Source organism: Aythya fuligula, chromosome 5, assembly GCF_009819795.1.
Source record: "Aythya fuligula isolate bAytFul2 chromosome 5, bAytFul2.pri, whole genome shotgun sequence".
Classification (NCBI taxonomy): Eukaryota; Metazoa; Chordata; class Aves; order Anseriformes; family Anatidae; genus Aythya; species Aythya fuligula.
In genome coordinates, this window is record NC_045563.1 from 52,787,929 (window position 1) to 53,073,778 (window position 285,850).

The 285,850-nt window shown below is 37.8% G+C and overlaps 1 protein-coding gene and 1 long non-coding RNA gene across 10 annotated transcripts; both read right to left on the reverse strand.

The window, feature by feature from the left end:
- Nucleotides 1–70,552: 70,552 nt before the first annotated feature.
- Nucleotides 70,553–140,907, reverse strand: LOC116490197. Of its 7 annotated transcripts, none has more exons than XR_004253340.1 (12): nt 137,261–140,907; nt 132,910–132,964; nt 130,547–130,689; nt 117,420–117,549; nt 115,462–115,560; nt 110,708–110,829; nt 103,958–103,998; nt 103,356–103,475; nt 80,753–80,790; nt 78,835–79,513; nt 77,841–78,006; nt 70,553–71,909 (listed from the first exon to the last, which is right to left on the reverse strand). It is a non-coding gene; the product is annotated as an uncharacterized LOC116490197 (long non-coding RNA). The 7 variants fall into 7 exon arrangements; XR_004253341.1 differs by having other exon boundaries at nt 78,835–78,931; nt 79,258–80,790; XR_004253339.1 differs by having other exon boundaries at nt 78,835–80,790; nt 130,547–130,685; nt 137,261–138,191.
- Nucleotides 140,908–146,819: 5,912 nt separating this feature from the next.
- Nucleotides 146,820–237,939, reverse strand: FUT8 (fucosyltransferase 8). Of its 3 annotated transcripts, none has more exons than XM_032189178.1 (11): nt 237,864–237,939; nt 220,572–220,648; nt 198,106–198,534; nt 188,553–188,668; nt 188,230–188,395; nt 183,562–183,676; nt 175,753–175,990; nt 160,320–160,566; nt 159,540–159,716; nt 153,604–153,754; nt 146,820–149,383 (listed from the first exon to the last, which is right to left on the reverse strand). In XM_032189178.1, exons 3-11 carry the CDS (start codon nt 198,306–198,308, stop codon nt 149,066–149,068), a joined length of 1,731 nt encoding a protein of 576 aa, XP_032045069.1. In that variant the 5' UTR covers nt 198,309–198,534; nt 220,572–220,648; nt 237,864–237,939; the 3' UTR covers nt 146,820–149,065. The 3 variants fall into 3 exon arrangements, with proteins under 3 accessions (XP_032045069.1, XP_032045068.1, XP_032045070.1); XM_032189177.1 differs by having other exon boundaries at nt 220,568–220,648; XM_032189179.1 differs by lacking the exons at nt 198,106–198,534; nt 220,572–220,648; nt 237,864–237,939 and adding an exon at nt 191,545–191,658.
- Between the last annotated feature and the right edge of the window lie 47,911 nt (nt 237,940–285,850).

Below are 285,850 nucleotides of genomic sequence, written 5' to 3' on the forward strand. Positions count from 1 at the left end.
GCCTGGGACCTGCTGAGAGTGTGTCTTTCAAAAGGGGTGTATTGGTGAGATATTTCTAGAAACCCAGGTGCACAAACTAATTCCTGTGGATTTTCTATCAAACCGTCCAGACTGTCTCATAATACTTCAACGCTCTGCATCTAGTCCCTGTCCTGCACTGGTTTAGGCTAAGCTGGATCCGCTGTGATTTTGAAGTTGAGTAGGGATACCTGATACTCATCTACCTTACCTGTTGAGCATCTTTGTCAGCTGCAAACCATCAGGTATGAAATCACCTCCAAAACAGACTTCATGAATGCCTGTTGCTGTCTGTTTTTACTGTGTACTGCAAGATATTTTAGGAGCAAGGAGATTTTAGTTGTAATGGTTAAGGCTCCTTCATTGCCTGTATATCTACTCTTGTTCTATCCATTCTTTATTTGGAGTAGATTAGCTGACAGCAACTGACTGTGCTTATTTGCAATATTTGCTTCTATTTTTGAATGTCGTTGTATCTTGCTGTCTTTGTTTTTAACATCCTGACTTCAGTGTTTATTGCTTAGTGCTTAGACACCTCTAAGTAAATGTTTTTATGAATAGGCGAAATAAATGATCTTCCTGCCCCCTATTTCATTTCCGTGGGCAGAAATAACCTTGGCACAGGGTGTTCCAAGGATTATTGATTACTGGAGCTGTGCCTCAGGCCATCAGCTCCTTCAAGCCAATTATTAATGGCCTGCATGTCAACAATTATTGGAAAAGCAGTGAATGCATTTGCTGTGTTCTCTGATCACTTTTCCAAAACAGCAAGGTTCTGGCAAGAGTGGCTAACTAAATTAGAAAGTCAGGGGACAGAGCACTAGGTGGAAAGTCGCCCTTCTGGGCCAAGCGAGGAGAGAGATGCCTTGGACTTTAACCTGTAAAGTTAAGTCACAATGAAGCGTGGAGTGACAAGTAGTTCTGTGATCCACAGAGCTAATGGAGGTTGATTTCTTGCAGATCTGTGTGCTGCGTTCCTTTAAACACACCATAATGATATATTCAATCCTTTTTGTGTTCCCTGAACAATTCTACAAACCCTATCCCTTTGCTTGGGAGAGCGGCAGCATGTGCTGTGGATGCATTTAATCTCTACATATAGAATCATGCTGTTGGCTGCTGCCTCAGGATGGAAAAAGCCAGAATTCTTCCCACGACAGGACCCAATTTTCTTCTGTCCTGTATTCAGCTGCATTCTGGCAAATTTTCCCTAATCACTAATTTAAGCCAAAAAGGTTATATGAGGAAACCATAGCTGAATAGTCAGTTGAACACACAGCACAATCATGTGAAGTAATGTTTTCTTAGCGAGGCAACCAAGAGGGGAAAAAACAGTTATGGTACATAATTGCTGGAGGTACTTATCTATGGTCCTATCAACGTCCAAAATAAAAACAGTGATGTTCCTTGTTTGTAAATAGCAGAAATTGGCAGATAATGGCCTAGTGTTTTGAATGAGGAGAAAAGCAATTTCTGCAGGCACTTATGACAGCTCTGTAGAACTTTAATGTGGCTGTAATAGGGGAGCAAAACCAGCTCTAGAGTACTATTCATCTTGTGCCTGTTCCACATGCAGCCTGTTATTTCTGTGTTGGTATTCCCCAGACATTAGAGTCCAAATGGTAGTAATAGGCTCTTGAGTTCAGAGGTTACAATTCCCTGCAAGCTGCTGCTGAAGAGATAAGGGTATGAACTAGGGAGAATGGAAGTGTGGCTGCTAGACCCCCCAGACCTGGTTTCCCTGGAGAAGCACTGGTCTGGAAAGTGTGTTTCTGCTGCACAAGTTCTTTGAAACAAAGATGGCATAAATTATTTAGGCATTGCAGCACTGCCCACAGCTTCCATGCAACTTACAGACAAAACCTAGGTTCTAGTTTGTAGCGCTCTAATGATCAGAAATTGTCTTAGAGGTGTCCACAACCACCAAGATCAACTGACTTGGATATATGCAAGTGGGATTTTGGTCATGTTTATTATTATAATTATTAATGTGTGCTGGTAAGTGCCGAGGGATCTTTACTATTTTTTTTAAGGGCAACATTTGAGTGCACTGCAACTTAGTGTCCTTGGCCTCATTTAGCCATTTTAATCAGTATGGCCTCTGGCTCTTTTGAGTCCAGTGTTTTCTTTGTCTTGTGGCAGGAGATAGCACTAACTCTAACCAGAGCTGTATGAAAGTTAAAATATTTGTAGAAATTTCTGGTAATACACCGCGATGCAATAAATATCTGTGTTTAAAATCCTGCAGTGTGAACCTGCTTCAGAAAAACAGAAGTTGTGGTATTGGTATATGGTGCAGATACCTCCTGAAAAAAAAACAATAGGTTCATTAAAGTAGGTTATCTAGCTTACCATGCTGGGAGAATAAGTTGCTTGTTCTTTATCATCCTGTTTTACCTGATGGAGAGTACAAGTGCTCACAGAGTGTGTAAAGAAGACAGATAACCTGCCACATGCAGCTCTGGGAAAGCACGTGCCGTTCTCTTTGGTAGTGTGATGTTTTTTTAACACATGAAAATTGTTGTTGCAGTAACTTTGGAACAAGTTAGAAGGTCCAAGCCCCCCTGCTCAATGCTTCCTAACTTCTGTATGCTCATTCCTGTGTCTGTGTGTACAGATCCCACACTTCCTCCTGTGCCAGGCATTATATGGATATGTAAAGCTGGCCAGGCAGAGGAGCTGTCATTCCCTCCTTGTATTCTTCTGTGTGATGATCAATAAGAATTGCAGTCCCTGCTGTCTTGTGGTAAACAGCAGCTATTTAGCCTGGCTGTGAATGGAGAGGAGAAAACAAAAGTTTAGCTTTAGTTCCTGTATTTTCTATCAGACTAACTGAACAAACAGCAAATGCAGAAATCAACCATACCACATGCGCAGGCAAGAAATAGACTTTCTGGAAAAGGCAGATTTGCTGTATATGCACCATGCAGTTAGAGTTCTTGTTCCTTCTTTCACTATCCATCCTAAATCATGGATGGACAATGATGTTTGGTCCTAAAACTATAAAGTTACTGGGCACCAGTGTGCCCTTGTACAGAGTTAGACAGTGTGACTCAGGTACAGTGGACCTGATTCACTGATGTTCTTTTGGCCTCTGAACCATTCAGACACTTAAGAGAAGCCAGTAGTGCAGACTCAGCTCACTGATTTGATGTACTACTTGTCTGCACAAAAACAGTTAATTATTTTAGAACTGTGAACTTCCTTCTCACTAATTAACAGAAATGCAAATGAAAGACTAAATTACAAGCAAGAGAGAGTCTGTTCTTAGTCTGTGCTTCAAAACTGATCCCAAGGGTAATAAAATAAAAAGGCCTGAGCAGAGCACATATATTCCAAAAGCAACTTGAAGGTCTGGAGTGTAAGTGGAGATAAGAGAAACAGAAGAAGCTGCCTTGAGTCATTTCATTCTCAGGTGTAAAATAAAAACAACATTCTTGCCTCAGAAACATTTTCAGATTCAGGAAATTCTGAACTTACTTGGTTTTAAGAAACTCATCACTGTGCTCATAGTGCCTATTGAGCAGACAACATGAATGTCCCATTTGCAGTGTTATATCACATGCTTCTGGGGGGCTGATGATGATTTAAGTAAAACTTTGGCATCTCTTTCACACAGGCTTCTGTAGCAGAGTTTTCCAGAGCCTCCGTGGAAGCATTTTTTCTTTTATTTTTCTCATTCTTCCCATTCTTTTCTCATTCTTGTCCTGCTGTTCTCAGGGTCTTGTTGCCCCTATAAAAACATAAGAACTGCCACCCTGGTTCAGAGCAGACACATCTAGTTTAATACCCAGTTTATGATAAAGGTCAGCACAGAGCACTTAGGGAAGAAGTATAGGAACGAACCAGTTGTAGGAGGATACAGAGAGATACCCTGTCAGCTCCCAGCTGTCTGCATTGTCTTAGCTGGAGGGTAAATTTGCATAAATTTTAATAGCCCTCACTGGAACTTTCTAATGAACTTGTCTAATACCTGTTTGAAACTTTTTTTTTTTTTTTTTTTTTCTGGCATTTAAAATAGCTTGTACCTTTGGGTTCATGCCTTTGGGTTCATGGTTTGATTCTGTGTTGTAACAAAAAAATGGATCCTTTCCCTTGCATAGATCTGCTACCAGATAATTTCACTTGTTGCCATCTTGTTCTTGTATTATGAAAAACTGTGACAAACCATTTATCCTACTCTTTTCTGTATCATTACTTTTCTCATTCATCAGGAGAATCTTTTCAAAGAGTTCTAGTCTTTTTCTTTTTTTCCTCCTTATGTGAGCTATTCCAGATCACTGATCATTCCTCTCCATCTCCATTTTAGTTCCAATTGTAAGTGGAGGGAGGATTTGGGAAAGTACAGAAGACAGAAAAGTACAAGTAGTTTAGAAATGCATCTTTGCATGTGTTCATAAAAGGGTCTTTCTACTTTTCTCTTTAGCTGCTTTTTTTTTTTTTTTTTTTTCCTTAAAGATCCTAGAGTTTTGTTTATCTTCCTGGTCAACGCTGAGTGTGAAGCTGACATGGGCAAAGTACTATTCACAGGGAAGCTGGCATCTTTTTTCAGTGGGGCAAATGGAGAATACATTGTGTATGCATGAGTAAGATTTTTTTTTTTCCAGGAGTGTACTGCATTCCATTTATTACATTTAATTTACCATTTGATGGTCCAGTCTCTCAGTATAGTCATATCTTTCTTCCATTCTTTGTACTCAGTTTTTTTTTTAACTAAATAATTTGTCATCAATTTTATCAGTGTGTCATTCAGTCCACTCCCATATTATTTTCAAACAAGTGGAACAGGTCCTGGTACAAATCCCTAAAGGATTCACAAAATATATTCCTTCCACTGTTTAGAAATGCAAAGAAAAAGTGCTGTTCTTGTATTTCTGGCCTGCGGGAAATCATGGGGTGTTACAGTCAATCAGTCTGCATGAAGGTTAATTAAGAACCTAGACTTTTAGATATTTATGCATCATTTGAGATTTGCCTGTCCTGAGCACAAGGAAAAAAAGTTCTTTTTTAGAACAAATTAGAAAGAATCACAGATCACACTTTTGCAGATTCACAAAGAAGCTAAAAATTCTAGTTTTCTTTCACATTGTTGTGCTTGGCTTCATTGACTTTGGCTTCTCTAGGGCTTGTTCACTCTGTGCTTCATAGCAGGAATTTAAGGATGAAAATTAATACAAAGGGTGCTATCTCAATCCCAGTTAATTTTAAAGGAATTTGGCCTCTACTGATATGCTTTTTCTGGTTTGAAGTTGAAATCATTAGACACCAGTGGGTTTCTAATGGTTTTCATTCAAATTCATAAATTCAGCAAAGCTTATTTATAACTCAGCTTCAGGTTTATGCAAAAACATGGGCCAAGGTTCTCTAAAAATTTGCACACAGCAGATAAGGAGTCTCTCTGACCACTCCAGGTAGCTTTCATCTTAAAGTAACTTTAGATCTGAGGCAACAAAGAATGTCAGATGTCTTGATGTAATTTGAAGCATATTAAAATAGCATATGAGATTAATTTCAGTTTATTATCCATTTTCCACTTAATGAGCTGACCATCTACGTGTCTTTAATGCATCCTATTGGATCCTTAATCAAACTTAACTCAAAAGATGATAAAAACACCTTATCATCATAAAAACATCTGGAGTTTTTCCCTTGGTAGATAAAAAGCAAGCCTTCAAAACCTAACTTACTCAGCTTGTATGGAACGCAGAGATGAACTTTCTGATTAGAAAGGGTTTAGTGGTAAGAGTACTGGTATACAGGGGAATGCAGGTTCAGAAAAAAATATGACAAATTGCTTCAAAGTTTGCTTTGTATTTGCAAGGTATTTCAAGGACTCATTTAGGTTTTCTTTAATCAAGGTAATGAAACTTTAACTATGGGATAGAAACAGCATCCATCCAACTTTTAGGGAAATTAGTCAGAGTTTTGGAGCAAGAAAGCACTGTTACATGTAAATGGTCTGTCTTTTAGACATAAAATCATGCTTGAGCCTGCATTAAACCTTTGAAACTTGTAGTTGAACTGGAGAATCTCTCTTGGACATAAAATCAAATTCAGCTAATGGAAATAGGCACAACCTGAACTGAACTACATCAGCACTCGGATAGTTACCATTAAGACAAAATGCCACCTTCTTTCCAACCTGTTTTTTCTGGTTTCATTGCTAGTTACTGGATTTTATTCACATAGCATTCTTCAGTTTGATTAAAGAATTTTATGATAATCTCTAATTATTGTGCAAATTTCTCGTCCATTTGCTGTGGTTATCTGTATAATGCACACACTCCTTATACTAAGCAAATTTGTACTCCAGAAGTCATTCACTATATTTATTTTTATTTTTTTTTTTCGGTCTTCAAATCATTCTTGTGAAGGGAAGTGAGGAATGAGAGCACTGTTATATTTCCATAACACTGACTACTGTGTCAGGCCTGGGGTTTTCTAAATAATTCCTGGATATTGCCTAGAGAAACAGAGCCTTTTGAAGAAGCAGGTGGAAGAACTTTTGCTCTGAGATATTCATCAAGGAATGAATAGTCTGAAAATTCTTTCAAGGACTCTACAAATGCCTACAAGCAAAAACTTGGGCAGAAGACATCAGTGAATTAGTTTGTATAAAAAGTGGTTAACTATGTTCTTGAGTTTAACAGAATGTGTGGGCCCTGATTTGTCTGGAAATCTCAATGGAGTGAAACTTTCCAAAATAGCAATTGGTCTCTTTAAACCCTTGGAGTAATCAGGAGGCTCAAGTTGTGCTTCAGCTCAGGACAAGCAAGGTACTGAGTGATTAGAACAGAATAAAGTAGTTCAGTTGGAAGGGACTTGCAGAGATTGAGTCCAACTGCCTAACCTCTTCAGGGCTAACCCAAAGTTAAAGCATGTTAGTGAGGGCATTGCTAAATGTGTCTTGAACACCGACAGGCATGGGGCATCAACCATCTCTGCAGGAAGCCTGTTTCAGTGTTTGACCACTCTCATGATAAAGAAGTTTTTCCTTATATTTAGTCTGAATAGTGGCTTGTGTAGTACTGACTCATCCTTGCATTGCTTTTTTTTTTTTTTTTTTTTTTTAGCATAAGTTCTCAATTTCTGTTTCTTTCTCCAGGCTCTAGCCAGTTTCCTACAACCAAAATATTCAGACTGAGTCAGGTTCCTAACTGGGTAGGATTCCATGTGTTTTAGTTCCTGGTTTGTCTATTACTTAATTCCTGTGTAAGTAGAGATGAGTTGTTCATCACTGGCACTGATGGTGAAAGGTAATCCCAGTGAAATAGTTGGACTAATGTGATAAACATAATAGGGGCATTGCTAGTGGCTCTACTAAATGTAAATGAACTCTGGAATCTATAATTTCTGATCTGGTTTTAATCAAAGTGATGTGATTTGAGATACTTAATTTTATAAGTATTTCCCAGAGAACAGTTTTCTTCTTAGAGTTATTTAAGGCACTGTTCAATAATGAGGGCTTTATATTCATCTTTCTATGCAAGAAGAAAATTAGTATTACTGATAGTAATACTAATTGCATTTTATGCTGTTCCCATACCATAATCTGAGACAGAATGGCCTTCAAGTTTTCTTCAAAGGAATGAATGTTGGTAATGTGCATGTTAGGAAAAAAAATCTAGCAGGTCTTTGTTCTCTGTGAGCTTGGTGTAGCTGAGCTGCCAGTCACAGGCTTGCCATAAGCACAATTAAATCCTTTTTTTTTTTTTTTTTTTTTTTTTTTAATGCACAGAAAAAGAGGTTTGAGGGCATAAATGTCGGCATAAATGTCACTGTCTTTGGCAAGTACTGCCTGCTTAATGATAACCTATAGCCACAAGACAACGTAAAGACACAGGAATGAAAAATCTGTAGATAATCATGTTCTAATCTAATTTATATTAGATTTTATATTTATTATTATTTATATTTATTTATATTTTTTTTACATTAGATATTCTAATTCAATCTAATTTATATTCTTTGTCATCCTCTTCAGGCATTGTACTGGACATAAGCAAATTATATGCACTATGTCCACACCCTCTGTCCTCTAAGTGCATAATACCAGAACTCTGCTTGTTCAAATACCAGGAAAAAAAAAAAAAAAAAGCAATCAGAAGTTACACCTAAATTTTCATCAGTTCAAGTACCCATTTCTGATTAGATATTAATACCAGCTCATCAGTTTTGAGTATGTATCAAAACTGGCATTAGGTGTGAGTCTTTCACATTCACAATGCATTGGCTAAAATCAAGAAATAAGTGGTCTCTTTGGATGACAATTAACTATATTATTTTCTAGCAACTGAAACTGTAGGTTAGCTTGTAAGACAAGAAAGGGAACTGAACAACACCCCTTTTCTCCAACCTTGACTTTTGTATGCTGATGTTAGTCATGTAATTCCCCCCTCCCCCCAAAAAAAACCACCACACAACCCAACCAAACAAACAAACAAAAAAACATAACTACAAGCTGAAGACATACGTAGAGGAATGCAGGGCAATTCTCGTAGTTTTACTGGCTGTCATACAGGAAACTTGACTGGAAATCTTACAACTGAAAAACTTTTTGCTGAAGAATGCATTTATCAAAATGCAGTCCTGAAATCAATCATGTTAACAAGATTGAACTAAGTTTCCCAATCATATAGATGAAGTATTTTCATTTATTTAAACCAGGACCATGTTTTATAAGAGCCAAAAAATCATGGATATTGATATGGAATGCACTTTGTCTTTTTTTTGAAATACAGCTTCATACTCTTCAAAGATGAAATAAGTCTCAAATCTATCCTGCTGCATAGAGTGTTTCATAGTTGTTGCTCTTTGGTTTTCTTCATTAACAATGATTAAAGTTAGTTTTGTTTCTGCAGTCATACAATTTGAGGAGGCTACCAAAAAGCCAGTGAAATTCAATAGGCATCTGGAATTCCAGTTTTAGCACTGAATGTATTTCTTGCCAGATTATAGAACTGAATATTATTCAGTATTTATTTATGGAATGGTATGATTTAAAATAAGCGTGGACACAAAAATCTGATTACATCATCTTAGTGCTTCACAGTCAGCTTGTGAGCTATTCTTTGGAATCAGTGCTTCAATGTGGTACCTATTTCTTCTGGAAACATGACAGGCTTTTGAATCGTGTCACTTAGAACAAAGAACAACAACAAAAAAGCTTAATTTCATTGTGTTTGTTTTGAAATTTGCTGAAGTTCTAGTCATATAACCTAGCTTTCCTTGGAAACGATATTTTATCTTCTCAAAACTTCATCACCACTACTCTACAAACAGAATATTCAGCTTGAAATTATGGATTGTGTACCAAATTTTCCTTGCAGTTAAATAATTTGAAAGTGAAGACTGCAGCTTCTGTTGCAAGGCTTTCTGGCCTACAAAGTAGTTCAGTGGTATCTTCATTAACCATGAAATACAGGCATCATTTTAGTGTAATTTTTTCTTATTTTCCAGTTGGCTCATAGGAAACTAGTCTGCATAAATCAATTTCTGATTCATGCCATTCATTCCTAATGTTTCTTCCACATTTTTTTTTTTTGGTTTTATGTAGACTTATTAATTATTGCTTCAAAGTAAAAAGACATAGTTGGAGAGGTGAAATTTTTATTCTGCCTCTGTTTCTTAGGCTTTTCATTTCCATTCACAGTGGTTAATGCTTTTGGCCTAAACCAATTTAATAAGATTTCTGTCACATTTATCCCCATTTCACATCAGAGTAAATGCCAGTCAATTAAAGATGATTACTCCTGGCTTCCAGAGGTTAGATCAGATTTTGCCCCCTCATTGTGCAAGCACAGTCTGAGAATGCCTTCCTTGGATGTCACAGAAGAAATATCTCACTGAATGTTTTCATTAAAATCTAATTCAGACTAATATTAAAAACCCAAATGACAGATGAAGAAGTATCTTCAAAATCCTGTCTGCTTCAGTTTAAGGTCTCTCATGAGTGTCAAGGAAATTAGACCCAATTTATCCTAGACTAGTTATATAGATGAAGTGTTCATTGGTGCCTCAATTTAGACTCTTAAAACAATTTTATACCTATATTTCTCTACGAATATGGTCATTATTTTGTCATTCGTTGACATGCAGGGTGAGGAATATAGAGCGGAATTTGACTTCAATATCTGTTTTCATTAGTTAAAAATCGTAGTATCACTACTATTTTCAATATGGACTAGTCTCATAAAGTGGAATTAGGGGCAATCAAAAAGCTATATTGAATTTCTATCTATTAACTAAGCTTAAGTTGAGAAGCAGTGTGTATTGGTCCACCTGCCTTTCCAATGTAGTACTACACATGCAGTTTCCTTTGCTAGGAAAAGAAAAGAGAATTGCAAGTGATGAACAGTCGCTTTCTAGTTGTTTTTGATACTCCGACACAATTGTTGAAGTAGCTAAATAGCATGCACCTAGATTCCAGCAACAGGTGGTAACAAATGGCTCTCCTTCAGCTTGGCATGTGTACCTATTCTAACGTGCCTGAAGTGGGCAAGGGGCTACTGGGCAAGGGTCTTGTTTGAATGGCCTGACAGAAACCAAATCTGAGCAAGATACTAGGGTGGCTGTTGAGGGAGTCAGGTTGAAGAGTTTTCAGCTGAAATGCAGTCTTCTTTGAAAGGCTATGTACTACAGAGCTGCTGAGAATTTCTGTAAGATTCCTAACTGGAAGCTGAACCAGCAGAAATAGTTTTACAAGTATTTCTTTAGTTTAAACTTTTTTTTTTTTTTTTTAATAGTAGTGAACAATGGTACCATGGTGATTAAAAAAAAAAAAAAAGTATCTGGTCTGGTAGAGGTAAATATTTGGTGGTAGCCTATAAGGCCCACATTATATGAAGTGATAACTGAAATGTAAGCAGAAGCACAACCTGAAATTCATCAGGGTAATACATGTAGTCCTCTAGTGGTTGAGGACATAGTGGCCAAAGGATCTTCTTATTTTTGGAATTATCCTGGAGTAAAACATAAGCTAATGCTGTTCGAGAGAGGTGTCTCCTCCCTTCCCCTCCCTCAAGGCCCTCAAATTTTCTACTTATCAAATGTATTGATGCAGAGTAGATTTACAGAACATTTTCTCTCTTCCTGTGAAATGGAGGTTTTGAGGATTTTCCCATTCTGCATGTACAGAAAAATATTTTGATGTTTCAATAATAGGAAAGTGCATTTTCCAGAGCAGCCAGGAATGGATTGATTAGAGCATTCACCAGTGATGTGAGAATACTGAATTATGCAAGAAATAATGTAGGGAATCGAGATGGCTCTGTCTATCACAGCCTAAATCCCAAACTGGAGCTGAAGGGCCTTTATTGAAGGATTCATTAAAACTCATGCGTATCATTGAAAAGTTTGTTTTAATGAATTAGTATTTTCAGACAAGAATATTTCACTAAAAAGTTACAAAACCAACTTTCAGACTTTCTCGTATATTCTTTCCAGGCAGCCACAAAAGATCAGCATTTTCAATACTTCTGATTAACTTTAAAGCTGACTGAAATTTAGAATGAAATGTCAGTATGTAATATACCCATAGTGTGGCTAAACAGGCAGAAGTGCTAAAAATGGAACAATATCAAGGAAATACTAAATTAAAAATACTCTGGTGTTGTGGTTTAACTCAACAGGCAGCTAATATTACACAGCTGCTCGCTCACTCTCCCCAGGTAGGATGGGGGAGAGAATTAGAAAGGTAAAAGTGTGGGGATTCATGGATTTAGATAAAGACAGGCTATTAGGTGATGAAAAAGCTGTGCACACAAGGAATTCATTCGCTACATCCCAGTGGCAGGCAGTTGTTCAGCCACTTCGAGCAAAGCAGGGCTCATCACACAGTTTCTTGGAAAGACAAGCACCATCACTCAAACATCCCCCACCCCCCTTCCTCCTTCTTTACTCCAGTTTTTATTGCTGAGCACAATGCCATATGGCATGGGATATCTCTTTGGTCAGTTTGGGTTGCCTGTCCTGGCTGTGCCCCCCTCCCAGCTCCTGGTGCACCCCTAGGCTGCTTACTGACAGGGCAGCGCGAGAAGCTGAAAAGTCCTTGGCTCTTTGTAAGCACTGCTCTGCAGCAGCTGAAGACATTGATGTGTTATCACCACTGTTTTCATCAAAAGTCCAAAGCACAGCATCTCTGAAGAACATCAACTCTATCCCAGCCAAAACCATCTGGCCAGTAGTTTCCTTGTTTCTGGTCACAACCAAGTGCCAGTTCCAACTGAAACTAAAAGCAGTTCCTGATGGTGCAATGCTGCAGCTACTATATTTGGAGGAGTGCTCGACAATTTGAAAGCTTCTTTACTTGACTCCTTCCTTCTCAATTACTATGACCTAGAGCCTCATTGCATGAAGATTTCTTTCCTGCCTATATCTGGTCTAGGATCTCAACAGCATCCTGCTCATCAGAGCTGTCCAGTTAGGTCAGAGGTTGGACTAGGTGATCTTGGAGGTCTCTTCCAACCTAGACAACTCTGTGATTCTGTATCTCATGAGGGCTCTTGCTGCTGAGTTTGTACAGGAATCATTATATCAGATCAAGACACATCTTTCTTCCATTTTTGGCCCTAGTGGTGGCCAAATCCTGGTGTTTCAAAGAGTCAATCCCCACTGGAAATATTCTTGCCTATCATGGCATGGTACATGGAGGAAAGTTTACTTGGGGCGAATTGTGATCTCTTCAGTGCTTGCAGTGATCTGCTTATGCCTGATGAATATCAGTACCCCAAACAGGAAAGGAACTGCCTGCATATACAGAGTAAGTATCACAGCTCAGTTTGTCATTCTCCTCCGTTCTCTTCCATTGATTCCATTTTTATTCACAAGTAAATATATACATGTAATATATTAAATTAGATAGAATATATGTAGGAATGTATATCTGTATAGCACCCTCCCTTCCCAGAGTCACCAGCACTGAACTTTTTTTATAGTTGTTCTGAACTGTCAGTGCTCTGAGGCTTTAAAATCTGTGTTGTTGAACACAAATCTTGGTGCTTTACAAACAGAAATGTAACGTTGTCTCAGGCAAATACTTAAATATATGATTCTGAATGGTATAGAGTGCTACAGGCTGAAATTAAACTGCATGATGATTTGCTGTTGCTGACTCTAAGTAGACCTCCTTTTACTTTATACGAAACACATTTAGTTCTCCTGTCATAGGATGCCAAAATGAGGTAATACTTTGTAAACCTATTAGTCATTCAAACTTACTTACTAACAACTGGAATTTTTCCAGAGCATTAAATTTGACATACCTCTAGGAAAAGGTCACATACAGTGAAATGTTTAGGCAGAGGGAGAGAAAAAAAAATCCAGAAAAAATCAAAACAAAACATTCCAATATTTCCAAAATAGTTCTTTCAATTTTTCACATTGATTAATAAGGAAAATAAGAGCTATTTCTAAAGATATATTTAGGCACCAATATGCTAGCTGAAATCATTGGTTTGGGGTTCTTTTTTTGCCTTATATGTCCACTAGAGCTGTAATGAATAAATCATCCAGAAAACTTGTGTAAATCATGGTACTTTTTGTATTTATGCCCCTGTAGTTCACCTTAAGATACAAAGGATCTGAGTTCAAACGTCTTCTTTCTGATTTATAGGAGGGATGTCAGCTATATGTGTGAAAAATTCTTGGTTTTGGCTTGTTCAGGTTTTCTGATGAATTAGTTTTGTTCTAGAATAAAATGGAGCACAGCTTTAGCCTGGTTGCTGTACATCCCTAGTGTGTATACCAGCCATTGACACTTCAAGCCATTTTCATTCTCACTCACTGGCACAATGAACATGTTGTTATTCTGTAAGCAGGAATTGTTTTTACAATATTCCGTGGGAAATTCAGAGAGAAATTTTCAAAATGCCTAAGAGCCTGGCAGACTGGATGCCTCAGTGGGAAGTGGGAAGCCTCAGCTGAAACTCCTCAGCATTCCTGGAAAAGAGAATTAATTCTGTGTTGCTCGTGTTCCTGGTGAGAATTTTAACTCTTGGACTATTTGTTCTAAAGCACCAACTCATCTCCTTGGTTTAATGAGTGGCATATAAGCTCTCTAATTTACCTAGCTCTTTTCATTTTATTTCAAAGATACCCAGGAAAAAGGCATCTTGCTGTGAATGAAATATTATGTTCCACTGAAAATGGAACATTTGGAATGTTTATTGCCATTACATTTTACCAACCTTTTATGAAAAATTGCTGACCACTTCTGAAAGTCAGCTGTTACTGTCTGCTTACAATAGGTACTAGTGATGCTTGTGACTTTGCTCTTTTGTGTCTCCCTGGGCTTCTATTCTATTTTTAATTAATTTGGCTCCTTCACTTGTAAAAATGTGATAAATCAAAAACTACCTATTTTTCTAACGTATATGAAATTTGTTTAATGTGTCATAGGGTGGTGTCCATCCCTATATCTGACATTGATTTAGTTGCATTGCATTGTGAAAGTTGGCTTATTCACAATTCACTGCCTAATTGTGGTGTATTCAGGCCTTGTCAACACTCAAAATGCATTCCCAACCTTAGCTTTTACTTTTGTTAGGTACTTCTGGCAGGCTGAGATGTAGCTTTCTCTAAAATGAAATCTAAGTATTACCTTACATTGTTCTGCTGCTATAATTTGGAAACATCAAGTTCAAAGAACTCTAAAACATGTTGCTGACAATACCAGCTAACCACAACTGATGTGCTATCAGGAGTTCTGGTTCCAATTTGCTTGTTTCCAATTAGAGAAGAAACTCAAGAATGGGCAGGACTTGCTGTCCATCTGTCCCCCACCCCTCAACGTATGACTGAATGCAGACGTTAGCAATACACTCATTTTTAATCAGTTGGCTGTTGCTAGTGTAACCTGTCAGCAATCTGTGGCACTGCAGGCTTGCGCTCCACCCTACACACCCTGCTGACTTCTCATTCCACTCACCCTTGCTCGCTTACCACACAGATGTACTTAACCCTATTGCTAGCAGATCATAATACGGAAAAACTTCCCAGCTGTTCATTCAGACTTCGCTTTTGGGCTTTCTAGGCTGGGCGGTTAGAAACAAATCCTTTAATAAGCACAGGGCTGGGGGCATAATACGTGTGTAGGGCAACACAGAATTTGGTGTGGATAAGCATGCCTGGTGAGGAGGACGGAAGATAGCCAGAATGACCCTTTCACAGGATTTCACAAAATATCCTGCAAAATCAGAACCTGACTCTGCTCTTTTCTCCTGTTTCAAACAATGTATTTATCTCTCCATTTCTCACTTTGCTCCAGTACATAGTGATCTATATTGCTCCCATCCTTCTTTCTCCCCCTCAATCTGTAATATTTGAAGCTTACCCTTTAGACCTGTCCCTCTCTTTAATAATTCCATTACAAACTGCAGTTGTGACACGAGCTGTCAGATTAGTTCCCATTCTGCGCTGCTGAACAAACAACACCATCATTAATTCCTCTGTGTGAAGATTCTGTAAGCATAGAGACAAGAAAATAGTAGGCATAAAGCTATTCCCCTACTTCATGTGGAATTCACACAATATAGGAGATGGTGCTGATAGCACATTAAGGCAACACTTCATTTAATGCATCAGTGCCTCAAATGCACATGACCCACAGCCTTGCCCACACAAAGATGTTTTAAGATTTTTAATAGGGTTGACGTTCACTATCTAGTTCTGTTGCTCTGAAGAAACAAATTGGTTCTAGGCTATATTCATCTATCTGCTTTTTTTTTTTAACAATGTGTTCATGCCTATGTGCTTCACATTTCCTATCAGCTCAAATAAAGATGAGCTGGAAGAAACCTCCAGTTTCATAGCCTTCTTAAATTACCTGTGAGCTAGTGTTAGGATAGTGATGTGCAAATTGCATTTAAATTTCTTGCTTTAAACGTAACTTTTGCAGACCCTGTGAATGCTGGGAAGAGCTCCCACCCCCTTTGGAGGTCACATTTTGGAGAGGAAATTGCTAGTTTAGGCAAAAAGAAAATTGCTGATCTAAACTGGACAGTGTGTGTCTTATGGTGTGTTCTAATTTTGTTCTTTCATTGCATCCTGAACAGCTAGGTCTAGGTTCAAAAACTTGCAGCTCCTTCTCATACACCCCTCTTAATCTGTAGCAGTATTTTTTCACCTACTGCCCTGTCTAATTTCACCATATATGTGAAATATTTAATGGTTTTCTCTAAAAAATTCCATGAGAGCTTGAAGCTGCTGTTTTACCTGGAAATAGGAAATGGATAATTGGAATTGGAAAAACATATTCCAGCTTATTCCAAGTTCTGGCACCTCCTTTGTATTTTACACTATCTCACATAAAGGGTGTTTGTATAATAAACTGACTAGCATGTAGGAGAGAGAGTTCCATGAAATAAAGACAAATTCAGGGGGTGTTTTCAGTGTGCTTTTCTATTAACTCCATTAGTGTTAGGTATTCTAAAGTAATTCCTGATTTTTAATCATCAATTTTGCCCCCATCCAGGAATCTAATGATACACTTACATCTTGACCAAAATCTTTCTTCTTGGGCTTTTTCTCCAAAGCAAGCCTCAGGACTATAAGACTGCAATTTGTAGCACCCTGACAGGCTTATGTCAAGAAAGAATTGACACCGTGTTATTTTCATTTTTCCCTGCATGGAGGCCCTTCCTCGGTATACAACCTGGCATTGTACCGGGCATTTTGCTGGCAGACTAAACCTGCTGTGTGTGCTGCCCTGAGGCATCTCCCTGGTGTCATGGCTGCACACCTGTGTAAGGGCTGCAGCCTTTGACTGCACCAGATTTTAGCTCCCCAGAGCTGTACTTATTTGAAAGGATGCCCTGGCCAGCAGAACCCCTGTCAGTGGGGAGAGAGGAGTGGCCCCCAAGGTAAACAGTTCAAAGTGAGGCATTTAGAGGAAACACTCTGTGATTGCAATAATGGGGTGGACTGTAAGCACCCTGCAGGACTCCACGTAATGTTCTCTTCATTTACCAAGCCATTAAACTGAAGCTGATTTTATTATCATAATTTTTTTCCACTGGCATCTGAAGAAGTTTTATAGCATTCAATAAAGCCTTCTCTCTACTCAGAGTCTTGTTTGATTTTTACTATAACATCTTCTAGTGAGATTTATGTTCTTGTGTTGCTTAAGATTCACATTTTATTGTAGCCATAAAAGTAACTTAGATTTGCTTATATCAGGGAATCTTATTTAGTTAATTATCAAGCACCACGTGGCAAATCATTTAATTTGGCTTCTATTGTGCAAGGGTTGTTATTTGTTTTCTTGGCTTACTTCACAGTGGGGAGAAGAAACAAAAACCAGAGCACCAGAACACAGTAGGGAATCTTTGTGTAAGAAAGGAACCTATTTTAGGTAATGGGAATTTTCCTTTGGACAAAGTACAGAGGATCTCAAAATGATCCTCCAAATTTGGAGTGAATACTGCTATCCTAGTTCTTTTTCAGTTTAACTTTGTGGTATCTCCATTTTCATATTTCATTTTGTTCTTCTAGTCAGTAGAATCACGTGTCTCATTCTTCTAACACAATAGATTTTAAAAGCTTTGGTCATCCTAGATTACGTGAAGTCTGCTTGCAGACTAGCTTTGAGGTTCTTAACTGTCTAAAAGATTGGACTAAGTTTATGATAATTTATAAAATAATTTGTGTATATTTCTCTTAATGGAACAGAAAATACTAATACTTGTCTTATTGACTCCTATGTTCCTTAAGTCCTAAATTCCCTAAGTGAGTCCTAAAGTCTATAAAACTTAAGTGGGAGCTTTATGCTACAAAAATATTTTCTGTTCCATTTTTCCAGAAAGCAAGTGGCAGCATTTATTTTCATCAATGGGAAATACAATTTATATCTACCATTTTCACTGAAAGTTTTAAGAAAGGTGGATGTGAGCTGATCCTTCTCACTCTGTGTTCAGTACTAAGTCATTCTCTGAAATGAGAATCTCCTGTTCTGAAAGTGCATTGAGACTTGTGTATTCCCTAGCCTCAGACTACTTTTATAGAAATGTTACGGGTTGTTTTTTTTTTTTTTTTTTTCTTTTTTGGAAAGCTTAGAGGATGCTTTCATAGGATAATATTATAATATTATTTTATATTAACCAAAGGAGGCCATGGAGATAAGTCATGCATCCCAGATAATCAGGAATCAAAAAAGATGGGAAAAGACTAAGGATTTTGCTCACATAGTGGATGAACAACCAAATGCAGACTGAAATGAATGAAGAATCTTCTTTCCAGAAAGGGCAATGCTGGTGGCTGAAGTCTGTCACCTTTTTGTTGATCTTTCCATTAAGATTCAAAGACCTTGTTTTACTCAGTCTATACATCTTATTTGTTCCTGAGAGAAATGTAACATTCCTGTAGTCATTTAGTTGTACTTTTTTTTCTTTCTTTCTTTTTTTTTTTTTTTTTTTAAATTTATGGCATCCGGTCTTCGTCAGCTCCAAATTAATTGTTATGGTGCTAGCAGCAGAGAAGGTCCAAGCTGTAAATGAGACTTCTTTGATCTGAGTTCATTTTCAGCACTATTGCAAATATATCTATGCAGATATTGTTTTTAAAAAAATCCCAACTGTATTTATATTCAACTTTTAACATATGACTATTTATATTTACTTTCTAAAAATTAAATTGAACTTCATTTCAAAGCAAAGCATTAATTTTAAAATAATTCTGCAGTTGACTAGAATACCAATTGTTAGGAATTTTTTTCTAAACAACTCCCCATTCCCTGAAATTCTATTTGACAAAATAAATATTCTTTTATTATATATGCCAGGTCACCCAAATTTGTCTGTTTTGGGTATAAAATCAGATTAGATTCAAAAGTTTCCCCTTGCTCTATCACTAAACACCCTATGTTGACTGGCAGTATGAGTTTCATCCTCTTTAGAAAGTGGTGTCAGTAATATTGTACCCTTGTGAGAAATTACTTCATTAGTGCCTTCAAATTCTTGAGGTCATGATGAATAGAAAGTGGAATAGTTGACCAGAATCGATCATCAGTCCAATCTGATCTATAGTCATAGCTCTGACCTGTGCCATAGTGTCCCTGGGGCACCAAATGATTGTGAGCAGTAAACTGCAGGACACACCAAATTGCAAGAGTTGCTGACCACAAAATGCCCTGATAAATATGCTTTGGCAACTTCGTTTTAGCACCTGTTTTTATAAGCAGCACAATGGCCTATTTTTTTTAATCCTGATCATTCCCAGAACACTGACGTATCATGGTTCCCTTTCTCTCTTCAATATAAAATTTATGGTACATATTTCACCTTTCTCAAGATCTCTAGAAATAGCAGGAAGATGTAGAAGAAAATATCTCCGATAAAGTATCACACACAATCACAGCTGCACCTCTTCAGTAGTTGCTAAGTATCTCTTGAAGTGAAGCTCTTGAAGTGATGCTGGCAGGTGACGAAGTTCTGGTCCAGGTTTAGTTATAATCTATTATACAAATGGATGAAACAAGTGTTTAGACTGAAGTGATTTACCTAACTCAATCATCAAGTCAGAGGCAGGACTCTAGCTAAACATGGCATTTGTGAATCTTAATACCCAGCTCCCACTGTATTCTGCAATATACTTTGTTAGAAATACATGCCTAGAGCAGATGAGGGAAATAACAAATTGGAGAGTGCATGCACAAAGAAATTGAGTATTTCTGAAGCATTTATATCAGCAGCATCTGCACAAGATTATTCTTTTTTCCATTTGTTATATTTGTCTTAATTTGTGTCTCCTTGCCATTAACTATAACAGCATATTTAGAATTTAAAATCTTGATGATGTCCAGGGACCTCAGTCATCCAGACAGTCTGGACATTAAATATATATACATATATAAAAATATAAATATAAATATATATATATAAATATATATATATATATATATATTTATCAAATGATTGTGCCTAATCCAAAAAGTTTCAGGCCCAGTTCTCAAAAGTAACTAATGTCTATCTCCTGTTGAAATCATGTTGAAATCAGAGTTACATGCCTGCAGGCCAAATGGAGAATGAGAGGTGTAGATTCCAGAAAACAAAGCATAATAAAACAAGACAAACATAAGTGTAGGAAAAGCTTTTCTTATTTCTTTCTCGTCTCTAATTTTCCTTCAGAATTTATCTTAGTTCATTCAGTGTCATTTTGGTTTTCTGTAGAGGTAACTGCAATGCTGACTTAAGCTGTCCATGTGGGATATTAAGAGGTAGTTTTCATGGCTTTTTGCTGACTTACACAAACTAGCAAAATTTATAGTAGCAACAGAGCTACTCAGAAAATTAACAGTCAATGAATATTTACTGGAACTGAAATGTCTGCCAGAGAAAAATAATGCCTTCTGGCTGGTAGCATATCAGAAAGCACCAGAGTCAGCTGATACTGGTTTTTGTCATGTGGCTGGGTGTTTGCCTTAGAACTCCGATCCATGGCATGGATTCAATGAATAACGTATCTGTTTATCGATAGCACTCCTTTATTTTATACATTTATTACTAGGCATACAAGGAGAACTAAAGTGTTCATCAAAATGCCTCCTGAATTCTGTGATCCTCAAAAGAGATTTGCAAATACCTGAAGGAGGGATGTAAGAAAAAATTCCAGACATCCCTCAAAGCTTGTCATAGGGAAGAGTAACGGGAGATGCCTGTGATAATAACACGTTCTTCCACTGAGATTTCCCAACTCAACAGTACTATAAATGTACCAGACTGCAAAGTATTGGGCAAAAAGTAAAGACACTAATAGTATTCTAGTCCCATTTTAAAATGAGACTTGGACATTTAGATTCCCAAATTACATAGAAAAGCAAACTGCTTCAACTCACACTGGAAAACAGAATGTTTCTGGTTTCACTGAAAGGGTTGTGAGGCATTGGAACAGGCTGCCCAGGGAAGTGGTGGAGTCACCATCCTTGGAAGTCTTCAAAAGACGTTTAGATGTAGAGCTTAGGGATATGGTTTAGTGGAGGGCTGTTAGCGTTAGGTTGGAGGTTGGACTCGATGACCTTGAGGTCTCTTCCAACCTAGAAATTCTGTGATTCTGTGATTCTGTGGTTTACACGGATGCTTCAAAATATTTTTTTATTGTAGACTTCGAATGTTTTGGGGTGGATTTATACATATATATATATATATTATTTTATTTTGTGAAAGCAGAAATTTTGTAAAAGCAGGTTAAATATTTTTATATGAAATATGCTATTAGGTGCAATGTTTGGTCATTATTTTATATACTTCTGATTTAGCTTGTGTTATGTGTCAAAGTGAACAATTAACAGATTAATTGACAACAGCACTATATGCAGTGTAATTAACAGTTAAGTCAAAGCAAGGTTACACTAGAAAAGTATTTGTCACTGCAAGCTGTGAGTTTCTGCAGGGTTAGTATGAATCACATTTCCCAAACAGGTGCAGTAACAAGCTGTAAGTGACCTGATGTATGTCACCACTAAAATGCATACCTAGGCACAATGAGGTTGATTCTAAATTGAAAAAGTTAATGGGAGCATATCCATTGACTTAATCAGAAATTGGGCCAGTTCCAAAGACAGAAAGCAGAATGAAAAAAATGTCAGAGAACACATTTGTCTGTGAAGGTTGTGTGGAATCTAGAGTGGGACACGCAGAAGTGTCACCCTATGCTAGAAGCACTTGCTCTTGTTTTCAATAAAAAAGGTAATTCAAGTTGTTTTTCCTAGCAGAAATTCCTCCCTCATGTTTTCCATTTCCTTCTGTCTTCTTCTCTCCTCTCTTTTTCCTGCTCTTTTATATCCAGAGTATTTGTTTGCCATTTTACAAATTTGCTTTTTACACTTGCAGAACAGTCTAGTGAGCCCTGAAATGACTGGCAGAAGATTGTCTGTTGCTTCAAGCCTTGCATAAAATTCCATAGTCATCTATGCATAGAAGCTCATATATAATCTGTAAGAATTAGGCACCCGAAGCACGTTAGAACTGGAATGTTCCATCCATGGCCCACCAGAAAAATGACTTTGGCAGCATTCATCCTAGAATCCCTTTTGGAAGGGGGAGGTTGGATGAGTACCTCTAGTACTGGCAGCACTTACTTCTGGCCAGGTTAGCTCTCAGGGGCCTTCAAGGACCTCCTTTCCTCAGATGAGGATGAACAACCCGTGATGCAGAAAAGGAGGAATTGCAGTACCTGGAAGAGTGACGGTGTCTGAATGCAGGCTGCTCCTGTCAGAATGAACTGACTGCGCTGCCCCTGTGCAGGCAATGTTGCCCTTGGGGAGCAGATGCCACACTGTCCTCTCCTGACACTGAGGTGACCCTTCCTGGCTAGGACTGACACTGCCCTTGTTGGTGCTGGCTACACATATTCTCATCAGGTCTGGGACGTGCTACAGTCCCATTGTCACTTCAGAGTTGTTTAATGGCAGACAGAACTATCAGCCCAATTCTTTTTGGCCTTTATGATGTTTCAAAATCATGATCTGAGTATCAAAATAATAATTTTTTTTTTTTTTTTTTTTTTTTTTTTTCCACCAGCCACTAAAGAGGTTATAGCAGTTAGCCAAAGAATACATTATTCATTGTATTGACTCATATTTGCCACTGGATAATTTTTAGATATTCAAAGAGTATGTGCTTCATGTATCAGTAAGGCTTCTGAAATACAGTAGTTATTTTCAGCACAATGAAAGTGCCTGACTGTTCAGGGCATTCTTTTTGTTTATTTGTTTGTTTATAAAAGCACTGCATGATATTGACAGGGAATCGTTGTCTTGGGCATATAGATGTGAATTAACTCTCTTCATCACTAAAATCCAATGTTCTTTACTTAGGAGTAAGAAAAAACAATTCTCTACAGTATTTAAGCAGACCAATTCCAGTAATGAATGACATTTTGTCAAAAGGGAGCAAAGATGAATTAGAAAGAAAGGAAGTGAAATTTTAAGTTATACAGCAAAAGTCATTCATGTTTAGACTTAGAGGTCTTACATAAATAATGATGGAATGCGATAAATATCTTAATCCTTTATTAGAGGTGATTCCTCTCTTTATGAAGAGCATATATTGCCATTGTAATGCACTGTTGAACACTGGACTTTTCCAAATCAAGATTTCTGTTTTGCATAGGAGCTAGCTTTGTCTTAATTCCTAATATGTCATTTACTTCTCAGACTGAAATCATAGATTTTATTCAGTCAAGTATCAGAAACCAATAATAATGTGTTATTAGATTTATACAGTGATTAAAAAACATGAGAATATACAGAAAAAGTGAGAATATACAGAAAGCTTTCAAAAGCAGTGTTAATGGGGCTTTTTTGTTCTTGAATATTTTATTGTATTCATCTTCAACAGAAGATAAGTAAGGTGTAAAATCCACTGAAAGGATTCATTAGAAGGATAACCATGCACGTGCAATAGCATTTAGCATCTGCAGTTCCTAGAGTAATCCTTACTTTGGGGGTAAAGTTTAATTTCATATTTTGTTGCTTTGTTTATGTGGCTGTTTACAACCAGTGTGCTGTCACTGCTCAGAAACAGAGTTGGCTTAGCCATGACTGGTTAGCTCTGTCACACAGCACACTCAAATTCACATGACTGCCACCAGGAAGAGCTTTGATCCTCAGACAGTCTTAGATCTGTGTAAAGCAGATGAATATTTGGTGCCTTGATTTCAATTAAAAGTGATTAAGCTTTGGTTATAGAGGGAGAGGAGACAAGTGTAAGTAATAAAAGCTTCAACACTGTACCAAGGGACATGGTCAAAAGTAAAGCAAGCATCTTTGCCAGGTATTCTACTAGGGTGAGGGAGTTGTTTAATGTGCTGGAGCAGGCAGTTTCTTCTAGCACAGAATTTGTCAGAAATTAGTCTGTGAGATAGTGTGATCCAGATGGTGATGTTCATTCATTCTGCATCCAGAGTTACAAGATTTTCTCACTTCCTTTTTTTTTGTTTGTTTGTTTTGAATAAATAAATATATGGCATGAGAGAAGCACCCTTCTTCCTCCTAGTAACATCAGACCACTGTGTTAGCAGAGATTTTGACTGAATGAGCAATCACATGGTTTGAATAATGTAAGACATTCAGAGCTGGGAATTGGCTATAAAGAGTCTCAGAGAAGCAAAAAGTTGCGAAGCAAAATGTCAGCACTGCATAGACAGGAGCTGATGAGGTGCTTCTCCATTTGCTGATACCTTTATTGCTTCTGAAAGCAACACCTCTTGTTGGTTCATGTAACTTCTGTTGCTGTAACACCTCCGGTGTGGTGCTGATATTTTGACTCTAGGACATTGTGAAGTGGTATATGACAGGAGCGCATCTGCCTCCCCTTTCTGTGGGGCACTGTAGAATAACCTCCTTATATTCACCCTTAGCTTCTTCAGGAAAAGCAGGGTCTCTTGGAGCACTTTCTCCAGTCTGCTAAAACTTGGGATCAAGTAAACATGTTTTGAACACTGTTGTTCAATGCTATCATCTGTATTAACATTCTGAGAGGTGACTAGTATTAATCCTCAGGGTTCAAAAGGCAACTTTCAGGTTAGCTAAAAGGGACAAAAGGCTATTTCTATAACAACTTGTGAATAATTTTTAGCTAAGTGAAATCTCTGTTTGCGGATATGGCGCTGGTTTGAGAAAGGGCCCTTTGTAATGTTTGGAGTTTAGAGATACCAATCTGGAAGATAAAGCCTGTGTCTTCTTTTGCTTCAGCTACTTTTACAGTGGGTACCTATGACTAATAAAGTAGGTTAGTGTATCTTATACAAGTGGCTGTTTAAAAGGCAAAGATCTAACTACATCTTTTAGTGTTTAGGAACTCGCACCTCCAGGCAGCACACACACAACTATTGCACCAAGGGAAGATTAAATTTAAATATTTCACCTATCCAACAAATCACACAAACTTATTTTTCTAGTACAGAAATGCGAGGCATAACTTTATAGTTAAGGCTGTTTTGAGATTTCCCCTTAAACAGGATTCAAATCCCTCTGTTCCATGCTTTCAGAAAATCCACTAAAAATGAATTAATTTCCAAATATATCACAGTAATTCTCCAGTAGACATTTGAAATACCCAGTTAGTTTTTTAGATGAAAAACTTCTGTAACAATAAAATAATAATAATAAATAGTATCATAATAAAATAGTATAATAATATATAAATAGTGTCATAATAATACATGTCCCCAAATGGCTTAACTGCTTTTTATTTGATCTTTATTAACTTTTAAACCAAAAACTGTTTTATACCATTACTTTTCATGTGAAACTCGACTGGTAATTGTCAAATAGTAATTGTCGAGTGGTAATTAACGTGTGTAAATCGACTGTGTAATTCTGTACTTCAAGAAAAGTCTACATAAATATCATGTGTGGCAGAAATGTCATGTCATTACTTCTTCTGTCTTTAAATTTGTAATGAAGACATTGTAAGGATTTTAATCCCTAGCTCAATGCAATTTTCCTCTTTAAGTGCCCTAGGAGATTTTTGAGGAAACAAAGAAATGCCTCATGATGCTATTGTAGGAGGTTTTGTTGAAAGAAACTGCTTTTTCCGGTAACATTTAATTATTTAACAGAATACGTCTTCAGTGGAATGCCCTTTATGCAATCATAATAAAGTCACCATGACCAGCGATGTGAGTACATCCTGTTTGAGAAGCTAATGTATTTAGCTACTTTAAAGGCATACCAGAAGCTGAGGAAACTCATGAGGTAAAGGTTAAAAGAATTAAGTGTGCATAAAATAACTACAAACTGAGGGAGCAGAAGTAGAAAATCTGCCTGTAAGTACGGGAAGGGCAATATTAAAGAGATGAAAAGTATTGCTTGTGAATACAGGAAGAGAAGTATCTATTAAACAAAGAAAGGGGAAACTAAGGCTGAAAAGCTAGAATTATTTGCCAAATAGAAAGACTAATTACAGTGTTATCAACCTCTTAGGGGAAGCATTGGAAAATCCCTTCACTAGAGCTGTTCAAATTTAGGCTTTGGCAAAGCATCAGGGGATGTTCTGCAAAGAACAATGCTCTCTGGTGAGGTGAACAGGCTGGAGAGAAGCTGATAAAGTGACAGTATTAACATGGGGCACAGCTGTACGGGAAATACACAGTAAATGCTGAAATCAAAAGTAAGCGGTTTTGTTTGAAAAGGGCATAGGCAATTACTGGTGCTTGAATTCAGAAAGTCTTGCTGACATTCAGCACAGTTGAAGAAACTGGAAACTTCTAAACCTTCCCTCTATTACCTCTAGAACAGCCTGCTTTGGTTCACTATGACCAACTGATTTAATAGTCACTTCATCTCTCTGAATGGCTACAGACTGTGAAGCATTACAAAGGACAGTACTCCACATCTTAGGAAATTAATTCCATACAATTAAAAATGCCATTTATGCAAAAATGAAGGCACTCCAGATAGTGGGATCTGATAAGAGCTGCTTCCTGTTCTCACAAACAGTTTGAGAAGCACTGATGGATTTAAAGATGTAAGGAAATGAGAGCAATACAGCTGTTGGTCTTTCTGAGATACTTTTCTTGTGGCTTTGTTGGGAGTACATTGGCACAATCATTTAATCTTACTTTCCATGCCTGTGCCTCTTCCTCTGTTGTTATTTATCTCATTCAAGATTCTATAGTCATTTAAGGATATCAGTTTGCATTAAAGTTGGAAAATTAAAGTTGTTCTGTATTATTTTATTATCTATTCTTTCTTATTCTTTATTAATTTTTTGTCACAACTTGTCAAGTTTTAGCCTATACAATATTTATCTAGTTTAGTTTTACAGTTTTAAAAACCAACTGTTTTTAATTGGTAGGATAAGAGCAACTTAAGTAATTCAGCTAGTCCCTCCTCACATAACCTTGTGTTTGTATAAAGTAGAGTAGGAAATAAATACATTAAAAAAAAAGGGAGAGTATTTTATACCTGTGCAATTTCACTCTTTGTGTATGTGGAGATGATCGATACCAATTTACTGCATGGCTACAGTACCTTAGGATCAATTCCTTGTTATACAGAATGTGAGCAGTTTTAAGTATTCATTGGAAAGCTAGAGATGAAAGATTTTGTTCAGGCATTTCAAGAAAAGTACAAAATGAAATGAGTGAACCTGGCAAAGATGGGAGCAACTATTTTATAATTCCTTTAAACACTAACTCACCCCTATAGTCAAACTTGACCAAAAGCTAAAGCTCTGATCTTTGTGGGAATGCTGTTGAGATTACAGATGTAGAGGCAAACATTTCCAATCCTGTATCTTAAGAAGACAGGATAACCTACCATCTACAAATATTGGAACTGTTTAGATGCAAAGGATTTACATAAGAAAAGCCAAAAGATTATAGCTTGTATAATAACAGCATGTAGCTGAGCAATGGAGAACGTGAGATGGTTATTTTGTCGAAAAATAAAACCCTCTTAAAATAATCCAGGAAAAGCATAATGACAAAAACGTCTACTTCAAAAGAAATACCTCATACTGGTAGTAAAATAAGCATGGGTGGAGTTTATAACACTTATTTGCTTCCTTTCATTGTTCTAACAATGTTGCTCATGGTAATCTCACACTTTGCAGGATTACAATTGACTTAAGTGTAGCTAATTGAAAAGGAAAGAATAAACAAGGAAAAATAAATGTGGTGGAGTATCCAACAGTTCCTAGCCAAGAGATAGGGGCAGGCTTGCATCCCTGCTGTTGAAGACTCCTGTTAGGATGGCAAGGTTGAATCAACGTTACATATCAACATGAGAACACTATGGCAATTGAACTGTCAACAAAGCTTTGCGTCTCAGCTATGGATGCTTCTTTGGACTGCATCCTTATCCTCAAACCATGAGTACTGCAGTGTGCTCTGTGAGGTGCTGTGGCTCAAGTTCTCCTTTGCACCGACTACCTAGTTTTGCTGCCTCTTAATGCCACGAGTGCTGCCATTATGCAGGTGACAGATCAGACCATGGAACGGCACCTCATGGAATAACATATTCTCTAAGGTAGTCCACAAACATACCATATGCTAAGGAAAGGCAGGTCTGACCCCAAGGGATGCTGCCGCTTACTTCCCCAACAAATACTGACCAGCTGTGACTGGGAAGTGTGATTTCCCAAGTGCTTGTTCCATATATGCCGAGCAGGAGCTCTCTCCTATCCCAGAAGAAAATACCCCAGCTCTGGGAATATTTAGCTCATCTGAGAGTAAATCCTAAATTTAAACTAATATACAGGTACATGAATGGTTAGGGAGTTACAACTGTTATATCCTGTCAGAAATCATCTAAAAGTACCCTCAGTCCCAGTTCTTAGATAAGCGAATGAGAAATGTTAAAGTATATTTTGAGTTGTTCTGAAATCAGCTCAGCTAATCTGATGTACACCCACAGAAGTAAGCTGCTACTTTTCATCAGTCTAATGCCTCATGGCCTCCCTTTCCTCAGCTCTTTGAAGTTGGATACAGTGCCCACTTAGGTGCAGTCAGAGACTTTGCTTCTGATCTCAGCAAACCTCTGCTATTAGTATAATTTTTATCTCTAAACACCTGCTGTTTTTTAACTCAAGCATTCTACAGCAGCAGACCATTGGATAAAACTAAAAGGCTATAATTTTCCTAAAACTAGCTTTTCCAGGGAAGCCAGTAAAATTTTTCACTTAAGTAGCTATCGATGCACACACACCTGGCTATAGCTATAGATATATATGTGTTCTGAAATGGTAGCATCTGCTCAGCCTAGGTATGTTAAATTTCACTGTGAATCAATGTTGATGCTAGCCTTCCTGTAACCAGTGGGGGTTCATTAAATCAACTGTAGAGAATACAGTGGGATTTAGATATGAGAAGTTCTGCAGACATGTCACTAGTGCCAAAAGCAAGTGAAGTACTATGAAGTACAGTGCAGTCAGGGGTCACTTGAATATACTGACTTGAGAATCTGAGGATTTGATTTTTCTCTGCTCTGCAGCTTAGACAGTCACCACTATCTGGGGAAAAAAAATCGGTGTGAATGCCATCATTCTAAATTGGTGGCCTTTTATAACCCCTTTGCTTGAATTTAGTAGAAATGGAAATGACCCCACAGGAATTGTGTCAGCAGATAATGTAGGCATAGGATATCGATTTAAATACAGAGAAGATACTGGTAGATAAAAGGACACAAACTGCACAGAATAGAATAAATGCAACAAACGTTGAACCTGAGAAGAGGTAGCTGGATTGGGAGATCTGCAGCTTGAATCTAGTTATATTCATTAAGATACATGTAGAGTTTAGACTGCTAGGAAAAGGGAAGTAAGCTAGAGATCTAGCCATTTCAGCAACCCTTGTTTACCAAGGGCTTTCCTTAACTGTCTGTTATTTCAGAGGTTATACTTTACTTAGTAAATCAAGTGTTCATGTGATAACCTGTCCCTGGGTGACCAGCATTTTTAGCAAAGGAGAAAATAGTAATGAAAGTTGAAAATTCATTTTAACATGGCAGAATAATCCTTATAGAGAATTTTGCTGTTAAAACACTGAAAGCTTTTTTGGCCCTCCTGATGAGCAAAATACAATTTCAATAATGCTCTACTGCTTGATCTACAGCATATGTGTCTCAGGCAAGTGAGCTGCCAGGGTCATCTATGGTTTCAATGAAGATTTCCATGGGCAATTTAGAAACTTATTAAGTTGCACGCATATTATGTAAGCATGCATAAGAGCTTGAGGTAATTATAACCTGACCAATTTAGCACACTCACATAAACCCTATTCTGTCCACCCATCTTATACTCTTATACTGATCTTTTTCCTCAGACAGTTTCTGCAAGTAAGCAAACAGTGTAAAGATATCAGGAAAACCAAAACATATGCCTTCATGCATTTTGTGTGGACTGCAGAAGGAATGGAACAGGAAAAGGGATCTGTCAATAGGCAAACAAAAGATCAAAAAGGCAAATTCTTGTGGATATATAAATATGTATGCACACATGTTCTTTTGGGCCTCCAGAAAACCACTTATCCCACTGTGTAAAATAATTACATGGGCATCTCCAGCATCACTCCTCCAGTGAATGGAGACAAATTTCAGTGAAAGATTTGTTGACCCTCCTCCCCTGCATTTCTTTAAGTCAGCCTCAGCAAATAAATCCTGAAATAAATTTCCTCCTCTTTCATTTTTGTTTCCAACCTTATGACAAACTTTAAATAGATTCCAACAGATTGGGAACGAGAAAAGTATTTAAGAATGGCAAAATACATACGTAAATATGTAAAGCACATGTACAGCTTTATTTATTTATTTAATCAGAAAACTGCCCAATTAAATGCAGTCAGTGTCTCATTTAATGCCTTTCTGCCAGAAATGAAAACATTTGGCTATTGGCCAGTTCTATTCAGTTCTTTGTGCCAGACTCCAGCATATTGTATCTCATTTCATCTCCTCTTCTCTTCCCAAAGAACCCAGGAATCTCCCCATGGTAATGTGGTTGCAGATATAGACAGAGTCAGTGACAGAACAAATACTCACAGACATGCATATTTCCTCCCCACATTGAAAATATTTAAAACTCTGTAATTAAAATACAAAGGGGGGGAAAGCAAAACAAAACAAAAAACCACAACAGTTTGATTGCTGTCCAAATTCATCTATTTTCATACAGTCTTTCTCTCCCTCACTCTCATTTGGGTTGTCTCTCTCTGGGCCCAGGTCTCCCTGTAGCTGTATCATACAGAGAGGAGCAGGGATTTGGCACATTGGAGGTCATGCAAAAAGGCAACATTTTCAGTCATTCTTTTCTTCTGAAACTGAACCTAGAGGTGTTTACATATACATGCATACTGTGTGGGCTAAGCTTTGTCTACCAAAGAAAGTGTGATTCAGAGCTACAGCATCAATATTATTCAGCTCCCCTGTGACCACCTTCTAGATTTGAAAAGTATGAGGCTCATTGTGAGATCGTGTCCCTTTTTATCCTTGAATAGGGATTTGAGGTCAAACACATGTGCGGACAATAAAAGATAACTGCGGTGTGGAGGACTTAATTGATTGTTTGCTCAAAGGGGAAACAGCAATACTGGACATTCAAACTCTGAGATTTTCTTATTCCCACTTTCCAGGCACGTTTTACCCACATACATTATCATGCCCTTTGGCTTAAATAGAAGGCTAGAGAATACTGGCACAAACCTATTTAAATCAGAGGGCATCCTGCAGGCAGCACTGATAGGATGTACAATCACCAGCCACTTAAATGGAAATTTCACATGAGAGACAGAGGAGCTGTGGAAGAAATGAATTATTTGTTTTGACTCAAATGCCTGTAATAGGAATTTACAAGAGACAGCTAAGGGTCAGGAAAAGTTTTGTTCGTTGCACTTGCAGTACTAATAGCCATGTACAATTCACTATTCTGTGCACACGAAAATCCATTGGGCCAAGCACTTACATACCCATATGCTGAAATATAGTGCTTTACACTTTATATTACATGCTGAGCTAGAAGTTAAGTGGAATGCACGAACCACAGAGAAGTCAAACGTGAGCTTTTACCTGGTTCTGCTACCTAACAAGGACTACTTTGTCTCATACTTGTGGGCACATTGAAGTCCACAAGGTAAAGGCATATTCCTTTCTCAGCCATCATTCTCAGCAGTAAAATGATAATATGGCACCATGCTCAGATGCTGGCCTTGGGGTTTGTTGCTAACCCCAAGACGCTACTGATGGAAAGGCTGAGCAGCAAGCCAAGCTAGGGAAAAGAGTAACTAGAAAAGTGGATGCTTTTTAACTTCTACTGAAAGTGCTTCAGAAACATCTTAGTAGATGTGTGGTATCTGGTATGGTCTGCAAAAATAACCTGAAGTTTTCTTTGACTTTTCCTTTTTTTTTTCTTTTCCTTTTTTTTTTTTTTTTTTGTTTTTTTTTGGAGGGGGGGTTGTTTCTTCTTTAAGACAGCGATTGAATGGGAAAGATTAAAGCAAAGGATGAGAAACAGACAGCTGACATCATTTGGCCAGTTATTCCAGAGGACTCATTTAATGAGTCAGAACATGGCCATGTTAGAGCAGAGCACCATGGAGGTGTGGGGAGCCAGGACATTAGATACTTCCTTTCTCTGTGGTCAGCAGTGGTATTCACAAAGTCATGACCAACTCTGTTCTTCTATCCTGTCACCCTTCAGTCCTTCATTCTAGCTGCTTTCTGTCAAATATCCTTAGATAGAAGGTACCTTTTAAGAGACAAAAATGGAGATGAGAAGGAGAAAAGATGTCTGTATTCTGGCTGAGGGTCTTGACATTCCAAAAGCTTTTTGTTTTTGTAAATACATTTCTTCCTACAGGCACTGTTGTCACATCCAGTCTGCAATTTTTGCTTTACACAATTCCTTCATTCTCATCCAAAGGATGCACTACCCCTCCTCGTCTAGGACTCTTAGGGTAGTGCTGTGTTCTCTCCCTTTTCCTGTGTGCTTTTCCATAAATCCCAGTTTCTTACAGCTGTTCTAATTTTTTGGGGACACATGGAACTCCTTATAATCAGTGTGCAACAAGGCGTCTCAGACTTTGGTATTGATCTCAGTCAACGGATAGCTGTAAATTGAGCACAGTATCTCTCCTGGCTGAGCCATCTGTACCCCTAACTCTCTGAGGATCACAGTGGCTGTTTGGGTAACACACAGAATTTTGACCTGGTCTTTTGGAATCTGAAGTGAGTAGATTTTACAGTGTCTGCTAGAGTCTTTGCAATGGAAAGCATTGACTGTAATCACAGACTGCTGCAGCAGGCAAGCACAGAGAAATGTGAGATGAGATAGATTAATCATTCCTCTAGCTCCTTCATGCCCAGTGGGAAGGGTTCATCATTTATCAATAGTTTTTGAAGACACTGTGGGTACTCTCACACTATCTAGAAGCCTAAATCACCACTTTTGCTTTTGTGTTTCAAAAGTTGAGCCTTCACAGCAAAACCAAATTTTCCAAAGGAAAACTAAACCTATTCTTGCTCTCAGCCTACTGTCTCTGTTACTCAAGATTTATAAAGCTGTACTGTGATCAGAAGTGGAACGTCCCCAGGCCTTAGAAGGAGTGAAAACTGAAGCAATTGTTCTTTGAAGCCCTGCTATAGCTTTCACAGAGGCAAGTCCTGGAGTGGGAACGATGCAGAAAGCTGCTTGACTTCACATTACTAAGGATGAACAAACAGTTGTTTTTTTGCTATTCACAAACAGCTCGCTCTGTGAAGATAATGAGGGGGAAAAAAAAATCCAGTTTATAGCGTGAGAAAAGGATAGTTTTGATATTTCCTGAATTCTTTTAAGAGGGTTACTGCTGCTTTGTCAGAAAGGAAAATACTTCTTACCTGTTGTTCTCCAGCAGTATTCTCTTTAGATTTCAAAGGGAAGATTTCTTTGTTTATTAAGAATTTGTTTTGATTGGCATGTGAGAGTCTCAGAGCATCCAAGGTCTCTGTTAGCTGTGAAAAAACAGAAGAAGCCAAGTGAATCAGCCTATAACCTTAAGCAGCTGTGGGACAGTCTTCGAATGAGCAGGGATCTCTCTCTCTTTCTCTTTTTTTCTTCTGTCTCTGATTCATTGGAATAACTTTCCAAACACTGCAGTAATAAACTGTGTGAGTTGGGATTTTGGGCTTCTGATAGTTCCATGTTATAACAGGGCCCAGAGGTATTTTTTGAAGAGCAAGAATGATAGAATGTTCTCCTTGCGAGGTTTGTGTGTGTGCTAAAAGGAAAACAACCTTTCATTTAGATTGTAGATGGGCTGCTTTTTTTTTTTGTTGTTTTCCCTTATTTTTCAAAAATTCCAGAAGCATCATTGTCTGCCTATCTTGCAGATATTTATGTGACCCTTGTGACTTTGAAGCTAATACGCAGATTGCTTAGATTCATCACCATAGGAGAGCAAGAAAAATGTAGCACAGCTGTGCGGCATAGTGGGTAGCATGTACTGCTCAGGAGCAAGAGAAGGTTGGATTCAAATTTACGAGCTGGGGCTAAACTTTTATTTGTATTTTTAAACTAAAACCTCTTCATTGTAAAATACAGAAACATCTGTGAGAAGAGGGTGAAAGTTCTATGAAAATTATCCGTGACAAAAAAGGAAATAAAAATAAATGATATTTGTGTTTCCTGGTTTAGAAAAGTTATTTTTCTTAACGGTATCACTTTTAGGTAGTGAATTACAATAATTGGTCTGTGATAACTTAAAAGCAACAGTAATACACAAAATGATGAGCGAAAATTGAACAAGCTACTTTAATTTTGACTCTTGTAGCTCTGTGAGTGCCTCAGTATTCATCACCAACATTGTCTTCATGTGATATTTAAATAGTTACACAAAAGAATCAGGCTGTGAAGTCACAGAGAAAACTAAACAGCTTTACTGCAAAACTAACAGACACTTAACTTAATATTCCTAGACTTGCAAAGCATAGTGGGCTCTGCTGTGTGTTTAGAACCTTGGTTTTTCATTCTGTTTAATTTCAAATAAGTTATTTCAGGTGCTTCCTCCAGAGGGATTCATTCAGAATTGACTCTGGAGATCATGAGGTATTAAGTTATTAACATTATTTTCCATATCACCCCATTTTTCTAGGAGTGCTTTCCTAATTACATAAATTACAGAGCCAAATCCTGCAATTCTAATGGAGCTGTAGTACTCGGAGGTACGCTAGAATATTTTGGAAAAGTAGGACAAGTTCTAGTTGTCCTAGGAAGGCAGCATTATTACAGGTAGCATTACCAAAATTAGAGCAGTGGTCGCATCTACCACATTCCTTCTATATCACGCCCTTCTTTACTGGTCCCCAATTTATTTATTAGTTTTATTGTCAGTCTCCTCAAATAAGAAAGTTCTTTAAAGATTACATTTATGTATTTCAACAGCACTTCATACATTTCACAATGGACACATGAACAAAAATAATAACACCTTAAATTCTTTAATAATTACTCTTTAAAATGCATTCAACCTCAATGCATCAAATTTAAATCAGGATGAGGATGCATCAAATTTAAATCAGGGCAGGATGAGGAATTAAGGCCTTTTGGTCCTGGTGTTATGTTTTCCCCAGGTTGTCAAGACAAAGAGAGAGAGCTTACAGCTGAATGGATCTGATTTTTGTCATAGAAAATATAAAGTCAAATGTCATCGTCACTCTATATAACTAGTCAGTATTTATGCTATTTCTCCTGGGCAACTTTTCTCTCTATTTCAGGGAACTTCCTCTTTTTAAATTTCTTCAGAGAAAAATAAAAGAAAAAAAATGTAGAAATTAGATAAATGGCTCCAGAAGGCACATTTACACAGTCTTTGCCAGCTCAAGACTTAGCAAGCTTCACTTAAGAGGGCAGGTTAAATTCACAATACTTCACTGTCACAAGACAAGCTTTGTTTTAAATTCTAATAACATTGTTTTAACGTAGGAACTCTCACTGCATCTTTAGGGAAAAAAAAAAAAAAAAAAAAAAAAAAAAAAAAAAAAAAACAGACATAAAGGAACAAAACCCTAAGCCAACACTATAAAAATAGATGAGTGAAACCACAGCCCACCGTGGCCCAGGATGCTTCTCATTGGCATCTGTCACAACTCCAGTGATCTGGTCTTGCTGGAATCCAGCTCCTCATCACTAAGAGCAAAAGTGGTGAAAGTAGCATCACCCTGAGATCGCCTTGTACCAGGGTTATATATGGGCTGTTAACCACACACTCACACACCTGCTCCCCCACAGCTGCCTTTACATTGAGGAGACAATCTTCAGCTGGGCTATGTATTTTGCCGTTTGAAAACCAACAAGTTTCTGTTATTATTATTATTTTTTTTACTAGTAACAATTCCCCTCGTTTTGCCCGGTATTCCTCCAGGAATGTTTCAGGAACCAGGCATTAGGGTTACAGCTTGAGGTTAATAACATGATAAAAATCCATGTGGTTCCCATAGAAATTTGCAGGGTGTGTTCATAGACTTTCTCTCTAATGTAGATGCACATTACTGCATTTAGTGGTCCTCACAGCCTGTTGTTTTGGACAGTAATCTGGATCTCTGGGCATCTAACTGCCCCAGTGGTAACTGCTGCATACCTTAACTTACAGGATAAATTTGCTGCTTAAGCCCTGTTGGTGAGGAAGCTTATGTGCTGGCCATTTGCAGCATCCTTCATGTTGGGTGTGTTCTGTTCAGTTCTGTGCTAAAGGAGCTAGAGGAGAGGGGAGAGAAAATGAAAGCAAGTCAAGGAGAAGAGAATGTAAGAGCATTTCTCTTCCCCTTTTCTTTCTATTTTTCTTTATTTGGTTGTTTTTGGAAGCACAGTCTTGAGTTTTTGCACTTAAATTAATCTAGTTGTTGTTAAACACTTTAAAAAGGCTACTGACATTCATCCCCCCTCCTGCCCCAGCTGCATCAGTAACCATTCAATGTTCTCGTTTTACCCGTCGAGGGAAACATTTTTGTGTTTTCTTGAACAGTCTGCAGTTGCAGTTTGTATTTCCACCATAAGATGGCATTGTCAGTTCCTAAATTTGTTCCACTGCGCTGGAGTGGTCAGGTGTATATCAGCACTTACCCCACGGAAGCCTTGTGTAGCTGCTAGGATCACTAGAGGAGGAAGTGCGGTGTAGCTATGGAAAGAGACAAATTTTGTAAACCTTCTCCAAGCAAGTGTCAGGAATAAAAATATGTTCTTTAACGATAAATGTAAAGGTCAAACAAAAAATCTCTGTTCCCAGAGAGACTGCTGCTCTGAAAATGATACCAAAGGCGATTTTAGTTTAAAGTACTTAAGAATATGCAAAAAACAAAGTGAGAATTTGACATTTTAAAAGGGCACCGGCAAGGTATTTTTCATGTTCCTCAGAGTGACGGGCCTGATCCTCAATTAGTGCTGCAAAGTGGTCAGGGCACCTAAGAAATTGGTGTTGATTCTGGCAGCAGCCTATTCTATGCATATCTCCAAAACCAGATTAGAAGAGCCATGGCACCATCACATCTTAAATGGACAGTTCTGAGAGTCCATTGTGGCAATCCCAGGTCATCTAATAGATGTCCTAGACATGTCCCCTGTTCTTCCTGCCAGCTGCAAGGAGGTGGTTGGGCATAAAGCTTTAGACTACCAAGGAACTCCTAAGCTCATTCCTTGCTCTGGGGTGTGAATTACAGAAAAGGATCTAAGCATAAGTTTACCATCATTCCTGTTTATTAAAAGAGCACTGTGTTTTCAGATCACTCAGTGTTCTAAGAATAAAGGAACAGGAATTATGTGTCCTAGCTATTGCACAAACTACTGGAATTTTAATGTCTGAATGTCTCCATCCCTTGTGCTATCTGCTCTGACTCATCCTTGCCTCACCTTGCGTCAAGGTTATTATTTTCACTTCTCTTCTTTCTTACTTTTTACATTCGTAGCTCTTTTATTTATTTATTTATTTATTTTTGTAGTACTGCCTTCTGTTTTTCAGCAGGGATATTTATGCTAGTGTACTTTGTGACAATAGCACAGGCCAGTTTATCGATCCTGATGGGAACATTCACTTCATTAAGGTCATTCATTTGCTTACGTAATTGGCTGAATTGATGCTTCTCAGTGTTTCGTTTGTTTTGAACATGTACATAAAGTTGAGCACAGAGTCCTTTCATCAACAAGCTGATTGGAGTGTTTTCTCTGTTGTCTTAACCCCTTCACCTGATTCACTGGATTCACTTGAGAGGTATGGGTCTATTCTGTAATGTACAGGTCTTGAACAGAAGTTTTAGCCCAAGATACATACCCATATCTACATTCCCAGCAGCTTACAGAATTAATATTTATTCCAGAGCATCAAGAATGAAGCAAGTTAAGAACAAATATGCATATGTTGCTATAATTCAATCCATACTTTTTTTTTAAAGAGTTTTTAATTTTGCGTTGCCTGATTGACCAGAGATGTGAAAATAGTACACACACACACACATAATTGTTTTCCTATATTCCCCTTCAGAAGACCCAGATGCACAATTGCTTGGTGTTCAAAGCCAATTTTCTTGCCTTCTACATGGAGAGTCCTCCCCTTCATTTATACAAACACCAATTAATTGTGGGATACAAAGTAACAGGGTTGAAGAAGAGAGTGGGAACTTCTTAAAATGGTTACAAAAAAGTAAACCATTTGCCACTCATGAAAAATTAACAGTATAATCTAAAATAAAGTGTCACTGCTTACATAAAAAGACAAATATCTACAAGTCTGTGGTGTTTATATGGTGTAACCAGAATGCTGATTTATTGCTTACCAGCTAACGATTTTATTGTTGATTTTAGCAATCGACTACTCTTGTATCTTGCAAAATCAATAAAAAGTTTCAGTGTATTTTACAGTGGTACTTTAAGTGCTCAGATAGTATATTTTTTTCAGTTTACTTGTATTTCAGATAACACAGTACAACCTAATAACACCTTCCTTTGATAAGTCTTCAGGGTTTCCAGAGGAAGCCCTGGGATGCAATTTCAATGTTTTGTCCAAGCATTTTAGATCTAAAAGTAATTTGTTAAAATACCTGAGTGTAGTATATTGAGTTTCAGAGTGCATCTTTCTAGCTATGTTTCCATCTGTTACATCTACTCCAATGAATGTAGTACAGATTCCTCATGGATGTCACATTCCAGAAGTCAAATCATACAGATGATAGGTGCACACTAAAAGAATTAATCTATTGTTTTTGTCAAATTTGGACAGATCAGTCTAGGAACATATCAGTTAAAAGCACTTTTTTCTTCTTAATGATCTTTTTACATCCATTGTAGGTTATGAAATACAGCCACAAACTTATCTTAGCTTTTCTGAGTCCACTTACTTTTGAAGGGGCAGATGAATTTTCTTCATTTCCTCAAGCTTTTTTTTTTATTATTTTTTTTTTTTCTCTGATAGCAGAATTGACTACTGTGTGTGTTCATTTTCTTTTTGAGTTTTCTGACAAAATGTTATCACCTTGGGAAAATTATGTAATTATTCTGTATTTGAATTACTTCAGCCACAGAATGGAATATTTCATACTACAGAGAAGTGCTCAGAAGATGCAGCACTTCAACATTTTTATGGTGGCAGCATGAGAATCAAGAGGTAGGAAAACCATTCTTCTTTCATGTTTTATTTCAGTGCCTGACAGGAGAGTTCAGGAATACAATTGACTGGAAAATTTTCAGCAGCATTTTGTTGAAATCTTTATTGGATATGAAATGTTTCAAATAAAGCATTTTGACTAGTGTTTCCAGTGTGGAAACACGCCTTGATTCCTAGCAGGCTGCTGACATCTTGTTGTACACAATCCATACTCACTGGGACTCAGTTTCCAAATTCTGTTCTGCAGAGCTAACATTTGAAGCTTTTTGAACACTTTTGAAGGTGTTGGATGAACTTTCCAGGGTCTCCAGCTCCAAGGTATACAAGCCAGTTGGAAGCAGATGAATCAGGTATTTCCAAGATACCCAGTTTAGAACGTGGAGTTAAAAAGTTAGAGCTAGAGAATCTGGGGACTCCAGTCAATCATTCTACCCCTGTGGGTGACAAAAAAAAAGGACACCTTAAGGTTGGAAACATTGTATTTCAGCATTTTAAAAAATGCATCCACCTTCCAAGTTCCTATTTCTGTGTTGGAACAACTACAGGATATTGGTTTCAGTCTTACATTAGAGAAGAGGGAATCCTGAATCTCTATGGTTCTCCATTCTTCTTCAAAATCCAGATGGAACACCAAATGTCTGATAGTTTTTAAATTCTTATAAATATTTATTACTTTTAACTGTTGACATCTTGCAGTTTATAATTTGTTACTCATGATGAATTTCTGATTATGAGCTCATAAATGCACAGCTATCTCATTGAGTCGCGTGATCATCTCCAGTGAGTGTTCCAGCACTGGTTTCTAATAAAGTAGCAGAGGATTGTCATGGCTTTATCCAACAAGCAGCCCTGTCACTCAGATGTGTTACTAACATTGTATTACTTGTGTTTTTATGACTGTTTTCCTGACAGTGCAAGAATTAGATTGACCTGCTCCTCTCAAGTCAATCTCACAAAGAGAGTAGGATGTAGGGCAAAACCTCTTAGGACATTAGGAAGCATTAGTTGCTTCTCTCGCATGAATGTTCAGTCTTCATCTGCAGAAATTGACTGGTACAATACAAAACTCCTGTAAGAGTTTTGAAATGCGTTGCTGCTTGGCTGAGGTCAGAGAAAATGGCACTGGGGGTCAGACTGTGCATTTTGTTTTTATCCATATACGATCAATGTGCTGATGTACCCTGTCTTTGACCTGCTTTCAGTGAACAACCAAGCAGGGCTGATGAACAGTTTATAGCATGAACCACGTTAAGTTGTACTGACCTAAAAAGAATTCATTTCAAGTTAGGAATAAGACATAGAAATGTGATCCTTCGTGTGGAATGTCTAAGATACTTTTCAGTTATTGTACAGCTTAAAGTATTTAATCCTAAATTTAACTACTGCTGTTTCTTTTACAAAAATTTTGTAAGTTCAATCACAGTCTTTCCTCAAACACCCAGCATGTAGCCTTTGTATGTTAGTACAGTCTGGTTGCAAACACTATATATACCACTTCACATAGCTGTCTTTGTGAGTCAATGCACCTTGTGTAGAAGCTGCACTCGTGTTAGTCAGAAAGCTGAACCACGAGAGCAATGTGAATGTTACAGTGTGGTGATCTTATGCATCAGATGTTGATAAATGGATGTAACTCAGCTTTACCTGAATTACTGAGAATTAACAAGCAAAAAGAGAGAACTAGGTAAATAAGATCTCTTTTCAAAGAGACCTTAACTCAAAGGCATCTTAATTTCTTGTAAGACCTAGCAAATTAAAAGAAGCTGTGGGACAGTTATTATTCCCAAGTCTCATCCTTTTTACCCAAAAAGTAAGTAGGATTCCGGTGCTACGTGACATTAGCCCTCTTTTTTCAATAACTTTACTGTACAAAGTACTTGACCATAGCTAAAATATTGTATACACAGCGTACAGAGGTTCTCTCAAATCCTTCTGTTAGTGTTTCTGAAACACAAGAACTATTCTGTAAAGTAAGTGAAAGGCCCAACAAATTTAAATGCTAACAATAGAATGGAAGCAATTGTTTCTGTTTAACTGGTGGTTTCAGAAGCCTACAGAAGACTTCTTTCATATATTTGTTTTTTAAAAGTTTACAGAAGAAACTGTTGACTTACCTGGTTAAATACACGAAAGCATATTTGTTATGATTCTGAAGCTCAGAAGTTTTTTAGTAAATGTTTTGGAGAAAACCTTAGATCGTGGCACCCCAGAGCTATGGAAGCTAGATTTTCTGTAAGTTAATACCCTGTGGTAAATTCAGTTTGATCGGTAAGAGGCTGTAAGCAGCAACTACTGTGGTTGTTAATGAAGTTTCTGTCCTAGGTGGACTGCCTGGTGTCTAATAAGAGGTCACTTTGCAGCTTTTCTGTCGGTCTTTAATACTTCCTTGACATTTTTAGGAGCCTAATTACCTTTGAGTCATCTAATCTTCTTTTAAATTTGGTTGAAATCAGCCAGTGGGTTCCAAAGTCATTGGACAAAGACCTCTCACAGCTTAATGACACAAGCTTTGTTTCCATGGGGAGAAAAAAAAAGGGGGGGGAATAAAAAACCTCTCTGGGTTCATGTCACAGCTGGGGGGAGCAGCCTGTCAGTGGCATATCTATGGCTGAAATAGAGCACCTTACAGTGACACATTGGACTGCAAGTACTGTTCCCAGGAGCTGAGACCACTCATAGCAAAGTTTTTGGAAGCCTAGATCCAGCTCAGACTAACTGAACAGTATTTCACTGTGGTCGACTATACAGAGGTTAAAAGTTAAATGCCTTTTCCTTAGAGGATGAGCAGGTGCTGCCAGACTCTCCTAGAAAAGGCAAACGGGGCCTTAGCAACAGAGATGAACACAGGTGTAGCTCATTACTTCCTCAGCAATGGCCCCAAAGAAGAAACAGGTTTTACAGCCAGTTTCTGTTAGTATTCAGAGAAATCAACCTTTTTTTTCTTGGAGTTCTGGATAAAGGAAGCCTATGGGAGCTGATCCTGGAGCCTAAAACCGTGAGTTGTTCCTTCATTACCTTCCTTTGCCCACCTAGTATGACTGAGCAGCAATCCAATTTAGAGCATGCAGGCTATGGATAATTCAAAGTGATTTTGTACTGAAAGCTGCTTGTTGCCTCTCATGTGGTCCTGGCAATGGCTTAGGAAAAAGTATAGTTTCAATCAGAAAACTGCTTCATAAAATGTTCCCCAGCTGGATTATTATCCAATCAGATGTTATAAAGCCTAGGACATTCCTCCATAAACACATCATGATTACCCTTAATATAGGGCATACCTGGTAGTTGTACTATATGTGAAATGATTAGGCGTAAGCTACAAATGCCTACTTTTTTTCTTGGGGAAAAAAAAAGACTCTTGTGTGGCTAGTCTAGTGGGAGTCTGAATGCTCTTTTTGTGTGCTTGTACTGTAGTAATAAGTAAAAAGCTTTAGTAAAGACTGTTGCTCCACTAATCACTGTCCATATCCAAAATAACGAAATGTCCTAGAATGTCCCAAAATAAAGAAATGTCAGAAGAAATTTCAGTCTAATCATGAGATAAAAGAAAAGGTGGATGTGAATAAAAGACAGAGAGGAAGAGGGCTGAGGGGATGAATTTGTTACAAGTTATGCAAGATACAAACATGACCTACATTCACTAGTAGCCTTGTAAAACAAGCAACAACAAAACAACAACCAAAGACACAGTTATGCCTGTGACCATCTCCAGCTAAGGTGGCAGATGTGTTTTTTTTTTTTGTGCATGTGTATATGAAAACTTAAGTTTAACATGTGAATGGTGTGTTACTTCAAGAACCCAGGAGCATAGCTGCGTAGTTCTCTATTAATGACCAATTTTCTCATCTCACTGTTGCTATCTACCCCTTATATAGAATGATTTAAAAATAAAAAAATCCAGTGAGCAGTAATGATGACCCAGGCCATTCAGGGTCTTCCCCTACTTAGCATAAACACTTCTGAGCAGAAGCTGTTTATAATTTAACAGCAAAAGTCCTTGATATCTACCACAGGAATTTGAAGGTATGCTTTAAGTCAAAGAGAAATTAGGCTAAGGAGGAATATGAAGGATTTTTTTGTAGTATGATAGGGTCTTTACTTGCAGTTATTTTTGATGAACTGCTTGAGACCCTTTCTCAAAGCCTACTGTGGTCCTAAGAAAACTTAGCACAGGCAACAGTAGGTCTGACTAACACAGTAAGTCTTTCAAGAAGTGAAGAGTGTGTTTAGAACAATCTGCATCTAAATATAGTTCAGAAAAAAAAAAAGTATGAAGTAACAAGAAATGTGACATACTCTAATTTTCAAAAGATGAAGGAAACAGCTTTTCGTGTGTTATAGACAGACTTCTTTGCACAGTGCTTTTAACGTAACATATACGGGAATTATCCCATCCTATTTCTGGAAATGTTTAAAGGTCAGTTTGTATATCTCAGATGGGTAGTTAAGAAATTAGTCTGAAACACTGTACAGCTGTATATCAGTCTGCAATCTCCACTTTGCTTGTGAATATTGATTTGATTTATCAATGACACTGTGTCCTGGCTTCTGTATGGATATTTCTCCCTGCTGGACAGTGTGGAGATAGGAGGGCAGACTCCACACTTCAAGCTTTGAATTGCAAGTTAGCTGCAGCCAGGGAATAGTTAGGGTTTTAGGTGGGCTGCAGCCAAACAAAAACATTGACTGGCTTGAGCTGGAGGTGTGGAGAAAAGTTCACTAATTGGGGCTGAAACTTCATAGAAGGACAACTTTGATAATAGGCTTTCAAGAGAAATGAGAAGGCTTTTCACAGGAAAATGAGGGAGGCCCTAAAGGAATGAAAGGACCGACTAAAGCAGAGAGAGATGATCAAAGGAAGTTATGGTTGGATTTTTTCATAGAGCTGATTATATCTTGTGTGGTGCCCATGAGCATAGCATGACTTGTTTTATGAGTCTCACTGAGAATATTCTCCAACTCTCACTTTACCTGTTGCATCATTCTTAATTGGTGAAAAGCAAACCTCTAAAATGCATATTTTTGGGGAGCATGAAGTTGCTCTTTAAAAGGCTTTGAAAGAACAGCACTGTTGTGTGGACGTGGACTGTCAGACTGTAGGCTCCTAGGTCTCAGGAAAGAGTAAAAGAGAGAATATCTGAATCTTGAAAGCATGATTAGAAGTGCAGAGCTTGTGAGACACCATTGAAATCTGGTCATTGCTCATAGTTTAGAGGCATGAGATATCCAGAGAACAGCAACTTTTGCTGAACTTGGATAAGCATCCCAGCAGGATGCTGGCCGGGGCTGTAGAAATGATGCTTCTAAAATCCATTTGTGCAGTGCTGCCTGCTAACTTTATTCTCCATAGAACAAGGATTTTGTTCACCTCAGTAAGAAAATACTCTTGTTTCCACTTGTTAGAACGGGGGTACTGAGAGCAGCCTGCTGCCGCAGCTCTTGTGCAAATTGCATTACTGAAGAATTTTCCTCTGTGTTTGTATACAGTTGTTAATGATCAGCCACTACTTACAATTAATTTAATTGTTGTTAAAATTAATTTTTTAGTAACACTTGTGTGCGGTTTTTTGTTTGTTTGTTTTGTTTTCTTGTTTTCTTACCATTCTTGGTCAACTGTAAGGTAAAAGATGAAAAGCTGAAGCATAAGGCTAAATTTCTGGAATTTGTGACTTCTCAATCTTCTTCTGGCTTTTGCAAATAATTTACAACAGAACTTCTGAAAACATTCACTGATTTTGTTTGTTCTATTTATTGATTTATTTAAGAATCTGTATTTCTGGTTTGCTAAGCTCTCTGAGGTTAGTTATACCTGAAAGTAAAAGCTACCCGTTTGAAGTTTTATTTGCAGATTATGAGCATTTTGTGTATGGGATGTAAAGATCACATTTGTTTTTGAACCCAATTGCCTATTGTGAAATAAGCAGAAGGCAAACTGTTGCTGTTTTTTGTGTTCTTTTTATGAAATATGTAAGAATTTGATACTCTTATTTCCATGAAAGAAGTACTGGAGGGAAGAGATTGAGCATTTACTTTTTTCCTTTCCCTCTGCTTGATTATTTGGGAAGACTTTCTCTAAATCTCTGACATTGATGAGAGCCATTTGAGAAGCTCCCCTTAGCCAGGACAAGTCTGGGCTCAAAAGCACAATTCCATTATTTCAGCTGGATTTTATTACTGCAAGCAGCTTACTCAGCTGCACAGTAGGAATGTTTAACCAGGGACAAGACAAACTTCGATAAGCTGCTTAATTCTGATTTGGGACTGTTCCTCCAAATCAATTGATATTGAAATAATTACTTCTCAGAATCTGTAGAGGAAAAGGATGTAAAAAGAAAATTAAAATCTAATTAAATGGGGGTAGAAAGCAGTGTCTGAGTAGACAAATCTTAAACCTTAGCAAATTTTCAAAGGTTATATTATCCTTTTTTGTCCCTGGAAATCTTTCTTTTTAAATGTCTTCCCTCTTCTTGTACCTGTATCATAAATTTTTACCCTTCTCCTGTTACTTAAAAACTAATTTTATATATCTATATGTAATTTATGTAAATGATTTTGTTTTATTTCATATCTACATGCACATATGTGCACACACACAAGTCTTTTGTAATTTGTATAAAGAAAACGTAATCCAACAGGATTTATTGAGCTACCCTGGCAGTGGCAATGCCTTGAACAGGATAAGAATGGTATTGCTGTTTTTCCAAGAACAGGGATCATTATTTCAGTGTTTGTAGCCAAATTTCAGCTTATGCAACTGTTCCGCTTCTTCTAATCCATTCCTTATAAACTGTAGTCGTTCTTTTCTTCACTACTAAACTGCAGGACTGCGTTATAAATTCACTGTGTTGGATGAAGTAATTCATGTATAGTAGGGGCTAAGCTCTATTCTCCATTTCATTAATTTTATACTAGTTTAACTACTAACCTTGATGGAATTATTATGTTGGAGAGCCGATTTTCTGATACGTCCTGGGGTGGGGAACAGCTCCTGTTGAGCATGTATACTTGTAATGTAAAGATAAAAATACTTACAGAAATGAGGTTTACTTTGTCTCTTAACCCATTGCTGCTTAGTTTTCTTAAAAGCTTTTGTTGAACAAGTTTGTCAAAAAAGCCTTTTGGACATATCAACTGTTTTGCTGTTCTTTCTGGTTTCTTCCAATAATTTGAAAGACAAGATTTCCCTGTGCAGAGTTCAGGCTGATACCTGTCTGATACATAGATCTAAGCAGGTTGTTTTTCTGTAATTGTCCACTAATTCTATCAAATTGAATTTGTTTTCTGTTTCTGATTTGATTTTTCTTCTTTGACTTAACTTCATGTAAATGATAAAGAATTTTCATATTTGCATACCAAGAAATATTATTCAGAACTGTGTATTCTTCTTTGCTCATCCGGCTTTGTGTCACTCAGCAATTCTAAGTTCATTCACAGTCTTTGTTTGAAGTGCCAGCATCTTGGCCCCCTTACAGCTCAGACAAAATCCATCCTTCTTGTGTGGGGTTTTTCCAGGTGCATATCTAAGTGTTCTTACAAGTCAAAGAAAACAGTATTTTGGAGTTTTGTGCTTGATGTAAATTTGTACTGGTTTCAAACTCCATCATGTTTGAATAAATGTTGAATAAACATGTCCTAGAAAAAGACACAATTTTCATCAGAGACTTTTAAAAGAGACTTTTGCTTTAGTGATAGGAAGAGACAAGTTCTTGTCACATTTGAGATTGGGTTTTGTTTTTAATGTTTTGTTGAAGAGTCCTCATATGGCAAAAACATCCTCAATTCTATTATTTGTTTGTGAAAAGTGGCTTTTTTTTTTTTTCTTTTTTAATCTTTAAAATAGGTTTACCATCTACCATCAAATTTGCTTCTGAATATTCAAAATATTAATGAATATATTGAGCTGGTGATAGAGTTAGCGATGCATTGTAGAAATGTTAAAATTTCGTATAGTCCTGCTCCATTCATATAGCTCTAATGGAGAAGGCTGTATTATAACTTAGATAATCTGCAGGGGAACTAAAGCAGTGACTGTGAAGGAGAATGTGGCATGGTGTCCCCCTAGGCCATGGAGCACTCCATTTGCTGCAATAGCTCCTAACTGCTATTTAGTGGGCAGCTAGTGGAAAATAAAATTGCTTCAGGCAATTGAGAATCTTATTCTGTATTATTAATGTTTCCAGTCTGGGTGAAGAACTGGATAAACTAACCCCATTTCTAGTAGGGGAAGAAAATTTGATGTGAAAGGAGGGAGAGGAAAAGATCTCTATCTTCTTTCAGCAAGGTTTCTTTTAGAGGTGGGAGATACTGGTTGGATTGGGGTTTTATTGAGGGCAGGGAGAGAGTTAGTGTTGCTGGTAGGTGTAAGTAGTAGCTTGGACACCTGTGACTGGTTTCAGAGACATTGAGTTCTGCTGTCAGATGCTCACCCACAAGTGTCTTGTGGATCAAAATGATAATCCCCAGTTTGCTGGAGCTCAGAGACTTAACAGAATATAACAGAAGAGTACTTTGTAAAGGAACATTTCACACACTGAAAGCTGTCTGAGTTCAGCAAAGCACGCTGAAATCCTCTGGGGAAATGAGAACATAGAAAGTGTATGCAAGTAAGTGATGGGATTAACAGGGTAGGTTCCCACTAAGGAAGTCTGAAAACTTTCATAGTCTTGGGTGGGAGTGTTTTTTGTTGTTGTTGTTTTGTTTTGTTTTGAGAAGCTAAAATAAAGCCAGATTTACTGTGTTGAGATGATGAAATGCTATTAGTCAGTATAAATTGGATCCAGAAGAAGTTTGTTGATCTGGGAATCCATGTGTCTATTTATGCCTAAATCTTTAGCAGGCGTACATACTGTTGTTGAGTATGATGGTGAGAGGAAAAACAAAAGTGATGTATAAACAAGATGGGAGTCTGGGAGGACTGTGGAAGGAGTCCAGCAGGAAATCTTTTCTTCCAAGTTCCCCACGTAGTAGCCCTGGAGGAGACTTTCATCTCTAATAAGGAAGATTTCCCAAAGTGGTGTCATCTGTGAACTGGCTGCCCTTAGGATACAGAGAGGGATGCTTTGGGGATTATGTGATGTTTTCAGCAGGATGGTATGATGATCTTGCCTCTGGCAAATTTTTCTTTTCTTTCCAAGTCAAACTCACTGTCAGCTCTCCTCTCAGTGTGCCACCTGCTCTCCTGTGGACTGGATGCTACACATGTGCAGTGCATGTGGTTAAATCTTGTTGAATATTTCTTCCAAATTCTCTCCTGACACTTGCTAGTTCTTGACTTGGATTTAGTAAGAGACTATGACTTTTTCCAAAAAGAGAAAAGTGTTTCAGAACATGTGAACAAGAGAGTAACTGGTTAGTACTCCAGTCTAACAGGTGGATAAATTCTAAAATCCTTATTCAGTGCTTCTGTTACTTCTGCAGTCAAATGTTACACTGAAATTACTGAGGTGAGGAAGGAGGAGGTCTGTTTGTTTCATGCAAAAAAGCACAAATCTTGTGGGGCAGACGTGCTATCCTGGACAGGCTTCAAAATTGTGCAGAATCAACAAAAATCTCTGGAGACCTTGTAGCTCATTGTGTCAGGACTGAATCCATAACTAGCAATTGCAACATGTAATTCTCAGCTCTATGTGATGAATTTTCATGCTAAATAAAGTGGATCGAGTGGGTATGTGCAAATGTTGTAATTCCCATTACCAGATGGGAGTTGGAAAACTCACAAAGTGAGGGTTAGTAGTAAATCAAATCCATAAATCTGTATGTTGGGATTGCTGAAAAGCAACAAGCAGCAACATGCAACTTCTGTTAGTGTTCCAGGACGTTAAGGTTTTGTCTGTGAGGACATAGGAAGGGGAAGATGAGAAGAACTTCACATCCAGAAGTTATCAGGAGAAAATAACTAGATGACAAGTGAGACATGTTACGATGAGAATTTTTCTTAGGTTTCTCACCGGCTCATTTTTGAAACATGAACAGAGGTAAGTCCTACCTAATTAGTAGGTAGTAACAACAGAGGTTAGGTGCTACCGAGTTAGTCTTTTGCCATATCACTTTCCAATTGAATAATTTCCTTTTGTGCATTGGCTGCAGTACCCCATGCTATTTTCCAATGCCTAATCTGTTGTGTTATTTTAAATGTACTTTTGGACGTTGTTGGACTGGGAAAGGCTCACTTGGTAATATAATTCTATTCATCCCCGATATTCAGTATTCCCTTTTACTGTCACACCTTTGATACTGGTAGGGGTTTTTAGTTACTTCTAACAACGAGGCCTATTTTATTCTGTTTGGAGAGGACTCTCTTACTGCAGGCTATTTTCATTTCTAAAGCCTGCACTGATTTTTATTTTATTTTTTCCCCCTCCATTTAGCTGTTTAGCTCTGTGGCCTTACTTCTAGGGCATCTTGTCTGACTTTTTTTTTTTTTTTTGTGAGGACAGAAATGCCTTTAGTTGAATTCTGTGGCATAATCCTTCTAAAGCTGATCTTAGCATTTGGGTAGGCCTGTAAAACAAGATTTTCTCCTCTCTGTCTCCTAAATGCTGTCCCATGGTGTGCTGTGTGACCAGTCAGATAAAGGCCAGCTGAGGATTCTCAGGACTGGAACAAAAGGAGCAGACACAGCTAATGGTGGTTCAATAAGAAATTAATCCACTGTCTGCCGACAAGGTTTACCTCATCCTTTTCCTTCAGGGAAAAATTGATCCCCAATTGTCTTGATGCCACCGTGTCTCTGACTGTCAGATTGCTGTGAACGCACAGAACTCAATGCCCGTGAACACGGTGGTTGGATGGAGATCGACTGCTCCACATCTCTGGCTTACCGTGAGAGCAGCGAGAGGCACTGCTGCTGCTTGGCAAATAGAGATCAATGGTGAACTTGCTTTTGGGAATAGGTCTCCAGGCTTGTCTCTCAAGACCTAGGTTGTGTGGGCTGTAGCTGAAATCATGGCTACAAGTCAAGCTGCAGAGCCAAGAATCCTGTTCAGCTGATAGTTGTGGAGGAGAGTTGGCTGGTCCTGTCCTTGTTGCCACAAATCTGCTCTGCCTGTTTCCAGAAGTAGCCTTGGGAACCTGCAGGAGGCATTAACTGCAGTACTGGTGGGAAGGGGCAGGAGACTGCAGTGAGGTTTTGATTATCTCCAAAACAGATACTTTGCAACCTCTCTGGGCAGTCTGTGTTTGACTGCCTTTGCAGTTTAAAAAACTGTTTTACTGTGTTGGCGTAGAATTTAGTGTTTCATTTATTTATTTATTTATTTATTTTGCCTCTGGTACTCTCACATGGCACCACTGAGACAAGTTTGGCTCCGTCTTTGTTTACATCCTCCCATCAGGCATTTATGCACGTTGATGAGATTTCCCCTGAACATTTTCTCTAGGCTGAGGAGTCCCACCTCTCTCAGCCTTTCCTTGTGTGAAAGGAGCTCCAGTCCCTTTGTCCTCTTAGCAGCCCTTTGCTGGACTCACTGCAGGAATTCCCTGTCTGTTCTGTGTTAGGGCATCCAAACTGGAGACAGCGCTCCAGCTGTGGCCTTACCAGTGCTGAGTAGAGGGGATAACCTTTCTCAACCTGCTGGCAATACTTTCTGAATGCAGCCCACAGTGCTGTTTTCTCTCCTTGTTGCAGCTGAACAAATCTAATTTCTCATCTTATAAACAGGGAATGCTTGAATGTGAAATGCAAAAAGATTTTCAACACTAAATAGCACTTGCCTTTATGGATTAAGAAAAGAAGAATATTTAAGCTGCCGTGTAATCACCATGTCAGTAATGCTTAACAAGACATGACTTCTGTAATGTCATATGTCCTATTCTGTGCTGAAATCATTAACTAAAAGAAAAATTGTGACAAAATAAGCTAAAATGACATTTCTCGCCCTTTGCTGCGCTTCTTTTTCATTGTTGTTAAGCTCAAAAGAGGAAAAAATGACTTTGGGGAGGGAGGAAATACTGGGGACTTTTGTCTGAACACTTGATTTCAGTAAAACTGTTCGGTTCTTATTGAACTTTGATTTCATCAAAACATTTATCTTCTGACTGGTGGGAAAAAGACCAGGTGAGACCTTCACCACGCGTTATTTAGAACCAAGAGGTTCTAAAGAGGTCTGTGGTTGAGGAGATGGGCAATCCCTGGCTCCTTTTAAAAGCAGTGCTGCAAATGGCCTGCTTTTTGGTGCTCTGTGGAAGTGTCGTGGCTGAGCATTGCCACCTCAGCACTGGGGCTGGTGTGGATTTGGGGTTAGGGCAGGTCTGAAATTTATGATTGCCCATCCCAGAACAGAACTTACACTGGGCGTTTGTGGTGTCAGATAGACAGAACTCCTCAGGATCGCACAATGGGAACTCATGTAAAACAAGTTCATTTGGCTGTTGTTTTCTTTCTTTGTCAATCAAAATGTGAAGCCCCTTCCCAGCGGGGCTGGTAAAACTGGCAGTCAGCCTCAAATGTCATTATCTCAGAAGTACAAAATCTCCTTGGATTATTTCTGGGATGCCCCAAAATGAAAAATCACACTTATTTCTAGCCTACATTAAGACTTGAGGACAAAAAGGTTGTTGGGCCACTGCTATCCCATTATGTCTGCTGGTCACGGTGGAGATTCAGGAGGTGGGTACTGATGGATAAAAATCATGTACACAGAAGCAAAAGATATAGTCTGTTATTGAAGTGTGGTGCTTAAGGTTTGAGTGCATGCTTTATTTTTGTTGTTTAAATCATACCTAAGAACATCTGTCCTAAGGCTCAGTTTCCTTCCTTGGTAGGGCTGCCAACTTTTTTACTCTGTGTGCAATGTGGGATGTGCAGTCTCCTTGTTAGTAATGACACCACTGTTCTTAGTATATGATCGTATGGGAAAATTATGCAGGAACGATTCCAAGCAGACAGTGTCTTGGTACAGTATTGCACTCCTACTTGAGTCTCTTAAGCTCTTCCATACAAAATATTATCGCTGTATCAACAAAAACAGAAGAGCAAATTTCTTTAAAATGTTATCCTCTGAAAGAGGCTTTCTGAGGGCAGGTAATAGCCAAGAGACTTTGGCTAGATGATCTATTACTTTTAGGCAGCATGCAGTGACTAATCCACTGGGCTTTATGGATCTATTTAAATTAGATATATGCAGGCAGTGCATTATTTATAACCAAAAGCATGAATAATTCAACATGCCCACTCCTAGCAGGTATCCAGCTTGTGCCAGAAGTCTGCAGTAAATGCTTGCTTTCAGAATTATGAAGACACTATCAGATAACAGCCTGTTTTGCTTGTACGCTCCACTTTGCTCTGTCTCCTCTGCCTTTTGTATCTTTCTAGCTCAGCTCTACCTTTTGTCTGGGGAAGAAGAACAAATGATGTATTCTCTCCATTATTCCCTTCATCTGGAGATGACATGCTATGTCTAAAACAAATTATGTAAATCCATTTAGGCTCAATGCATTAATTTCATTTCTGTTTCATTGTGATGGAGACAGAGGAATAGTCAAGAGAAGGGACTTGAAGACAGCATGGCAAGAGGACAGCTTGGGCTCTGCTGTGCCCCAAGACTAGTTGTGGCCACACGGCCCTGTTGGAAAGTGTATGTGGCAGCACCCCTTTCTATCTGTGCCCAAATATTCTGTTTACATGGCTTAGCAGTCATTATGGATGGTATCTGAGCATGAAGTCTTGGACACCCAGTGGGGAAATAGGCTGTGTGTGCAATGGATGGAAGCTACGCTCTGGACATTGCTAACAAAAAAATCTGGCACTCAGACCACTGCATTGTGTAGGCATGCAAGGCAGTTTTCAAAGATAATCAGCTCAAAGACAGTTTCACTGGGACACTGAGATTCAGTTGCTTCCAACACAAGTTATTTCCCTGCAATTTTTTTCTTTTCTTTCCGTCAGTGCCACCTTAGTGACATCTAAACTCCAGACCCCGGAGAAATTCAGACTGCCTACTGTCTGGCTGTCTTGTCTCCTTACAATCAGTGACCTGAGTGAGGGTGTTTGGTAGGAGGTTTTCTGCTGCTTAATCTTCTCTGAAATTTGGACACCACAGGAGGTTTTGTTTGTTTGTTTTAACTCCAGTGCAAGCAACACAATAGACTAGATTTATCTGGTCTAGATTAATCTCCCCATTCTGAGTCAGAGCTTCTCTGAGTGAGTTTACAATACTTTTACTTGTTTCTGCCCAATCCCAAGAGTAGCCAGTTAATTGCAATTAGGTTTCCAAACACCAGATATCCTGAACAATTTGGGGAAGAAATAACAATTCTTCAGAACACATGACATGCTGAGATTTCCACACAAAAACAAATGCAGCAGAGATCTTCTGGTTCCCTGCAGAGGAAGACAGAATGCAAGTGCTCTAGCAGTCAACATCATTATAAAATCCTTAGCTGACTGTTACTGAATCATGGAAGAATTGTTGAGGTGCTTTGCTGGGAACTAAAAACGTTGATTCAAGCTCCCTGTCTCTGTGGCTACAGATAATTCATAGTTTTCTGTATTTCGGGTCCCAATCTGTACATCTGAATAACGACACCTCCCTAATCAAAGCAGTAATATGAGGAAAAATGCACCAAAGATAGTGAGGCACTTGGGTATTGTGGTTTGGAAAGGAGGTAGAGTTAGCTAAATATGATAGATAAAGTGCTTCTCATGCAATAGCTCCAGAGAGATCACTTCTGTAGCCACTGAAATAGGGCAGTTGCAAAGAACAGTCAATTTATAATAGTGTATGGCAACATTACACAAATTTAGATACAAATCAGGATTAAAAATCCTGCAAAGATACTGCACGGAATTGTTAGGCCAGATGATTATGAGCTCTGAATGGAAAATTGCTGGCATTTAAGATCTTGAGGTGTGTCACAGGGTCTTTAACAACATGATCTTAGTAAACTGTATGACTAAATAATACTCCTGGGTGTTGCTTCAAGACTGAGGGAGGAAAAAAAAAAAAGAAACATAACTGTGTTGAGTCATTTGCATGTCTCCCGTTGTCTCCTGACTTTTTGTTTTCTTCCCCTTCCTCCTGGAAGTCTCTTATCAAAGCACTGCCCTTAGCTGACATGGCTTAATGGGAGAAATCAGCAGAATCTCCAGACGTAGAAAGTCCAAATGTGAAAGAAGGTATTCTCTGGCAAAATGATGGTATCCTTAATTGGGAATAAGCAATAGGGTCTGTTTCAAATGCTAAGTAAAAAATCCTGCCAAACTAGTGTGAATCTTTCATGATACATTTTTCCTGTTTTGGCATCTTAATGACTGCTTATAATTCCCTTGTGCATATGCAGTCAATCAGTGACAGAATCCTTTCACAATCTCCCATTGTTTGCCTCCATCAGAGGAGACAGCTTCTGCGCTCCAATGTGAGGATTAAGCTCATCATGACAAGAGATGAAAGCCTCACGGAATTGCAGTGTGATCTCTAGATAAAGTGTCTTTCCTTCTTAATGATGGTATTGGGCTCAGAAGGGAAAATTCCTTCCAGGTACAGCAAATGATCAAAGAATTAGTGTCACTTCATAATGTGTGATCTGAAGCTGAGGTGTGACATAGGTATAAAAGGTTTATGATGGGTTGAGAGCCGTGCGGTGTGACATACAGCTTTGAATGGTCACAGAATGACCACGGTGGTTATGCTGCTGGTTCTGCTCCAAGATCCTCATCAGTCCAACAAGGTCAACCAATTAGGGGGCAGAAATTCTAGTCCAATGATGCCTTGCATATGAATTTTAAGATCTCAAAAGCAATATCTGAAAGTCTTTTGAGGTGGGGAAGACATGAGCTTTTGTTAAACCTTGTTAGAAGTTCAGTAGCCAGTCAGAGCTGAAACACCAGTATCAGATTCTCTGGCCAGTCAGAGCTGTGCTGACTGATGAGCTGTGGAAGTCAACTCCAAACATAACTTCTATCTGCTGCTTTCTGTCTTTCAAGATATTCCTAGAAAACGAAATGCAAGTCATACCCAAGTGATGAAGGAATTTGGGGCCTAAAAGCTTGTCTTTGTTTGCTTCTATTGCCCATAAACTTTGCTCTTTCCATCATAGCTACTGACTATCATTACGTGCTTGTAGGAAAGAGAGCTTTTCTCAAACCTGTATTGGCAAGATATTTACCGCTTAACTGCTCCTCCTCATAGGTACTTGAACACCAGTAGCATGATGTGGTGGAGTTGTGTGTCAATATCACCATCGTAAATCCAGAAAAAAGTTTTGTAAAGAAGTTGAGAAAGGAAGAAATAGATAGGAAATAAAATGTGTATGTGTATTTTGTTTGCTTTGGAGAATGCTAAATGTACATAACCTAATCACTACAGTATCCAAGTAATTTTAAAATAATGGTGCATTTACTCTCCTAAAATCCTATCTGCAAAACTGAGATAATGTTTCTCTGCTTATCTGGGGAACTAAGGCAAGCAAGATTAATGCAAGATCTCTTTGGATGCAAAGAGCCTGGTTTTTAGTGTATTTTTCCAGGGTAGGCTTCTCAGAATACCAAGCATCTAGAAGCTATTGCAGGGAGAGATCTGTATAAGGCCCCATAAAAATCTTTTTGCCCTTTCTGCCATTTCTGCCACACATAACTGGTCAGGTTCCATGTGGAATCGAACAAGCTGGAGGTGTGTACACCAAATGCACAAGAAAGACAAAGCATATTTAGATGACCAGGAACTTGATGACTGTGTTCTGTGCCAGTTTGAGTGAGCAGCTCCAACTGAAGGGGGAAAAGACAGAAGAAAACCATCCAAAGAGCTACTGACAGATGGCAGTACTGCCCATGCAGCATTCATTGCTTATCCAGAAGACCATGGTGTGGCTTTCAAGAGCAAAGGGAGCACGCACAAACCTATTCTGTCTGTGTTCATTGGTGACCTTGGCTAGCCGTGAGGTTTGTGGGAGCTCTGCTGATCACATTGTGTATGCTGCTTCCTACATCTGACATCGTGCCCACACGTCAACCTCAAAGAAGAACCATCTCCAGTATGATGTCTTGAGTGTTGGGGAGCATGTGTATCACTAAGTGTTCCTTTGAGGATTCAGAAAATGGAGTAAGGTAGAAGAATTTCCAGTCCTTGGATGCAGTGTGAGGAGCAGCAGGAGCACATCTCAGATTCTGCAGCTTGATTTAAAAATCTGTTGGTGGATTGAAGGCAGCAGCTGCCCTTGGTGGTTAGCAGCCCGAGCAGGGTCATCTCTTTCCTGCTACCCCTAGGGCAGCTCAGTGCATGCCAAAGTGCGAACTCCACTAATGCACTAGAGTCTTCCCATACCAGTTTGCATCTGGGTTGACCAGCAGTTCATTTAAGCTCATTCCTGTCTGATAGGGCTGTGAGAGATTAGCTGAGGTAATCCTGTTCAGTTTCTGGTGAAGAATCTCCCTGAAAACAAAAAGCAGGCTCAACAGACATTTTGTTGGCAGGTGCTGAAGAAGGAGAAAGGCCTTGGTCTTGAACTCCTTCAGCCCTAGATATTCCCTGTCTGGCCCACCAAAGCAATGTAGGAAGTCTGCAATGATGCCATCTCTGGCATATCTACCTCTGGGATAAATTAAGGGCTTCATTTCTGAGGGCTATCCATTGACAACTTTTTACTCGGTGCTAAATTTACTGAAGGTTGAAGGAAATTGCTAAGCATAATATTTGGATTTATGGACTCTTTCTTGTGAGACATGTTCCCTTTGAATATCATTCAGACTAGGAAATAAGTTAAACGAAGCTGTTGTAATTCTGCAGCATGTCAAGCATGATCCCATGGTGTGAGATCTTCCTTTATTAAACAGCGTACAGAGCAGAATAGCTCTTACCTTGGGCAATGACACAGAGCTTCAGCTGGAACTTTCTTTAATGTGTTCCTCTGTTTTCAACCCTCCCACTCTCCCAACGTACATCTTGCTCCTTTCATTCCCTGCATTTATTCTTGTAACCACCACTTTTCACTCCTTGTGATGCTTTTTAAGACTCATCTTTCAAGTTACCTCCATTCAAACCAGGGCAATAGAAACCTTTCTTCCATTTGCCACAGTTTACTTCTGTGTTTGTGCGTCTGTGTGGATCCTTCCCCAAGGTACAGTGATTCAACAATGCTGCTGTGGATGATTTTTTTCATTATTTTTATTTTTTACTGACAAGGAGAACAGGGTTGGATATTACGGGATGAGAAAGCCAGAGATTTGAGAGATTCCTGTATCAAACTGAGACTTTGTCTTGTTTGAAGTTTTTGTATGAAAAGTATAAAGCAGACTATCAGCTGAAGCCAAATATTTGACTTAAGTTTTAACTGCTTCAATTTCAAAGCAATCACTCTATACCAAAGAATAATTCCTCATTTTTGAAAACATCAAAACAGTGTTTAGATGACTTGGAATTTTTTTCAAGATGCAAATTGGAAGGAGGGGAGGGGGAAGGTTGAAACTCAGCTTTTCCCACAGGACAAACTGAGTCAGTGAGTTCTCTTGAAACGTTTTATGGAAACACTTTCTGACCAGCATTATCAAATCTATAGCTGTCCTCACTTTCCCTGTGAAACTAGTCCTGGACAGGTAAAACCATCTTAGATTTGGCTATGCTTGGGTTTTAATTCCATTCCGTGTCAAACTTTGTGGCTGAAGCACGTTAAGGACATTGATGGAGCACACTGAGGTGTCGAGCAGAGCTACCTGTGCTAGTTAGGTACTGGCAGCATGGCCATGTTAGTCTCTTGCTGTGCTCTGCCTGCTGATCAGTGTACGCTGGCCTGTGTAAGGTGCCAAGGTAGCACAGTTGGACTGCCTCCAATACCCCAGTTAGCTTTTCTTAAAGATACAAACTTTGTTGTGCAGATACAAACTACTCGGCTGTTCTGTGTCAGTAAATCCTTTCTTTGCACAGAGGAATGCAGCTGAATTGCAGCTTTGGTTGCAGATACGAGCAAAATCTGAACTGAAATCAAGTGCAGCTCTGGCTTCCCTTGTTTCGACTGTTATTCTGTTCCTCATACTTTGAATTTTTTGATCTGTGCCAGACAGAACAGACAATTCTCTTTCCTTGTTCTGCAGAGTGCTGTGTGTGTTCACAGTACAGTACCGACCACGCTTAGAGTGAGATAAACATAATTTTAAATGAAGAATTACTGTCTCACACTTTGCAATAAGTGCTGGGGAACCACCACATAGGAGACAGCAGGGACCAAGCAAAATAGCAAGGAATGAATTTACTGTTTGCAAATAGCAGAAGACTAATTTCTCACTAGCTACAGAACAAGAGCTGTGCCGAAGTATCTGTCAGCACTGAGACCTTGGAGGAGTGAAATGCAGCTGGAGGACAGTGGCCATTTTCAGTAGAGCTTGCCATGTTGGAATGAACCAGAGCAGCCTGCAGAGAAATACATCTCTGCTGTGAGCTGAATTCAGATTAGACTCCTAAAATGTGTCTTTTTCCCATATTTACCCAAGACAGACTGTAACGAGTAGATGTTGGCAGCATCTACTGAGAACCAAAATGGCCGAACAGGGAGCTGATGAATAAAAATTGTTCAGTTGTCCCATTTCTCAGCAGCCTCCTCGCTCATATCTCACCAAATGACTGAAAAAAAGGAAGGCAGAGACTGAAGATGCTTCTGGGATTGTAAGCATTGCACAGTGGGCACTGTGCCTGTTGGAGGCCTCAGAGACTTTGCTCAAAGCTAATCATAATGCCTATTTCTTTACAGTAAGAGTGCTTCCCTGCTCCAGTCACCTTGGTTGATTGGTGTTTGTGGGGTTGTAGGGATTTTTTATTGTTTTTTTTTTTTATTATGATGTCAAACAGCATCTGGCTGTGCACAGTGAGCTGTCTGGCAGAACCCCCGTGTTCTGGTGTCACATGTTTCTCTGAATGAAGTCATGTGGGAGAATGGGGCAAAGGGGAAAAAGAATAACCTTAAAACTACTTGGGAGCTGATGTATGAATTCTAGCTCATGTTGTATTTTCTCTTCCTTCCTTCCATCTCTCTTGTGTTCTGTCCTACCAGTAAAAGCACACTGGCATAAAACCAAAATGGATGCAACTGAGGTTTTCCTATTCGTATGCTAAGCTTCCTTGCCTTAAAGAGCCTTTTGGCACAAAGAAGCTGGCTCTCGCCCACATGGCCCTTGGGGTAATCTGAATACCTGGAGCTCATTGATACCTAATATAGCTGTTGCACTGAAGTTAACTTCTTCTATGCATTGGTACTGATAGCACAACTGCTTGTGCTCAACGGGATACCCATACGATGCTGTACCAGGTGCTCAGCATCTTGTAGGCTGGTGAGTGTTAGTTACTGACACTGGGCTGAAACGACAAAAGACTCTGGTGTTAATGGAGTTATCATCCCAGAAACGTATTGTGTCTTCCTCTGGTAGCACACCCTACCTGGACCAAGATATGTAGAGAAGCAGGTGATGGAGGAGGTGGGGTGGAGGAAGTAGGAGTGAATATGGGAAAATTGTCTGTTTTTTTTTCTTTTCTTTCCTGGTCTTTGCTTGTTTCCCGGGCTTTATTCTTGGTTCAAGCCCTGTGCAGAGAGAAGAGACACAGCCCCGTATAAAGGCTTATGTAACAAATGTGCTTTCCTTACAAACTTCCTTTAGTCATTTTAACCTGTGGCTCACAGGGGGTCAAAGTGATGTCTCATTGCTATGACCTGGCAATTTTCTCATGGTTTTATGTACTGATGCTGCGTGCTGTTTAGATCAGCTGTACCCTTGTCCTTCTTAAGCTCAAGCCTTGGCAACAGTGATGATGGAAATGCCAGTACTGCCTCAATATGTCATTTCACATTGGTCTCCCGAGACAAGAAGGCCACTTGTTTCCAGAAAGGCACAATAATTTGTGTCAGCTCGTTAAGCTGGCATACTGCTGATTCAGGCACCAAGCTCTAAAGAAGCACTTTGTCCTGGCTCTGTAATGGCCTGTCCCTTTTAGTCCCTAGGGTATAACAGGCAAACGTTCCTGGAGGGAAAGGTCAGAGAACTCAGGGAGATTATCATCATCAGACTGAATTAAAATTGATGCTGAAAATATATGATTTGAATACAGCTTTAAATAACTGGAGGAGAAGAAACAATCTATCTCAGTGTACAGATCTGTATGTATCTCAGGGAATATAGTGTTATAGCACTACAGCATGGGGGGAAGGGGGGGAGGTCTCTTCGCAATAACATTTTCTGATCTCTTGATATTAAACAAACCAACTTCTCCAGATGAAAACTTCAGCCCCAAGTTATGTGCTTAATTGGATGAAGGACTCTAATATAGCTCTAATTCTTACAGCCTCTCTCTAACACATGCTTCACCTCCCTTTCCTTTTTACTTTTAAATCACTGCAAATATTGCTAGACAAGCTGAAAATAGCCCTACCATTCAGTTTTCCTATTAATTGGAAAATTAAAAAAAAAAAAAAAAAAAAAAAAAAAGTCTTCCATTTTGAGTGCTGTGTTTTTTTGCTCAGTGCTTGCTTCAATTTGGTAGTTTCAAAGGATTTATATAAAAACCTCCTAGCAATTGCATAGAGTGTAATTATTGAGTCACGCTTCTAATTTTGCTATATAAAACAAAAAGAGGAGGGGGTTGAGCAATGTTTATTTCTGGGTTTATATACCTTTTCTCTTTAATAAACCTAATCTACGGCCAGTTATGTAAATGGGCTTTAAAAGGGAAATTAAAATTTTATTGCAATACCTTGCAAAAGGGTAGTTGAAACTGAGAAACTAAAGAGCTTGCCCTCTTCCTCAAATTTGCAAAACAAATCCTGAATAAACTTATTTTTGAGATTTGTGGTCCTGTGCCTTCTGTGCCAGCAGCATTAGTTTAGAGTTTTACTTACACTTACAGACTGCTGACCCTGACTCTTTCTGGGATCAGAAAATCTAAAATATCATCAGTAAGTGTGAGCTTGGCAAAATTTACTATCTTCTTGACAGACTTGCATATAAAGTTTGAGATTTCTCAACCAGTAGATCCCAGAAGTCACTCAGCTGTGAGTCTATGTTTAATTGCATATGGTTAAAAACTCATAGAAGTTAGCAGCAGACATCTTTTGTCTTGAAATATGGTTAAAGTTCATGTGCAGATATCCTATGAAAATTTGGGTATAGACCTAAACTGGAGTTTTTCTTTGGTCATCACAACCAGGAAGAACTGCTGTCAGTACATCTTGATTGCCATCCTAGTATCATGAAGTCTTCAGATCATTTTTGACCGTGATTTTGGAAGGGCTTCCATGTGCTGGAAGTCGTTCTTTTTTGTTGATGTTGTTGTCTTTTACGTGAGCATAACTGGAACCACTGAATACACACAGTGCTGTTTAACACACTTTTTGATTCATGGAATCGATTACAGAACAGCCCAGGTTGGAGGCAAGCTCAGATCATCAAGTCCAACCTTTCTGTCACAGTCTTTTTCTCCCTGTCTCTCAGCATAATAATCAGGACAGATGTTTCCCGTATACTTTATCTTTTATTTAAAAGAAAAACAGCTATCAGGAACACTTCTTATGCAGTTTTTTTGTTTAGATGCTGTTTCATACAGAAAATTCTAACTCAAAAGGGAAGATGATACTTCTGACATAGTGAACTTTCAGTAAAAGTAAACTCAATGATCAGCATGTCTGCTAACATACTTTTTAGGCATTTGCATTACTTAGCTGCTTTAAGAGTTGTATTTTCAGCCTTTCATTGCTGAATCAATTGGATTTGTATCTCTTTTACTCTTCATTTAACTCTTCTTTATTTTTTTTAATAGCAGATATCTGTATAATCCCTTGAGTAGCATTCAATTCTTGTGTCAATTTATGGAGAACTGCTAATAAGTTTGGAGTAGCTTTTAGTCTTTGAATTTAGGCATTAAGTGGTCTTAATGAGGGAAATCTGGAAACAGAGATATGCCTGATGAATGCTGACTACCCGTAGCAAAACAATAAAAGAGGCCTCCTTGGTCCTAGCTCTAGCTTCCACCTAAAAGAAGGCAAAGTGGTCACCAGCAGGGATAAATTAAACTTGCCAAAAGCTGTCAGAAGTGGCACTGCCACATGCTGTATCTCATAATCCAAGAAAAGCCTACGGGAGGATGTTGTGTGAGCTACAGCAGAAGGATATGTTAAGCATGGTTTTCTCCCTGGTCATCGGAGTGACTGATTACATGATTTAATCATTTCCTTGAGACAAAGAACCTAATATTGCTTTTAAGAGGGGAGAGGGACACAGTATATATTAGCTGTACATCCAAGCAGTAGTAATAGAAAATGTTCTGTTCAAGAGGGCAGAAAGGATCTGATTAAGTGTGTTTGTGGAGGATGCACAAAAATTGCAGAATTGCTGAGTTCATTTCTCTGTGGGCTAAACAAGATCTAGACATTTGGAGTTCCTCAGGGTTGCTTGTACATTTGGGAAGCTTTGAGTATTTTGTATGAAACACTGTTCTTCACGTGTCCTCAGATTTGTTAAATTAGAGATGAAAAAGTGCAGTTTAAATTTGCATAAAATAAGTCTGTATGTGTGTTTCTCACTTAAAGCCTCATTCTCACTGCAGTACTCAGAATTAAACCAAAAACTTTTTTTCCCCTCCCCCCTGTATTTTCTATATCTGTTCAATTGCATTGTTCAAATGTTGGTGGAATTACAGAGTATCCTAATGAATTTAAAAGAAGCAAATAAAACTTTGGGTTTATCCTCCATCTGCATTCTAAGATTAAGCTGGATTTTAAACGTTCTGAGACTGGATGTATCTCATTAGGTCTTTACTGACACTTGGAGCAATGCAGCCTCCATAATGGAGGGTGGGCAGCTACCCTGTCGGTAACAGTGGAGCTCAGAAATGCAGAAATCTGTAGTCTCAGATGATGCAAATGAGCATTCATTGCAGTGAGCGATGCCAACTTATACTTACTGAGGGTTTTTGCTCTTAAGCAAACAGAAAATTCTTTTAATGATCTTCATCATGAGATTTCAGGTTCAGTTGTTCTTCAGGTCAAATAGTTTTGTAGTTCTTAACTTCTTCCCATATTCTTTAGCTGCTTAGCTTGATAAGCACCTTTGAATAATGAAAGCAACTAAACTTGAACCAAATGAAATTGTTACAAATCAAAATTGTGTTGTGGGGGAAAAATTAAGATTTTGTTTGAAAACTTTTTTTTTGCTTGTTTTGCTATGGTTTGTGCGGGGAGGGAAATAAACTTGGTTTGCATGGTTTTATCATCATAATAATAATATTTCACAACCTGTCTATCATTCTGAAGTAGCTGTAGGAGTCATGGTTTTTTGTTGTTGTTTTGTTTTGTTTTAATGAAAGCCTGTTAATATCTAGGGTAACTTTTCAAGGCATTTATATTAGAAGTCAGAATACTAATGGATTCACACAAACCAGAAAATTCACAAGTGAGCTTTCCATCAAAGCTTTCTTGAAATATTCTTTCCAGATCAAGTAATCTAACCTCAGGGTTTAGAGAAATATCCCATCTGACTTCACAGCTGTGAATTTCCTTCCAAAACTAATTCCATAAACCTGGTTAATTAGATCTGCTCAAAAAGGAAAGATGGGCACCAGTGTCTTACTTATACTCAACAGGCAATACATAGAACATATGAATGGTTGGGGGGAGACCAAAACTACAATTCTTTCTCTGTTTAATTTCATACAAAGACAGATGAATTGCTCAGGAGATGGTATACTGCTTCAAAATGTCTCATGGTCAAGTGACTATGTTTCTGCCTCTCTAGACTGAGTTCACAAGATGCAGCAAGACAAGAATACTACTCTCATATGATTGTTGGAAGAGTTGTTCAGAATATGCTGTTGTCAGTTCACATTTCGGTATTTTATGGCAAGTGAAAGCACTTCTAAAGGTGGAGTTGAGATGTCACTGAATATCCTGAAACTTAGTACTTAGAGTACATATGGAGGAGAATTGGATTCATACCTTTACTTGGGATTGAATTTATGTTTCCTACATACATACATGTATGTGTGTGTATATATATATTTATATACTTCCTATATGGGCTTGAACTTATGTTTCCTATATACAGAGAGAAGATGCTCTATTTCAGTACTGAGTTGAAGGCAGAGCACCTTATTTTCTAAGCCCCCTGTGAGCGGAAGATGTGTTCTGAGAATGCCAAGGCTTGTTGGGAAGTGTGACGCAATTTGCACTCCTGCCAGAACTGTGGCAGCAAGATGTGAGGCTCTGAATTGGTGTCGTGCTGTGTAACCACTAGCAAAAAGAATGAAATAGGGGGCATACAAGATTGGTGAAAAAGAAAATTATCGTGATACCTAACATAACAGCGTGTTCCCTTTGCAGCCGTGGTTCTTTGTCCTCTTCCTCTGTGCTATTCTTTTTCAGGGCATATCTACAAAGGGATGTTTGGGTTGAATTTTAAAGAATATGGCCCAATCTGTACTGTTGCTAGCACAGTGTTTTGTTGGTTGAAAATTGGCAATGTGGTACGCAAGTGACAGCCATGTCAGCAACAAAACCCTAGTGCTTCTGCTGCTTCTTTGGAAAAAAAATAGACCCTCAGTTCCTATTATCTGTTCTTCACTGGAAATCTGGTAACAATCCTTTGGCTGCAACTATAGGCTGTGTTTGGGAAGGAACTTGATTATATATACTGTACTTTCATTAGAGTATTTTGTGGCTATAGCATACTGTCAGATAACAATATTACAGTCAGCCTGAATTAATCTAATTGAACTAAAATAAATGTATTTCAAAATGATCATCTATAGCGGGAGTCTAGTGTGTTTTAAATGTAAAGCCTTGGGAATTCAGTTTAGCTCTCTCCTGAGTGTCCTTATACAGAAATGACCTCAGTTACTGTGTATTAAAGTGCTCAGCAAAAAGGAGCACCCTGTTTCTGGTTGTCTCTGACAGTTACTATAATAAATCTTAATTAAAGAACAGGCAGTAGAGGTCAGGACTCCTGAGACTGCTGTACTAATCACAGGTCCATGCAGCATTCCTGGTCGCATCAGCACTTCACAGGTGATGTGCTTTGCGGGTACACTCACCAAGACGTGCATCTTGCAAGTGCAAAGCAAACACAGCCACGATCGGTGTACTCTGTGGTGTTGGTTTCCCGGATAATTTCTATAGAAGTGCTCTTGCTGAGAGCTGCTGTGGCATGGAGCAAATTTACTCAGTTATGGCAGACATGTGTAGTATGGTGTGTATAGGAACAGGAATACAGTTGTGTGCATGCAATCTGATCTGATATTTCATCTAGTTATGATTCATTTGTGCCACTTAATTACTGCATTCAAGGTCTTCTGTAATAAATGTGTTTTCTTAACCTACAGTCTCTAAGCTACTAGACTAAGAATTCTGTTATAATTGAAAAGCTATTTGGGAACACTCCAATCATTTTTTTTTTGAAGTAAAAAACACACAACAGCATACTAAGAAGGCAATTTACTCACAGTCAGAAGAGCAGGTCACGCTGTTTTAGATTGTCGGTGGGTTTTCAGTAAGTTTAGACCTTTTAGATTAGGTTTTTCTTTTTTTCTTTTTTATTTTTTTGGAATGGACTCCAGGTTTTAAGCAGTCTTGTCTGAAATGTTCACTGTTGCATACAGCAGAAGATTTCAAGCATATAAGGCATGTGACAGCTATTAATAAAGAATCCAATATCATCTAAACATTACGATAATTTGAGAAGTATTATGCATCATGATCTGCTGTTGTCTGTGTCTTCCAAAAATTAAGGAAACACTGAAAGCCAGTTCATGTGCCCTTGGGATATGATTTCACTTCTCTTGTCTAAAAACATTATCAAATCTGTACTTTTAGGAAAGACATTCTAGCATGTAAACATGTTTTTTTCTTGTTTTCAGCTCTTACATCCATAACATCGTTATGGATGTTGAAATTGAAAGGCTTTCCTTTGTCAATGAAATCCATGTAAATACAATTTAACCCATAAAAAACAATTCTTTTATTACTAATTACAAGGAAAAAAGAATCCTACTTCGGAAAATGCATAAAGTTGATTTATATTATAAGCTGTATCAAATGCATTATAGCTACAGTATGATGAGACACTTCAACTAGAATATAATAAAATCCATATTTGACTAGGAACAAACTGATATTTTTAGGTATATGCAGTTTGCCAGGCTTACTTGGTGGTATGCATCCTAACGGGTAATTTTCAGACTTACTTTCTAAAACCAAGGAATCGAATATATCCCTGCTCCAAAGCACTATGAGATTCTTTTGTTTTAGTTAGAAGAAAATGTTAGCGTTTTCATTTCCCGTGCACTAACTGAGGTAGAGCTGCTTTGTCTTTATTTGAATGGTGGGGCACACCAGTATCTGTATGATGCATAAACAGTATGTGCAATGTTTAATTGCATGGGACACTTATTTTTTGCTGGAATTTCTGTAATATTTTCAAAACAAAGTATATTCGATTAAATGAACTCCAGGGATTATTGAACTGTATCAGGGCTTCATCTTCTCTACCAGTTTGAATTAAAATAACAGCTGGAGGAATCATGGATATCTGAGGGCTCCTAAGTAAGCAAATCTTGAATAGGTTTGTCTAGAGTTAGTCTGTGGACATATGGTAATGGATTCTCCTCTACAGTCCTATGTCTACATCTGAAGTAGCTTAGAAATTAAATATCTGTCTGGGAAGTCTGTTTTGAAAAAGCTTCAAGCAGATTCTGCGGCATGTAGGATCAGTACAGATTGAGGTGCCTTACCTCTGTGCTTTCTTTCCTGTCACTACTCTGTCGTTGTATAGTTGTGGGTCCTCATTGAATTTATCAAATAATAAACTGCTTTGTGCAGCCTTGTAGGGCAGTATGAGCACGTACCAAATCTCCTCAAAATCATAAAACTCCTGAGTGGTAATTGTTGCAATGGTTCTTTCTTTGACAGTTTATTGGCATTGTTGGTTTGTCAAATGCTTATGGAGTGCACTCTATAGCATGTAATCTTTCCCCTTCACCCAGAGTCCTGCTGCACTAGCAGTGTACTGCAGTCTGTTGGCCACATAGGCTCCTGGGTCTCAGTGCTCTCCCGAGGTAAGGGTATAATTTGTTCTGGACAAAGCTTTCAGCTGCCACAAGCTGAGCAGGACTTGAGCTGCAACTCTTTGCCCACTTGCTGAGTTTTGCTCCAAAGTCAGACTGATAGGGACCAGGTCTGATCTATTTTCCTTGAGCTATCTGGGCATTGTCACCTGACTCACTGCTTATTGCAGGTGCTTGGAAACTGGTGGTGGTTGTAACACGATTTTGTTCTGCTGCATTTAGTCTTCTAAGAAGTGTTCAGGAGTGTTTTGCAGCTGGCAGAGTAAGGGCTGTGGGGTTTGAAGTAGGAATGGGTTAAGTGTCCAAGATAGCAGGAGACTAGCCTTTTCCCATCTAATGTCTCTATCTTTTCAAAAGCTGCTGTTTTGTTTATGAAATAAGTAAATCAACTATTCTTTTGGAAGACCATGACATGGAAGAGATCATGGGCACAGCTGGAAAACACAGTCCCTACTGAGATCTCCAGGACAGGTGGTGTCCATGTTGACTCTAGGGACAGGAATTATCTCACACGTCGTAGGGGCTGCATGCCCTGAGGACTGGGTAGGAAGAGAGTGTGAATAGAAATTGTCCTCAGGACAGGACAGAGGTGTTTGAAATGCACTGACTTACACAGCTGCTGGGCCACAGCAGGAGAAGATCCGGTACCTTCTCTCAAGAGAAAGGTGACCAGTTCTGTTCACTGAATTGCACAGATGAATACCCCAATAATGGGGTACTGAGGAAAAGGCGAACATCTTAATCAGCATGTGTTTTGTGGGAAGTCGTAGATAGCTGGAATATTCTAACCATAATCATCTGCTTGGGTAATTCTTCAAGCTAGAAAGAAAAGTGCCTAGTGTAGAGGACACCCCAGTGCTAGACACCAAGCAGTGTAATCATCACCAGGGCATCACCTGTGCAGCACTGTGCCTGCCTAGTGGTGAAATACAGTGCCACGCAAGTTTAACCAGCTCCAGAGCAGGAGCTGAGCAAGGGAACTTGAGGATCCAAACTGTGTGTTTCTCTTTAAAGCAGTGTTTGAATATCTGGGACCCTGTTTGAACCTAGCTAACAGAGCATTAGAAACTTTGAAAATGTTTGTACTGCATTCCAGGAGCCTTGAGAGGTCAGCATTTGATATAAATGTTCCTTCTAACAAGACTAGTTTCGTATATTAGGGAAGCAAAGAAATGAAGAACGTGTGATGACCTTTTCTCTTGTTTCTTTTTTACTTCTTAAATTACCTACTCTTCTATGAGTAAGTACCTTACTTGTAACAAAAGAACAAAAACTTAGTGTAAACTTTTGATTTTTTTTAATTTGATTTTTTTTTTTTTTTACACAGTCATTTTGCCTAGTTTTAAGCTATCTTTTCAATGTATAAATAGAGCACGTCTGATTAAGTATTGGCACTAGAACTTCCAACTGGGCTCTGGAAATACAGCTGTCCAGCTGGCTCTGACTCATTCCTACACATAAAAATGCTACAATCTAAAGTCTAATCAACTGTGTGCCTGATGCATGTAAGACAAAGCAGGCTCTCCAGCTTGCTTCTTTTGTACCTGTAACCTGCTGTCTGCCTGTATAGACAAACAAATTTTTCCTTGTGGTAGTGATAGAGTCACTTACTAGATAGAAAGAACTGTAGTCACGTGGAATTGGAGAGACTTTAGTCTAGAGTAAATGAGGGTCTGCATATTTGGCAATTCTGAGAAGTCTAAATTCAACTAGAAAACAGAGTACTGTAATAAATGGAGAGGTGCAAGAAATACGGGTTTAAACAATAGCTAATTGTACATGCTCATTTGTAGGATACTTTTGGTCATTGTTGAAATGATGATTTATAGTAATTTTATACTTGTGTTTAGAGGTTTTAAAATCAGCAATCTAATGTCATAAATGCAGCGGCTTTTGTTATAAAAGAAATGGGACTGAACTACAGGCTTTTTGTTTAGTGGGAAGTTCCATTACTTCTAAAAGGTATTTTCTTAGACTTCCAATTAAAAATAAAAGTGGTTTAGTCTTGCTGTAAAATGGAAATTATGTAGGAAAACTAAGGTCTTGGAATTCAAATTCTTTTGGTTTTAATTAAAAATCAGAATTTGTCAACCTAATTTGACCTCTTATAAATGTTATGGAACTTTTAAAATCAGTTTAATTTAGACATGTTATGGACCAAAACCAAACTGCTTTCATCTTAAAAATGTCACGGTTTCTGCTGTGTTTCCAAAAATTAAACTTCTTTTGTAATGGCTTAAATATAAAAGCTGATGGAAACATTTTTCATATGAAAAACAAAATTGGCAGATCTTTAAACTGTCTCTCTCTGGACATAAGGCTGTAGGCTTACACAGTTGATCAGCACGTTTTTAAGGTCTTATCTAAAATCTTGGGGATCAGAAACAGAGTGTGGGGGGGATATGGACTCTGTAAAACTGTTCTCTAGAAAGGCTAAAATGTGTGGCACACTAAAGAGTGTTTCATAACATTTAAGCATGCAGGTTCAAGGTTTTTCATCATCTATTTAAAGATGAATTTTGCCTCTTTAGGTATGAGCCCATGTACAGGCTAGTAAAACTCAGTTTGGTAGTGATGTCAGGGTCATTTTTGGAAAGCGAGGCAATGAGCTGTCTGCCCCGCTGTACCTTGCCTGCTCCCTCTCCTTGTACTTGATGTACCTTTTAGGGGATTGTGAGGGAGTAGTGGGTTTCAAGTGATAACAATATGAAATGTTGGTGTAAGCTCATGCACAGCGTGCTTTCCATCTGGCAGGTATCCCAGAATTGCAAACTAATCGAGGGTGGAAGAAACGGCTGGAGATCATCTAGTTTAACCCCAGCTCCTGAAGCAGGCTCAGCTAGAGCAGGTCGCACAGGACTGTCATTGGGTTTTGAATATCCCCAAGGATGAAGATTCCACAGGCTCTCTGGACTACCTGCTTCATCTCTCATCTTCCTACTGGGTACCACTGAGAAGAATGTGGCTCCATTGTCTTTACATGCTCCCATCAGGTATTTATACATATTAATAAGATCTCACCATCCCTTGTCTTCATCATAATCGGGCCCAGCTCCCTCAGCCTCAGCTTGCGTGACCTTTATTATCTTAGTGGCCCTTTGCAGCACTCTTTTCTGTCTGCATCTTTCTTGTGTTGGGGCACCCAGAACTGGATATAGCACTGTGAACTGTAAGCTTATTGTTTATTGTGAGAACTTCTTACAATTATTTTTTTAAGTGCAAAACATACTGTTTTCAGCTGTGTTTTACTTTCAGATTTGAATTTGTTTGAAAATTAAACTAGAATGAGAAATTCAGGCAGAATACATTTAAGGGAACTGCTCCTACTGTGAGGATAGAAGCATGAAAAGCTGTACAAGAGGGGAAATATTTTATAAACACCATTTGTGTGTAAAGTTTATCCTGTAGGAAAAAAAAAAAAGAAAATTAAGAAGACATGCGGAATGTTTTTCAAATTTTAATGATAAATTGTTGTTATAAATATGCGGAGTTTTACAACTGAGAAGAAAGCTCCAAAAGAAGAATGGTATCTTTAAATACAATTTTGATACATTTCAGGTTAAAAACAATTTGAAAACACTTGAAATTAAGTAAGGAGAAAGCTCATTTTTATGTGGAAGAATCTGCTTGTGAGGTAGTACCATGCAAGTCAGGCAAAGTGAAAGATGTTCTTCATGGGTGACAAGGGACAGACAGGGCCAGAACAGTTTGCAGTTAGCAGAATAAGTCCATATCTTTGTATCAGAGACTTGTAGTAGTGATTCTTGTGCAATGCTTTGTGCTGACTCCATTCTACAGGTGAATTCACTGTGGCTGTTGCAGAAGACTAAATAATTTGTGAGTTTATTTCCTGTCATTCTTACTAGCTCTGTTCTTTGAGCCAATATAGCTCTGCTAGCTTATTTTGAGCTGTTTCTGATGTGACAGCACAAGGACAGTTTTTATTCTGATCCGTGGGTATTGATATAGCCATTAAAAACTCAGTAATAGGAGCATATTAGTCCTACTAATAACTGATCCCAATTTAGTCACTGTGCTGTTACAATTATGATAATCAAATCAACAATTTAAACTTGTGGTTAACATTGTGGATCACTACTAATGATAACCTTTTCCACTAATGATTAAAATTATTTTCTGCCATTCAGAAAAGTTCTATTAATCAACTACAGATACAGAACCTGTCATAGTTGTTAGTAGTGGTTTTCAAGAACAAGTCAAAAGAAACTGCATGTCCTGTCAACTCCCAGCATTTAGTTTAGCTATAACACCTCTCCAACTCTTGCATTTCCTCCAGAATAGCACATTATGTAGCAGCTCAAGGGATTGTATGCTTTAGCAAGCATTTATAATCCAGCCAGGGAATTTTATACAGCTGGATCATGTCTAACTGCTCTAGCCAAAATTCCTATTTCTAAGTGTGGGCAATTCACCCAAAAAATGTCTTCACAAATATATTTGTTTCAGAATTTTTAACCGAGTTTGTCCTAGTGAACCTATGGGCAGTATGGTTCTACAGTGAAAAACTCAGTATCACTAAATACAAGATGAGAATGTATACTGAAATTACCTGAGGTGAGATTGGATCAAAACCAAAGTTAGCACAGGTTATTGGATAAATGAAAGATCAGGAGCACAGTCATGCTTCATGATGGCAGCTCTGCAGCAATGGTGTCATGTACACAGTCATCGCCTCCAAGCGCAGTACTTCTGGCTTTCGGGTGGTGGTTGTTGACTTCTCTTCCCAGGCGCTGACTCCTGCTTCATTTTTTGTTTGTTTGTTGTTTTTCTAGTGACTAAGCATCTAATTTGAATCAACTGTGGGAGAAAAGAGGATTGAAGGTAAAGTAGTGCTTTTTATTATTCAGGTTGTCACTAATTGCTGTTTTCAGTTCAGAACATTTAAATGAAATATTCACACAATCAGGCCAGTTTGTAATTCAATCAGAAACCCATCCAACTACCCTGAGGAATCCCATCAGGGCTCCTTATGCAGCAAGAAAGAATTTTAATTAGAAATTTGAAATAAGCTTTTCCCCCAGTTTTGCCAGGAACAAAATGGGCTGGTGCTTAGTGCCTCCATATGGGGAATTAAAGCCTTTGCAAAAATCAGCATTTAAAGAAACAACTAGAATTTCAGATTGTGATAAATGAGTCTGTATTTCCACTTTCTAGTAAGTCTCAGTGAAGAAGCTGAACATATTGCAAACACATTTCTAAGTGAAAACTACTGCTTAGGCTGTAAGTATCTATATTTTAAAAAGTTCTTTCCTATACTAAAAAATGATTAATTGTTTAGTCGTACACAAAGCTATTTTTGAAAGCATACCTAATAAAAAAGAGGAGTTAGCAATTTGAATGGAAAATGACTATTTAGGCATTTTAAATGGATCCCATGGTATTAGCTCTATGTCAGAAGAATTCCTATAAGAAGCTTGCTCCAGCCCTAGGGCAACAGGAGCAGCACCAAGGCCCAATTCCCAACGTCCAGAAACTATGATTCCTAAACCAGTCACTAAATTTTGCAGGGGTAAGATTCAGCACTAATAAAACTAGGGAAGGATGGCAGGGGGAAGTCTGTATTTATTTGCTGTAAAGTCAGTCTTGCTTTCTACTCTTTCTTTAGGAACTGTGACAGCTGGAAACTTCCTGAATGAAACCAGTTCTGATACTTGTGCAGCATTTGGCACCTACTGTAAACGTGAGTACAGCACAGGGGTTGACCCTGTTTGCTTTGCAACAGCAACTAGTAACACACTCCTAAGCCAGGACAACACAGTTGCTAGAAGGTAGATGAGTAGCAAGAGGTGGTGGTTTGTTTTTGTTTTATTTTTCAGGGGGTGCAGGAGTGTTGTCTTAACAGTTTAAACAGGGCTTGTGAGGGAAATGAATGATCATCTTCACCTTAGACTGCTCTCACTTTTGCCTCCTGACTCAACTTCCTTCTGCTAATCTGTTCATTAAAAACTCCTAGCAAAGAATGTAGAGCAGAACACAGAAGTCTTTCCCTTACCATAAAATATAATAGCTTAAAGTTGACACTTGCAGACCACTACCCAGATCACTTTGTCATGTTTTTTTCCTAGCTTTGCTGCTTTGGATACCTAGTGCTTTGTAGCCTATTTCACTTGCATTTAATTAGTGACAAACACAACAGGATGCCATTTTGGAGAGTTCCCCAGGGCATTTGCTCAAGGCCACTCAGTTTGTCAGTGCGGTACAGCACTTGCACCCTACTGTTTTAATTGCCAGAACAGACAATTCCTTGAGACCTTCCAGAATGGCAGGGGGCAGAGAAAACACAGAAATGTGAAAAAGGAGTGGGAAATACGGTGTTATCTATCCAAACTCTTTCTCATACCTAGCCATAGGCCATCCTCCCACATCAGAGCATATGTGGATACGCTATCAACTTTACTGGGGGGATATGATCCCCTTTACCTCCCCTCTTTTTTTTTTTAAAAAAAAATCTTCCCTTTACCTTAGCTGGTAAACCTGGTTAAAGAAATCTGTACAAAACAGACAGGATCTTTAACTCTTGTGAACTGGTAGTGTCTCTATTGACTAGACTTGCACCATCCACTAATTATCTGCCCTAAACTGAAATACCTTGATATTCTAGCCATACCCATAATACAAGCATCTTCTTCCATGCTCTTAATTTAAGCATATGAAATCAAGCTTCTACTTTGAATGTTTTACTTCTGATGTTCAGTATCTTTAGACCTCAGCTAGGGATAAGATGAGCCTGATTATATGCAGGGTGAGTCTGAAAATAGAGCTGAAGCGGCATTTCTACCATTTGGTTCAGCATAAGAGCTTGATGTTAATTTTTCCCCCCCCACCCATGTACTGTAAGCCTTGCTGGCATACATGCACTCACTTAATGAAAGTCAGCAGCAAGGTTTTGTGTTAAAGCATGAGTTACAGTATTTAAGGCATTCATCTAGTTTCCATGTTCAGAAGCAAGACTTCCTAGTATAGCTAGGTAATTGCTTTAAGTTCTGTGTCTTACATAAAATACTTTTTTTTTCTGACAAGAAGTATTCTAGTTTTACAAGGATTGTACAGTTTGGTTTTGCACAGAAGCAATATTAACTAGAAAGTTAATTTCTTGACAGGGGAAAGTAATCTATTTGTATGGCAGCTACATCTATTAATAGAATAAATTTTCCTTCAGGGCCATTTGACTGATTTTACAACCAGTTTCACATTTCATTCAAGTTCTTTGGAGCATGATATCTCAGAGTAGAGAAAATGAGTCCCTAGCACCTTAGTTACTGCCTATTTCACAGAAGTTACAGCAAAATGTTTAGCAAGTTGTAGTTAAAAAATGTTCTCCCTATTTCAAAAGACTTAAGAACTCATTTAAACTGTAGTTAAATTGTAAGTCTTTATAGCACTCTGAACTAGAGTAGGTGTCCCAGTTCAGTATGCAGAGAAGAATATCAGTCCGTAATCACTACTATACTCTAAAGGTTGGTTTTAATTAACAAGAGCAAAGTGATTTTAATGAAAAGGGGAAAGTTTATTTAAACAAAAGCTATTAATCTAAAAAGGGTTTAGATATGATATTTCCAAGGGAGTTCTTAAAAATTCTTCAGGAAATAATGAGAGAAGAACAAAAGGTTGAGGGTTTAAAGAAATCTTCTACAGAAATTTAGCACTGAAGAAAGTAAATTGTGGTCTAGGAAGGAGAAATTCTTTACCTGTTCTGCCTTGGATAGGGCCTCTCTTGCTGTTTTGTCTATCAAAAATGTCAGTTTCTTGTAGGGGCTCTCTAGATTGTGTCGATTTAATTATCACATTCTATCACAATGGTCAGTCCCTGTTAATTATACCACTGATTTTTAGGAATAAATAATGCTTACAAAGAATCCCTAAGAGAAATTAAGTATTTACCCAAAACAACAAAAATTGATATTCAGTTAACTAAAACTATACTGTCTTTTTCATATATATGTTTTTTTTAAAACTGCAGTACAAAATAGTAATGCATTGTTTTTGTGTGTAACTACCATAGGTATTGGATAACTGTTCTTTCCATCCTTAGATATCAATGGCTTTCCATTGCTACAGAAGGGATAGATGCAATGCCTTGCCTGTGTATGAAGCTGTAGCCTATAACTGCAAAACAGACAAATGTTATTGCCCCTTCTGGATCACTGCTTATCTTCTGATCATATGGTCAGGTAAGTGTTTTCTCTGTACGTAGAGAAAGAACACTTTAAAGTCTCTACACTAATCCTAGACTGGACATTAGTTGCAGTAGCAAAAACACTTTCTAGGCTGAATGTGAAATGTTTTTCTCTTGTCTGCTTAAGAAACCTTAACCTACTCCCTGGTTGTCAGTTCATACTTACCTCAATAAATGTGAAGTAATTATTGTGATATGCCTAGAGATTATTATGCAGTTTTCTTTGACAGCTGGGAGCAGCTGCGCTATAAGCAGAGAAAGAAAGAAAGTGAAGAATCAAGGCTTCCTAGCTAGACCAATGCACATCATGTGTTCCCTGGAGAAACTAATTTCTCCTGCTATTTCCCATTGCATGGCTTACCCAGCATGTCTCAAGCCACATCTAATTATCATGTCTACCTTTCATTTAGGCCAAAGAGGCACTATTATATTGGACAAAGCATGCATCCTATTTCTGCATTGATAGCATTACTTCTCCTCTTCTATCTGAGTTTTTACCAAATCTGTTTCTTCAGCTGTATCTCACCTGACTCACAGCTTGGCATGTGAATGCATGTTTCTAGCTCACTAAAGTGGCTTCCAGTGCTTCTGATACTTTCTTATGACATTTACAGAATACATTTATTATTTATGTTTCTATTATTTTCTTGCTACCTTCTTTTTTCTATGCTCTTTCTCCTGTCACCTGTTTGGAGACAAAGTAGGCATCAAAACTTGGTCTCTTAACCATTTCTCTCAGCGCTATGCTATTAAAGTGTGACTTGTATAGTGTAGACAAATATAGATGTAGACAAAAGATTTACAAAATGTGGTACACATAGATCTTGAACTCACTCTGAAACATAATGCAAAATTTCTTTTTCCTACTCTACCTGTTAAACCTATTTGCCTTTGCTAAACAGTATACCTTAGCTTTTGAAGATATTTGCTTGAGAACTAGCTCATGTAGAGGACAGTATGAAAGACTAGGACAGCTTTGGTATTTGGAGTACTCAAAAACACAACCTCAAAACAGAACACCATAGTTGTGTAGTGCTTCTTTACAGAACTTGTGTTAGTTGCTATGAGTGGAATATATAGGTTAGAGAGGACAGATAGCTCTTTGCCTGTCCACTGCTTTGAATCATTCTTTCACACTACCTGGTTCACCTTTTAGCATTCTGAATTTGGAGTGGACAAATCTGAGACACCTCACATAAAAGACAGGCATACAAAGCTCTGCCATTGTTTTTGAAAATGAACGACTATTATTATTCTTTTCCTTTTGAATTCCAGAAGTGCCTTCAATATCATGTTTTAGTTGTAACTGGGAGAAAAGCCAACGAGCAAGACCAGGAAGAGACTGGAATTAACATCATTTTATGATTCCAAGGAGCCACTAGCCTTATAAGGATTCTGCTCTGACATACTAGGGGAGGCAGATCTACCCACACTGAAACCTCTCCTATTTTCTCCCTATTTCGATGTCTCCTAAAAAATTAAAAGCAGGTAGGCCTGTGGATGATGCAACTCTCAGGACCAAGCCTCCTTTTCCTAAAGTCAGTCTAACATTTGCAGAAGGGTTAAAGAAACCTTGCCTTTTTGAGAAATTAGGAGTTTTGCTAATTAATCACTTAAACATTTATCTCTAAGGGAAGAGATCTCTGGATTCCCCTAGGTACTGCAAAGGATTGGAAGCAAGGACAAAAGATTCAGGATGCAAAAGTATATAAAGCTGCATCCTCTGTATCTAGAATATGATTTCAGAGTCAGCTCTTTTCTCTTTAGACTTTTGTCAAGTCTTCATTGATTTTGATACCAAATATTTTTTGTTAACAATGGCACTTGATGCTGTACATACCAGGAAACATCTTTATCTTGGACAAAACCATTCTTAATTAAGGCTCCTATATCCAAAGTCACCTTGTGCAATTTCAGTTTAAGCTGAATGTCTTGTCTGTACTCTGCCCTGTAGCATTCCTTGAATGCATGAAGAGAGGCAGACACCTCTAGGGCTGAGCCACTTGCATCAGGAGAGGTTATCAATTAATTCTGCACAGTCTCACAACACTGCATATATGTTAAGTGGCATAGCTGTGGACTATACTCCCAAATGCTAGGTGCTTACCTATATTAAGTTGGTATCAACGACAGTTTTAGATATAGAAGTACACCATCCCCACACCAAATCTCAAGAAAAGGTAGGTACCATTACTGAATTCTAGCAAAATTTTAATATGTTTTGTTCTAAGGAAAGTAAAGATCATGCAGGCCAGTTTCTTAGGTATGACAGCTTTAGCTTAGATACTCACTTTTTTGTTGCTTATTAAATCATAACAACTTCCTGTACTCTGGTAGTCACACAAGCAACATCTAAGGCTTGTTTTTGCTGCTTACTGTATTGACAAGTTACATGGATTGTGTTTCTATTCTTTCAATACTATTCTTATGTGGTCTTTCTTTAAAATACTCTCTGAGATAGTAACTCTGTCTTGCCAGGCATGGAGGAGTGCAAAATATTCACCGATGTGTGAAATTTTAGACAATTCTGTAGATGTGTACTTTTCACTTACTTTCATAGATCAGGGAGTATTTCGAAGTGATCTAGCTGATAAGTAGCAGTTTCAACGCCAGTCAGAAGGAAGCTGTTTCAGCAGTGATGGCTACTTGTCTCCAGCTGTTGCTGCTGTTCAAATGACGATTGTTTTCAATTGGATGGTGCCTGCTGACCTCTAACCCCTTGAAAGGAAGAGAAGTGAAGGCATAGAAAGTAGGGTAAGTAGACTTGTTTCTTAGATGGATGCATACCCCCAACCCATGCCTGAAAAGGTTAAAATAACATAAGATAGAAAAGTTATTAAAGAGAAGAAAGTGAAGGCCAGTGCTTATTTTAGCAGTCCCTAGCTAAAACCAAACTAACTTGCGCATGGGACAGATGCAAATAATACATCAGCCTTCTAAACTTTGGAAAACAACCTGTTCTTTCCCCAGTCCAAAAGGCTGCCCCTTCAGTTACCATATTTTAAAACAAGACAGAGTAAATCGAGAAAAGGTAAGGAGTCCTGTATTTGATGGGTACCATAGGACTATGTAGTATTTACAGGCTCCCACTTTTTCCTACACACATATAATATGATGGACTCTCTCTGTGGCTAATGAGGAGCAAGTTACAGAAAACTTTTTGGGGGTGGTGGTGTGGAGGCAGAGATTATGTTGAGCAAAAAGTTGGGTGGGGTTTATTCACTTTCACCATTCAGACTATTCAGTCTCTATTGACATCTATACATAAAAACAGAAATTATGGTATTAATTTTGTTCTTGAATTATGAATAGGTTACACAGGCATATCTCCTTCTTGATTCAAACACTCAAGGAAAGATCTAGTCTTGGGCATCTACTCTCAAGAGTCTTCAACGTTTTTAATAACAAGTGACAGGAAATGTAGACTGCAGAAAAAGTTTACGGAATAGAAAACAGTACAATGTCTAAAGTGGACACAGTATATGAGGGTACGTTTCCCTAAACCCAGGCATAAGTAGAACATGAAAAGTTACAAAAGTTCTTTACCTGATATCATGCTTTCTTCTTCTGTCCTGTAAAACTGGGCCTGTTCAGTTGTAGTTCCACAAGAATGAACCGTCTATATTTTCTCTTCTTGTAGCTGCTAGGTATATACAAAGTATATACAATAAGTCATTTGCAGTTGTTATAATTGCCAAGAGCATTGTCTTATGAACTGATAACTCATTTACTTAAACATTACTTCTAAGTGGAGTAGCTTAGAACTTAAGTCCATTTTTTTGTGTGCGCTATAGTTACTGGCTTAGTGATGCTGGTTAACCAATAAGGTAAATGGCATTTATGAATACACACAACCAATCGATTTTCTCTATCAGTCAGTAACTACAGTGACTTGCAAGAAATGTTGGGAAGGCAGTGCTGGAACAAGTCTCTTCAAGGAGGACAAAAAGAAATCCATGGAGTTCTTACCTTACGATTCATCCTCATACTCAGATTTTCAGTCTTTTGAAATTTAACTGTCAGGATTTTTCTAAGGACTCCTGTTTTAAAACACTTTCCTCTGCAGTATCTCAGTTTCAAGCCCATGGCTTTTAATCACATGCCTAACTTTCTTAATCACATGGTTACCATTTGTTAAGAAAACTTCCAGTCATTAATGGAGCCTACTTGAATATATTTACTATATTTCGATCTGACGTACATATCTTACAAGAGGAGGATAGACCTGTTGGAAAAAGATAGAGCTGTTAAATGATCTTTAGTCTTGAAGAGAGGTTTTTAGCTGTGAGTACAACATTCTATAATTTTATTAGTCAAATGGGAGAAGTACAAAGAATGAACAAGAACTAAATGTGACTTCAAATCTTTGCATGCATAAATCTAAAAAGTAAGCTGAATGCAACCTAAAGAAAAGGCTAACTTTTGTTCTACTTATTTTAGTGTATATATAAACCAATTCAAAAAGTAAGTACACTTTTGCCTATGTTTCTACAGTAAGACCAAGGTAGAGCTCACTGTAGAAGCTTTTTTACTGCACATGTCTTGGATATGAATTTTTCCCAACACAATATACTCAGAGCCTATTCCAGTTCCCCTTTTTGGGCTCCGTCTCAATTTATTAGCTGTGTTCCTTGTGACTGGAATGAGCAAGTCTTGAGCCAAATGGCTGTCCTAAAGCCCTAATTATCTTCAAATTTGGGCCAAAGTCCTTATTGGTCTACATATTAAAGACAAAAACAACCAAAACCTCAAGATTTAGGGATACTCATTCCTTTTTTCAGCTGAAACTTGTTAAGACTAGTACTTTGTTTTGTTTCTTTTCTTTTCCCTCAAAAGCTTGATTGTTAAATAGATATAAGTAAATTTGCTAGACATTTGACAATGTTATTTCCATCTTCCACCGTATTAGGAAGATGCGTCTGCTGCCACAGTTTGCTGTACTAGAAACAGAGTCAATTACAGAAGGAAATTAGAAGTTGACACAAAGGTCAGAGAGTAGGTGAACAAGGGAAGAGAAGTTCTGAAATTACACAGCTCTTGCAATTAAGGTCTGATAGTCCTTCTTTTATGGGTCATGGGAGCTGTGGCAGTTTTGATAAATGATTTAACTTTTATAACAGATCTATCAAGGATAGCAATGGCAGAGGAAAAAGTTCTCTTTACAAAAATCACTTACAAGAAAGGAGTCAGAAAGTTCCTTCAGCTTCCTTAACCTCATTGAATCTGGGTAATTCAACTGCCACTCTCAGCCTCGAAGTTCTTATTCTAGGAACACTTCTAATATTTGCCAAACCACTGGTAAATCTATATGCTGTCACATTTGACAGAAGAGTGTAAGTTTCAAATTACAGCACAAGTAACTCCTGATTTAGGATGCAAAACACGAAATAATACATCACACTAGCTTTAATGAAAATCAAACCCCACAGAAATTCTAGGCACACCTCATATACCACATCCTCACCTTTCAGTGGTGCACTCCCCATGCTCTGGATTTTGGTTCTGTTTAGAAATTGATAATAAAAAAAAGTTAATAGCATCCTTATACTACTAAGTTGGTTGTAATACTCTTGTGCATTGTCTTACTTTGGATTTATATTGCTACTGAAAGGAACTGGTCACTTCACTGTAGAAGGAACTATACTTTTCCATTATTACAAAGTTCCAGACAAACAGAACTGAATGACTGTTCTTTCTGAAGGACAGAAAGAAGTGGGTGGGGAGCAAGGATTACAGTTAAATGCTGACCTAAAAATAAAAATAAGTCCCACAACCAAATCAACCCTTACATTCCCTCTTAGCTAAACAGAATAATCTGTGCACTTTTACAATAGCTGTACTTACTTTTGTGGATTCATTGTGTGGAAGCTTGCCTCTTTAAAGCATTAGACAAAACTATAATGCAGCAGAATCTAGGGCTGCATTAGGTGTGAATCATTTTCATAATAAAAAGGTTTAAAAAAAAGGAAAGTCTGTCAAGCCCTGATAAAACATAGAGCATATTTCAAGACTAAGGAAAAGATCTTGACTAACGTGACAAAGAAAACATGCAGCATGCTGCAGTAGTATATTTGCAATCTACATGGGAACTCTTCGTATTGTTAAGCATCACAAGGCAGAGTCAGAGAGAAAAAACATTATTAAATGAATTAAGTTCATGAACTTATAAACTCATACACCAGGACAACCTAAATACAGTAATATTTTTCCAAGAGTCCTTGAGACTGATCGTTTAAATTCTGAAATTTGTTTCAAGTCTTTCTCATCCCAGGTGTAAGATTGAGAGTTTTTTTTTTTTTTTTTTTTTTTTGTATGTTCACTTTTAAATGGCACTCTACTGTGAAGCAGAAGACCCGAGCTGATTAAGCCTGAGTGCCCTAATTTCTTGAAGCAAAGGGTGACTACTGCTTTTTTCCCCTCATGCCTTCTATAGTGCTCTGGGTGAACACTAGAAGAAACAGAGTGCTCAGCTTTCAAGGCAGTTGCCATCTTAAACACCAATGCACAGAACAGCTAAAAAGCACTTCACAGCTCATTCCAAAGTTCAGTTGTCAAGTCTGTGGAGACTCTTCCTGCTTATTCTAGCTTCTTTTTGTTTTTCCTTCTTTGACAGAAAACACAGCATCTAAAAGCTTTCTTTCTCTCTCCTCATCAGTCTAGCATGTTTCTCCCTAGAGCCTTTTGTCCTCAGGAAGATGGCAGCGACTTGCAAAAGCCTTCAGCCACACCAGGGAGGGGAGGAGATAAAACATACCCTGTGTGTGATAAAGCCAGGGGCAGAAAGAGGGCACCCACTGTCAGTGGAGCCTGCACAGTGTCCCAATAAGTTCAAACAGGAGAAAAAAGAAACAAGCCTTCATATTTTTCAGATTTGCAGCTTTTAATACCTCCAGAAGCCTCAGCAAACACCTCTGAGCAGGAAGCAGACCAGAGTTGGTATTTGCTGTAAAAGTTAAATTGAGCTCCAGAGGACAGATGAGAATTAGTCCAAAAAAGCATTCTTGACCCAAAGTGTTAGCTAAAACCACAAAAGTCAAGGTGGGATATTTGTTGCAGGACTGCTGTACCCCGAAACACATATGCACACCTGCAGAGATACCTGAATCTTGCCTGTGGCACCTCAATCACCAAACTTGTCAATAAAAAAATGAAACAGCATTAATCCTATATCATTAGTAATGAAGTATTTTCTGCAGTTCCCTGGCATCTACTTTGACACTGTTCGACCAGTGATTGCATACGCTGATCCTCATTTCTCCAAGTGTTAATTCAGCAAACTAGTCTGCAGCCAGGAGAAGTGAGCATTTAAATAAAAAGCAGCTGGCCTGTTACAATGGACGCATATTCAGAACCATGCACAGCGTGTCTGAGCACTGGACACCTCTACCCATCTGTCCTCCTTACTCATGTTTAACTAACTCTGAGGTATGACCATCTTCTTTCTAACATGAAAGCACTGATCCTGTGCACTTGGAACTGGTTAAGTAGTGTTGATTCCTTTGCTGGCCTAGGACCAGAGCCACTTCTCATCCCAGCTGACTACAGACTAGCACGTTTTGTCAGCTCTGTAACTTCAATTAAGATTTATAGATATTAATGACAATAGGGATAGGATGGAGAAAAAAAAGTATTCAGACTACTATGGGAGCCTCTTAACCAAGCTCTAAATATACCCAGGCTCACATAAAAGCATTTAATTTACTGAGTAAATGAATTCTCACATAGCTGGTCCTAAATTCTAATTCAACAAAAGCTGCTCTTGGGTCCAGAGCAGCAGTACTGGAAATGCTTCATTCTCTCTACATTCTGCAGTGGTGGGAAGCCTGCTGAGGTCTCTCCAAAGTACTTTGACATACCAGGAATCAAGTGTCTTTGTTCAGAGGTACTGGCTGTCCTCCAATCTCAGGTAGGAGTGGGTATATATTTTACTCAAAAAATTTGAAATTTTAATAATAAAAAGCATGCACTTCATCATGATTACTGTACAGTAGCAATAAAACTTTCTGTAATACAAAAGACGGCTTCTGTTTCTATGTTAAATAAAACAAGCCAGAAAAGAAAAAGCCATATATAGCAACAACATTTTGTTCTCTGGTTAAAAGCAACATCATTTTGCATTCAAGTATTCATAATGTGGGAAAGCAGCAGAACAGACAAGTGCCTATGAGACAACTAATATTTGATTAATACTGTAACTCCAAATGAAGGAAACAATAAAAAGGATCAAATTATTCTCAATGGATCAGGAGCCAGGAAAAATAAAGCACGACCACAGTTCTTATGAATACTGACAGAAACCCATGACTTGTACGTTTTGAAGTATGCATAGCTATGACAAATCTGTGACATGAGGCCTACACCCACTAACTGTTATGGAACTCATTCTGCACTATAAACAAAACAACAAATAAAACCACACATGCAGCTGAACAGAAAGAACATAAGGAGATCAGTATACGTACTTGGGACTGCAAAGTAGCATGTAACAACAAGCACATGAGCAGAACACGACACTGTGGTCACTGAAGTTTTACATTAAAAAAAAAAAAAAAAAAAAAAAAAGAAGAAAATATATGGATTAAAGTTTGAGGAATGTGAGCACTATAGCAACAGTGGTCTGCAGTAGAAGAAGAATAAAACAGGAAGGGCGTTACAGCTCCAAATGCACCTTGGCCCCTATTAGTCTGCCTCAAGCACAACCATGAAGCAGCAGCCACAGCTTTTGTACCTCCCCTGCCTGCTGCAGGTCTCAACCATGTTGAGACTTGGCCACCAAGATTACATACGCACCACTCTTTGGGTACCCGTAATGTTAGCTAAGCAAAAATTCTGCCTTCTTTAAAGACAAAGTTTATCCAATTATACAGAAGATTCTTAAATTCTGGGTGGTAGCTTAGCACAACGGACCGTTTTACAACATTTCTTACAAAAGCTCAGTCTCTAATGATAATTTGAGCAAGACCAAATAGGGGTTGAGTAAGCCAGACAGACACTTACTGTTCCTATATTTCTTTATCAGCTTCAGTTTGCTCACAACCTATCTGCTCCCCTTCCTGCTTTGGTCAGCATTTTCAGTTCTTACAATCCCTCTGAACTTTTTTTTTTCAATTTAAAAATGATGCAGAGCAACTGGAGTCAGGGAAGGTTGCTCCTAATCAATACTTCTCCTGTTGTTTTTCAGAGCTTTTCTATGTGCTTTCTGGTGGTTTTCTACTTTAACTACTGTCAAAGTAGATAATCCACAAGGAAATGAGATACACAAACATCTCTCTTTCAGCACATGTAGCTTCCTTTCGATGTAGTGGTCAAAGGCTATAGATGGTAACATACAAAACCTACCTGCGGTAGGACAGAAAGGAGAATATTCAGAAGAAAATGTACATTTAAACTAGCAATTGTTAAGCATACAAAAATACTTTTTCCAATAATGCTGTTAGAACAGATCCACCTAGTTACACTGGGTTGGGGAGTGAGATTTTATTTAGCCAAGCTTAACAAAACTCTGCAGTTGGGGCTGTTAAAAGAACAGCTAAACGGATTTTGGCACGTAGAGTTTCATGAACAGGGGCTGTTTGCAATCGCATTTAGTGGACATCAGAGGTTATGAATGCCACTGGTACGGTACTGACTACCTCAGACATTTCAACAGAAACTGTATCAGCTACTTGAATGATTGTTTGTAGCTGAGGGATTGCAGGAAAACTCCCATTACTGAAAGAAACAACAACAACAAAAAAAAATAATAAAGAGAATGAGCATAATACACAATTATTGATAACAAAAATCATGGCAAGGATTATCAAAATCTAGAAACATTTCCAAACAACAATACCAAAATATAATTCACTGTGATGTTTTCTGACATCCAGAAAGCTGTAAGTTAAATGAGGAAAACGATTTAGCCTGTTCCCTTAGCAAGTCTTGGTCAGCTGCTAGCTCTCTAGAGATTATGCATCTGTAAACAGATACAATACTGAAGACTCAAAGAAAGCAAATAACCTGTTCTCATACAGCTTTCCTTGCCAGAAAATTAGTTTTTGAGACAACTGGCAGATAACAGCTTTATGCGGGAGCTAGCAAGACTGTACAAAAAGGCTTTAAAAAAAATGAAGGAGTAGCACAAATACTTCAGCACTAGAATCTGAAACGGTGTAACCCAGAGAAAAGGCTAGACTTCAAACGTGATGCAACACAGGCAGGAGTGGAAATAGTATGAGTGCAATCACAGTGGCTGCTAGTGTCTACTACCTGCATTACACAGGATTTGGAGATAAAATTATTAATCAGAGTGAAAATCTGCACAAATTGAAAAAAGACCATGTAGCAGTACTGTTTAGGTTAAACGTTTAACCAGAAATTTCTGGCTGAATAAAAAATAAAGAGCAAATCATTAGAAAATAAGATGAAAACAAAGAAAACCCAACCACACTCTATGTAGACATTCCAAAGAACACAAAACGGATGCTATTGCACAGGGAGTGCCAATACTGATCAAGCAAAAACATTATTGGCAAGCTATTTTTTGCCATACTTGAGCAAGTTTTTATCTAGCTCAGTACTCTGTAGCTGAGAAAAAGAAGGAAGATAAAATAAAAATCGTGGTGACCAGATACAAGGTTATCTGTCCTCGATGCAAAGCTCAGCCTACTCCCTAAAATAATAATAATAAAACACACAAAACAAAACAGTTTTCAACTCACTACATGGTCTCATTGGTTTATAACTACCAATGAGAGCAGTAGAAACTTCAGTATTAATCCAAGTCTTCTGCCTTCCCCCTACTTCTCCAAAGTACAGTATTTTAATTACAATGCTAGTGTTAAAATCCCCAGCTCAATGGCTATAAGGTTTCTTTCCTGAACTGATATTTTTATTTAGGCTTCTACAAGAAGTAGTAATAGAAGTCATAGTAATAGTCACAGATATAGTATCATCCAACAAAAACAAGGCTCAAAAAAGGCATTTATCTCTATCATCACAGTTATCTAAGCTCCACTTCTGTGTGACTCTGAAAATATCATCAGCGTCCTCCACATGAATCACCTGAGGGCTGTACCTGCTAACATTTATCCATTTTGACCACAATCTACATACAACAAACAGTAGTCTCTTTCTTCTTGCCCATAAAAATGCCCTGAATAACATCATACCCTCAGACAACACTCTGGCTACACCATTAACTCTCAGAAGCACATTATAATAGAATATTTATATATAATTCACCATACAAAGATAGACAATAGAAGATCAGTTAAAGTTTTTAATGGAATCTTGTCCATATTTTGTCCAGTTTTTCAGTTTGTCCAATAATCTATCCAGTGTTGTTCAATTCAATTTTTAACCTAAATTAGATCTGAACAGCAAACATCTGTATTTTATAAGAATATTTTTAGAATTTTAGCATGGTAAGCTTTTATTTGGGGGGGGGGGGGGAGCAGGAGGGGAGGTTACACAGGTGTTTGTTTTTTTTTGAAGGATTAAAGGATTTAAATTTATGACACATACTTTCATGTCATTTAGACTTTGATCTTGAGGATAAACTTCTGCTAAGATGCTCTTGCTATCTGTCCTTACTTATTGTCCCCTATCAAAATGACAGAAGCCTAACTTTTGTAAATAGAAGTGATGGATACTCCTTCCTGTGAACTACTGGACAATTTTGCTGTAAGAGAAACTGCAATTCATCGAGGAGCTGAAGGACTTCTATCTGATCTTATGAAATTGAAAAACCTCTTTTCAAAGGCTTGAATCAGCAAAACAGGGAAAGAACAAAGGAGCGTAAAGACAGAGACAGTAATTACCAAAAGAAGAGTAATTAAAATAGACCAGAGACTGCTTGAAGCAAACACGAATACATTGGTCAGAACAGGTCCATTAGGGCAGATTCATTCTAATAACAGTTCACGAATTAATGTTCTTTGCAGGAGAGAGGGAGCCTGGGAGAAAAGCTCAGCACTGACATGAAAGATCTGCTATGGGAGAGAAGGGAATTGAAGGGATAGAAGTACAGTGAAGCTCTGATTTATGAGCATGAAGACAGTTGCAGATAAGTCTCAGCATCAAGCCTAACTATAATCAGGTCCTTAGTCCCAAGGAAGCACAGTTGGTCCTAGGACCATTTAGTAACCAGCACTCACTTGACTCACAACAGAATTATTTAATAAACCACCTCAGTTACTTCAGGGTGACATTCCTGTACAAACCGGGCAGGCAGGCTCTATCCTGTTACCCCAAACATCCACAATCTCCAAATATTCATACAGATTTGTACATAGCACCATTTCACTCTGGTGACCAATGTCAGGATTTCCAGTTGTGTCATTTGGCTACATAAAATTCCTGTCTCACATGGAAGGAAGGCTCAAAATGAAATAGTGAGTGAATGAATAAAAGTTAGAGGTCCCACAAGATTTACACAAAGTAGCTTTGCTGAAAAAAATCTCTTCCCTGACTGCATGTTGCCTGTACGCTGCTCTCAGAACAGATTTTATTGGTAGTGTATAGAGACGTGTATATGAGCATATGCAGCATATATTGAGACAGTGCCTATTTCAGGCCTTCAGGAACAAGAGATGCTACAGGGAAGTAAAAATAGAAATTCCAGAAGTCTCAGTTCACAATGCAGCATAAGGGCTGCATCTCATACTCTGTTTATGCCTCAGCTTCCCCCATCAAGAAATTAAAACAAAAAACCTATAGCCTCTTATCAACCTTGCAAAATCAGGAATAAATCCACTAATGTTTCCAAGGTGAAGAGATTCTGTGAGGGCACAGGCTTAGCCACAGATGCATTTTCTTTATGTGGTGACCATTAGGCTTATTGATTTTAGTACAGAAAGAGGCTACCACTGGCTTTTTATTCTGATACCAATTCAGAGCCAATACAGCTAAGGGAAGTAGACTGAAGTGAATTCTGTTTGACCCTTCATCAACACAGGCACTTGCTTTCAGGCAGTGGAGTGACACTGGTATACTGCTGGTGTTGCTTTTACTAGAGGGAAAAAAGTTTCTTTTCAGAAGTCTTACTTAGTTCCTTCTAAATCTCTAGTGCATTTCTTTGTTTGTTGGTTTGCTTTGCTTTGCTTTTTGCTGTTGTTGTTTGTTTGCTTTACCTAGAAGAGCCATTGAAATTTAACACTGGACAACCTGTGGGATTATCTCAGCTAACTAAATATACCAGAATTACCAATCACTGTTTCTGCTTTAAGGTTGTAACAAACAGATACCAGGTGAAGCTACAGGGAAAAAAAGTGATCATGGAAAAAATAACAATAAAACATCACACCTGTTCAACAAATGTAGATTTAGCTTTAAAGGGTCTAAATCTAGGGCAGCATGCCTTTGTAACAGGCAAAAGCCAGAGGAAAAAGTTCAGCTTGAACATTCAAAGAAACAGCAGGAGAAGGAACCTTCTTTTACTTCTAAACTGAACACATTTCTTTGAGAAATAGCAGGTATGGAAACTCAAAAGTCCTTCTATTTTCTTTTCAGAATACAGCCAAACTTTAAAGTCTCATCCAGAGGACTATACACAAAAAATACAAAGCAGCCTGGGATGGCAAATCAACCCATTTTGCATCTGTGCGATTCTGTGACCGTGCCAGTGGCCTCTTGCCTGCACAGCTTGCCAAGGGATGTTTAAGGTAGCCCCGCAACAGCAGCAGCCGCTGCCACCTTCATTTGCAGCCCCATCCTGAGCACAGGCAGGAGCAGGTCACAGCCCTGCCTCTTCACATAACTGCTCCATGTTGGAGGGAGCAAGCGGCGGGGAGAAAGAGGAGTGTAGGAAAAGAGGAAGAAAGGAAGAGAGAAAGCCCATAAAGCCACACATACCTTCCCCAACACCTCGTGCCTCCTCCTCATCACCGTGCAGACCAGGTCTGTATGCACCTCCTGTCCTCATCCACCTTTCCTCCCTTGCCCAGGCCCTGTACCCACCTCAAACCCCACTGAGCTCCCTCAGCCTCTCCTCCAGCCCCTCTCAGCAGCCCCCTCCCCAGCTGCCCTTGGGACAGCAAACTTGTGCGTTGCTTGCCCTGCTGAGAAGCCCTGTGCTGACCCTGGCCCCATCCTCTATAGATTTCTTTAAAAATTAAATACATATTTCTTTAGCTTCAGATCTCTTTAGGTTGGGGAACAGCTTTGGAAGGTGATGAATTTTTAAAGAAGGTTAGAGAACTGAGGAATCGTTTTAGATAGAGCTGCAACATAATTTTAAGTTTTCTATTTTGCTACATAATAATTGTAACAGTTGCTTTTACAGCTACAAACTCATTGACACAGTAAGTAGAAAGAATGAATCTCTGGAAGAGAATAATGTTAAAAATCAGATACATTAAATTAGCGCAAGTTTACAAAACTTTCCCTCCCCACTGTGTTTATTTGAAAGGATGAGAAGAAGATACAGAGAAACCTGCATTTTGAATAGGGGGCAGCAGAAGCGGACCCTAGAATTGAGTTGTCTGCCTACAGTGCTGTCAAGGCTGACTGTCCTGTTGGGGATGAGTTGGGGGGTGGAGAGCTAAGTGGGAAAGTTTTGACACTGTTTAAGCACTGTTCAGCGGTAAGTAAAGCATTGGTGTTTGATAAACACTGCTTTGGTCACAAATCCAAAACATGGCACCATACAGAACTGCTGTGAAGAAGAACAGACCAGTACAGATACCTTGTACCACCATCTGTTCTCAGCAGAGTTTCAGCTAGGAGTCAGACAGCCAGGCATGGAAGAAAGTTAGCTAGGAAAGCATCGTGCATGAACTAGATCATACGTGGACTCCTGTAGAACATATGGAAGGTGAAGATCTTTCTACCTCACTGCATCTCACTTCACCCTAATACAAACAAGTGTGCTCTGAACTACCTATTGCCCACCCCTCAAAAAACAAAGTGACTAATTACTGTCATTATGACAGTCTAGCAAACATGTTTGAATAAATACGCAGCACGCACACTCATGCCCATAGCAAGGACACAGAGGTGAATGAAGGATTCACTTTGCTGTTACACACAGAAGTGGTCGTGACTGTCACTTACAGATTATTTGAATATCAGCCTTTTGCAGAAGGAGAGTTTCTGCACAGAGGATATCAAGGTAGCACAGAAAGGTCACACGTACTTCAGCAATGGCACAAAGCACCTGATTACTAATAGGAAGCATGAAACCAGCAAAGACAGAAAGGCTCTAAAGATCTGAGGAACATTAAGGCTGTCAGAAGGTTGCTTATACCAAAACCTCTTAGAAATACACATCGAAGAGGACAGACTCTCCCCTTGTTCTGACGATTATTCTCAATAGCAATGACACCAGAGCTTCATGGAGAATAGCTTTGTTTTAACAACAGGGCACAGGAAAGTAAGTGCATGCAGTCCAGTAAATACTGAACAGAAAAGCTAGGAAAAGAGCAGCCTAGAAGATGTGGAAAAAGAAATAAAACAGTAACTCTAAAGACAATGAGAAAGCAGGGAAAGGCATTCTGTAGGTGGCCGTTATTTACAAACAGAAATGACAAAGGTATTTCTGTATAATGTACATTTTGAAAGAATGGAAACCAATCATCTCAGCTCCCTTTTAACAGTTCCTTCTTTTCTTGAATTCAGTCGCCTGCTTCATCTAAATGGAAATTTCAAACTTGGAAATACAGCTAAGTGCTATATCCAACAGGTTTTAGTGTGTATCACTGCCAATGTCAAAGAGCATCAATGATCCTCTGCAGGGCCATAGAATCTCAAAGTCCAAATATCTGCAGATATGTCAGGACTACTGTAAAGGTGCTGTGCCAGCATTCAATTATGCATTCGTGAAAACCGATGTACGAAGGTTTCCACATGGATCACCAAAGCTCAGAGTTGCAGCACACACCACACTAAATGATCTGTTTAAATAATTTTAAAATATTCATGGTACAAAGGTAAACCAAGCAAGTTGTCGGTATTGTAATCTTAGAATAAATAAGTCACTTTCTATCTCTACGTGGAAAAATAAAACTAATTCTCACAAAAATCTGCCCAAGTCTCATCAACAGGGACTATATACACACATTTATTAATGACACTATAAACTTGCTTTTCAGTGGCAAGTGCTGGAAGCGACAAGTACACACCTGGCTGGCTACATCACATCCTGGGCCAATGGAAAGTTTGGTTCCCCTGGCTCAGGGAGGTCTGAACATTACTGTCCCAATCCCGTACACTGCCACAGCAGAGCTTTCCCAGAAGCTTGAGGAACGCTGTCAAGTCCAGAAATTCAGCAGAGGTTTTCCTCTGGTCCTTTTTTTGCAGGGTGAGGGGCAAATGGGAAGGGAGGGAGATTATGCTACTCATTTTTCATGTTGTACCATATTTACTTAAATCTAAAACCTTAGGGCACTTCACTTACTTTGCCATAGCTCCGCAAGACCAAAAGGATGATTCTTGGAAAAAATTGAAGTAAGATCAGGGATCGAATTATAAAACCCTTTGAGTAAAGATCTGGAAGAGTCTGCAAAATGCCATACATCTCTGTAACACTGTTGTAATAAAGCCTGTGCTCAGAGAAGCAAAAGAAAGTATGAGCTATCTTTCTAAGCCAGCTGATCTTCCAGTCTCAAACAAGGTTAGGTAAGGGTACAGGTTTTAGAAAACAAATGAACAAACAAACAGCCAAAAAAAAAAAAAAAAAAGTAAATGTCACAGCGATATTTGCTGTAAGAGTCGTGTAAATGTTATTTATTGTACCAAATGCATTTCCAAAACAGATGCCTTCCACAATCTTTTTGTTCAGCAACATCAAAATAAAAGTTACAGTTTGAGCCTTCTAGGCAGCATTACCATTCATAGGTTGCCATGAGGCCAGTTCATTCCAGCACCAGAAGAGCAACTCAGCTTGTTCCTCTATGCTGCCCTTCAGCCTTCGTTCAGCTCTGCGGACACGTCTCGTCTATCGTGGTGCAGAGCTGTTTGAAGAGCTAAGAGCTAGCCCCTGTATGGGACGTCCTGACCTACAGCTCCAGGCACAGACCTTTCTACATTACTTGTCACCCAAGAGTCTCGTATCAGAGGCACTCAGACTTGTTCTGCCTCTGGTATTGCCATCTCTGCTACTTGTGGGGAAGCCTTAGAGAGTTCAGGGTTTGGGTCCCAAAAGCTTTGCCATCAAATGTAGAAGTTTGCTAACACAACTTGAAACTTCAAAAAAATGCGATTTATCTGACAAAGACGTGCCAGACCACTACCAGACCCATTTCACTTGAGTCTCTACCCCTTATTTGTTTATATATTTAGAGCTCAGGACTAAAGGTCTTAGGACCACGTACATCTTAGGGATTCGCACAACTGGAACATTTTCACAGGGCCCTGAGAGATGCTAGATTTAAGTGACAGAAACATTTTTTCAGTAGAAAATCCTATTACTTAAGGGAAATCTTCTGGGGAAGTATTTTGAAAGGTACACAGATCCACAACTTTCCTTCATTAAAGCCTAAACACAGTACCATCATCTGAGCCAAGCTGATGCAAAACAAAAACACTTTGATTTTTCTCAAGTAGAATCAGCTATTCAGTTTTGGACAAATTCAATATTATTCTGTGTTATTTGAACATGCTGCCTCAGTGACAAATGACTTTGGCCATCACAGGGCTCTGGTTCTCCTCTGCTGCCCAGACATCTCTCACAGTATCTCCTATTCCCCTTCCCTCCTGAGCAAGTGCAAGATAAAAGGGAGAATTCATAGCCATGGGGCACCTCCTGGGGCTGAGGTGTAACTACATAAAATAGCAAGCATTTGTTATTCAGTTTACATTTCAAACATGGACAAGAGTTAAATACATATATATATTTTTATAACTTTATGAAAATTTAATATAATTTTCCTGCTCCCCAGGAAAACAAGTCAATTTTTCAGCTAGTTCCATTTAGTAACAATGAAGCTACAGGATCTCACTCACCAGAATACATTATTGCTACAAACACCGTAAATATATTACAGCCTCTCAACTTCTAAAGCTTGCCTTCTTGACTGAAATCCAGTTGCCACCTACATAAATAGCACCAGATTATCCTTTGGAAGGAAAATCAGACAGCACCACCACCAACAGGAAGAAGCTCATTTGTCCACAACTCAGTAAGGAGCTTCAAGACATGTTTCATTCTCAATATCCTGAGCTGAACTGTGCACCACTCATTAATCCTTTAATCTGAATAAAGGTCCTCCTGGCCGGTGTCAGCACACAGGCAGGCACCATTATATCACCAGAGAGCGTCAGTGCACAGGGAAGTTGTTGTTTTGTTTTCTTCACCACAGCAACAGAACTGCTTTGATTTACAAGGTTAAGAGACAGCAGAGAAGCTGTCACACCAGGTCTGTTCTCCTTCCTGGGGGCAACCTCCATGACTTATTTCCACAGACCAGTGTCTTTTTGTCCTTTCCCACTCCGCTCTTACCAATAGCAACCCCTGCACAGTACAATGCAGTACAACTACAGCGAGGCATAGGACTATATCCTACTAACTGTAGACAAAACAGGGTACAAAGTTTCTTTCAATCTGACTAGACAGTTTTTTGTTCTTCACAAATGCATCCTCTTTACCTTGATATTATTCACTTCAGCTTTGCTCCAGCCTGATAGTTTAGACTACAGTTTCCAAAACATAAAATATATCTTGGCTTCAGTGGTCCTCTGTTTAGACTCCAAACTACGTGACAGTGTAACACTCGCATACTACTGAATTGGTGCTGCTAGAGGGCAGAAGGAGGGGGGAAGGCAATGAAAGTTATTTCTATGTGGAGTTCGTTTTTTTAGCATTGTGTGTTGGACTTAAAAATTATTTTTCTTTATTCTTCTTAACATGGGCACCACTCCAGTGTTCGCTAGGCTGGAGTAACTTTCAAGGTGCACTTGTGTTACAGGTATGCAGAGGTATTTACCATCAATTAGGAGAGAGCCATCTATCAGACTCGGTGTACTTTTGAGCCTGCAGCCGCAACATTAAAAGGGCTACAGAGTTAGCTATGGACAAGCCTGAAATATGACTCTCTTTTGGATATCAGTTGCAAGATAAAAACATTTGCATGGTGTTTAAAGCAGCCAAAGAATCTTGTAGTCCTGCTGTTGGCTGTTTTCACAAAATTCAGATTTAAGGAACTTTGCTAGGACTGAACAAATTACCCTCAGTGTGCCACAGGCTAAGGCTGAGATCAGCAACACCAAAAACATGTCGAGTGGATATGAATATACAACCCTGCTCAACTCCACTTGTTACAAGAAGTGCCACTAAAGGAAGATTTTCTATTATGAAGGATCCCTTCCATCACAAAGCAACAGGTTAAGAGAATATCAGAACAGTCCAATTCACTTCAACTTCCAGAAAGCAGATCAAGTGAAAGCTTTGTGTGTTTGTCAAAACAATCCAGACACAGTAGAGATGCTGATACTTCTCACTGTGCTGTTTCCAAATTGGATTGACTGTGAGTACAGCAATTCTCCTCAGGAGTTTTCAGACAGAACCAGGCCTAGAGTATGGAGGCAACTGAATATGATCTGAGGCAGCAGTTTCCCAGGAGCAGTTAAGAGACAAATACCAGTATTTGTCACAAAGTAAAATCATCCTTCATCTTATAAAATGCATGCTTGCAATCTCCTTAAAACATTTGAGGCACTCCTGTCATTCCAGGGATGTGAGTGAACAAACAAAAGAAATACAGGAAACAGCATTTACAGTAGTTACTTACAAAAGAAAGAACTTCAGCACACCTTCCCTAAGTACTGGGGCTATCTTGAATCTCTTTCCTAGCCTCTCTGACTTAATTGGTTAATGAAAAATCATTAAGAACCATGATAAATGGTTTCTGCTCAGTCACATCAATGACAACAACCAAAGATGGATGAGAGATAATTAAAAGAAAAATGTTCCATTTACCTAGCAAGATGGAGGATGTTTTCTATGAGAAGCGCTCTACCAAATGTTTGCCAAATTCAGTACTGCTGAACACAGATCTGATCTCCTGCATGAAACCACTAAGTGTTTCCATAAGAAAGGATCTTCTCAGCCTTCCACTTGAATTTTATCTGGTTCTATAGCATTCATGTTTCTGGATGTTAGAAACATCTCTGAGAAGTCTAACACATTTAGCAGAGGAAATTTTAATCTTTATGTTATTTGAATACAGTCAGTCTTGATACCTGGGTCTGAGAAAGACCCTGAAAGAGGCAGTAAGACACCTTTTAGACCATGTCCTTCATTTATCCCTGCCATGATTTTCAAAGCTTAAATCTTTTTTTTTTCTTGACATTGATCACAACATAACAATAAAGCAACATTTTCCTCTAGCAGCTTATAGTTCTCTTGCTAATGAGTCTGACAGCAACAAGGCTTGGTAGTGCCTGACCACTTTCAAAACCTATCCAGAACCCTGAACTAATACTGTTTCACTTGATGGGGTTTAATACAAATTGGACACCAGAATTTGCGGACAACATTTTTTTAAAGTCCATTTCTTATGCCACCTTTGAGTAAATAATCTCAGAAGAAGAGAGCAAGAATTAAACAGAAAGTTTTACCACAGAATAAAGTATTACAAGGAATCTTGTAAATTCTTGATGAGAGGTTGAAGAGCATAGTGCACCCCCTGCACGGCCTGTCAGCACAAACCCTGAAACCTATGTTGGAAACAGCTGACAGCAGGCATTGCTTTGAACATCAAATAGACATTAGAATTAAGGAGCCTCTGAGTCAAGTATGGGCTTTCTGTAATAGTCAAATGCTTTTTGGAATATGGGAAGCAGATACTGGATATATTTGACGTGTTTTTACTGACCATCCACCACTTAGAAGTTTATTTGCTATTAAAAAAAAACCAAAAACCTCTATTCATAAATCTTAACCTCGCTATGTTGAAAACAGCTGAAACAGATTGTATCTTTATCAGCACTGAATTCAATATGAGAAGAGTTTTGATTTAGTCAGCATACACAGGACATCTCAAAAGAATAAAACCCAACCAAACGCACATGCCCCTGTGGTATAAGACATGGGGAGGGCAACTCACTAGGCAGGCTGTTTTACTGTGAGCGCTAAAGCAAGTTCCCATGGAAGTTACTGGCTGGTGAAGTTCATGTCCTTGTGCCCAGGTTCTGAACACCCGTACTCAGAAGAGACATTTAGGCTTTCTCTGGGATAGTAATGATATTATCCTGACTGAAAATCTGCCTGAAGGCCTGCAAAGACACTTAGATTACATGTAGATTTATTATAGATAGAGTTGAGTCTAGGTTATTTCAAGATGACCTGAGCCTTCCTATTGACTATAATCACTAGATTCCAACTCTTTGCCTTAGAGCATTTTTTCCCCTCAACCTGAATTATTTTGGAAAGCTACAACCACATTGTTTCACCCATTTCTAAAAACAAGACCATTGATAAAGCTGCTTTGTGCCTACTAAAACCCAAGGTGAGATAGGAGTGCAAATTCCTGCTTGCCTGCATCACACTGCAAACAGGCTGCGAGATACATGAAGTTACCTTTCTATTGCACTGAGCACTACTGATAAAGCCTCATCTGGAACACTGCTAGCAGTTTGGGGGAAGACACTACAGGAGTGATAAAATCTAGTCAAAGTGCATCCAGGTGAGAGAAAAGAAAATGAGGGAGAGTGAAAACACCACCAGCAAAAAAAGCAGACTGGACAGATAAGCACCATACGGTCTTGTATGGTGACTGAGGGAAAGCCAAAACTTTTCAAGTACATAAAAGACTGCCTTTTTTGTTTGTTTTGTTACCCTCTCAATGTCAGCTTAACCCAATTTTCTTGCCCTATCCATTACTGCAAGAAGAATGGTAAAACACTTGGTAAATCTGTTTTACAGATAAACACTGCAATAGATTGCTTGGAGGATCTGAAGAACGAATTAGACAAACATCTCTGTGGCTGATAAAGGCATAGTCAATAATGCCGCATGGTGCAAGACAGAATAGATGTTCTCTCTTTTTTTTCCCCCCAATTCTGTGATTGTTTATCTGTGTATAGTTCTCCTAGATTCCAAACACATCTCTAAATAGTTCATACTTCTGCAAGTCAAACCCCGGGGCTCCTTATTTTCTTCTAGGTGCCCACCACACATACACACACACACACAGACACAAAACGAGTAATCACCTCTGAAGAAGCATGGTCTAAGTGAAAGGCTTTGTATGACAGAGACAGCAGTTGATTGTAGTTGCCCAGGACAGTTTCTGAACATCAATTTTCCTACATACACTCTGGCTGCTTGCTATAGCAACCAGCATTTATTATGCCCCCAACAATATAGTGTCGCTATTTTAGATACCTGTTGTGCATAACCTAATGCAGTACCCTACAAGGGAACAATGTTACAAGACATGCAATTAAGGATCACATTGCGAATACACTTAAGGTCAAGTGAGGTTGCGGAGCCACTCTTCTTTATGGAAATACCCGTCAAGGTTTGGCCACACACCCTCAGTGTGCTTTACCCAGGCTGTTGCTATACATTTGTGAAACGTAATGTTGTTACCCTGCAGCAAGTTTACTGTTTCTACCCTCCAAGTCACTTTAAAATGTTTAACACTAGGTGGAAAATACAGAAATTTATCTGCTTCCCAACTCCAGGATTATTTACCTGAAGGGTAATCTTGCCTCTCTCGTGGCCTGTTCTTTACTGAGGAGCCCAGATGATTCCCAGAGAATTGCCTTGGAAGCTCTCAGTGATTTACAGGATTTTGCAGGATTATGTAGAGTGTTTCCCACCCCAGCAAACTTATTGATTTCTTCCCCCTCCCCCTCTCCACAGAGGGATTTGAAAGGACAATTTCTAAAAGTGCTACGGCTAAGCTTCTCCATCTTTGTGAACACAGTTTAGTTAAAAGAGATGAAACTTCTGCCTCAGAAACCAGATGCAAAGCAAAACAACTGTGTGTACACCGATGGCACAAAAAGGAAGAGCTGGGACTACTCATTTTTCTGACAAGCAAGCAATGTATCTCAGCATTCATTTATGGAGGACTTCACACAGCCTAGCAAACAGAAGGAGGAGGTGGAGAAGAGAAATGAAGGAAAGATCAAGGAGAGAGAAGTTGTACATGAGGGGAGGACGTGAACAAAAAAGTTAGCTCTAGTGGAGAGCTCTAGAAGTAGTTGGGTACTGCTGAAAATAGGCTAAGGGTTAAACAGTGGAACCAGGTGTCAGAGCTGCACAGAAGCAGGGACGAGCACAGCAATAACACAAGCCCAATACATGCCGTTGCCCCATAGGCAGCATTACAGAGGCACCCTTACACCAGCTGCCAAAAATGGGCTCTACTAGAATTTTCTGTACTAGTTTCCTCTTAAATGGGCATCTTATAACAGTAAAATAATAATTAAAAAAAAAAAAAAAAAAAAACACCAAAAAAAAAAACAAACCACAATACATTTAATTCTTTATCAGACTGCTCTCACTGGACAAAGCAAGCTTAAAATGCAAGCCCTAAGCACTGTAGGATACATTTTTAATCAAGTATTTGAGTTGCTATTTGCAATTCATTAAGAGCAAGAATCAGTAGCTTCTAATGGCTGGAGCAGCCGCGCTGCTCCTCTCGCAGTTTGTGGCACGCACACCACGTTGCCGCACACATGGCAGCGCTTCCCTCTGGCTATAACAAAACCGAGAGCAGATGGCACCAGCTAGGGAGCCATTACACAGTTTCGAAAGCACCTATGAATGTAAACCACTGAACATAAAGATGACTGTCATCACCTAATGGTCATCACACAGGACTTCTTGTTCCAAATATTTCACTGTCTCCAACCACAAGAGCAACCTAAGGGTTTCCAGCACTTGGCACAAGCACTAAGGTTATAACAGAATATCAGCCCTCCAGCCAGAAGAGAGCAACCAGGCACACAGCAGTTACTAATTTTATGCTGTCTAGATAAAAGAGCACAAACTTTAATTGAATCTGATTTCACCCATTAAGAAAGCAAAAACAAGCATGCATTTCTAATCCTGCTGTGGCAACACGCAATCTATCCATATTCCTATCACCTGAATGATATTTTTTAAAGCATTTAATAGAACTTTCAGGAGGCTTTGTCCAGAAAGTTCAGTGGACTCTCACAGTAACATAACTGAAGCTTCTGTTCATTCCAAAGCAAGCAAACAGCTAAACACATAGAATGCACAAGAAAAACCAACATACACAAAATAAACAAACAGAAAGCCCCAAACCCACAAACAATAACATCACAACAGTTCACGTGTTACTTTAAAGACACAAAATTCCCATCTCCTCAGACTGTATTTATTCATTTGTCTCACTAAGCTCACATTGGACTGTTTGGAAGGATGATCTGTACTGACAGTGACTACAGCGCACAAACTGGCAATGCTGTACTCAGTGTGCCACATGTACACCTCTTAAAAGCATGTGCACAGGTTCCTTTAGCTCAACACTCAATAGTGATATAAGTGTAAGATAGAAGTTTTCTTCTATTTACTTTACAAATAAACAGAAACATTGAGACTACATGATTGTGGATGTGGTAGAGAAACTTCTGTTTTGTGAATTATGTGCCCCTGATTCTTGCATATTTCTAGATAATCCACATGCACTCACCGTTCTCCATTTCGGTAGAAATATCCTCATGGCCATAGTAGTAGTAATATTCCTGCTCTTTGGCACAGCTCTTTTCAACACAAGACATTATATTTAAATACAACTGATATTGTCACATTGTCTTTGCTTTTGTCTGAAACATTTGCACATCTGGATACCAATAAAAAAATAAAAATCGTTATCCTTTCATCTCTGGATACTTTTAGGGGATAACACTGGTTTATGGTAGGTCCTGGTGTGACAGTTTATATTCAATAGTATGTGTTAGGTTAAAAAAAAATAAATAAAAATCAGAGCCTACAGAGTGTGTAAGTTAAGATTTACGCTTTCCTATACTATTTTTAAAATGCCACTGATTCTGCTTTTTTCTTTTTTGTCAATGATTGCCATAATTTATATTAAAACATATAAAAATATGTGAAACTATAATGTAATGTTAACGTCGGGAAAAACACTGCAAGAGCAGTATTCAATTGTGTAAATATCTCCTAAGAGATGTAGTGAAATCCTGCATCTCTTGATTCCTTTAACAGTAGGCTGGATAAGCCATTTTGAGAAGGGCAAGGGAATCCTGTAACAGACAATGGGAGCTGGTTGATGTGATCTGTCTGCACCAATCTGTTCTATTTTTAATTGAGGTAGTTCTGTGGTGATCCTGTAAGGCAAGGTTACTGCTGTAAGCATATTGTTGGTACTGCAATTATCACATAAATAGTCAGCTCTGACATTTCCTCTCAGCTGAGTATGAATTTCTGCCAGGTTGCTTCCCTGCAACATTTGGCAAACAAACCCATCTTGATCAGAAGGTAATTTATTGCACACTAGAGTTCAGTGGGTGTGATCACTGAAAATGACAGATAATCAACAGTTTGGGGGTATAATAGAAGCAGCAACATATTTATGCACACAAATTAAAATGGCATATCTAATGTGAACATTTACAAGCAGATTTTTTTGCTTGTTTGGTTTTTAATAAGTGGACAGATCACAAGGACTGGTAAACCTGGGGTCCAACACCCTCAAGAACAGGAACACAGATTTAGGCAGCCTCCTGATCTCACAAGCAGCTCACTGCGCAGGTAGGCTGAGTTGTAAAATGCTCAGTAAGCGTTCTTCTGCTGAGAGAGGTTTATACTGTCTACAGAGCAACCCAACGCAGATTTTAATTAGCTCATTTGGGCGGTGGTACCAATACATATATGACAGCATGGATTGCAAACGTAACGTAAGAAGCTGAATAAATCCTTAGCAAAGTACATGTAGCCCATGGCAGCTGCGACTGATTTAACACCAGCTCTGACTGCAGCGTAAGCATATTGTAGAAGCCTAGCTTTGGAGGTGCACTCATAAGCTAAGAGCCTCAGCCTCGCTGACTTTCAGAGAGACACATGAACTAGGCGAAGCTGCCCATGGTAAGAGATGCTTCATTACTTTGAAAAACCATGTCAACAGATTATTATGCTAACGATTTGTTACACTACCTTTGATTCACTTGTTTTTGTGTGTTTTTTACTGTTGTATTTAGGGTTCGTCTGGATAAAATGTATCCCCACTTCTAACACAACTGCTTTTAGAAGCTGGTTTTGCCCAGCAAGCTCTGTACAAGTTGAAAGTGTTCTGTTGCTGTTAAGTGCACAGTGGTAGCTGTTTCAAGCTTATTTGATGTAAGGAAAAAATAAACTTGCATAAATTTTGCTACAGGGCTTTACACCTCACTGAGGCACCGATGCTTTGAAGACAGAATCCCTTATAAAACTATCCAGAAGACAGTACTCTGTTCAAGCCATAGTCTTTGGGATAATGCAACTAACTGGTGCTGTGGCCTCATAATAAATTTACCAGGAGACAAATGCATTTCCTATTGACCCATGCTAAATCTTTAAACAAATATCTCTGCAATCTTTTCCAGCCGTCTTGAGAGAAACTCATTCTTTTTACTATTGCGCCAACCAAAATGAGTACAACCAAGGGCAAAATGTGTTCAACAAGACCAAAGTAATAACGCTGCAGAAGGCAGACAAGCCCAAAGCATGGCCCAGAGGCTATTAGTTAACCTACAAGTTCAGCATGAACAATCTTGTTTTATATGGGCAGCCTAGAATTTAATAAAAGCAAGGCAAGTAGCAGCAGTTTTATTTACATTTCAGCTTTATGAATATCCAAACAAAAAGCAGGCACCAAAGACCACTTACAGGCTTCTCCTCATTTGCTGCTATTATGAGAAACAAAACAAACAAAGAACTGCAAAACAGTGCAGAAGCATTAAAAAGGTCTTAGGACACAAAATCACCTAAAATGTTTTTAGACACTGGAGCATCCTGCAGTGAAGGCTCCCACTGGCAGTATTTTAGTTGATGGGAGTCTAAATCAATAGATAGGTCTCTAAAAAGCTGAATGCCTGTTGGATCTGTCTTACAGATCCAAAAGAAAGTGGACTTTTCCTAAATTTCTGTAAAATTTGCCTAGGCCATTAGTGTAGAAGAGCCCATAAACAAAGCTGACTGAGTATTCTTAGCAAGCTAAGAAACACAGGAGGACAAGAAGGCTGGCACAGAAAAACCGGGAATGAAGAGCTGAAGAAAACATTTGAGAAGAGCAAATGCAAGATTTTCTGTTCTCTTGTTCATCCAACTGTTGCTGTCACCCTAGATATCCCAACACCTCTCTCAGCAGCAGCCACTGCCACCAATCCCAGCACGAGCATAAAGCCAAGCAGGCAGCCACCCTTTAGGGTGGTTTTAGGCCTATGCTTAAAATTGGTGTTGGGCATAAGCAGGAGGAAAAATATAGACAGAACTGCTATTTTAAGGAAATGAGTTAAAGAAATGAGGTGGGGAAAAGAAAGAAAAACAGTGAGGAGAAAATAGACATGAAACCCCAAGCTTTGCATTTGGAATAATTAAGCAGTGAGTTTAGGGTTCATTCTCAGGCCCCACTGAAATCAGTATCAAACTTCCAACTGAGCCTAAGGACAGCTAAGACTTCTAGGTCTCTCACAGCTTCTTACGTGCATCTTTTTAAACAGAAAATGAAACTCTCCTTGACTAAGGCAGAAAAAGCTGTCTTGGAAGACAAGCCTATAAAAATTCAAGGTCAGAACAATTCAGCACACCGTAGGAAATACTGATTCACCAGAAGGCACATACTAGGTCTGTCAGAAGAGAAACTTCAGTGGTTGTGTACCTTCCTGTAATGTCAAGCAGCCACGAGACAGACATTTAAACCAAGCTTATGCATCACAGCAGCTGTGCAAAACAGCCACAACACATTAGAAAATTTTTAGTGTTTAAAAGAGAGACAAGAATTCAGAAATAACACTCCTTCCACTTCAGTACATCGCCATACAATTGCCTGTCTCAAGAGACAGCACATCAAGGCACTCGCAGGATCAAGAGAACGGGAACTTTCATTAAAAGAATATACTGACACACAAAGTAGCTATCTAAAAAACATAAAAATAGAAAAGAAACACCATACCTCAAATACTGCCCAGCTAAGTTGCTGCTGGTACGTGATCAAGCTGGAATGGATTAGCAGTCCTTTCTTAGGGTTAACTTCAGCATGCTAACATGGCTCATGTTTTACCAGTTGCTTGAACTGAGAAAAGCAAAGAAAAACAAATGAGATAAGCATGATGGCCAGGTGTAGGCAATGTGAGCTCCATGTCAGACATAAAACAGCAGGCTCTTGTTTTCAATTGTTTTACTGATAAGTGTCCCCTTACTGAGATGAGGATTTATTCTTTACACCTGAGGGCTGAATACAACACTCCCCCACCCCTTCCTGGCCAAACTGCATCATTTGGATCTGTGACCTCGCTGTCTCCACAAGACACATGCTGTATTATTCAGATTTTTCTTTTTCTGATATTGGTCTGAGAGTGAGTATTTGCAGATTTGTCTTTCTATAGCCCCTAAAGGAAAGTTTCTTGCAATTTTTTTGTTTTGTTTTGTTTTTGTGAGCAGCATCTTTCTATATTATCCTACTTTAATTTCTAGCCAATATTTCTAAGCAGGGCATGAGATGTTTTTTACTTGCCTTATGCAAATTGTACATTCCAACTTGAGCTGAAGACTTACCAATAAAAGCAGTGCCACGAGGTCAGTGTTCTTACAGGGTACTGTGAAGAAGATAGATAAAATAGACTCAAAGAGGAATCAAGGAACTGATGGCTATTCTTAGCAAAAGGAGCTTAAAAGGCTGACCAAACACAGCAGCATAAAACTGAGATCACATAGTCAGGACTTGTTTTAGGTCCTCAAGCACCAGGAGAATTGCTCAAATGCTTCTGAAGCCTCATTAAATATTAGCTGCTTCAATAAAAGATGTGAAAGCAAGTTGAGATCTTATGAACCAAATCTCCATGGTTTTATACTGCTCACAAGGGCAAAGTTGCACACTTGCAGGCAATTAGCAGCAGTTTTATTTCATGTGAATATAGCCAAGGCCAGCGTGTTTGAGGGGATGATACATAGCATATCTGCATGGTGACCAACCCTCTCCTTTCCCAGATGTAGCTGGGGAACAACTGAGATTGAGATGTACGTTCTGATTCTCCATGGTTTTATACTCTAGATAAACATTTACATCTCTGCAAAGAGGCCATACAAACCTACTGGAGCAGTATAATTACTTTACAAAAACTCTGTGGAGAGGTAGTTGACTAACTCTAGCATCTGGGAATAAGAAATTGGGCTGTTTATGCCCCAGCATTTGTTTCTAGGCCCTATCACATGCTGACTGGGGGGAGATCTAGGGATTTTTTGCACCACAGAGAGCACTAGCATGTACAACTCAGAGTTTTCTAACCCTGAGGACTGCATAATGTTCTCCTCTAAGGCAAGAGCACAACCAGCTGGCTCCTCTTCCCCTGCACCTCCAGGCAGCGTGAAGGCAGAGCAGCATACAGTATCACCTTGATTTTGAAATAGCCACACTGTCTTCTTAGAGTAGAAAATCACCATTTACAATGCCTGCAGGAACTCAGTGGGACCTGCTGCAGTTCTGGAGAGCACAATGAACCGCACCGGTTCCCAGACAGCTGCCTTACACAGGTGTAGGAAATCACTAAGCCTGTGATACAGCAGCTGCTGCTGTTTTAGGCCACAAGATTTCTCCCCCACTGTGTGTTCTGGTCTGTGAGCCTCACTGAGTCCCAAACTCACTGTAAGCTGGAAATCCCTGCCTTTTATCATACTTTGGTTCTGAAAGCAGCAGCTGCTCTTATTTCCTAATTTATTCTTGAGTCCAGGCTCAGTCAGATTACCATTTCTTGCCTGTTTGATGTGAAGGCTCTAGTTCCCTTCTTACTGCTGACCTCAGCAGGGCTGCAGCTCTTCAGGTGAGGTTCTACTCAGCTGGGAATCATTTTGAATCTTTTCAGCACAAGCCTCAGGTTTTCTGAAAGTGCATCCCATTGCTCATCTTTTCTTCTGCATGTCTTAAAGCGTAATTCACTTACATATCGTTCACCTAAGACTTATGAATAAAATAGTGTTATGAAAGTATGACTTAGTTTCACCTACGACTGATGTCAAAAGCCTCTCAAGGGAAGTGGCCCAATTAGCAGGTACCTATACAGTTTCTTATTGCTAACATTTAAGGACACCTTTCGGATATGTCTGAAAAAATACAGTTTTGCTGCAGTATCATCAAAGCAGCATCTTACTGTAAAGTTAAAACACAGCAGTTTTTCCTTTGAAACTGTATTTCTGTCCTCCCTCCTCTGAATGCTGACAGGCAGTGCTCCTTATTGTGAATTTTGTTTTAATGGTCAGTAACAGCTCTGAGAAACTCTTATAACTTAATGAACTAGCTCACATTATTTGTCACAGTAAAACCTAAAGTTTAGTAAATATGATCTTTTAAGCAGTGTCCCCTCAGAGTTGGTGGGCAAAGCAGACTAGCAAATTCTGAAGCACTTAATAACAATTTATCACACCTATGTCACATTACTGCTGCACCCAGAGCAGAAGACATGGTGGTGTATACATGTCCTGGTTTTGGCTGGGATAGAGTTAATTTTCTTCCTAGTAGCTGGTATGGTGCTCTATTTTGGCTTTAGAATGAGAACACTGCTGATAACACACCAATGTTTCAGTTGTTGCTGAGCAGTGCTTACACAGAGCCAAGGACTTCTCAGCTTCTCATGCTGCCCTGCCAGCACAAGGAGTTGGGAGGGGACAGAACCAGGACAGCTGGCCCAAACCGGCCAAAAGGATGTCCCACACCATGTGGCATCCTGCTGAACAATGAAACTGGGGGAGTTGTTGGGGGTGGCGGCTGCTGCTTGGGTCTGGCTGGGCATTTGTCAGCAGGTGGTGAGGAATTGCACCGTACATCACCTGTTCTGTATATTATTTTGCTATTATTATTTTCCCTTCATTTTCCATTTTATTAAAATGTCTTTATCTGAGCCCATGAGTTTTACTTTTTTTTTTTTTTTTTTTCTTTTTTTTTTTTTTCTGATTGTCTCTCCCATCCAACTGCAAGGGGTGGAGTGAGTGAATAGCTACGTGGTGCTTAGCTGCCTGCCGGGTTAAACCACAATGGTGTGTAATACCCATAATGTGATGAAAAGCAAAAAGCCCTTCCATTGGTCATAAAAATTCTCAATATTCAGGTGTTTTTTTCATATGTGGAACATTTACTAATTCCTAATGACTTTATACTTAAGCCTTTCCAGATTTAATTATTCCCTTCTTGAAAAAGGCTGAGAAATCCCACTTTGATCAGGTCCAGTGGGCAGCACTCACTTGAGGAAAGCTGTATTTCAAAAGCACCAGGTAGGCTACAATGCTGCAGTGCATCCATCCAAGTTCTTGCTCTTACACATTCATAATGGCTTCTCTGGTGAGGGCGTTCACTGTTCAAGTAAAACTAGCTGCTAAAATACACCCAAAAGTTGTCTCCAAAAAATAATTCTTTTGGGATCTGCAGCTCCTACGCTCTGGCTTGCTGCTTTTCCCGTTCAGACAAACCCAGAAAACTCCAGCCAGCCCCCTTAATGCTTTACTCCTTAAGTGCACATCTAGAACTGAATATCTTGGGGCTGACAACACACCCCTGAACTAGCTCATGCAGCACATCCCATTCCAAATGTTTGAAATCCAAGACCTCCTCAGGAAAGCAAAAACAATTGCACATTCCTAGTACCAAGACACATCGTTAAGACAACCTTATTTGATATAACAAGATTTTTTTTTTTTTTTTTTTCTCTCAGGAACAGTTTCTGAATCCTTCCCTTCACTTTGACGTGAAGAGTTTTCATGCTGCCACTGCAGGAGCTTACCCAGAAATTATGCCGAAGCTGCTATCTGTAACAAATGCTCAGATATATCAAGAGTAATAACCTTCATCAGCCTCAGACTCTCTGCTTTGTGAATCAGGGTATGCCTGCAATGCACTGGAGCCTGTAAGGTGAAGCTTTACATTAGTTGGTTTAGGCACACAGGCAGGATGTAAATTGCCTCTGAGAGGCAAAGTAATCCCAGACAGACTTCTTTGCAGCCACAGCCAGCTTGCTTGGTTATCTCTGTGTGGCAGGATTTTGCAGGCAAAAATGTTTCCATGTACTTGCTGGACCCAGGCTCCTTTCTATCTTCAGCTAGCTGCCAACTCCTCTGTACATTTTTTTTTTCCCCATAAAAATCAGCACTGCTCCTGGCTGCGTGCTCCCTAGCTCTTAGATAAACTTCCCGCCTCTTCATCTGTTGCATCTCTGCACGCTGCTGGGAGCTTTGATCATAGTACACCTCCTTCTTTGCACCGAGCTGGTTACATGTAGGAAGTCACATCTCCACATGTTAATATCTCCATCCTTAGTGCCTTACACACAGATTTGTTTTCCCATATAATGAATGGGAAGGGATACAAGCTGAACTCTGTAATATGGGAAGTACTGCTGTAGAGTTTTACAGCACGCTACTGCCTGTCCTTTGCAATGTGCAACAAAGAATTATTCAGCAATCTGACCACGCTTTTCTGATAAGTTTTCCACATACTACCACCACTCAGCTCCTCCCAGTTTCAAACCTCTGTGCAAAGACATCTGGAGGCACACAATTACAAGTACAGTAGCACCATCTTCATCTGACTAAAACACTCGTGAAGAGCAAGCACTCAGCAGATGAACTCTTGCTCTCACCACTCATATGTGCCTGCTACAGCCCAGCTGCACAGGGCAGGCTGCTTTGCAGCTGCCTTCTGCACCCCAGCTGAACATCATCCTTCCTAGCAGACACTTTTGTAGAGAAGATCTTCCCAATGTTCAAAGCTACAGGTGTAATGCCCTTCTGCAGTCTTCAATAGCTCTGCATTATTTAGTTATTCTGAGTTCTGATGTACTTATTTACAACCCAAAATAATACAAGCAATGTGCAGTTAAAAGTAAACTGCTTTAATCGCTTTGGGCAAGTAACAAGCAAAAATTCCACAGAATGCATTTCTTTTTGTTTCAGGGCCTAACACTCAGCACAATTAAAATGTTAAAGCCAAGTACAAACCCTCTGAAAACATTGTTCTTAAAGGATTATATTATGTATTTGTATTTATCAACTTTGAAGAATGAAACATTAATAACGGGTTATTTCCTGTCTACCCAGGACATCTCACATTGTAGAAAAACTTAATTCATCTTTGTTCAAGACATCCCTCTCCCTTTCAGCTATCCCCAGAACCCCTCAGGAGGGAAATAACACTTCAGTTCTGTCTTTTTAACGTGCCTGATTTACATAACTCTAATGATATTTAAGTGCCTTTGGCTGCACTTTCCTTTCCTTTCTCTGTTTCTTTACTCCCAAACTCTCAAGGCAGATGAAGTAACAGTTGGCAGCATCCTGCTCGTTACAGTGCTGCCTGTGCTGTTCCCTAGTCACAGGACTGTGGTTGCAGCTGGCTGAGTGGCTCTCCAGTCCTTGTATGAATTCCAGTTTCCCTTTGAGAAGCTACTTCCAAGTGTCCTCCCCAAAGGGGGGAAAAGAGCTCCTCCTTGGAGTCGTGCCATTTCTCCAGGAGGAAGGGCTGGAGGAAAGCAGGGAGGTGCAACAGATCAGGCCAGTTCTGGTTCAAGCCCAGCTTCTCCCCTTACATGAGCAGGGACAGTTCCTGTGAGCATCTGCACCATCCAGACCCCGTGTGAGAAGACACAGACATCACTCTGCCCATCAAGTCCAAGAAAGAGACAAAGACAGCAAACCCTGATTAAAGAAATAGCAGACCTGACGGGATGCAGAGCAGGACAGATTTGGATCTGGGGACTGAATTTGTTATAAAATAGGGACTATATGTGGATTTTGCAGACAGGATGAAAGGAATCTCGGTAAATACGCATGATCTTCAGCTATGCTAATCTTTTTCACTTCCTAATGGTAAAACATGGGATGGCGACCCCAAGCCACGTCTTTTAGGGCATTTCAATGTTCCCAGTCATCAGCTGGCATTTGGCCTTCCTTGCTACTCAGCTTTGTTGTCTGTTCCTGTTTGGCATGCTGGCTCTTTCAATTTTCTTTTCCCTCTGTACACAAAGGAACTTGAAGTATGGGAAACAGAAGTAACTGTTTTTCTTCACTGCTTCCCTGATAGTCCATGTGGTAAGTGAAAAAGGAGAAACAGGAGTGTTCTCTGTCACTCCCAAAGTTGTGCCAGCAATCACACATCTGCCACACAATTTCTGCTTTCTGTCTTTCTAAAAAGGGCTTGGAGTCCTTACCACGCACACAGGCAGAAGACCTGAATAACACCCCCTGCCTTACAGAGAGCCCCAGTGGTGGGCTCCAAACAAACTACCAATTTTCAAACTGTTTAAAGTGTTGTGCAAAACACCCACAAAAGTGCCTAAAACCAATGTTAATCCATGCTGTCCCCTTTTTCCTTTTGGCTGTGACAGCCACATGCCACCTTCTGCACCGATGCCTGGCACAGCATTCAAGCTCCTGCTGTCACCACGATAAAGCACAATTCTTCTTCCATGACTGAAATCCAAGCAAACTGCATCCAGGAATGCTAGAACTACTGAGCGTTTTCTTCACAGAGAAAGATGTAAGAAGTGCAAGCTTGCAGCAGTCCTTATTCAGGGTTTTCTCAAACAGGACAGTATCATTAAAACAACAAAGCCTTCAGAAACAGTTACATTCACGTGATGAACCTCTATCTGTATGTAACTCTATGCCCCATCCCCTGCTCCTACTAACTTTTTTTTTTTTTTTCAAACCTGGATTTACCAGGAAACCTTCAGCATTTTTCCAAAAGCATACAATGTGTTCTGGGTTAAACCAAAAATAAAAATTCATTGTTCCATTGCTTTCAAGCAACCCTTAAAAAATGCTACCTTCTAACAGAAAGCAGCAAGCTTTCATGTAAAGACTAATAAAGTCCTTTTATGGGTCATAATATCACCTCATAAAAATTTGTGAGGACTGGACTACTTTATGTGATTATGTTTAACAAATAAAATCATTTGAAAGGAGCATCCATCTCCCTCAGAAGTTTAACTGGAACAAGACCCCACTGTGCATTCACTATATTATCTTTCTGGCTATTGTAAATTTACTGTTTGGTTAGAATAGTTCACTGTGGATACACAGGGCGTTTTTCTTTTTTCCCTTTTCAAAGAAAGAAATCTGACATCAATGTATTAATAAAGGCAGAATAATCATGTAATCAACTCCATATTATGAAGTGACCTTAAAACCATGACAAAGGCTCAGCCACAACCATCCAAGTCATACAGTGTGCTAGAGGAGGGAGTGGTCCTTGGCACACATAAAACAGCTTCCAAAGGATGCATCTACATAGCCCAACTTAATTATGGGGGCTGTAAATCTACTTACACTTCACCGGAATGGCATGATCTGCTGATCCTCTCTTGCAGTAGTGAAAAGATGTGACACTGGTTTCACAACATTTGTAGTGGTGTATGTTCATAGGCCAAGTATGAATCAGCAATGAAGCCCTGCGATGTGGAAATCAGTGTCAAAACAAGACTTTGGTTTGGTCTGTTTGTTTTTTTCTTTCTTTTTTTTTTTTTTTTTTTTTTTTTTTTTTTTTAACAGCTGAAATACACTTAACAGACAGCAACTGGTTATCACTGGATCACTCACACTGTAATATTCACAGCTCAATTTAAAATAGAAGCATTTTCTTCATTCCTGTCTCACAAAAGTATCCTTTTTTTTGTAACAACAGATGTCAAGATGTTGCCTGGGTACACACTATGCCAGTGCCTGTGGTAAATATGTGAGCAATTTCATTACCCAGAAACAGAGCTTCCAATAGTTCCCTGAATATAAATATCAAACATTCCCCTACCTCAGCCTTCCCCACACCTTCCAAGAATTAATATAAGTCAGCTTCACTCCTTTCAAGCAATACTAAAGCCTCCAGCACCCTATTTGTCCTTCAGAACTATCTCACAGCTTCCTCAGTGCAGCGTGCTGCTAACACCGTATTGTCTGACCCCACACTGATCTTGTTTTTTTATCATGGCTAACTTAGTTCAGAGAAAATGGTTTCTGGCCTAAGAGAACATTTAAGCACTTATTGATCATAACAGTAGAAAGACAGAGAAAGAGGCTGTACCTCTGTTGACCAGAGAGTTCTGCCCCAAATGTAATTTTACCTCCCCAAGATGAAAGAGAAATACTCTGACATTATACAGACTGAGAAGTATATGGCTTCCAGTACAGTCTTATTACTTTTCCAGAAAAAATCTAGTTATTATTCCAGGAACTGGCTAAACACATCACATTCTACTACCATACCCCTGTATTTTCATTTGAAGAGTTGTTTCTTCTTTATTTCCAATCTCTATTTCTTAAACAACTGCTGTGGAACATAGGAGAAATGGATGGCTGTCCATAAGGATGGGGAGTGAAGTGAGTTTAGTGAGAAAATCTTTTAAATCCCCATGGGATGAATGTTAGCATAGATTGAAGGACAAAGATATTTTAGCAACTTCTGTTTTGTAATTAGGGAGAAGGAAATTTCTTTTCCTTTATTTCATTCTCAGAGCAGCACTGTAGTAATAATCTTCCCCTGTTTCTTTTTTTTTTTTCCTGGAACTGCAGCATCACACAAGCCCAGCAGGACAAACTGTTCTTGTGAAAAACTGTTTTTTCCTCTGATCTCTGAGAATCTGAAATGGACGGATTAAATGTTGATCCTCTGATTTTCCTTTTCCCTTGTCTCCATGCATACATTTTGCTCTTGCTAGCTTGCTGACCAGTCTTCAAATATATTGCTTGAATGGCCCCATTCCATTAGGGAACTGACATCTCTTGCTTTGGAGTGTTATTAATATCAGTCCTTGAAAGCATTTAACCAATGACAATCTAACATTAGCTCACAATGGGATTTAAAGACATTATGGTTCATTAATTTATGGTTTAATGCTGGCTTCTTCCAATCTGTTGTCCTTTCTCATTACAAATGGCAAAACAACAAGCTATGAAGTCTACAGAGTCCTGCACAAAATGCTTGCATAAGTGCTTCATTTATTTACCAGTATGATTTATACATACAAATTCTGCCTGTTTTGCAAGTCAGTTGCCAAAGAATAACTGCTGGACTTATGATAGATACTATTTTTACTTCACTTTTCCTTGTTTTGCCTTTTCTCTTTCTGCACAAGCAATTTACGTATTATATTTTCCTCTCCCATAATTTCTCGATAAAATATGAGAAACATAACTGGTATCAATCAAACTCAACTGAATAAAAGCAATAATATTATTTAAACCTTTTGAAAGAAGACCTTCCTGAACAGAAGGACAGGTTGGTAGTTACAACTGATTTAAGAAATGCAGGCAGAATGATGTTCAATTCTGTCATAACCCCAGCTCTTTGCAAAATTAGATCAATGTAATCGGGTTTTCATTGTTCAAAGAAAATAGAAGGAACAAAAAATATGTCAAAATGTCCTGTTTGGAAATTGGAATAAAATATTTCACGTCTTCATTTTCTGTTCTGACCTTTCCGGTATTGCCTCCTGGTAAGCAGGAAAACGGCTATGCTGAACAGGTCCAGGGAACCTTGGTGGACACCACGCTTAACAGTGTGCCCTGGCAGCAAAGAAAGCCAACAGCACCCCTGGGCTGTACTAACACTGCAGATGGTGGATCAAAGGAAGCAATTATCTGCCTCTGTTATGCACGTTAGAGCATATCTCCAATGTTGATTCCAGCTGTAGTTCCACAGAACGGGAAAAATAACATGTTCAGTAAAGGGCTACCAAGATTGTTGGGGACTGTAGCACTTGTCCCGTGAGGAGAGGATGAGCAAGCTGGGCTTGTTCAGCTGGAGAAGAGGAGAGACTGACCTTCAGGAGACCTAGTAACAGCCTGCCTGCACCTACAGGAACTTACAGGAGGGACAACCAGACTCTTCACAGCACTGCATGGTGCAATGGGCGTAAACTGGGACAAGAGGTTCAGACTGGATATAAGGAGAAACCTTTTTCCGTGAAGGCAGTCAGGCAGCAGAACAAGCTGCCCAGAGAGGCTGTGCTGTCTCCATCCTTTGCAGTTTTCAAGACTCAGCTTAGCAACCCCATAGCTGACCCTGCTCTGAGCAGGAGGTTGGTCTAGAAGCCTCCTCTGCTGCCTTGCATTCTGAATTGTCCTATAATATTACAAACAAAAGTGAATTCTCTTCCCAAATTCTGTTACATGCACTACACAGGTAAAACTCTGGAGAAACAGGACCTAGCACTAGGAATGAATTTCTCTGATAGATTAGTAAGATATTAGTATTCCAAGGTCAGAAAAAGGATGGATCTATCCTTGTTTCCAAAATGTTATTTTTTCTCTTGATATCTTCATTAAGTTTTGTGTACAATTTCGGTATTTGAGCTTTGGGGACCAAAACACTCTACTTTTTCCAATTTTGCAGTGTCTGAATTCTGGGATTAGTGTTTTTTGTATTATACAAGGTAACAGGCAATGCCAGAGATTATTGTACAGCCTGACTTTAACCCCATGCTGGCTAAGATATTAGAATGTTAATTAAGTATTAGCAATGACAGCCATAGGCTCACAGACAGAACAAACTCCCCTTAATTAAAATGCTTACTTAAACATAGCCAAGATTTTTCAACTTCAACATAAAACAAACAAACAAAAAAACTCCATGGTTACTTATAAATGCATTTTAAATACATTTTGCATTTAAATAAGCCCTTAAATCGTTATGATGTGAATCAGTCCTGCCAAAATTAAGCTCCCATTTTGATTGGAGGAATGAGTTTATTCAGCAAGATTTAGAGGTGAAAAAACAAACCAGTGGTAATGTGGTTACACATTAGTGCAACTCTGTATCATTCAGAAAGTGCCAATTCTGCTTAAACCTTACTTAAGTTGCTCCACCGGATATCAATAATATGCACTGCCTAATGGAAATGCTTTTTTCTAATAAAGGGAAGCAGAATATATTTGTGGGCAACTTGGGGCAATCTCTTAGGACTGCCAGTACCTTAGCAAGAATGGTCTCTAATACAGGTTTCATTGCCTTTACTACTATTTTTCTTGTCATTTATTATCTCCCACTCTGACTGAAATACACTTGTAATGAATAATTTATAGCATTACACATTTACTCTCCCAGAAAATGCAAATCATAACTGCGTCTACATCAATAATAAAATGGGTAATCAGATACACTAAAAAAAGATATATAGCAAATGCTTACAGAGATTCACCAAAATTACCAACTATCCATTCTTTCATCACCATCTTGCTCGTCACAGACCACTCTAATCCTTGAAAAGCCACTGAGCTACGTCACTGTGGATTCTGTGACCAAGCCAATCTCCTTGAAAGTCTATGAACATAGTAAAGACAGACCTTTATTTTTATTTTTTATAAAGGCCTGCTCGTACAGAGAAGCCTGAGAATAGACTACAACTAAGGCACTAAGAAATGGGCTACCTTCTCTTCCCCTTAAACAGCTACACACTTTTTTTTTTTTTCTTTGTGATGACTGAAAGATAGTTTCCATGAAAAAGATATGATCCGAAGACCAAGAACAAAAGCCGGTATGTTCTGTGTTTGCTAGCATATGTAAGATGCCGAAAGGCAGGCAGGCATGAAAAGCCCAGTCATGGAAAAGCACAGTCAGGTCTGCAGTGATCAACCATTCCTAAGCTTTCCAACAAATGGGTAAAACAACCAATATACAATAACAATACCTCACATTACCATACAGAAATTCATTATCTATCTCAGCTCAGACAATAGAAGTATAAAATGTTCTGAAGAAGTTCTGGGTCATGATTTTTTTTTCTTTTTAAAGGTAGAAGTATCAGTTTTTACTTGAAAATAATTAGTGATAAAATTAAGTGCACATAAAACTTCAGAGAAGAAAAAATTATCATTCAGTCTCATCTTCTTAAAATCTCACAAGAATTAACACCTTGCATTTTTCTAGTACCTCCTATTCACCAAGTACTTAGTGTTGGTGAAGATAAATAAATTAAATCTTGTATTTTATTTGTGGGTTAAATATTTTACAAGTACAAATTCTAAAGAAAACTCGTGGGTTGTTAATGCTTATCTAAGGTGTCTGCAGCAAAGTAAGGAACAGCACTCACGGATTCTGATTCCCCGTCCTGAGCTCTTCTTTCCAGGTCATTCTGACTGCAATTCAGTTTCGGTGCAATATGGAAAATGTTCAATGCAGACATTCTCTGCTTTACAGAAAGAAGGAGAAATAATTAAATGGACAATGAGGTGTTCCACTAGGAAAATCAACAGATCTAGCCATCTGCCTCCATCCTCCCAACTGCTGTAAGAGGAAGCAGCAAATTCTATGACCTTTCTGCTGGCTTCCCACAATGAGTTCAGATTACCCCTGCTTTCAAGTGCAGTGAATTACAGAGCACATACTTCCTAACCCCTCATACTTTACTTGAATGAATGAATAAATGAGAAAAATGGAGTCAGTCATTTATGATTTCATTTAAGTGACACTGGTGAATTAAAAGTCAGAACAAAATCAGAGGAGAAAATAAACAGTAATAAAGGGAGTATGAAGAGGACAGAAGAGTTTAACTTTCTTTTCATCTGTGATCCTTACACAAGCAGCATTGACTTAAATGCTCTTAGATCATTTTTTGTTAATGAATTTACATGCAAGATGCAACAGAGTTAAAGGTGATAATTAATTTCCAACCTTAAGATCATGCTAATAGCAACTTTCTATCCACACAGTAGTCCTTGATTTCTTACACCCCTCCGGGATGGACCATTAGGTTTGAAATGCCCAATGCCACTTTCAGGACTATTATACTTTTGAACTAATTTTTACAAGAGGAAATGTTAACAGTCTGCCACCAAACACAACTGGGTACCAAAGTAGAACCCAGAACTTCATGGTCAGGTGCAGATGAAAATCTTGAAGCAGCTACCTTAACGAGTACATAAAAGATCGCTCATTTTTAAAGCAATGCTTACTGATTTTTATGCTGTACCTACACATCTGGGGAGGGGAATAATGTGATCATTTATGCTCATGAAAATTTTTCTTTAAAGCAAACTACATGAACTGCTAAAAAGATACTGTATTTATACAAGAAATAAAGCAAGAAAAATCTGCAAGCTCCCCTGCTTCACAGAAAAAGAAAAGTTCACACAAAGCAAGTGAAGGAGAAGGGAGGAAATAAAAAAGATGGGGAAAGGAAAGGGGCTTTCTGAAAAGGCATTAAAAAAAAAAGAAGAAAAAAAAAAGTAGTAATAGTTTGCAAAAAGAACCTCAAGGAAGAGGAAGAGTAACTTCTGAAATGAAACTTATCTATGGGTAATTTGTCTTAGAGGAAGCTGGTGTGAAGCACCTCAATGAGGAAGCTCAATGAACAGATGGGAGCTACTCTGGTTTTCAGAAGTAAAGGTGAACGAAGTAGGTAGAATCATTCAGATACCTTTTTTGTAAAATTCAGATACTTTCTGAAGGGAAAATCTGAACTCTCCATTCTTTTTCTAACCAGTTTAACTCCTTAAACAGCTCATTGTGGGATAATGAGAGACTCAATAAAGAGTCTGAATGTCCCCCACGAGGCTTGTAGGAACTCATCTAGTTTTACCTCCAATTCCTAATTCTCTCAATTTCTTAAAGTTTGGGAAAGATACTCAGGCCATTCTTTCCTCAAATGGAGCAGCTCAAACAATATTTTCCTTGTTTCAGCAGATCTGGGCAGACTGCAGAGACTTGCTAAATAATGGTTCTGTTAAGGCTGCGTTTCAGATTAAAGTAATTTCAATTGTACATTTAAAGACTTTAATGAATGGATTTAAAATGTGTTCAAATGTGTAAGTATAATTTAAACAGTAAATTCCAACTTACAAAAACTGTATTGAAACTTGGAGACATTTAGCAGGAAAATAAATGACTTGTTTAAAGTTCCAAAGATAGCTCCTAAATTAAACCTTTTCCCCTCAGTTTTCATTTCATTGCGCCTCTTTCATTTCAGATGACAATCTTACTCCACACGTGGATGTGCCCTGTTCTGCACTCTACCTCCACAATAGCCACATTCAAAGTCTCTCTTCCTACCTGCAAGGTGTTCAGTGACCATACTAGACGTTGCCACATTCCAGGACAAATCCAGGGTCAAGAGTCCACAAGAAGAGCTCGTTACCAAGTGGAAAGTTCCTCTGTGCAGAAGTCAGAGGACTGCAACCAACTGCCAAAGAATAAAAGACATCTCAGAATTAACATTTTCTGCTCCACCTGCTAGGTGCAGATCTGTAACCTTCCATCTCTCAGGAAACATGTTATGGAGTGTGCATGTAAAAAAACAGCCCAGTTTTCCTTCTAAATGCCCTATGAGAACAGAAACAAATTGCATGCATGATTTCTCCCCCTGACCCCTAAAGGATTAGAAAGAAGCATCTGTGCCTGACAATCCTGTTATCTAGTTTATTGTGAAGGAATATTAGTTTTGACTGGATTATTATCATTGTGTCTAGAGCAGAACAGGCTACCATTCCTGTGAATTTTAGCTCTGGTCAAGGAAACACAAATGAAATGATTAGCCATGGTTCCAGGAAGTCACTGTGCTGCAAAAAAAAAAAAAAAAAAAATCTCAATGGAGTTAAACTGGTGTGTAAGTCTCACACTAACTCGTCATATAGGGGTCATTTTTACCCTCAAACAAGCTTCGTTAATCTGATTAAAGGTATATCTGTTTTTAGCCACACTTAAGATGCATTTTAGTTTTAGTCAGTTACTTAATAATATTGAGGATTTTTCTCAGTTACAGGACCTATTCATAAAAAAATCTGATATATAACAAAGACTGAATGAATTTGTCTTTATAGAAGGTAAATCTTTAAATTTGACCTTTAATCAGAGGATATAAAGATGTTTTACCAGGGCAGCTGAGAATTATTATCCACTGACAACATTTGGAGAAGCTAAGGTGCAGAGTCTGGAATTTTTTTCTTATCATGTTTCAAGTCACTGGAAAAGCAGAAACTAAGCAGCAGTACCCTGAAATTCAAGAGTTTTATATCAGATACAGTAATACACTGCTTCTCTGTTCTCTGTGTGGCCTGCACTTTGGAGCAGAATAAGGACTAATATATATAATCACCTTGATATGGTCTAACAGGTTACTGTGACTCAACTGAACCACACTGTGTGCATTTACATTTATTCTGCTCTCACCATGAGCAAAATCTGTTTCAGTTTAAGATTCCTTCATTGCTGACTAAATACAATTAAATTTGCTTTTTGTTTGCCACAGGCTAAGCATGAACTCATAAACAATACTGCAAGTCAGGCACTATGCAGTAACTTGCTAAATCGCAGCAATTTGGTCACTAGGATAAGCTCTCATTTTGATGAGGAAAATCATGGTAATCTCATTTTGTTCAAGACCTGAAGACCTTCCCTGGTAGAAGTCTATCATACACTAACTGATACCATTATTTATGTTGACTGATCACCGATGGCTCACTATTTTGATCTCTGATCTGTAGCCTTTAAAATATATCTATGACATGCATACATAATAATCCTATCTACAATGTTTAATATGTTCATCAACACCTCATTGGAATTGGAGTTCTCAGATTTTTTATGTCCCTGTATCTTGCAGCTTTGCAAATCAAGTAGGTATTCCTTCAGAGGCTAAATATCAAGGCTGGGGGAAACAGCACAAGGACCTGAATCTTCAGAATATTTATACAGCAGACAAATTTTTGCTCTTTCCTCCCTGCCCCGTGAGTCCACTCAGTTTTCCCTTCTGGAATTCTATTCATTTATTTATTTATTAACTAAAGGATATTGAGAGAGTAATGTGCTATGTTCTAACTGGCTAATCTTCACCTATAACAAAAAATGCCTACTATTATGGCTTCAAAATGTAGAAGAGTGTCTACAGACAAGCCATAGAAATCCTGTTCCTTGAGCTCTAGACAGGACAAGGAACAAGTTTTATAGCACTTGACTGCTGGGGCTCCACAAGATAGACGGAATAGGATGCAGGCCTCTGTTCTCATCTTTATGACAGGGTGAGTGGATTATTTCAGTTAGATGACGCATTCCACGAGCAAACACAAACACAGAACAGATGTCAAAAGAAAACACATTTCTTTTCATGCAGAAACAGCAGATGGAAGCCTGCATTACAAAGCCTGCAAGGTAGGGCATTCATTTAATATCGACTCATACTTCCTGATCATGCTTATGCTTACTTTGTATCACCTCATCTGGTGTTTTTCTTACATTTTCTTGCTTGGAACCAGAAAGGGTATTCTGGTGTGATACTCTTCTAGAGACAAACCCCTCACTGAATAGTTTCACATTACTTTAATTAACGGACACCACACTGTCTGGGTTCCCAACAGTCACAGTTTCTATTTATTGGGAAACCTTTAACTCTCAGTGAGGACGATCATTATCTGATACTCTACAAGTGAAGTGTCTGATGAGAAGAGCATGATTAATCAGAAAGTATTCTGAACAGCTAGGCTTTTGGTGACAGGCCCATAATCAAAGAGGCATTAAGAATGTGCACGAAAGCAATTTTGTGATTAACACACACATGATTCTGGCCACTGCTGCATGGAAAACAAAGTGCTGAGAAGGACAAGCAGACAAAAAGTGAGCAAAATTTCTTCTTTCCACAATTTTGCAAGTGAGATCTGAACTGAGTAGGAATAAAACTGCAGTCACCTACTCCATTCAACCTACAAGAACATTAGCTACATAAGCTAGTAAATAACAAACTTTATTTTCCTGTATCCAAAACTACTGACACTCCTTGCTCATTCCCTTATGGCTTAGAATATGTCATGTAGTAAGATTTAAAAAGTTTTATGTTTAGCTGCAAAAAAAGCTAGGCTATGCAGAGCAAACCAGCATTTATTAGAGTCAGCCTGCCAAAATGGGTCTGCCAAGATCCTCTCACCAAATGACAGAAAAGACACCTCACTGTGGTAACTTCATGATTTTTCTGATACGTGTTTTCTTTACCCATTTTTGTCAATTAATTAAGATGGTAGCTTGTCTTGCTGTCTTCCAGGCTGCCTAACAGAGAATCATGACCAAGTATTGATTCTATTAACTTGTCAGGGACATCTACAAGATTTCCAGAAGGTAAATATTCCTGGTACCCTCACTTCCAAAGGCTTCTTTTATAACAAGGAAACACAGTAAAGGATCAAAACCTGGAAGTTTTGACTTCTTTTGGATCATCGTACTCCAGTGTTCTTTATCACCCCTAAAACTCTTGCTACAATATTGCAACAAGAGAAGTATGCATTTACGTGATCACTAACCTTATCAAAACATCTGAAGGTACAAAGGAGTTATTGCAAAGCTATGCTAAAATATGATTTTTTACACTTCCACGGTAAATAGAATATGGTTTAATCCTTTTTAAGCTACCTTAGGACATAAGAACATGCAAACAAGTAGCTTGCTGTGAAGTAATAAGTGTCCTGAAAGTTTCCATCTTAACAAACATCACACTAACATTTCGTGTGCCACAGTCTGAGAAGGGGACATTTGGAAATACCTATTACAGATGCTTCCACTCTTGAGTTAATAGATCTATGCCTACAGGCAAAAGTATCTTGAAAATTATTTGAGACACTCTCCACTGCTGTAATCCTTGCACAGCCCTTCACCCTAGCATAGAGTGGGTATGAAATACAGCAGCATTTTTCAGCCACTTTGTCCTCATTTTGCACAGATGTAAATGACTGCAAAGGTGCAGAGCAATGGAGAATCTGGCACTTTATAAATATTAATTAGCAAAGAATTACACTGCCCCTTTGTGGTGCTAAGCATTATCATTCCCATTTTACAAATGGTGCTGCAGTCACTGAACAAGGTTAATTTAGTAGTGCACAATGGCATAGGACAATGACTGAGCCAGGAATAGAATAAAGGCATCTCAGAGATGCTTGGTAGTACTGTGAGCCATACAGTTCCACCTCTGCACATTTGCATTTTTTGGTTTGCCCGTCTTGCTGTGTCTGTTCCCCAAAACAGCTTAAATGACATCATGTTGCTGTCTCTTTACCTGGGGAAAATATGTGAGATTCCCTGCAGCAAAAAGCTGTCAGTGTCACAGCACAGCACAACCAGCCAGGGATGGTTTCCCCAGGGACAAGAGGCATGACAGCCAACAAGCAAAACTAGCAGCTCTAAGGGGCTTTTTGTTGACAGAAGGTTAGTTTTAAAATAAGTATTATCATGTTAATTGTGCTATTTCCATTGACTCTCCAACTTTAAAAGTCATTAGAAAGCAGCCTCCACAATCTAATGACTAAGGTGCATTATAAATAAGGCATCTCAAAAGATTCAAAAGGCTGATGGAGCACACAAAAACCTTGATATTTTGATGAATCTTGGATTTTTGCAACTTGCAATACAAATCAAGATCTCCTGCATGCTAGGCAGAAATACTGTGGGGGTTTTTTGTGCTGTGAGGTACAATTTTGCTAACGCCTTCCTGGAATAAGTGTCAGGACTGTCCAGCAGTTCACATCACAAGCACTGCCAGTTAATATCCATTTGAAGAGTGCTTGGTCCTGTATTGAATTGATCTGTATGTCTCTGAGCTGATGACAGTCACTGATGTTTTAACTTAGACAAATGCATTGTCAATTGCTTTGAACCTTTTATAATTAGTGCACCTGGACAAACAAGATTGAACTTTTATAAAATAAAAATGGTTATGTTTTAAATCTATGCAAAGCGAGTACAAATGAGTATATAATGTGTGTTTGTCTTCCCTGTATCAGCCAGCAGCATTATGCCCCCTGTGTAACAGAAGATAGTGAGTGCCAGTGACTAATGTTTTAAGGGCAATACTGTCCTGTGGAAAAATACATCAGCACATTCATAGAGCTGTAATACACAGGAAGACTTTGGGCTGTCACCTTTTCAAATGCAACAGACTCTATTGTACAAACTACTGGTTTCAGGATTACAAAACCTGACAGCTTTTCCTGGACTACTAACGGGCACAAACACTCTAGGATAATTATTATCAAATTATTTATTTGATACAGGCCCTTTCTCTTTCTTTAATAAAGATATTAAAATGACAACAAGAAAACATTGGCTGCAGATCCACTTAATGTGAAAAAGACAGTCCTTGCCTTCACCGAGAAACAGAAACAAGCAGATGGTGACCTCGGTATTAATGGCTCATAGCAGGCAAAATTCCCATTGGCACAGAGGGGTCTGTGACACTGCAATGAGCACAGAGCATTTCATAAACCCAGTGCTGAGCACCACAACAGTGCCCTTCCCACCATGCTTAGAGGAAATTCACCAGCCCAGTGATCTAGATGTTCATGTTTTCCACTCCAAAGTCCCATGTCCCTGTCTCTGTCTTGTTTCAGTTTGTGAATGTGGGTATGTCTCCTTTTCTACGCACAAACACACACTTAGAGCCTCAGCAAATGCTTAGCAGCAAGAACAATCTAAGGCTACGGCTGCACAGATCTAATTTATATAGTATTTGACCCAAAAGCAAACTGAGTACTGTGGATTCTACACTTCACTCTAATACTATGTTGAAGCTGAGAAACATGGCACACAATGAAAATCAAATGTTATAAAACCACTACATTTAACTGTAAGCAATGCACTTTAGGAAATGCAGCATTGCTTCTCAAAAATGAACTTCATCGACTGTAACTGCTGTTAATAGAAGCAGCCACCTCTCAAAAGAATTTGCATTTTTAATGTTGAATGAATTGTGACAGGACATCCTTAACTGCCTACTGACATGTCAAGGAAAGGACTAATAATGATGTCCTCCCCCTTCTTCATTCTTAAGCTTTGCATTACAAATACCAAATATTCAAACATTATGAGCATCTTCTCCTGCCTCCCCTAAATGTCATAACATCAGTGTTACTAATACAGTGTAAACATGGTTTTGTGCTTCTCAGTTTAACTTTTGGTGCTGCTGTTGGGCAACTAGTATGAATAAACTCAGCAAGAAACCAAAAAGGAAGGAAAGGGAATTTTATTTCAGTCAAAACTCATTTCACTCACAGTCATTCTCTCATAGATTTAACTCATTCTTTTAAGCTCATTCTTTCATATTCACAAGCACCAAGTAGCCTGGCCATGACAAACAAGGACAGCAGCTGTCATGTCCTTGTAACATCTTCCAGGTCCTTCTTAGATTGGAGATCATGGTCATAATGTTTGGATGTGCCTTTTATATCCTTGGCTTACGGCTTGTCAACCTTAAGACTGACAGTGACTGTGAAATACTCTCTTAATTTTTTCCCACCTCTCTGAATCAATAAACACCACTGATGATTTACTCACTGCCTCTTTTTTTCTTTATTATGGGGGTTTATAGTTTTAATTCTTTATCTTCCTGCCGTATTTTCTTTAGATGAGAAAAGCCCAGTAAATACATGCTTTTAGGTGAGGAAGAACCTTTTTTAAAAGGTCGTTTTGAGTTTTGCAGAGAACAGCAAACAGTAACTGGCTCACTACACAATGAGCCCAGGAGCTCAGGAATAGTACATGACTTGAAAGCAGTCAGGGCATGAAGGATTCTTCCGCTACATTTTTTTTATTTGTTAGTAGTTAGACATGGCTGTCTTTATGCTGATGCAGTTCCCAAGCACTAGGACCAGATGCACTGAACACTTGTAGTTCTGAGACCACCTGCCAGCAAAGGAATAGAACTATTGTTTGCTGAACAAGGCAAGGGCACCTGCTGATAAGATGCACTGCTGCATAACAAGCAACCATCCCCACATTCCCTACAGCCCTAAATAATGTTATGATCTAAAAAACTATGATGAGTTTTTCATGCGGATTGTCTCCCATGTGAGGAATTGTGCATGTCTGTGAATGAAACCACTGTGAGTGTGAAAACTGCAAGCTGAGAATTGGAACGAGCTGGGGAAAAACTCACTATAGTTCTAAATGACAATATAATGTAAATACTTCTCTAGTCCTATATATGGCTGAGAAACCTACCCTTAAGACACTAGATCCCACTTCCTCACAATCCTGGCAAATTCTGTGAAGCAGAGGAAGGGTCCTGCTGCCCACAATCAGTCAAATTCAACTTTGTTCCTTAGGTCTCTTCCTATTTGCACCGTAAAGAAAAGAACCACATGTTTCAAACAAGCTGAGTCATCACACGCTTTACAGAGTTAAGCACGTAAGTAGAAGAGTAGCTAAGAAAAATATAGATGCCAGAAAAGAAAAAATACGCATTTTTCGGTAGAGGCTGTTGAAATAAGATGCAATGTTGGTATAGAAGGAAGCACTTAGCTGCTAAACATTTCACCTTCAGGAAATTACAGTCAGTTATACCATCATGCCAAAACCACCAGCAAGCCACCCCAAAGATTAGCTGAGGGTGTCCTTTACAGACAGGCTCTCTGAAGATAATAAACATTCAGAAAAGCTTGGTTAGACCGTTGACCTGAATCTGCCTAGACCTTTTCTACAGCAAGATAATCTAAGAGACAAAAGGCTTAAACTGAAGAAGGGACAGGTTTTATAAATACTTGTAAAATACAAGTAACCCAGTTTTCAAAGTGTAAAAAAAAAATAAAATTCAAAGTGAATACTTCGGAAAAATAGGAAATAAAACAGTTTCATAAACAACTCTCCCCTCTGCCCATTGTGTCCCTAGAGACAGATCCTTGCTGGTAGGCATAGCTTTGGATAACGAAGTAACTTTCTGAACTGCGCTGAACTTTGCCAGTCTCCTCTGATCCCAAGGAAGTTCATTCTGTTATCTCAGAGACCTGCTGTCTGCTCCTCTGAGCAGTCCTGCAGTCCCTGTAGGCTGCAGCCTCCCAGGCCCACACTGGGACTCTCCTCCTGCCATACCTTACGACCCTGGAATCAGCTCCCCGAAACAGACCCTGTAGCTCCCCAAAGATACACCCACCCCCCTGCTGTCATTTCCAAGGGCTCTCCTTTTATGATTACTTCTTGAAGGGATACAGCATGCAACTGAGAACACTCACCCAAAACAAATACCATCTGTCACATCTGGGAATTTTAATTTGTGTATGCATTGACCTGAGACAAGCTCTGTAGGCAAGAACTGAACTAGATGCAGTAATAAATTTGCTTCCCCTAAGCCAGTTCCTTCAGATCTCCTAGTAAATACAAGAAGAAAACAGTTTCCGCAGACCTAATATTCTACAATAGGGTGAGTTATTTTTGGAGCAAGCAAGTTGTATAGGCTTTGACGGAAGTAATGGGGCCTGGACATCCCCATCCATCCCCTTACAAAGGCAAAGTTACACCACAGTTACTCTAGAAATATTATCATCTTCCACATTGATAATACAACGGAGAATATACTATGTTAATCATGTAACAGGCAAACGTAGTGGTGCATTGAGAATGCCCCCGTGACATGGTCTGACAAACAAATGGCCTTGTCACATAGCCAAATCTGCACCCATCACCTAAACTGCAGTTGTAGGGTGGCTGTCATGTCATCTGTTAGTTGTGTGATGGGGATGGGAGAAGGACAGACAGCAGGACAGAAGGATAGACTGAGGAACCGGAGGAAGCCTGGGAGGAAACCTGTCATGAGTTCTGCTCCCAAATACAATGGAAGATACCGTTGTTTTGGAGGAGTTGGGATGAGGATGCCAGTTCTATTTTTTTGGAAGTTGTAGATGAGGGTATGCCTAAATAGTCCTTAAATTAGAAGCCTAAACGTTAGGCACACTCTACTCCAGCCTCTGGGCAACAATGACCAGGTTGGCCTAAAATCTGTATCTACAGTTGCATGAGTTTGAATCTCTTTCCAGATGGAATCTCCCATTTTTTCTAGGGAACCACACCCTGATTTCATACAAGAGAACTAAACTACAAAGGGATAGCAACTTCTGTTATCGGTCATGTTACTGGCATCTGAAATGTCTTCAGCAAATAATCCAAACAAAGCTTTAGCAATCAATCAAAACTTTTTCAACAACTGAGTGCATCGGGATTTTCTTTCACTCTTAAAAGAAAATAAAAAGAAAGAAAGAAAGAAAGAAAGAAAGAAAGAAAGAAAGAAAGAAAGAAAGAAAGAAAGAAAGAAAGAAAGAAAGAAAGAAAGAAAGAAAGGAAGAAAGAAAGGAAGAAAGAAAGGAAGAAAGAAAGGAAGAAAGAAAGGAAGAAAGAAAGGAAGAAAGAAAGGAAGAAAGAAAGGAAGAAAGAAAGGAAGAAAGAAAGGAAGAAAGAAAGGAAGGAAGAAAGGAAGGAAGAAAGGAAGGAAGAAAGGAAGGAAGGAAGGAAGGAAGGAAGGAAGGAAGGAAGGAAGGAAGGAAGGAAGGAAGGAAGGAAGGAAGGAAGGAAGGAAGGAAGGAAGGAAGGAAGAAAGAAAGAAAGAAAGAAAGAAAGAAAGAAAGAAAGAAAGAAAGAAAGAAAGAAAGAAAGAAAGAAAGAAAGAAAGAAAGAAAGAAAGAAAGAAAGAAAGAAAAAGTAGCAGTAGTAAAATAAAAAGGTGGCTGACAGGACTCATGCAGGAAATTCCATGGAGGGGATTCACAATGGAACCCCGGTGGACAGTGGAAAAGCAAGGCCATTCAAAAATGCCAGCAAAGTTATAGCTCCAGCAAATGATCTGCAAGTCTGGAATATGAGGAAATTGCTGATGGTGTCAACTTTCTGTTCTAAAATAAAGGTATGGGAATATGACAATAATGCAGATGCAAAGGGGAACTGCATCTTGAATTGAGAAGGGAGACTAGTCTGTATCTCCTCTACTGAGACAGATGCCTAGGACAGTACCTTTTTCCAGCTACTTTTTTTTTTTCTTTTTCAGTAAAATTATTTGCATAGTAGGACACAGGTTATGACTGTCCTCAGATACAGAATATTCAATAAACCGTCATAGTAACATCCGTAAGTCAGAAGAAATGAGGGCCAGAACTCTAGTCAGCTGATTAAATATTTCTTATTTGCCATTCTCAGCACTTCAAACTGCCATAACATACTCTGAGAAGTTTCTTTAACTACTCAATAGAGTGGTTTCATCGCCTATCTCTCCCCAAATATTTCTACTTAAAAATGTACTCACCTCTATCACCTGATAATAACCACATCATTTAGATAAGGCCCAGGTAGCTAATGCCATTCCTCTTACAGTAACAACCCTATCAACACTCTGAAGTAGTAGACAGATTTTAGCTGCTAGTTTGTCAAAACATTTCCACGACTAGCTACAAGTGATAAGCTTTTAGGTGGGAAAAGTTGGGAGAAAAGTCACCTAAAATTCAGGTGCTGCATCAAACAAACTTTTAACATGACAGCCACATGATGATACTGAGCCAGCCTGCAGCTTGCATCGCAAATGATGAGAGCTGAGTTTGATAGTCTGACAAGCAGCTCCACAGGAATCTTTCTTTACTATGGATTGTGACCAGTTTGCATTAGTCAATAATTAGAAGAGAAGTAAAGGAACCCTTCCATCAACCACAGAGCTAAGAACAGCTGAGCAAATGCAAAAAAATAAAATAAAAGAACAGAGTGATTCTCAGAGGGAAAAAATAATATTTTCATAGCATCTTACCTGAGACACATCTGAAGTTTAAAAATAAGCATCACTGAAAACTGCAGGCTATTTAGTCTTTTCTTTTTGTTAAAATTGAGTGTATTGTGATAAAAACCAACCACAGCAGAGGAAATGCTTTATCAGTGTTCCTCTTTAAACAAGTATGTGCATATTAACTATTTAAGAGCTCAGAAAAATAGTGAGATGTATCAGTTTTGATCACGATACGCTATTTGTCAATTTTTAATTAATTGTAATTTTTCATTATAATCTTTCTGACTCTAAACAACAATGAATATGAATCCACAATACTCCACAGCAAACCAAGCACCTCCTCTTAGAGATACACATAATTACTGTATCAGGTGACAAATGCTACAACTATATTGGTATTACAGCCAGAAGTGGTACAAATGTCCCTGCAGCTAAGACTGCTTTTCTCTTGTTGCCCTTTATATTGAACAGGAAGTCGAAGAAACTCTAAGACTCTGTACCTCTGGCAATGAAAAATTATTGACTCATCCTGCAATTTCTTAAAACTCCAGCAAATTCTCAGTACAGAAATCAGGCAGGTGACGTGGCTATCCAGCTCTCATTAATCTGCCCTCTGGCATGTGTCAGTGTTCTGAGAGATTTTTGTATTATGTTTTAAAAATGCCTTTCAAAATGTATTGAATGTGTAAGTAATTTTTCACTGAAGGACATTTGTGTGGTAGTCCCTAGACATGGGCTAATTATTTTTCCTTGTGTATTTTTTAAAGAATAACCAGCTTCAACAATGCAAGAGTCGTATTTTGACATCACTCAGACTCATGTTATTAGATTTGTTTGATCTTTAGAGGACAGCAAACAACAAATTTAGAAATTTAAATGAACCAGCTCCACTAAGTTATTATGCCTATGTTCATTCACCTACAAATTCCAAAGTTATAATGAATAAGAAACAGGGTTGAATTGGATAGAAAAAGAAGCTAGCTCCATCAGATGAAACTCCAGAGAATATATTCAGGGTAATGTTATTTTTTTATTTCCACAGTTGCTTCTTTTAATAAAGTATCTCAAAATAGTGAAGTATCACTGAGAGTGGAGGGGAGATGGAGAGAGGAATCTGTCCACAGTATCTCCAGGGGGGCATGTATGCTATTTATAGCCCAGCTTTTGACTTCTCTAACTCTAATGTAACATCTATTTTTGTCCTCTTTCTGTATCATTAACTGGGTCTTGGCAGAAGAACCTTAATAGCATTGTTTAGAAATGTTCCAGTCCCATGATTTTCCTTATTAGAACCTCTGCCCTCTGCAGAATTATTGATGTAATTCTAATTAGCTTGCAATGCTTACAATTAGAGAACCTATAGTTGCACTAGTTAAAAATAAATAAATAAAAATGGATATAATCACTCTAAAGATTAATAAAGCCTCAGTATTAATTCTCACTATGTCTGCTCATTTCCAATATAAATTGTATTTGCTATGAAGAAAGTAGAAGTGTGAAATCACTAAAATTGTGCCAATTCAAATGTCTATGGCACATACAAATAAAGCACCAGATAAATAGCCCTGACAAATTCCAATGTTTCAGAGACAACATCTATTTTACTTCTGCTAGTGCATGGGCAATTTGCCTAGTTCATGTAGTAAAGAAAAAGCAGGTCAGTTTTTACAGTTAATCACCTGAAGAAAGGAATAATCATTTAGCACATCTGCCAAGAAGAAACACCGGAAAGAAGGATTTTGATGATCTATTTCAATTTCTCTTCAATTACATTTTCTTTAACAGATATACTGCAGGACAAAAGTATTCTGTCAATTCACTGTAGATTAAAATCAACAAATCAAATGGACCATGAATTCTCTTCTGCTTTCTTTATAGATTTTGAGGAACTATTTAGCTACATCTGAGTCTTTGCTGCCTATCTTCTAAACATGTTTTGTCCTTCTTCATAAATGAAACAGCAAACAAACTTTGTGCTTACTTAACAGAAGTATGTCAGGCCAGACCAAGACAGACAGAATGTTTATTGTGTAGAACTGTGTCATTTTTAACTTTGCTAATGTCTAGACACAGCTAAATGAAACAGCACATAACCTACCCAACCTGACAGCCTTTCAGGATCTCAGGCAGATGTATCCTAGTAACTATGACAACTGATACTACTTCTGTCTTTCCTCTCCATATTCTTTATGATCAAATCTTTGAAGAAACTTGTTTCTAGAGTTCTCCTTTTTTTCCTCTGCTACAGATTTACTGTGTTGAACAAAAAATCAGTGAATGATTTTGTTTTGTTTCAATACATGATCTGAAGGCTCAATTCAGAGAACACTTGATTTTCTGGCTTCCATTCCTCTATGCAGTAGAAAATAAAAGTTTCAAAAGATCTTCACTTTCCAATACCTAATTTCCCAATACTGTAAGCAAAGCACTGTATCCTATCTAAGCTTGTTAAGCTAATGCTATTGGTTGACAGTTCTGAGCAAGCAGCTCTTAGCCACCTGGAAGGATTTGTTTATCAATGAGACATTCAAACTAAGTAACACTCAATCAGCTGCTCAGTCAAAATTTGCTTTGGAAATGAGAGGATTAAAAAACAACAACAAAAAAGCATTACTCAGACAGTGCTTACTCTCATAGCTTCACAAAGTACACACAATTTGATGTATAGACTTACCTCCATCATCCATTGTCTTGTTTTCTGTAGTTCAAACTGCATTATCAGGTACAGGTTCCTTCCCATTCACATCTCTTATAGGCACATCTGTCTCAGCTCCATCACTTTAGCTTCCTCTCTTTGGTGATATTCATCTTATCTTTCTTGGAAAAAAAAATGGCCAAATGTTATCTTTTATGTTCAATCTGACGATATGCCCGAGGAACCCCATAGAAAAGGAGCTCTGGGGAAAAAAAGAAAAAAGAAAAAAAAAAAAAAGAAAAAAACAACACATTACCTTACTTTCAGATAACTTAATCTTGAAAAACTCTCATCTACATATCTTTGTTTATTTGACATGAAATGTAATGTTAGGCATATATGTGACTTATTAATCTTTTCCTCTCACATAGAGCGCAATAAAAGCTCTCCAAAATAGCTCCTTTCTGTATGACTCTGGTAACAGTAGTCAGATGTACTTGATCTTTGTCCCATTAATTAAAGTCCTGTTGGACAGGTATTCATTATGCAGCCCTGTGAACCATACAGGGATGACAATAGAATTGGAATAAAGGTGTATAAAGTGTTTATGGTGCATTCTGGAGGGAAATCTTTCACTGTTTCATTTAAAGAACAAATTGCACATCTTGCTTTCTTAATGGGGTTGGTACAGGCATTGAGCTGATTGGCGTATCTACTTAGTCTCATGCATTTGTAAGGGCATCTGAAAAGATGAAGTTCTAAATTCAACTCTTATTGAAAGTACTGAGAGAGTTAACCTGTACACCAACACATGCAGCATGGGGAATAAATACAAGGAATTAAATATCTGTGTACAGTTTCAAGGTCCTTTCTATATCGCATAATCTCTAATTTTGTAAACTACATGACTCAGAAAACATTTACATTACAAACACTGAAAGGGGAAAGATTTGTAACAAAAACAGAATATCACTAACTTTCAAGACAATAAACTTTAATAGGTCAGAAATATTTTGTCACTATCATACTATTTTGAGTATTTACGAGAGCTTTTGTTTAAGTTTCAGACTGTTGGAATCAACAAGGTACTTTTTTTGATTCTTTTTTCAATTCAGTGACAATTATTAGTTGACTTTGGAAAAAAAAATAAGAACAGATTTGTAACTGAAACAGAAGATGGATCAGGCACAGGTAGATAAGAATGTTTATAGTACTGCCCTTCTTTCTACACTTCATTAAATTTTCACATTTATTAGTGTCTCAGATGGAAGAGGACCAACTCTGATACAGACAGAACAAACTGTCTCCTGTTAGGTGGCTACTACAGATGTTTTACATCCTCCAAGACAGAAAAACAAAGTAGTTGCAGTCAGTCTAAATAGCACTGATGAAAGTGACATTTGTTCAGAGGACAGCTATTCATTAAGCTATGGATACAAAAACAGGGGAATTATAAAACCAAAGGTTAATATCTTAATGCTTAATCTCAAGAATGGCAAATTAACAGGAATTCAAGAAATCTAAAATAAGAACAACAACAAAAGCTTTCTTCTCAAATCAATCTAATGCATGAAGCATTCCCATTGTCAAACTTAGGGTAGGAAAAGCATCTCTCAGCATAGCTGAAAATCACTGCTGGGACTGTCTTATATGTACAAAATGGCAGAAAAGCTGCACTTGTTCAGCATTTTAGCTCCTATACAAGCATAAGGGATCAAATCTTACTTATTACCTTTGATTACAAGATTCTTAGCAAAGAAAAGAAAATTATATTTGATTTTACTTAGAGGTATTTATCTGGAAAGGTTTGTCTGCATTTCACATGAGAAGCAACCTTGCAAGTACCTTTAACACTTTCAGTGGGATACACAACAGAAAATCCCTACTTTTTTTTTTTTTTCTCCAACAAAAGCAGCTGAAAGAATATACAGAAAAAAAGCTTACATGAAAACCTAACTTCACCCAACATATTCTTGTTGCTATTAATAAAGCCAGGACTTCACTCACTGATGTATCAGAAGTTGTAATACCTGCATATGACAATTATCCACATTCTGAGCTGTATGACAGAAAGAAAAGAAAAAGTATGCATCCAGTCAACCTTTACAGCATTTGTTTCAAAATCAGAAACAAATGCAAATTTGCCTAAATTAGTGTAAATAGCATTTTCTACTAAGCCTCTCCCTAATATGATTTTTTTGCTTAGATTCCATCAGGCATTTCACAGGAATCTTTCAATGTTACTAGTGGATTCAGTATGATCAAGTAGGTAAATACTAGGAATCATGACCACTTAGCCTCTGCTTACACTCTATATTCATCAACACTAATAACAACAACTGAATTTGAAGATTAAAGTGCTAGACGGCAACGCTCACTGGTGATCCAGTGACCACACCTACCTTCTGAGAATTCTCCTGCCTGAAAGTTGCAGCCTCAGTCTTCTGTGATTTGAAGCTGTGGATCATTAGAAAAAAAATTGACTATGCTGCTGCAAGTGTTTCACTGAATACAGTCGTTAATGAATAACATAAAAATATTACAGCTAATGTGACCACGTTTCATTTTTCAGTAAATTTCTACCATTTCAAACTACCAGCATTTATTAATTATATTCATTAACAATTTAAGCTCCTGATATTTATTTTATCTAAAGTTCGATTACTTGCAAATTTTCACAATAATATATGACCCCAGATCACAGCTTTTTCTTTAAGTGCTCAATTTTGTTTCTTTTATCTTAATTCTCAGGATTTCCTATCCTGTCTCCAACTTTTCTATGAAACCAACAGGCTTTCCAGAGGCTATATTTTCCTCTTCCTAAATTTTCACACTGCTCTTTGAAAATATTCTTTACAGTTCTAATACTGAAAACACAGCAAATAAGTTATATAGAATCGCGTACTCACTAGCTCAGGTCAACATATGTCTAGACTACTTTCCATCTGGAAAGTAGTAATCCTTCCAACTCAACCATGACTCTTTTTCCTAGATAAATATTACTGAATCACAGAATCACCTAGGTTGGAAGACACCTCCACAATCATCTAGTCCAACCTTTGACCGAACACTATTCTTTTATCCATATTGCCTCTTCCCTTAGGACAGGTATTTTAAACACAGAGCAATGTTTCATTTAGTTTATTGCCCCTTTTTTGCTTTATTTTAAATGCAAATTTAAAGCCACTGACATTGTTCTCAACAACTGTTAGCAGCCTTCCCAGCCTGTTTCTGAAGACCTTCAAGATTGTTAAGGTCTCTCTTATACTCAACACAGGTAAGCTTCAATATACATTTTGAAATGTAAGAATGACATTTGTAAGAATGTAAGAATGACAAATGTAAGAATACATCTTGAAATGTAAGAAGAAAATTTAAAAACAAGATCTGTTAATTTTTTTTCTTCTTACTCAAAACATTGAGTAGGTTGCTTTCTATACTCTACAGTTAGTTTTGTCTGTAGTTTTATTTATGAAAAGTCACTAGATAAAAATAATCCTTTCATCCTATTCCAGCGTATAATCAGCTTCATGTACCAGTCTCAATAATTAAAGTAGTATCTTAACCTTTTTTTCCACTATTATCAGTTTTGCAGTGTCCATCCAGCTTTAAGAGAAAAATCCTGTTCTAGAATGAAGTACAAATGTGGAAGAAGATTCTACTCAATCCAAATTAAAGCATCAACTAAATAGCCTTAACTCCACCCTTACAATTTATTTGACATGGAGGCAGTTGTCACAAATAAAGAGTTGGGTAATTCTCCACTTTTGGAACAGAATATTCACTTCGGATTCCTTCACAGGACACAATGCTGTTTGCTGAGTTCATCTGCTAAGATATTATTTTCTTTCCTAGTGGAAAAAAAAAAAAAAAAAAAAACTTTCCCTGTGGTTTTGATATACAAATAACCTATGCCAGTAGAAAAGGCTAAAATTCTGAACTTCAATAAGGCTCACCATTCTAGATGATAAGCATATTTAATGAGTGTTTAAACACTATTAGATAGGTGTTTTTGGATGGTCCAGAAAGCTTTTCTCATGTTTGATAGCCATTAGGAGTTTAAAAATACAAAGTGTCTCACACTAGTCTTAGTCTTCAAGAGTGTTCTCAAAAGAACAACTAGCCAGATCTTGAACGTATCAAGTGCATTACAATTATGACTTCAGTGTTAGACGGATAGGTTTAATCTAGGGTTAAGCTGAATGAAGGCTTAATTAGGTTATGAGGAGTTTCACTTTACTATGGTTAGATCACTGCTGTTATCCTCAATGGTGCATTAAAATTATCTGAAATATGTCTAACTATATTGCACTTAAGTAGAGACAGTGGACCATTGAGATACAGATATGCATGACAATCAGGACTTTTCTTATAGCTTTACCATCTTACGACACTTATGGACTAAGGCACAATTAAAGCAAAACTCAATTAATTTGTAATTACTCAGCAATAATGATTTTTTTTCTCTGAACATCTGTCAGAAAATGTTTTCATCTTCACTGAACATTAGTCAAACACCTGTTTCTCTGAGCTGTGATGCTGTGGGGAACCATTCTCCAACAGGGGGGTTAATATGTGCTGAAATGGGAATAACTATGTGTGCTTTTACTGACAAGGAAGAATGTGCTAATACTAGAAAACAGCTAACACTTCTTGGAAGCTGAAATAGAAACATAAATTTCTCTTTCAAACTAAATGAGGTGAGCCACATCAAGCCATCTCAAAATAAGTATCAAGGACCAACGGCAATGTTTTTTATCTAAACGAAAGTTTATCTTCACATTTCATAGTTCTTCCTCCTCTTTTTTCTTTTTTTTTTTTTTTTCTTTTTTTAACTTGTTTCATTTTCTATAAAATCAGGATACAAACATATCAGAGTAGTAAAAATACTTTCTACTTTTTCTTGGTTGTTATTTGAGATATGCAATTCAGCACAGACTTCCTATTCCCATTTCTAATTTATAAATGCTACCTCACATTTATAAGAAATGGTGAATTATTTAGACTAAAAATAGATGAAATGTACATGACTAAACTTACAAAATATTAACATTTTGGTTAATTAAAAACTTTTAAAACTATTAATATCATTAAATGGTGAAACAGTATGAACTCAGACTTGAGTTTCACATATTTTAAGGCTTGTATTACACACTAGCAGGTTGGAAGCTAAAAGCCAGTCTGCCACTGCTCTAACCTAAATGATGTCAGGGCTAAGGCAAACAGAAATCATCACCTGATGGTTTTTTTTTTTTAGTGAGTAACACTTACGTCGATTCCTATTAGCCTCCATTCATAAGATATATGCTCAAATTAAGCTCATTTCCTAGCAGTTATAGCCTTATCAGTGTCAATTTCTAGACACCAATATGGATCCTGAAAACAGAGAAACAGAGAACCACAGTATGCATAAATGATTAATACAGTTGAGCAAATGATACTGGAAAAGTGGTGAATCAATATGAATATGAATGTGATAAACTGACGAAAGAAATTAACAATCATCATTAAGATTAATGCTAGAATCATGTATGCACAAGTTACTCATTTAACCATACAAAAAACATGTATCCTGTTTTTCCTCTCAAGACACGAGAATATATAGATCGGTGCTGGATGTGAGGGTTTTATTGTACAACTGAGCCAACTACCAGCTGAGTTGCATTTCGTACATCTCCCACAAACTTGGATTAAGATTAATCTAATTTTTACATCCAAGTCGTTATATTCTCAAAGAGATAATGGCTTGAGTCACACTAACATGCATGGCTTATCCTGCTGAGCCAGAGAACAAACTCTGTGAATTCACTCAGTGATAAGACCGTATTGCAGTAACAGATACAGCTACCTCCTCACTGATACTGATGTAGTACTAGAATCTCTATGATTAGTCTAAGCAATGACTGAAACTAAACTTTATATCTAGTACAAAATCTCTAGACCTGTACTTCAGGTGTCCATGGTACCTTATAATAGCATTACTTCTACTTTAATAAAGAGGGAGAAAGAATATTACTTTTCAAGCAAATACCTGAACAATTCCCAAGTTCCAGCAAGACCAAAACAGAAAAGTATAGGGATCTTAGAACCAAAAGGATCAGGGCTAATGAGTATCCATTATTTACACTGTCATATAGACACAGACATCTAAAGTGGTCACCATGTTTGTGAATACCTGGACAATAAGGGAGCAAATCCTAAGATGAATGAGTCACGGTTTCTCTTAAAAGCAGTCAGTCTCCTCTAACAACACTCTCCCAAATTAGAAAGCCTAAATATAAAATAGACAGAATGATATATAAGTGGAAGTTCTAGAACTAGCAAAGATGGATAAATAACCCTAAAGTCAGTGATGTCTTAGAAAAAAAAAGAAAAAAGAAAAAAAAAAAACACAGTAACTATGGGTTTGGGAACCATGTATTTGGTGGAAAGCACTGCTAACCTATATTGTGAGGAAAAGAACTGACAGAGGACACATTTGCTCCTCTGGCCCTAAACTCTCAAATATAGGAACCATAAGAGCTGCTGCAGTCCAAAAGTGTCATAGCTGGTAACTAAAACATCCATAACATTGATCACACATTGAAGAGTAGAATATACATGTTAAGACAGCTACTAAAAGAAAAGAAGGTGCACAACTCTCTCAATATCAAAATCTTAATAAAAAATAAAAATAAAAAAAAATAAAATAAAATAAAATAAAATAAAATAAAATAATAATAATAATAATAAAAAAAAAAAAAACACACATACCTGTATGGAAGCTTATGTCTTCCAGGTTTATTGCTGCATGAGCAATGATTGGGGCTGGGCATGCATTCCTGCACCTAAAGTCAGAGAATTGAGACCCTTCAGTTCATAAATATACTTCTGCCATTTATGCACAGTGAGTGTAAAGGAAACATGCAACTCTTATTTGTTCTCCATTATAGACTTCATGAGGTATACAGAAATCTAAAGCTAAGGGGAAAGCTGGATAAAAGTGGAATACATATGGGAACAGCCTGTTACAAAGGCAAAGCTGTTAGATAGAGACAATTAACTTTTCTCTTTCTTAAAGTGGTTATTCCTAATTAATTGTCATTTTCTCTCAACCAATAAATGACTAAGAAATGAGGTAAGAAATCAGTCCTTTTTAGTACTGACTGAAGGAATAACTAACTAGAAAACATACCCAGAACAACAGTTGTTCCAAATACTTTGTAAAAGGTCTATACAGAAGTCTATGTTACTTTCTTGTATGCGTGGTGAAAATATTTGAATGTGCTACGATTATATTCAGCATTGGTATTTCTGACCATTCGTAGGATTACGTTCTACCACACATCTGGGATACATACTTTGAAAATTTCTGGTGCATACTACAGAACTTGTCAGCCTCTCACAAGAGACAAATTTTGAAGAGCTTAATTCAAAACCAACTAAAGATTATGGCCACTATGTGTACATTTATCACTGTTTTTAGGGGTTTTAATTATGACTTAATGGAAACCTCGTAATGATGAAGCACAGAGTATATACACAAATGTATTGGGAGTCTCATAACAAAACTTTCAAATATCTATTCTAGCCATTTCAGTCTTAAAATCATACAGATACAAAGGATTAAGAAAGACAATACATGCATAAAACACATGGCAAAATTCAAATTCTTTTAGAAATTTAATGAAAGAGTATAAAGACAAAGGATACTGCCTTGTGAAGGACAAAAGACTCTAATTGCTGGCAAGTGCATACCAAGTAAGTTCCAGGAAAAGCCCAAGGCCTGCAAAGAAAACTACAGCCATTACCAGCAGTAGCTGTAATTTAAAATTATAACAGTAATAATAAAGATTTCTTTCATGTCTATTTACATATTTAAGTTTTGTTTTGTTTTTTGTAGATTTCTTCCTGGTACTCAGACTAACCTTTTACTGAGTATGGTCTGTCTCAGTCAGCAATGCATACAAAAGCAATGTTACTACATACAGATGAAAAAGGTAGAATATGAAACTAATACTATGTCTTCAGTCAAAAAAAAAATCACTGTACTTGAAGGATATGGGAAGGAAACTGGCAGCAAATCTGAACAGCTCTGGGAACTGAGCTTGTCCTGTGTATATACAGAGTACCAGAACAAGCAGTGCTTTACTCAATTTTTTGACTAGTCTCAGAAACAGAGAATTGTAAGGAATGCGTACATCAACACACCCGACTTTGGAATCAAAAAGGCATTCTAATAAAAACAGATTCCAATCATCTTTGAAAAAAAGATTTGTCTTCTTTCAGTGCAAACAGATACTTAGCTAAGTCATTCTACTGCTGAAAACAATCACCACTGATCTAGGCAATTTCCATTTGTGCTTCCTGGAAAAATGTCTACTGCAATTGCAAAAATGCTAGAGATACTTAACTTCAATATTGACATTGTAAACCGATGATGCATGCATCGATTCCAGAGCATTAATATTACTGTATATAGAAAGAAAATGCATTTGGAAATTTGGAAAACTCATGTTTGCTTAGGTAGCAGACTGGTTACATTACTCTACATAATTTTAGGAAATTATAAATATTATAATAATGTAATTCTATAATAATATTAGGAGATTCTGAAATGTTATGGTAATTCTTAAGAATTATGAAGAAACAGAAGACCAGAGTAGCATAAAATTAATAGATCCCCATACATACAGTAATAAATGGGCACAACACAACGTACTGTCCTGATGTACACTTTGAAACCTGAATATTCCTGAGACAGACATTTTACAGACTGCAGAGCAGCAACATTTTTCTGAACTCAGTATGATGCTCTTTGTCTATTTTGGGGAGTTTTCCCAGAGCAATTTGTGTGGCTGCTAGATAAGACTAAACTATGCTTTGAACCTTTCTGTAATAATTGATTTTATTATTTATTTTTTTGGCCATTTAGTCTGTGACATGATAAACAAGTGACAGACATCAAACTAAGACAAGAGGGAAACCTGTTGCTACTCATAGCTACTTTTCATTAATAATGATGTGAGTTAAATGGACAATGATTTCACAAACTCTTTAGCCCTACTGCTATGCAGTGAACAGTCATACACCTTGCACATCCTGAAAGTGAAATTAAAATGATTAATTAACATGACATATCAATCTATTGCCTTATGCATAGACAGCTGATCGTAGTCTTTCCAGACAGATATACTTAAAGCTCTATCTCTCATGTTATACACCACACAATGGTAACGACCTGAAGACCTCAAGATGCTAAAATATTAAATGCAATAACAGAACATCAACAGGCTCATTTTCTATTATGCTTAAAAATGTCTTGAGATAAAACTTCACATAGCTGTTCTGATATGTAGTCTGAATATCAAAGAGTCTGTTCAGTTCAAAAGATGAAAATTAATGCCAATTCCTCAAAGATAAGAAGCAACTGAGACAAGTTAGATAAAACAACAGGGGAAAAACAGGAAAAATTATAATCCTGTTTATTTCTTACTCTGGCATTCAGAGTAATCTTTCATGCAGTTCTACCTTTAGGACTTTAATGGGATTTCTATTTTTCAATATGTTTGTATTAGAATCTACTGCTTTTGGAAAGGTTTCCCTCCTTCTATAAGCCTTTTTGTCTATTATTTATTGTTTCAGAATGAAGAATTGCTGATTTCTGAGCAATAGCAAAATATTTTTTTTTGCTTCTGAGAGCTTAAAATTAAAAATGCGATATACAAAAGATAAAATTTGATGAAAAAGCAGATGCATTGATAATTTAATTGCCTTTAGTTCTATTTTCTTTTTTTATACATATGAAAGGTTGTTTTATTTTTAGAGATTTGAATGGAGTAGAAGAGCATTCTATGTATAAGACAGAGACAGGGAAGATATCAGTTGGAAACAAAGAAATCAAGTTGGCACCACTGGTAGAGAAGTTGCTGTGGAAGAAATTGCATAAATGAAGAGATGAATGAACATTGTTGTGCCTTGTACTAACAGCACGCTTAGAAAACTCATTTGCAACTGCCTTTTAAGCACAGACAACATTATTGCCCTGTACTTCTGCAACTGTAAGATAAAATTTAAAGCAAAGTAAAGCTGGATAAAATAGACTTAGGCAAAACAGTGATAATGTTTGTAGGAAAAAGCATATTACGTAGAATTAGCTCAAACTACTTTTTGAGTACTCCATATGTCCACTGTCACAGAGGTCACCAATCTCTCAGAAAGCAAAACCAGCCAGAAATACCTGCAGAGACTGTAAACTTACTTTCAGTGCCAAGAACTCCAAATTGTTGGCGACAGATTTTACTACTTGCCACAGAAAAGAAGAAAAAAGCTACGTTGTAGTTTTCTAGGTCAGCAAGGCAAACTACAGGTACCTCAGAAATAAAATATGAGACTTGAATCAGCAAGACTTTTTTTTTTTTTTTTTTTAAACTCATGTATGTCTTTATCAGAAGAAAAAGGCTTCAAGGGAGACTTTCATGGGAGATCAAAATCAACTAAGCAATGCAGCAAAGGAAAAAGGAAAATCTAGACTGGTTCACTATAGAGGTAGTAGAGCAGAGCACATGCATTGACAGGACGGATCTTGTCAGGAAAGAACAGTATGTTCTGAAACTGATACCCATCCATCATGAAGTCATGATGGAAAAATGTGTGTCTTTCAAATGAATCCTGAAAGGACAGATCAGGAAGATATGAACAAGATCTTCAGTAAACATCAGCAGCAGATAAAGCTAAGACACCTTCATGTCAAGCCAACCATTACTTTGGTCGCATCCAGTGGAAGGTGTCTCTGCAGGGGGTTGCAACTAAGTGATCCTCCTAAGAGTCCCTTCCAATCCAAATCATCCTATGATCCTCTTCATCTTCCAGAGGTTTCTTCCAGACTCTTCAACAGATTTTATCCCTTTCTATTAGACACAGCTGTCTGCAATGGTGTAAGCATTTATCTCTCCACAGAATATTAATGCAACATGTTAACTTGCGAACAAAAAAGGGCATGAGTAAGCTCTAGCCAGTTCAACAAAATGTGACAAAAGCCTATTATTCCCTTGGTTCTTACACTGACTCTTCTATACATAATTTTAAAAGCACCGAAATGAAATGTATACTTCCATGTTGACTTTCAAAGCTCTCACTAATATACATCAATCCAATCAGCATTGGCATAAATTAATCTATTTCAGTTCACGCTGAAATACATTCACAGCATACAGTAAGTTTCTAAATCCAAGAGAAGGAATGACAGCAAAGTACACAAGGCAATTTCTTAAACCATTGTCCTGTTTCAGAACCAAACATACAAATATGCTGACAATAACAAATATCACCACCATGTAGGAAGGAGCTAAGACTACGTTCCTGAATCTGACATCTGATATTTAGGCTTGTGGTTTGGTTTAAGAATTTCTTTTCATGCACGTAACAGTAAACAATCAATATAAACATCTAAACAAAATATTGATGCAACAGAAATAAAAGCAATCACTACAAAATCAAATTGAACTGAGCATTATTGATGAAATGTTTAGCGCATCTTATGACTATTATTACTGTATTGTCTAGGGATCCTACTGAATGACAAGGATTCAATTGTGACAAGAGCACTGGAAACAAAAAAAAAAGGCAGCGGGAGGAGGGAGAAAAATCCTGGATCATAAACCCTATAACATAAACACTGGACAAAAGGAATGAGCAGCACACTCAGAAGCATAAGAATATAAGGCAATAATATGAATTGGCATAATAAAAAACAGTCATAACACACTAGCAGCTTCAGAGAAACACATTCTGAACAGGTAGATAGATCCTGCACATATAATTTATTTTACATTTAGAAAACATTCTTTATCTTATATAAGCAAAAGAAACATTAAGCAAAGGAATTCATCAGTCCTCAATCTATTATGCAAAGGTTCAGTAGTTGTAGCCTCTGTATACCTAGTGACACCCAGCTTAAAAAATGGTCAAGCAAGCCTAACAGGATTTGTTTACCCTTACTGAATTAATTGAAATATAGTCATAAGCAAAAAATCATTTTAAAAAAACTTCAGTACAAAATGAACTCCATCTGAAGCAAGGAGAAATGTTATTTGGCAGCTTAATCCCACGAATCTGAACTTACTCCTTTAGTATAACAATTTTATTCTTAAGTGAAATCAAGTAGGTTTTATAGAAGTTACAAAGTGACCACAGATTTAAAATGACAAATTCATCAAACATTGTTCTGCAGCAACAAGCTGAAGCAGTGAGGCAAACCTACTGCCATCAGCTAGTCAGTTCCTTTCCAGCATCTTAGTTGGACATAACAGATGCCAGATTCCTTCGCACCCATGAAGAAGGAAGTAGGGTGTCCTGCTTTTTGGTTTCCTTCTATTCCTCCAGGTTGCTACTGTTTGGAAAGATACCAGCACATTAGGCTTCGAGACAGATCTTTTGTAGACAACTGAACTGGACAGCAGTTTCCACATTCAGTGCATTCTCACAGCTAAATATGTAATATTCTTGTGGCTCTACTTGCAGTTGAGTCACCAAGAATTGTGCAGCTCTTTATAGCAAATAAATAAATAAATAAATGCCGAAGAAAGAGAGCAGGAAGACTAAAATGATGGGGTATGCTATGAGAAGACATATTTTGTCTGGTCAAGAAGTTTGTCATGGTGTGAGTAGCAAATCTTATTAAACAAGGAACTTTTATACCTTATAACTAATAAATGTTTAGAATGCTTACATCTGATTATGGTGTTTTCTCTTTGATTCCTTGAGTATACCATTTCAGGAAAATAGGAAAATGCATCTTGCAAGAAAACAAAAACAAACAAAGAAAAAAGGACAAAAACAAAAATTGAAAGAAATATAAATTTACATTTTTATGAAAAATCAAATATTTTTTGATGTCCCTTGCTTTTTTGGTCCTGTAATGATCACTAACAATTAGCAAAGAAATCAAAAGCCACTAAGCAGAAAGCTTTGAAAAATGTTCATACAAACATCTGACCAGGCTCAGATGCAAGTAGGCAGCAGGGTTAATGGAAGAGCATAAAAATATCACAGTCTTCAGAAAACATCAATCAAGAAGATTCTGTGAAAATGCTGGGACTGGTAGGTGTTTTTAGGAAAATTAGAGGAAATGGGTTAAAATTCTTCTTCAAGAAAGTATAGCATAGTTGGGACTTTGTCTCAGTGTATTCAGTATAACTCTTCATAAATAAATTTAAAAATAATATTCTTAATCTGTAGAAAGGGGAAAAATCATGCAAAATTGAAAGTAAAACTTGTATGTTACAGCAATTATATAACATGGACTGTATAGCCCAGCAGAGATGACTCCTTCCCTCAGCAGTGTCTTCTTAGGAGTAAGCCTAAGAGCATGGAGTTAATTTTAAGCAATGGTAGACATTTTTGTGCAAATTATTGGCATGCCTTTGTATTAATCCAACGTTGCTTCAAGTGAAGTGGCAATAGGATTCTGCTGACAAGCAAGTCAAAGGAAATAATCATGCAGAATAAAGGTTCTACTAAATAGCAAACAGCATCAGCATTGTTAAGTATTTGTACACAGTACCAAAAGTGGCAAAGACCAGCACTTTTTATTGTAAACACATCGTGGAAAGAATTCTCAGTTTTCTGTAGTAATGCTGAAAGACCTCTGCCTCACATACTTTGATTCTGAAATAATCTCGTACACAATGAATGCAACCAGTGATGCAGGCAGACACTAGCAATTTTTTGCGGGCTTGGGTATTTTATACCATCTTCTTATTCACCTCATGCAATGTCATATTTCATGCCTTTTAGAAATGAACAGAATGCTATGAAGTCTAGCCCAGACTGTTTATGGTTGACATTTATACATAACTTTTTTTGCTCGTCTTGCTACCTAAAAACTTGTAGATACGTATAGGGTACCTTAACATAAGTCTGTAGTCTGCAAAGAGAATTCTAGTGGTGCTTTAGGCAAATGGAATTTTTGTGAGTTTTAAATGCAGTTTTAATTCAACACAATAAGTGAACTAAATAAAGTTTATGCCCTTTGGCAGCCTTCCACAAAGACTCCATCAACCCCAATAAGGAACAAAAATGTAATACAGTAACAGCCAAAGACCAGAGTATGACTACCGCAGTGTTTATAAACATGACTGGGAGTAGTATTAGGCAAAATCAAAAAAGGATTGCAAATTTTAAGTATTTCTGGCAAGGAGCAGAATGATTCTTCTGGCAGAGGTCCTTAACCCAGAACTGAAATGCTTATTTATATACTGCGGTTTTATTAACCTAATACAGCAACTTAGAAGTATAATATCATGCCTTCTTATTAGACTCTCTCCTTCCCTAAAGAAAGGAGAATTCCCTAAATGCTTTTCACCTGGATTCTTCAAACACTCAAGAGATTACATTGCAAAGAATCTTATGACCTGGGAAAACAGAAGTTCAATTCATTGTTTCGAAGAAGTTCCAAATGGCAGATGTTACTCCATTGGCATGAAGAATATCTTCCTCCCCTTATCAAGGAGAATTTGTAAAGAAAATTTTCTGTTTTATATTCAATTATGTTCCTAGCTCAGAAGATGAGACCCACATTTTTCAATTGCAAACCAAAGAAACAAAATCCTCTCCTGAAAATTAAATACGTTTCTGTTCCATAGAAAATTTTTAGATTATGAATCTCTCCATAAAAAAAAAAGATATCATCATTTATCTTTTCTGAAAAACTAATAAAGAAGATAAATCTTTTAAGAAATTGCAAGTTTCCTTAAAATTCCATGGTAGAAGGGGTAGACAAAACATTTCTCAGAAGATAAATATTCTAAAATTTTGGAATAAAACATCACCCTTCAAAAACAAATCCAAAACACTGCAAATCACCAGAACAGCATGTTAGTAGAGGAGGTTTGTGAATCCCATACATCTGACCGTAGGCTTGACTGAAAATCAAGAACAGAACTCAGGGTGGTGTAATAGCAGCAGCAAACTGATGATGACCCCCGTCTCCAGGTGTACCAAGGTCACAGAAGACTAGTTAACTGAACTACTCAGAAGAGATTTGTTAGCTCAGCTAGTAAGAAGCATTTAGAATTTTCAGTTTACAGAGACTACATTTACCTAGAAAATAAGTTATTATAAAGAATGTAAGAATGATAATGTAAAAGAGCAAAGAAGGAAACAACACTGTTTGCTGGTTTTTTGCTGTTTTGTTGTAGTTGTTTGTTTTTATGAACACAACACGCACACACTCACACATGCACAAATGCTTCTTAAAGAAGGAAAATTTAATTAAACATTAGCTCACTTAAGAGAGTATAAGGGCTGTCTTGTATGGATGTCAGACTTGGTGGTTTGGTATGAGATAAAAATTACATGACTGGATTGCTGCAGAGCTACAAAGTGAACGGAACAAACAAGATGTGTAAATGCTTGCTTGCAACCATTCTGACTGGTATCTTAATGAGTTTACAACTTTCATAAATTCAGTCTTCTTTCAGGTATCTAAGAATTATATATATTTATTTCCTGCTATTTCATTTTTCAGTGAGCTACAATAAAAATTTTGAGATCTCATTTTCATTTACCCATGGATCCTTTCATATTACCTCAATCTCAGTGTCACCAAGAATCAAGTTTACTTTTATTGTCCCATGGTCCCAGGATTCCAAGACATAACTAACCAGTTGTCTTAAAGGAAACACCTCTAGAGACAGAAGCATCTAGCAAGCAGCCTATTGCTAAGTTTCTTCCTCTGAGAAGTACTGCATTGTAAGCACTAGAGAATCATACAACCCAGGGGAATAAGGTCACAGTATCTACGTTAATACATTTCTTAATTATTGACAGTAATTTTATAATTTCATACTATTTCACTATCATTTTCTCAAGACAATGAGATAATTATTCACTAGATATTTAGAATACGTAAGGACACACAGGTACCTTGCCAATAATTTGTCACCTTCATAGTTAGCTGAGCAATTGACAAATTAATTTGGGTAGTTCCTCTATAGCATCAGTGTTTTCATTTCTCTGGTTATTACATCAGAAGATCTGCTCTTGCTTCTGGGGTCATCTTAGATGTTCTGCTATTTATATTTTTCAGTGATATTTTCAATTGACTTACCTGACTAGAGAGGATTTTTTCATATGTTAATTAATTTATGAATACTATTTCTGCATTACTGTCAAATAAATGAGCTGGGAATTATGATGTCTGAAGCTGTAATTAAAGAACTTCAAAATAAAACACTTTCAAAATCTAAAACCACCAAATATATTTTGTAATATTTGTGTGGAAATAATTAAAAATTAGATTTCCCAAAGATAAAATGTTTTTATGTAATCATTGAGGAATAAACGTTTTTGGGTTTATTTTTTTTTTTTTTCAAGCTAAAAAGGAAAGTAACAATGGATTTATATGAACCATTCAAATTTAAGGAAAAAAAAAAGTTGCAAATTAGCTTACAGTTGTGCCTCTGAAAAAACACAAGTTTGGCTTAAACTAGTGGAAAAATTGTCAGAATCACTTAGATAGGAAACTAACATCAAATAGCTTCCTCAGTAGTTCCGAAATACAGAAATAGTAGTTAATGCTAGCCAGATTCAGTCACAAAAAAAAAAAAAAAAAATTGACTTTAGCATTTCTTGCCCACTCCTTCTTTCATTTGCCTTTATTTTTCAATCTGTCTTTAAAAATATTCATTATCTATTGTCATTTTTACTAAAATTACTATTTAATACTAGCAACAGGCAACTTATCTTTTTCTTGACAGCAGTTTTCAACTTTGATTTTGTTGTTCTTTTTCAAGACACACAATAGCCTTTCACTTGAGGAACACATAACTGGAAGGGTTCTACAGGATCTGTCCTGAAAATAATATCACAGAGAACTAATTGGTTAATTCCATTATATACCAATCAAATTCTACCTAACACGCCACTATTTCAATTAGAAAACTATTGCCAAACTTCACACCTCCAGGGATTTCCTTCTTCTTAATAATTTAGGCGTAAAAAGCCTAACATTTATACATGGTCAAGTGCATCTGCTTGTTCTTGTGTCAAAATTGTCCTTTATCTATTCATAAATATAATTAAATATATTTTTAACTTTTGCTTAAGGTCAACCAGACACATTTTTTAAAGTGTGGCATTTTTTCAGTGCCTGAATAGTAAACATATTTTGTACTTCCAGTATTCCAGATCTGATTGCACTACAACCTGTAAAATGCCATTAATGTTCTTTCTATTTGGAAATACTCTCTTAATATCCTGTACATTTATATATATATACACACATACAAACCCCTCATCAAATCTGCAAATTTGTTTGTAAATTTTTTTTTTTTAAATTGTCTCTTTTCTTAATAAAGAGCAGACTAGCAACAGATTTCAAAACACTAAGAATTACTAACAATTTAATGTCATGCAAAAAAACATCTTTGTTTATATTTTACTGGAATCTACTATTTTCTGGGTAAATTGTCAGATTTTTTGAGTACTAATCCAGTGAAAATGGCATCTACTGATTCTTCTGAAATTACATCTAAATTGGTGGGATCTATAAATAGGAGAACTTGGAACATTTTTGCTTAAAAGCAACTAGATTCAATGCCAAAATGATACATAGCTATCTATAATACCCTGAAAAAAAAAATCAGAAGAAAAACAGAGAGGGCAAAAGAACAATCCTAAAGAGTAGATGTAAGACACTGAGCCACTGAAATTATCGTGCTGAAACCCACTGACAACCACAGTACCTCTAGCTGTTGTTGTACTACATGCATACTTAAACATTTGATGAAACTCCAGCTCAGCTACTTTTTCCTTCTCTGTTTTTTTTATTTTTCATTTTTCATTTTTTATTTTTAAATCAAAGGCAATGTCCAAAAACATTCAGTACTAAAGAATTTGTTTATGGCATTGTTTTACAAAAGTTCCTAACAGACAGTGACTATTTTATTGTTGGATGTATCCTTTATTTTATTAATGATGAGAAGTAATCAATGGAATGCTAAAAATAAACTTGTAAAGAAATCTAGTCTGAAATTTGAATCTGAAGCAAATTCAGTGGTCACGGTAACACCAGTTGAAGGTTGACTTTTGCCCATTAGTGAAATAGGCATGGCTCTTTTAAAAAGGTCACAAATCTTTCAAATATAGGCACCATGTTTTAAATTTTGCACATACAAAATATGTTCATGTCACTCAAATTACACGATGTGGCAGTGTTGTAAGTCTGAGCATTATTGTCAATTAATGGCAGAGGAAAGAGCCCAAAGCTCACGTAAGACTACTGACTGGGACAAATCTTGAAAAGAGACAAAAGGTATAAAACAACAGTTTTCCTGTTGTATGTGGTTTTGTGTGTGCATGTGTGAGAGTGCATATAACAAAAAATGTTTAGAAGTAAGTTCAGATAATAGCCCATCCATTTGTTCTCAGTTTCTTTTCCAGTTTCATTACCAAAGGCTTTGATTTTAACTGTATGTTAAAATGCAAATTCAAATCCCATATAAACCATTAGTTAGTATGTTGACTGGTTTGAACCAATTAGAAGTGAGAATCACTGTTGAATGTCTTCATTTCATTCTATTTGTCAGCCTCTGGGTACGTAGGGTATTTGACTGTCTCAATTTTTTCCTTAACTTTGTAAGACGGGTACAGGCCTGTTCTTCCTAATTTTCTATTGATGCCTTTTGAATATCCATCCCAGTGATTTCCAGCTACTCCAATTATATCTCCAGGTTCCATAGGAATTTCATCAGCAGTTCGTGGATGATGAGCATAAATAGCAATCTGGTTGTGGGCGTTCTGTCCCCCAAAGTAGTAGATATCATCCAGTGAATGGAAATACGCTGAAGCATCTGGATGCAATGTCTGCATAATTTCATAGGCAACTCGACAAACCTTGGAAATAAAAATAGAAGAGAAGTCATAAATATTGTGCATGTGCCTACAATGTATCACAGAAGCCAGCAATCAATGTGTAACAACTAAATTTCACAAAAAAAAGATAAAGGTTTGGAATGTTCAGTGTCTTTTAAAAAAAGATAATTGAAAATACCATGTATTTGATAACAAGTGGCATGCAATTTTGAATAAGTATTCTTGAGATCAGATTTAGCAAATAAATAAATACTTACAATGGTCTACTTTTCTGTAAAAATTGAGAACATTCATATGAACACTAGCCATTATGTCTTTTAAAATGAATGATGCGTAGCCAAATGTAAAAGCAAATCTGTTTTCCTTTTCTACCAGCAATAAAAAGCTTATTTTGCTTCTTGTTGAACCTTTAGCACTTGCATTTTCAAAATTTACTCGGCAGTAATAGAGCTTTACATTTAGGCGGGAGTTGTTTGTTTCTTTAAGGAAACTCCAACTTTCACAAACAGTTCCAGGAGCCAATGGCTTTAAAATGCTGTTACTATTTAGGATAATGGTAAAGTTATGACTGCTGGCAACTTGGAAGAGAGCTAAATGAAACAACTCCAGCAAGATGATGACATTGGTAAGGAGGCAGATGCATTTTGAAGTTCACTTGTGTAACATTTTATGAAGGGAATTTTCTTCAGACTGAAAACATCTCCCAACATCAGAATCATGTTGCGTATCTCAGAGTTGCCAGAAACATAGAAGACTGCCACTACATTAAATGAAGCCCTTTACAACAACATTGGTCGGAAAGCTCTTCTTTGTCAGATGTCTGATTTAATCACTGTGATCTTTTAATCTAGATTATACCTTTCTCTGATCTTGTGTAATTAAATCTTATTTAGTTTAATATAAAACCTGATAAACTAACAGTACTGTAGACTTCTTCAGTAGGAAGAATCATTTGAACTTTTTCTTAACTTCCAATCTGTAAATATAATAAAGCCTTTTTTCCTTTTTCTTTTCTCCATCTGAAGATAAGGTGAATAGGGCTTTGCTTTTATCCCTCTTCATCTGATCTTTGAAATAACTTTTCAGAAGTAGCTTTCAGAAGATCAGGCAAAGTTAATTATTTTGAAGTACTTGTTATACCCCATAATATAGAAACAAATTTGAATACTATTACACTGGTAAGAGGTTATTTTATAGCTTCTGTGGTTGTTTTTGATGTTTTGTTCTCTGCATGTGTATGCACCCCACAATGAGAAAACACACACACACTGTGAAAGATTCTAAATCTTTTCAGCATAAGTGCTTTTTAGTCAGTGTAAGTGTCCTGCACACCTAAAACATGCAACATTTCTTCCTTTGTAGACCTGAACCTAGATAACTAAGCTTGAAGTTGTTGATGGTAGTAGACAAAGAACCCACACGCAGAAATATAGTTAAAGCTAAGTAATCCAGCCTCCTATTTTTATTCATAGATTTACTTGTCTTGCAGCCTGTATACTTACATGTACAATGCAAAACACAAAGACTAATAAGCCCTGGAAGGAAAAGAGATTATCAGGAAAAATAAGTTAGGCAGACAGAGCTACAATTTCATCTAAATGAAGACTGAAGAGACAAAAAAGCTATTTGTTTTAATGCACAATCTTAATTCTGCAGCTGTGTTATGATTTGTGTGTGTTACTGCCATGTGGCTTTTCTATACATTTCAATTTGTGCAACATTACTGAAATAGTGCCAAGGTAGGTTATTTCCCTGAATTCCACATCACTTGACAGGCCTAATTTCTTTAGCAACAATATTTTAATGGAACATCTATTCTTTCGTTTATATCAGTATTCATTTAGTTTTGGTAGCACAAATAAGAATTAATATTTGTGCTTCCTAAAAGGTTTAATCCTATTTGAGTATACTGTAATTTTCTATTAATGCCTCTCTAGTGAAGATTTTGACTCTTCCCTCCAGCCCAGAATAGAAAATGGAAAAAAGTCAGCGTAGGTTAGACAGTCCAACATCACACTGGAAATAAATTAGACTATATTCTCACCCTTACTTTGCCTTCATACAGATTGGATACAGGACAGTATTATCATGATTTTGCTTACATTCAAGACAAAGCCAAATTGAAATTTTCCTCAACAGCAGGAAAAAAAATCCAACAGATCTTAGAAAAGCACACTGTAAGAAAATACTGTAGATTGCAATATTTTGAACACACATGAATGCCAGTCCAATGCTGGTTTGCATGTCCAGCAAAATTGATGCAAAACCATTTTTGAGGAGTTTGAATTACTAAAGCAGAAGAAATTGCATAGAATAAATGACAGAAATGGTTGGATCCAATTCACGGTTTTAGTTATTGAGAGTTACAGTCTAATACAGGATTTTCTAGGCTTTAGCAAAGTTTTCTACATTTCTGGAAAACCAAATATGTCATCCAACAAATGTGTCTACTGTTTAATGCAGGCAGTTGGAGAATGAGGATGGCCCTCAAGAATACTATGTACCCCAAAGGTACCCTCAACATGTGGTTATAAAACCAGATGACCTCCAGAGGTCCCCATCAATCCCAATTACTTTAACTATACTGATGTAGTTCAGCATATATTCTTCTTTAGAAATCCCCACAAGTGACAAATCAATTACAATATACTGTCAGTTTGTACCTATATGTAGAAATGTTTCTTCTATGTTTATAGACAGTGTTTCATTTGAAGCAAGCTGTTTTAAAAAGTGGAAAACTTTATCTGAACATCGTAATAGCAGAGAATCTTTTAGATTTCTTATTAATAAAAGGTTTTATCCAAGAGCACTTAATTCTTCTTTCAGAGTGTGAACTATCTATACACTGAAGCATAAGACATACTTAAGACATACATAGCCCTGAGTCTTAGTTGACAATCACCTCTTACACTGATATGCATTCAGTGAAGATACTTCACCTGAATCAAACATTTTTATAGAATTGGATGGTTCCTTACAGGATTTTCCTAGTGAGGATTTTTACTTTGGAATTTATTCATGTCTTGCCCTGAAGTAGCTTACGTCAGTAACCTTCTAAATATGATACAAAAAGTCATTTTCTTTGCAGGGTGTGGTGAACAGTGAAAAAAAATGCCTCCATAAGCGTGACTGAGGGGGGCTTTTCTATTTCTTTTCTGGTTTTACTCTCTTCTTGCCATAGTAATGGAATTAAGAATTTTGGCTGTCAAGATCGATATATTGCTCTATTGATCACATCTGAGTATTAATATAATGTTTGTTACCTGATTTTCATTACAGCGCAGGAGACAATTTACATTTGAGGCTACAGAAAGTTGTGTTTTGAAGTGATTTTTAATTTTCAATTTTGTGCCCACTTCCACATAACGGTACAATTGTATGCAATCAAAATCTATCACCATCTGTAGTAGAATGCTTTCCTAACCAGAGCGCTATCTAGGAGCATATATGATGAAGGTAGATTAAAAATGTTCACTCTTTGATTTCAATTATATTTTGCCATAACTGAAGTAGGTGTATCACCATACTTGACAGAACATATGCCTTCTCTGGTATTTGGTGCTTTATTTTTATTATTATTATATATATTTTTAAAACTTTAAATAGCTTTTAAAAACATATTTTCATGATATATTAAATTAATATATGCTATGACATCATAAAGAAGATGCCAACAGTGACAATGATATGATGCAGTTTTCTAATGAACTCCAACATGCTTCACTGGACCACTCAAGAAAACTTACAGCATATAATTATCTGCAACCAGAAGTTTCTATAGCTTGCAGTCGTTAGAATTCACATTTACTGTCCTCCCACCAAATTACTAGAAATGTAATAGATACTGAAGAGAAATTAAATGTCTCGTTTCTTCATTCTTTGCCACTCCAGCTATCAACTGAGGCAACAGCAGATGTGTTTAAGTTGTAACAGAGTGCCACGAATTACAGAAATGGATGGATACAAGTTATATATTAACTTTATGCAAAGTTTAGAAGTGTTAAACATTTTAAAGTATTTTTTACTTCATTCAAACACCTTATTAAAGCAAATACTTCCAATTGAAGAGAAGTAATCAACCAGTGCTTACAATCATCTAAATGTTCACATAGTATAAAAAGACTAACACAGCCATGAAATTTTCATAAAAGATCACTGAGAACAAGATAACAGAAGCGTGAAGAAAAATAAAATTTAGAACTGGTATATATAATCTATACTGTATTTGTATTGCAGTTTACCTGGGATGAAAATGTACAGACAAGGAAGTCTGCTTGAGACAAAAAGTGGATATCCAGAATAACACCTCTTAGGGAGTTTTCAGTGTATCGATTGTGAAGTCCTGCTGACCAAGATATGGAGTTATCACTGATAAATTCATAATTTGGATACCTGTGAAAATATAATACACTGTTAACAGAAGTGTTTTTTTGTTAATAAGTTCTGTTAGTAAGTATTGTAACTGCTGCAAGATAAAGTTGTTAATCTGTTTTAAGTGAGCCTGTGTTTTACACTCTACTATATTACTGCTGCCTCAGTGCACACCCTCTATTTATCCAGAAAGTTAAATAAAAATACACTACAAGTCTGAGATATGAATGTGCAAAAAAAAGTGTAAAAACATCAGCAAGTATATGCTGTATTCTGTTAATTGTATTGATTTTTACACAAAATACACTGAGATAATTTAGCTTTTTCTTCTACTAAATGGAGTATAGGACAATCTTTGCTAAACTACATTTTTGTTGATTAATATACTTTTTAATAGATAGCGATTATAATACTGTGCAAGAAAATCAGTCACCTCCAAAAGGACATATTAAATAAATGAATCTAAACTAAACCAAAAAGGAAATTGTCTTTCATAGTTATTAAGGCTGTCCAGAGAATAGATTTTATACTTTACTAGTCAAAAGGAAATAAAAGAAATGTAAACCTTCATATTAATGTATTTCTTGAAATATCAGACAATTGGTAATATTTTAAGTAAAAATACTTTTATTTGAAATATATATGTGTATATATATATATATGTAAGGTTTTACAAAGTAAAATAAGTTTCTAATATGTAACAATGACTTCGAAAGAAATAAAGTCCTTTTTGAAAACACTGTAAAACAGCGATCTTTCTCAGAATGTTTGCACTCTTCACTGAGGAGCTGAAATAAAACTGAGTAAAGTAGTGTGGATTAATTAAATTTTAACTCAGTCTCTCACCAAAAGTAAGTTCTACATGAAAAATTCCAGGAAGATGTAACAAAGATGATAATTACTCTGCTGTTACACAAATTTATTTCAATCATGAAGTGCAAATTGCATGACTAACCTACCAACTACAAGTTTCTACTACAGGGCTGATTATAAAAAATTTAAATAAGATGTAGTTTTCAGATTTATCATTTTATAGCAATTATAAAGCAATATATTACATAAGATAGTAAGGTAGCTAATACTACATTTGTAAGAATTAATCGTTATTAAAGTGTCTAATAGAGAAAATCAGAATACAGAACAGGCCCCAGTGCTAGAGCAACCATACTTAGACTTCTAAGTAGATTTTTCAAAGCCTGATAGAACTGTGTTGAACATTCCTCAGAGTAAGGAGGTTTACACACAGAGTTCTTGAAACCTTACTGAAGTTAACACACATTTATACACAACAGTGTAACATGCAGACTCTGGACGCAGGGTAGACATAATTACGACAGCCTCTGGTACAAATATGCCTGATCTATTCCATTTCCATGCTTAAACTATGGGAAAACTGTTTTCAGAAGTTGAACAGGTAAATATAGTAGGCTTTTCCACCAAGCATTCACTAGCTATATGACTATCAAATCAGGAAATTAATTGCAAAAGGCAATCAAAAAGGTTTGTGCAAAGCTTCCATATCTAGGATTAAATAATTTGAGGAGTAATTTGAATTTATCTTTATAGTAACTTTAATAGAATTTTACCTTCCCAAGAGAAATACCTGCTCTAAAAATTAATGTATCTACAGTAAATTTATTTCTTGAACAACCTATTTCTTACTAGCAAGATGTCAGTCCAGTAACTTAACAAATAATGAATTTGGAAAAAAAAAAAAAGTATCATATTTGATCCTGTTTAAAAAAAAAAAAAAGTCATCTGCTGTCTTGTACTTCTGACAACAGAATGAAAGCAGGAGGCACAAAATAATCCCATCCATAATGTAGTTTCTCTCCCAAAATATAGTCTCCCCTCCCCGGAGAAGAACTCCTTTATCAGGTAGCATAGTGATAAGACAAGGAAAAATTATTTTAATCTAAAAAAGGGTAGATACAGATATTAGGAAGAAATTCTTTAATTTGAGGGTAGTGAGCCAATGATACACATTTAAAATCATAAAATGGTTTGGGTTGGTGTATCTCTTCTTCGTATCTAAAAATCATATCTAATTTTTCTAAAGCTACCTAACAGATTCTTGATAGCTATATACAGTCCAGGCAGGACATTTTTTCAAGTTAAGAAAAAAAATAAATATCAGAGGAGGTTGGGAAAGATATAGTTTAAAGTCACTCCTTCCTGCAACTACCAGCCTCATAACTATACAAATCAAGCAGTTTTATCAGAGAATTTCAAGTTCCCATTGGTTTCAGAAGCTGGTCAACTAGCTTTGTAAATATAGCTTACTGCTAAATTGTGCAAGAGGTGCAAACCAAGGAAAGTCTCAGGGTCCTTTTCTCAAATTGCTACAACTGAAGATACATCCAGAACAGGCAATGCATTTTTTTCCCTCCAAAAAGACAGTGTGAGCATGTATGCATATGCATGCGTGTAAACAGATGGATAAAAGAATGTGTTTGTCCAGGTCTTGCCCTAAAAAGAAATGGAAAATGTACAAGCTGTTGAACAAACAAGAACTCTGAAGCACTGCTAAATTCTACATACTGGATGTAGTGCAACTTGGTCATGATGGGAGGGGGCATGGGCTTGCAACAGCTAAACTACAGATATTATACAAGGAGAAAAGACATTTAACTTGCTATTTTGGAAGTAAAGCAGCAGCAAAACAGTGAAAAACAGAGCTTTCATAAGGGCTGGAAAAACTCACTAGAGATAGAAATTAGTGCAAAAACTGGAAAAGCAAATTACAGATGACATTACAGGTAAACAGCCAGAAGAAAAGAATTTAATTTGCTTTATTTTAGTGCTTATTTGGATGAGAAGGAGATGTAAAAAATTTCATATATAAACCAGAAAGATATTGAATATTCTTTATTATTTTGTAGGCATGTTCAGCTGCACTATTTTGAACACACTACCTTGAAGAGAGAAGATGCTGTCAATAATAATATAGACTAGAAAGACATAAAAAATTAAAAAGTTTGTGTTTGAAAACTTTTAGATCAGCCAAAGAACAAGCAATTTACAGCATCCCTAACATACCAGTATCCATGAGAAATGCCATGACCTCTGCTTACCAGAGTATTTAGAATGTTTAATCCCATAATCATTACGGCTCCTCTCTAATCATGTTCTATGTCACAGTGTTTTGCTTTTTTTGTGTGTGTGTGTTTTGGGGTTTTATTTTTGAAATCAAGAGACACACACAAACAAACAAAAAAAACAACTCAACTCTTACAAACCAATACTGCTGACTCCACTGTCTTTACTATTTGTACTTGCAGTGGGCAGACATCTGGCTACAAGTCTGAATATTAGTGTTTTCATGACTATCAATACTTTGAAATACTTAATAGAAAGTATTCATGTGTATGGTAGCTAAATTTTCATTAAATGCCAACAATGTTTGATGGTCAATCACTCTCATGTAAAGAGAATTTCTATTACTTACCAATATTACTGCACCAAATAATAGATGCAACGTAAGAGTTATTCAAGTACAGCATGACAGTTTTTTTGATCAAAGCAACATGAGTAGAACTTCTTTATTTTTGGTCAAGCATCAAGTAATTTGTAGCTTTCTTCCCAAGTAAAGGAAAAAAAATGGTTCATTATTCCTAAAGCTTGACCTTAACCTGAGTTCAGATATCCTTAAATGATGAAGTACCAAATTGGATCCTGCCTTCTATCACAAGAGGTTTCAGATGTCTTCTGCTCTATTGCAAACAGCTGTTGCATGTAAGAAACTTGGAAAATTATGTTTCAGTGTAAACTACATCGCAATGAAACCTCAGCAAGAATACACACAAAAGAAAAATCTTCACAATTTACAGACTCTATGACTTATTAAAAGAATACAAAAGAAATTACTAATAGGATAGTACTAATTATTAATTACTAATAGTACTAATAGGATATATCTATTCATATTTCAATAAGAATGTGATTTAGAATGTACTTTGAACTGCCATAAAAACTGAAATACTTAATAAAATTCAGAACTGTTTTACTAACTCACAATTCTAATATTAGGTTTTGTTTCTACAGAGGGCTTGGGACAATATAATTGCACTGGTAGTGCATCTTATTATTATTCAGAGCTAAACAGTGCTAACAATTTAATATTGAACAACAAAAAAATGCATAACTAAGACTGTCAATGCAATATCGATTTTTGTTATGTTACAAAAAGTAATTAAAATTATTTAGGAAAATGTAATTCACTAAGTACTACAACCTCAACCTTGTATTGCCCCTCTTTTCATTGTTCAGATATGTACTTTAAATTTTATGCTATCATAATTGTTTCTGCTGCTGTTCTTGTTCCTACATATACAAAAAAGGAAGGATTAGAATGCCATCACCTGTGGAGTTTTACACATTCATTTAATTTTTTCAAAACTCCATTAATTTTAAACAACTGCTTTTTTAGAAATGAAAGAAAAACAGAAATAGCAGATCTAAAATACACAGGTTTGCAATGCTGTAGATAATTCATCTATTACAAAATAACATTTTCTGCTTACCTTGTATATGCCAAAGAAGTTTTATAATCCAATATGTTATCTTAAATATTTTTTCCAAGCATGTCTAACAAGAATAAAACAGTTCAAAACCTGCGATTTTCAAGTTATCTTGATTTTAAAATTTTTAGTTTCCTTGCTTAAAGGAAAAAAAAAAAGAAATCATATATATTCTTTTGCTCAAGAGACAAAAAGAAAATAGAAATTGGTGCTATTCAGTAGGCAGACAAATAGCACTCAAAGGGAAAATATGTTAATCTGTACTCAGTAACAACTATGTTTAAACTCAATGGATCTAAAGTTTATCCTAGTTTCCACAGTCAGGGCAAATAAGCATTTGTGAAATTGTTTATATGCCATGAACACCTCAAGGAACATTATTCTTCCATATGCATCTGCTTTCTTTTACTAAATAGTAGGTTTTACCATCTCAGTAACACCTGGAAAAACACGCAACTTAACAATAAGTTTGTACAGGGAAATAAAGGCCATGTTGGGATGCATAGTACACATTTCCAGGTTTAAAGTTAAATTTGCTACAATAGACAGGGATGTCATATAGCTAGGACAAGTTGTGACATCCATGTTCTAAAGAGATAGAAGAGGACAGAACAAAAAAAGGGACCAAGACAGTTGTACAGACCAAGAAACCCACGTACATTTAAGGACATACTTTACATTTATTCAATGGGTACTGTGAAAAAAACATGTCTTACATGTAGTGAATAGAGAGAAACCTTTCCAAAGACGCTTGAGGAGTTTTTGAACTACTGTTTAAAAATTTATCTGGCAACTAGAATCATGGAATAACCTGAGCTGGAAAGGAATCACAGGGATGATTGAGTCCAACTCACAGACCAACTGTTCACAGAAAGGTATTGTTTGGACAGATGAAACTTCTCAATACATTAACTAGTTTGTAACATTATTCCAAAACAGCTTCTTTTTAATACATATGTTCTATGTATGTTGGTGTGTTTATTATTTACATTGATATATTAAGAAAATATTTTATTTTTACTTCCCTTTTAGACCATTGGGTTGTTTTTAGATAGCCATTCTAGGTGAAATGTAGAATTAAGCTTTATATTTAAGCATCCTTGGGAAAAGAAATCATCCAAAAAAGAATTTCTAAGAGAAAAATCAGAAACTCTGGAAGCTGAAATGCAATCTTAGCTGTATAAATGATGGGAAAAATAATGATCTGTGCCGACAATAGCCAGAAACTGTAAATTGTAATTGTAACCAGCAGGAACAAACTGTAATATATACATAATTCATCTTACTTGGATTTGGCCTCTTGCAACAATGAAGGGTCATCTGTAGCCAAATACACTCTTTTTTTATCAACATGCATTCTGCGAGCAAGAAGTTCAAACCGCTCTTCAACATGCACCATATATTCTTCAATGGGATGAAATGCTGCTTCTGTTCCTACTTTGTCTGTCCTTCGAACATGAACACTGGAAAAGAGCAGAAATTACGCATTATTAACTGCAAAATCTGAAACATATCTGAAAATTTTTAACATGAAGTTCACTGTCAGCCACCTCTTGGAAGCAACATAATTATCTTATAAAGAAGGTAAAGGATAACTGGATAACTGAAATAACTGAAAGAAAAGAATGAAGAAGACTTAATTGCCATGTATGGTGGCATGTAAAATGTTGACTTAGCCTTTTTCCCTCAGCTATAAAAGCAATGGTCACTTGAAAAGAAGACACAGACGGAAAAGTGTCTACAATACAAACTGTAAGGCAACTCCATGAATGAAATTCTGTTTTACATTTCTAAATATCAAAGGACGCTTAAACAAACCTTCTATTGAGCCTCCTTTTATACAATGCTTTCCAACTACAGGTCTAGAAGTATGCTTTGAAGAAATACTTGTGATCAACTTATATTACACACAATTAAAAAAACAATTACTTCATCTAGAAAGGACCCTCTGTCTCCTCAAAATACTTGAGGCTCTTGGACAACCACCATAAAACAATTCCTTATGAACAGGAATAGCTATATACACATATCAAAGTACAGGCAATTGAACAGAAAATAATACCCACCCGATTACTGGATGTTTGAAACCAAGTTTCCTTGTAGCTTCCTCTATTTCTTTTTCTAACCAAGGCTGTGGACGAATCAAGTATTTGACAAACTGTGAGACCCACCACACTGCAGGATCCCCATGTACACGAATTAGCCTATCAGCCAGGTCTTCAGGGATAGCCAATGGTAAATAAGGTGGCCGTGGGTGCAAGCTGTCAACAATGGGAAGTTCCACCACCTGGACATCCTTATCATTAGCCTCACCTGTTTTAAAATACATACAAGGATGAGTCATGTAGTTTACTTTATTAATAAGCTCTACCACTGACTTGTAACATCCCAAACATATCAGCTAAACAGTGGCTTCAGCTTCAAAAAGACTACCAAAACCTTTCTCTACTTTTTCAAAGACAACATTAAAAGAAACACAGTTTCAGACTAGAATTATGTATAAACGGTATCTAGCAATCTATCCCAAAAGAACAGTGTTGAAGGTCTTTAAATTCTTAGCATCTGGTAATAAATAAAATATAAGTTGCACTCCTGTTCATATATTCATACTTTTTGTTTCATATATATATGACTACAGCATTAATGTGTGCTAAGGTTTACTTGGCCGTAACTTGTTATTTAAAATGCTTAAATTCAGTTTCAGGGGGAAAACAACAACAAAAATACCTTTAGGCATAAGAAACTGTTTAAAAAAATAACAACTATACAGCACTATTGTTTTTTTATGAGTATTTTTTGCTTACCTTCAACTTTTTGAATACATTTTAACATAGCAAATCTCAGCATTTCAGACATCATTAGAAGCACTGAATTAGCTATTCTACTGACAGAAAGACAATTCTTGTCTTGAAGAACTTAAACTATGAATCTAAGCAGCAAACTAAACAGATCAAGGAAAATATCCAAGCACTACAAAAGTATGTGATTTACTTAAAGATAAGAATTTGTTATCTTTAAAATACCAACTAAAACAACATACAGATGTTTTAGATGGGACTGTCATTCAAGGCTAGATTGCCCTTAAACATTTTTAACTCAGTTTTTACAAATTACTCCAATGTAAATATCTACATAACTGATAATTCAAAGGCATTTTCATATACTGAAATAAATAATGTCAACAAATGGCAACATTATATAATGCATTACATTTTTGTAACATTAAACATTTCAGATAAAACTTCTCCACTGTTCATTTCATCTAAAAGAATATTTTCATTTCTTGCAGTGGTTCCTGGCGAAGATAGTTCATTCGCTGCATAAGTGCTCACCATCCAGGAAAAAAAACTGTTTTACATATAAGCAAATCAAACTGCAGAAGACCAAGTAAACCTACTGGCTGACAAAATCAATTCAGTGCAAACATAATGAGCCTCATTATTTTAAGAACAGTTAGATATCACTAAGGTTACAAAACTTTTGTATACACCAAAAGTCATTCCAGTATATTTGTGACAGTCCTAGAAATAAGACAATTGCATGATTAAGTCACGGATTTTCCAGACGTTACACTAATACAAGAGGGCTTACCAAAAATAGTCAAGATTCAGCAGTAATTCTCTGAGAAATACTTATTTAAATAAGGGCCTTATTTGAAATGGTTAGGTATACTTGCAATTGATTTTTAACAGATTTGGAAAATTTGTCTTTATAAATGTTAATAAAACATCGCTGTGCTGCATAACACCACTATGAAGGCATCTTTTAGAATAATTTCCCACAGAATATGTACTGCAGGTACGGATGATACTTAATTCAAGAAGGCAATTCATATTTTTAATATGCATTATATCACACTTACAGGAAAACATTTAGTAAAAACATTGACCATTTGAGTTTGTTTATAATTAGATAGATGATAGTTCAGCAGTACATCTTCAGAAAGCTGCAATAAATAAATTTAGCCTGAAGCCATGGAAGTGCTAAATCTGGTGCTTCTCCAGCATTCTAAACAAAACTTTCAATGTTTGTAGAAAGATCCCTAATGGGCGAGATTATTATAAATCTAGAGCTCATCTTACCGCATCTTCGAGATTAATGATATAGTAAATAAACAAAACTGGGATTAATAGGTAAGCATATACATTAAAAAACATTCAGAAGCCTTGTTGATTGATACAAATTGTAGCTGTCCTGAAGACAGTGAAGTTGGATTAAAATGATCTACTTAAACAAAGATTTCACTAGTTTTAGATACTCATTCTCTAAATCTTAAAATATTCATTCTTCTACTTGCAAGTTGAAATCAGTTAAATAATGCATCATGCCATAAAAAGTAATAATCTGTCTTTTTCTGATGTTGATAGTTCAAATCACAGAATCATGTCAATCACTGGCCAATCCTGTCCAATTTCCTGCTCAGCTCAAGGCCAGCTTTGACATTTGATCATGGAATCATAGAATTACTTAGGTTGGAAGACACCTCTGCAGTTAATAGGTCACCAACATTTCAGTAGTCCTTCTAGCTACTTTTTACAATGTGATTCATTTTGCTTTTATAGCTGCCAAAATTTTCCCCTGTAATTCAAATTATAGCTTATCTAATTTTCATGTGATTCAAGGTGCTATTTCTCGGTTTGTATTTACCCACATAATTGCCCTCCAAATTTCTGTGACTTAATCAATTTTTCCTTTCCTGAATAACCAGAAGATCACACTTCTTTGTAATAATCACAAAGTACTACAATATTTATATTACTCTTATCATAACATAATACTCTGGAGGAAAACTGAGGACTTTGAGGTTGTGGAGTCTTCTCTGGAGATATTCAAACCCCGCTCAGATAACATCCTATGCAACGTGCTCTAGGTGAACCTGCTTGGCAGAGGTGTTGGACTTGATGATCTTCAAAGGTCCCTTCCAACCTCAGCCTGTGATTCTGTGATTCTGACTTGTAAATAAATTGGTTTTTATTCAAAGAATCCATGCCAGTTGCACCATCTAGTTCTTCTTCACCATTTTTCATATGTTAACCACTAACAGATCAGTAATATACAGTTTCAGTTTGCAGGAGTCCCACTGATTACTTTTTAAATACTGAAATCCACTGTGTTTGTTATATGAAGCATAACATTTCACCACAATATCCCAACGTGCCTTAATTGCTTACTTTATAGCTCACAGGACTTTTTGTGATTTGACATAAACTTACTGCCTGTATGCTTTTCAGATTTAGTATTAGTTTTCCTAACCTAAATCCTATTTAGATCTGTTTGTATATTTGTATATTTCATACCAATTTATTTGAAGACTAAAAAATGTTGGTTTGGCTCAAAATTTGTCATACATTCCCACTTACTTCCATCTGAATACCAGCTCAGAGCTGTATTTGGATGGGCGTTTTTGTTGGGTGTGAATTACTTTCCATGGGAAAATGTTGTCCTTATTCCAAGTAACAATCAATACTATTGGTTAACAGAAAAGACTGTTTGAACACTTCATACATTCTCCCATTATCTCAAAATTCATCTACTTCCACGATAGTCTTTCAAGAAGCAGCACCTAAAAGTATGCTATGAACATTGTGCTAAGGACATTTATGTTGTTTAAATGAGAATTTCCATTTAATTTGAGTTTGTGTTGCTAGAATCAAAACCAACCAAACTCTGATAAAAATGGAATAGCTTCATTGCTTTTCTGTTTTTATAATAAAGATTTCTTTGAGGCAATATCAACTTGCATAGGACTCTAATCACAGCTCTTCTTAAGTAGCAACCTGAAAGACCTGTTGCCAATTTGAATCCTCACTCTGAGGGAAAAATTCTAAATTCAATCATATAAGAGGTGTCAGAGTGCTAGGAATACTGTTCAGATTAGCATAAGATAATATGGTGAGAGGGACTGTGCTGAATTCTCACAAGGCTCCTCATTGTCTTACAGGCTACTGCAATGTACTGCAAACACAGCAGGTTCATGGTTCATCAACTTCAATGATATTTTAATGTTTCTTGTTGCAAAGCAGACAAAAACATATCTAATAGAAACTATGCAATGTTCTGGTGTGTTCTGCTATTTATGAATCATCAACTAGTTCAGAAGAAAGGAAAAGTATCCTTCTTTTATCTGTTCTGTTCTGCACACTACATCTCCTACAACTCTGTTTTGGACATTTACAAACATTTTTATGAGAGTCAGCTATTAAGAACTTTATGCCATGTTTGAATTATAAAGTGGAATTAAAATGAGATAACGAATCCAATTTTGTCATACTACAAATTGTATTTTTATTTGCTTTATTTCTAAGATTTTGCATTGTAATAAGAAGTTTTTGAAACTGGATACCACTTACCAAGTTTTTAAATTACTCTTTATCTAACCAAACATTTCTAGGCATGCAGGTCTTGAATAAATGTGGTGCAATTCAGTTTTAAAGAAACTGAAAATACAGTCTCTTTTTTTCAGGATTTATATGCCATAACATTCAGGGCTTTTCCTGCACCCTCTCCTCTCCTCTCCTCTCCTCGGACACCATTTTTTGGGTCCCTTCTGACTGAACTCGCCTCGCCTCAGACGCCATTTTGTGGGTCCCTTCTGACTGAACTCTCCTCTCCTCTCCTCTCCTCTCCTCTCCTCTCCTCTCCTCTCCTCTCCTCTCCTCTCCTCTCCTCTGACGCCATTTTGTGGGTCCCTTCTGACTGAACTCTCCTCTCCTCTCCTCTCCTCTCCTCAGACGCCATTTTGTGGGTCCCTTCTGACTGAACTCTCCTCTCCTCTCCTCTCCTCTCCTCTCCTCTCCTCTCCTCTCCTCTCCTCTCCTCTCCTCTCCTCTCCTCTCCTCAGACGCCATTTTGTGGGTCCCTTCTGACTGAACTCTCCTCTCCTCTCCTCTCCTCTCCTCTCCTCTCCTCTCCTCTCCTCTCCTCTCCTCTCCCGCCATTTTGTGGGTCCCTTCTGACTCTCCTCTCCTCTCCTCTCCTCTCCTCAGACGCCATTTTGTGGGTCCCTTCTGACTGAACTCTCCTCTCCTCTCCTCTCCTCTCCTCTCACGCCATTTTGTGGGTCCCTTCTGACTCTCCTCTCCTCTCCTCTCCTCTCCTCTCCTCTCCTCTCCTCTCCTCTCCTCTCCTCTCCTCTCCTCTCCTCTCCTCTCCTCTCCTCCGACACCATTTTGTGGGACCCTTCTGACAGAACTCTCCTCTCCTCTCCTCTCCTCTCCTCTCCTCTCCTCTCCTCTCCTCTCCTCTCCTCTCCTCTCCTCTCCTCTCCTCTCCTCTCCTCAGACGCCATTTTGTGGGTCCCTTCTGACTGAACTCTCCTCTCCTCTCCTCTCCTCTCCTCTCCTCTCCTCTCCTCTCCTCTCCTCTCCTCTCCTCTCCTCTCCTCTCCTCTCCTCTCCTCTCCTCACCACCTGCTATTGAAAAGTGACATTTGTCATAAGTCTGTCACTGTTTCTTACTTGCGTATTGGTCTGAATATTGGCTTCTGTGGCTACATGCACATACCCAGGCTACCCATTTTGATGATCCTTACTGAATCTTAACAAAACATACGACTTTCTTTCAAATTTAGCAAATACTGGAAGCTGTAGGAAGTTAGAAGAAGAAAGTAGCAAATAGGAAGGTATAGCATGATGACAAAACATTTGCTCTCTCAGGAAACAGCTAAATAAATTCTCTGCCAAGTATACTATTTTATCAGTCTTACCAAAAGGAAAATATTTGCTGGCTCTCTTATTTCTGCTCCAGCAAAGTTCTAACTTCCACAGCTCTTAAACTACCAGTGTGTCTTGTAACACAAGTTCCATTCATTGACTTTCGATAGTATTTATTTTCCCATGTCATTTTGGATCTTTGAAAATCCCACATATAACCAAAAATGCAACATAAGTAGTGATCTTACTGTCCTTATAACTAACAAGATTTTATTGTATGTTGTCACTCTTGGACCTAATGAAAACATGAACTGGGCATGTCCATTTCTGCCTCTGAAATAGCAAGCAAAACTAAAGCAGAAGTAACTATTAATTGCCTTTAGGGCCTCCATTCCCCTAAGCTCAGATGGACTATGTTATGAGGAACTATATTTTCAAATCACTCTTATCACTTACATATCAGAAGCTGTTTTGGCCATCACCATGACACTTTGAGAGAATATGATAAGGTAAAGATTTTCCCTTCCACACTTGTTTAGATTTTCAGCATGCCAACTGAAAAGTTTACAGATGAAGACTGTGATTCCACAAATTGACTTCAAATTATCAGTGAGTGAAGGTATTTTCAGTGGACAATCAAACTAAGTAGAACCCAAGAAGCTTAAGAGTAATTTATTTTCCCTTTATCTTTATATATTCAAACTTCTTTTGAACCATGTCCCATTTCTTCTGTACAGCCTAAATGAAAAGGGCACCTATCCAAGAAGAGTTCAAGTTCACTGACTACTGGAAAATGTGATAAAAAATATATTTGCAAAGGCAAATATATATTTACAATGCAAAGGTTTTTTTGACATGTTATATAGGTTTATTCATTCACCCAAACAGTTGAAAGAGCTGGCAATTTAAAGGTAAGATCTTACACAGGGATAGCTGAAATTACTTAGAAAAACATATAGAAAAGATCTCTACAGAAATATTGATGAAAAACTAATTTCAGATTTAATTTGAAGTAATTCCACTGAAGATGATTGCGCCTAATGTTAATTACTATATAACCAAAAGTACTTCCAAATACTTTCTTTGCATATTAGTTTGTCTTTTCTGGAATGGATGATAAACAGCTTTCTTTTCTAATAATCATTTAACAGCTGCAGGGATTGATCTCTGTCATGTATAAGCTAACTGGACGTGCATACAAGTCTGTAACATTTTTAAGTGGGCAAAAAAACAAAACAACCTATATTTTAGGGGACCTGTAAGTTCTCAACAGGTCATGAAAATGGGGTTTAATATCTGGAGTTGGCTGCCCAACTAGCAGCTAAGTGCTCCCTTTTTAGAACAGACATTTATTGCCTTTTTGAGCTAATGGTTTATAACTTCAGCTTACAATCTTGTTTTGTCCTACATTTAAACACTTGGAACACTCCCCGAGAGCATATCTTCCAATGAATTAGTAAAAATGCCTTCATGTGCAAGTCCAGATGGAACATAACCCTCAAGGTGCACATAGACAAAAAGATGTTTTAGTTGATCATAAATAAAACAGTAGAGAATAAAACTGCTATAGTGTTGGAAATTCATAGCAGTGAGGCATGCTTCACCTCAACAGGGTAGCTAAAAGAAACTAATAGAAATGGGGACACATTCTACTTCCATTGTGTGCTAACGTAAAACAGAGGAAAATAAAGAGGGTCATTCTGTAATAATGGAAAAGGAAATTTCTCTGGTCTTCAGTCATAAAGTGTATGCCTATTTTCAAGTGGTCTGAAGACATAATTTTGCATTTCCAAAAAAAAAAAAAAAAAAGTAAGGGAAAGAAGTAAGGGAAGAATCAATAACAAGGAATATAACTCACATTTAAGTACATTTTTCTTCACAACTGCTACAGTAACAAAGTATCGTTAATATACACACTACTAGAAGCTTTTCTAAAAAAATAATACTGCTTCTTATAGCAGTTAAGGGCACTTGCAAAGAAAATAACTATGTTTTTGTGATTTGTCTTGGGATTTATGCAATAACAGATAAAGGAAAATAGGTTCTAATGATTTCTCTTCAAAACATGTTAGATGGTATCCAATAGATATTTAATACCAAAATGATGAGATTCTAATAAAGTTGTGTGGGTATTTTTTTCCCTAGGAATATTAAATGAATATTGTTTCACATGAAATGTTAACAGAATAATGTACTTGCTATGTAGGTAGAAGACCAATGCACCTTTTTCTCTTGAAATGATTTCTCTTGAATGATTTTCTCTTGGAGAAGTGGCCAGTCACTTCTGATCAGTTTTTGCTCTTATTTAGTTGTCGTACCTACAGGTAAACGTCCCCTGCATCTAAAAAATGTTGACAAGTAGTATACCAAAAAAAAAAAATTAAAAAAAAAAATCCATATAAGCCAAATACCTAAACCAGGGCAGGGTTTTAAGGCCAGAGTAATCCTAATTGCAAAGTTGTGCGTAAGAATGTGTAGGAAAACTATCCTCAGTCTGAAAAGTTTTCCTAGACTGACAAAATACCAAGCAAAGAACCACACAAGGTGAATTTTAACCTAAAAAATAATGATGAATAATGGCTAAAGACTACAGCAATAAAGATGGCTGGGGCTTAAAAATATCATATAGTGAAGTGCTGTTACTGCAGTACAGGTTGCAACAACTGCAACAACTGAAGAGAGTACCTATATTTAAAAAAAAAAAAAAAAAAAAAAAAACAACATCTTTTTATCTTTTCTTCCTTAATGAATGTATTTAATTCTTGATATTCTTACTGTGTTCATATCTAAAAAAAAGTGACACTGACAACATTCATTGCTATATCATCTTCCCAGCAGAGGTAAGAAATTCACACGCCAGAAGCAGCTTGATATACACTCTTCAATTTTTAGTGTCTTGTTCATCTTTGAAGTGCCCTGACATTTTTTTAACATAAGAGAACATATATATATATTTACTGTTGACAAGAAATACATAGTAGGATAATATTTAAAGGACAATTGGAGCAACACTGAGTTAATTATCACTTTTTTAAGGAGATAATTAATACCTATATGTTGATACTCAAACCATTTGAGCTTATGTGACATCATGCAGGTGTTTTCTGACTGTGGTACTTCTACACGTGGAGTTTCCTTCAAAGTGGAAGTCCATCTAAATATTTCTGTTTTGTTCTTACTCTCAGTTCTCTGAACAGAACAATGCTGTTCTTTTTCAAAAACTGTTTCTATATATAACTACTTGATCCTACTTCCACTCCAGGCATAGAAATAACTTTTGAGAGTATCTTCATTTCTCTGCAATGTTTGCAATGAATGCCAATCTACTAAACAGCAGGATGGGACTACAAACTTCAATAATGTTGCCATACACCATATTTAAAAATTAAGCCAAGTTAAGTGTTTTCATGTCGATTTCACTAGGTATAGAATTACTCACCCTACTAATATTTTCAGCTGTGTCTATCTGAATGGTCTCAATTTTGACTGCAAGATTTTGAAGTCTATGTTACTATCTGCCTGGAAAATAGGCTGGGAAATCTGCCTGACAACAAGGCTTTTAGGAGCTTCTGTAAACAGTAATATCATAATGGCATGAGAATGTGTATCAAAGAAACAGTAATAAAGACACCAATTTCCAATTTTCAGACAATAACCTACATGAAATAAATTTAGTTTCTTTACATTTCTCTTTTTTTTTCCATCCCCCATCAAACCAAAAAAAAAAAAAAAAGCATGGGTATTACAGTAACTAAAATATCCTTTAGATGAAATATATATTTAGATGAAAATTCAACATTTGTTATTGCTGTTGTTTTCTTTTGTTTTTGACAGACATTTTCATGTTAAGCAAAGGATTATAACAAGAACTTACAAATAATTTATAAAAAATAATGTTCTTCTGGGCTTCAGTTTAACTTATTTTGGGGCTAAAAAGAAGCCTTGACTCTTTACTGCTGCAATGAACAGGTCTATATATGTAAACCCTTCTTAAAGAAGGACAAAAGGGAAAAAATATACTCCAATATATTTACCAGGGGCATTTTTTACTGCAAATTGACATTGGAGCAGAGTTCCATTATATTACCACTTATTTTCTCAATGATTCTCTTAATAAAGTCCTGAAGATCATTTGTTTATGCTTGTTTTACATCAGAATGATGAAAATAAAAGTTAATGAGAAGAACTGGTTCTTAGCAGGAAAAAAAAAATACAAATTTCTCTACTCATGTTTCATAACCAGATCACAATTACTTTTTTAAATTAATGGAAAGCTACAAAAAGCCTAGTGTTCAGTTTCTCCGACATCCTGAAAGCATCAAGTTATGTTTTTTTGTAATTGATGTACATTTCATAAAAAGCAGCACTAAATACTGACTTGCAATGATAAAAAAAATTCTATGCCTAATATGAATTCAGTGACGAGAATGAAAAAGACAAACAGTACTTTTATCAGGACTGTTGGTGATAGTACTAGCTTAAACATAGTTAAATTTAAAAGAACAAAAGTCTTTTACCTGTCTCTCACAATATATAATTTCTACCTGGAAAGAATGTAACTTCTTTTCAATTATACTCAAATTTTTGCCTCATTACACCTGATTGGGCATTGCTTTAAACATTTATTGATCTTCACATTGAAATGTATGATTTCAAATCATTCACCTCTATCAGTTTCATTATTTCTGAGTATTGCATACTCTGAAAATTTTTGATTCAGACTTCTAATCAGAAGAGGATTTCAAAGCAGCTCAACTCTAAAGAAATCAATTTTTAACCATTAGAAAAGAACTTTTTCAGAATTTCTAACCATCTCAAACTCTTGTTAGGAGATTTGCAGTGACCTCAAAGACAATATATCTCTTACAGTAGGCTCAATAAGACAGATCAGTCTCTCTCTCCCTCCATCTCATTTCTCTCTATATGTGAAGTGTTTTCCTTCACTGTAAAATCAGCTGGTTAAATCTTACAAAACACCTTCAAAAGACAAAACAAAACAATAACAACAACAACAAAAAAAACAGAACCGTGATATATCAGTAGCTTGATTTCTGCATTAATCCAACTGAAACAAAGGACAGTTGGATTAATGCAGAAATTTAAAAAGGACAAAAAGGACAGAGCAAGTGAAGTATGGGAGCAAAACATAATTAATACAGATGTATAGAAGTTCAAAAGTTTTTTTAGTTTAATAGAAAATATTCATCGGATTTGTATACAAGGAAAATTACTGTCAAGGAAGACCTAGTTCATGGAATAAAAATTTTGTTTGTTTGTTTATTGCAGTAGATTCTCAATAACTTTTTACTGTTTGGGTTTGTAATTTTCATTTAGTCCTTTTGATTACTGTTGTCTGGTTGGCTTTAATAAATTAAAAATTAATTTTGTGTACCCACAGTATTTTCTGTCTTGAATTATACATATAAACATATTAGTTAATTTATATTTTAAAATTGTAGGTCAGTCGATACTTGAAAGCTGTCACTACCTCCAAATCATAGAGAATCATAAAATCATTAGGGTTAGAAAAGACCTCCAAAATCTTCTGGTCCAACGATCACCCTACTACCAATGTCACCCACCAAACCATGTCCCTAAACACCAGGTCCAACCTTTCCTTAAAACATCCCCAGGGACAGTGACTCCACTACTTCCCTGTGCAACCTGTTTCAATGCCTGACCTCTTGTTCTGAGAAGAAATGTCTCCTAATTCCTAACCTAAGCCTCCCTTGTGAGAAGAGGCTGACCCCCAGCTCCCCACACCTTCCTTTCAGGTAGCTGTAGAGAGCAATAAGGTCTCCCCTGAGCCTCCTCTTCTCCAGACCAAACCCCCCCAGTTCCCTCAGCCGCTCCTCACAGGACTTGTGTTCCAGGCCCTTCACCGGTTTTGTAGCCCTTCTCTGGATATGTTCCAGGGACTCGATGTCCTTCTGGAACTGAGGGGCCCAAGACTGTACAAAGTACTCAAGGATGTGTACTGAACATGAACAACTCCGCCATTTTGTGCCCTCTGGGCAGCCCTGCCTTAAAAGCATTTGTTGTTCAAACCAAGACTAGAAACAGCAAAGTCAATATTCAAATGTTACCACAGGAAACTTTGTTTCAGGTTTCCTTTTTCAAGCTATCTTTCATCTTAGTGGCTTGGCACTTTATGGAAGCACATACTGTTATTTAAGCATGCAAATGTCATTGTCCACCATGTAATGCAGATATGACGTCTAACTGTATACTGACCTGTCCTTAATCTATTTTCTTTTCCCATTTAGTGTATTGTTTCTTCTTTATTTTTTTTTAAAGTTGATTGTTTTATAGCCCTCCTTCAATGTATTATTGGAGAATGGAGAAATTATTGGAGAAATATTGGAAATTATGACCCAGTTGTCATAAATCAGCAAGTAAAAATGAGGCCTACTCTTTTTTTTTTTTTGCACGTTGCAATGATAACAGAACATTAAAATTAATTAATTAAATTGGGAATTAAAAATAACTGGGAATTAACAATAAACTGGGAATTAAAAATATTCATGCTCAAAATATCCTTACAAGAGAGTCTTAATCTTTTACCCTTACAAGAGAGACATGGACTTACAAGAAAGTCTCCACTGAAGGGTCACGAAGATGATGAAGAGGGGGGAAGAGACAGGACATGTAAATACCTGAGGGGAGACTGTAAAGATGAAGAAGATGGAGCCAGGCTCTTTTCAGTGGTGCCCAGTGACAGGAAAAGAAGCAATGGGCAAAATCTCAAACACAAGAGGTTCCATCTGAACATCAGGAAGCACTTCTTTACCGTGTATGTGACTGAACACAAGCACAGCTTGCCCAGAGAAGCTGTGGAATCTCCGTGCTTGGAGATACTCAGAAGCTGTCTGGTCATGGCCCTGGGAAACCTGCTCTAGGTGGCCCTACTTTTAGCAGGGGGGGTGGACCGAATGACCATATAAGACACTTAATTCTGTGTAGAAGAGATTGCTATCTAAATTGTTTTGCCCAGGATAGACTTTGGAAACCTCAAAACTCGATGTTGATAATACAACTAAAATAAGTGTCAAGAAGAGTCTATATAAATGATAAGAAGAAAGGCAAATGTACAGATTTAAACAATTTTTGTCATTATAGGAAAGAAACACCATTTACTCAATTATTATTCTATGCACTGTCTGCAAATTATAGGAAAGCAATTATTTAAATTTATATTTTCTGACTTTTTGGCCTATTTCTGTAATTTATACTGATATCCTGTTACAAGTATTCACTTGAATAATTATACATATATATAATTAAAAACAACTTTTATTAAAATCTTCTATACAAAGCGTTGTATGTACAGTATGTAGGAGTATATTGTTTACAATAAATGTAAATAATAATAAATTTTAATGCATTTATATATATTTATTTTAAACATCTAGGAAATCCCATGCTGATTTCACAATACATTAGAAAAAAATGTTAAAGGTGCAGTTCTGCAGACAAACCTTTTAATTTTGGTTAAGAATTTCAGACTTACTTAGAGGACAGGGAATAAAAGAAAAATGAGAGCAAAATCTATATCAATTTGGGGAGACAAGAAAAACATAGAAAACCTCAGGAAGATAAAATATCTTTCAAATTTACTGGCAATTAAGTATTCTCTGCAGATTCATACTGAAGCCACACTGGAAATAATGCAACAGATCAACTGTCAGTATCATTCTTCCTCAGTGATCACGCCATTTCAGAAGATCAGAATTTAACACACTCTGTAGTGCTAGTGGCTAGCTAGTAGGGATCATAGATGGAGTCTTTCTTTGCTGAATGTTTTCTCTCTCTAGAGCACTGAAATTCAAACTACTGGCATTCATTAATTAGAAGAAAATCTGATCATACCAAGATCATGTTCAGCCTTCAAACAAGTTATCCTGATGTAGAGACTAAATTAAAAATATCTGTAGAGAGCTAAAAGCAAACATTATTTGTACTTTCATCAGCAAGAGCCCATACTGCAGGAAATAATTATCTATTTCAAGACTTTTGTGAAAATATGTAGTCTTTTTAAGCCATGTGTGCATAAGTGTTCCACTGGTTTATAGCTTATTATAGTAAATGCAAGGCTCACAAAACTGCCTCTAACTAAATTCTGGGGTCACGTTGAGCAGGCTACCCAAGACTATGTCCAGATGGCTGTTTCAGTTGCTTACTTTGCCAAGCATGAGTAAAACTTCAGCTGAAATTTTTGATATCAATTTTCCATTTCAATCTACTTATTTTTAGAAAATATTCAACCATTTCTAAAGCCTAATTTCTGGAAAAAAATCTCATTTCCAACTAGATTTTTTTAGCTAAAGTTTTTTAGCATCTTGACGCTTTGAGGAACAGACCTAAGGTATAAATGCTGTCTCGATGTGTAAAATACACAATTATGTTTAAGCAGCTATCTTTAAATTGCATTTTGCAAAACTAAAAAATGTTGATTTTAGACCTCTAAGATATCTATTGAGCTCCTGAACCTCTAGGCAAGGGCAGGAGGAGCAAAGTCCCTTCCACTGTAATCGAAGATCAGGTTCAAGTCAAGATCACCTGATGAAATTGAAAAGGTACAAGCCCATGGGGCCCAATGACATGCATTCCAGGGTCCTGAGAGAACTCTCTGATGAAGTTGCCAAGCCACCCTCCATCATGTTTGAAAAGTCTTGGAAGTCAGGTGAAGTCCCCAGTGACTGGAAAAAGAAACATCAACCCCATTTTTGAAAAGGGTTGAAATGGGAAGATCATGAAAAAGATCCTCCTGGAAGCAATGTCAAGGCATATGCAAGACAAGGAGGTGATCCGAGACAGCCAGCACAGCTTCACCAAGGGTAACTGGTGCCTGACCAATCTGGTGGCCTTCTGTGATGGAGTGACTGAATCAGCTGACAAGGGAAGAATGACTGATGTCATCTACCTCAACCTCTGTAAGACCTTCAACACAGTCCCATGACATCTTCATCTCCAAATTGGAGAGCTATGGATTTGAAAGGTGGACCATTCAGTGGAAAAGGAATTGGCTTGAAGGCCACACCTAGAGAGTGGTGGTCAATGGCTCTAGGTCCAGGTGGAGGCCTGTGATGAGTGGTGTCCCTCAGGAGTCTGCCTTGGGACTGGTACAATACCTTTGTCAATGATATAGACATGGGATCGAGTGCACTCTCAGCAAGGAAGTGTTTAAGGCCAGGTTGGATGGGGCTTTGAACAACCTGGTCTAGTGGAATGTGTCCCTGCCCATGGCAGAAGGGGTGAACTAGATGATCCTTAAGGTCCTTTCCAACCCAAACCGTTTTATGATTCTATGACTGATCTACAAATAGAAAGGTCTTTACCATTGCCACTGCTTTTACAACTTGAAATTCAAGTCAGTTTGGTTTATATTAGAAGTTATTTCAATCTGGGGTGTGTATGGGTGTGTGTGAATGCCTATTGTTTTACTATTATCTTTTTTATTTTGTATTGTATTTATTTTGCTTTTTATTTTAAACATGCTATAGATTACCAGCAATAGCCCCTATTTACTATTCTCTTCCCACAAAAATTGGACTCATACCTGTCCCAAAACACAGATGCAGACTCCTGAAGGATTATATTTCAAACCTAAAACTTGAATTAAGAAAAAAATCTCTGTCAAAGCACTAGAGGCGTCTTAATAAGTATATTATTTTTTCAATACACTGAATAAATAAAATTTAAAAGATGCTTATGTATGCAATTGCAATCATAGTTATTATGTTATACATAACAATCAAGGAAGAAGTATCAAAACAGTTGTACGTGAGAGAAGCTGAGAAAAAAAAAAAAAAAAAACTTATGAGAAATTTTTTGAGTTAAGTCTTACCTGACCAGTGTCCAGTGGTGGTACCGGATCTGTCAGTACATGTCTCACTTACAGGCCTAAAGACAGTTTCCCAACCACCAGTAGCATAGCGCCAATTCTGAGACTCTAAAATGAGTGTTCGCTGAGTGCCATAAGCGATCATGAAGCAGTAGACTACATGATGAAGTTGACAACCATAGCCGCAGCCTTTGTTGATATTACACACAAGTTTCTTAGCTTTGCTGCAGTCCTTCGGGTTCTGTAAGTATGGATGAAAAAGTAAAGCTGAAGAGAAGATATACACAAAGGCATACATACTTTTTTGTGTGAAAAACTGTCAAATGTCATAAATCACACAAGCCGTCCTGCTATAATACATCTCATTAAAATGAATGAGCAAGCCTCAGCTCCATGAAAATTTTATGTGGATTCTTCACAGTGAACATGAACAGTTATTGAGCATACTTCACTATCCTAATGTAAAATAGAATACCTTCAAGATTTTAAATTATTTTCTCATTTGTAAATCTGTTTGAAGAACGTAACATTTGTACTTAGAGTTCACATTTAACTAACATGATTCTCAGGTCTGTAATGCGCTTTCTTAATTTTGCTTTGGTGTTTTTCCAAGTTTATTAGTTCTTTTTCAATGAGTATGCATAACTTCTAAAAAAAAAAAAATTTTCACCTGTCTACAGAATGGACTTACTAATGGACTACTTCCCAGACTAACTTACTACACACCATATACAGAAAATAAAACACATAGCTGAACAGATTGATAAGAGTACTACCTATAAAATAAGGTACCATTATACTTCTATAATCCAAGAAAGCACAACAAAGGAGGCATATGTGAGTGGGATGTGAATACCAAATACCAACCATTAAATATTTTTAGGTATGTAAATGAAACAACAATATAATCTAACTAAGTTTTTCTTTCTGTAAAACACAGTTGCTTGCTGTATACATTCATACTTGCATGTCTTTAGATATACTTCTGCATTCCAAAAAGCTTTTTCATAAAATCCCTAGGATGTAAAGTTAGTTTTCAGCTAAACTGTCAGAATACTGATATTTAAGCATGAATATAAACTCTCTCATATCTAACTGACTTTAAATGAAATTTTCTATAATTCAAGCTTTGAACAAATCAGATCTTTCAAAAATCCAGCAAACACTTTCTGGAGAACTAAGATCTTAAACATAATCTGAATAGTTGAAGTCATGAAACACTTAAAAAAAAAAATTAACTTGTGGATTCATATGTGTAGAGGAGGGGAGAACAGCTCTGATCCAAAAATCAACAAACAAACAAAAACCACTCTGTTACTTCAGCATTTCAGGTTTTCATTTAACATCAGGGGTGGTGGTGAAGGTGTCCACTAAATGGATACAGCTGAACTCACCCAAATAGGGAAATATGCAATTATTTTCTACCTTTTAAGCATTGGCAGTTTCCAACTCCTTCTCCCCTAATAAGTTATACAGTCCTTTAGGCTGCAAATGACCTTGCCTGTCTAGGTTACAAGGCAAGTAGCACATTCAGGTTTCCTCTGCGAGAAATCTAACACCCTAATTTTTTCTTAGTACTTAACAAACTTTGTAAGGAGGTACACGGGCCGTAGAAAGGTAGTTACATAGAAATGAGATACAGAAGTCTGGCTGACATCTTTTTATTGCATCTGGCAAATCGCCTATTACATTGCAAATCTACAAAACTGCATTAGTGCTCAGAGTGGTGTTTATTCTTGGATTCAATTAATGTTCATTGGTTTGCCTGTTTCAAAGAATAACCTTGAATGTCTTCTTTTAAATAACTGACTTAGGTAGCTACTTTCTCTTCATATGACTTATTTAAAATGGCTCCTCTACATCCATTTAAAAATTATTTTAGCTGAGATATACCAAACAGGAACCATAAGCCTCTAAATAAAATTATTTAAAAGTTATTTTTAGTATCTATGGTTCACCAGAGAAATGCTGACACTATACATCTTTACAAGAAGAATTAAGAAACTGAAGCAGATTCCACACTATTATGACTGACTGCTCTGAATATTTAAGTTTATTAATTTTAACTGTAATATGTCTTCTGAAAAGACCAGACTCTGGTTCCCTACTTGCTTTCTCCATAGTAATCATGATTTTGTAGACCTCTGTGTGTCACATGCCTGTCTCAGTTCTCTTTGACTGAAATCTTCACCTATTAGTCTTAGTTCTCAGAGTTGCCAGTTCCATATATTAGATCATCCATGTTTCTTTCCTCTTCAGGTTTTTCTGGTTTTATTATATCCTTCCTGACACTATGGAGCTAGAACTGCACAGCACATCCTTAATATAGATCCACTGTTAAATACTGTTGAGCATGGAAATAGAATTCATAGAATTACCTGTGATAACTCCAAGATCCTGTTACTCAGTGGTATTAAGTCAACTGTATATGTGTATCCACACTGATGACTGCCTTCCCTCAGGTACATAACTCATAATTCAGTGCAGATGACTGTAATCTACAGTTTTCTTATCCAGTAAGAAATATCATGACTGGATTATTACCTAATAGCGTGAGATTCTTCTGCATCTGTTAGTCTCAAAGTGTTTAGAATGCTCATGGTATTAAAACCAGCCATCTTAAATCAATGACTTAAAATACAAGATCTTTTTCTCAATTTTCTAGCTCTAATTAAAACCAAAAAGAGAGAGGGAGAGAGAAAGACTGAAATCCTGGAAAGTAATAATGTAAACTGGTGTTGAAAAAAAAAAAAAAGAGAAAACATGGGAAATGTTTGGAGGGAGATTATACCTATAGTGGGAAATACTCACTACTGAGTGGGTATTTACTTTTCCCTTAAACAAATAGCAATATTTTATGTGGAACCACCAGCACGAATGATGAGAGCAGACCATATTTCTAGTCACATATATTCTAAATAAATCAAAAGACTAAATAGATCTAATGCACTCAAACAAATTATTCATGTCATGATTTCAATTATTGTTTCTTATTCCCAGGGAATGACTCTTGAATAAAATAAAGCCGTGGTCCACTAAATTTGTAAACCACTCAAAGATGCTGAAACACAACAGTACTTTCTTCATGTAACATGTGGCTCCAAAACTAGATTTTCTGCTATTTTTCCATTCAGATTATTAGCATACAATAGTAGCAGCAAAAATCAAATTAAGTCAAACCTGTTAGAAACGTGATCATCTGAAACACATATAGGCTATACCTATACAGGGAAATCAAATGTGCTTGATACTTATTCTGGCTGGCATAGAATATACTGCACCCATGTTATTAAACTCTCTAAATCTCTTAGAAAAGGGTAGACACACACAGCAGATTTATAAAAAGTGTTGCATGCTAACTCTGAAGCACAGCAAAAAAAACTATTTGGGAGAAAACTACTTCATATGAGTTGAAAGCGTGCCAGGAGCTGTTCTAACTATTTAAGAATATAGAATATTATGTTCCAGTGTCTGGGAATGTTCCCTGTCATTGTTTGACTAGAGTAAAAATAGTCTTGGGACTATTTCCCATCTCCCACTTCTCTTGTTGCTCAAAGAGCCTCCTTCTCCAGGGGTCTTTTAATTAGCATATTCACAGAGCCATCAGGATCAGATGGGAAAGATGTCAGAAGTAATGCTTAAATGCCTCATAACCATCTACTGTTTTCAAGTGGGCAGTTAGCCACCAAAATACATGACAAACTAGCACAAGTAAACACTGCTATTTACCATACATTTTACTAAGAAAAAGGACTGTTTTGTTTGTAGATGTTAAGTGTTTAGAAAAATGCATTATCATCTAATGAATCAGGATAGTTAAGACTGGAGTGGGCGAGCAGTCTGCTACAAACCACAAGGTAACCTTATAAATACAATAATGTTAATTAAAAAAAGGTGTTGATTTTTATATTTTCAATAAATACTGTATTGCTTAATGCTACACAGTCTCATGGAGGAGACAGTCCCACACAGATTTTGTGGAAAATCCCAGGTTTTGAGAGAATGATGTCAAGGAAAGGTCTTCCTCATCCTAGTTACCACAAACGCAATTCACACAATCTTGTATTCCCCCTTCCTTATGACGGTACTTTCAATGTGTAATGGGTTCTTTTCATACTAGCTCCCCTTCAGTATTGGTGGGGAGTTTTCTTCCTTTGCTAATCAGAAACAGTATGAATTGGATTTTACATGTTATTACTACCATGTGTGCTGTAGGGAAAGAGAGTTAGCCTTATCTACCTCTAATGTTAATTCCTCTAGCTCACACCTATGCTCCTACAATAAACACGCTTCACAAGAAAAACATTGCAGCATGGAGGTGGGCTACACATGAAGCTCCTCAATGCACTATATACAAATTCTAGAATAAAACTTTGTGTAGGTATCAGCAGTGACTGCACTTTGTAAACAGGTTATTTCCCTAATACCATACTTACAGAAACTGAATTTACTAAAAAGTTAATGAAGATGACACAAGACATGTCTCAAGAAATACTCAAATCATTTTTACATTTTCTTTAAAGTACAGAAATGATAGAAAGAACTCAATTCCTTTTTATACCTTCACAAAAAAGTCAGAAAAATTGGCTTGCCATCTGCTTTTCCTCTTTAATAATTTTGTTTTATTTCTAAGTCTTTCTATTTTGCCCAGAAAGAATAACTTTTAAAATGATTGGATTCATTCATTTGCTTATGTTTTTTTTTTGTTTGTTTGTTTGTTTTCTAGTCTTTTAGGGAAGGAATCAAGTCCTCTCTTCCATTGCTGTGCAATTAATTCAATGATCTGACAAAGATGGGAGAAGAACTGAAAAAAACAAGGTGAGCTTGCAATATCAAACTGTAAAGACTGTTCAATACACAATGAAACTGTTTACAAAAAAATTTAGTAAGTGCCAGAGATGTGCAATCAAAATAATCAAAATAACTGCTTTTATTAAAAACACCTATTATTAACTTTAATGGGGGGAGGGATGAGAAGAGAGAAAATTTAATACACTTTCTTAAGACAGAAAAAAAATAAGTTACAAATTAAATCAACAAAAACACTGGTAAATGCAGATACCTTTGAATGAAGTCTCTCTTATGTATACATACACCACCCCAACTAATTAGTATGACTATGGTGGACTATGCTGTTACGGACTACTTTAATCACATTTTTTTTTTTACCTAGCTAATATTTTTAACCTCAAAATTTGAACAAAATGTCAGATTTGCGTTTTTTATTTAATTGAAAGCAAAAAATATTCTGCTATTGGAAGATGGCACGGTGAATCATAAAATCCCTAAAATACATAAAACAAAAAAAGGAAAGAGCAGTAAAGCAAACTACCCCCTTTTTTTTTTTTTTATCATTTTCTCACTCTATCCTACTTCTAGAATAGAGTACTATACTACACAGTACTATTGGAGCCCTTGTCTGACAATTTAAACATCAGACTTCTCTTCATACTCATCTCTGAATGTACAGTCTTTTGCTTAAACATAAGCTCCTAGCCTTTTAAGTGTTGCTCTAACTACAGGGAACAAGCTAAATGTAGCCTCATTAAATCAAATTTATGATAATACCATCCAAATGAAGTAGCAGTCATCACTATGCACAATCATTCAGCTGAATGATTTCCCAGGGAGACGTCCCAAAATAATGCAGCTATCATGGTTCAACATGTCCCAGCAAGAAACCATGCTGTACTATTATTCTTCACCCCCCCACACCCCAATATTACTTGGATGTTTCACATCAGAGTTTTTGGTATGGAGCTGGGAAGGTTGTTTTTTTGTTGATTTTTTTTGTACAAGGTTATTTTATGAATAGAGGTGCATATCTGTAGTTTCAGACCATGGACAGCTTTACATTGCTTACTCACAGTCAGCACTACACTCTTCAAATTGCTGAAATCCACAAATGTATTTTTAAACATAACTACTAGAAAACACATCAATTAGTCTTCAAAACATAGTCACAGGCACATTCCAGTTTTGGATCATCAATCAGTCAAGACAAGAGATATTTTAAGCTTTAGAAGAGCTCCAAAAGTTTATGTCCAGCTTGGTGTATAGGCATGTAGGCAAGAGTTTCCACCTTCTTTTTTTAATTTTTTTTCAGTCAGAGGAATAAAGATAAAAAGGCAAAGAGAGATGACAGTAATTATATATGAGAATGACAAAACAAACAAACAACAAAAACAACAACAGGGTATTAATACCTGTTCATAAAACATCCATTTAATTTATTTTAATGTGTTGCTGCTTATTTTTGAAGCACAAAAATAGTGATATTTTTAATGACCTTTTGATTTGCTAAAAATATCAACCTTTATCAAAGTTATAGCTACATTTTTTGGAAAACACGTACTACCATTTTCAATTTAAATCTCAAAGACGAGTATTAAGAAAACACATGCCCTTTCTAGATCCTTCCATGCAAGACGGCTGCATAAAATTTGGATCTGATGTACAGCTTCAATACAATGTTCTTAATCTCTATCATCTACCGGTCACGAGCTAATAAAAAACAAAAAAACAGCATAATTCCTTCTGTAATATAGAAGATGAAGAAAAAAAAAATGAGAGAAGAAGGAAAACACTTTATTATATGCTTCTCTGTGCTACAGGATGAACCTATAATGCTTAATTTTATATTTTAAATACATGAACAAATATGAAAAAATGTTCAGTTCTTCCCATGTGAGAAATATTAGGATTGATTCCTTTTTAACTTATTTGTAAAAGAAACAGAGAAATGAAAACAGCCTGCATGATGGAAATTGACCCAAGTATATTAGACCCAATTCAAATTCTGAACATAATGCCACAACTTTCTATAAATCACCTAATCATTGTGATTATCAGGTTTTCCTCTCAATGTAATGAGATAAAAACACTTACCCTTCTCAGAAGTACTTGGTGACATAATATACTTTCTGAAAGTCTTTTACTAGTTTTGCTACAAATACAAAATATTATTTAGTATTCTGCATTTGTTGTGAATTGGCATTGGTTTCATTCTTAGTACTGTTTTTACTTTTTTATTAAACAAGTCACCTCTACATGGACGAAAGCCCTTTGTTATATCCTGTACATACCTAAAGAAATTTTAGGAAGATCTAATTGGGCTTTCAGCCGTTTGTAGGTAATTTTATTTCAATTTCACTAGAAAATAAGGTAAGTATTTAAGTTTTGTCTAAATCTTATAGACATACACAAGGCATATATATACATTAAAAAGGCTTTATGAGCTCAAATACTATGAGTACCTGTGAGTACACAATTTTTGAAACAGACTAGGACTGTACAGCATTCTATACAAGCACTTCAATTTTGTGTACTCATTCCTCAGAGCAGGCTGTTTGCTCAGAATTTGCATACGAAGACTTTCATGTTTTATTTTTAACACTACGAACATATATACATTCTTATACTCTAACAGATGTAGATACAAAGCAAAGATTTAACTTTTGTAATAAAATAAAGAATTCAAACAGAAAAGTACAACCAAGTGGAAACCATGGATACAGAAAAATGAAAAAAAAAAAAAACACAGCACAGATATACTTCTGCCCAGTTACAAATAGAACTGTAAATAGCCGTTTCTCATTATCCTCTCTTGCCTGACATACTATTCCACATATGCATAAAATAATTCTCAAAACAAATGTTCTTATTTCTATTGTATTCAATTCATTTATATATAATATTCACTTAAAATTATCGTGTAATTATTCTGTTAAAAAGATACAGCTAAGTGTTCTATCAAAAAAAAATATTTTTTTAAATTAATTTCCCTTGATTTAAAAGCTGTATTGTTCCTACCTGTAGGTAAGTTATTCTCCTCTGTACCAGATCTGTTAGATCTTTGGCCTCTTTTTCCCGCCAATCTCCTGCTCCATCTGTTTGACTGAGGTAGTACAAGTCCGTCATTATTGACCTATAAACAACAATGGGAAACAATCTTGAGAAAATAGGAAACAATCCTAACACTGAAGGATTACATGAAATCAAAGAAAAATGAAACAGTTATTCCAATGGCCTCAAAACCAGTTTCTTCATGTCACCTCCTACCCTACAATCCAAGCAGCAACCAAGAAAGACTGTGTCCTCCATTTAACATATGTTCCCTAACAATAAGTAATTATAGCATTAAACAGGTGATGGGCTAGAAAAAACATCCCAAATCATTCTTGTGGATACTAGAGAAGATGCTCTTTGAATGTAGTCACATTACTGTGATCAACAGGCAGTCAATACTGTCTTGAGACCATGAAACTTTATCTTATGAATTCATGCAAGAGGTTTCAGAAAGTACTCACAATCCTTTGTTAAAAAAATATTTACTCTGTAAATGTCTGAAGTAAACCAGGAACAAGAAATTCACATGTGTTACCACACAGACATGACGATAGGTTACTGCAGATTTAACATACAGTCATGGACACCTCCTTTCTTTGCTCTTGCTAGGAAATGTGCATTCTTTAGGTTTATTTCTGCTACATTCTTTTGCGTGCAGCAGACCACCACAATAGCTTAATAAGACAGATTTATAAAAGACATGGACTAATATCAAAGACCAGGGTTGGGCTCCATATAGAGAGACAAAGTAGGGGGACTGGTGATCACTTAGCCTGAGATAGCTAAGTGCAGACGAAAGATGAGCCTGAATAGGATTAATAGAGGATATTGCAGGTGGCAAAGTGGCAGAAAGAATTTCAGATATTGGACTCGTAGATCCTTATGAAGTCAAATGTAGTCTCTCATTGTGTTACTAACCAACAATATCAACTGGTTGTTGCTATTTTTGTTTCATATCATAAACTAAATCTTGGAGCTGCTCTGGAAGCATTTTGCTCCTAGAAAGCAGAGTGGAGTAAGGAATCTGGCTCTGTATTTCATCTGCATTTGATTGTCACACACACACAAAAAAAAAAAAAGCGGGGGCGTGAGGGGTCATTTTTATCATGTTTTTAAAGTCTAGGCATTTATTCTAGCTGCATGGCAAAATCACGTATAAATATCCTAGACACTGCTGCACATCAATAAATAAAAACTCAGAGGAAAAAAGATGTTAGATGTTCCACCAAACTGAAATAATGTGAAAATATGCCCAACACTATGCATCAAACCTTGGCCAGCTACCACAAATACAATGATGACAACTGTTCAACAGGATGAGAAGGAATGAAACATGGTAACAGCCACTTGGCAAACAACAGAAAGCCAACATAGGATACAGTCATGGCAACTAGTAGATTAATCTTTTCTTTTTTGTTAACTCTATATCAAATAGTCTTTCCACTGTTAAGATGAAGCTACTCTCAAAGACCCTCTTCCCTATGGCAACTACAATAATATAATTACATATACCAACACAGGAAACTCTGCACTGGACTACGTTGTTTTTGAAACAGACTAAGTAGTGAAATACTAGACTAAAACATCTATCAAGACTGGCACCCTTAGTGAGAAAATCTACACAACCCCTAGGGTAGAGCCAAGAAATAGCATTTAAGGTATCAGACAGTAGAAGTGCTATCATGTTAGCAACAGACCATTTGCACAACACCACTAAGGTTACCAAAGAACTCCAATACTAGATAGCTGGAGACACAGAAACCATCTTTAAGTCTATCATCTCTAAAAGCAAGCAAATTTTTAATATGACAAAAGTTTTCCTCACAAGCAATAAGAAAAATCAGCTGCTTTGCTTAGATAGCTATCTTGTCACTGCATGAATTTCTACCCCTGTATCCACTTTCCCACATAATGAAGACACTAGAAACTTCCCTAAGTACTTACACTTAACCCTAAGCTTTCTAACCCAAATATTATTATACGTAACAAAATATGTAAGTAAATTTATGTATATATATAAATGTAGCAATACCAGCTTAACGTACAGTATTTCATTTATCTCAGATATATAGGCAATATTTTCAATCAGCAATTACCAAAACAGCCAAATTCCAGTGAGTCTCAGAGTGAGTGACAGCATCTGACTTGCTCGTTGTAAATTTACGTTCCTTTTTAGGAAAAAGATCATATGGACTGTGTGTAGGGAAAAAGAGACTGGGTAGCTACAGTGCATCCTAAGGAAAAAGGACATCCCATAAACAGCATTGCTGCACAGGCTGAAAGATGTGCACACAAGGAGCCAGGAATCTTCCTGTAGCTTAGGAAAGACTGAGACTAAAATGAAAGGGGGAGACAGACTTCAAAGGTGAAAGAATGAACTTTCTAAGGAATAGATGCAACCAAGAGGTGCATTCTGCAGCACAAGATCTTTTTTCTACCTGAAGCCAATGTTGCAAATACACCAAGTACACAGACTGAATACTGTAGGAACATTTTTGTATATTTTCTCTTACAGTTGTTTTGAATTTCCATATTTCAAAAAATTAGTCTACATTTTATTTATTTATCTTTGAAACAGTTTCTGGCTGTTTGGTTTTCACTTAAAAAACATCAGAATTCTTTGGGGACCTCACTACACAGGAAATTCTACACAGATCTGCTTCTAAGACTCAACAGACTTCATGACATTCTTCTTTTGATAAACACCATGTAAAGACTGATCTTATTCAACAAGAAAATTGTTTAAAAAAAAGCACAGCTGTTATTCACTGTACCATATATACAAACTTCTTCAAGTAACACAGACTTCTTTGGTGGGACTTAAAATTTTGAGAGGTCTACAATGTACAATTTTAATATGCAGTGTAAAGAAGTGTGTTTCTACCAGGAGTTTCATCTCATCCTTAAGTAAAGATGGATATGAAGATAAGGCTGTCAGACAGAAATAAAGATAACTTGAAAGTTGGTCTTAGTGAATTAATAGTCATCGGTGCTGGAAGGAAAGGAGTAAGAGAAAGATTCATCCTGGGAGGTAGGGACATAAAAATATTCTGGCATCAAAACAATATTCAAGATTCCACTGTCACTACTGCCTGCTGCAATCTAGAGTATATAAACACATCAGTAATGTGTACAGCAGTGATTTGGTCCCCATGATGGATATCAGTAAGTTTGCCATAATACAATGTGCTCCAGTTTCAGCACACACAGTTTAAATGATATGTCAAAAATCAATGACCTGCAGCCCACGAACCTAAGAGAAAATAACTTCTCTGGAGGCAAGCAAACATTTCTGAGTAGAAATAACTATTGAAACGATAAGGATGTGGCAGCTTCTCTGTTGGTTGACTGTTCAATGGAAGATCTGAGGTTTTCAGAAAATACTGCTTGGCCAAGCACTACTTCAGTCAAACACGCATTATTGCACTCAGCAGAGAAATAATTAAATGAAACATAATGGCCTATTTTATACAGATAATAACTCTAGATAATTGAATGGTCCCTTCTCACTTTAAACTCCATCAATCTGTGACATTCTGGGGTTTGAAAGATTAAATTACAAAATTAAATAGATTGAAGTCTTTGCCCACACTAATGATCAAACTCATATTTTTAAACTTATCTGTTTTTTTAATATTGTTTACATGACTTCCAAAAATTTCTTACCAGGTTTTCCTTTTACTACAGTAATATTTTCAAAGGCTCATGCTTTAGTACCGATGTTCAAACATGCAGATCTCTCAGATTTTGGGGGAGAGATACTTGTTTAAGGTGGTATATTTAGTTAACTCCAAAATTTTCTTTTGACTATTTACTAACAAGACAGAAATTGCCACTGAAATCCTGTTGGGAACATAACATTTTAAATGTAATTGGCTTACAGAGATCTTACTTAATTTTTGACACTTCTTGAAATAATTTTGTTGAGCATGAACAAGACTTACACCGAATGTTTTAGGTATTTCAACAATGATATTTCAACAAAAGGTATATCAACAATGTGGAGGCCAAAGATCAACAACTGAAAATACAATTCCAACATAATAATGAAAACTTAAGCAAAGGTAATTTCTATTTGATATATTCTCTGTTAAGTTTTAATTAAGGGGAAAAGTGAATTTTCATAATGACAATTAGTCCTGAAATTAAGATCTTACCCAATTTTAAAGTAATTATAATTATATAATATCCCCACAATCAATGGAACTTATATTCTAGTATTTATGATCAGATAATATATGACGTGATTTTTATAATATCAAAAAGAAATATTTTGAACGTTTTCTCATGGTTTTGCTGTATGTTCAAATACATGTACATGTATACATACAGATAGATGCAATTGAAAAGCTTCAACTGGCATTCTGAGACACAAGTCTTCCAATTAAAAACCAAATATCAAGTTAAAGGGTCATACTCTAAGCTACAGTGACATAAGCTGAATATATAAATTATATCCCATTAAATAAAGTTATAATTTTATTTTCATGCTTCAGACATGCTATTTTAGCCAGTAACATCACACCAGTAATTTATCCTATGAAATTTTTAAAGCAGTACATCAGTATTTTACTTACTTAAGTCAATCCACAGTCCTTCCAATATAAATGCAGAAGCAACTAATACAAATACCTTTCCTGATGACCCAGATCAGACAGAAATTCATCAATGCGTCTTTGCAGCTCACTTCCTTCTAGTTTTTTTAACTTCTTTAATTCACTCTGGAGGAAAAACCAAAGTTCTTTAGCCCCATTTTCAATCCTTCTCCTCAGTATTTCATGGTCTTTTCCAAGGCCTCCTGTTAAAATTAAAATTAAAAAAAGGAAGAAACATAAAAGGATCAGTATTTGTAGCGCTTTTTTTTTTTTAATGAATACATTAGTAATTAGTACTAATACATTAGATATGCAATGGCAAAACTAATTTGAGAAGTAAAAGAAAATGTATCTACCAACCATCTCCTGGCCGCTTCTTATAGTTTTCTATCTGTTCTTTGGCCTTTAAAAGTTGCTCCTCTAAAGCATGTACCTTTCCTGCAGCTGGTCCCTGATCAATGGGACCATCTGGTATCCTAGGATACAGAAAATAAAGAAATTATGATTTATAAATGTAAGTGATATTTGCTAAATTATCTGTGTGAACAATTCAGCTCTCCTCCCATTTTGTTCCATGCTGTTTTGCTGATAAAGTTCTTGGCATTTTTTTAAACCAGAAGAAATTAAATATATTAACATAAAATAAGATTTTAAAACCTTGGGTTCATGGGAAAAAGTATATAACATAGTGCATAGATTCAGCCTAGTGTTGCGCTGTTTACAAGGCTTCCCCTTACTGAGGATAACAATCCTAGGCCCTACATATGAAAGCAGTATTTGCAGCAGCTCAACTTTTCTCCTGTAAGAAACAGGATAAACATGACCATTTGCTAGACTGACTGGCACACAAGCAAAGCTAATTGAGGGGTGTTCCTTTACAAGATTCAAGTTCTGGGTACTTATTATTTTCACACAGGAAGATCAAACAGGGCGACAAAGCTGGTGAGGTGCCTGGAGAATAAGTCCTACGAGGAGCGGCTGAGGGAGCTGGGCTTGTTCAGCCTGGAGAAGAGGAGGCTCAGGGGCGACCTTATCGCTCTTTATAGGTACCTCAAGGGAGGTTGTAGCGAGGTGGGGGTTGGCCTGTTCTCCCACGTGCCTGGTGACAGGACGAGGGGGAATGGGATTAAGTTGAGCCAGGGGAGTTTTAGGTTAGATGTTAGGAAGAACTTCTTCACTGAAAGGGTTTTGAGGCACTGGAACAGGCTGCCCAGGGAAGTGGTGGAGTCACCATCCCTGGAAGTCTTCAAAAGACGTTTAGATGTAGAGCTTAGGGAAATGGTTTAGTGGGGACTGTTAGCATTAGGTCAGAGGTTGGACTCGATGATCTTGAGGTCTCTTCCAACCTAGAAATTCTGTGATTCTGTGATCATTCTAGTCTGGAATGCTGGCTATGTATTGCTAGAGAACCAGGGTTCCAACACTGCAACTCTGCCTTTTAAGTTAGTCTTCCCACGTATAATCACAAGATGATTTCAATGTATTTTTTTGGACTGAGTACAAGATCCTAGCTTCTCAAATGCATCATCGTGATAATTTTTCTTGACAATTCTAGTTACCTCAAATGCTGGTGACCTGAAACAGTACTAAAAAATGTGACAGCCATTTGTGAAAATTCTGGTATATGAGCACAGGAGAAGCATGGAAGTGCTTATCCTAAAACCTGTAAGCCACCAATCAGCCCTGAGGGTATTACAGAGATTTGCTTATCATCTCAAATTGAATCCACAAATTAATAAACTGAAACTGTTGAGGAATAAAAATTAGATACCACCTTCTATTTACCTCGTGAATTAAAAATGAATGGAGGGAAAAACATAAACCCTTTCGTCTATGCAAAAATGAAACTTCTGGTGGACCTGAGGGATATAAATTATTCCAGCTTTTTGTAAGATTTTTTAAAGAGCTGATCTTGCATAGGAAAAGAGGAAGCAGATATGTAATGAAAAGTTCCTAGAACTATGAGGAATACAGAATTCTTAGAGAACATGAAAATAGTTCTTCATTCATCACAAACACAATAGTATCATAAAGATCATAAAGAGAGATTCTCTCCACACACATATACTCAGAATTTCAAGACGCAAAAAGGGGAGATCCTTTGCCAGATCAAAGATGCCTCTAGCATAGAGAAAATAAGTGCCAGAGGGAGTATCTTCACCCTAAAACCGAAATTGCATTTCAGTAGGATCTTTAGGAGGTTGTCATTAACTTTAATGTCTGTCAGATCTGGATGGTTAAATATCAACATAAATTTTGGTGCTGATGAAAAATCCATTATCACTTAAACATTTGAAAGGGATAAATATCTAACATGAGCATCAGAAGGGTATATAAAATGAAGCATAGCATTAATGCCCTTTTTTCAGAGTAGGGAGGGAAAGGTAAAAAAGAAGGTTATGCAATCTGACAAATTTATTTTAAAAAATCTACAATCAAAACTCCATATTAGAAGCAAATTAAATGAGTGCAAGATATTTGTTTGGGTTTTAAAGCTCTCACCGTTCATTCTACCATGGTAAATAAAAAGGAGTGATCAGTAACTGGTCATATATCTGTATTTTTATGCACTGAGGAAGCAAGCATGACAAAACTAGAGAAAATATTCTAAGCTGAAATATGTGTACTCCCAAAATATACTCCTCCTGAATGAACAGGCAAAAACCACATATTCGTAAATTTGATTCTAAAGCAAATACATAGTAAGATGCTATACCAAGTTATGATATTGTATTGCCATGCACAAAACAATACAAATCAACCCTTAAATACATACTGAAACTTATTTAAGTTCTTTCAGTAGTTTAAAACTACAAAGTTGGAATCTATTTGTGATCCACCAACTTGGTATCACACTTTGGATTGTGATAGGACACCTAACCACAAAATTACTGCAAAGTTTCAAGGAAAAAAGGAATGGCTTATCTTGTATAATTTCAGTTCCCTAAATGTAGAATTTGTGAAGAATGTTAAGGTAAATGATATAAAATTGTTACCACAGGAAATCCTCAGACAGCCTATAAATCGTCTGAACATAAAGTCAGTCTGCTAAAGTAGCAATTAGATCCTACAGATGGATGGATAACATGAAAGAAGCACAGTAACTGTGGTCATCTGATATAATTCAAATTTTAAAGAAGAAAATTACATGCCATTTAAATTTTAACTTGCTTTGGCATACTGCAATAAAAATGTTTACAATACTTATGTTGTCAGATAAAAAGAGCTAAGATGGCAGCAGGGAGGGATTCTCCTAAGCTAGTTGTTTGGATTTTTTTTTTTAATTACATCATTTTGGGATAAAACTAAAATAACTTTTTTTTTTTTGAAGTTTCATCTCTTAATCTGTTACCTCATCAGACTTGGAATTGCTGTCTTCCTCACTTTCATCCAGTCTCAAAATTAAGGAAAAGGTTCTTCTCTGCAACGAGTTCAGCTTTCTTGTTACTGCCCTCTACAAGTACATCTACTGAGTTGGAGATAAGGCAACATTTGAGGGAAAAGTGTTTGAATTGCAATCCTTATCTATACTCATGGCATCTATGCAGATAACTTCCAGTGCAGACAGTCCTATGAATAACACACACTTATTCATAAGAACTCCTGTTGAAAAACATATGCATAAGTTTTCATACCAAAATCCACCCTGACAATTGACTTTCTCCTTAACTTTTGAGATTTGAGTTTAAAGTGAGTTAATCTAAATTATGACTGTTCTTAACAACAATAAAAGAATATGTCAGAAAGCTTCTAGCACATACCCTTCATTTATTGCTATAATAACATTGTAAATTAAGTTATAAATACAAAATAAACAGATTTATAATCCACTCACATGGGCAGCCATGATAGTACATCAAATAGCAGTTCTGTTTGAATTATTTTTCTCAGTACTTACAAGTTGTGATTTTTGCATACCGCTTCCCACCATTTTGAAGTAAATACAAATGATCTTTTCCATAATAAACTCATAGAAAATAAAAATATTGCTGTATAGCTTTCAATATCAGAGGAATTGTTACAAAGGTAAACAGTTTCTGCTTTGCCCTTGTTTACTAACCCAGCTGCACTCCAAGACAGAAAAAAGAAATCTGTGTACACTAGCCATATCACTGAGGCCATTTTCTCATCACCTTATGTAACAGTGGGACAATGGTAAAGTAGCATCTCTAACCTGAGTCTCTGAAAGCAAAAAGAAGCACTCAGCAATGTAATGTAGTGACTTCAAATTTAACTGCCATATTTTCTAAAATGCTTGTAAATAAATTTGACCCAAAAATTACAAAAATATGTTAATCTTTTTCTATTTCTTATGTATTTAAAAGTTAACATTAATTTACCAGCAAAAGGAAAAATGTAAGATTTCAAAAGCTCACACATTTTCTCATTCTTTTATTTATATCTTTCTGAGTTCTTTGTGTGGCACTGGAAGGCCTATAAATAACTAAATCCACATTGTGTTTGGCATTTCTTCTTTCTACAAGAAGGAAATTATGTTTGATTATTAATGACTACTAACACACACAAACAAACAAAGGGAATTTCAGCTGTCACTTCACCCTTCTAAGATAAAAACATCCTCAGTAAATAAAACTGAAAGAAAATATTCAAGGTTACCTGCAAATAAAGAGTGAGCAGGCTCCCTAGTCAATTTAAATCAGCATGGCCCTGATCAGTGCTGATTTATATCCCCTGAAGATGTGTCCCTTCCCTTAGTTCAGAATTGCACCAAAAATAAATATAAAATAAAATAAAATAGAAAGACCAGAGATGCATACCACATAAGACAATTATTTTCTCCTTCACTCCTTGGCCCTGTGAGATGACCTCAGCTTTGAACATGAGACACTTAAATAGAGCTAATAGAAAATATTTTAAAATAATATTTTAAATTTTGTCAACCTAAACATATTCTTGTATCCAAGTACCTTTCAATGCTTACCAGGTTCTACAGGCTTATTGGGCCCAAAACTGCTCAGAGTAATTGACAGAAGTGCTTTAATAGATTTGCATGTGATTAATTGATCCTGAGGTTGGATTCTGTCCCAGCCTCAGCTCCAACAACGTTAAAGCAGTCATACTGCTCTTTCAAAATCAATATATTGTAATTCTTTGCTCTGAAGCTACACTCTAAAATATGAAAATAGTGTCTAGAAATACCAGTACTTCTCGTTTTTTGTTGTGTTTTTTTTTTTTTTTTAACTACATTTTGCCCTTTTTCACTCCCATTCCACTTTGTAACACTTTCTCCTATTCAGATAAGAAATAGGTTATTGTACTTATTAAAACAATTGCATTTTCCACAAAATTTAATAGTTAACAGACTCAAGGGAGTAAACATATATCCTTAAATATAAATGGAATGTGACATATTAGTAATATGAACACAGTATGAATACATTTAACAAGATTCTATGTTTCCCTGAAGAGAACTCTGAAATTGCTGGTTCCTACACTGCCAGGCATATCTGGCAGGAGAGGGTACGACTAACAAACAACGTAAGATAAAAATGTGAATGTCTTCCAGCAACATACAAAGGAGTATTATGAACCATTAATCTATTGTAAAAAGGAAGTCTAGGGGATAGATGAAAGCATACACACAACTTTTCCAGCTTCCATTTAAGAATATCAGAAATCACAAAAGTAATCTTTTTAAGTTCTCCTTGTAAAAGCCTTGTATCACCTAGACACAACAGCAACAGTCTTCAGCAGTCTTATCATAATCCTACTCGTAAATTTGAACTTCAGGTAAAACTACAGTGCAGGATGATAATGAAACAACATTATGCAATACTTTGCTTGGATTATTACTCCTTAGCAAGTCTCTTTTAAGTAAAAACAAAATTTGTAGTAAAGGTTTCCCTTTTTGCTGCAAGTCCTATGACATCTATAGTAAGTGGTCTTGAAAGGCTCTTTCAATTCTACTAGAAACAGAATAGTAAAATTTAGAAAAGAACTCCATGTGATTACTATTTTGCACTAATGAGATGTAGGCTACTTCTAAAATTAACCCGGATTTGCTCACGCCAATATTGTTTATACACATGTTAGGATTATGGTAATTCTCTAAATCTCATTATGCCGCAAAAATCATGCACATAACTTCTAAAATCCAGGCAATACAAAACATCTTTAATTTCATGTATCTTCTGCATCACTGGTATATTTCTGTGATCACAAGTAAAATTTTTAAAGAGCAGCATATTAACAAAAGAAAAAATGACATTAACTTCTCACCTAAGGCTTTCCAAATGTACTATAAAAAGGAGGTGAAGCCACAAGTCCTCAGAGGTGCAATACAAAAGAGCGCTTAATTAATAAAGGAATATCTTAAATCCAAGCAATTTTCAAAGATAGGACTGCTCCAACTTGCACTATTGCAAGGCACCATGAAATCAAACATACAAATGTTAACAAAACAAAACAAAACAAAACAGACTTCTCACTGACCTAGACCCTAATTCTACACCCTATACATCCCACATAGGAGAAAAGCAAACAGGGAAAAATTACAAGATCTAATGCATTTTTAAGAGTTATAAAACAAAAGAGAGCAAAGCAAGGTTTTGTAAAGTTTTGTCATGGATACAGCACGTCTCAACTTTTAAATGGTTGATTTTGCATGCATGTAGGTGGAAAGATCATTTCTTGTTGCCATGTGCTAGCCTGCATAGATGACCAGATGTCATCCATGCACAGCCCAGCTCTTAACTTTCTATCGTCTCAGGGGACTGTGCTCTTTTATTATGTAAGTATGGAGTCAGAGAAGTCACAGGAATCAATGATAATGGGAAATGATGGGCAAATGAAATGTGCTATATTGAAATGTATCTTACCATATAACTAAGGTCTCCATGTAATTAAAGATCAAATACCATTTTTTTCTAACTTCCAAATGGAAATTGTTTCAATGACTTCTAATTTTATTAAACTATACAGTTTTTGTATTCGTATTTGCTTTCTGTCCATTGCCCCCTAGGTATCTATTATTAATGGCACAGCTAGATATGATGGTAGTTTTCTGCCATTCACAGAGCTTCCATCCACTGAAATAAGTTTACTTGGGGCTTCTTTTCCACGCATAAGTTTTAACTAATTATGTGAAAATATGTTTACTAATAAAGTTAGTCAGATTCCTGTGTATTGCTCCAGCAATAAAAGAGTGCTCCAGCTAGGTACGCTTGTGTTTAAATTCCTAGTGACTTTAACCTAGAATTACTGTTCAAATATGTTGAAATTCATGAGCTAGCTTAACTCTGTCGTATGTTATATTCTATATCTAGAGTAATAGTTGTCTTCTCTAATTCTAATTTTATTTATTTATTTATTTTTAATATATATTCACAGCAGCAGTAATCTCTTACAGAACACATACTGAAACCACAGTCTGTTGGCTGCTGCCACATTGTAAATAGCCATATTTAAAACTATAAATGGGCTATTTTAAATCCAAGAGCAATTTTTAACACTGCTTGTTCTATTTGGCAAACATAGAAAGAAGAAACGGAAATCCTTTATCACTTTTATGATTTAATAATATGGAAGGATGACCAAGAAACATATCTCAACCCAATTTGTGAAGATTCTACAAAAACAACATTGTGGATGTTGCACAACAGAAATAATTAAAAGGCTTTACGTTGTGATATATTATTCCCTTCAGAGTCTAGTACATCGCCAGTCTCAGATCACCTCCTTTAAAAAACTATGCCTTCCAGTCCCAGGATGGCTCATTTCTAGCCAGCACTGACTAGTGAACGTGTAGGCGTACTGCTATTCAAATAGGTCTTGAAAGTCATTGCAGGTTTTCTTGTGCAAGAGTTTCAAATTTTCCTGTGGTTACATTGAGCCACTAGGAAGAAAGGTTTCAGAAATGTCTTTCAGCAGCATATTCACACAGAAGCTGTACTGAGTCCAGTTAAGACAGTTTTGGATCACTACTTTAATTCTAGAAAATTGCAGTAATTATCTGAAGTATAGAGAAGGAATGTTCTGTTCTAACATGCTTAGATTAGAAATAAACTAATGGTTTTATTTATATAAATCATGGCAAATTATCTACGGTATAAACTACTATTTATAAATTGGCACTGAAAATACAGTATTTTTCTGAATGTACAAAAATCAAGGAAAAAAAGAAAGGTGTTTAAGAAAATCGTCACTGCCTAAAATATACTTTATTTTATGTCTGCATCACAGAATCAACTGCCTCCTCCTTAAAAGAAAAAGAGTACCCTGCCATCTGTAAAATCAAGAGCACTTACTCTTTTCTAGCCACTGTGTAATTTGAAATGGTCATATTTCAATGACTGTGCAATACCACTCATTCAAGTCAGCCAAAGGTGGGAAGCTGAAAACATGAGAGTGGTAATCTTACATTCAGGGCCAAATATTTCCCCTCTTAGACAAGAAACCCTAAGGTGGCCTAATACTCTCTAATATTGAATGAATTTAAGGCTGTTGTTATGCATTCAAATACAAGACCTTTCTTATGTTTCTTTACAGCAACATACTCTATATTACACCATTTCATCAATAAAAGTATTTAACTTTTGGCCACTGTAGTTGTTACCATCTATTAATTAACTGAATTTAGTCAACTACAGCCCACTCAAGTATTCACGGCCATATTACTCTAGGTAAAAATCACCTTTGCTTAGGTCAGCAGCATTAGTGCACCTCTGTGCTGCACTGCATGAATGCTGAGGTATGTCTTCAGGGCTAACAGATCCAAAACATTTTTCAAAACACAGAGCCTAAGGTAAGAAGTCTTGTCAGCATGCAGCACATTTCAGAATCCAGGAACACAGTGCAATTATAAGATAATTCAGTAAGATGCGGAAGTCACTTCACGGCCTAGCTGATCAAATAGCCCTGGATATACATGAAAGAGAGAACGCACAAGAAGAAATATCAGAACAGAGTTAAAAGGAACGGGGTTAAAAGAAAGGTGTTCGTTGAGCTGCTAGAGAATTAATGTGTGATTTCATTCAAATGAAGAGCAGAAGTAAACTGATCTGAAGATAAAATATCGAGACGAAGAACAGGACTAGAACTGTAGAACAAGTGAAGAAGAAAAATGAAGAAATGTGTACAATTCAGATTTTTCCAGTGATTTATAAAGGGCAAAGCCAAATACTGAGGTAGAAGCCCCAAAATGGTATCTGCCTCTGAAAAGTATTAAAAGGCAAGTCCAAAATGAGTTTCCCATTGCCAACCAAGAAGAACCCAGGAGACACGATGAGGATTCAATAGCCAATGCCCTGTGTCTACCTTGTCTGCCCAGGTTATTCTGGTCAGACCACTTCGACACATGTATTTATTAATCGCCTGTATGTGATTGTGGTAGAGAAAGTAAATGAATTCAGCTCGCTTAGAGATTAATAAATAAATAAATAAATAAATAACACCGTTCAATTCCCTACGTTATTGTATTGAGTTTTGCTCCTCTGGTTTCCTACTATAGCATATGAAGCCTCTGCGCTTGTCCCCCTTGAACAAGTTCACATATATCTTCAACAAACTATACAAATTCTCACCGCTTTGAAAATGAATGCTTCCAGTTACTGCGTGTAGAAACAGAAAAGTTGCTAGCTGTTCTAATTGGTTTAAATATCATACCAATTGCACTTGTTGACAGTGAGAAATCAGTCACCTACAGAAGACTGGTATTGTGGCAACAGCACTTGGACACCATTAATTAATGACTCTATGTTAGAGCAAAATTAAATGTAAAACATTATTTAATTTCTTTAAAGATTTTGGAACATACTTCTATTTATAACGCTGACTGAAACACTGCCTTATACTTTAAAATATACTAAATGTGAAGTTAAAAAAAAAAAAACTTTAAGTTTTGATATTTCATACAACCATATTCTGAACAGTTTTAATTATTTTCAGATCCTACCTGAGAGATTCTGCCATCCTCCTTAAGTCTTCATTTTGCTGCTTTAAACGTTCAAGTTTAGCAAGTATCTTGGATAATTCACGACTAGAATGATCTGGGTGCTCACTGTCTCGTACCAGGTGTCCACCAATATAAAAAAGTAAAGTTCCCCAAGCAAAGAGGATGAGCATAATCCAACGCCAGGAACCAGTCCATGGCCGCATTTTCAGATGTTCAATTCACTCCAGAACTGCTTCTGCTCACGAAATAACAAACATTTTAAGTCCTTAGCCTGTACAAAAAAGTGCACAAATTTCAGTTCCTCTCCTTCACCACATTGTACCGGAGAAAAATTATTCTCAGTGTTTGTCTTATTGCAACTCCTTAGAGAAGATCCTTACAGAGCTGTACATAGAAAGCATTAACATTGTATCATTCTTGAAGTATACTCTGTGAAAAGAAAAAAAAAAAAAGAAAGAAATTATAATTCTCGTATATAAAAATACACTTGATTGCAATTAAGCTAAGTGTATTGTCATTAACATTCAGGAATAATGACTGAAAATGTTGCTACATTCTGTCAAACAGAAAAAGAAAACATTTTTAACTTTGCACACTAAATACACGGAGCTCAGGCACAACTACAAAAAGAATATTCCATGAATTCTGGCTTTGAAATGGTCAGAATAAACATGACTTTCTGTAAGAGAAATATTTACCAGTTAAAGTGTCGTTTCACACTTTAAAATACATCAAACATCATTCCGTGGTAAACTTCATATTCTTCTTTATCAACAACAGAGAGTTTTATTCAACTAACTATAAATTAATTTTCTTTTTTTTTTTTCCACTTTTATGAACTCTCTTCTCCACTGTCTTATAACATGACTAATACCCTGTAACAAAACTGTTATTGCCATTTCTAACAATATATTGGCATGTAGACTGGCCCAGAAACAGTTGTAACACCAATTAAGCAACTGCAAGCACTGAGAAGACTGTAAGCAATAGTTTCTACACAAACAACCCATTATATATCTTTCTTTAAAATTTCTAGTGACCACTGGAATGCTCATCTAAAAGTAAAGCCAAAATTTTATTTCTTGCTTAAAATTGTAAGACAACACAACTTGTCTCTTTACCCTTCCACCACACTTGCTGAAACAGATACATAGAAACACTGAAAATTTAAAAAGTAAAAAAGAGGGGGGATTTCAAGTAAAGTCTATGCGGCATTGTTATGCTCACAGATCTGAAAATCAGGCTGGAGCTCAGAAATCTAATTTTTAGAAATGGGTTTCTTCTGCATTAAAACTACCAAACCCAGTTTGACAAGCATTATTATTAAAAGTACAAAAATGCTTAAAAAGTAATACCCTCTTGCATCGACAAGCACTGCATTCATTTAAAAAAAAAAAAAAAAAGCAAAATCACCTCTTCATTTTCTACTTAGTGAACATCACTTAATGACTGCAAGAATTTCCTCATTTTATCCAGAACAAACTTTAAGCTCTAACAGATAAACGTTCAAAATCTTCAAAAGTGCTTCTCACTCCTCTTCACCCTTACGCCTTTTTTAATCAATTTCCAAAATAACCTCTATTTCCAATACTGAAAGCTGGAAATCTACCCAATTTCTTCTGAGATGTTATCCACACCCACATTCTCCCAAATTATTATTCTGCTTAATCCTTCCTTCGCCTTAATTTCTTTTTCCTTTCACTTAGATTTTTCTTTTGTTTCAACTCCATTTCAAGTTTAGAGAAAAGACTCCCCATTAACTTTCAAACTCACCTATGCACAGAGCACTTACTTCCAGATAGAAATATTCAAAGGTTAAAAATATTTTCAAATGCAGAAAAAATCATAGTTATTTTGCTGGAAGATTTTTGTTTGTATAATTTTGAAAGAGGCATAAAAATTTCCACTTAAGACTAGTAAGATGGCACACGAGATAAACCATTTAAAAACTGAATGCTACTAATGAGATGGAAAACTTTTGTACTACCTCTCTCAGGCCCTTCCATTTAATGCATCTATGACAAGATGAGTTATGAACAGATTTTTTTTTTGTTTGAAAGCAAGGTCAGATTCCCATGCTAGGAGCATATCATCTTCTAGAGATCTCTAAGAAAGCTTAATACATATTTTGCTTTAATGTGGTAAAAGTGTGGGACTGCCTCTAGGAATAGTGGCTTCTTCTATAATCTTTTAGATCACAGCACAAATAAAAAGTGTATATATAGAGTATAGGCCATACCCAGACCACAGAGGATTGCTGCTGTAAGCAAAGCAAGCCTGGAGTTAAATCAGTTACCTGCAGGCGCAATTAATATAAAACCCCTATGGACTGAAGTTCAAGTTCTAAGTGGAAAAGTGTATGCTTACATCTATACTTCCAATCACCCAGAAAATGGATGACAAAAGTTAAAGTTAAATTGAAAGTAAAGTATCACCTATCTGATTTAACCCTGTAGCTTTATTATAAAAACTCAATATAAAATGCATTATTTAATGAAGTAAAAAAGTTTTGATAAGTACTTGCTATTATAAATCATTAGGAATACACAATCTTTAATGCATCAGTTGAACGGAAACTAATATTGTGAGAAAGGAAGTCAAATTAAATTGTATTTACTGGCAAATGCACAGCACATAAAAAGTGGTTAGTGTCACAAATTTATTTAGATTCCATTAAAAATCAGACAGAATATTTACATAAAAGTAAATGTCTGCTTCAATGACTTAAAAATCAAATTGTTCACACTACACTTGTAAGCCACATTTCATTGTAAGCGTACAAAACATTCTGTAGTCAAATTAGCATGAAAGGTTTGATTAAAAACCACTATTTCAAATGAAAGAATGCAGTGTTTACAAAATTACTAAAGGAAATGGTAAAAGAACACTAACCTAATTAAAATGGTTTAAAAAAGAAGATTGAGGTGTAGCTCTGCCATCAGAAGAAATAATATGCACGCATATCAAAGTTCTTTTGCTACAGCAAAACAATTAATGAATGAAAAAACTATATACTAGCTTTCCTCACCTTGCCCGCCATAATGTCTTCCTGTAGAAGATACTTACAAATCAGAAACTTGACTAACTCAATACCATCATTTTAAATGAAAGAATGTCAATGATTTAAATAAGGTCCTTGTTAACTTACTGTTCCCAACATGATTTCAATAACAAATCCAGTGATAGAGTGGAGACTTCCTGCTTGCTTGTTTTTGGTTGCCAGTCAGAATTATGGCCCTAGAATAGCATTATAACCTTTTCATTGGCAACGTGCAGTTTCAAATTATTTTAGACTCAGTTCAAAGCAAGCTAAGCAAGTGTACTTTTGGCTCAACTACTTATTGACCTGGTTTCAAGGGTACGTTACATAAGCTGAAAAGAAAAAAACTACTCATGAAGTAAAACTCATGCATCATTAGAGCTGATACATACACCATTATATTTAATGACATGTAAATTATCTAAAATTCTTTTTCAGAGCATGAAATACGAAATTCACTCCACTGTTAAGGACTAGCACAATGACTTTTTGATCACTAAATGTGGAACATTCAAAAAGTAAGTTTTCCCGTTCATGTAACTTAGACTGGACGCTCTTATCGTTGTTAGTTTTTCTCAATAAGACTTATTTAAGTTGATATTTTTAAGATTTCACCTGAGAAAGCACGCTGGTCTAAGCATATTAACCTGTTCTGCTCTTAGGAGAAAGAAGAAAGCAAACACAAAATTGCCAGTTCCAGTTCCTATGTAACAATGATGTGACAGCAGTGCTACTGACAAAGGACTGGAGACTAAAGAAATAATCCTTTTAGAATTAAAATGACCAGGTAGTGTTTGATACAAATAAGCAAACAGATTGCAAATATTATTCACAATGTGTACAATGTATTCTTAATGAAGGGTTAAATACCATTTGTTTAATGAAAACATCAGGTTCATAATCTCAGCTAGGTAGTAAATAGTTTAGAAAAGATTTTTTCAGTCACAGTCTACACCCTGGCATTTCAGGTAACCTGTCACAGAAACTTGTTTATAAACCAATTAAGTTCCACTTAAAAAAAAAACAACAATGTTTTGCTTTAACACGTTATTGGAAGGCTGTGCCAAAACTCATTCTTCTAATGCTTAAAGGCTGTCTTTAATTTCCAAACTAAATCCATACTTAGCATATCTATACTAGAGCTCTCTTGTGCTAGTATGAACTGGGTTTATAGAGTGCAATTCCTATCTTATTCTGTACCCAGAACATGTCTACAGAAAGCGGCCATATCCTTGCTCAGACTTAAATGCTAGTCTAAATAGAACAGGCACTTCACTATGAGAGACTTGCAAATTCTCTGCATCCTGGACAAGCTCCCTTTCAGATTAAATCTTTTCAGAACATCAGGAATCACAATTGTATACATAACATGCAAGGTGTTATCAATACGTTCTATGAAGCAAGTACTTCCTTTTCTCTTAGACCTGCTTTCTCTCATGCACCCTAGGACTGAATTTGTCTTTTTCATGGTTCCATTACTTTTAGCAGTCCTCAACCATTTTCTGAGGACATAATAGCTCCAAATCGTTTTGCACATATATCTCTTCAAATTGATGAGTTCCTGTTCTATGAACAGAAATTTATTTTTAATCCTTACACTTGGTGTTATCATACTTTAGCCTATTCCAGTATCCAAATTAAAACAATTCCTCTTGCACATTATTCTGACTCTCATCACAACCCCTCTCTACTTTATCACTTAATTTTCATTAGAATCTGTTTTTGGGACAGTCACACTGTTTGGATATCATGAAAAGGTTCTTCACCAAGAGGGTGGTTGCACACTGAAACAGGCTCCCCAGGGACGTAGTCACAGCACCAAGCCTGTCAGAGTTTAAGAAGTGTTTGGACTGTGCACTTAGTTATACGGTCTGAATTTTTTGGTAGACCTACGTGGTGCGAGTAGTTGGACTCGATGATCCTCGTGGGTCCCTTCCAACTGGGGATATTCTATAAATCTGTGATATCATCATGAACCTGAGAAGGGTAACAGATGCAATTCACAAGGAACTGCACTAATATTGCCTCTCCTCCAGTCTAAGACTCTTCCTTGCAGGAGAAGTCACTGTCAATTCGTGCCTTCAGCCACTTCCTTTTCTAATACCTTTTCTGGAACAAGGACATAAATTTTATATTATTCCATACGTACATTTAATTATTGTATAAAGTTGCATCTTTTTTTTTCTTCTCAACTTCTATCTACATGTATCACAGGACATAAGTAAACATAATCATGAGGTTTATTTACTATTTACTTCTACATCCACACCTTCATCTTTACTACTGTTTTTGTAAAAGCCTAACATTATATCTCTGTGGATTTCTCTGAGAAATCTATGTAATTTTCTCTTGGTATACTCCTCTATGATTTTGTGTGAGATGAGTGGATTATTTACACAATCAACAGATTATTCTCTAATTAAACATTTTCTTAATGGAATTCACCATCCTTTTGAATTCCATTGCAAGTGTAGATTTATTCAATAATGAAGCTTTCAGATACTATAATTTCTGATCTTCACCACAACAAACTCCCTGGCAGAAAGATATACCCACAGCACTTGGGATTTTTAAGATGAAAGTGTATATAGGACTGCATTTGAAATAGTTTAACAAGAGTTCAGAATTAACCAAAGTAATAACTTTTTAGAACTAGGGATGTCATCAACCATCTAAACAGATACTGTTTGATAATATCGAGCAATCCTCTGTTTTAGATAAGGTAATAAAAACAAGTGATTAAAGATTTTATAACATACTACATTTGAAAGCTTGAAAAAAGATGCAGTAATTTCTAAGCATTTTATCCATGCAGACAGCTGTTGAAGTTTCAGTAGATGACTGATGCAATGTTAAACAAAAGAGGGGACTGTACCTTAAAAGGATAAGAGAAATACAGCTTGCTTTTCAAACACTTTTAAGGTTCTCTGCAAACACTTAGACAAAAAGAAACTGGAGATTTTTCTTTTAGGAAGAGAGGAGAGTAATCTGCAGGAACAATGTGCTTCTCCATGGAAATTACATATATAGACTCATTTCAATAAGCAAGGGATAAAACAGTCTTTTGTTTTACAATTCTTTTTAACTATTAAAATAACACATTAACCAGAAACACAACAAGGTTAAAAATTGTCTTATGTGAACTAACCAAATGTCTTTGTAAGATATAGTCATCTTAGTAAACGAACAGGACAATTATGTAAGAGAGGAGGTTTATTTATTCCTGTTTGCTTACTGAATTAACACTATACAGCCCTAACATAGCACAGTTACAGCCAAGAATGAATTATAAAAATTTGAAACACCAAGCATGATCTTCTTCCACAGTAATAATCTACTGATAGCCCTTGAAAAAAACTCATTCCAAAAGAGAATAGGAAGAATGAGTGTTAAGTCTGAGGAAACAATACAGTAAAAGAAATGAAAGTTAGCAGGACACTGTAACTTACGTTAAAAATGAAACGACTTCTGATGATGAATTTCTTCTTGCATTTGCAAACAAAGGTATAACAAAATCCAAGGTCTAGGAGTTTAACCTAGATAAATTAAGTTTATGAGAAAGGGGAAAGGACGGTCTACATCTGTAAATGTATAACAGCTAAAGGAATTAACTATTGAAACAGTTAATGTAATGAGATAATGGATCCTCTGTCACTCATTCCATTTAAAATGAAGCTTCAAAAACACTTACAAAAATATAGTAATCACTCAAGAGTTTGAAAAGAATTGAGTTTTCTGGCTTGCACTAGTCAGGTAAGAACCGATGAATAGAAACAGCCCATCCTTTTCTTTACAGAACTTAGAACTTACTATGTTCTTAACAGAGCACAGAACTTAATACCCACAGTTGTGTAAAACACCACTGGAGATCAGTAAAAGTCGAGAGCAAAGAAGACCAATCTTCTTAGCCTACCAAGCTGCATACCAAGTCTTAACATGGTCAATAGCCACCTACTATGCCATGTATTTTGAAGAGATGAAGAGATCAGAACAAGACTCAGCGGAACATTTGATCAATGCAACCTGCTGCTGGTTGGCTTCTTCCAGCAGCTGAGAATTTATATTAACCCACTGCCTCTATGTCAGCATGACCAACTACTGGTCACAACGTGATTCAAAAACGCAAGTTGCATTTAAACTGCATGTAAGCTACACATTAGCTATCAAATCTCAGAAGAATGGATTGCAAGGCACTCTAGCCAGTTAAAATGTACTCACAAATGCTTACTGAGCTTGATAATCTTTCAGACAACTTTTAGCCACAATGGCCTAACTTTTGATTTTTTTTCTCCAAAGACCTCTCCTCACCATCAGGAATGGATATTTGCCAGAGGCAGAAATGGGAGATAATGGTGAGGGATACTGCTGTTGCTTGGGGGCAGCACAGCTGCCAAATGCCAGTATAATCTCACCTTGGGTAACGAACAGAGCGGCAGGGGCAGGAATGGACAACCTTTAGCTAGTATTTGATCCTTCCATTCTTTGGGTGCTAAATCAACTTTAAACTCCTTTCTGCCACCAGCTTCCCCACACCATTCCTTAATGGCTGCAAACATCAGAAGCAAGATCAGAGGTAGGATATTTCTTCTTTGGCTGGCATCAAAGCAATATGCAACATCTAATTGACAAGAAACTTAGCAGCAGCCTGTTCACAACTCAGCTGGATGTTTATAAATCAAGCTGGAAAACAGAGAAAAAAGCTACTGAGTTTGTAATTGTTATGCAAAACTGCGTGACACTTGGCAGCCACAAGTAAACTGGAGTGCTATTTGCAACCAAGAGGTTTTTCAAACTCCTGGTGTAGGGAAGGCTATACCATACTCAGAAGCTTGAAAAGAAGTCACAGAACTGAGCTAAATGCCTTCCTTACTACACTCAGGAGACTTGGAGATTGGGTGATTTGACAACAAAAGTAAAAGAAACGCTAGAATAAGACTTTGAGTTAACCATATCAGACAGAAAATATCTGCAGTGATCATTATTGAAATATTATAGATTCACTTTGTATCACCATCTTCTAATTTAAGACTGTTTTCTACCATGTTTTTACTAGAAAAAAAAAAAAAGTTGAAGACTGTTGAAATACTAATACCGCCATATGATAAAGGAGTATTTGCCTTAAGTTTAATTCCATTACGCCACAATATATGTATTTTAACGTGTAAAAATTCCCCTTGGCACTCCACTTTTCTTTTAAATGCTGTTTTATTTTTATAGATAGAAAACTTTTACTTTGGGACACTGAACCTTACATACCACAAAGACAGTAGAGATATCTGATCTGCAAAAAATGAGTTAATTCCAGTATGGGAAGCAATTTATCTGTATCAGCATATAGGTTCATGTTGCCTAATTTACTCTGCTGTACAGCTTTCATGGAGCTCCATGCCACCAAAACCAGACTGCTTACTGCATCTGATCTTGGCCACGCTATGTTTAAGTGCATTGCTGATCTGTGATCTATTTTTTCTAAATTTAAAAATGAAGGAACTGAAACACTCAAAGAACTTCCTACAACAGCAAGGCTATGAATAAACCAGGACTGTGAAAGTTGCAAGTCAAAATCTCAGATAAAGCTGCCAACAGCTTTTCCTCTCAAAACTGGTGCAACATATTATGGGAAAATCACAAAGGACTTTCAAATCTGCTGAGCTTAAAGCACCTGTGAAGCTTTTTGTTTAATTCTGTTTACAGCAAGCATTAAGATTACACTATTAATTGAAATTTTCATTTTTGTTGTTAACATAGCTATTAGTACTTCATAAATTGGCTATCATGGTGGTGTTGGTAGCATGCAAGATCATTGTATTTATATTTGTCTATACCAATCACTTTACCAATAGAAAAAAATATTAAACAAGGGCTACTTTACTTTAGAAACTGCTATAAAAATATGATTGATGTCATATAAAGTCTGTAATTATGAAAACTATATGGATACCATATTCTAAGGAAGGTCTTAAAAGCTAAATTTGTGTATTTTCTCACAGTGCATTCTAATGAAACACCATGCAAGTATTTCAGAATGGTAACAAGGAGAGTAATGTGGAGTCTGAAATATGGTTGTAAAAAAAGGTTAAAACTGCAGAAAAAAACTACAGCTGTGTTTTTCTTATTTCCTATGCAAGTTTACAATACTATTCACAAAGCCACTAAACTCTTAGAATCCTTGCATTTGGACTTGTTATTTGGGAGAAAAGCAGTGTTTTCCTTTGTGGTGAACACCCTGTTCACTTTGTAATACAGATGTAGCTATTTCATGGTCAGTTGTTCCTATGTTTAGCTGTCCTTCAGCAGCATCACACTATTCTTGAACTTGCAAGTTACATTTCTTTTATCTACTCCCTACTCTTTTATACCAGATATTATCTTCTCATTCCTATTTTCAGCATTGTTTTTGTTAGCCATTCCACTCAACTTCCTTTATCTCTAAACCGTTCAGCCTCACTGTAGCAACCGCATCACGAAGGATGAGACGCCCGCCATTCCATGCGCCGGTATTCGAAGAGCTCTCCGTGGTTCTGAGCTGCCTCCTGCCAGAGTCCCTGCTCCGGGAACGCTTTCTGGCCAAGGACCAGCCAGAGATAAAAACTGAGTGCCAGGCTCACAGACTTGTTCCAGCATGATACACCCCAACACAGACTGATCTAGAAAGGCAAAGGGGAGTCTGGATGGTGCTGGAGTTCAGCTCCACAGGATGGGCAGAAGATAAACGATTCACTTCCTCATAGCTGAAGCTACTCACAAAATGAAAAGGCACCACTAAATCAGGAAAACAAAATCATTCTATGACCCCTATTTGTAAGTCTGTGTTGTTTTTTTCAATTAAAACCTAAATGGCAGCAGAAGCTAAGTGGAGGGTAGGGGTTTCCCATGAATGTCTCAAAGATATACACAATCATCTACCTTGAGATATTCAGAAATTGATTCAGTTCTTTGAAGCTGAATTTGCTACAATAGGAGATTTTACATAGAGAAGAACACCAAAGAGAATTTTAAAGACCTTTAGCAACCAGCTACAGGTTCACGGATCAAGGGGCAACAAGAAGACAGAAAATTTTAAGGCAGAAACGGTCTCATAAATCTGATATTAGATGATACTGATGTCACTCTTACATGCAGAGTAACTTTTTGATGACAAGAATTCTAAAGGACATAGGAAGGTAGGTTATAACTGTGAGATGTTAAATTATCAACCACATAGATATCCAGGTGTTTATTGCTAGTGAAGGCCCTACGATGGCTGACCTGAGTCCTAACACTGAGAGTTTTATAACAAAACTAGATAGTTTTAGAAAATACTGAGGTGGAGCTGTGAATTCAGTTTTTAAAGAAATTCAGTTATGCATAAATATAAAAACATTTGTGTTGTCAAAACCTGGAATAGACTTTAAAAATATATTTTCATATTCATATTACAATACACAAAATATATATATGCAATAAACATCAACAACTGCTAGACAAAATGTTTCACAGTTTTTCTTAAGCAATGCATATTAAGATCATAACCAAGAAAATGGGAGCATTTAAAGCCATTGTTTTGAATTATGCCTTTAATGAAGTGAGTTAAATTTAACTCCTTCTAAAAATTCACTGAAAATCTTACTTTTCCTTGAGCCAGAAATGAACCTGAAGCAGTATTTTAACATTTTGTTAAACCTGAACCAAAACAAATAGAACTAAACAACCATCAACATTTTCAGTTTAAGTGTATGTAAAACATATCAATGAAATACAGAACAACTCAGGGAACCAGGGGAGGGATAGCTTGTTTTCTACCCAGTGAAGATTTATGTTTATGGAATGTAAAGTAGTTTGCATTTGTAGTTGTCACTTGTTTTAATGTTTTCACATAGTATGCAAAAAATGCTTTCACATACTGTACTGAGTAACATAAATAGTGTTATTCTTCACAAAATACTATAGGCATATGTTTATTTAGTATCATTCAGATTTTATTTCTTTATTTTTAATTAATTACCTAACCTTCTCCCAAATCTCAATACATAATCCTTGCAAACTTTCTTCACTCCTACTCTGTTACAGAAGAGTACAAAACATTGACACTCAAAATGTAAGCGTTATGTCAAAATTATTTATAACCAAATATAATGCTAAGGTTTCCTATACTGATTATGTTTGGAAAAAAACTCAAGACAGTCTGCTTTCTAGATAATTTATTCTAATGATGACACATGATACAGCACAGTTCCTTGAACATTATAAGAACAATCCGGGCACTGCTTTATTATGAAAAATAACTATATATTCTATTTTTTCCTGTTCTCTTTGATTTACAAGTTTACAAAAAGACAATTTCTCTTATTGCAGCAGACCTTCATTTTTCTAACAGTTGATTGTTGAAAAGCCTTGCCAACAACAGAAAATTTAAGTATATTTTATTGATAAGAACAGGTCTATGTTGGTGATATACTAACATAACACACTCAAGCATATATCTAATAACTCTTTTTCAAAGTTTCTCCAGATTTGCTTGGTACAGAAATGAATCTTACAGATCTCTTGCCTCCAACACTAGCTTTGGAATTCTTTTTAAATAAGGTTCTGTCGAATTTGTCATCTTCCATTTTTCTGGTACAGATATCAATATAATCAATAGTTATACAACAAACTTAGTTCTATAAATACATATGAATAGGATCTGGTCCTAGTACAGAACTATAGCCAACTAGAATAAGGCTACATCTCATGAAAGTAGCACTTACATTACCAAAAAAAATAATGCAGGCCATCATTTCAGCTCTGTAGAAGAAGCCTTCTCACTTACAACACAAACCTTTGGAACATGTTTGCATAAGCTTTTTATTTTTTTTTTTTTTTTTTTCTTTCTTCTCTGATTGACAGAAAAGGTATTTAATAAATCAAAACCACTGACCATTAGGATATAATAAAAAGGCATGAAACTCAATAGATCATCACATTCAATCATAATCAAAACATTCTTTCCGTATTTACCATTCTGATGATTTTAAAAGGTTCAGGACACCATTATCAATAACAAAATGAAATAGGGCAAAAAAAAAAAAGTGTATTTATTCTAATAATAAAGTAAGAAAAACATGAGGTTCCCCTAAACACTTTGTACTGTGATAAGTTCTACCAAAATGATCCCAAGCAAATTCTCAAAATTGGTATTTTTAAATTATTTTTAAGTGATTTTATAACAAGCTGAGAACCAGATGATAACTCCTCTTCCCTGTTTACTTAGGAAAAACATATTTTTCTAATCCATTTCTGAATCTTGCACAATCAAATGACAGGAGAAAAAAAAAAGGCAACAGATAGAACACTCTCCAAAATTTGACTCTACAAACTGCTCCGGAGGAAGAGAAGGAAAAAAGGGACGTATTTCTTCTTGCTTTGAGGAATCCTCAGCTCCTCAGCAAGCAGTCACATTGAGCAATTGAGCTGCTGAAGGAAGATAATCAATTCATAAATACAGCAATCTTTCTAGATGAATGAGACACTTGATTACTCATCATAACAGGCCAGGAATTAGACCAAAATCAAAGGGAGTTACAGCGTTAGGCAGAGTAACATAATAAAAATGCATTTTGGAAAAAATACTGTAGGTGTGTATAGAAAAAAAATGGATAAAGCATTTGTTTATACTCTGGCTGCTAGAAAGAACATAGAATCAAAATGCAAAAATTATTGTACGCATGAGGGCTGCGCAATCCCAAGCACAAATACAGGCTGGGCAGAGAATGGTTGGAGAGCAGCCCTGAGGAGAAAGACCTGGGTGTGCTGGTTGATGAGAAGCTCAATGTGGGCAGGCAACGTGCTCTTGCAACCAAGAAAGCCACCCATATCCTGGACCACATCAAAAGAAGCATGGCCAGCAGGTCGAGGGAAGTGACTCTCCCCCCTCTGCTCTGCTCTCATGAGACCCCACCTGGAGCACTGCATTCAGCTCTGGGATCCCCAGAACAAGAAGGACATGGACCTGTTAGAACAAGCCCAAAGGAGGGCCACAAGGATGATCAGAGGGCTGGAGCACCCAGCCCCAACAGAAAAGAAGGTTCCAGGGAGACCTTAAACCAGCCTTCCTAGTAGGTCAAGGGAGGTGATTGTCCCGCTCTACTCTGCGCTGGTGCGGCCTCACCTCGAGTACTGTGTGCAGTTCTGGGCACCACAGTATAAAAAGGACATGAAACTGTTGGAGAGTGTCCAGAGGAGGGCTACGAAGATGGTGAAAGGCCTGGAGGTGAAGACGTACAAAGAACGGCTGAGGTCACTGAGCCTGTTCAGCCTGGAGAAGAGGAGGCTGAGGGGAGACCTCATCACAGTCTACAACTTCCTCGTAAGGGGGTGTCGAGAGGCAGGAGACCTTTTCTCCATTAACACTAGTGACAGGACCCGCGGGAACGGGGTTAAGCTGAGGCAGGGGAAATTTAGGCTTGACATCAGGAGGGGGTTCTTCACAGAGTGGGTGGTTGCACACTGGAACAGGCTCCCCAGGGAAGTGGTCACTGCACCGAGCCTGTCTGAATTTAAGAAGAGATTGGACTGTGCACTTAGTCACATGGTCTGAACTTTTGGGTAGACCTGTGCGGTGTCAAGAGTTGGACTTGATGATCCTTAAGGGTCCCTTCCAACTCAGGATATTCTATGATTCTATGATTCCAGTACCTAAAAGGCACCTACAAGAAAGCTGGAGATGGACTTTTTATCAGAGAGCGTAGCGATAGGACAAGGAGTAATGATTTTAAAATAAAAAAGAGTAGATCTAAATGAGATGTTAAGAAGAAATTCTTTACTATAAGAGCGGTGATGCGCTGGCACAAGTTGCCCAGAGAAGCTGTGGATGCCACACCCCAGGAAGAATTTAAGGTCAGGTTGGATGGGGCTTTGGGCAACGTGATCTGGGGGGAGGTGTCCCTGACTTTGGAAGCAGGCAGTGGAATTAGATGATCTTTAAGGTCCTTTCCAATCCAAACCATTCTGTGATTCTGTGTGGCCACATACTTGATTGTAAAGTCACTAAAGAAATAGCAGAGATTAAGATTCTGGGAGGTAAAAAAAAAAAAAAAAAAAAAAAAAAGACTCTCACAAATGTAACTGGGTAATGACTGGGTAAGAGTACAGAGAAAGTGGATTTGGACAGCACATACCTGCATGGAAGTAATAATTTCTAATAACATTCTGTTTAAATTATCAGTAGTTAATTCTTCCGATACTTCTTTGCAGCCTGTTTTGTGTCTCATCATATACAGAGGTAGAGAAGATCTACAGATTTCAAGAATTTGTACAGAACCTAACTATTGTACTTGGCACGCATCAGGAAACTGTCTCATGCTCTGTCATCAACTCCATCTCCAGATGATTTGTTTACAACCAATTACTAAATTATGAACGAGTAAATGCAAACGAAAGAGTGAGATGTAGGCAATAAGCAATCCTTCAAAATAAGGCAAATGGAGAGAAAAAAAATAATCTGAGGGATTTATAGAGCTCAAGCCTGAGAGATCATTGCTCCAAAAGGCATGTGGAAGAAACACAAGCAGAGTGAGGGGGTGGGAACACTTATGTTATTAACATACTCCCTGAAGACATCAGAATGCATGAATTGCATTCCAGTAATTTTATGAGCAGAGTTTGAGTTTTCCTTTTTCTTGGCTTTGCTTTATGCTATGCTCCCTGCTACAGTGAAGCACCAAAATAATAATGAACTCTAATATGAATGCTGCTCAGAGCAAACTCAGAGATTATTTTACACTGGGCACATCCTAGTGACATTCCCTATAACACTGCTATTGTACTAAGCAAGCAATTAATAAAGAATAAAAAAATAAAAGAATGTACTAAAGAATATAAGCTACTAGTTGAAAAGTGCAGGAATCAGTTGAATAGTTCTGTAGCGTCGATTCTGTGGTGTGTCCGGAGTACACATGCATGCTATTTCTTTTGATTCAAAGTGTACGTTCCAGAACAGAAGCAGTTTTCAGAAATGTAGTGTGTCAAAGGTATTACAAAGCACTAATGGAGAATGACTGTTCAATTTTCAGTTTGTGCAAAAATAATTTCAGAAGTATCAGCATTAATTAACTTTGCCCCTCCTCCTACAAAGCTTGGTAATACATTCACATACAAATCATTTCATAACACAATACAGTTGAGAATTATCTACTAGTTAAAAGCAACGATTATGAATTAAAAATCAGAGATTGCAAGTACACATAAATTATTTTTCTGGAATATCTTAGGAAAAACAGAAACAATGCTATAAAATGGTAAGAAAATATGGAAAGCAGCAGACAAAAAAAAAAAAAATAGAAGAACTGCTTGAATGAAACCAGTGTGACAAAATTAGTGTAAGTATCTGTAATCTGTCTGTTAATTTAAAACAGAAATGGTTTAGTAATAGAGAAATACAAACACCATAAAGAACCTATTCCAATAATATTGCTACACTGCTACACTAGAAAAAGTTTCATTTAAGAAAGTATCAGTTGCCATACTGCTGCTACTAGTGACAAATGACAGCACAGCACACACTTGTTTTTGCCACTGTTCCAGCTCCTGTTCACAAAATCTTCCATCAAGAGAGATGTGCAATACAGGTAGCATTCCAGAGCCATCTTTATCACTGCCTAAGATACGATTAATAGATGATTTTACAATGCTCTGTAGAGTACTAATCACAGCATTAAGGAAATTATGAAAACTCAGAGTTCCCACAATTCCATTCATTGCTTTTTAGTGCAAGCTTTTAAAACGTGGAGTTTTCATTTTGTCATCCTTCTCAGTACACAAATCCTTCTCAGATGAGTGTTATGCACATATAACAATAGCATACATAATTTTTCCATATTTACTTGACTTCAATAACTACCAAATCATGCCGAAATGAAGACAAGATAATCAAGGAGAAAGGATGCATGATACAGATGGTGCATAAAAATCACCAACTGCTGCAAGCATTCATGGGCCAGCTGCACAGTGCTGAGTGGTGCTTTTGGGCCTGTGAAAAAAAAAGCACCTAGTTATAAGATCATTCACTGTTACAGTTATAGGACAATGAGCAATCCCCTCACATCCTTCTGACAGAGAAGTTTACATTCATGACAAATACAACTGCCACATAACACCAGTGACAAAGTCATTTGACAACACGGAAAAATGGGACAATCGCCCTCTGGACGTTTGCAATCCCAGGCTACTATCAGTCACCAAATAATCAATTTGGTATGGAAAATGTGAAGTCAATAGCTATCTCCACATATAAAGAGCCATAAAGTACGTGACATCCTGTGCAGCACTGCAATTCATGCAATTCCTGCAATAAAATGAAGGAAAAAGAACATTTTAAGGCAACAGACTTCTAAAATGGGATAGATCATGAGTGAAGAGACATATACCAGTTCTGCTTTCCGAAGCCAGTCTTAAAGACAGAAGAAAAAAGGGGACTTTTCTATGGTTAATAAAAGGAATATCATTAATATTAACACGGTTGGGCAAAAAGTGCAGAATGCATCTTAAAAATAGGACTTCCTGAAAACCAAATAGCATTTTTCCTGGAAATGAATATATTCAATGGCATAATTGCAATGTAAACATTTGTTCTGAAATATTCTACCTTTAGTCTGATAGGTGAAATTCTATAGTGTCTAAGGAGAAGAAAGGAGTGATACTACTACTGCATACAAAGATGAAGCGTGACCTTTGAATATGCATTTAGTTGAAAGCTGGTAATGCCTTGAGAAGAGGATGGGTTTCACAGAAATTAGTATTTCTGTTACACATTGTATTTTACATAGAACATGTGACTAAGGGTAAAATGTTCCCAGTAGTAAGTTGAATTTGGTAAGGGTAAGGCTATGTTGATAAGCTGTTGACAGAGTGGAACATGGTACTGAGAACTGTAACGATATTGCTTTGTAATATTCTGTAACACAGTCATTCCCTCAGCAATCCTATAAGGTCCCATTTCCATCTCCATAGTCAATGACAGTTCTCCTTCCTTTTTTTCTTCCCAAGTGGATGGTCTACTATACATAGTCCTGTTGCACTGCCTCTTAAGGCATCATACCTCATCTTTGCTTGCTGAGCAGCCTTTGTACCAACAGAGAAGCTCAGAAAAATCATTGCCTACGCTATTTCTTCCTTTTTCCTAATCAAAATCCTTTTTTCAGGCAAGTGATACCTCAGCCAAAGGCCACTGATGGAAAGCACAAATTTATTTCATTCGCCACATTAAACAAGAGAGGGGGGGAAAAAGGAGAAGAAGAAAAAAAAAAAGACACAAATACCATTACATTTTTCCTAAAAGAATCTATTTGAATTATATCAGTTTGTTCCAGGAATGGTTTGCCACCACTCTCAAGAGAACTGTATACAGTTACCACAGCTCACAGCTACAAAAAGGCTGCAGGGTGAACCGTTGAGTTGCTGAAGATACAAATGTAGGAATAGCACACTAATGGTTGCCAAAATTTTAGAGGCAGGGGCGATTACAGCTGCTGTATGATTTTGAGGGCAATCATGGCACAGAAAAAGCATCTGCTCAAAACTTTTCTGAAACAGCACAAAAAAGAAAAACAAGAATTGTCTTTCTATTATTCATATTGCCAGTTTACTTTCCAAATCTGGCTTAAAAATCAGTTAGTTTGGCCAACTAATTACTATTTTGCTTTCACAGAGTATTTCAAATCTCCAATGTATTGTATTTTATGGTATTGGTTTCAATATATTTATGTTCACAATTAACCATTTTGGTAATACAAAAAGAGAAATTCTATCTTGTTGCCAGAACACAATAGCTTATGAGCTGTTTCATTGGCTTTTTATGGCCAACCAGGTTTTTAAGATATTTTGAGAGCTAATTCTTTTGTTTCCTTTTCTTATCACATACTCAAAGCTACAGCCAGAACCTGGAGGCTGAGGTTAAGAGCTTCTGCAAGAACAGAAAAGCAACAAATACAAACTACCTCCCTGAATTCACCTTATCCATTTGTCAGGTTTCACGATGGTATCCAAAGTCTCCTTCCTTTCTCTAAGGGTCTGTATTCTCTGGCATGTCTCATTTCAGTGAATTTATTTTCACAGATGTTACTTTGGTACCCTCTTCTCGGTTTTAAAAGATATAAACATCTGCTCACAAGGAAATAATGTTTCTAATAGATTCCAGAGATGGTATGAAACCATTGGCACAGTTTATGTGTCAATCACAAACTCATGTTGTGGAATCTCCATGCTTGTCCAAACAGGACTGGGTCTTGAGCAAGCCATTCTAACTGGAACTGCAATTGAGGGGCTGGACTAAAAGGAAGTCCCTTGCAACCAACATGATTCTGCCATTCGTGCAAGCTGAAAAGATCTGTGCAGTTTACATTACACAGACTGAAGCATAAGGCCTGTAGCAGGAAAAAAAGTTAGCAGACTTTTTCATTTGCAAAACATTCATTTTTATACAGAATTAATCTTTATCATCAAGAGCTGAATACTGAAACTGAGGTAGGCAAAGTTACCACAAGTGTTGTTATTAAGATCAAAATGTTGAACTGGGGGCTTTGCTACAAATACGCATACAGATTTTCTTCGTACTTCAACAAATTGGTTTAAAAAAATATCAAGAATATGTTTAATAAAAAGCCTATTTAAAGTTCCGCCACTTTTACACATTTTTTTTTTTACAGTATGAATGAAGGCTAATTATTCCAGTCACAATGCTTTCTGGAATTCACGTTGAACTATGTATCGATAGGATTAATTTAAAAAGCTTGCAGGGCAGGGGGAGGTATTGTTTATTCAGAATATGTTAATTCTGTCTCCAACATAACTTGACATCCCAGAGACTGATCACTGAAATCCAGTAATCATTGAAACTCAGTTTTTGCATCAGAACCACGCATTTTGTCCAAGGTAAGGCACATATTTTACTACATATATTCCATCTGATTTATACAAGTTAAATGAGAATGATAGATTCCCAGATAAATGGATCAAATAGTTAGTCTATGGTTGGTAACTAGAATACCAGAATAAACGTATTAAATCTCTGAAATGAGATATACTTTCCCAGACTTTGAATGATTCATAGCTCTTTTCTAAACTCCTTCCTACTTTCTACAATTACTTCTGAAGACTAGACCTCAGACCTTACCATTACATGCCCAGCACAGTCCATTAATATTTTACACAGCAATATCACCTCCCCTCTCATCCATCCTACTGTTGTTTTATTCCAAAATATTGTCTCTAATCTGTAAATGCAATCTACGGTGTTAGGCTTGGGAACACACATTTGATCCTACCCAAATACAAATGCTTCAAATAAGCCCAACTTACCAAGCAATTTAACAGTGATCTCTTCCTGTTATTGAACCTACAACTTTTATAGATTTATTTTGAGCCATACATTCTCCCCAAGAGCTAAAAAAGACAATGACAAAGAACCCACACACACTAGGCAGCCTTAAAGGAACCTTCCTGAAGGTGTGAAAGTTCCCTCTTTGCTGACATTTTTTTGGATTCATTAAACAATTTTAATACAGTTAGCATGAATTACAACAAATATCTTCAAGAAAGATCAGTCTGATTAGAAGTTAGTGTCATTGGGATCCATTTCAAATGAATCACCCTGTAAGTAGCAAGGCATTTCATTTTTCTCCTTCCCTTTGGAACTAGGTTATTGGTACATCTCTTCAAAAACAAAACAGGACACCAAAAAAAAAAAAAAAAAAAGCCATGACAAGAGCAAAAATAATTAAATGAAGACCTTTTTAAGTTAACAGGGTTCTACCAGTTTCCAAAGGGTTTATTAGCCACCATCTAAAAATAAAAATATAGACACAATAAAGTACAGAATTATCAGGGTAGTATGATTACATCTTCCTTTAAAAATAAAGAGAGCCAAAGTAACTACAGAATATTTTTATATTGTGGATGTAACCTTGGCATTTATCCACATCTGACAGGAGCATTTTTATCTTTCTCCACTTTTCTAGCTGACAAATACCAAAACAAAGTCACAAAGAACAGGTCGTTGGGAAGGTTTTACAGAATAAATAATTTGGAATGGGTCCAGAAGGTAGATCCAAATATGTTATCACAAAAATAAGTTCAATCCTCATGTTGATGCAAGTTTTCCTCTGTATGTATGATCCAAATGAAAACCACATGCTACATACATATGTAGGTTTCTGACAGACAGACAGACAGACATTTGGCAGGAAAAAGTTACAATCATTCAACTGGTCACATTACCAATTATATTTGACATGTTATTTTTCAGGCACTATAGAAATATTAATTTATAGACAAATAGCATCCACTAGGATAACTTCTCCAATCCTGCCAAATTCACAATTAATGATCTGTATGATCTGAATATACAAATTTAAAATTAGGTGCATTAACGATCAAAAGTCACTTAGACCCTTACATGAAAATGTTTCAGCTAAACCAAAAAAAAAGAAAAAAAAAGCTGAATAAAAAGCCATAGCCATACAGGAACAAAAAAAAAGCTGTAACCCAAGATATAGACCAATTGCTGTGTTATGAAATTATACAACATCGTGTATAAGGGACCAGACAATCCTGATAAGAAATGAGGTTTGCAAGACTCATGCAAGGTGGTACATATTTCTCATTCATTTCCAGGGCCTGGAACACACAGATATTTCACATATGTTTTTGGGGGGAGCAGCAGGGAAAGGAAGTGAGGGAAGGAGAGCGAGTGTATTAATGCTTTTCCAGATATCCACTAAGAGTTTTTAAAAATTATATTCCCCATGTATCATTGTTTCTATTCAGTACTGACAGATCACTCCTACCAACAGCAAGGGCTGGGAAAGATCTGGCAAGATTACTCAGTTCTAGTCTAATGCTATCACAGAGGCTGTATCTGTTCTACTCAAAAGTAAAATCGACTATTTCTTATCTAGTGACTTTGATACAGCCTTTCCACAAACTGCTGGACAGATTACTAACTTGCTGCTGCCTAAAGGGTCAGGTTATGCTCCCACGCTCATTGCTCCTACCTGCATGCGCTCATTTCTTCCTTTTCACCATTTTAACACTTTCTGAAGTCTTATTTGAGCTGATCCAACTCACTAAGCAAAAAAAAAAAAAGTCACCTTTTTCTGGGTTTGTGAGATAAATCAGTTCACAAGCAGGAGTCAGAGACTGAGCAAAATGAAGTGAGAGCTGGGCTCAGGAAATGGAAACAATGTCTTTCAGCAACAGCACTGACAATGGCTAACCCAGTTTCAGGAAACCTAACTGGGTGCTTGGAAAGCTACCTTCATACTCTTTGTTCTGTCCCAGCCGGGAGATCCTCAGAACTATTTATGTCTTTTTTTTTTTTTTTTTAAACCATCCATTAAATTCTTAAGCTATCAAAGTACTTCAAGAGTTATGACTGTATAAATAGATCATAATTCAAAGTACTTTAGCTGTCTTCAGATTAATTCACAATCATTACTGAAGTTGGATGAACAGTAAAAGCATCTCATCTGCAACAAATTTACTTTGAACTAGTTGTCTAATTTGTTTAATTTTGAAAGGTCAAGAAACTTTCACAAACATATCCTTACCATAATTTACAATGTTAATGACACTGATCACAGCAGTCTTTTCTACAGTTGCATCAAAAAAGAATGTCATAACACGCTTGGGTTCTAAGCTCACAACTCAATTCACATTTCAGTGAAGTTTACTTCACTCTCTAATCCATTTTCGAAAAGAAGAGTTACTATTTTAAGATTTATTTTTCATTATTCATCTATTTAAATTAATATTATAGCCCCTGCATAGACTTTTAAAAGCATATGGATATGTAATATTAAGTTTTGAGTACGTGTCACCATTCGAGATAATCTAGCACTGGATTTAGAATATCCCAGAGCACACAACAGTTTCCAGCCACAGTGGCCTAGTTGCTCACGGTTCTCACAGAGAAACCTGAGAGAATCAAGCACATGCCTCCCTTCTACAGAAGTATTGCTTATCTGTGAGAAATGCATGTAATATCTGCAGGTCAGATTGAAGATGAAAGGGCCCAAGAATACTGCCAAATATGGGCTTTACACATAAGGCAGAGGATACATAATGCATCTATCAAAGAATTTCACTTTTCAGAGGGGATAGGAAAAAAGGAAGGAGGAGGAAAACGGGTGCTGTGAGAAAAGGAAGGTGAAACAAGTGTCTGATTGACCCAGTTTAGTCAATAATCTGACATTAAAAAAAATGCATTCTTCATAAAGCGAATCAACAAAACATCTAGTAAAGAACCTGACCTCTCAACTGCAAAGTTTGCTTCTTCCAACTGACATGCATTTACCATCAGAAGGGCAGTTTTCAGTTGTTACTTAAGTAGCACAGCTCTTCATCTAGTTTCTTCACATCTAGCTATTGTCTCAGTGGCAGCAACATCAAAGAGAAAGAAGTACTTACCTACCAGCAATAATTTTTGTTCAAATTGATACTTTCAGGGACTCTTCTTCCTCACTTTCATTTTGAAGCCTAGTTAATTCTCTGAAAATAAAAGAGGAAAAGAAGACCATTAGTTTTTAATCTGTGTTTTCATCCTTTGTCTGCTACATGAAGTATTAAAGAGATTTAAAAAATTGCTCAATTTTACATGATTTGTGATTAGACAACTGACACATAGCACAACTCTCATGAAAACAGAAATTAATACACACGAACAACAACATTTTATATTGTGGTTTAACAAAATAGCAACTGCCTACACTGTTGCCAAAAAAAACAAAGGTTAAGTATAGGCCTTCATTGCGGCTGGGAAACAAATTCAGGAAGTTAGAGGGGAAAAAAAAAAAAACAACAGTGGAGTAATTCTTAGGATATATATAGACAGGCTTTAGAAGAAAAAAAAAAAAAAAAAAGCAAAAAATTATACGACCGAGATCCTAAAACCCAGTGCCAGATGCCAAAAACTAAAATAGGAAACTACTCAAACATTTGCTATGGGGAAAAAATAGGCTCTACCTTTAAACCACATGTAAGAAAACTAAACTGTTCTGTACTACGTACTTATGTTGGTACATAATACACACAGACTGTACATAATAACAATATATTTTAAATAAAATCTTTGTTTTGGGTTATCAAGGCATGGAGTTACTACATCACGGTAGTCTCACTACTCGAATAGTTGTATACCACTGAACTAGGTGTCGATTGCTGGCCATTTAATAGAAAAAGCAATCAAAAGCTGCAAATAGCAGACTTTGCGATAACGTAAATTGGATATTGAAAAAGCTAATTTATGAACTTAACTTCAAGGAAGGGAACAAAATTGCGGAAGTTAGCAAAAAGAAAAATAAATAGGAAACCAATTAGACTAACAATAGTACCAGGAATAGGAGTGAAGAGAAAATGATAAGTGCTTCTGATAACTGTGTTTTACTGCAATGAGGATTCTGCCAAATTAATCTCCTTTTTGATTGAAAGTTATTAAGTGATTTTATATTTCTAAAAGAAATTCAGCAACGGTACTGTCAGATGAACAAGTTGAATGGGCAACTCTAAAGATCTCAAGCAGCAACAGTGATAAAAAACCTCAAAAATAAAAAAGGGCTGAATTTTGTATTTTTTTTCCACTCGTGCAATAAATTATTTAAAATAATCTGCACCTACAATGTCAGAGCCCATGAACTTCCAAAAATGGAATGCCTGGGGGAAACTGAGATGGCCTATTTTCATTTCCATTTGAGATTGATAGTTTCAGTATACTTCAGCTAAGGTGGCACTCAATAAAAATATACGGCTTTTCCCATGATAAAGAATCTCAGAAATCCAAAGCAAAAACACTACAGTTACCCCACATACAAGCAGTAACAACAGGATTTTAGCTTTCCAGTAAAACTCAACTAGTTCTTTTATTGCACCTCTCATCAAATCGGTTACACTGCCCGTGTCACAACAACGGAGAATTGAAGCTATTGGCTAGAGGGCAGTTGGCAAGCCAAGCACAACTGAGTAACAAAGGGGCAATGTTAAAAGTTCATGTAATTAAAAGAATTATTAATAAATATACAAACTGGTGTGTCTATAAGCAATGGAATTACAGGCAGTCCACCAAAAGGCCAGTCATACTAGGCTGGGCACTTCACCACACCCTACGAAAAGCTCCACAAAATTGTCAGCTGCGATATATTAAAAAAGATAAAAACAGACCAGAACAATAAAAGGAAAAATGTATATATTTCGATCTTTTTTCCATACAGACATACGAATCAACATAAAGTAGCTACGTAACAGTTCTTGACAAATGTTGCAGAGAAAAAAAAAAAAAAAAAAAAGTTTCAATGTATTTTATACCTCTGCTCCAAGCAAATATTTCCACAATGTGAGTAACTCCAAAAACACTACAGTGAAATATACTGAGCTGGTTTAACAAGAAGCTGTGCAGCCTAGCTCCACTTAACAGATTCTATCTGTGTGGCAATAACATTTTAACTTGAGTTTTGCAACCACAAGCACTGGTTGTAGAATATTTTTCGTAGCCCATAACCTGCTCAGAGTAAGTTGCAAAGTACCATGCTGTACTAAAGTCGAGGTGTAGAAGGTGAGTAATTTTTTTTCTCCATCCATAAATCTATTACTAAGAGGAAAAAAATTAAACCCTACATTTAAGATCATCATAACTAAAGTAAAGTGACTATCTGCTCCCAGACTTCACTAGGAAACCATGATAAAAAATAGCCAGCCTATTCTGTCATTCAAAAGTTAACAGCTACCCAGAAGCTTACCGTTTGCCAACCTGATATTATTAATACATCCTTGAAAACTGATCTTTATAAATACCCACTACTATTTAAATAATTTTTGCATCTACTGTTCAATCACCTCGGCAAAATTTACAAACATCACTTGATGAATTGGACAGAGGTGCCTTCCAGACAGGTCTGCCCCTGCTCTGTGCACACCTTTTTATAGATAGAGGTCATGAAGAAACCTCACCATAAGAAAACTTCGGTTCTGTGCCTGATCCTGACTTAAATTGGTGGTACATTGTACCTACTTGCTACCTTTTATTAAAATGAATCTATTTATAAAAATATATCCTTATTTTTATAAGAGGTCCCATATTAAGCTTAATCCAATTTCTTGCATTACATGAATACGTTCAAAACAAAAGTCCAAACCACTTTATCAATACTTTTCATGTAATTTGAATGAATTTTAAAAACACGGAAAATTTGAATTCACAACAGCAAGATAACAGAATTCAAGGATGCCAGCTACACCATAGGTCCCTGCAACCACAGAATGTGTTAAATGAAAATAATCTCATCACCTCATGAATACAGAGGAGAGGGAAAAAACAAAACAAAACAAAACAAAACAAAACAAAAAAAACCACTTCTGTCCTCCCTTCTCCATCCTACTGGGGCAAACTCATTTAAATTTGAATGCAGGCACCAGCCCCCCATGCCAGGCCTGAACTATTTTCCCACTAATACAGGAAGAACCAGACACCTCAACTCAAAATCCCTTTGGTCAGTGGCAAATTGCCTCTGCTTCAGAAAAAGATGGATAAAACACCAAATTTAAGCTATGCGCCAAGAAGGAATAAACAAATAAATAAATAAATATTCCTTCCTGTTCCCTGCAGGCTACCAGTGGAAGCCCTGAAGAACAGAATATGTAAAATTGGAAACGTTATGACAAACAACAATCAAATCTTTTCTCAGCTGTGCTATCCCTTCTCCAAAATTTCTGTTTTTCTAGAACTAAAAAATCTCAGATGTACGTCTTTAATTTTTACCTCTGGGATCAACTTTATCATCTTACAGAGTACTACTATGTAATTGTACCAAAGATCATCTTGAACATCTGAGTTTCTCCCTGCTACTATTTTTTCAAGACTAGACTGATTTTCAAACTAGTTTTGTTACTAAGTTTATCCCTTAGATACAGTTATTTTGTGTTATTTCTCTCTCCCATATACTTTCTAACACTCAGCAAAGACTATTGTTATTTCTTTCTAGGCGTCACTTGCCAAATTCTCTTTCATTCTCCTTTAAGAAAGGAAGCTCAACTTTAGCATAATCACACTAAGTTCTTTTCTTTCCTTGATCTTTTGAGACTCAGCCTTTTCTGAGTGTGACTGATCAGAGCTATATACCATGTCCTAAATGCAAATGAAGCAGTGCTTTATTGGCTGGTCCTAACAACCTCTTTTAAATGCTAGAAACCACCTCATGTGGCTTGGAATCACGTTACTGCTGCAGAGCCACATCATCTGAGAAGGAAACAGATCAGGAGCTGGGTCATACCACAGCCATCTCTCTCTGATGAGCAGCCTACTTGTGCCAGGAGCTCTTCTCAGCACTTGACTATGTGAATTTGCAATTTTTTTTTTATTATTTTATTTTATTGAACTTAAACCACTGTTTTTAGTTCCAAACACATAAACCACCTACTAAGTATGATAATCCCATCTCCTTGGCATTTCAGAAGCAGTCAGACCAGCTTTTTAGCAAGGTCACTAACTTGCTCATTTCAGCGTTGGCTCTATTATTTCAAGTAGCTGGCAGGGAAGTGACTAAAATTATGTTAAGAAAAATATTACATAAGAGAATCAATTTATCCCAACAAAATCATTAAAAAAAACAGAACTGCAACATGAGCTACATTGTTACTATGAACATTTTTTTTCCACATTTGGTAAACAAAAACAAGGAAAAAATTATTCCTCCAGTAAACCAAGTGCAGCTCCAAAGAAGTGCTTTCAAGTTTAAAATGACAGAATGTTACTTCAATGGTGAAACACTTATTTAGCTGGAAAAAAAAAAAAAAAAGGAACTTAATTTCTCTTACACCCATCAACCCACCTGTCTGATATCAGCTTTAGCTGCTAACACTAAGTAGGTTTCCTCAAACAAACATGGAAAGAAAATACAACCCAGGGGAACAGAGAGAAAGATAACCTTTATATGGGTAAAATAATCTTTATATAAGTCTAAGATTTCATTACTGCTAAGAGCTAAAGAAAAGCTAGAATATACTGAACCCATAATATTTAAGGATTCAATCCAAAACATCTAACTTATCCTGCAGAGAGGATAAAGGCTCTCAGGAATTAGCTGTTATGCAGCGAAGTGCAAGGGATTCTTTCCGCTGCTCAGTTTGTAGTAAAGGTTCCCCTTTAAACAAGCTGTGACTACTGCAGTTTGAGAAGGACATAAAATTGTTTAACAAAATAATACTGAATCAAACAAGATGCAGATTTGGAAGCATTGTATTCCCCTCCAAGTCCACAAAACAAGCCTAAATGACAAGGCTTTCCTCACTTACATTTTCCCCTTTTCAGGTAGAACTTTGGCACTTCGACTTTTTTCTATGCCAGTGCTGTTTTAATGGCACAAATAATAATTAGGAACTGAGTTCAGTATCAAAGTGCTTATCCTTACTGGAAGAAAACATAAAACAGATGCTCTAAGATATAAAGTCACTTTGAGATACTGAAAATTTCAGACACAATGGTTTCTCAGAGCATAAATATAGAACAGTCAACAAAACCGATATAGTACAGAGCGGTATATAATCAACACATTTCCTTCACAAACATACTTAAGTGCCTAATAACTAAGTTACTGAACAACATCCTCAATATGTGTTTTAAATATTTGTTTTGCATTGGTAAGTCACCCTAAATGAAATAAGGCAACTGGACATTTTATAGTTTTGCTAAGCTCTTTCCGGCTCTCCTCTTTCAAGAGGCATTAGGCCAGTCATTTGACTCATTTTTGCCTTTTACTTCAAAAACTGATGGCTCTCACTGACACATCACGACACGCCCTGAAGGAAGATCTGGGAATACCCCTACCCCTAGATTTTTCACTCTAGGGAGTTTCACGTATGCTGTAGCGGCATTGCTACTACATTACACACTTGCATGTGTAACACAGATTTCGGGAAAATTAGGGAAAAGGCAGGAGGCACTGAACCTCTCTTAGCTCTCTCAAATCCAGGAAAACGTATGTTGTGTTTCATTTCCCCAGAGTTCCACTTCTTCTCAACCATGTGAAGTGCCATCTGTGCTTCCCAGACTGGAAGCTAAAAATCTGCTGTCATTCGTATCACCAATGAGCAAACTAGAGGCAAAGACTTTCTTCTTTAATAAAATAAGAGGGCTTACAAATGCTAACCTAGTTCTCAACTCCAAAGTGAGGAGTGGAAGCATAGTTAAATGATCACAGGGAAGGAAAGACAGCAAACTGCAGACTGTCTTCAGAGTTTTCTTGATCTCTAAACTAATGATAAAACTATGGGGAATAAGACAAGAGCTGGAAATCTCAGAATGTAAACAAAAATATCACTCAATTGACAACATGTTTAGAGGGGTACTACATAAAGTTAGAAGGCACATTTGGCTTAGGAAGGACAGATACAGCTAAAAAGCAAGTAAAGCAAGAAATTTTGTCCTGAATATCTACGGTTTATACCCTTGTTCTGAGATCCAGACCGTAACAGAAGCCAAACATTCTGAAGGTCTCCACATAACGTTAAAATAAGAATGTTACAGCGATGAGGAGCAAAGAAAAAGAAAAATTGCCAAACAAGAAAATTTAAGTGGTTGAGGGAGAGGTGGTTTGTTTCTTTTTCATTATATTTTTCTTCTAGACAGCTAGCAGAATCATTCAAAGCACCAGAGTTAGTATTAATGAACCACAGAATAAGGCTTTCAGGAAGCAGATCATAGACATAGTTGAATTTACTTCTAATTAGTAACTGGGTTGACTATTGGTTTTGTGAAAGCGAACCTAAAAGTCTGCATCAACATAAGAGTGCCTTAAACTTTCCCAGACACTGAAATGCAAATCATTGCGCTAGAACAAGCCCCAAAATACTTTTGATAAAGGCCAACTGCACTCTTCTAAATAACCCTTGGGAACACTCTTAGGGTTATCACATCGCCAGGAAAACTTCCAAGTGGTACTATGCATGCAACTACCTGCTTTGAAAGCCGAGAGATTAACAGAATGAGCAAATCTCATTCCATGCCAGCTGTCCTCAAGACCAGACAATGGTTCACTTTATTAGTGTTGATGCAGCCAAAAGGGATTTGAAATCAAACCAGCTTAAGAAAATAAAATCTAAGTGCAGATAAATCTGGAAGAGTACAAAAAAATAAGAAAAGGGAAAAAGTGCAAAAAAAAAGAGAAGAAGCAACCATCTTCAGAAATCTAACAACCACTCAGAAAGAAGGACAATGAGAAAACTGTCCCTAAACAAAGGCTACTGAAAGAGAAGACCGAAAAAAGCTGTCAGAAAAGCCAAATTAAGAAAGTTTTTAACTGAGAATACAAGCACCATGAAGAATGAATAAATGCTGGCAAAACCCATTGTTTTCAAATAAGGTCAAGAAATTCAGTAAGAAGCCAACCTCTGCTTAAACCTGAGGAAGGAAATTATTTGTGCAGTACAGCCTCATGATTATTTGTTATAGGTTACAGTTATTAGCTTAAAATAGAAGACCTACCCTTTAAAGGAGAAGGGTAGGAAGACAAAGTTTGACAGTGCCAGCAAGAAAAAAAACTCTAAGATGAAAACCAGCAAGCTTCTCAGAGGAAGAAAGTACCATGCAAGCCACTGAAAAACAATAGTGATGTTAAAAATGCAACAAAAAGGAAGATAACTGTAAGACGCACACACACAAAAAAAGGTTTTGTTTGTTTGTTTCTTTTTCAAATTTTGTATTTATGTATAAAAAGGTAGTAGTCCTTGGTATTAATTATAAGGAACTATTTTAAACTGTGGGGTTTGACTCAGCCTATTAAACTTAAGATATTAGGGAGATAGTTATTTTAAAATTAATAAATACACATCTCTACTACCACTACAGAGACCACTACAAACACCAAAGCACGCATTACTTGGGGAAGTAACACGTAAGACAAGTGCCAACAGAACTACTAAGAATCCTTTATTGCATATTAAAACAATTCATACAGTAGCAGATTAAAAGAAAAATAGCATAATATTTTGTGCCACAGAGGTGTTCCCTGTTGCTTCCTGTCTTTTTCTTCCTTTTTAAACAGGTAAGTAATTCAAAGCTGCTCATAGTGAGCCCACAGTTTGATATTGCTATGGAAATTATACCAGGAACTAGTATACATAGTAATATCTCTACATAATGCCATCTTTCACTTTCAGTTTTTCAAACAATAACCAAATAATAATCACAGCACTTTATTCCGAAGTCTATCATCAGACAGCTTCAGTGACTCTACTTTTATTAACTGATTAGTCAAATAGCAGTAAGGTGACATTAACAAGACTGAGGTTAACTCTACTGCTGTGATTCAGAACCATCCCAGCAGCTGTGCACATTTCAAAGATGGTATCAATTTCATATTGCTGCCATTGCTGCTCCATGGGAAGGCTATGAACAGCTGCCAGCAGCGTTCAGCATCCAGGAAGCTGAGAAAAAAGGAAGAGACAACACTACTCCTTCCCTCGGGGCTAGACAGAGCTGCAGCTTCATGTTTATCAGACACATGCTAATAAAAAGGTAGATCCACAAAAAAAGGTTGAGGAGACTATCAGAGCTGAGACTCTATCAATTAAGATCAAAGAAATGGTCAGAGATTTTTAATAAGAGCCTGCTCCACAGAAACCTGAGAGACTTTGTCAAAATTTGTTAGGTAGCTGATGGTGCCCAATAATGAAGGAAGCTGAAAATTTTTATTCAATATAATTCTGTTAGCATGAATATTACACACACACACAAAAAAAATAAAATAAAATAAAATAAAAATCTATGTTTCAGTGCAGCAAAAAAGTACAAACTTTAAGAAGCCTAAACGTTAAGGGAAAAAACATGTACTAAAACTAAGATAGGTTTAATTTCATAGAAGTTTCAGGTCTGTCAAGTTGCTCATTTTTGCACAATCATTTTGTAACATACCTTTTCCTTGAGTGTGCATACCAATAAACAGACTAAACTAGTATGATATTAAGAAGAAACTATAGCTAAATGTATGCATGAAGCTTCCTCCTGAAGTGCTTCTGCTCCTTTCTTATCCTCTTCTTTTACTATCCATTGGGCAATCTTGCATTCCTCTCTTACTCTTTCGATGCTTAATTTTTAATGGAAATTTCTAGAAATTTATACATCTTTCCTATTTAGTGACAAAAAGCAAATATCCCTTTCAAAGTTACATGTTTAGTTTAATCCAGCTGAACTTCATCTTCTTCTCTCTTTCAGTCTGCAGTGTATGAACCTCCACAAGAGTCCTTCATTCACTCCCAAAACAAGTAGGTATCTGTTGCAGTGTAGGTTTCCCTGCACTACCCAATGACTGTGTTACAAGCTACCCTAAGTGACTTGTATTAGAGGACAATCCTGCTTTTATATAGCAAAGAACTTTTTAAATTACACCAATCACCACTGTTTTCCTTCATAACAACTTTTTCTTAGCCATAGATCACCCTTTCCTACAGTAGTCAGGAGGCGCTGACAGAGGCACTAAGACACCAAGGAGGAATACAGAATTACAAAATTGGGTTTTCTGCTAAATCCTAATCCCAAGAAAAAATGGTCTGAAAGAAAAAGGTAGTATATAGAAGAAAACAGGGAAGAATGAAAGAAAAAACACTGAGATGCCATCTTAAGTCTGATGTAAAAGCACATTTTGTAGTAGCTTTTACTATAAGCACAATTTTACAGAGATGCAGTTTGACAACAGCGCTGTCCATCATTGAACTCATTAGTGAGCCTACTGGATAAGGAAGGACAAACCTGTCACTATGCTTCAAAAGTCTGTGTCAGGAAATAGAAAGTCTAAAGCTTAAAAGGGCAAGATAAAAGATAGCAGAGAGACAAAACATCTTGTTGAGGCTCAGGCTGAATCTTCAAGAACCGATGGCTCCTCTTGCCAAGTATCTTTTCACCATGGTACACATGCTGACCAAGTAACTCTTAGCAATTACCCCAATATTATAAATGCCACTAGAAATCACAATGAGAGAAACAATATTCCGTTTCAGATTAAGCAGTCCAGCAGAAACTTTTCACACTGATATGCACTACTAATACACTGCAAAAAGTCTTTATACTGATTTTCCTTAAATACTGCCATACTTGTTTTGTTTTGTTTGTTTTTTTATATTACTTCATGCTAACTGTGCACACCTGGGACTGTTCACCTTCATAACACAGTAACGTCTTCACACAGCACATCTAAGCACAGCTGAAGAATTCTCAGATGGGAATTCACAGTTCACAGCACATTTTTCTCTATAATTACATTTAACCTAGCATAGCAGTAAAAAAAAAAAAAAAAAAAAAAGGCCATAGTCTAAGGGAACCATTGAGCTCTACGTACCCTTCAACACCGAGCAATGGCAGTTAATAAGCACTAAGTTGGTGCAATGTTTTTGAGCAACAACCAAGAAAAGAGCTGTCCAACAGAGCATTCCGTACATTTTCATTCCAAAGCACTTACTATTTCAAAAAGCACAGTTAAAGCTATCATCTCTTCCGATAAGAAATGTCTAAACCAGATAAAGAAATAATCAATCTACCTGTCGTTGCTCCTGCCAGGGAAGTTAAAAAGCTTAAACAACAGTGCTACACATTTGCAAGAGACTTCAGGAGAAAAGCTGCTACCAAAGGTTATCAATCTACAGATCCTCTGTTTATGACTTGGAGGAACACTAGAAAAAACAGAAATGGTGCAGAGTACCATTAAGAGAACAAGCAATGCTTTACTGCGTTAGAAGCCAGGTCAATGGAATACCCCTCCATATGCCCAAAACTGTACTGGTTGAATATGCTTAACCTGCAGGTGCCACTGAATTACACCCACTACTCAAACTTCTCAGCAGGAAACAACAATCTTCATGAACTCCCAGGATACATCTTTGCTGTCTAAAACAGTGTGAACATATTGCAACATTTCATATCAGTGTCAGGAGAAAATATATTTAAATAAACTGTGAAAAAGTGTTTCCATATTTACATTGACTACATAAACATTAAGAGAGTCAGAGGAAGGCTCCTTAGACAAATCTTCATGAGCTCTCAAAACAGCACTCAAACTAATGGGATCCCATTCTGTTTCCTATTTATCACATTTATTTTAAAAAATAACCATGCAATTGGTGTCTTGGTTGACACTTCTGATGGGACACTAAAGCATATCTCCATCCACTAGCTGAGATTTGCAGAAATAAAAAGTTAGACAAATCTACAAAAACAATAAGCCATCAAGATCAATCATTTATTTTTCTAGTTAATTGGTAGAAAGACACAATTAAAATTTTATATGGATGTCTTCATCAACTCAGTATGACTTAGGTGTAAGTCATAATTTTCAAAACATAAACAACTTCCTCAAGTAAAAATACAGAAAGCACTATTATGTCTTCAGATAAATGAACAAGATGCCTTCATTTCAAATATTATGTCCCATCATTCTTCCCTTTGCAAGACAGCATCATGCCTGCAGAAATGCCGTACTGCTCCCTACCATTCCCTACGTTTGGCGATAGCTGTCACTAGCTCGTGAACAATTCACTTGACTACAGCCAAGAGGTCTAACCTAGAATAAAAACTCTTTTACAGTGACTATAGTAAATGACAACATCATAGGAAAATCAAGTCTTATTACATGATAACATTTATCAAATATTTTTTCAACAAGAGTGAACCATAAATGCAAGAAATGCAAATAAAATTCTGTTAGGCATTCAAACCTTTAGCAATTACATGCCAAGAGAGCATTACTCAACAGGGAGAAAAAGAAGATCACCGTACTACATATACTGCAACAGCAAAAACTGTTCATTCTCAACTACACAACCATCTAATGTGTGAATATCCATATGGACTGTCAGGGGAAGTTGCCTAACAAACACCCAGAAGGAGGTTAGATGTCAGCGTAGCTGACATATTTTATACTGTATATTTTGTATATAATATATACATACATGTATATGTAATATATATTTTTCAACTATATTCCATATTTTATCATCATAAATAGAGGCAGGGAGCTAAAGACAAAGGCTCTGGGCAATTTTACTGAAAGCTTGCATTTTTGAAAGAGGTCGTTTGCTTCTTGGTCAACAGAAACCTCTTCATTGACAAAGAGTTTAACAAATAAATTTATGTAATTGAATACACTGATAATGTAGCAAATTTGTTGGGTTTTTGTTGTTGTTGTTGTTTTTAAAAAACAAAACAAAACAAACAAACAAACAAAAACACTAAGTTCTATGAACCAGTCAATAAACAGCATGTCACATCTTTTTGCTTTACTACACACATACACACAAACACCTCCAAAAAATTGAGAAAAATCTCCAAAGAGCTTGAAAAGTGCATTTGTACTCATGAAATCAGATTTAGCATAAAGAGTTATGACACTGTTCAAGTTCTATCTATCCAAATTATAGTAAAGTTCACGATAAGAAATTTAATAAACTAAAGATAAACATTGGGAGGTTCTTGGAATAGAATTCTTAGTTGTTTTACAAAAAACTTATGGAAGAGCAATGCTTTGAAAGAAGAGTCTCACACAGGGCAAGCCAGAATTAGCTTCCATAAGATATTCACGGCAATATTCCAAGGCTTCTAAAAACAGTCTTTACCTTGCAGAATTAATAATGTCATGGTGGTATGCATTGCTATTACCATCTCGCAAAAGAAACTTTCTAGCATTACAGAAAATTATTCACCTTAACACTATAAAGTTATGAAGCAAACAACAGGGTTGGGGATCCAGGGGGGTGTCCCAAGCACTACAGTTTAGCTCATACAAATAACAGAGCAAAAACTTCAGAAAAGGTTTATTCAAAGACTTCCTCAAGTAGTATCTCATACTTCAACAAAAATAAAAAATGACAAAAAAAAATATTCCCAACCTATCATTTAATAGTAGCCACAGACAGCTCTCCTGATTTGCAGATCTGTAGCCTGAAGTCTTAAAACAATTACTGGGCATCTTGCATCTTAGGACTGCTTCTCCTCCTTTATTTGTTCCCCATCCCTGTATGAAAACTTGGAGCAGTAGAGGGAGGTAGGTTAGAAAATAAGAGGAAGAAACGGTAATTATGTGATAGAACTAGTATATCATGTATTGGGGAGTAAGGGGGAGTGAAGGGGCTGAAAATTGGTTGCAACTGATTTAATAGATAGTCTGAAAATCATCACCTTGAAATGATGCATTATGAGCTGCATAATATGAATTAACTTATCTATCATGACAAACGATCCAGAAAGATCACCCGTTTTTAAGGCTACCAGATAATATCCTATAGAAAATTCATTTTTTGTTTTCTTTTAAGTTCTCAAAGGCTTTCCAAGATGACCCATTCTGTGCCAGGTGTCCATATCAAAGCTGAGTTCCTTCAATGTTTTCTTTTTATGTGAAACATATTTTTTTTTCCTCCTTTCCAAAGAAAGCTACAGAAAGCTACCCTTTTGCACTACAAAAGGTTATCTTTTCCTTAAAAAGCGCTTGAAGGTCCACACGCATCTTCCTAAGAGACAGCAAAACGTATATCCTGACACACAAATGATGCTTTTGTCAAGCTCACTGTAACTTTATTGTTATTTTGTTTTGATATGTTACAGCTGAGCCACCTACACATTTTCTCTGTACCGACTGTGTTCCAGCACAAGGCCCCTGGGAGCTAGGCATCGGCAATTTTAGACTGATATGATAACACAGGTTGGAAGAGGCCTCTAGATGTCCCAAGTCCAACCTCCTGCTCAAACTCAAGTCACCTGCAAGATCAGACCAAATTGCTCAGCTTTATTCAGCCGGGTCTTGAAAACTTGTAAGACAGAGACTGCAGAACTTCTCTGAGCAACCACTTCCACAGCATGTAGAGGAAGTTCTCCACCCAGTCTGAGCCTTCTTTACTCCAACTTATGATCACTGACTCTTGAGCTCCCACCATACAGCTAAGAAAAGAGCATTGCTCCATCTCCTCCAAGGTACCAGCAGGTTGTTGTTAAATCCCCCTGGAGCCTCCTCTTCTCCTGCCAAACAAACCCAGATCTCAGCCTCTCCTCACAGGGCAAGTGCTGCAGCTCCCTAGCCCTGGTCCTCCACTGAACTCACTTCAGTTTAATGAATCTTCCCTGTATTGAGGGTCCCAAAACTGGACAAGGTACTGTAGATGTGGGTCTAATGAGCCCCAGTAGAGAGGGATAATCCCTTCCCTCTATCCACTGGCTGTGCTGTTCATACAGCCTGAGATGCCGCCGGCCTTTTCCTGCGGGGGCAGGCAGCTGCTGGCCTACATTCAGCTTGCTGCCCACCAGGACCCTCGGGTCTTTTCAGCAGAGTCACTTCCCAGCTTGCCAGTCCCCCACCTACATCACTGCAGGGTGCCCTTCCTTCCCAGGTACAGGGCTCTGCATCTGCCCTGTCAACTCTAGTTGACACAGTGAACAAAATCTTGAATTTAGGTTGCACAGCAAGGCTGAGATGGGTGAAAAGACTGGTAGGAAGAAATAAAAACTCAGGCGAAAGACCACATGTACAAGGTGCTTTTGCTGTATTAGTGAACAAGATATTTTAAAAAGTACAAATAATACTGTATTATACAAGTACTTGGCTGTATGTGCTGCAAATACTGGCAAGTGTAAGGCTAGTAAGATAGGTATTACACAAAAAGGGAGGGGATTATTATTGTCCTGGAGGATTCAATTTTCTTCTGGTTCCTCACAAGCAAATCCTCTTAATGAAAAAAGGTCTTTCAACGGGCACTCAAAACTTTTGACTTAGTATCTTGGGGCTAACTTTACAGCAGCTCTAGATATTTATACTTGCAGTCTAAATCAACAGACATCAACCTACAAATCAAACAGTAAGATCTTTTGTAGCATACCCATTCACAGATCCCAGTTAAGTGATCTACAAAAAAAAAAAAAAAAAAAAAAAGTAATAAAGAAAAGCCAGGTTATTGTTGGTACCTGGGAGACAGACCTTCATGATAAAGCATTTCGGAGCATGCAGATCATTAAAACACTGATAGATTATTTTGAAAAATCATGTCAAAAGAGCCCTGAATTGGGAGCATGAAGGGACACATAACACATCTCCAGAGAATTCTGTGAAAATGTTTCTAGTGAAATGTGCAGGCACTAGAGACTGAAGGTAATGAAACAGTAGAAGAGAAAATTAACAAGGTACGGTAAGAGAAGCATGTAACAAATAGTGAGGCCACATATTATTTGGGACTAAGATATCATGTTGCTCACTGAACACAGTCTATGCCATTCTACTCCATACACTAAAAGAAACATTGTAAGGGAAAATGCAACATTTAACCAAATATTTACAGGCCAGGCTACAGTTTTACAAGAATCTCTGGCATTTCATGATTTATGAGAGCTTGATCTTGCTACTTCTAACTTTGAAGACGGCTGTTGTTGCATAATAGCAAAACATGCAAGTGATTTTCCTAAAAAACACACACATCATCTGCAGGCTATACTCATCCTATAACAGATGCATATTAATGCAATCACACATAGCGTGCATCATCTGCGTTTGTTTTCCTTATTGTATTAGAAGCATAATCTATGACCAAACAGCAAGCTTTTGAATGAGACCAGAAAAAAATGAAGTCACATTTTGCTTTGACACTAGCTCCCCCTCCAGACCAGCCTAACATTATAGTAATTATTTTTTACTTAAAATTCTGGTTTAACAAGATTTAAATACCTAAGTCCAAAATTTCTTCACCTTGATCCCCTTAAATTTCAATGAACAGACTGATCAGATAAAAAATAATTTTGTACATACATTTTATACTGTGCATAAACTCTAAGACTGGAAAAATCATTCAGTTTAATACAGATAAAGCAGCAATTCTATACAGCTACAGAGAGACAGGAGTGGACTGAAAATTTTACAGGTTAGTCCCATGAACGGTCTGTAATATCTGTAATATATGCAAACTTCCCTGTACAATCAAGCCTCTGTTTGCAGAGTCACAGACGCCAAAACAAAAGGAAGTCACTATGCGGTTTAGTATTACCTTTGCTAATTCACTTTGTATCCCAGCAAGCACTGATAACACTGGTTTTTTTGTGTTCTAATATTAACTAGACCTAATATCTTTTAAGTTGCTCAGCTATTGTTTCTTGTTTTGTTTAGAATTTTGCTGGTTACGGGAGTAAAAGAAAAAGAGAGATACTACTTGCAGCCCGACCTGCTGTGCTTCTCTGTTGTCAAGCGTCCTGGCAGCAACATCACTGAGAAAGTGAATTTGCATGATTTGACATTCCAGGCTGATTCCTACTTCCCTCATTACTGAGCTGTTTCCTCAAAAATATGAATAATTGATTATACTTTGAACCTGAAAAAAGGTTGTCTCATTATGTTTTGTTGGGAAAATATGCAAACTCTGCAATATGATAGGTTGCCAGTTACAGGTACAGATAGGTACGTACCCTACCTAACACGTATATAAAACCCTAACAAGTATCAATAAAAATTTGGTAGTAAGCATATTTGTAATAACTGGAGAAATGGATATTACTGGAAATACATCAAAGTACAGTCATTAATTTATAAGTTCTAATAACTAGCTCTCTTTAATAATGGAAAGAATTATAACAGAGCTTTCTGTAACATTGCCCAAAGCAAGAACCACACAGGCAATGCTGACTTTTTTTTTCAGCTCAGACTTCTCCAAAGTTTTTGATAATTTACACTGGAGAATGACTTAGAACAAAAATTGACTAATGCTAGAAAAGCCAAGGACCTTTTCATGCTTAAACACTCTTTCTGAAGTATTTACTCCATCAGTTTTCAATCAATGCCTGGATAACAAGACACCAAAACGCTGCATTTTGGGGTAGAGGAAGCATGTGTGTGTGTATACACCAGTGTTCACACACACACAGACGCTGTATTTGTCACACAGAAAGTGAAGAATATTCTAAACATTGGTAGTTTCCCACATCCACCCCACATGCGGACGACCACGCTGTGTTCCCGCAGGTTATGCTGCGCACACTGAGGCAGGTGCTGCCCCAAGGAACTCAGCCCTTCAAGCAGCAGCAGCGTCAGCTGATGTCTGTGCCCAGAGGCTGTTTGGTACAACCAGGACCAGGCACGATGCAGCAAACGCCACCGGATAACAGGGTTATGAAGCGAGAGGATGCTCAGGGCGATCGATCAGCAACATTCAGCCCTTTCCTCCGGTCCCTGCCTACTTCTGAGAGCAGAGGCTCGCAGCCTTTGGAGAGCACACACGTGTGACAGACCCGAGCAGGCGTTAAGCACAAACTTGAGGCAAAAAAAAAAAAAAAAAGAAAAAAAACAACACAGAACACCTCACCAGCAACAGACCCCGAGAGCCGAGCAGCGCAAGGAGCCGCGAGCAGCACCCGCCGGCTCCTCACCCCGCACTTCCCCAAGCGGCCCGGGCCGTGAGGCGCGGCCCCGCCGCCCGCAGCCCAGCGGCTCCCCTCAGGCGGCCGCGGCCCCGGGGATGAGGGGACCCGGAGGCCGCCCCCCGCCCCCCGCTCCCCGCTCCCCACCGGGCTCCTCACGGGGCCCGGCCCCGGCCTCCCCGCTCCTCCCGGCGGCCCGGGCCCCTCGCTCAGGTGCGGGAGCCGGGCTCGGGGCTGGGGCCGCCCCCCGCTTTTCCCTCCCCTCACGGCGACCGTTGCTGAGCAGCGGCGGCGGCGGCGCCAGGCCCGGGGGCTCGGCGCCCGCCTCCCGCGACCCCCGCATCCCCTTACCCGAGGGCCGAGGCTGCGGAGAGACGCCGGGGCGAGGAGGAGGAGGAGGAGGAGGAGGAGAGGAGGAGGAGGATGAGGGGCGGGCAGGGGGGTGGGGAAGGGGGGGCAGCGGGGCGCGGAGACGGAAACGCGCAGCCCCAGCCCCGAGCCCCAAGCCCCAGCCCCAGCCGCCGCCGCCGGACTGCGAGACGGGGCGCGAGACGCTGACAGCGCGCGCGCGCGCGCGCGAGCCGAGGGCGGGCAGCGCCCGCGCCTGACAGCGGAGGCGGCGGCGGCGCGCGCCCGGCGGCTCCAGCGCGCGCGCCCCCGCTAGGGTAAAGGAGAAAGGGGGGGGGGGGAGAGGGAGAGGGAGAGAAGGCGGCCTATGGGAGCGCGCGCCGGCCTCCCGCTGCTGCCCCAGCGCTCTCGTCATGGAGCGCTGGGAGCGCGCATGCGCCTCGAAGGGAGCATCCAGCCCCCCCCCCCCCCCCCCCCGCGCGCATCTCCGCGTGCCCCCACCCCAACGGGCGGCGCCCGCGCGGCATCGCCACACGCAGCGCACCCCACACACACACACACACCCCGACCCCGCTCTGTGTGTGTGTGTGTGTGTGAGAGGGGCTGCGGATCCCGGCCCCGCCGCTGCCGCCCCGCTTCCTGCGGGGGACGTGGCGAGGAAATGAGGCGCTCTCGGAAGGGGAACTGCGGAGAGAGCGAGCGAGCGCCTCACGCCGCCGCCGGGCTCCCCCCTCAACGCCACCACCAGATGAGGTGGCGGAGGTGGGAAGGCAGCAGGGGCTCGTTTCGGAGCTCCCTGGTTCGTGTAAAAGCCAAGGCTGGCAGGAGTGCATCCCTGTGACTGTATCGCTCCCTTCCTAGCAGCCCTCCCAGCCTCAGAAGAGCCATCCCGCGCATCAGCGCTCCACCACCAATTCGTTCACACGTGTCTTCTCCGGCTCGTTCCACGTGAACCCTCGTTTTTTTCCTCCAGAATTAATAAACGCTCCCAAACGTGCTTATAAGACCTACAGACCTGGCCCTGGTTTTCCTCTTTTGACTTGGTGAGGCATGGGCCAGTTGCCTGCTCAGGTGGAGCTTGGGTCAGGGTCGCTGCAGGCGTTGTGTGGGGGCCAGAAGGAGCAATGACAAAGTTCTCTGCCCGCAGCAACCTTCCAGAGAGGTCTGGAGATGCAAAACTAATGAACGTATCTCTTTTTCCTTAGGTTTTAATTCCTAACTGATGATACAAGAGATTAGTTTAGAAATTGAAACAGTAAGCAGATCGCCAATGGCTCGCAAATATTGAGTTGCTGCTGCTAGTCCGTATTACTGTGATGGTTATTATAATAATAACTAACAATTATATTGCAGTAATGCCTGCAGCCAAGGACTTGGATTCCAAAACCCACTGGGTCAGATACAATGGTTTAAACAGTTAAAAGAAAAAAAAAAGGGTTGCTGCTTCAAAACAGCTTACGGAGGTGATATAGATCCACAAGTAAACTACTGCTGATACATGCATAAAGAAAAGAAGAAAAAATGAACTATCATTAACAAACTTCAACTTTTTAACCCACTACCCCTTCAAAGAAAACAAACAAACAAAACAGTGCAACAACTCAAAAACATTAGAAAAGTCTAAATACATGCAGAAAGGTCAAAAGTGCATGCTGTGCAGGTAAGGGAAGGAAGTTGCATCAAGATAATCCAGAAACTAAGGCACAGTTTTCCAAAGAACACATTTAACCATAGACTGCCATTGCTTGGAGGATCTCACCTAAAACAAGATTCTGAACGAAAATAAAACTGTCCAGGGAGACATCTGAAAATTGAACAGCTTCTCCTAATAAGTCTTCTCTGTCTAGTGGGAAATTACTATTTTATAGACATAAATAAATCTGTCCCCTAACCCACAAAAGATTAGGGTACATTCCATGTGAGTGCTTCTGAGATACAATGTCCACAAACCGGCACATAATCAAGGCTGAAATAAATGGGCTATTTCATTAATATGCTTGTGGTGGTTTCAGCAGTACTTACTATGGTGTGAAATTAAATGCATTTCAAATGATTACTTAATGTGATAATGATACTACTGCTGGTTTATCTGCTTGCAAGTCCCTTACATTCTGTGCTATAGGCATGCTATCTTAAAATGAAGAACACAATGTAGTACTAGGATTGACTCAGTATCCACTAGAGATACCAGTGGATGAAATGTCATCAACCTGCCCATAACTTGCGCAGTCAGGAGTTATTTTTATTTGTATTCTAGTTCTAACCATGTTTTAGCAGCTACTGCTATAAGCCTCATTTTTATTTTGAGGTGATGGAATTGGTGACCTCAGCTGTGTTAAGCCATGACATAATGAGAGAAATGAAATGAGGGGTGAGAGATGAAAAGCTAACTGATGGAAATGTTCTTACAAAGTGCTAACTTTTTACAAACACTAACTGCAGCAGGTATGTACTTTTAGCAGTACATTTCCCAAACCAGACCAAAAGGCCAGCAGTTGGATTCTTTTTACCACAAAAAATCATTAAGTGTGGAATCTCACCTGAGAAACCAATAGCAGCTCCTTCATCAGGTGGCACAGGGTCAGAGCCTTAGTTTAGGGATACTCTGATACCCTTGATTGTCTTCATAGTAATGGTTCAACATAGAAAGACTTTCTCCTCATTAAGTTAGTTGAAGGTGTTGTTGATGGGCACATTCAAAAAATTTGAGCTCTAGTTCTTCAAATTCTCTGAGAATCGTATAGCCCCCAGAGACAACCAATATCCATTTCTGAAGACTCTTTTAAGTGACTTGACTGATGTCAATCAGTGTCATAAGCACAAAAACTTGTCACAGCTTTCCTTATTACACAATCTGTCCTTATTCATATCTACCCTTTGCACTGAGCATAATTTTTTAATGGAAATTTTAATGAGAATTAAATGACATTTTTTCCTTAAGAGAATGTCAGTAATGGTTGGATTTGTGATTTTTAAATCTACAGCAAAAGTTTCTGGTACTTGAGCTTACAGGATTTCTAGTAATACTGGTAGGGTTTTTATTTCTGCACAGACTTGGTGGAGCTGCATGACTATTGTTCAATTCACCAAATAGCACTGGAATGTTTTTAGAGTCGTGAATCCCTAATTATATCCATGTCCTGGCAAAGCTGATGATTCGAGTACCCGTGGTTAGATAAGCTAAGTGTTTACACAAGGAGTGCATCTGCTCTTTTCAGAAGAAGGTGGTCCAAATAAATGAGGTGGGTCAATTATATGACACAGCAGTGGTGTCCTTCCACAACTGCCAAAAGCATGCACAATAATAAGGTCTGTAAACTGAACAGAAATATCAATCTGTAAGATGAGACTGAAAAGAAACTTTCTCTCTGCAAATCAGATGTCATCCACTAGGCAAGGATATAGGTCCAATGGCTAATAAAGCTGTTGATATGTGAAAGTCAATAAGCAGTGGCCAAGCCATCACAAGGAGCCAGAGGAGGGACATCAACAATACAAATTTTATCTGTTACCAAATTCAGTAACGAGTCCAATAAAATCTGCTGTGTGGGGAAGGGTCAAGATTTTTATAAATCATATAGTCTACCCAAATCTGGAGAGACATTTATGGTGAGGCTGTCCTCACGCAAAAATAAATGAATAAATAAATAAAACCAAGTGCTTTAGTTGAAGTTCCTGACTGCAAAAGCCTAAGCCAAGAATATGAGTTTGAAATCAAACAAAGATTAAAGTGAAATTTAGGCAAAAGTGAAATCATAAATGACTAACCACATATGTTTCTGAAGTCTAAAAGCACCTGCATTTTCATCACTTATGTTCCCTGAACATCCCAGAAATGTTACATTCTTTTCTAACTCTCTAACTCATGCCTAATTCACACTGAGTTGTACAGATAAAGGAGGCTGCAGTACATGCACATGTGAAATCTCCAAGTAGCATCAAGACTGGCCCCTTTATGCAACCAGCTCTGTGATCATCTCCACAGCTAATACTCTGATCTCCACATTAAAAAAAAATAAAAAATAAAAAAATAAAAAAAAGGCTGCCTTGATGTTAATATTCCTATATTCCTACATTTCCCTAGAGCCTTCTCTCTCCCCCCTCCCCCCCCCCCAAAAAAAAATAAAAATAAAAATAAAAATAAAAATAAAAATAAAAATAAAAATAAAAATAATAATAATAATAATAATAATAATAATAATAATAATAATAATAAAAAGCCCAGTGGGGAAATTGTAATTAAGAATCAAATTACCAGTTCAGGAAAAGTTTAAGTATCTGAGAAGGGATATGCTATACTAGAACCTGTGCCACTTTTTCATGCTTATGATTAGGAAACAAATAATGTTAAACAATTCTGCAGCTTTAAGACAGAGGCTTCTAGGTTTTGTTGTCCAGTGCACATTTTCTAGTTCTTAACCTCACAATTTTACTACATTAACTGATACAGTCTCACAATCTGTTGGCATCAAGGCAACACCTCCCTTCATTTGGCAACAATGTGCATTTAGGTAGCAGGTGGAAGCTCAGCAGGGCAACCTTAGTTTCACTTCGGTGAGACATCCTGCCACCTGTCTCAGAAGTTACTAAGTAGCATCTTAACACTAAATGTAAAGATGTTTAACTTTGCCCCCTAAACACACAGAAACAATCCGAAGTCCTCAGTCAACGCTCAGAGGATACAGACTAACTACTTGCATGAAATGTTTCTTTCCCTGTGTTAGCTGTCTCCAGCTCTTCACTACCTACAGAGCCTGGTGTGGTAAAGGAGTCCAAGTGGATACCACCAACTCCTATAAAAATACCTAAGTTTTAAAATCCTTATCCCTTTGAGTTGTATGATGGCCTCAAGATCTTTAGAAGCAAATTAAGTTGTTAGCTATCATAGTGCTAGAAGTAAGCTTGAAAGCAAGAATCACCAGTGCTAGAAAGCTGTTTCAAAAATATTTCTGGAATTGATTTGGGAATATTCATTACATGTCAATTCCGTGTGTTTTTTTGTTTTGTTTTGTTTGTTTGTTTGTTTGTTTTTGTTACCTTTGCCTTTCTGTACACCTTTTATTTATTACAATATACTTTGCAAATACTTCACCCACAAAGATGTTCTGTTTTGTACCACTAGGATTTAAGGGGAGATCAAGCCACTATCAGCAGGGAGATTACAGAAACAGACAATGCTAAATACATGATTTCTTTAAATTGCCTAAGAATACTGCTGACTGTTTAATGTAAAAATTTGTATCTTTTATAATTATTGTTATTCTAAAGAATGGTTTAAAGGGTCCTTCAAATATCTTTTTCTAGCCCTCACATTTTCTTGCTTTCTCCACAGACCTAAAATTTGATCTTGTACTTGTTGAAATCTCAGTTTCAGATGAAACAGAATTTCAAGTAATTGAATAAAACGTGAGTTAGTAATGTTGTAAGAAGCTTTTTTAAATGATTTAAATCATGACTTACATCTACATCAATGAAAGTGTATCACCAAAATCCGTATCTCTTATTCTCCAGGAAATGCCATCAAGTATAGCCAGTCACAGTAACTGCAGTACACGGTAATGCTTCCTCCTCTGTGGAAAAAAATACGTTTAGAATTAAAAAGAAGTATTGCTGTTGCAAGATACAAGCACTTTAGCATGACTTACAGAAGAACTTGCAGCTGCAGATCAACTCAACAAACTTTCCTGTCCCATTTATCAAAACACTTTCAGTTTCCAGCTTCAAGCAGGTGAAACCATAACAAATATTGCACAAGGAATGTTTATCTGTATTCAAAGAGTTTGAATAAATTGTTTATATAAATCAGTGTAAACTTGATCTTTCTTGACACTTCCACTTTTACAATACTTTACTTCAAATTCCGACAAGTTCTGTGGCATACAGCTTTGTTTCTGACCACACACTGGTTTTATAGCAAGCCAAGACTTAAAGGTCAAAAGGAGAGAAGTACAAACACTATTAAAATGAGCTGCACCAGTCACATAATGATACAATCACATCGTGGATGCTCAATAAAGATCGAAGGTGCCTGTGGCTATGTGGAAATACTGCTGTAGAGTGGTGTCTTTTCTGAGTGAATGAACCAGGGACAGATCTACCATCACAGCAGCAGCCTGTGCGTCCCAGCAGAACAGAGATGATCTGCTCATAATATTGGAGAGGCAGGACTGTAAATGCAAAGGCAAAAGGCGCTTCTCTGTGTGCATTTTTTAAGAATAGAGCTATAAATAACAGCTATATGATCTTAATCAGTTGTTCCAAGCAGATGAGCAATTAAAATACAAAATACTTAGGAAGTGTTTTGGATCATCTTATGCACAGTAAGAGCTGCTTCAAGATTAAAGCTCAACCATGCTACTTGCACTCCAAGCTGGGCTGGCAGCAGTGTGAACACTGCCACTCGAAGTCTGCCCAACACTTCCCACTTTAAGATCCCACTTCAGCTGCTTAGAGCAGAAATACTTGGTTTCATAAATTGTCAACTATTTGGACTGTAATTTTCAAAGCTCTGAGTTTTCTAAAATTCTTTTTTTTTTTTTTTTTTTTTTTTTGGAGTGCCTTAAGCTTTGGAATAAGAATTTCAAATCTGTCAGGATTACTCTGCTGAAAAGAATGTGACTTCAGCTTTTACTCTAAAAAACTACTTTTATTCAGCCAAGCTATTTGTATAAGGAGCAAGGGGAGCATATATATTTTTAAAATCAGGCTTTTCACAGAAAGTGAATACTCAGGAGCAACATATAAACAAATCATTTGCTGTGGTTTAGCCCTGGTAGGCAGCTAAGCACCACACAGCCGCTTGCTCACTGACTTCCAGCAGGATGGGAAAAGAGAAGCAGAAGAGCAAAAGTTAGAAAATTCCTGGGTTGAGAGAAAGACAGTTGAATAAGAAAAAAAAATACAATTAAATATAATAACTAAATAAATAAATAAATAAAACAACACTCAATCAAGAGAAAAACCCAACAAGTGCAACAAAAAGAAACTGCTCACCACCAGCAGGCCGATGCCCAGCCAGCCCCCAAGTAACAGCAGCCCTGGCAAACTCCCCCCCAGCTTTTATTGATGAGCATGGGGCCATATGGTTTGGGATACCCCTGCGGTCAGTTGGAGGCAGCTGTTCCCATTGTGTCCCCTCCCAACTCCCTGTGCACCCCCAGCCTGCTCGCTGGCAGGGCTGCACAAGAAGCTGAGCTGTGCAAGCACTGCTCAGCAACAACTAAAACACCACTCTGTTATCAACACTGTTTTCGTCACAAATCTGAAGCATAACACTGTAAGGCTGCTATGAAGAAACTTAACTCTATCCCAACCAAAAATAGAGTTTTGCAACTATCTTTCCAACCAAATTTCCCAAAAATGCAGAACATATTGTATATGATCTACTATTTCAGTAGGACCTAAGCTGAAACTGAGTTGCTGGTCTAGGTGTCTATGGAGACTAGAAGAAGTCTTCACACTCATGTTTTGGGTAGTCTCCATGAATCTCTGTAGTCTCCATGAATCTCTGACTCATGAAAAGCTAACACATTCTTACAAACTCTTCATTTTTGTAGTGTAAAGGACCAGGAAAAGCAGCATTACTAGAGCTGATCAGTGATTACAAGACCTAAATATGTAAATGTGGAATTACTAAGATGTGAATTGCTACAATATTTGAAGGAATCCTTGTTCAGCTTTTATTTTATAATAACCAAATGCATGACACTCAGAAGAGTTTAGTGTCTACATGATCTCTGAAGTACATAAAGCTGTATTAACTCTATCCTCTAGACACTATTTTCCTCCACGAAGCAGCGGAGATATGCTTGTTCATCAACAGCCCATTTTTACATGAAGATTTTCTAGCTTTACTTCCTAGATCCTATTTCTGCCGATAGAGGCAAGGGGAAAGGGGCATTTATTTTTGAATGCTTATCTATGCAATGACATTTCTTCTAGGTAGTTTGCATTTTGTATTAACCTACAGAGAAATACAAAGCTGCCAGACTGTCGGTATTTTTGTAGGCTAAGTACAAAAGGCCACTCTTTTCCTTTAAGAAGAGCTTGGCCCTTGGATTTGCAATTCTTGCTCACTTCCAGTAACTTATTCCAGATTGATGACCTGCCTTTGCTTTTAACTGGGCATTGTAATTCCTACTTGTTAATTTGCTTCCTCACTCAGATCAAGTTACCTACTCCAATAAAGTCGTGTAAACACCTTTATCATTTCTTATAGGATTTTCAATATCGGAGCTATAACAATAGCATTATCAGATCAATTCTAGGTATTCACGCCTGTTGGAGAACCAGGGCTTATCAGAGAGCTGCATCTGTATGCGCAGAGGGGTGCGGTACTCCCTCAGCTTTCCAAACAATGGGCTTCCTGTGGAGGAAAACTTAGCTCCAGAACAGCCTGGTCTATTTCACAATCTGAAACAGAGATGTGGAACACTTTATCTGTGGTTTACAAGGAAAATACTATCACCTACCCAAATAATGACCCCAGCTGTCCTCCTTCTCAGCACTGTCTTTGCAAACGGTTTATGTGCACGCTTTCAAAGGATCAGCTAATCAAAGATCTGCCGCAGAAAGATGGGCTGTAGGACTGGCCCAGCATGTCACGTGGAGCTCTGCTGAGTTCTGGATGTAAATACGCCTGTAAACCAAAACCTGTCAGGACAAGCATTTTCAATTCAATTAATCTTTCATTAGGTTTGATTACTTTATTTTGCTTTTGACTAAGTTCTGTGCATTTATTATCACATTAGTGGCTACAGTTGAAACAGTTCTTAAATTTCCCATGAGCATTTCGTTGTTATTGCATCCAGCAGTACTTGGCGCAAAGGGGAAAGCAGCAAATAAGCAAGCAAAATTAATTTATCAGTTCCATTTACTTATCAGCCCATTCTCAAATCACATGCCCCACATGCAACTTGAATGACCAGTTTTTCTTTCCATTAGCAAGTACCTTAAGGAAAAGGGATCTACCTCCCAGCAAGTGCCAGATAAACTAGATACTGTATCCTACCTGGAAATTAAAAGTTATATGCAGAGCCTCCAGCTGGCTTTCAGTCCAGTTTCTAGCAACATCAGCACAAAGCAACGACTGTGGCTAACAAACAAGGATAAAGTACGACTTCTTTATCTCCCGAAGTAAAATAACCTCCACGCAATCATAAATTACCTACCAGAAAAGAAATGTAGCCTTTGCTTCTAAGAGCAGGAACTAGACCAGGCAATTCTCCTGCAGTACGGAGTCACCCCAGCAGCTGGGCTCTCCGTCTGCCGCAGCCCTGCTCAGGGGCAGCACCGGCTCTGTCCCCCTGCTCCCAGAAGGTCAGGGCCATTCCCAGAGCCAAGATATTTCCAGGCAACTGAGGTAAAACTCTGGGAATGGGTCTTGCTACAGTGAGAGATGCATCTCTTTCTTAAAAGACCTTCTTTCTTAATTATTAAATTCCATTATCCCTGGGAAAAAAAACCTCTTGCTGGTTCAAAACATCCATTTACAGGGAATGAAGGACAATTGTGAGCACTCTACTCTGCCTTCTGCAGTGGCTCTCTGCCAAGTGTCAGAGTTGTTCAAGGTTGTGCTTGTAACATCCAGCATTCCTACCAGCAGAAGCTCCCGTGGTGTCCCACTGCAACCAGGGAAGTGTCAGCCAGTGGGAAAAAACAAGCTTTTGTCAGTGACACTGCACAACTTGCTGCTTCCACCAAAGAGTGGTTGCTGCACTGTTACCAGCTTTCAGAACTGGCTATCTCATGTCTTCATTTTCCCTGGATTCTTTTGATAATCAATTACTTCTAGCCTTAATGAATGAAAATAAACCCCAAATTCAATATAGTTATAAAAAAAAGAAATTATTTAGACTCTCCTGTAACTTTGAAAAATCTTATGGTGTGTAGTATGAGGGGCTGCAATTGATGTTCATCACTAACCTTTCACACAGAATCACAGAATCATCAATCCAAGCGATGACTTCATAGCATCTCTGCCACTCCACCAGAAACACTTTCAGTTCTGCTTATCTATAGTTACTTTTTGAAAAGTCTGTTTGTTCTTAGATAAAGTATTTAATCATGTTTGTATTATATTGTTTCAATGGTCTTTCTCTTCTGGCAGGTTTGCCACAAGGCCTTGTAGCAATACCAAAAGAAGCAGGACACTGATCTGTTTAGGACCTGTTACCTCCAAATTCAGCTTGTCTAAAATGGTGGCACAACATTTTGGTTGGCACAGGGTATCTAGGGAAAAACTATTCATTTATTTGAGAGCTCCACCACATCAGGATGCAGTGTGCCAGTGAGGATTCCTTTCTCATTAGGACTCAAAATAGAAAAGCCTCTTTTTGTGCTCTTCTCTTCCCTTGTATACTGCAGGTGGTAGACAGACTGAAGGAGAAGCCCAGGTAGAATCCATCTAGTCTTATATCCACAAAGGTGAACCAAAATTCATTACCAATTCCACCTGAATTTACCTTTGCAGGGTGGCCACAGAACACCGGGTAGGTAGCGGTGTATTTTTCACTACCTTCTGTCACGGTTACTTCAGCAAAGCAATCTTACACAGTCCACACTGCATCTATTTATATCATATTCAAGTGAGACTTGTTATTTGTTCGAACTAAAAGTTGCCTCCAGGGAAGGGTGGAAGACAGCTTAGCTCCACTGTCATTGGAGACATCACGGATGAAAAGTTTATATAATCTTTTACAAACATATTTTAAAGCAAATGAGTATTTCCTTTCAATGTTTCTATTTCCTGTTGATCCTTCAGCCAAGTTCATATGTGACAACAGAGACAGGAGTGCCACGTGAGGGAACTGTGGAAAACTGATACGTAAAAAGTGTGTTGATGACAACTCGGATCTCGGAACAACAACATTTATATAGCACGTTTTAATCATTCAGTTGTATCTCTACAGCCACTCCATAAAGGATAGTCACTACCCAAGTTGACTTCAAACCTCTAACAATTACTATAAGTTTTATTTTTTTATTTTCTTTCACACCTGCATAACATGAAACTTTGCACAGATAAAACAATGCAGTTTCAGAAATAAATAATACCGTTATGAAGTACATACGCACACTTTTCTACATACTACAGATCTATCAACAACACAGTCAAAAACCTAACACAGATTTGGAGGCAGAAGCCACTAGAGACAGAGTCCTAGAAGGCAACCAGCAGCACCTCTTGGAAAGAAAGGAGCACAGCCCTCAGACCGACCCAACACCCTCTGTGCCCGGAAAGAGCAAACCAGTTTCTGTTCCCATCTCAGCAAATGATGCCAGCAATATCCCATCTGCCAATGGCTCTCTCTGAGTCCTGCATGGCAGCCAGCCATACCTCCCTCTCTCACCAGCAACACAGCTATAAAAGCAGGTGAAACCTTTGACCATTTCACCTCTTGAAATGGGAGGGGTGTTGACACTTGCAGCAACTGTTACACAGTCCTAAGTATTCTTAATCAGAACACAAGCATGTATAAGAACATTTCAAATCTCTATTTTAATAGTTGCAAATGCATCAAAATGCCAGCTCACATGAACCCAATACTTCCTGTTGACTGAAATGGTCACTAACAGCTAGTGAAGAGAAACCTTCAAGCCATTTGGTTACTCAGAGCTTAGGTAGGCTCCTTCCTACAAGGAAGACAAGTGTGTGAAGTGGCCTTTGCTCGTAGTGTGGGATAGTCACACACTTGTCTTTTGGCAAGGCCAGCTGCTCCCATCAGCAGGTGGGCCTACCAGCTTCACCAGCACTGGAGAATTGTTCAAGATTTCTTTTCCTGGTGTCTTTTTTCCAGTTCACTCTTCTACTTATTCTCTCCAGAATTTCATTTTTTAATTATTATTATTATTTTTTTTGCTACTGTTGAGATTTAGTAAAAAATAAATAATAAAATTCAGTTAATTCTATTACTCTGAAGAGCAAGTACACAATGCTACGCTGTAGAAATGAAGTTCTGCAGGACAACCCATGTCTCTCACACACACCTGCACAAAAACTGACACATCATAAACACATTAATCTGGCAAGGTAAACTCTGTGCTAGAAATATCTTACAAATACAAATGAGTGCAGCTACAGCAGATGAACTGGAATCAGGACACCTTGTTTCTCCTATCAGTGTTGCCATCAATTTGTTGTGTGAACTTTGATTAGCTTTATTAGTCTGTTCATCATTACCTTCTCCCACTCTCATCTGCAGAATGGTGAGATAAGAACCGTGTCAAAGGAAGAGAGCCAACATTTGCAATAAAAGCTCTGAGATCATCAGACAGTGGCTCTTGGAGGACTACGACAGGATGTAATAAGTACTGACACTACAGGTTCTTTATAAATAATACTGGGTACTGGATTTTTGTCAGAAGTTACTGCCAAGTTTTATTTCTCTGTTGGCAGGAAAAATTTGTTATTTTATAGGTATCTTGGGAGGGCTTTAATTGCATTGGAGGATTTTGTTTGAGAAGTTCAAACCTTCAGTGAATGCAGGTGAGCTTTTTTATCAGAAAATTTCACTGCCCTTTCCCAACCCACCCTATTCCTGGGGTCTTTTCCTGACTGGTAACAGGTCCATCGGTTCAAATGTCATTTCAGTAGATTTTATACTGTCCGGCAATGCCAACTCCCTTCAATTCTTACTGAGACTCACACTACGTAGGCGGTGAATTTAGGTTTTAATGAATGGGTGGCATATTTATTCATATGTAAAACAAAGATGTTACTTATTTAATAAACCCCATACAGAGCTCAGTAAATGACACTTGTATATTATTTTGGAAAATGCTCTGGGATCCTGCAGGGTGAATGGTTAAAAGTATTAGCTGTTACACAGACAGCATTGCATAACAGACCTCACTTACTACGGAGTCGGTTTGGAAGTTGAAACAGAACACAAAGCTACACTTCCCAAAGCACCACTCTGTGTGCCCAAAGGGGAAACTCCCTGGCTACCGGTTTTCTTAAGGAAAATGTTAGAAACGTGGACACAGAACTACATAAGTATAATCCCAGAGCTCAAGCGTGAATGGCTCTGAGCCCTACGGATCTGCTTCCCCTGACACACCACACTCCGCACGTCCTGCGGCTTGCCTGAGCCTCCTGGCACTCCTTGTGCTTGCTGAAAACAGCACAGGGGGCTCTACAGTTCCCCATGGAGCTGAGACTAACAGACCTATTGTAAAGAAACACACTTGCTTCGCTTCTGCAGCAGACACATATTTCCATATTTCCAAGCAGCACAGGAATTGCACACTACGTACTTCACAGAGGAGCCTAAGAAGGTTTTGCCACCAGCAGTTACCAAATAACCTGCCTCCCAGAGCAAGCATCTCTCTTCCATTTCCTGTCTTTACAGACATTTAATTACTGAAGTTTGAGAGTCTATAGCCCTGATCAACCTTTGATTTCATTGCTTATACAGAATCAGCTGGTTTAAACTGCACCTCTGGGCCTCTGAATGAACTGAAACTACAGTATGCCAGCTAATTCTTCAGGCTGCCATCTTCTGAAGCTTACTAGGCCAAAAAGAAGCCAAATTTCTCTTTCAAAAAGGCAGAAGATTTAACTCCAGAGGCATCCATGAATGACACTTTTATTTAATATCTTTAATGTGAAATCCAGTTTGGCATATGACAGGTCTGAAAGTAAAACTCAGCTTTATGAGTTGATTCCTGCTGAAAGCTATCTTGTTTGGAATTTGTAAACAAACTTCATTGGGTGATTGCTGTGGATGACTTACCAGACTATTGAAAAAGTGCACAGGTGTAGATCAGAGTTAATATTTGTGTACTGAGTGCACACAATAAGACTGTGACCAACTCTGCAAAGCAAAGTAGTGCCAGCTCCATGCCCCGTTTGCTGGCTCATTTGCTGCTGCCTGGATTGTTGCAACACTGACTGCAATGCTGTTATTCCCTGGAGCTCTAGCTGTCAGTTTTCAGGCGTGATGGAACAAGCCTTGCCTGGTGGCACGCTGCCCAGCGCTGAAGCAGTTTGCTTGGTTTAGCTTTGCCTTTCCGTGTCTCCCTGGATGAAGAATCTGCATGCTGATTTTTAATAAACTAGGGAAAAAGTCAGGCTACGCCTACACCTCTACCCATTTCTTCCAGAGACTCCCTGCCTAAACCATTTGGTTGGCTTCACTTTGCTCATTTTAGTCTTTGTTTTGGTTCATATTTACTTTGAAAGATACTCGATGTTCCTCCTAAATGCTCACTATTTAAAGGACCCTTCATTTATAGAGGTTGTGTGTCCACCCTCGTCACTGCTATGACTACTTCACACTAAAGCAGTAATATTCATTGGGAAACTATGCCTCAATTCAAAAAGAAAAAGTACAGCTCTGCTTTGTGTTAAAAACCTCTCTTTATCATTTAATTCTGCGGAGAGATTGTTTTGAACACTTAAATTTCAATTATTTTTAAAGCAGGCTGGAAAGGTTGTAAAAATCTCCACACACCTATCAAATTTACATCACCGATAATAAACAGAAAGACAAATGCTAGACCAAATGGGACCATGATCCAAACAGATACATCTTTGAAATGAGCACTTACAGAAGTGTAGCAGATCATAATCAGACACACTGGTATACAGGAATATACAGAAATGTTTTAATGTAATAGTTGTGGGATTGACTGTTCAAAAAGCTACTAAATAATTTGTTACTGAAGGACAAAGGGCTCTAATTTAGCAGTAATGCTGAAAGGTGACAGGGACAATCTTCATGCAGAGAAGGATCTGAGTTCACCAGGCCTCTCCAGTCAGGAAAAGAGAAGCAGCTGACAGAAGCAAACCCAGGTGTCCTTCACGGGACAGGTGGTGGGCCTGTGCAACTCCTTCTCACAGAGACGTTGCAGATGAGAAAGCCAACGGGGGCTCAGGGAGAGGTCTTCTAAGGGTTACGACATACCTCAGAACCACATGCGGCCCACGAAGTGCCAAAGCTGAAAACGGTTGAGTGCAGGAATATAATAAGGGGAAGTACTGTAACAGCTTTCCTCGTTCTTCCCTAGGCATCTGTGTTTTGCCAGCACTGGAAATGGAGCACTGGTCTAGCCAGGCCTTTAGTCTTGGTGTGAAAGGAAAACAACAGCTTTCCATTTCTGAGTAAGCAGAGCCTGACCTCCTCCTCACTGTGTAATGTTAAGCTTAACCACCTCCCTCTGCCCAACCTAGAACACCACACTACCAAATAAACCTGTTTTTCAATTTGTTGCTAAATTACAGGACAGCCCTCACAGTCACAGCATGGCAAAACTTGGAAATGCATATTTTTTAATCAAGTAAAATACCTTCAATTGCCGACTTGAAACACAAGCAAATGCCCAGCCTAGTAGTCTAGTAACTTTACAGTCTGACTAACTGCTTGATTGCTACGTAATCCCAGAGAGTTCCTCACACTTCACCTGCTACACAGAATAAACAACAGTTTAGAATTTAGGGTATCATCACCCTAAGTTTATCTAGGTTACGTTATTCATTACCAAGTTATGTAATAACACAAACTATGACAAAAACTCATGTGGTATGGTATGAAATCATTTTCATGTGCTGCAACAGGTATTCAGTGTACAAGAAAGCAGGAGATAAATTCAAGGCATGCTAGCCAGCCTGCAACAGCTATTCTGTTCTACTTCTACCTCGAGGAAAAACCTACTATCACAGGATCTAATGCCAGACAATTTACACTTAGTTATAAGTAAATGCCAGACTCTGGGAGAAACACCATGACCGCTCTTTTTCTACTTGTAAAGACCCTACCTTTATTGCCTAAAAATCATCTTTAATCGCAGAAAGTCTATCCATGTTCACGGACAGAAAAGATTGTATTTGCCTATATGAGGCAATGTGCAGAGGTAATTTTAAGAAAGCGGTCCACATAAAAGGAAGAAGCATTTTTCCTTGAAATATATATGCAGCTATTAATTGTAAAATTCAAGGGGCTATGCTGGATTTAACAGGAAGAATGCACAGCTCTTCAAAAGACATAGAGCTTGTTTTCCACAGATGGCTCTTGCAAATAGTGCATATCCATGCACAAACACAGCAGTTCCTTGGTTGGTAATTGTGGGAAGAAGAATAACAAGAACATCTAGCAACAGCACCACACTGCATTTGCATCACTAAGAAGATATAGAAAGACCAGATCCACAAAGTCATTCTTTGTGGGTGAATTTGCCTCTGAAAGTTCAGGTGAGTTTCCAGGGGTGCTGCAGATTCAGGATGTACGTTCTGAGCCCTTTATGGGACAGACAACTTTTCCTTCAATTCCATTATTTCACTCTGCATAAACGTTTCTGCCACAAACTCCATTTTGTCTCTTGCAGGTAACATCAAAATACTAGCTACTTTTAAACCAGAGCTGGGTCAACTCAAAATAGAGATTATACAAAGAGAAGTTGTGAGGATCCCAAAGCAGATTCGGTGGTCTCCCTGGTCCCCATACAATCCTGTGCTCCCAAACAGTCCAGACACAAGCAAGAACAAAGCAAAATGTGAATTAAAATCTTTGCCCTTCTTCTGGTACGAGCTGACATGAATTATGATATGATTATAATCATACAAAATTTAAAGCCATTTCAGTCATTTTACCTGCCAGTCAGCATCCATTTGCAGGTTAGCTGTCGAATATAATCAGTTTTACAAAACAGATTTTGTTAAAAGTCTGTGTGCAAACCAGCACTATATCATTACTATTTTAATGGGCTTGTGTAACCCTTGTTCTTGCTCAGACAGTCAAGTAAAACAAGAGCTGACAGGGATGCCATGCTATAAACCTGATTTTTTTTATATACTTCTAGCAATTTGTAGTTGTAAATTATATATAAACACTTCATCTTATTACGTCCCTTTCCAGGACTGTGGAACAGAGAACTCTTGCTGTGAAACAAGTATGCACCATGTCAAGAGACGAGGGCAAAACACTATCTCTTAAATACTGCTAAGTGTCATTAAACTCATCACATTTGGCAGCATTTTTCAACAGCCTGGGTTACACCACAGCATGTAGCAATAGTTACTAGACAGAGATCATACTTCCTACAGTGTCTTAATACATTCCTATATCAATAAATTAATATGTGTGTATGGCAAAGAAGAAAAGAAGACAAAGAAGGGATGATAGCCAAAAAAGGGTTCAAGACACCAAGCAAGAGGAGAAAATGGTGATCCTGATCACACTGTTGGTTCACAAACCAGAGAGATGAAATGTACACAAGGTAGAACTCTACTTGAAGGGACAGAACTACCTAAGCAGAAAAACCTTCAAGAAATACATCAAGAAATAACTTAAAAATCAGGTACCCAGAAAGGGTTAGTTTGTGCAGTTGGATGTCCTGGAAAAAAATCAGGATATCAAGTTTTCTTGAATGTACACTAAGCTAAACAATACTGTATAAATAATTTCTGGCTTCCTCTAACATGCATGTTAATTATTGTGTTTTTAGTTAATCAATCATTCAGAATTTTGAATTTGGAAAACATGCTTTATGCAATAATTGTGGCATTCAACAGAAGCTTAAGCTTTCAGCTGGTGTACGTTCAACATAAAAAGGTTGTGTTCCATTTTAATTTACTGTTCAGGATTTTACTATAATTTTGTGCAAACAGGCAATGAGGGACCACTAAAATGCAACTAGTCCTGCTGGCACAACTCTGCAATGAATTTAACATAAAGGTCTGTTCCTCTAATGCTAATTTAGTGAGGTTATAAGCTGAAAGCAGAAAGATTTTAATGAGATAATGGCAGACTTTTAAACTGCTTTTATTTTCTGCTACTGAAGATCTGGGGGAAAACATTCCACCAAAGTGATCTCATTTCACTTGATTTCCTGGAGATTTTATTGAAAAAAAATCTTGCTTATTTAAAAAGAAATGTTACCAAATTGGAGTCAACAACAAATAGACTTAACTTTAAAAAATAAATAAAAATAAAAGGCAAAATAAATCAATTTAGGGAAGTTTTGGCACTTAGTCCAGGGATAATGGAGTTTTTGAGAGACTAAGAATTTAAGGTAATAGGGTAAGTATGCTTCTAATGTGTTTTAGTTAAAATGGTCTGTAGAGAAAGAATGAACATTGTAATAATTTAGGTATAAAGTCAGTGCTATTGAGATGGCATGAAACAACTTACAATTTTCTCTCAGTAGTTGATTCAGGCTGCCTACAGTGTCTTGAGGATTTCACTTGAAACATTCATATCTGGAAGGTTCTTACTTGCAAAATATGTTGACCATTTTTAGAAACTATGTTTAAATGTACCCATAATTGCATATGTACCCATAATTGCATTCCCTTTCTCATGCATGTTTCGTACAGTTAATGTTTGTTGTAACTGAAGTAGGCATTTTTAAACTACTTTTCTATACAGTATCTAGAAAAATAGTGTCCTGAAGTTCTCTAGATTTCACTGCAAGTATATAACCATTCCTATTAACCTCAACTGCAGCCCACTTCTATAAGCTATTTTATCACACACTGATAATTTCATAATTCCCTACAAGCGACACATAAGAAGTAATTGTAATTTAACAGCAAATACTTAGTCAACCAAAACACTAAAGTTTGATGGAAATTACATGAACAGTACTACACTACAAAGCAGCTAGCTAATACAAATTTAACATATAAACTGCTGTCTCCACAATAGCTTATGACAGATACATTAAATTACATTTTTAAGAGGAGCTTTCTTGCTCTAGCCTAGACATGACTTAAGGACTAAAATCCAGATAAAAAAATGATATTTTAAAACTCTCCACCTACTGTTCAGAACTAGGGTTGTCTGTTAAGCTTGATGGGCTCATTTATCTCATTTTGATGTAACAGTCATGATCTGAGAGTACACAAGTAAGCTGTAATTTCCTTACTCCTGTTTGCCTGATTTCTTTTTGCTCCTGCTTTAGGTCTGAAACTGGCAGCTGTACCCTTACTGTTACTCAGCATCTTTAGCTGTTTGTGGAAAGAAAGCTCTCTGGTTGTAGCAATATACCTGTAGTAATTTTCAGCCTGTGAAGTATTAACAACATTTTATGTGGAAATTGCTCAGGGCAAAATCAAATTCTCACTTCGTACAGTGTCTTAATTTAACTCCTATGCAGGCAGTTTTGTGTGGTCTCTGGGATTTATGAAATACAGTGATTAAAAACTCTGCTAGAGAAATGGCTCTACATGCTCCTGGATTGAAAACAAGAAGCATCCCTCATAATCAGGCCTGCTAGAGAGTACTTTTGTCCTCTGCTGCCTCTCATTATCTGTCACTCAATTACAAAAGGCTTCTAGCCTTGATTTCCTGCATTGATTATATTTTTTATTTAGGGATGTAAGGAATTCTGCAAGAATGTGATTTAGGATCTTACTTCTGAAATGATGACTTTAATTCATTTTTGCTATTTCTGAAACAATTTGAATCTCTAGGATGAAAGAACAATCTATCCTTTTGTTTCATTTCTGTTCTTGTTATTTCTTACTAGTACTTCCATGCCAAGTGTTGATATTCTTCCAGTCACATAATCCCAGCAAAACTGGCAACTAACATTTTTTTAAGAATTAGCTACTAAAAAAAGTCATTGAGTAAAATAAGCAAAATAAGATTTGACTGACTTGTAAGCCTTACAGTCTTCTCATTGCATGAACTTCAGTGTAGAATAACTTCACATGGCCCAGAAATTGATTTTCATCTCAACCTGTAATAAGAGAAAAATTTCTTGTATTAGTGACGTAAATGTGAACATTTATACAAAAATGTATCACAGCTGGTAAAAGGGCAGATGAATTTACATTGTGGCTATGAATTAATGTTAAGATTTTTCAAAAAGATACTACATTCTTCCCTCCCTTTCTTGATATTTTCTAGACTTCTGTTTGTTTGTTTGTTTTGTTCTTACATTCTGCATTTAAGAGGCAATTTTCACAATTACAAAGGTCCGGATGATAAGGATCACGTTCAGGGGGAATGGCAGTCACCATCAGCTACAAAGCTAAAGAACTGAAATTCATGAGAAGAGTGTTCAGGCAGAACACGAGGGGAAAAAAAAGTAACACAGAGGGAGAAGACATTGTGTATAGGAGAACTTGAAGACATCATGAATGGTACTTTAAAGACGATGAAGTCAAGATGCAGAAGGAATGGGTTCACAAATGGAGGTCAAACCACAAACCTGAGTGACTAAAATTTTGAATGAAACATTTTAATAAGTACACCAAGATAAAAGGAAGTCTCAAATAAAGAAGAAAGAGAGACGTCGAAGTTAAATAGTGAAACAATGGGATCACATGAAAGAGTGAAAAATGAGCAGTTCTATGAGCAACAGTATTCCTAATGTCTGGTTTCTTACAGATGTGTCTTGTGACTTGATTTGCTGTTCTTCAGGAAAATTTGAACTCTGACTGAAGTTCTGCCTGGTGTTGAGCATTAATAATAATTAACAATTGTAAAAATCACTGAAAAGAGCACATGCTGCGACCTTTCCACCACTGCAGGCAAGGGCAGATCTTTCTTCTCCACCTAGACATCAATCTGCATGAAACCCGTAGGATGCTGGTATTCTTTAAGACCTTCACTCTTATTGTCGAGGTTGCAGCTTACCAATGTGTTCAAAAATGGGTCATTAGACTTAGATGCTCACATAAACATACACACAGCTGAATCAAATAAGCCTTAAGAAATAAGACAAATTGGGTGGAACGAATTCCAGAGGAGGAAGAGCTGTGGTTATTGAGTGGAAAGGAGATGAATGAGGCAAGACAAAGAGAAAGCTGACTTTGTCATGGCTCCAGGACAAATGGCGAAAGAGGAGGTAAGATATATTGAGACAGCATCTAATAGAAAGAAGACAGGGAAGAAGGCAGAAGAGAGCGATTTATTGAGAAGCAGGGAAGGAAAGGACAGGACAATAAAAGACTGCAGCTTGCAGAGTTCTGAAGCAGGAACGTGAGAAGGAAGGGGAAGAGGAAGCTGTGGCTCCCCAAAGACAGGCAGTATGGAAAACAGGTTTGAAAGGCAGGAGAGACCTCAGTAAACTGAAGGAGGCTATAATGAGATAATAAGAAGAGCACATGCAGTTTATGTAGCAGTGGGAGATGCAGCAGTGCCATATGACTGAAGGGAGAGAAGGCAGCAGGGCGCAGGTGGCCAAGGATGAGATGTGGATGGGGAGAAAGGATAAGCTGACATAAGGGTGAACTGTGTGAAGAAAATGCAGTAATGGGCATTAGATCGCTTTTGCCTTGCAACTGCGTGCCAGGGGATGAGGAGGAAGGCTGGAAGGGGCTGGCAGGCCAGCTCAGCTATTCTGGGTTGAGGACACTGCCAAAGGGGCAGGTGGAGCATAACTGGTAAATGCTTTGTTCATGAGAGAAATATTGAATTATGGCTGGTAATTACACAGCAAGAGAACTAAAGATAATGATGTGTCTGCGCATCAGTGACTCTGGGAGTATCGATTAATCATTACACCAGTCAAAGGCGGTTGTGAACTCCCCAGCAAGACTTGGCTTCATCAGGGCGGGCTGGTACGCGGGGATCAGCATCTTGGATGAGTCACGGGGCAGGATTCCAGGGTCCGCCGGGCATCCGGCCCCTGCATGCACGGGCGCCAGCTGGCGCAGGGGCACGGCAGCTCTAAAAGCAGAGGGCAGCCCCGAGGGCAGACCTGTCCCAGCCACCCAGGCCTCAGAAGGCAAGCGGACACGGAGTAAAATGAACACGACTGTAAAATCCGCAGCTGCTATCCAGGAGGCGGGCAGCGCTGAGCATGACGAGAACCACACCAATTTCAGCCAGCAGCTGCCAGGGATCGTGCTTCACTGCAGAAATCCCATGTGTTGGTATTTGCAGGCTCTCTTTTCAACACGAATTCCAGCTTACAGAAAACACCAGAAAATGGTGTCTCTTCCAGACTGAATAGAACCAAAATTTTTGTCCAAATATCGGTAATTCTCAAATTTGGCCAACTTCGCTTGCCGTGCTAATTCACCGCTTGCAGGATCATAGCTTCTTCAGTCATGTTGAATTGCTAAAATGTTTTGACACTTGGCAATTCATGCCTCACGCTCCCACACACATCATTAATTTGATAACAGATATTAAATCTTTCTGCCATGACTGGAGTCTTCTAAAATGAAGCACACGGAAAGGGGACAAGACCTCTGCCTGACTCCGGGCCACATCAGCAAAAGCACAGCACAGACACAACTAAACACAAGACAATAAGCCGCAAATATTCACCACCTTTGTGCAGTCAATAAGCATTTGTTCCTGAACTCAAGAAAAGTTTTGACAATTTTAACCTACAACTTCCTGTACTCCTATTTCAACGACTAGAAATGAGGACCTGGCTTCTATACTCCAAGAGGCACTGCAAGTAATTTTAATGTTTATATAGGCCACAAGATGCCAATTAGGTAAGTTATGATCTTTAAAAGTGGATCTTTTCTTGGACATGGTATGGAGAAGAAAAAAATAACCCTTCTTTCCTCGGGCAGAGCTTCATTAAAAAGCAAACTTTCTGAACACGCAAAAGATGACACCAAATGCAAAGGAGCTATTTTTCTTCTAGAAGTTTGCTTCAGTTAAATTGTCCTCCCTCTCTCTATTTATAGTATCCAGTTGCTCTGCTTTCCAACCGACATCTCCCTCTGTCCTGAGGTTACTGGAAAGCCCTGTCCTTGACACGATCAGAGGTTAGCCACAGTGACGTTACAGGAGCCTGCACAGGGAGGATGAAAAACAGATTCGCGTCTCTGTCAGCCACCGCCGAAACACAGATGTTGAAAACTGTTTAAGATCATAGGGTCCATTTCTTGTGACAAACAGGGCAGGAGCTCCACTCCATGTGTCTTATCAGAAGGAGGTTACTTGATTTTAACACAATCTTTCCTTGCTTTTGTCTTACCTGTTCTTTCGGTATCTTTGTGACATAGACCAAATCTAAAACTCTTATCATGTCAAATGGTGTAGTTTAGAAAGAAATGCTTCTATTAGAAGAAAAATGACCCTTTTTATTTTTAGGACAGAAGCACAAAATGGAAAATATAGAAAAACATTCAACCCTTCAACTGTGAGTACTATGTAACTGTAAGCTTATTTTTACTAGTACAATCTAGTGCCTACCATTATTATCTCTCATTTCAGGCATCTGTATGATACAATCATTCTCACAGATACAAACATTTTCCATGTATTATTTATGCATATAGTGCTATATATAGATAAGCTTTGAAAAAAAGATTTTTATAGCAAATTGCTTGAATATGACAAAACAGAAATAATGCCCAAGTATATAGACCCTTGCTTAGAAGGGGTCATCTGAAAGAGATCAGTCTGCTGAAATAACTGCTTGTGCTTTCTCTTGTGGGTCTCATGGTTGATTCAAGTAATGAATCTGCAGCTCTGGATTTCATCTATACAGGAGTCAGGTGTTTAACAGAGAAAAAAGGGCATTTACCAGAGGTTATATAGCTCAGAGAAATGCAAGACATTGGGTGCAGTCTTGACAATCTTGTTCAGTACATATCCTTGGACTGGACAACTTTCCAAGGACGCTACGCTGGCAGGTCAGTCCAGCATGCTCTAAGAGAAAGAGAGATGCAGTGGGCATAACAGGACTAACGACAAAGGCTTTTCAATTGTAATTGGACTAAAGTGTTCCACCTGCCACTGACACTACTGTTTTTCTTCCTGTTTCCAAGCAGTGTGAATCTTTTAATCAATAAATAAATAGGACTGTACCGATTTTTCATCTGCAAGAAGCACACACAGCTGTGCGGGAAATGGAAGTGGAACGATATAAAAACTCCAAGTAAATACCGCTGGGATTATGGATATTTGGATAAATTGGGTTAAGCTTCTTGAAAGAAGTCAAAAGTAACTACTAACTAGTCTGTAAAATTAATAAGGGAATAGACAACTGCACAAGCCAATAGCAAAAAAAAGTGAGTAATTCTGTGCAAACGTCATTTAAAAACCAACACGTTGGAAGAGGATGTGATTGCTAAATATAATATGTTAGCTGCCCACCTGCCACTGTCTATATTGCTTTTCTCCCTGTTTCCGAGATGACTGATTGTATCTATGTAAGTACTGATTAAACTGTAGAGGTTCTTTATCTACAACTAGCACACAATTCTGCAAAAAGCACCTTACTCACACTGGTCAGAACAAAAAAAATAATGTTTTGGGCAATGGTGGAGACAGCTGGTGGTTGCTGGGGCTGAAATCTTCCACGTAACCACAGCACTGTGAAAGCAATGGCAAAAACTTGCTCCAGACTTTGTTGTTACTGTTCCTCTACCTTGATCTGCATGAGCTAACTGCAGGTGAAAGATATACTTATAAATCTTGCCTCTTTCCTTAACATCTTGGTTAACAAATGTGTCATTGATACTACTTCCAGTCTCTAGCTACTAGAAGATGCATTGGTTAATCATATGCCAAGACAAATATACACCCTCAAGTAATATAACCTGCTGGAAGAAAATGAAGCAGTTGAGAAGGTACTGTGATATTTTCCAGAAGAATAAAGGAGCCACTCCTAGCTGTTGGCTAAAATCACTCAGAGAAAGGGAGGGTTTCCTTTTAATCTTGCACATATCTTCTCTATCAGCACTTTCTGTGATTCTCCTGCTTTGTAGGGTCTCATGTTCGGCTCCAAATAAGATCCCCTAATTATTTTCTGATAGCCACCATCATCGAAGCAGTGAATCTCTTTAAGGCTAATTTTCTCCTTTGCAATATATTTCTCTCCCAGAAACATAAAAGAGGCCTGGAACTTGCACTTCAGCTAGCTGATGAACAAAATGAACAATAACCTTTGCTTCCTTAGCATGATGCAGGACATTTCAGAAATCCACCCTCCCTTTCTCTTCCCTCCTCTGTTCAGTCCTCTTGATCCCCTTCCAGCATTGCGGCAGGCTGCAGCCAGAGCCCCAGCAGCACGGGGCAGGCAGCTCTTGGCCTGCTGCATTCTGCACCAGCTGCAGAAGAAAGCCTTGTTTGCCCAGCACGGTGGCCAGCCAGTTTGTGCTCATTCATAAATGCAAACCCCACCACAGCCCAGCTGTGGGGCTGAGAAAAGCTGGGGAGTGTTCTCGTGGTCAGGCTCACAGCACCCGTAGTCTCTCGCTGCAGCTTGGAGGTTGTCAAAGCACCGAACGCCAGGGCTTTGGCCACGTGCAGCCCATCAGGCAAAGACACCAGCACTGCATCTCCCTGCTATCTGCCTCCTGCAGAACCACTGAGATTAGCTGCAGATGCAGCATTTGTGCTGGGAAAAATTCTTCTTAGCCTTTGTCTCACTGACATTATGTTGCACTAGAAAAATATCATATTTATTTTTCACTTGAATTCTAAAAAAAATATCAGGAAAAGTTTCCTGAAGAAGCACGGGTACTCCTTTAGTTTAAAAATCTGTAAGAACAGAAAGTTCTTACTCGTTGGAACAAGCGCTTTTTCCAGATGAAAGTGTTGTCTGTTTTTATTACTACTTTCATTATAATTCAAACAGAAGATACTCTGATCTAGAGAGCAGATAAAATATTTCAACTATTACTAAGTAGCAACCTCAACTCGTTATTTTTGAAATAAATACAGACCTTTAGGCAGATCATTGCACATAGCAGTAATAACACAAGAGGTTTACTAGCAGTTAAAGTTTAGGAAATAACAAAAGTATTAAAACAAAAACATCCAATGCTAAATGAAATTACCAAATTCTGCAATAACCTTATGCAGAAGTAGCTTTCATTTCAATAAATTTTCCTGAGGAGTACTCGCTGAAATTTTTAAGTTCACAGAAAATGTTCTTTTGAAACACTTCTTCCAAGCTGTTTTAATTATGCTTTCCGGCCAATTCTATACTTCTTTTGACTTCTCTGCTATTTTTCTTCCCCAGTTTCTTATCTGAAATGTTACATCCTGGATAGAATGGGAAATCCCCACTCAGCTTTCTAGTTGAACCAAAATTGGCTGTCCCAGGCACGTCACTAGAAGGTCAACAGCTTTTTTTTTTTTTGCCTCTTAAAGGCAAGTGACTATTAGGAACTCATCTCATGCCAAGTTCAAATCCAGAAGCTGGGGAGCACCTACAACCCACAAACCTATCTGGGAAGATGGTGAACTCCCAGCCCTAGTTTCTGTAGCAATTTTTCTCTGCACCATTTGGAGTATGCCTGCATGCTGCCTTTAGCACCCACCTTATAGATGGCTGGACTGGAAGTAAAGAGAAGCATGGAGTAGTTACCCCTCAGAGGTGGTGAGCAACACCCTAGAAGTCTGCCAGTATTAGTGTTCTCATCAGAGGCAGACTTCCAAGCTCGGTATCCCTTGCAGCTAGCCTAGAGATGCAGGCTTCATATTGCCTTAAAAAACTGCACACAGGCTGACCAAACAGTAAACAGTCTAGCCATCAGGACACCTGGCAGACAACGTGGTGCACTTGACTGGGATTCAGGTGACCTACCCCTGCGGACCTGCATCCATCTTCCTGTCCCTTAATACCTGGTCAATGCTGGACGCCAGAAAACCAAACAAGATCCAGGCGTATCTGAGCTGTAGGCACTGTCTCCATCATGGGATAACTCAGGTTCCTCATCCCTGATAGTCCAACTGTCCCTTGAGCAGGGCAAAACTTCCTTTACAAAACAAAATTTAAATTGAAATATTATCATTCACTAATCACCAAACAGGCTCTGTAGATATTTACCAGTCCATGTCTGAATTCCTGGAGGTCTTCAAGCAGCCTCAGTGCTCCTGGACCCCCAGCTACCGAAGCAGCAAGCTTTGCTGGGACTTGACAAAGCATGAAAAGCCTGAAAACAAGGGTCAGGGGCTGGGTTCTAGGTTTCACAGCAGTCTCACAGGGCAGATAAAGAAAGTTGGCCCTGTGGACTCCTGGTCTACATGGAAAGCCATATGGACCAGTAGAGAAACCCTGCAGTCTGAGCTATTTTAAGGGAAGACAAGCCACAGCCTCAGCTGCCTTAGCAGCAGCTGAGCAGAACTGACCCTTCTTTGTCCCTTGTAGATAACTGGATCGCTGAAGGTTTTCAGCAGCCTTTCTTCTTCAACTGGGATACATCTCTCTGAATTTGTCTATGTTTTGAGTAATTATGCTGACAAAACTAGTTTATAGGTTAAACCAAGCCTCACTCCAAGGCAAAAATACACTACTGTAATCCCAAGAAAACAAGGGACTCATTCACTGTGTGACAGAAGCCTGTGTGTATGGTTGCTCTTTTATCATTTTTAGGCAGGTTCTCTTGCCTTCATAAAGATCATTGCAGCTGCTATTTAACGTAATGACCTTTACAGCAACAACGGCAGAATTGCACAAGGTCACAGAGGCGTTCTTGCCTTTAACTGTTCTGGGAAAGTCTTGTAATAGACAGACTTGCCCATATGAAAAAAGCAAGACACTGCAAAGTAGTATCAGCATCACAACACTCACCATTCTGTGCCCTCAAAACTATGTTAATTACCAAATAGCATTTTCACCAACCAGGGAAAACATCCTGACTATGAGAAGAAACTAGAGTCACAAGCAGAACTGGAGGAACCTTTTCCACAGGAAGTCTGGAGAAAAAATGACTGGATGTCTTGGGTCCAGGGGTTTTATCATCAGCTAGCACACCACTAGTCTGGAAGCTTACAGCATTTACACCAGCATTGTATATTGTTCTACTACAGCACCACTTAATGACAGTCAGGACTTTTGAGAGGCTCTGTATGAATGCAGCAGCATTAGACCACCTATCTGAATATCTTCCCCACACCTCTGAAACACATTTTCTTTTTGATAATTTCTCATTCACTGGGTAATTGTCTTCCATGGCATTTCACATAGAAGAATGTGAAGAACAAAGCCTCGCATTTAAGAAAGGCAATTATTCTTTATATGTCTCATAAGTAATTATTTCACAGAATCAGAGTGATGTCTCCCTCCTTGGAGATCTTCAAAAGCCTCCTGGACACGGCCCTGGGCAGCCTGCTCCGGGTGGCCCTGCTGGAGCAGGGGTTGGACCAGGTGTCCTCCAGAGGTCCTTGCCAGCCTCAGCTGTTCTGTGGTCCTGTGGAACAGCAGTTCCTGATGGTTCAAGTCTTCACTATGTAGGGCAAGTAGTAAAGCAACTCCAGAGTCCCCCTGCTGGGATTCCAGTTCCTGAAGCTGAAGTACTGAGTCATGCTTTCTTCTGCATGCCTTGGTCATCCACAGGGATTCACCTCATGTTGCCTTATGGACCGAAGAACTACCAAAGAACACCCTCCTTGTTTGCTCTTGCCCTGGCCCCGATCAAGTCCCAAATACCGCAGCATTGCTCTTGCTTTCATGCCCTGAAAGGCGGTGAATTGATGTAATTCACGCTGCAGTCACTTCCTCTCCTGGGCGAGGTTTTACTGCCTTGGCCTTGCCTACAGTTTATGTTGACAGAAGCTGACTTAAACGAGGATTAAATATAGTTGTGCCCCAGCATGACTACTCACACATACAAGGAAGGTGATGAAAAATAAATGAAGTTATTTTACTTTTTAATATGTTTAAAAGCTGTCTCCTACTGCTATTCCCATTTTCAGAATTTGACTGAGCTCTGGGAGCTAATTCTCTCCACTGCTTTGCATTTTTACAGGGGAAAATGCTACCATCATTATAAGGTAGGATTCTGCAACTTCCAGTTTCCACAAATGAGAATACAAAGGCATTGCTGAGATTCAGATACAGGCTGCAAGGTTTTTAACTTAAGTCAAATGAACTCTGCTGATTTACCCAAACCAAATACCCAGATTTGGTCTTTACTGGAAGCTTTGTGTGTTTCCAGCTTGAACTTCCAAAGAAATCTGACAATAACTGACCAGCACATTCGCAACCGCATAACAAAGCAGCTTGCACCTCTCATTTGAAGTCATATTTGGTTAAGAAAATCAGATTCTTTGTTTACATGTATATGAGCCACCCTAAACAAGCACAGAGCATATCAAAGAAAATTATGGATGGATTTTGCCACTTATCCGTTCAACAGCCACTTAAAGACAGAATCATGTTTAACTACCACTACACTGATTACTGATTAATGCTAAATATTTTCATTTCAGCCTTCTGGGTACTTTTGATGGTCTTTGTCAACTGTGATTAACCAGGTATTTGTTCCAAACTACTACATACCAATGAAGTCAAGTGCTTCCTGTTCATACACACTTGGATTTCTGAAGCCCTTTTTTCCCGTCAGTGCTCCCAAATCCTACTTAAACAAGGCTTCACCACTACATCATAGGCAACGATTCACAAAAATAATTTCATTCTCTGCACAAAATGGAGCTCAGTAAATTCTCAGGTAAACAGCAGCGCTTAATTCTAATCTCACACAGACGGGCATTTTGTTTTGCTTTTCTTGATCTTGTCCCATTTTGTTTCATTAGCTGGGGAGAAGCTGTCTGAAAACTTTGTACTACCTCACTATGGGTTGTATCAAAATACAATATAACTACAAAACAATACAGACTTATTCCAAGACATTAGTAACGTGAAAACAGCATCAAAACCACTGATAACAGGAAAACCCCAGACTGCTTACCTACTTGGCAAAAAAATATTCTGTAGGCGGGGAAGAAGTCAAAGAGGTTGTGAGTCTGAGTGATTCAAACAAATGTCTCCAAACCACCACATGGCACTTGAAGAACGGGATATTCAAAAAGACTTGAAGAATGGGATATTCAAAAAGCAAGGCTATTGACAACTCCAGAACATTTCAGGGTATAAAATCTTGCAAACAAATTATCAGGAAGGTTTCCTTTGCTGGAAGAGCTAGGCTGAAACGGATATCAAAATGTCCCAAATCTAGTATAATGATTGAGGTACTGAGTGACCTCAGTAAGACAATGAAATCATTAAAAACAGAGGAGACTCTTGAACAAATGGATATCTGGTAAATGCTGCAAAATGTCTGAGATCAGCTCATCTAGCTTATCTTGGAAAAAAAAGGTAGAAGTATACAAAATTGTATGGGAGAACAAGATAAAAATGACCCTTATTACCTCCATGGTTTGATTTAGTTATTAAATCATTATCCTTAAAATTCAGATATTGACTGAAAAAGGAAATAAGCACAAGGAGCACAGAAATCACCCTTTAAAGGTTGTAAGCAAGAGCTGAACAAAAACAAAAACAAACAAACAAAAAAGTAGATTACAGTACTGTAATCTTGATTCCATGAAACATTTAAAAAAGAGCAAACAACTTGCTTAACATAGTGGATAACAAAATGAAATATTTAAGCAGTAACTCATTGTTTATAGTGAAGACTGACTTAAATGAAATATTAAGCCATGAATCAGAACCCTATGAGGTAGCTCAGGCAGGTAGAATTGTCTTATAAAATTCAGAAACTTGAAAATTATCTTCTTGGCCTGCTCTGGTCAAGAAAATCATGCCAAGCTAGTAAGTAGGAAAAAAATTGTCAAAAAGGTACCAGAGGCCAAGAATCAAACACAGTAACCTAGAACACCCCTAGAAAAGGAGGAGGGACAGTATGGAAAACCTGGTGATAGCGTATTTCAAACAGCATGTTCAGAACCCATGTATCAGACCCACTGTCAGGTGGAGCATTAAGAGGCATTTATGACTGGTTCATAACATGGCAAAAGAATTCTTATTATAGTATCTACAAGAGTTATCCTCCAAGATTCTGGCACCCATTAAATATCATCTGGTAATTAAAACCACATTTACTAATTGGTCGCAGAATGTCCTGGTTTCAGTTAGAACAGAATTAATTTTCTTCCTAGTAGCTGGTGGAATGCTGGTGGAAGAGAGAAGCTATGAGTTGAAAGAAAAAAAAAATAAATCAGATTTTAGAAATGTATCTTAATCAGAATGAAAACAAAAATATTTTTATATCTCGATTGAAAGGAACCATAGTAAATAGATGATTTCTTACCAGAGAGTAGGGGAAAGGCAAAGGAAGGAGAAAGGGGGAGGTTCGATATAAATTTATACTGTTTGCTTATGTTATTTATAATATTCCCAGACAAGAAACAAACTATGCTAGCTTCATTAGAAAGTATAATGCAGAGGCTGAAGTTTCCACGATCAAGATTATGTCAAGAATATATGATTCATAGCAGTTTTAAAAGGACAAACTGCATAAAAACTATTAAGTTATTTAGTCTAGACTGTAAATATGAAATAACTGCAGAAGACTGAGATGAGATCATGCAGATGATAAATACTTGCTCCCAAAGTAACCAGCACACGAGGATTCAGTACTGTCTAGCTTACTGAATGTGTATTTCTCCATCGTTATCTCACAAAATACATAATATTGCCCCAGATGTCTATATGAAATGCAAAACAGTCTGGTCTCCCTTCATATGGACAGTATGGGAATACTAGATGGTAAAAATATTTCAAGGTGGATTTTCAAAAGCAATATCAAAGCTAGAGACAGAACTTGAACAGGACTTATAGACATGTGTATTGGGATTCCAGAAGATTTAAGATGGGCATAAGAAAGCTACTCATGTAGTTGCTCTTTGTAGGATAAAAAAGCAATCTTAAAACCATGGACCCAGGCAACAGCTCCCACTATCTATCACTGGAAAAAAATATTAGTATAGTATTTAATAACAGAAGAGCTGACACATTCTGCAAGAATAGTGACGGGCAAACTCACAAAAATGGGCAAAAATGGTGGAATACCTTGCAAAGACAACAAAGCAGAAATGCAAAGCTTATGGAGAAGCTTTGAAACAGATGATATAATCTTGTGAAACAAAAAGAAGCAAAGAACCTTCCCAGGCAAAAATAATTCAATTGGATAGTCCTCCTCTAATTTCCTATACTGCTTCTCTTCCAAAGCATTTTCATCTCCTCCATAGCAGCAAGCAGTCAGCTCCACAATAAGGGTCTCGTATCCATACCATATGGATATATTACATTGCATATATTCTGAGATTTGCACATGCAAATTGTAGCTGTATTCATGCTCTCAAAGTAGTACAGTCAAGTCAGTAACAGTGCTGTAGTTATGTAAGAAACACAGATGTCAAATGAAAATAAGGAAGCAGACACAGCCCAGCCATAAAGCTAGACACATGCCAGGAGAAAGAGAAATTTTTGTAATTAGAAAGCACATTTGACAGAAACTTTTGCTGCTGTTTGTTGAAGTTCTCCTCATTTAAGAACCATCCTATCTCAGCCTCAATCTTGCCTTGTTTGAATAAAGAAACACAGAAGTCCAGACTGGGTTGCAATGACCACAGAGGTGAGTGGAAGCCCTTTGCACCAAATGCAGTCTTTCTACTTGTGAATTTGCTTCTCAAAGGCATGAGGAAGAATTATAGTAGGTGAGGCAGCTCTGCCCTCCAGCTCTGGCCCACACAGTAAATGACATCCTATTACTATGTTTCCAAAACCTTGTCATCAGTGAAACAAGGAGTTTGTATCCTATGCACATTTGGAGTTTAGTTTTCTACATGAGAACAAACTGCACTGGGAATAGCAAAATCCCACACAGTATTGATGTAACCGTCCAAATATCTCCTGCTTTTCCAGTCTACAAACAAAGCATCAATACCAGCAGCTTTTAAATGCCTCTTTTCACGCTAAAAGAAAACAAGAAAAAGTAGTGATACAGTCTGAGACTAGGCAACAAAATATTTATCAGTTCCAGAGTTTCCATGTCTTGAAGTATTTTATGTTTCAAAGCACTGCTGAAGAAGCAATATTAATGGTGAAGCAAAAAACGCACTTCAGATCAATAAACGATTCCAAATTAAATGGGAAATAGTTTATGTTCTCTTTTCTGCAGTTTATTTCTGTTCAAGAGAGGCCAAATGCCCTTGACCTTAAGACTCTAGCCCATACTTGTTCCCACTCCCAGCCTCTGCTGAAGAACTGCTCTACCACCTTAAGCAAGCCACTTCCCCTCTTTGTGGCCCCAATTTCTTGTCTGTTCGTAAAGGGCAATACCACAGCCATACCCAGCTTTGTACATTTTATCACATTCTGAATTGTAAGGCAGAGATTGAGTCTTACAGCTTGTTCAGGTAGAGACAAAAGCAATCTTCCTTTTCTTCTGCTGCTATTCAGAGAATTGTGTTGCTTTCTTTACCTCTGTATCTGTGCTGAGCTGCAAGTGCCAATGGTGCAGGATGAAAGCCCATCTCTTACTATCACCTAGAGTCTTATTAAACTCTCTGTCCCTCTCTTTCTCTCTCCCCATCTCATGCACACACACACTATACCAGCTGCTGCACCACTCTGACAGCCAAAGTCCAAAAAAAGCTTCCAAATTCTTTGGGGATTATCTGAACAATATCTTGTGAAAGCTTCATTTCAGTATTTTTATTACAAGCACAAGGATTTATGACTGCATAAGCTGCAAGTTACACACTCTATGGCCTCTTAAAAATATAAAAGGAATCAAAAAGGTTTTTGAGCTCACCATCCCGCAGGCACAGCACATTCCCCACCTCAGCACAGAACTGATCTGCTTTGAGCAACGAGATGTGCTCTGAAGTCATGAAAGCTGCGTGTCTCCCATCCAAGGGATCCAACCAAGTAAAAGAGCTATGGAAACTTACTTCAAGCAGTAAACCAGTATCATTACCCCCTATGTCATATTACATGGCATTGACACTACGAGCTATGCTTTAAAAAGCAGCCCTGTGCTACCACCTGGAGAGTGTCAGTATCCTTCCTGTTCAGCTCTACTATTTCAGCGCTCAGCAAAGGAATCCAGTGTCAGTGTCAGTCCTCCACCTTGTCATCCTCAGCTCTTGGACTGCACACCATCTACCAGTATCTTTCAAAAAAGCTACCAATAATCCTATTTTATGCACATTTTCACTGGGTAATATGTTTGCCTTTGTACACATATAATCTCTACAAACAGGCACAGATTTTTTTTTTTTTTTTTTTTTTGGTCTGGTTTCAGAATCTAGGCATCACACTGCAACATTTGAGAAAAGGCAGGCTAAGGCAACAGCCCCTGATTTCAGAATGAAAGAGAAGCTTGTGATAAACATAACTCTGGGGCAAATTCATTCCATATTCTCAGTCTGGTCCCAAAGAATGTCCTCCTTCCCGTGTATGAGGTCTTTAACCTTGTGTAACTTTTTTTATCATGGCCGAAGAACGACATCATTTACACGCTTCCTCTTGCAGACCCACTGTGGAGTTTTATCAGCCAATGTCCACATCAGCCCCTTTGTCCTAGAAAGCTTCTACACTACCATCAGCTAAGACAACAGAGAGTGGGTCATTGTGCACCTGAATAAGATATCACCTTTCATCAAAACAGAGAGGAAAGGAGATCATACTTAAAGACACTTTTATATTAGAGTTTAGCATCAGCGAAGAAAACATGAATCCTCCTGAACTAAAGGTTAAAAGGAACATGTGGGGAATAGGCACCCTCAAACAAAACGATTGTACTAGGGCTGTTAACTCTTCAAGTTGTTTTCTTCCCAGTATTTACCTTTTTGGGCCCATCATCAATTGTCTTCATAGGTTCAACTTCACCCAAATACCCTTCCATCTACGATCTACCCTTTTAGCAGGAAAAAAGCTACCCAGAATATAACAGTGTACAAGAAAAAAAATAATGACTGTAGAACACCTGTTTATCTTGTAGCTGCTTGAGAAAAGCACATATGATCTATCTTTTGCTTCACCTACAAAGAGAAAGTAGCTTTTGCAGAGAATAACTGTTGCCTAGTATTTCTGCTGTGTATTTCCTTACAGCAGTAATTCCTCAAAAGACTGCCTGCTCAGAGAAGCAAGGCCTTTGTTGATATGCAGAGCTGAACCAAATTCATACACAGCTTAGAAAGATCTAGAATAAACTCTAATATAATTAATTCAGCACAGACCTCCTGACTATTCTCCAGTGCAGACAGAATAGAAAGCCTTTTCTGACTGCTTCAGGGGAGCCTGAGGCCTCCCCCAACTGCTTCAGGGGAGTTGTTTAACAACAGCCCTTTTGCAGGACTGCTATAGACCTAATATTAAAGATGAGGAGCAAAGTCCCTTCTATCCAATAAACACTCAAAAACAAAATAGAAAGCAGTTTATATCCTTTTTCCTGGAGTATCATTCTGCTCAGGAAAGGTGGAGTGACCTTAGCAATGAGGCTCCAGACCATACTTATGAGATCAAGTTTCGATTCCCGGCCTCTGCTGAAGAACCACAAGACTTCTCGTGTCTCTGCTGTTGCACAAAGATTGAATTTCGTTAACAGGAAACAAACTAAACGGGGTTCAGAAAGCTGCAAAGCAGATCAAAAGGTTAATTCTTCCTTTTAGTACTTCAGCATACCCACAATGCTGTCGGTAACACGGGGTTGAGTTTGGGAGCGGTAGTCCCAAAGGCGATAGCAGCGGGCGCTCTGAGGAGAGCTGGGCCCGAGCCCTGGCTGGTGCCAGACGAGTGATAAAGCACTCGCACTGACAAACAGCAGAGCGCATGAAACACATGAAGGTTTCATTGCCAGAGCATAACAGAAATTGTAGTTCCCTGAGAACAGCTTTGTTCTGAGAAAAACAGGAAAATAGCCCCAGTGGGTTTGGGTTACTATGCTGGCGCTCCATCAGTGTCTGCAAGATTTCATCCCATGCAGACAGAACCTGATGACTACAAGCTTCCTTTCCCTTCCTTTCCTTTTACTTTTTTTTTTTTTTTTTTCCTCTTTGTTTGTTTCTTGTTCTTTGGTATTTTTGTGTGTGTGTAGTTTTTTTTGGGGGGGGAACAGTGGAGGGAGGGTGTCCCAGTTTGAACCCTCAGGCTCAAAACATTGAGCTGAAGCAAAGTATTTTGCTTTTTCTCAGCACAACATTAAACTCCAAGTCCCTAAACCAGCACAGGTTTCTTGCCCACATTCTTCCCTGCAGGTCGGGCTTTCCACCAGCATACACCTCGGTGAGGCATGGCCACCTCCCTTCTTGCTCTTTGCCATAGCACAGGTCCTATCAAGCTTGATAGACTAATCCAGGGACTGAAAAGAACTTTCTAAATCCATTTTATTGCTTGAAAAATGTTCAACTGTTTGCTTTTATTTTTTTCCCTCAGTAAAAGCTGTCTGCAAAAAGAAACTCTTGGCAAAATCTATTTGGCTGAAAACCTCTTTCTCCATCAGGTTTTCCTTTCAGACTTCCCATTAATTCATAGTTTTATTTTCTTATGTCTAATGTTAATACAAGCCCTGTTTAGATATGGGCCTTAACTGCTAACCTGTGAGAATGGCTGCGGAACAGGCCAGGCCAGAGGGGAATTCTACGTTACCAATACATCAAGCTATTGGCACACACAATATTTAGAGTACTCACACAGTAATCTGGAAACCAACTTGCAAGCTTCCACCAAGGTTACTGAAAAACTGCTGCTGTGCTTAATGTGTGGTGTACATGGCTGCTGTCCCAGAAGGCAGATGCAAAGGTACCTGCATTTCTGTCACTGCTGGTTTAGCAGGGACTGGTACTGGTCAGGTCAGTGGTTTTAAAGCAAAATGAATCTCAGTCATTACATCTGAAATCTATTTGGTAGACTGCTAGCTGTATGGAACAAAAATGCCAACAGAAAACCAACATGTGCATCCTTCCCACAATACTAAAGTTCTGCAGAAGGTAAGCAACAGACACTACAATGTACTTGGAAGAGGATTTACTTGAATCACCTGAATGTGGATACTTAAAATAAAATAAAATAAAATTTAAAAAATCCAGTAACCAACTGCAACAGCCTCTGGCGGATGATACATCCTCTGGAAACTTCCACTGGCAGTTATTCTCAGTGTCACCAACACTTTCTTAGGCATCGTGGAGCACTGCTCCAGACGTGCTCTGCTATATGTATTTTACTTTCATTTTCTCTTTGTGAATCCAGCAATCTACATCTGGAAAATTACTGAAATAATGATAGTGATAAGAATAAGAATAATCAAAGACTGTGCAAAGCAATGAACTAAGTTAGTTTTATAAGTGAAAGGTTGAGCTTCAGCCAAAAGACTTGCCAAACCACAATAAATGGTCACTATGGGAACAGATGATGGATAAGGGATGATAAAGGCTGGACTACCAGTGCAGTTAGGAGACCGTTAAATATTAAGTATTACTTCCACAATAGCACCTTTTTATTCAGACATGCCCACATGCAGCCTGGGCCCCAAACGACGCACACCCACTCTGTAGGGACTGGGAGCCAGAAGACTCCAGCCCACAGGACAGGACACGCTTTGCTGCTCTGCCACTCTCACAGGATCCTCCTGTGATACATGTATGCGATACCACTTTCTGGGCCCCATCTTCTTTGCAATCTACATGTCAGAAACACAGTGGATGTTGCTATGTGAAGTACAGGTTTGTGGTTTTGTTTCATTGGTAGCAGACGCCAGTTTTCATTCAATCTGATGTTTTTAAAGTATGTAAAACAATGAGCTATCCGACATCAGAATGGTTTTTTAAACAATCACTTCCACCCACTGAGCCCTCACAATCCTGTAATAGGAAAATGACATTTAGAAAACAATCTACCTCTAGTTGATGATACATTTATAGCCAAGTACAGGCAACGAAAGTCTTTGTCATTTTAGCCAAGCTACTGTCTCTGCAGGTTCTGTTCTGCACAAAATAGGATCTGGTTCTGAAATTAAAGGCTCTGGCTGAGTGCATGAGCTTACACTTAGGCAGGGGAATCAAAGGCAGATAATCTCCTTTCTAGCTTTTAACCCTGGAGTGAGCAGGGGTCAGCTCCAGCTTGAAAAGCTTCAGGGCACTCTGTCTACAGACACCTCTCAAACAATTTTTCTAACCTGGGACTGCTAGGTTGCATTGTGTCCTAGCTCCCCCCAGTACCATCTTCAATATATTCCTCAAATTATTACAGCTCTTGTGCTTACCCAAGCAACATGAACCACAGCCGGCTGTAAGGCTGGTGTGGGGAGCGCTTCCATCTCACTGCCCTTGTTCAAAGGGATCTTACTGGGGACTGACAATCTGGCCCTTCGTTTTCTGTTGTAATTCACTTTTCAGATACTGTATTTCCAAGTGGAAAGATTTCTTACCTAGACAGCCTTCATGCTGCTGGGATCAAACAACCAGGGATCAGAAAAAGAGCTTCTTACCATAAGAAGGGCTTAGCTTAAGCACAGCATCTTATCATGCACCAAACTGTGCTGGGCATCTTACAGGACTGACCTCATGCACCAGAGGCTAGAGCTGCGTATCTCACCAGGTACAGCAAAGAGACAGGAAGCAGGGGGGAGGAAGTACGGCAGGAAACAACACTGAAGCCATGAGTGCACAGCAGGGTTCAGCGTTCCCAACAAACGGCAACAGAGCTCTGGTTGCTGCCTGGTTGTGGCAGATATGTCAAGTTTAAAATGAGCTACGCTGGGTGCAGCTAGCAGTGGAGGTCAGTGTGGGCACAAAACCCAGTTGAAGGATCTGAAGAAAATGAGCTCATGCTGGGCTCCATGCGGCACTGGACCGATGGCAAAGTGCAGCATTTCAAAAACAGCCAGGATGTAGCTCTGAACCTGTCATGAGTTTGAGAGCAGTGTAGGTAAATCCTGGCTGGGGTACAGCCCACAGACAGTGAGACCCTCTCTCACACACAGGCACACACACATGATTTGAGAAATTTCCTTCTTCCTTCCTGGGTCACCCCACCCCACATGCCCCACAAGACATACTGCTTGCACAAGTCTGTTTGGAAGCTGAAGTTTTCCTTGTATGTTTTCAGAGAGGCATCTCTGGGACCAGAGAGCCTCACAGGCATTAAGAAAAAAAAAAAAGGAAAGACTTAGTGGGATTTAGTAGTCAGATCTATACCACTCGCAGTTCCAGTGTTAGTCCAGTGTGTTCTGAACTGAAAACCTCAGCACCTGTTGGGGAGCATACACATACCTTTAGAAGCTTGCTAAAGGGGACCTCACACAGCACACTGGGTACCAGCAAACCTGGCAAGTTGTTTGTGCCTTCATGGAAAGCCATCTCCCAGAGGGGTACAGGGAAAGCCTGGGAACCCCTTATTCACTTGAACTGTCTAAGCAAGGGCAGTAGGTTATTTCTCCAACACTAAATCAGGGCAAACAGAAATTATGCAAATAATGTCATCATTAACTTGGACCGTGAGGAAAAGAAAATGTGCCAAAACCAACAAAATCTATGTACCTAGTATGGGTCTGTAAATGTATATGAGGGGCTTCTAAATAAAAGTAGCAAGGTTTCCATACAGTAGACTTCTCAAAAAATGAATGTAGGTTGCTTAGTGTTAGTTTCCGACTTGAAAAGTATTGACCAAAGACTGAAAACTCAGAAGCAGTCAAAACCAACAGCACAGTACTCACATCTTCTTCATGAAGTATTCACATCTGGGCATTTCCTCTCAGCTACTGCATAACCAGTGAAAGCATTCTGTGAGATTCCCAAGCAACAGGACTAGTGGCCTTTTACTGATTTATCCTGCAGGGATTTTAAAGACACTGTCAAAGAATCATAAAAATTACAAGCCCTATTAATTAACATCCTGCCTATATGCCTGCCAAAGCCCAAATTAACATTCATATACGGTTCATTTACAGTTCTGGGGGGTTAATTCCAATTCTGAGCTGTATCTATAGCATTTCAGCCATCAGCTGAAAACAGTGAAAGACATTTGAACTCCAGAGCAGCTGTGCCTCTTTCCATGATATTCCCATTTTGTTCCTCGGCCCTCTTCCTTTCTGTTACAATCTATACAAAACCAGGATCTGCTTAGCAGTTTGTCTGCTCCTGCTGCATAACCCTCTGCAACACAACCACTGGCAGGAAGGTTCTGGCAGTGGGTAGTGCGCAGTGGCAGGAATGAATGAACTTGAACGGAACATTTTATTTCCATGCAAATTTCTTCTAGAAAGACAGAGGAATGCTGAGAAATCAGCAGAATGGCTTTTCAGTACAACCACAGAATTTGCAGGCAGTCCCCCAAATCCATCTACCCAGCTCTGCCACAGCACTTTCGAGCATTTAAACTTCTCCATATCTCAGGCATCTCAGCCGCAAAGCAGGGACGAAGTATTCACAACAAGGGTGTTTTGTTTCCACCTCAAGACCGGGCTCATAACTTGGGCACTGCCAAAGCATTTTCAGACTCCCAGAGCTAGGTTTAAAAGTTATTAAACAGAGAAGACAGACAAATTCCTTCACAGAATATGCTTCCAGCAGGGCTCAGTGTTTTCTTAAAGGGTCTTTGTATGGTAATGTGACATTTTGCAGCCTGCATGTAGGCAATTATCTTTGAAAGAAAAATGACCAATTCTTTTTTTTTTTTTTTTTTTTTTTTTTTTTTTTTTTTTTTTTTAAGAGAGAGGAAGCTTTGATTAAACCACATTTCTGGGGGAGCTGATATGCAAGTACTGCATGTGGGTACAAAGCTGAATCAAGAACTGGAGCTGTTGTTAAAGGCTCTAGAATTATGACATTTCAGGATGCCTTAGCTAGAGGCATTCAGACAGCATCAGACTCTGAAACCAACTGGAACCAGTGTAGGCTGCTGTGTCTGTAACACATTATTAGTATCTCCTAGAAGGTCTTCCACAACTAGGCTGCTGCACTCCATCATGATTCTATGCAAATGACAAGAAAAGAGCAATTAAAAGCCTCATTGGTGCTGCTTAGCATCTCAAAAGTGTTTTGACTACTGTGTAAACAAGACATACAATATTAAACCTTAATAATAGCTGGTTATACTGGTGTGTGTGCAAATTTACTGATAATTCTCTCTGACCTCAAAAAGAAGCTGTTATTACTTGCTCCTACAGCAAGGAAGTCAGTGGAGTCTTTACCACAACTATGGTGGGAACAGCAACAGGTCTTACAAGTGGAGGCTTTGAAACCACATTTCAAAACATGCCAGTCATCTGCATCCGCATGGCTCCTTTGCTGCCTGAGCAGAAATACTCCTTCTGCTGCAGCTCACCACCAGCACCAAAAGGTGCACTGCCTGTTGTGTGTTTCCATTTGCTGTGTGAATGGTGTCATTGCTCCACTCGGGCTACAGGTGATCAGATGCACTCCTCCCATCACAAAAAAAAACGACTAAACAGGGCTCAAGGATGCTTGTAGTTGGTAACGTCCAAGCCAGGAACACACAGACAGTATTCACAACCATTCCTACCGAACCCATTCATTTTTCCACCTACATTCCTTCAGCTATAATTTGACACCCATCTACCACCCCGACATTCCAGTTACACCAACAAAAGAATAAATTGAGGTCCCTTCAAACGCTTCCTTTAACCACTCCCTCCTTCCATACTCTCTCTCCCACATAACAGCCTTACATTTACGGATCTACGGTTGAGAGCTCTCACCGTGGGGATAAGGAGGCAGGAAGACAGGTTGGGCAGCAGGCTGAGCAGACAGATGCAAATGCCTTCAGGATTCAGCATTTCACTGTCTGTGCTGGAAGACAGTGCTTTTCAAGTAATGTTTTCTCCATCTGCTTCTTTTGCTGTAAAGTCCAGGAACTTTGAAAATAACAGAGGCTTCAACTTGAAAACACAGAAAACAACAAGCAGTCCCTTGTTGAGATCTGGGCAAGAACCACGCAAATATAAATTGCAACCAGACATTTCTAAATTAAAAGTGACTAAGAGAAGGTGGGGGGGGAAGGAAAATCAAGGTTTTTTTTCATTCAGAGTGAAAATGCAGCCTGCTTCTGGGCAGCTTCATTCACATAGCCTCTGATTGTAAGTAAATAAGCAGTCAAGTACAGTAAGGTTTTAATTCCTTCTCCTTCCACCTTGTTCAGTGTTTTTTTAGCCCTGGACCTGGAGACAGAACATAAGCCAGAAAACAAGCAGTTGGTGGACCAGGTCCAGTACCACTCCTCCTCCTCTGTCAATAAAGTAAGCTGCTCAGTTTATTATGCAATAGTTTGCCTCTTCCTGAGCATCTGAAGAGCAAACCAGGTTGACAGAACAAGGACTCCAGTGGGGAGCAGCAGCCTGCTTACACAATTTCCCATTACCAGAGAATCTGTCAGAGCAGTGAGGTGTTTATTCTACTGGTAAAGCAAATTGGTCTGGTGATGCTCAAACCTTCCAGCTGAATCATCCCTAACATAAGAAACCTATTCCCCAACGGCTTTGTTTTTTTGGAAAAAAAAAAAAAAAAATCTCTTGGAAACCAGGTTTCAGTGGTTCCACTGCTGCTGGAAACACTCATTTGACCTTTGAATGTCAGGTGAGAGATAAAAAGTCTGTTAATGCTCCCTATTATTGCAAGAGCCATGTAATACAGCTTTCTCATAAACTGATCACAATCCATCCTAAAATCATTTATGTTTCTTATCCTACAAGCCCAGTTAAAAGGCTGTCCCAGAATGTCACCGCTCTGATTGTCAGAAGCCTGAAAATCAGAAGGAAATTCAGTTTTTCTTGGCCAGTTTATATAATTTGCTTCAAAGCCAACACCATCCTTTAGCTGACAGACCTCTTCCCTCAGTTCCGCTCTCCCCAGACTCCATTAGGGGTTTCTAGAAAGCATGCTCTTGGTTTACCAAGGCTAAAACAAACCCTGTTAATCCCCTTTGTATTACAAACTCCATTCCTGTCATCATCTGCTCTGTCATAGTTCCTGTCTCTTGAAACTACCTGCCCAGAATTCTACACAGCTGTGTCTTGTACCATAGTGTCAGTACCTTATTTCTTCTCTGACTTGCTTTATACAACTCCCAAGATCACACTTGTTTGCTTTTAATAGTTCTGTTACACTGATAGCTCACAGATATCCGTGTCTTTCTCCCCCCTTGTCATTTCCAACTCATAAATTCATATTCCAAAACTTCTGGTTATTAATTCCACATATGATCTTAACACTTTGAAATATTCAAAGTCAACCGGTTTCACAGATCAGACCCTTAAGGTCATTTGGTTCTTTCTGCACCATATCCCAGGTTGTCATCCAGTGGTATCTTCCTCCTCCGGCCCACCACAAAGTTTCACCAGCACACTTTCATTTTTCTGCAACACTATAAGGGAAACTGTAAATTGAATTAGTCCCAGAACTGACCCTTTGGACACTTCATCACTGATCCCTGTCTAAGCTGGTTTTTCCTTCACAATTACTTCTTACCCTAATTTTAATGGCTACACCGCCCAGTTAATCAGTCTCCCCCTGTTGCAAATTCTTGCATATTCCAAGATTTGTGCCCTTTTCAGTCTTCCCATTTCAGCCCATGATGAATTACTCCTATATACAAACACCCACAATAGTTTCAGGCTGTATCTCAGAACTACATCGGTCACAATGGCCAGTTTTGCATTAATAAGATCCAGCACAAACTCCTCGCCAGCCACAGATGATAATTAACATTTTTCACCTCCATTGCTATTGATTGTGTAGTACAGGCTAAGAGGACCCTAAGGCTTGCACTCAATGGGAGTGATTGTTGTTGGGGGAGAGCATTTCCATCTGAGCACTTCTCTGTAGCTTCATTACTGTCTTATCTAACTTCAGCCAGAGACAGCTGCTCATCTCTTCAGGGCAACTGGAAGCATGAGAGTGTCATGGTTTCAGGTCATATCAGGCAATCTAGAATGGAGTGTCATCCATGAAACACTGGGACTTCAACTTTCCTATCTCATCACCTCTCCTGATGGCCCCATACGTGTACTGATAGAGAAGCTGAGCTTTCAGGCCTCATGTATGAAAAGAGAGAAAATTTGTATTACTTTCAGCTTTTGTGCTCAAAATCAGAATAGTGTTGCTTCTACAGCTCTGTTTCTGTGGGGTCTGAGAAAGGACAGCAGGGAAGAGCACACATGGAGTGTATCTGACTGTCTAAAAAGAAGGGTGAAAGTGAACATGCATAGGGGACATGGAGAACAAGCCAACTAAATAAAAGCAGAATTATTTTCAACATTCTTCAGTATAATTCAATTTTAAGAGTCTTAGGAGATGCCTACTTGTGATTGTTGTTTTAGCCTCCTAAGCAAGTAGTGATTTTTGAGGTTATGACACTTGCCACTGCTAAGACCAGTTATCTTGATGAGATAATAAAAAGGTGCCCTTCTCAAAATTTCACAAGATAAGGTGAAGTCAAAAGGCTGATCAGACTACCTTTGACAGCACTATCTTTTAGCTAAACACATACGAGCATCCCTCTCGCAGTAGCTGTTCTTAGAAATTCGCACAAAAAGTAAATTAGTAAAGATCTGCCTTTAATACTTTTGGACAAAAGCTGGCTGCACAGAAGCTGAGATTTTTGAGACACTTCTTTCCAGTGGTCAGCATTCACTTTTCTCCCCCAAAATGTTGTTAGCATCCAGCCTCTGCTTCCAAGCACCAAAGCTGACAGCAATCTGCCCTACAAAACAGGAGCTACTCAGGCACTCAGGGATGATGGCAGAGCATTCCAGTAAACTACCATTTGTACAGGCTTTCACTGATCACCGTTGTTCATTTGCAATCACAATTAAAAGAGGTTTTTCCCTTAATAGGAAAACACATGAAAAGACGTTCAGCTTCCCTACCAAACATACGTCTGTAAACAGAGGAAGAATTTTGGAAATATGTGGCTGTAAGACATTTGTGTTGCCCACTCATCTGCTGCCTCCAAGCTCACCGGCCTTGTCTTTTGGCCTGAGTGGCACTTGCTTGTGAGCAGTCTTTAAGACAGGAGATTGACCTGGTTGGCTCCTTCTATCTTATTATATTATTACACTCAGCGCTTTCTGGCTCTATCCCAACAGATACCTGGAGCAGGAACGACATCAGCGCTGGTCGGCTGTAACGCACTACAGCAGCAAAAAGCCTCCAAGATGAAAGCCAGCAAATTCGCAAGCTGGATTTGGTCGTGTTGACAGAGCTACACTGATTGTCTGAGAAATTAACACACTCGCAGCTAAAATAAAGCCCTCCAACGTATGTACTGTAGAAAGGGTGATTAATATTTGATGGTTTATTACCATTCTTTTGGTAAATTATTCAAAAGCAGAGCTCGGCAAAGCACACGGGAAGTCCAGAGTGTCAGGTCAATTAGCTGTTTAAGCATTATGTAGAATTTCAATTATTTGTTTCAAGTTACAAAGTATAAATGTTACAAATGGGGAACGAGACAAAGTGAAGTAGGTTAGCTACATATTTTTTTTTAAATCCATTTAAATATTTGGGGAGCAGTACCCCAAGTGACAGACTTCTCCCTGTTGCTACAGTTTTTTGTAAAAACAGTAGTTCTGAAGCAAAAAAAAAAAAAAAAAAAAACTAAGCTGCTGTGTGCAAGCAGAGAAAATTAAGACATAGCTGAGGATTTAGTTTGTGCATGCCTTCATCTTGATTAAACAAACAAACTGGACAGTTACAGACTCCTCTATCAGGGATCAATTAACAACCTCTCCCCAAATTGGTGGGCAGGTTGTGATTTCAGAGTGAGGAAGCCGTCATTTGCTGCTGCGTTCAGCTCCCTGCCACTGCGAGACTCCTCTCTTGTACGCTTCCAATCGATCCCTCCAGACCACTGAAGCTTTTTAAGTCCCATATATAAGGAACAATGCTTCCCTTTGAAGGTTGCTTAGACATCACAGAGCTCATCAGGAAAGACAGCCAGCCCAATTATTACTCTTCTTAATTAAGTCTAGCTTCTCCCGTACATTTCTCCCACTCTGGAAATAGCTCTAGTCTTTTGAGCAGTACATACATATCATTCCAGTGTGTAAACACCTTCAACATGCTTAGCTCTTAATTACTCCCTCAGTTTCACTATACCCGTGGGTGCTCCAGTTTCGGGGCATGAAACATTTCAGCATTTCAATGTCAAGTTCTGCAATTATTCGCAGTTTTCCTTAATGACTGTTGTGGCAGTCCTCTCGTTCTTCCTCAGTCCTCGAGTACTCCTTTGCCAACATATGCACACCTACCCATGCTGCACTGAGCATTTAATAAGTAATCTTCTTGACCCCAGTGCCAGCACCTCCTACAGCTTTCTGCTGCTTCTGCAGAGATCAGGGACGGGCAAGGACTCATCCTATAACCACTCTGTCTGAATGTAATGTAACCAAAATCTGTGCCAGTGCCGAATGGGATGGTCCTGCCCATGTACATACCGCTGAACACTTATTCCCATCCTGTCTCTTGTTTCAGCATCATTGCCCACACAGGTGCACAGTGAGCTAGGTCAGGTAACGGGCCTGGCAGGACAAGGCAAGACAAAGGCTGAACACTGGAAGAGGGGAAAGCACACAGAAGAAAAGACAGCAGGGCAGGTGATAGAGAGGAGGAAGCGAAAAGACTTCAGCTAGATGACTTTCCTGATTTAGGTTATACAGCCACACAAATAGCGGTGCTTCATCGAGGGAGACAGAGGAAAACTTCCAGAAAGATATGGGGGACAACCTCTCTGTGACAGCATGGACCTCTGCTGGCTTGAACAAACTGCACAACCACAGCTCACACATCACACGTCACGTCCTTCTGGCTAAGGCAGCACCCCTGCGGCACAGGAGCATCCTGACTTCATAGCTGAAACAGCTCCCCTTTACCTCAGGGTTGGGGACGAGTAGGCAAACAGATTGACATTTCAAGGAAGCAGAAGATACATTTGAGACTGTGTTGATTACAGAATAAAAACGATGAAAGAGAGGAAGGGGTACTGCAAATGAGTGCTTTAAGGCACATCAGCATAAAGGCAAGCTGACAGTACCGTTCATTGACTAACTAAATAATTTCCAGATATATTCTGAGCAAGGGAAGCATACAGATTTCACATCATTCTCCATTCCCATTTAAACAGGAAAATTATATCTTGCTCTCCAACACATTAGGCCCAGACCACAGCTAACGATCAAATTGGCAGTGCAATGGTGTGATTAAGTAATTCACATCAGTATTTCTAACACTTCACATTTCTTCGGTTATTTCAAGAGACTCTCAAACTTCTGCAAATGAGGAACAAGTTACGATTCACAACAAGCTGATAAAGTACAAACAAACCTATTGCACAGTTGGAAAACAGAAAGACAGAGTTACTCCCTGTAACCACACAGTGAAGTAGCAGCATCCTGTGAGCTATATACCAAAATGTAAAATCTTTAGACTCTGATTCACCAACAGCACTAGTAACTGTGGGGCGGCCACCACCACTGGCTGTTGCAGTTTTTGGATTGACAGACTTCATGCCACGCTGAAACAGTTCCCTCCATCTGCCACCTCTCAGCCTAACATTTTAAATACTGGCAAGACAGTATCATCTATGAGGTATACAAAATCACTTTATTATCCAACATTTATGCTTACCCCAAAGGCAGGACCTAAAGAGTCACTTGGTTAGCCACAGAAATGTCACTGAACTACAGAGACTCCCAGGCAATCACTGATTAGTTAAAAGGAAAAACACAAAAAGAAAACAGATGTGCTTATGAGAACCTGTATATTTTTTCTTTACTGCTTGCAGAGCAGTAGGGCAAGCCATACATCCTTTGGCACACTGCTTTCTGCTTTGCACCACGGCAAGATATTTGCATTAGTATCTGCTCCTGAGGCAGCTTTTCAAATAGTGGGAACCTGCTGGTACGAGCAGTGAAGCTCAGCTCTGTGGGATCCGTCTGTTTCCAACCTGGTACTGGCTGGAGGTGAATTTATACATTAAAAGACAGTGGAAACCTCAAGAAGAAGACACTGTACCTGTCAAAAGTAATTCTCTTCTGCCTACCCTTGCAAATATCCATACCGCTGATGGCTCTGATTAGGTGGGTTGTGGGTTTCATTTTTTTTCCATTGCCTGGGCCTGCAGGAAATTAAGTCTTCTCAAATCATTTAATGACACTGTTTAGTGCTTTGAAGGATTCTCCATTCCCCCTTTTGGCAAATGCAATGTAACCAACTTTCCCAACACACCAATTTAGCAGCCTGGCTGCTATTAGGTAACTATGCTTTACATTTCCTGCCTTACTGACTTTTGGCACCCGGGGCAGCTTCTTTAAGTGAAATGGTTCTTAAGGCACGAGGGAACATGAAACATCCTGC

Excerpts from the sequence above, each read along its gene's own strand:
- FUT8 (XM_032189178.1), bottom strand. The coding sequence starts at position 198,308 with ATGCGGCCATGGACTGGTTCCTGGCGTTGGATTATGCTCATCCTCTTT. Across the intron at positions 159,717-160,319 it reads TTCAAACATCCAGTAATCGG|TGTTCATGTTCGAAGGACAG; the intron begins GTGGGTATTATT and ends GCTCTTTTCCAG. Across the intron at positions 149,384-153,603 it reads TCTGTACATTTTCATCCCAG|GTTTGTCGAGTTGCCTATGA; the intron begins GTAAACTGCAAT and ends TTTATTTCCAAG.